Source organism: Haliaeetus leucocephalus, unplaced genomic scaffold, assembly GCF_000737465.1.
Source record: "Haliaeetus leucocephalus isolate CR32 unplaced genomic scaffold, Haliaeetus_leucocephalus-4.0 Scaffold1, whole genome shotgun sequence".
NCBI lineage: Eukaryota > Metazoa > Chordata > Aves > Accipitriformes > Accipitridae > Haliaeetus > Haliaeetus leucocephalus.
In genome coordinates, this window is record NW_010972437.1 from 14,108,623 (window position 1) to 14,325,532 (window position 216,910).

Here is a 216,910-nt window from a genome sequence, read left to right on the forward strand (position 1 = left end):
ATGGTTTTAGCCTCCCTTTAAATGTATTTCCTAATTGTCTGTCAATAAATTCCTGGTTCTACTTTTTTCCCTCATCTGTATATTTGGTATTGTGCAAATGTAGCATAGCCTTTGAGATTATGTTGATGTTTTAGAAGCTCTGAAACCTTTCTTTTTCTCCTGACTCTCAGAGATGATCTGAGTTTTTCACTTCCTAGGATCAGGGTATAATTAAAAAAAAAAGGAGTACATGCAAATTCATCCATTTCTCCCTCTGATCAGTTTTCCCTTTTCCCTCAGTCTGCTTCAGGAATGGAGCAGAGGGATCCATTGCATGTTTTTTTCTAGAAACCTTCTTTTATTGAAACAAAAATTTTTACACAGGTCACAGCATCTGAAAGTACATCAGCCAGATTCCTTACAGTTATCAGCCAGATTCCTTACAGTTTATAATCTTCTTGCAGTTAATTATACTTTCATTTTCATGCATTTATTTAATTTACTGGAAGAAAATCTACTCATGCTCATACATTCAAAACTTTTTTGTAATTGAGGTGTATTCAACGATATAACTATAACACAGCTTTCAATTTTTTTAATAAAACACTTTCAATTTTTGGTTAGTTAAATCAGACTTCTTTTGTTTCTTCAGTTGAAATTAATAAAATGAATCAGACATTATAGCTGTTCAATGTAAAAGATACCCATTCAAAACTAATTTAAAGGATATAGAGATCAAGACTGATCTATAAAAATTACTTTTAGAGTAATTGTTATTGCAGAAAACTTCCTAGCATGAATCACGTATTTATAATATCTTGTGATTAAACTAGTTTAAAAGTGAAATATTGGTAGAGAAAGCATGAAACTAGGAATTTTTCTGATTCCAGTGCTGCAACAGTCTTGGTTTGTTTCTTTGATTATGGTCTCCTCCGAAATTTCTTTGTGTCTAATGTGGAGTTAATGGTAGTTAACTGTAATGCAATGGTAATCTGGGAAGTAAATATCAAAATTTTTTTTTTAGTATTTTGTAAGTATTAACAGTATTCAGAAGTATAAGGAGAAAATAGCCATTTAAAAAAAAATTAGGCTTATGTTATATGTATAATGGAAAAGAATCTGATGTAACAGCACTAAAATACAAAGCTTTATATATTATGAATTCATTGAAACTGAAGAGTCTTTCTGATACCTGTTTTGCAGTATTTCTAAAGCTGAATTTAATTTATGCCCCCCTTTATTTTTATAGAGCACTACTACAGAAATAGAAATAAAAAAGAGGCGTGCAAGTTCATATCAAATACCAGTGGAGTTGCTGGAGGATCCCAGTTTAAGGGAAAGAGCCATGAGTATAGCTGGCATTATCACAAATACAATGGAAGGTGTGTTATAGCTACAGATGCGTGAACTTTCTTGACATAGTCTTAGACTTGCTTGAAGGTATTATATCATAGTGCAAATACAGAAGACAAAAAATATATAGCCATTGCAAATACATAAGCTGAATAATAGAACAAAAGTGCATGTACTTAGTGAAAAAAGAATTGAAGGAATCTGATAAGAAGGCTAAACAAAGAAACACATTCTGTTTAAAATAGATAATCTGTATGTGTTTTATACAAGTTATTCATGTTTAACAGTACAGTTATTGGAAGATATGCCTTGTGATAAATTTTCCACTAACTGTACTGTAAAAATGTTACAGAAGTTTAAAGGCCAGGCCTTAGTTAATACAGAGAAGGAAATTTGTAGTAGGATTCTTTGGAACTGTGAAATTATTACTAGTGAAATTCTTGAAAAAGCTTGAATAGTTTTCAAAAATGTGTTTATGGTGAAATTAATCTTATTTTTGCTGAAAATAAATAATTAAACATTTGAGAGGACTGTGAAATTGGAAGTTTTACTGAGAAAACTATCCCTAAATGTAAGCATAAATAGTTTGGGGTTTTTTTTAAACAAGATCATATGATATTAAAAATAGACAACTTTTTCAATTATTAGCTAAAAACTCCTGAGGTTTTTCTTCTAGTCTTCTAAAAATGTTTTCAGTCAGCAGCAGTAAGTTTTAAGTTCCTGGAAATCTGAGGAGGTTCCTCCAAACATCCTTAATGGTTCCAGGGATAAAGATTAAAACTTGAAAAAGCAGGTAACCAAAAATTATCTTTCAAAACTTGTTCACTATATATTTCTTTTTTTTTGCCAGAACTTGAAGAATCCAGACAAAAATGTCCACCTTGCTGGTATAAGTTTGCCCACACTTTCTTAATTTGGAATTGTTGGGAGCCCTGGTTGAAAGTAAAGAATGTAGTTGAATCTATTGTAATGGATCCACTTGTTGATCTAGCTATCACTGTTTGCATAATTTTAAACACACTGTTTATGGCCATGGAACATTATCCAATGACTGACGAATTCAGTAATGTACTTAAAATAGGAAATCAGGTAAGTCCATCCAACTATATCCTTTGATACAGTTGGAACCTGGTGTCTCTTTGAAATAGAATTACTTCTATTATTTTTATTATCATCCCATAAAATAAAGGTTTAATTGTACTAAAAATAGTCTAAAAATACCATTTGAGATATGTTGTATATAAGAGGTTGATTTCTATATTAAAAATTCTGCAAATAGAGTTTTCAACCACCAGAGTTTGAATGACATAAATCCAAAAGAAATCTGACTTGATTTTGTTTAGTATTGCAAAAAACATTGGAGCCACATTAGATCCCTTCCTACTGTATCATTGATAACACAAGAAGAATTGGATATTATTTTGGATTATGATTTTGCACTGTTATTTTTTTTGTTATTTTTGTATTTCCATGAAGAATGTTGCTTTGATTGGTCCATAACAATTTGGAAGCTGAAGAATGTGTGACTTAATCCAAGAGTGTCTGTTGATATAGACTGTTTGTTCCCTAGTGGACACGGTCTGTAAGTTGGGTTTGGGGTGGTTGGTTTGTTTGTTTTATAATGGCAATAATACAGATAATGTTATGTGCTGTACTTCTTAACCTATGTTTATTATAAGTGGTAGTTCTGGTGATTATGATGTAGCAGAATAATAAAACAATTTGGTTATTAGAATATATGAAATTCTAGTACATGTTGGGAACGTGTTCAGGTTTAAGTCCCGAGTTGTTAATGTGTCAACATTTAAATTGTATGCTGATGTTTTTAGCCATTACAGACATAGTTCAAAGTTTTCACCTTAACCTGGAGTCAGAGATCATTATCAGTGGAATATAATCATGTCACGTTGCTGTTTATAAATAGATTCAGGAAGTATTTGAGGAGAAAGACAGGGAGGACGAATGGGTGAGGATCAATAGCTGTTGCAGAGGGCTGTCTTGTGATCATGCCTGCGTGTTTTACCCAGGAAACGCAACCATTTTTTCCTTTCATATGTGATGAAGTAGCTTAATATTCATCTAATTTTGAGCTGTGTGAGTATAAGTGTTCCTTCATAATGATAAGAATTTGTGTTTACTCCCAGACAGCTAAAATGCCACTATTATACAGGTGTAGTCTCAGCAGTTGATTTCTTGTTTTTTGAACTGTGTAGCACTATCTTTTAAAGACTGTCAAATGATCCTGCCTTTTTAAAAGTCTGTTCATCTTTCTAGTAAAAGATAATAATTTATGCAGTTCTGTAGATACTGGTAGTCATACATCTACAGGAAACACAATAAATTTATTTCAGAGGTGGTTTTTGTCTTCTGCTTCAGAAGGCCTCAGAGGCATTCAGAGGCAGAAAGGAGTTTTACTTCAAACATGAGCCTTAGCGTAACTGGCCTTTTTTTGGCAGCTAGAGAGAGAAGATATACTTACTGTATCTGTGAGTTCTCATGAAGACTTCATTTAATAGCACATCACTCTCCAGGTTATGACTAATTCATATTTTTCCACACACCTTTGTTAAAGCAGCTTCCATTGTGGCAAGAGCAACTGTTACTATCTTGCTGAGGAAAGTTCCTTTAATTAGATGGATGGCAGATGTGAGGAGCAAACAGGAGGTCTGTTAAGAATAGTTTTATTCTTCACTAGTCACTAAATGTATCTTGGGTTTAAAAGTTAACAGTTATGCTACAGCTCATTTTGATGTTGCCACTTACCTTCTTGGTGAGGTTCAGCTTGTGATAATTTTCCTTTCTGACATCCTGCTGTAAGAGGGTTGTTACTTCTTAAGTTGTTCTTTATCTGCTGGTTCAACTTATTCATACTCATCTATAAAGTAACAATAAACATTCTTCCTTCAGGTTTTTACTGGAATTTTTGCAGCAGAAATGGTTCTCAAGATAATTGCCATGCATCCTTTTTATTATTTCCAAGTTGGCTGGAATATTTTCGATAGTTTTATAGTTATCCTTAGTTTGGTGGAGCTTTTTCTGTCAAATGTGGATGGATTATCCGTTCTCCGATCATTCAGATTGGTAAATAAATCAGTGATAATAATATATCTGCATTAATTAATGCATTATATTTGTATTTTAACTGTACTCATGTAAATAAGACACTTTTTAGTAATATGTATATTTTTTGCTAAGCATCACAGAGTATCTCTGCAAGCATGTTTTACAAGATTATTTATGTTATCACTGAACAGTGTGTGTCATTTTATGGTTCAGAAGCAACTAAGCATTTTTTCAAGGGAAAGAGCTGTAATTTTATTGTAATTGTTTTAACATGGGTGGGTAAAGCACAGTGAAGTGTACAGTTTATTTAGTGCATATTGAGAGATATAAATAAATAAAACATTTGTAGTCTTCTGTCTACTTCCATATCTGGAAATTGCAAAAAGACTAGAAGTGTTCTTTTAAAATGTAGAGTTACAAAATTCATATTTTTAAAAAAATAAATAAAAAATATTTTTCTTTCCCACCTTGGCAAAAAAGGAATACTTTATTTTATTAGAAAAATATTTTTATTTTAAAAATGAGAAATGAACTATGAGACATTCCTTCCCTGTGGTCTCTTTCCATTTTGCATTTCCATTTTGCTTTTATCTGAAAACAAAATATAGTTAATACCTTTTTTATTTTGGGTGGGTTACGGGTGAGAAAGAGTATGAATTATACTTTTTCCCCTTCGTAAGCTGAAATGTTTGACTTACAGCTTGTGTTTGGCTTTTATTTCCAGAATGTGTGTCTGTCTGATCCTTTTAAAATTTGTTGGAGGCAGTATTCTTTTGAAAGACCTCATTCTTCAAGGATTTCAGAATCCTTTATTTTCCTTCAGTAGAATCCTGTTGAGCTTTATTGGTTTTTTAAATTTGTTTCTGCACATAATGGTTGAGACGTATGCCATGTTTAGAATTCACTATCTGAACAAATTCAACCAGTGTGCTTTTTCTTTCATGTAGAAAAGAATACAGGTATGCTACACAGAAAAAGAGCAGTCTGACATTTATTATGCTTTAAAAGTGTGGATTTTATGAAACTCCTGTTTCTGTGTAAGTTATGGTTGTTGGAATCATGTTGAAGTTTCTTCTTTTTGTTATGGCTGAGAGGCACTAGTTCATAATCTGTTTATTTCTATAGTGTTTTTATAACTACTGCAAATAATGTCTTTGTATTTTTGTTTTTCAGTTGCGAGTTTTCAAATTGGCAAAATCTTGGCCAACTCTAAATATGCTGATAAAAATTATTGGTAACTCAGTGGGGGCTCTGGGGAATTTGACCCTGGTGCTGGCCATCATCGTGTTCATTTTCGCTGTGGTTGGAATGCAGCTGTTTGGGAAAAGCTACAAGGATTGTGTCTGCAAGATCTCTGAGAACTGTGAACTTCCACGCTGGCACATGCATGACTTTTTCCACTCTTTCTTGATTGTATTCCGAGTGCTGTGTGGAGAATGGATAGAAACGATGTGGGACTGCATGCAGGTTGCAGGCCAACCCATGTGCCTTACTGTCTTCATGATGGTCATGGTGATTGGAAACCTAGTGGTACGTAGCCAAAATAATTTGAGAATTCATTTAGAGAAAGAATGGTAATGGAACCAGTAATGAAGTTTTAGGCATTATTAGATGTGTTATTTAAATATGTATTTTATGATTTTGAATTTGTTACCAGTATGGGTTCTGAAATGGAGTTTTCTGTTTGTTAGATTTCTGATCCTATATAGAATCCTCAGCTTGGAGGATGGGCCCCCTCAGGGGTCTGGAGTGCAATTCAGAGGATATGGGTGAGAGAGAGAAGCATTGTGTGTTCAGGTTTTTGTGGACTACTCCTGGTTACCTAGAGAGAGAAGAGCAAGCAAAGGCTCCCCAGGTGTTGTGCTCCCAGGATGGGAATTTGCTGTTTGCAGAAGAGGACATAGCAGGCACTTTTCTCCCTAACTGATGAGGCATCACTTCCAATCACATGTAGCTAGGTTTTTTACTTTTTCTGCTCTCTCCTGTCTAAAAAACTGCTTTAACATTCTTAGACTCTGAAATCTAAGCCATTTTAAGCCCTGCTTGCTGCACAGCCAACTTTTTACATAAATGGGGTAAGGAAACTTGAATTGGAAGGCAGCAGTTCTGTGGAAAAAACAGGTTCAAATACTTCATATTTTCTTCTACCTCTTCAGCTTTTTGCTTCCTATTTCTTAAGTGTTTTTACAGACACTTTTAAAGCTGTCTGTATTATATCTTCTTCTTTTTCTCTTTGAAAGGAAAGCATCAGATCTGTACCAGTTTGTCCATTACTATGTATAAATTTATCTTTTTAAATATGTTTTGTATTTATTAACTCACCAGTATTTGAGGCCTTCATTGCTCCACCTTTTGCTGTGCTTTTCTCACTGCCTATTGAGTCTTCCTCTATTATTCTACATCTTTTCTTTAAGGCAACTGTCAGTAGCAAAAGAGATTTTAAATTAGCCATCCTGGAGTCATTCTTTAGGAATAAAATTTCTAACAACAGAAATAAGCTAATTACCTTTAAATCAGTCATGCATTACTACTAGTAGCACAGCCATTTGCTCCAGGATTTTCTACAATTCTGTTGTTTTATAATGAAGAGAACTGTGAAATTGGTTGACAAAACAAAATGTCCGCCTTAAATAGTTTTCTAAACCTGAAGATACAACTTTGTGGAATGAAGTAGCAATCTCTGAATTCTTCCAGAGTATTTACTGTATTCTGATTTTATACCATAGCTCTAGTAGAATTTCTTACAGTAGACAATCCTGGCTGTATGTTCAGGGCTCTGTTACCACTTGTCTTTCTGTGTTCCCAACACATAGTTTTACTCTGTTGTCTTTAAAGCTGCATAGAAGAGCTGATCTGAAGACTTTAGGGGCTGGTACTCTGCTGCTTTGGCTATCCTAGTACCATTTCAGCTCCTGGTAAATTCTGGGCTTGTATAACTGATATCTATTCTATGTTTTGTCTTGGCATAAGAGGATGGCTTGGGGGCTAGAAGATGGGGTGTGCTTCACATTTTTTTAAGTTGCATACAGCAGCTTTTGTGTGAGTTTGGACCAGTGTTTAAGCAAGCTGTTTTCTGCACAGATCAGCTATGTCTTCTGTTGCAGAGTGCTTCTCTGTGCTAGAGAAGTAAACATTTTGGATCTGTACAGTCAGTACCAAAGAATCATTCATTTCTGACCTTCCACAAACATGAGCAGAAAAAGAATTTATGAGTGTCTTCATAGTCATACAGCAATGCAAAACCACAAAAACCCCTGCATTGGGATATAGGGCAGGTGTTGTATTTAAATTGCATTTACATTTTATTTACTGTGTAATTTCCAGAATCGTATACAGCGAAGGAAGACATGAAGCCTAAGTTCATAATGGGTGATCGAAGAAGCATGTGAATGAAAAATTGAGTGAGAAAAATTCACCTGTATTGTCTTTTTTTTTTTTTTTTTTTTTTAAGGTATTGAACCTTTTTCTGGCCTTGCTGCTGAGTTCGTTTAGTTCAGACAGCCTTTCTCCTACAGAGGATGATAATGAAATGAACAACTTACAGATTGCTGTTGCAAGAATTCAGAACGGAATAGATTACGTGAAGAAAAAAGCAGGTGAATGTGTCCAAAAGTCTTGTTGTAGGAAACAAGCTGTTGTAAATCAAAGAACAGCAACAGATCAGTTGAACGATGAGAGAGACCATTGCATTTCCAACTGTACCATCGCTGACATAAGGATAGATACGAATTATCACAAAAATGAGAATGGAATGGCCACTGTTATAGGTGGCAGTGATTATACATCATTCATAAACAACCCAAGCCTTACTGTTACAGTACCAATAGCTGTTGGAGAATCTGATTTTGAACATCTAAATACAGAAGAGCTTAGCAGTGACTCAGATTTGGAGGAAAGCAAGGAGGTAAAATTTAAATATTTTATATTTTATATGAATGAATTATACCAGTTGTATTCTCTAATAATGTGGCTCTTCCTGCTTAGAAATTGAAAGCGATTCCAATTTGATATTGTTGGACTGTACTGAGAGTGAATAAACTGAAGTGGGGAAAGTGGAGCTAAAGAGAGTAGGAAATTCAGGCAGACCTGTATAAACATATATGAACCCATTTATAAAAGGGTTTTGAAAAACAAGCTTTTCCAAATTTTTAGTTGGATAGACAAACTAGTATATACGTACAGAATAAACAGAGACAAAAGACTTTTTTTTTTAATATATGTAATCATAATGTTTCCATGAAGTAAGGATGAAAGTAAACTGCTATTAAAAAAGATTAGAGGAGATATTAATAAAGAATATTAATGCCCTTTCCATCTGATTTTTAAAGCTCACTGAATTCTACAGAAATCAGCATTATTTGTACTGGGTAATCTAACAGAGGTGCTAACTCAGGCTAATGAAAGTAATAACAGGTGCCAAGTTCTGAAGTTAAAATGATGGGGGAAAGCCAAGGGAACAATGTCAGTATTATAAACTGAATATGTCAAGTAAAAATGATGAGGAAAAACTAGAATTACGGAATGAAAAAATATTAATTTCTTGCTTGTTTGTGGGAATTTTGAACCCATCACTTCAAATACAACTGCCTGACCTTAAAATGGGTGAGCTTTAGGAAAGCAGTCATTTGTCAGCAGCTGCAGACTGAGGGGGAAGGAAAATCATGGATTTCGGCAGGATCCTGAGAGACACTTTTGAGAATTCAGATTGCTGTGCTGTGGCTCCTGTGCAGACTGTGTCTGGTATCAGCTCCCCTGGCACCTGAAGACACAAGGACATTAATGGAGTGTCAACGCTTGTGCCGACAGGTGTACTCCAGCCTGGATTGCTTTGTCTGGATTGTTTTGTTTTCTTTTGGGGTTTGAGGGGTTTTTTATTTGATTGGTTGTGGGCTTTTTAGGTTTTTGCTTGTTTTGTTTTGAACTGGCAATGAATTTGCCCATTATTCTTTCCTAATTTTAGAAAATAAGTTTGGTCTAGCAAAATGTAGTTAAATTAAACTTAAATTTAAAAGGTGTAATAAGGTGACTCTTCTAGGTATTTATTTTATTGTAGAGTGCAGTGTTCAATAGTATTACACTTATTTTTTTATTTCAGCAGCTCATTTCCTGACACTTGATTTCTTCCATCTGCTTTTTGGAGGTTCTGTTATTGCATATATTATGTTGACCTCTCAGTTGAGAAGACCTTAGATTACGAAGAGGCCTCTTAAAAGCAAAGCAAACAATATTCATAATTTGTTTTAAAGTATTAACTGCACTTTGTATGGAAGCTATAATGTCTGCTGAACAGCTGCTACATATTTACGTATTATTAATCTGAATTAAGGATACTGGCCTTCTTAGTGTGTTTTAATAAAGTTAGTTTTGTGGAAGGAATATCTGATGAATCCAGGTAATTTGCTCTTACTCTTTCTCTGATAACTCTGTTAAATCTCTTACCTGGAAATTATCCAGCAATCAATGACACCCATTTTCACTATTTTATATTTAAGAGTGGGGTAACAAAATCTATGCCTTCTCACCTCTGATATTCAAGATTAAACATAAGCATTAGCTGTTTATAAGATACTATTATCTAGTATTAATTTTAACCCACTCAGATTTGGAAAAGTAGCTAAGGATTGCCATGGTTAAAAGACAACCATAGGAGATACGTAAATTAACAACAAAAAAACATTTCATGTACAGTAGTTCATAGTCAGTAAGGTAATTGCTCATTTTGTAGATTATTTCAGCCCTTTCTTTCAGACTTTCCCTTTAAATGGGAGCAGTTTATGTTGGAGTTGTTAGATAGCTACATTATTTGATGAGCCTTTGAGAAGTCATTGGTGAGAAGTGAGATTAGATCTATACCAGAAGACTAACAAAAGATAGATGTGAGGTACTTGAGGAAATGCAGGTTTATTGCTAGGCATGGGGTTTTGTTCTTACATTGCTGTATTTCCATTACAGTCCATAATGCACCTTAAACTATTTGAAACTTTTTTTTTTTTTTTAAGTCATGCAGTTAAAAAAAGCTAACAATGCTGGGAAAAATTGCTTGCCCAGAAGTTTTCGTGTTTGACCTGGTATGATGGGTTTGTTTCATTTTGTTTTGCCTGTGGCTTCTTTCTGAAAGTGTATCCTAGATACATATTTAGCATCTAGTGAAGACCAGGAATAACCTTGAGAATGAAATGCAAGGAAAAATATATTTCTGTTACTTTAAACGTCTAATTACTACCATTTAGGGGATGCGTAAGGCTGTAATATACATAGTGTGGGTGTATTTGTCTGTCATTTTGGTTCGGGTTTTTTGGGGGGATGGAGGTGGAGGGGTTTGGGGGTTTGTTTTGTTTGTTTGTTTGAGGGTTGGTGTTTTGTTTTTTTTTAAATTCAGGTCCAAGTCCAATATACATCTGTGAGCTTCAGATATTCTGCTAATTTTACCTCTTTCAGTATGTCTTTGGATATGCTTAAAGCTCTAATTAACAGCTATAAATGTTATGTTTTGCAAATGTGTGACACATCTAGAAAACACATTTTTGAATAAGTAGGAATCCATACTTCTGCTGTTTCCAGAACTCAAACACCTAAAGGGTACCGTGTTTTAACTTCATTGCGTACCATTCTTACTTCTCACAGGAGTAGAATCAAGCTGGATCAGTCAAGAATGCAGATCTGGTGCTTTTTAACCAGGCAGAGCAACGTGTCAGCATGTTTACACAGGTTACCTAAACAAATCATACGTATATGATCACTTTTGAGATTGATTGGCCTGCATGCTACTCCGCTACAATATATTTTTCCTCATCCATTGCAATGTAGTGGAAACATGCTCAGCTGCCCTGTAAGCTGAGTCCCATGACTCACGTCACAGCATGGTTGAGGGCAACCCCAACATATTCCTCTCTCCTTGTTACGTCTTTGGTATTTTCTGTACTACTTCTGTGGCATAACCTGCATGCTTTGTAGGTTTTTATATTGTTAACTGAATTATTAAGTATCAAGACTGTTCAAGCTTAAAAGAGGTTAACAGCCTATGATTTTATGAAAATGGAAAGGTAATCTTCACTTGACTTTTTCTGTTCATCTGTTGAACCATGTTTTTAGCTGTCATGTAATTACGAACATTCTCTGATCATGTTCATTTGACCAATGCCTTTGTAATACTACATATATACAATTACTTGTGTGCTAAAATGTTTATATCCTTTGATATAAATTGTTTCATGATTGTTCACAATGTTTTTATAATTTGCATTCCAGTTTTCTCATATAAGAGAAGCTAAAATATAGGATCAAAGACATGCTCCTCAGAACAATCAAAAATATTTTTTTTTATACATATGCATAGTCCTTTTGAATATGGATGTAATAATTTAGTTATATTCTACTCATGAAGTTTGTGTATGTCTAAGATTCAAAGTTAGGGAATCATTTATATCAGTTTTGCTCTTCATCATCTATAATTGTCTCTTTGTGAACTTAATCCAGTTGCTTCATTTTTAGAAAGACAGAATAAACAATTTCAAGCAAAAATTCTGTGTAGGATTCTACATAGGTGTCTAAACAAATCAGGGTGTTTTAAAATGATATAAATAAGGAAGTTCAAGCAAGAAAAAATATAAAAATTAGGAACATCGAGGATAAGGCTAAAATTAAGACAATTGTTAAACAGACAAAATAAGAACTAGTACCCTCCCAGACCTCTAAACTCAGGAACTCCAGAACTGTAAAACAAACCTTAATTGTACCAAGCTGTGTTTCTTATTCCTGATGATCTGTTTTGAATAGTTGGGCAGTTCTGCTCCTTGCCATTTACAGGTCATTGAGGTATTCCTTTTCCAAATATAAATTTTGTTCACTTAGTTTTGTTGTGGAATCCTCAATTATCTTTTGTATATTCTTTTGCAGTCTATTATATATTGGAAATATTTCAGGTCTCACTTTTGTGCCACGGGGACCTGTAAGTTATTCAGAAAGATGGAGTGGAAAAATGTCTTTCTAAGGATTTTTCCAAACGATTTCAGAAAAGGCACTTAAGTAGGGGAGAGTAGAATGTGGTAGCATCCCATCCTACTGGTGCTAAGTATGGGGGGATGATTCTGATTTGATGGATGTGGTTTATGTGCACTGCTACTGCTTCAAGCTTCTGCTGTCGTGAATCTGAACAGGTGTAGAACAGCATGCAAAATAGTAAAGCAGGGGTTTGTAATCATTTGACTGAAAAATACTTGAATCTTGTTCATTTGGATGTCATATTGTCTTACTGTAACCTTCCTTGCATAATAAGGTGATGCTTTTTTATTTTTAATAGATATGCATGCCTTTTTTTTTTTTTTTTCTAAATTACATAGACTAGGAGAGGTAGGTTTTGGTTTTAGTTTGGTGAAAAAACCCAAGTATTTTCTATGGACAATACTTTGGGTTCCTTTCAAAGGTAAATGATTTGCAAGCTTTATTTACAGACATACTTACTTTTATTTTTTCAGAAAAAGATAAATAAAAAGATCCTAATAAAAGTGACTTTACCAACTGTGCTTATGCTGAAGAGTACCATACTCAGTGATATGTCAAGCTGATGTAGTGAAGATGATGATTACAAAAAATGTGCTTTTTGTCCTTTTGTTGAGACTAAATGGAAAAATGAGATTATTTTTATTGAAGAAGTATTTCCTGCTGAAAATAGATCTGATTAAGCAGGAAAATATTCAGTTGCTGGAATATAAGCAGCATAACACAGGCGTGCTAAGGTTTTCTGTTGCATTTCTATGTAGTAATATTTTTGGATCCTCTTTTCTAAGAGGTTCCTGCACATACTCTCCAAAGTGCTGTTATCAACAATTGTCTTTTACATTTTATTGCAGTTCTTTATCTCCTTCTCCAGCAAAAAGAGACTCAGTCTACTTAAATTAAAAAGCAAAAAGAGAGATCCTTAGTAAGTGAAAAGATGAGAATATGTAGCACAGTCTTCCTGTGGGTTTGTTTTGTTTTATCAAAATTACACAAGACAATGTTTCCCTTTTATTCCTTGTATTAACAGCTGTATTGCTGGTACGTTTGTTCTTTGCTTTGGAGGTTGGGAAACATGTCAGATTTTCCTTTACTATTTGAATATCAAAATGTGAGTGACTTACAAGTTGAATGCACAGTAGGTTGCACCGTGTGAATAATCAGTAGCCTATTTATTATTAGCTCTTATTATGGAGTTTTCTTTGCAGTCATTATCTGCAATTTTTTGTACATTTTCAATTATTATTTTTAAGATGATGCTCACTAAAGATTGACTCTTTACTAGTTACCTCAAGCAATCCTAAGTGGCTTCAGTGGGACAATTTGTAGTAATAACATTAGTCTTGCAGGTATTTGTGCCATCATACCTTGACTCCTTCAGGAAAAAAGGAAGTCATGAGCTCCAATTTTTGACCTTGTAACAGTACAGTAGATATTTGTATTGAAAAAATTAATGTATTCAAAATCTCTGTAGCTTTTCACTGCCAACAGTGAAAAAGAAAAAAAGGTATTATGTTGAGGGAATTTTCTCTAACAATGTTTTAGCTGCTGATTTGCAAACATCAAGGCAGCTAATCAACTTCTGAGTACGTGAGTTGACCCATTCAATCCAGTGCTTAGTGTATATACAAGGAGGCCTTTTTATCTTAGTTTGGTAAACTTTGAACAGCAGCTAAGTGCCGTGGAAGGTGAAGGATGAACATTTCTGTCTTTCCTAAAAGTCCTGTTCCTGGTGTGATTCACAAAATCAGTTAGATCTCTGTGAACTTTATACATAGCAAAGGAACTAACTGAATTTTTATTTAGAACAGGAAACTCTTCTATGCATATTGCTTTTTACCATCTGGTTTTTTTGCTGTTTGATACCTTCATCTTAGTGAAAAATATGAGCACCTCACTTCAAAAAGAGAACCATTGTTTATTTAAATCTGTAACTCTTCAAGCACAGGATTATATCCTACACCGTCCTTAGAAGAAAGAGCGAACCAGGCTACCTGTCCTTTATATCAAAATAGTTCATTAAGCCTCTAATTTGATTTCTAGAGTGAAGAAAATTGCCTTTCTTGATTAAAAATAAAAAAAATTCTCTAATCTCCGATTCTTCTACCATGTATTAAATGAGATATATAGCGTCATGTTCTAAACGCATTGATTCTTTTAAGTTTCTTCTCCGCTTATGGTTGTTCATCTTTTAATGTTGTTAATTCATAAAAATCTGTATTCTTTCATTTAAATTCATGTCATCTCCTCAAACAGTGTACTAAGTAGCTTACACTTCAAATGACCCAGGGTACTTCATGTTTTTAATTTTTATTGGCAGTATGACACAAAACTTCCTTACTCTTAAAATATATATATTTAAAATTAGTAATTTGATTTATAATTCAATTCATTATTTCAGTTTACCCACCACTGCTGCAACATTTTGCAATATATATGTGATATGTCATGGAATGATGAAAGCAGCATATTAATAAAATGATGGTGGTATATAGTGCTATCCTCAGGTTCAGTAGAATTAGTGATAGGAGAAGATGTTTGCTGTGAATATTGGTATTTTAAAATTAATGCTATGAAAAATGAAAAAGAGGTGTTTGCATTAAATATGAGTAATTTGGGGGTCGTATTCCAGATAATCAGTTTTTAAAGTAACAGCAAATTAGGCAGTATTACTGAATCATTTTTAATAAAAAAAGTTAATGCAGAACACTGGGTTACTTTTTCTTACTAAATTGTCTCTGTCTTCTTTCAAAAACATAGCAAAAAAAATTAATTATTTAATACCTAAAATAATTTTGTCCTTTCATGTTTTGCAATTGAGGTGTAAACATAGCTTGATTGCGTAGTGCCTGTAACTTGTCTGCTTTTATATATTAAATGTCTCTTAATCATGCAAGTCTAGCTAAATTAATGAAAATGGTGTTAATTCTGCAAAACTGAGGCTGTTTTACAAAGTGTGCTTACATCATTCCCTACAGACATTTAGTTGTGTGAATTCATTACTGATATTACATACTTGGTAACATTGTAAAATGTCAGAGAATGCTGTGACCAAAACTACTTTGACTTACTTTGGTACTCATACTCAGATTAAGTATACAGGACACCGCATCTTCCTTTAAGATCTCCAGTCTCTGGATTTTTGCAATACACATGCAGATTACAGAAGAAAAAATAAATTAAGGCTTACTCTTTTATTAGTAATTTTTTTAGTACTAATGTCACTTATGTAATTTTGATTATTAAAACAAACAAAAAAATCCTTTCTTTCAGGTGTTAACTGCGTACCAGAGTAATGGGTAGTTTCGGAATGCACAATGTAATACATACGTGCATTGGCAAAAAAGAATGCAAATTAATGCCAGTTGAAATGTATTTATCATACTTTTTCCTTTTTGAAACTTAACAGTATTTATGAAAAAACATAAAGGGTGTTCATATGGTAGTGATAATTACGGGTTAAGATAGGGCAGGTTTAATTTGTTTTATGAATGTGTTGAGGGTAATGCTCAAATTCACATCTGAGACAAGGTTTCCTGTTAATCCTGATTTTACTTTAGCATTTTCCAATCTAGATCATTGATCTTAAAATGAAAAATAACTAAATTATCTGTGGTCAAAGGCAACCAAATTTTATTATAAATTGTCCTATATGCCAGAAGTGGTTAGCTTGCATCATACTGATGTTTAAGATGTCAGTGAAAAAGAACTGATAATTAATTTCTTTTATTTTTATATTATGAATAACAGGCACTGAATTAAAATCAATCCTTAAAAATCTGCTACATTTTCTCCCTTGGACAGTTTACCCTGACAGTTCACAATTTAAAGTTTTTTGCTGTCAGAATTTACTGTCTTCAAGTTGAAGAGACTGCTCTAACGAAAGTAGCTATCAATATGCATCGTCTTAAAGCATACAGTGTAACATGTTGGTTTAAAATGTAGCAAGAGAAATTATAGTAAGAAAATAAGAGTAGAAAACAAAATAAATAGAATATGTATCAGAAAATCTACTTGGTAGTAGTTAATTTTGATGAATGATAATGCTGTACTATATTTAGACCAGAAATTCTGAAATTCCTTGAAAGATTACATGATATGCCTTGCAATCTCTAGGTAGAAAGTGGATGATTTATGCACATTTCAACAGCATTGACTGCTATATGTGGATGTTTGTGTGTATTTCTGGTGACAAATATTGTTCTTATTACTTGCACACAGTGTTGCATGCTTAAAGTTATGTTACAGTTCTAAAACTGTAAATATTAGTAAAGTTACTGAATTTTATTTTCAGAAGCTAAATTTTTCCAGCTCATCTGAAGGAAGTACAGTTAATTTAGCTCTCTTTGGAGAAGAAAAAGCTGAAACTGAACCAGAAAAAGCATCAGAGCTACAGGCATGCTTTACAGAAGGTATGGAAATAAAATTTGGGGTTAGCAATTACATTTTGGTTGTTTGCAACAAGCATTGGCAGTTCAAGGAAGCTATTTGCTACAGCAGTCCTGGAGCCTAGTTTGCAAGTCTTATGATATGATTTATTTTGCCTGTTGTAGATAGCTGTACGGAAGTCGGTGGAATCATTTGTGTGATGCAAAGTTAAATATGTGTGTATGCAATCATTTATAATATTTTAAAATAAACACTAGATGCAATTCTGTAAACTGATTCTCAGCAGTCAGTAATGCTGTTGGTTTAAATGACATTCTCAGTGGTGAAATCTGCAAGACCAAACCCTACACCAGGTTCACTCCACTGGGATTTAAACCAGAATCATGCAATTACCCACAGTCCCTTCATAGTGCTAGAAAGCAATCCAGTGGATGATTCAGATCTTGGAAGGTTTGACTCAAACAGTAGAGTTATTATCTTGATATTACAGCATTAATGGAGGGAGAGGATGCATAAATATAATGTGGGATGCAACAGGTAAATGAGATCCTATGTTTTTATTCAAGTAAAGAAGTCTTAACAGCATATTTGCATGTCCTTAGAAGTTTTGATTTATTTTATTTCTGTATAGCTATATTCTTTAAAGGACTAGTGAAAATTACTGTATAGGAATGTATTTCCCATTTTTGTGGTATTACAGGTCTTACTTTCCTTTTAAGTCATGATTAAAGTAATTCAAAGCAAAATATGTTCCAGGATTAACTCTCCTATGTTATCCATGCTTTTTGATTTACTGTTATGAAGACACCTTTGACTTAGGCTAGGTCGCTTGTCCTTTGAAATGTTATTTCACCCATCTTTAAAAAAACAAAATTGTTTTGGAACGTGTGGCTATATTGATATAGCAAGCTCTTGATTAAAAAAAAAAAGTACACTTCACAAATAATTTCATGTTATGTTACAGTTCTTCCTTATCCTTTTATTATGTGATGTCTGTCAATCCTTGAGCATAAGATTAATTTTTCCATAATGTAGGCATTTTGAGTAGTTGAAGGTAAGATAAATCATGCTCTTCACAGTGGTAGCTGTTTTATCTGAGCTGATGACATATAGTGTAACCTACTTGTAACATATGGACTTAATGACACTCACAGGAAAACTGGAATGCTGCCTTTGGGACCCATTACAATCATTTAAACTTGGTTATGTTTCTACGTGATTAGTCATTTTTAAAGACATAAGGAGACTACTGTTGGCCAGGCAGATATTGAGGTTCACTGAAAACGGTGCCTTGAGGCCCTATGATAAGGTAGGGAGCTCTCCACGGTGAGGCACAATTCTGTGGATGGTTGCCACAAATCTGTGCTACATGGAAAAGCTCTCACAATCTCCAGTTAAATCAGTTGTTTGTGTCATGAAAGAGGTATCCTTAGTCAGCCCTTGAAGCAGAGGTCATTCCTCAGTATAATATAATAAAATAAAGGGTGTTTACATCTGCATGATTTATTTGAACCTTAGCTGAGAGACAAAAGTAATTTTAAAAGAAGCTGCTGTACTCTTGAATTAGGTCATGTGAAAGTTGCTATGTGTTTATGCTCTTTATTTCTACTCCCTGACACTTCTCATATGTTCTTTGATTATCTGTCTATAAATGAAAAATAGTTCTTTAAAATGTGTTTGTAAATGAAAATTAGCTCAATTAGATGACTTTTTTAAAAATTTTATTTATTCTAAGCTTGATGTAGTGTCAGGGTAGTAGAAAAATTGTGTACATGCAAGTTTTCCTACATCCAAAGTATCAAATCAAGAAGGTAAGGATGCGTTAAGTAGCATGCAGTAATTTGAAGCATAAATTGAAGTAATTTGAACCTTGTGAAACAGTAGCTAGTTAAGAGTGATTTTGCTTTTTCAGGATAATGAAAATTCTACTGTATAACAATTTGTCATTGTATTATTAGGCTGTACACAGAAGTTTAAATGCTGTAAAGGCAGTATGGAAAGTACAAAAGGAAGAATCTGGTGGAACCTTCGAAAAACCTGCTACAAGATAGTAGAACACAACTGGTTTGAAACATTCATTGTCTTCATGATTCTTCTCAGCAGTGGTGCTCTGGTAAGTAGAGCTTGCACCCATAGAAACAGTACCTATAAAAAACGTTTTATCAGAGATAGGATTAATAATATATCTGTGTTCATTAAGAATAAAATACAAAGTTGGTTTGAAAGAGAGCTTGGAACTAAATTCCCAGAATATTTTGAGTAGTGCATATAAAATAAGTCGTTAAAATTCTGCAGGTGAATTTTTGATGAATACAAGGTGATATGTGTGTGTGAGAGTGCTTATGAAAAGGATTACACTACAAATCTTGTTTAAGAAATTATAAAAATAATACAAAATTAATTGTACGCAATAACTGGAACAATTCTTCTACTTTAAGTTAAAATTGTCCCCAAAAGCAGTACAGATACTGAATTCATCATGTTCTCAGTTAATTTTTTGCTTTAGTTTTAGTATTTCGAGACTGTTACATAGGAATCCTTTAATTCCTTTATACTATATTTAGTGACATTTAGTCCTTCACACAGCTACTAAGTATTGGGTTGGTTTTAGTTGGTGATTGATGTAGGATTTGATATATACTGTTATCATCTGTGCTCTGGCACCTGAAGCACCATGTCCCTTCCTTCTTCTCTGACCTTGGTGTTTGCAGGGTAGTTTCTCTAACTTTTTTTCTTCGGTCCTCATACTGCCATGTGGTGTTTTGCCCTTTCTTAAATATCAGAGGCACCACCAGCTACACTGATGGGCTCAGCTGCTTCCTGTGGTGGGTCCGTTGTGGAGCCAGCACAGGACAGCCCCTGGCCTCTTATCACAGTGGCCACCCCTGTAGCCTTCTGCTACTAAAACCTTGCCAGCAACACTCGATATAGGAATTCAGCAAAGATCAGCAGCAATATAATGTTAGGTTACTGTAGCTCATTATTCTCTTTTGTTAGTTGAATTTATTATAATCGAGAGACTGCCTTCTGACTGAGCCTGACTGGCTTTTCAGGGTGACAAATTATAATTCCGTGTTGACTATTACTGAAATTTCTAAAACCCCTGTTTGGCAACTTCAGTTATTACATTGTAATACCATTATCAGGCAATGATAAAATCTAAAACTCAGAAGGAATGCAGTTGTAATCTCTGCTCATGCTGGCTTTTCAAGGTAAAACACCTGAAGTTGAAAGTGATTTTACTTTGCTGTTTTTAATTCAGCTCTTTTGGCTTAATTTGTAATTTGCAAAGAGCTATGAATATCTGACTTATATGTAACCCATTCTTCACAGGCTTTTGAAGATATATATATTGAACAGCGCAAGACTATAAAAATCATACTGGAATATGCTGATAAAATCTTCACTTACATCTTTATTCTGGAAATGGTGCTAAAATGGGTGGCCTACGGTTTTCAAACTTATTTTACTAATGCTTGGTGCTGGCTGGACTTCCTGATTGTTGGTGTAGGTACTATACTTTCTAAGTAACCTATTTCTGTTGTTTAGGCAGGTTCTTTTATGTAACTCTAATCTGATACATATATATACAGTGAAGAATATAAATTGGGTTTAAAAGAACAGAAAATGCCATACTGGTGAATAAGATTCCATTGTAATTATTCAGTGAGTAACTAAATCTGCCTTTATATTTATGCTATCATTGATTCCATGTGTTCTGTCTGTGTTTTACTGCACTGTGTCCCAATGAGTGAGTGAGGACTATCAGCTGATTGGGCTTCAATCATCTGGATTTGGTGACAGAGAACAAGGAGGAAGTAGACACAGAAGGGAAGGGAAATATAAGTGAGCACATGGGGTTGGGGTGGGACAGTTAATCCCGGGCTTAATGAATCACTGGCAAAGAGCTGCAGGTGTGAATGTTATCAGGAAATCAAGACAGCAAAAGAAGAGGGGTGGGGGCAAGGAGGCAGCAATTGGAGTAAAGAAGAAGGATTGAAGAAAATGAAAAGCGGTGGCCTATGGATCGATATAAAAAAAGTGGGAATCACTCATTCGCAATGCTCATCTTGATTGCTATGGGGCTCACTGTGTACTAGGCTGCAAGGCTAATTTTGCTGCAACTCTTGCACTTTTCATTGACACATGACTTTCTAAAGATACTTTTTGGAAGCTGAAATTATTTTGGTTTTGTTTGGCTCTGTCTCCGATCATGGAGAATGCCACTCGTTGCCTGTCTGAATTCTGAATTCTTATAACAGAAAAAAGCGCCATGTTTTAGGTGACAGAGTTAATGTTTTTCAACAATTATGATAAAATTACTGTTGAAATTGCACTCCAAAGAAATTAATGAAATTAGTGACATTGTATGATATGTTCTTATAAAGGAGTTCTTTCTCTTTGTGTAGACACTTGAGTGGAAATTCAGCAAACGGACAGGGGAAAACTCTATTAATCAGATGGAATCAGGAATCTAGGACAGAAATTTTGTCCCCTACCAATAGAATAGAAACTTAGCTAATGCTCTTTTTTAAATAGGTTGTTTTGGAGGGAAAGGCACAAGTGGTATTTGTTATCAGTCTTCCTCACTTAACTATGCTTCTCTTTTTAGCATCAGTTATAGGGTGGGGACACAGAATTCCCATTCTGAGCAAATGGGCTAACTCAATGACATGAAATAACATATGTTCTGTCTGGGAAATTCAATTTTCCGCTTTTTCCTTTCATATCTTCTCCATTTCTTCTGTTATGAAGACCCAATATATACTTATACAAAGCATAAAGTCAGCATATATTCCCAGAACAGATGTATTGATCTTTAAGAAACTTAGTAAGTATAAGAGTTCTCCCCTTTGAATTGTGTTTAAGATGAATTCTTCTTAGTAAAGTATACCATATCTCCATATGGATAGTATGGGCTATTCCTTTTACCAGTGATTTCAGTGCTTTCATGTAGCCATCTTCATCTCTTGCTTGGAATGCCTACATCTTATGACCCTATAGCAGCAGATCATAGACAAATTTAGTTGGAAGGCACCTTTGGAGGTGGTCTAGCTTTCTGGTCTAGCTCCTTGCCTTGAAAGCAGGCTCAGCTAAGAAATTAGTTCTAACCTCAAGGTCAGATTAGGCTGCTCAGGGTGACACCCAGTTTTGAATGGAGATTCTGCCACCCTACTTGGCAATCTGTTTCCAGTGTTTGACCACCTGTATTGTAAACCCACTCCTCCCACCACACCCATCCCCCTGAAAAAGTCAGTGGTGGTCTGCTTAGCTTTTTCAGACTTTATTGCCAGATTTACTTGTTATTGTTTTCAGCTAGTAGCAAGCAACTTTAATTCTTTCTCTTATTGCTGGCATTTTACGTGTTGGTTAGGTAGCAGGCAGTGTGCTGCCCTCAACTGTTCAAATCTCTTTGCTTTATCTTCCTGTCCTGTGCCTTTACCCAGCTAAACATTGAACAAATTTGCCATACCAGTACCAGTCTAATTAAATGTTTCACAGTGTGGCAACATTTTACAGGATCTTTTTAGGCAAACCATTCTGTACCTATTGGTCTAAACTCTTCAGCTGTCCCCTACTTGGGAAAGAGCTACAAACAGAAATTCGTACCCGTTGTGATGTTCACAGTGTTTCCAGAAAAGGATAATTAACCCCAAAACAAATACAAATGCTGGTTTTGCTCAGCTTTCCATGTGCAAGTTAAAAGGGTATAATAAAAAAGATCAGACATGGGATTGTGTAGTGTGTGACAGCTTGCTTGAACTACCCTTAGAGGAGAGAAATCTGCATAAGGCTTCCTCATGTGTAAAGGCAACAGGAGACAGCCATCTGGACTGGAAGATTCAGTGAGGACAAAAGTCATTGACTCTCACCAGAAAACAGCAGGACAATCGGCTTTTGAGCTGTTAATCCAGTTGTACTGAAGGTTTCAAAAATTCTTGTGGATTAGACCCTCTCTTCCACAAAAGTAACAGTCTTAAAAGAAGAAATAAATCTCAAGGCACATTAATTGTCCGAAACACAAGCAGTTTAACAAATCCAAAGAAAGGTGTTTCCACCTTACGTTAACAATGTGCTTTTCTGCAAATGCCCCATTTGGTAGTTATAAGAACAGAAAGTTCAAGTGAAGGTGAGGATGGATTCTGTCTCACATGTATCATTACAGTGTATTTTTTACATTTCCCTTTCTTTTTGTTACAATATACCTTTTGAATTTACTGTATTTGTGATAGTATACAATATTATTGTCTAATTTTACATCACAGAAGTGTTACAATTAGCACTTTTGTATGTGGAAGAAAGTTCAGAGCCTGGTATCAGGAGTTGTCCAAACCATGATCATAAATAAGGAAGAGGAGGAAATTATTTATTTAAAAAAAAAAAAAAAAAGAAGCTTATTTGCATATGCACACACATCCACAGATGGTACCAGAAAAATTAGGCTTTAATTGCCATCAGCACTGTGTGATGAGATGAACTATCCTCCCTTACCTTTCTCCCCTCCAAAAAAAGAAAGTAGAAGAAAGTAGTATATTAAATTATATTTTAGTTTACAAAGAAAGATAAAATTATGGCATCATTAAGTAGAGATGTGCCAGTCTTGCAGGAAGAGGATTTCTTGCAATGCAAATATGAAAATATAATAACTGCATTATGTAAGAAAATATGGTTATCTGACAGGAATACTTGAAACAGATTTTCTCTACATCTTCACTAGAATTATAAAAGTAAGGCCTAATGATCTTAAGGTCTTGATGGATTCATATGGATTAATGATTTCTGTGCTAAATGCTTGTCTAGCATTTGAATTTAAAGAAGGCACAGTCTTCTGAAATTTAGTATTATAGTTGAGTTTGTATAGGAATTCAGATTGGTGGCATAAACGGTCATTCCACTCAGTGAATGTGGTTTTTTTCTGAATCTTGTCCTAGTTCTCTTTTTTCCTTTTTTTTAATTAAATTTTCTTCTCTTGAACTGTGTGGCCTAATTATAATTACTTCAGCAGCTGAATTATCTAAAGTTTTCGATGGGTTATTTTATAAGTACAGGTATATAGTCACCATGATAAGGTATTGTAGTGATCACTGGCTTGTATTCCACATATTGCACAGATGTTGAGTTCCTTGAGTTAATTTGGTTTTAACTAGTTTGTGCGATTTACAAAAAACATTGCATCCTGATTTTTTAAAAGCACCCTTGATTTTATGAAAACATTGCATGCTATGTTTAAAAAACATAAAAAGTTAGACAGTTTCTCCTCATTGTCTATGTATTTTATAAAGTGCCATTGTTTAACCCATTTCAATACTCTAAGGCAGATAACTCTTAAAACATATCTACCAGCTTCTTGATCATTCTTGGACTTAGAATTTTTAACTTCAGTTTTGAACTTGAAACACTGGAAACAGTGTTTTTTGCCAAATGGAGGTAAACACAGATTTTCTTCTGGTACTTGATATTATGATTTTGAAATATCCAGATTGCAGTAGTCTGAAAAGACGACAAGCCATAGCTCACAATTAAATTATTACCTCTGTCATAACTCCACTTCCCAGGAAAGTGCTGTCTACTGTTCTATGCATTTGAGTGCATTGCTTTTAGGTAATTGTATTGACATTGGTATTTCTTTGTGTTTATCGTACAGTTAGGAGTCACACATGTCAGATTCCTGTCTGACTGAGTATATACCACTTCCAAGCCTGTCATCATCTGCAGGCAATATGAATTACTGGTTATTTATATATCTGCTGTTATGTGAATTACTCTAAGTGCAAATTAGCAGAAGCAAATGCTGCTGGCTCACATTTTATCATGACTATAATAATGCATCTGTAGTAGAGCACTGTTTAGTATTGTAACATGTCACGTAGAATGGGATTGGGTTTTCAGTACATTTCAGGCTTTGGCTGAGTTTATTGGGAAGATGAGCTTTTATTCAAGTTCTTTTTGTCCAAATTGCCCTTCATTTTGCACAGATATGATGTGTATTCTTCTAACTAGCACTCTGTGATGAAAATTGCAGAGATTAAGGTCTCTGTTTAAAACGTTCTGAAATTTACACGCAATGTTCTATTAATTTTTTAAATTTTTTGTTCTTTTTTATTTGTTCTTACTAGAAGTTTAGGGTCCTAATGAACTTTTTTCTGATATCCAGATCAAAGTTTTCTTCCTTGAGGCATTACATTTGTATTGTGAGGCTATTAAAAAAAAAAAAATTCTTTTGTTTTGCTTTGTTTCCTCTAGGTCTCCTTGGTTAGCTTAGTAGCTAATGCCCTTGGTTTCTCAGAACTCAGTGCAATTAAATCCCTCCGAACATTAAGAGCTTTGAGACCTTTAAGAGCTTTGTCACGCTTTGAAGGCATGAGGGTAAGAAAAAAAGAAATAGTGTGTAAAACAAATCCATAAAAATATGCCTAATTATAAAATCACAGAGGAGCACTGAACTGCATGTCTGTTTTCAAGGCCAACAGTAGCATGTTTGATTGTATTATGTGTTATTCCTTTTCTGTTAGGATTACTTCAAAGTATTTTAATGTTTTACATTAAATTTTTTGCTACATTTGAAATAAAAAGTGATCTTTTTACTTCTTTACATACTGTTTTTAAAAAGTATTTTTCTCTCTGTTTATTTACTAGGTGGTTGTGAATGCTCTTACTGGAGCAATCCCATCCATTATGAATGTACTTCTGGTTTGTCTTACATTCTGGCTAATTTTCAGCATCATGGGAGTAAATTTGTTTGCTGGCAAGTTCTATCACTGTGTTAACACCACAACTGGTGAGAATTTCCCACCAGAGAAAGTCAGTAATGCAACTGTGTGTAAAAATCTTATGATGACTTCTGTGGATGTTCGGTGGAAAAATGTGAAAGTAAACTTTGATAATGTTGGAGCTGGTTATCTTTCTCTGCTTCAAGTAGTAAGTGTATAAATTTTGATAAATTAATTTTCCAGCTTTAACTTTTGTAGCAGTAACCCTTAGTTCCATAATTTTCAGTGTTATTTTACAATATATGAACGGATGCAGGATTTGATTTTATAATTGTGTTCTATGAAGCTAATTAATATTGCTTATGGTAAAAATCTGATACATTCTGTGGCCATTTTGGAAGAGGAGGAATATCTAATATCTACCGGAGGGATATAAAGTTCCCTTGGCACCCAACTACTGGCACCTTTTCAAGTTCTACAGAAATACATTATCTAGTTAAAAGTAAAAAAAAAAAAGGCAGCTAGGATGAATTTTCTTTTATTTGCTTGATCTGTTAAGGCATGTTGACTTAAATTTTTACCATGGTAGTCAAATAGATATATTCTAGGGCTCATCTGATCTTCAAACAAGAAGAGAGCCAACTATTGATTTAGAAAAAGGTTTTAAATTCACTTTTTCCTTTCTCTTCTTTCCCTTTTTACTGTTCTTACTAGTCCTACTCTAGTCGTTGTCTATTATTATCAAGTGGGTTTTTTAGAGATAGTTTTTAGCTTGTTTTTAAACTGTGGATGAGCATTTGCAGAATTTGCTAGTGCTAGATTTCTAAGCACAAGCCTTCTTTAGAGGCAGCGTCTAAATTGGAGCCAATAGGACAGAAGCCTACATTCGTATTTGGGTTTGCTTGACAAACTGCTTCTGGGAAAATATTTGTGCTCATAAGTACTTGGTAATTATTCTGTCTTTAAAAATCTCCAACTGGTAGTATTTAGTAGTTAGTATTGTGCCAGCAGGCTACCATCTGATTGCTCCAGGGAATAACACTAGCTATTGCTAAATAGCACTAGGCAGTTGCATAAATTACCAGTGTAGAGGACAGCAGTGCTGTTAGCTCTTGTAACATATGTTGTATAGAATGGTTCAGCTATGTAATGTTTCCAGTAAACATACCATTCATACCTTGTTTTTACTTAATATCATAGCTCACAGGAGTAGGCTTGATGGAAGGCCCTCTAGATGGATAAAGAATTGGCTGGACGGCTGTGTCCGAAGACTTACAGTCAGCGGCTTAATGTCCAAGTGGAAACCAGTAACACGTGGTGTCTCTCAAGGGTCTACACTGGGACCACTACTATTTAATAGCTTCATCAGTGACATAGATAGTGGGATTGAGTGCACCCTCAGCAGTTTGCAAATGACACCAAGCTGAGCGGTGCAGTTGATATGCTTAGAGGGATGGGATGCCATTGTGAGGGACCTTGGCAGGCTTGAGGAGTGGGCCCCTGTGAACCTCATGAAGTTCAACAAGGCCATGTGCAAGGTCCTGCACCTGGGTCAGGGCAATCCCCAGTATCAGTACAGACTGGAGGGTGAATGGATTGAGAGCAGCCCTGCAGAGAAGGACTTTGGGATTCTGGTGGACAAAAAATTGGACATGAGCTGGCAGTGTGCACTTGCAGCCCAGAAAGCCAATCATATCCTGGGCTGTATAACAAGAAGTGTAGCCAACAGATCTAGGGAGGTTATCCTCCCCATCCACCCCACTCTCATGAGACCCCATCAGTACAAGAAAGACATGGACCTCTTCAAGTGAGTCCAGAGGAGGGCCAAGAAGAAGATCAGAGGGCTGGAAGAAAGGCTGAGAGAGTTGGGGTTGTTCAGCCTGGAGAAGAGAAGGCTCCAGGGGGACCTTATTGTGGCCTTTCAGTATATAAAGAGGGCTTATAAGAAACACGGAGAGAAAATTTTTCCCAAGTCTTGTAGTGACAGGACAAGGGGCAACAGTTTTAAACAGAAAGAGGGTAGATTTAGTTTGTATATGAGGAGAAATTTTTTTATTTTAATGATAAGGTGGTGAGAACAGCTTGCCCAGAGAAGTTGTGGATGCCCCATTATTGTAAGTGTGTCATGTAGTTGAAAGATGTCCCTGCCCATGGCAGAGAGTTTGGACTAGATAATCTCTAAAGGTCCCTTCTAAGCCAAACCATGCTATGATTCTGTTATGTTCTTAAGATTTGATGGGACTACTTGTCTTCTGGAGTTTCTTCTAGGACTATTTGCATATTCTGTCTGAAAAATGCCAACCCATGGTGGCTGATTTTTGGAGTCCTCCTCCAGTTTTTTGGTAATCAGAAAGTTAGAACCGAGTGCCTTCTTAAAATTTGCAGTCTTCCTGTTATTCTCAGATATTGATTGTAACTCATCCCACATAGAGTTTATATGAATTTACATGAAGATTAGATTTTATTCAGTGTTTATGTATTAGGGAAAAGTATTCCACAGTAAATTACTTCCTGTGAATAATTCACGCATGTCTTACCAGACATTTAATATTCTTCTTTATTTTTGTGGGTGCAAATACATTGCAGAAGACAGTGTTTTATTTAGAATGTTTACAAAATTGGAGCTTTGATAGAAAATATTAACAAACTTTGTTTTTAGGCAACATTTAAAGGATGGACGAACATCATGTATGCTGCGGTTGATTCTAGAGAAGTAAGTGCAATATAAAATTTACCGAGTGAAAACAAATATAAGATTAATGTAATGCTTCTTGGATGGCAGTTGAAATAAAGTAAAATATAAAGAATAAAAAGATAACACCTTAACACATTTTCTGTATAAAGCTATGCACTATAAAGTAGTTAAGTGCATATACTTTTAATAGGTAAAAAAAAATTATAGCAGTAGATCTATATAAAGTGTTACTAATTTAATAAGTAATCTGTAAATAAACTAATAAAATCTGGTTTCCTATTAATTTATGTCACTGTGATTGTACAGATTAGGAAACAAGTTTTTCCTTTGTCTCCAGAAATAACCCAAATAATCAAGTGACATCACCTGCAATAGCTAATCCAGAGCTGCAGACTCTGGCGATCTCAAAAAATAAAATGGCTGAATTTTGCCTGTTTTTCTGTTAATGCTGGTATTTGTTTGCATCTCTCCTCTATCCAGCTTCTGATTTGCATAAAGTCCATAGGAACTGAATTGCTTTTGAGATTTGCACACTTCTGTCAAATTTAGTAGAAATTACATGAAACATCAAATGTCATTAGAGAGGAACTGGCAGAGAGAAGGGGATTGTGATGCAATTATAGACACATTATTAAATAGATTTTCAAGTTCAAAGATAAGGGAAGTGTAGGGTGTGCTCCAAAACAGCTGTTTTTCCCACCTTGTCAAGGAGTTGCTGTCCAGCTGGATGCAACTTCTATTCCTGCTTGGTATACTGTAATTTGTCTTAACTGTTATTTGTGATGTATTCCTGGTTTTCTGTGTTACATAGACAGAGAAACAGCCCAAGTATGAGGACAACCTGTACATGTATATTTACTTTGTTGCCTTTATCATCTTTGGATCGTTTTTCACCCTAAACTTATTCATTGGTGTCATCATAGATAACTTCAACCAACAAAAAAAGAAGATAAGTATCACGTGTTTCATTTTCACTACACTTCATTGTTATTGAGCATTCAGCAAATGTATGCAAGGATAAATATGAGTGTCTGAAATTTCTCATAGTAATAGAAAGAAAAAAAAGAAATCACCTATTAAGATTTCCTTTTATTCTATTCAAAATAATGAAATAATAGTCTTTGCTTTTTAAGGCATTTGAAGTAATTTAAACTTACACCGAATGTCCAAGTGTTCTCCACATCCCTGTACAGCCCAATGATATGTCGTACATCAGAAAGTTATGTATTATTTTTCGCTGAATGTCCGAGTGTTCTCCACATCCCTGTACAGCCCAATGATATGTCATACATCAGAAAGTTATGTATTGTGTTTCACTCACCCTTACAGTGCTGTGACAAAGCTATGTGAAAATGGAGATGACTTAACTCAAGCAAATAGATGACAGGGAAGAAGAGAATATGCAAAACTACAAATATCAAAATTGATACACAGATAACGTATAGCAGTACTGTGAAGGCCTTCTCAATTATAAAGAGACTAATACAGACAGGATGAATGCTGGAACTACTCTCTACTGTAAGATTAGAGAGGGTTGGGAAACTGTCTCATGAGTTAGTGAATTCGCAAGAGAAAGAAAATTGTTGACATTTGAAAACGTGTAGTTTTTCTTTTCAACTGCAATTGTTTCTATTATTCAAATGAGCACAAGATTGTGCCAAGAACTCCAGTAGCATTTAAATCGATTAAAATTCAGACTATGATGGCAAATTAAATTCTACTTATTATTTAAACTATAAATGCTGTCTAAGGTCTACAATAGTCTTATTTTCCTGTACACATTTGGAGCAGAATCATACTGGAATATTGATTTTGGCAGTACATAATTTCTTAATTTGTGATTCTAGATGGTTTGTCAAGTTTATTCATTGTACTGAAAAAAAGATATTGCTAGACTTACTGCAGTGGAAACTTCCAGTAAATCTTTCCAGTTGAGATTGAAGTCTGCAGCTTTGTATGTTGCTTCTTCAGATCCTTTGAGTCTCTTATCTGCAGACCCACATAATAGAAAAGATGAGTTTGTGGTTCCAAACCTGATGACATCTTCATCCTTCAAGATGTTTGCACCTCCCTTGGAATAAACATCGGGGGCTTCCAGTACTTAAAAGGAAGGTGGTTCAGTTTCTTATCCTTGGAGAGGAAGACTAAGGTTATATACATGCTATTGGCATTTTGTCAGTCTGTATGTAACAAGGTGACCTTACTTGGTAATGAGGTGATTATAAATTCTATTAAGTTCACTTGGCAGACACCGTCTACTGTAGTCATTATAACTCAGAAGCCAGAGAAGGGTTCCTGCTGAAGGGCTTTTTCTGGCAGCGTGGTATACACCCCTTGTACATTTGTAGCTGTTGTAACTGTCACCAAGGAAGTCAAATACCACAGATATCACAAAGAACAACAATTAGGCTGGGGAAAACTCTATCTACGTGCTATTCTTCAGTTTCATGTAGCAAATTAGCAAATGTTAGTCGCCTGTCTTTTGAATTTATAGATGAACCTATGCTCATAGAAATGTGCAGATCATGCAGTGCACAGCCACCCAGCAGTATTTTTCTTGCCTTTGTTCTGCCTTCACATCACTGAGATCTCTCCATTTTGGGCAACATTGTTGGAATATGAATGGGAAAGACCTCATGTTGCAATATACTGTCCCTGTGTAGTCAAACTGTGTGCATTTCTTTGGTCCCTGTGTGCATCCTACTTTCATTACATTAGTTCCCATGGGGAAAAAAGTGTTCCACTAGCTGTCAAATTCTTAACCATTACAGTCCTCAAAGGGATATAATGTGTCTTGAGACCACTATTCTCCCTATGGATAGCACACTGAGACAATGATGACTTATTCACTCTTGATAGCCATTACATCAATAAGGCAGCAGAAGAAATCCTCAGTTCAATGCCAGTTCCTTTCTAGCTTGCTTTTTTTTTGTTTTGTTTTTATTTCCCACTGGGTTAAATCTCCTGACAGAGTCACATCAGATTTCCACCATAATCAGCAAATTAATTTCTTGTTTTTCTTCCAAAACCCTTACTCTCTAAGAACTGAATTTTACTTGAATATTTGGCTTATTATGAGAGCATGATAAATAGGATTTCTTTTGACTTCTAAATGTTCATGTCTATGTGTAGCCACTGCTGAAAGACTCAAGCACGTCTTCATCTGGATTCATCATTACTTTCTCAATAAGATTGACACTTCATTTGACAAGTCACAGAATCACCTGTGACTCTGAAAGCCGTTTCCAAGTGCCACTGCTTTGGCATCATGCATACCTGGAACGTACTTACAAACAAATGCATTAAAGAAAAAAAGGAAGTTACTTGTCAACAGAAATTGTCTTCCTGACAAGTGTTTCCATACATGTATTACACATCCCGGTCTAGATACTCTTTTACTCAGACTGCTGTCCTCTTATTCAGGCAAGAAACCCCAGAGTAAGCCCACGCTTCTGATGATCTCTGTACAATGTAGGGGGATCAACCCTCACATACACTGTGGAAATACTACTGTGGCAAAAAAACATCTGAACTGAGATATCCATACTGAAATGATAAAATGTGCATCCTGAAAAGTCACATCAGTAATTTCTTTTTCCTCATACAGTTTCCCTGAAGGCGTATCAGCTCTTGGTGAATCTTTCTACCTTTGAAGCTTTTCTATTTCTGGTCAATTGATTTACAGTGTGGAGTTTATGATGTTAGATTTATAAGTATCTATGGAATGTATATTTTTACAAGGGTTTTTTTGTACGTATTTAATTGAATTAATCAGGTATGTATTTTTTTTTAATAACAAATAGATAGAAGTCCTGGAGGTTTTTTCCGTTCCTTAATTTGTTTTATTTTTCCATCAAGACTTGCCAGATATTTTAACAATCCTTGATATAATTACTATATTTTGGTTTTGGTAACAATGTATAAGAATGAATACGTGGTCCATAAAAACCATGTTCTGCAGTGCTGTGAATTAATGGATTATAAGGCTTGGCTGTAATCTGTTCTGGTTTTATTATTTTACCTTGGAGGTCAAGACATTTTCATGACAGAAGAACAAAAGAAATATTACAATGCAATGAAGAAGCTGGGATCCAAGAAACCACAAAAACCTATACCTAGACCAGCGGTAAGAATATGTCCTATTCTTGTATCATATACATTTGGGAAGAAATCGCAGCAGTACATTAACTATCAAAAAATTTCTCTCAACTCTAAAATGGTTTAGGCCGAAGTCAAATTAGCCCTTCATTCTGAATTGAAACATGTACATATTTCTGTTCTGCAGGAGAAAATCTCTCACATTTTTTATGCCTGAGGAAGTAGCAAATCAAAGAATCTGAAGAAATAGAAGCCTGTTGGGTTTTGAGGGGAAAACTTAGAGCTGGAAAATAAAGAAGTTACTGAACAGTGCTTTTAGATTTTTCAGCCTTTTGCTTGGTTGTATATTTTGGGGGAGGAAGAAGGAAATGAAGGGAGGAAAAGGATGTTCATTATGTGCAAGATAATACCACCTTTTCTTTTTTCTCCCCTCAGAACAAATTGCAAGGTCTGGTATTTGATATTGTAACAAAGCAAGCATTTGACATCACCATTATGGTTCTCATCTGTCTTAACATGGTCACCATGATGATAGAAACAGATGGCCAGGGTGAACTGATGCAAAATATTTTATACTGGATTAACTTGGTCTTTGTTGTTCTTTTCACTGGAGAATGTGTCCTCAAACTGTTCTCACTCCGTTATTATTACTTCACCGTTGGCTGGAATATTTTTGATTTTGTGGTTGTTATTCTTTCAATAGTAGGTAAGAAATTCTTATATTCAAAATGAAATATAGTAAGACATGTATTAAATGCTTTATCTCTGTCAAGTTTTACAGATCAGTGGAAATACTGAAAGTCTCCTGATTATTTAGGAAATGAAAAGCATACTTTAGAATAGTAACTTTCTTAATAATTCTATATTAATTTTAATACTCTTTCTAAGAGTGCTGGAAAAAAGTTTAAATTACCCATAGCAGATAAATTTTATCTCCAATTATAATTTCCACTAATTCCACAGGTAGAGATGTTCTTTATTTATATTTTGTTGTAGAAAATCTAATCTGTGATAAAATGTTACCCTTTTAATTTTATTTTTACGTTTCACAGGTATGTTTCTAGCTAAGGTGATTGAAAAGTACTTTGTGTCCCCCACTTTATTCAGAGTTGTACGACTTGCCAGAATCGGTCGAATCCTGCGTCTCATTAAAGGCGCTAAGGGAATCCGCACTCTGCTTTTTGCTTTGATGATGTCTCTTCCTGCTCTGTTCAACATTGGTCTGCTGCTGTTCCTGGTCATGTTCATCTATGCGATATTTGGCATGTCCAACTTTGCCTATGTTAAGCAGGAAGCTGGTATAGATGACATGTTCAACTTTGAAACGTTTGGCAACAGCATGATCTGCCTATTTCAAATTACCACATCTGCTGGCTGGGATGGTTTGCTAGACCCAATTCTTAACAGTGGGGAGCCAGACTGTGACCCTAACAAAGCTCATCCGGGGAGCTCTGTTAAAGGCGACTGCGGCAACCCTTCCGTTGGGATTTTCTTCTTTGTCAGCTACATTATCATATCATTTCTGGTGGTGGTGAACATGTACATTGCTGTGATTTTGGAGAACTTCGGTGTTGCTACTGAAGAAAGTGCTGAACCCTTGAGCGAGGATGACTTTGAGATGTTCTATGAAGTCTGGGAAAAGTATGATCCAGATGCAACACAATTCATAGAATACAGCAAATTGTCTGATTTTGCAGCTTCTCTGGATCCTCCTCTTAATATACCAAAACCAAACACAATTCAACTTATTGCAATGGATCTACCCATGGTAAGCGGTGACAGAATTCACTGCCTTGACATCTTGTTTGCTTTCACAAAGCGTGTTTTGGGGGAAAGTGACGAGATGGATGCCCTCAGAATACAAATGGAAGATCGGTTTATGGCAGCCAATCCTTCAAAAGTCTCCTATGAACCAATTACAACTACATTAAAACGGAAACAGGAGGAAGTGTCTGCTACTATCATTCAGCGTGCTTATAGATGTTATCTTTTAAGACGGTCAGTAAAGAAACTTTCGTTTCGGAAAGATGGGGTTGATCTACTTATCAAAAAAGATATGATTATTGGTAAGCTAAGTGAAAACTCACCTCCAGAGAAAATGGATATGTCTGCATCCACCACATATCCACCTTCTTATGACAGTGTAACAAAACAAGAAAAAGAAAAATATGATGATGATAAATCAGAAAAACAAGGGGAAAGACAGAAAAGGAAATAAAAAGTAAAAGATAAAGAGGTTGTCCATGATGAATGTTCACAAGCCTGAGAAGATGATGTTTCTATCAATAGCGCTCTTATTGGAAGACTACGCCAAAATGACAAGTTTTTACATATTTACCCACTGCTACGGTCAGTGCCTATACCAAGATAATGACCCTTCACTAGCAAACTCTCAGTCTGTAACAGGGAAGCAACCTTGCAGAAGCATAGTTTTTATCATCAGCTGGCACTAATGGAGAGGAGACACAAGATTTCTACTTGGACTGTAGGAACCCTTAATGGAGTGCAAAATTACCGGTCGTAGTAAGTCTGTATTTTTGTGGAATAAGTGTATGCACTGTGTACATTTCATCTCCTGTGTATGTTCAATGTGTGTCATTTTTTTTCATGATCTCATTTGCTTTAATTCACATACTGCTACAAATGCCAAATTGTGCCTACAGGGAATTACTGAAATAAAAAAAAGTGGTAGTCTTTTTTCTTTTTTTTAACTGTAGACCCTGTAATTTCATGAGTAGCTTCCATACTTCATTACAAAGTCTGTTTCTAGACTTCTTATTTCATATGGATATATCCCACTTAGGACAATAATCAAAGCTACAGGTATAAATTGATAGCAAAATACCTTTGGGGACAAATACTACCTTAATGTATACCTCAGATTTAAGTTTCCATACTGTGGAAGGATGGGTCATGCCAGCGACACAAAATACATACATCAGAGGTGGTTTTGACCCCCCCATGGTACTTTAGTCAGGTTTCCACTGTATGTAATGCAATCTTCTGCAGAAAACTGAGATGACTAAAAGGATGTACTTAAATCACCTTTATCCTGCATTGTGATTTAGATTACTTTTTTTATCATCAATGCTGACACTATATATGTAAGTAAAATATCCTCTGGTATTTAATCAATTGTTTTACACAGTGATACCTGTTTGAACAAAGAGACAGTGACCTAAGTACTGTATTTATTGCATCACATATGTACCCTAGTAAGTGTAGCTTATAACATTTCAACACATAATATGATATATTCTGTAATACTGCAAATAATTGGGAAGCTTTAACTGATGCATGCTTGCTGCTATTATCCTACAGCTATTAAAATCTAAGATGGGAAGGCATGTGAGTGGTAAAAAGAAAAAAAACTATTCGATGAGACCATCATTCCTCATACCAGTAAGCAATAGTTTGCTGCCATTATAGATTTTATTTTGTTTGAGTTTTGTAATCAGCAGGTATGCAGTAAATAACCAGACTACACAGGACAAATATATTGGGGCTAGAAAAAAACCTTTTATAATATATGTCTATTGATCTATTCTTGTTATTTTGAAAATAGTTTTATTTTATAACATTTTATACTTATTACAAGAAACTACACATATCTTCATGTTGCTAGTAATTTTTACTGCTGTCTATCTGTGACACTTTACTGTTGGGAAGCCTAAGATACAATGTGAATTGGTAATTGCATACTTTAATAAGGAATAATTTTAAAAGAAATGGACAGTACAGTTCTCTTATGGATCAGTAGGTAGGTCTTTGTATGTGAAACAAGATAGAAGGGTTTCTTTTGAAATTATAATCCTGTCTGTCAATTTTCAGGGTGATCTTAGTCATAGGAACATTGCTTTTCCCCAGTGTTAGTCTCGCACTGTCTGCTTTTCTTGTTGATTCATACCGCAGTAGAAGCGCTTTAAATATAATTTGTTGTTCAACATCTTTCTTCATGAGAATGAATAGTGAACTTGTGCAATGGACAGTGGAATACCTTGCATTTCTTACACAAGAACTAGAATATAGATGGGCTCCTGCTTTTATAGAAACTATTGGCTCATAGCATACTGATGAACTGCATGCAGGAAGTTGTTTTACCAAAAATAACTACATTGCTAACAACCCAAAACAATAAAGATGACCTTTTTATGTACTTGTTTTAGTCTTTGTGTTTTTATTGTATGAAGTTTATACATGTTAACAAGTAATAGTTGGCAAAATTAAGGGGGAACCACTTTAGCAATGAGGCAATGTGTTTTAGACATCTAGATCACGTGTTGTTTTATGACTTAGATCAGTACCAACTTGTCACCGTCTAGATGAAATGCCTATGTTGTCCTGACCAGAGAAGTTTTTCTAGAATTCAGAAAAGAATCCCATTCCAGCAATGTGGCTTTTTGTCAGTTTTTTACAGCTCCAGTGGTGTCCTCTGGTGGCCAAGTCCAGTGGAGGATGTCTCCACATTCTTGCTGAGCAGCAGATCCAGCAGACACTGCTCACCCTGGGGTGGGTGGTCTGAGATCTGTCACCGAAATAGCCCCACAGGGGGATAACAGAGTCACTTCAATCCCATTCCCCCTCAAGAAATCCACGCTTGCCAAGAGAAGGGAAAAAGACCTGTTAGAGCTGTTGATGGCCGTCCCACTGTTGTCTTCAGGCAACTGATGCCTTTACAGAGCCTAACAGGCGCGGTCCCTGGCAAGAGGTTACTACATACAGGTGGCAGGATATGGGGCAGGGTGTGTGCAGGTGAACCTCTGCATGGGGTAATTAATGCATTTTTTTCCCATTCTCATTTCTGTTGTGAAGAGTAGCTGCTGTATAGCTAATACAGCTAATAGGAAAAAGCCCTCAACTATGCTCTGCTTTGAAGGACAATATGTATGTTTTTCGTAACTGTATCTGATTTGAATTAAAATTTCTTTTTTTTTTGATCCAGAGTAGTTATTGTTTTACTGTCTTAATTGCTAACAGTTATTACACAAAGTAATAATGTAAGTGCTTTAAAAAATCTTGGTCATACTCTTGAATTGCTGTTTAAAGAACAAAATTGTTTTAAGTCAGTGCTGGACAGGTACATAGTTAACTTAAAAATTCTATGTGGTATAAGCATGAAATGTGTATGTAGTAATTTTCTACAAATTTTGTAGTGTGCAGAGGTATGTGAGGTAATTTATAAAATAATTTTAGCCTATAAAATTTCTATCATTGTTAAAGTTATGTTTATTGAAACTTAATCCAACTGAAGTCACTCTCCATTTTTGTTGACTCAAATTCTAAACTTTTTGGTCCTTTGCAAAAAGAGTAGTACATTTGCAGATTACAAGTGTATGTATTTGAATAAACTTGTATCATTTTATACATCTTTGAAATTATTCCAGTACCCCCGGAAGTTATTTGCCTTGATGGAAGACGGTTGACTTGCAGTCTTCCTCCTTAACCTGCAGGTATAAAATATATTTATGTTTTATGTTGATATAAGACAGATGTTTCAGTGTAATGGGTCAGTCATATATCAGTGTGCAAAGCATTAAGCAAAATTCCTAGAACGGGAGGACACTGCACTCTCTTACTGTCCTAGTTCACAGAGAATGAAAAATTAATAAGAAAGGCTCCTTTAAAATATTCTCATAAATGAGCTTTCTTTACTCTCTCTTACCCACCCAGGAATGTAAGTGTATTTTATTTTAAGAAGGTGCCATCAACCCCCCACCCCTGTCCCCAAAAAACCAACCAACCAACACCTATATTAGGACATAAAAGGGAAGAAGTTCTGAGGTTTTTTAAATCTTGGCCTTGCTCGACTCCATAGCAAAACTCTGTTTAAATTCTATGGAGAAGATTTGTCCAGTATCCAGCGTAAAAAATTACTGGTATTGTAAAAATATAAAAGGGAAAGATGGCAGGGGGAAGAGGTAGGATATTGCTCATTTGCTTTTTGTTTGTAAAGAGACCTAAAATATGTTCTGGGCGTTGTCTGTATTATTTTTAAGCAGAAATGTATGTTGTTGAGTACCATAAATACATCAGATTCAGTAAAAGAGTATCTCTCCTCTGGCTGTCAGCAGCACAGGATTGATAATAGATCGCTAAGCCTGACTGCATCCAGAAGAGGGCACAACCACCTGCCAGGTGACCGTGGTGCTGCGCCTGGGTCTTCAGCAGCAGAAGGGATCAAGAAAATACAAATTGCAGTCACAGGCAGAGGGGACAGCCTGTAGTTTTGCAGAGAATTTATAGATTTTATACTTGTTTTGTTCTACAAATGAACTACTAATGAAGCTACAATATGGTAATTCGGCTTGTTGTATAAAGATAGTTTTGTTGGTAATGCTTCTGTGACTGGACCAGCAGGTTTTGGATTTAGGTTCTCTACCCTGTAGGGCATGTGGCCCTGTATCCAGACCTGACACCACATTGGTTAAAAACTGCCACATTTATCTGAGCTTACTAAAATATAGTTGAAGGGTGTTGATGCACTGGCGGATTCCACAGATAGCTTTAGCTTTACTTTTATTAATAGGCATTATTCATTTACTCCCATGGTGCACCGATGAAAGAGCCCCAGCCTTCTAAAAGAATCACATATGAAAGTATCTGTCTGATTTTCATGGCAAACAGTCATATATAACATGAAGTAATATTAAAAATGCAATGGTTTTTTTGGACATAGAAAATTCTTACGATACTTGTTCTTACAGTATGTATTCAGAAAGGCTTATCTGGCTTTATAATGCATTAGGAGAAATAATCTGAAATATCTGCAGTGTAGGAATATTTAATGGCTCACAAACCTCTGCATTAGCAGCATCATTTTCAGTGGGGGATGGTACCCATCTCTTCCTCTGAGCACAGCTAGGTTTTGTCTGTGATACAGCATGCAGTCTCTGTTACTTAGCATATTTTATTTTTCCTTGCTGATCAGTGGGAGCTGTTGCACAGTGAAACAGACATATCCTAGTGCTTGCCTTTAAAAAAAACAAACACAAAACCCCCCAAAAAACCCCACCCCAAAAAAACGATGATACTGCAGGGACTGCAGTGTAACCCAAGCAAAGTAAACTGCGGCACATTGTCATCCCTCCAGAAGGGGAAAATTGCATGCTGAAGCACACATGATCTCTGCTGCAAGAAAAGCTTTTGATGAAAATAAGGAATGACACTTCATAAACAATTTACAACAATCAAAACCAGCAGTGCCAGACATGCTCTGCACTTGGATTTTCTATTGTCTTAAAAGCATGTTATGTTAACAGCAATCTTGATAATAATCTTTGTAGAATCTGACAGCTGATTAAAAAAACCCACAATGTTTTTCAGAAAATGTGTATCTGAAACAGAATGTAATAAGCTGTTTTCATTTTCAAAGTAGTAAGTATCTGTAACATTCATGTTCAAAAATGGTCAGAGAATTACATGCTGTATTGCTTTATAAAAATGTCATGCTTGCAGATACCATAGCAACCTGTCATGCGGTACTTTTTGATTGCCAAACTATACGGTAGCTTTATGCCCATATTCTGCAGCAATACTTGCATAAATATCTGTATATAATGTTCAGTAAAAACTGCATCTGCATCCACTACATAAGGCAAACTGGACTATGCCAGTGATGTTCATGGTCTCAGGCAGGCAAAAAGGTAAAATGCTCTCTCTAATAATAGGCATTGTGAATCCCTGTAACCTTTCTCGTCCTAACTTCTTGATTGGCCGTTAAATGTAATGTATAAAGGTTCATGCAGCATTGCTGCAAATACTAGTATATTTATTTATATAGATGGAAAGCAGCTGCTCACACTTTAACTGTGTAAGTTTGGAAACTGGATGTGATTTATGTGGTGACAAATAGGTGGGCAGATAAATGCAGGCTCCTGGTAGCCTCTGTCTGGAGGTGCATGTACATCCAAGAAAAAAAAATATTTTGGGAGTGATGCTCAAGAGCACTGTGAACTCAACCAGCTTTACTGCTCTTGCTCTCTCATTTATTTGAAAAGCAATTACTTGAAATTTCATTTACCTGCCATGTTGCAACAATCTTTCAGAATTTCATTACTTTTGTATGAAAACTAAAAGAACATGGAAGTGAGAATGTTTGTGTTGAAAGGATGGTAACCAGTGGCAGATATGGAGAAAACATAATAAAATGTTAATGTGACTTTTCTACTTGTGTTTTAGGATTAAAACCTTTATTTCACAATTGAATTCTACCCCATATAAGGAGAGCTTCAAACACAGGAAATTTCAAAAGGTACATAGAAGAACTGATGACAGGAAAGGAAATTACAGTGCAGATATTACTGAAAGGTTATTAATATAAAATCTTTTGCAGAAGTTAATTGGAAGTTGATGCACTCTAAAACTAAAATATTGTACCAAAGAACATGAAAGTGAGAAAAATTTGCAGCAGGGTACGATTAGAAATGGTTGTCTTGGCACAAGTGAATCTGTTTTGCTTCTGTAATCAGGGAGAAAACTTCATACTAAAACCTAGGATCCAAAAATACTTTACACATCCGTTAATATCCAAAATGTATTTATGTGTATGTACCCTATTTATTCATGTCTATTATTATATAAACTTCTTTAATAATTTTAGAGTCTAAAAATCTCCTCTTTTTTCTTAAGAAAAAGAAAAGGGGAAAGGGTGTAATAGGAGGGCATGCAGGCTCAACTTTTCCATATTATGTGGTACCTACTTGCATGCCAGCTTTCTTTCCCTGTTCTACTATCAGTTCCTTTGCGTGACATGAAGATTTCACATGACAGTTCAGACTGAAGTGGTATGAATGAACTTCTTTCAAAAATTCATCATGAAGTAAAACAAAATAGTTTTTCCTCTCTGAAGGACAGGGAAAGGTTGAGTTTGCAGGCCTTCCTAGCCTTGTCAATAGTAATGTCCAAAAAACTCCTGTGCAATTTCTTAGCTTTTAAAAATTTCTGGGCTGTTAAGTCAAAGAAACTGAATCTGAAAGGTTTCCTCAGTATCCCCCCATATAGACAGTGAAAAAAAACCCCACATTCTTCAGAGCTGCAGTTAGTCTACAAGCTCTGACTCCATTTTTGCCATTGTTCTTATGGAAGTATATTTGTGGAAGCCTCAAGGAAGAACAGGTAAGTAGTACCCATAGTATGCCATGTTGGCGATAGCAATAGCCATATCTTTTCAATTACACCTAGAAAAGAAAACTAATTTCTCAGTATATCCACTTCTAACATTAGATCCAGATTGAAAACTACTGAAAACAATAGGCCTTGTACAACAGCCTTCCGTAGAATTTAAATCAAACCCATTCTGACTTAGCCGTTTTCCAGTTACAGACTTCCTAAAACAGAAATATTTCTACTTTCTCTCTTCTAGCTATGTAGTCTAAATAAAATGACTCTGTCTTTACCTTATGGTAAAAGGGTTGCTTCCTTATTGCCTTGTCTAAGGAAGAGTACAAGACATGCCTTCAAAAGTACAATATTGGGGAAGGACATTAATTTTTCTCAAGACGGCTGTGCCAAAGACTTGCAACATACGCCATTACTGGTCATCTTTGATGTAAAACATATAGAAGAGGTTACGGATTTAGCATTATTATTTCACTAAAGATAAGTAAGATTTATAAGCTCAAGGTAAATCTTGGAGGGAGAAGACTTTAAGAAATGAATTTAAGAGGATCTCGTTAGATGTGTATGCAAGAGCATACAGAAGTCTCTGAAATGTTATTTATATATAAAAATGTTGTATTGTGTAACCCCTGGGGTTCAAGGCCCTGGAAGGAAGCCATGCATGTAGAGGGATGGACAGGAAGGACTTCAGAGTCAAATAATGAATATAAATGTCTCTCTAATTACAAAAAGTTAATCTCAAACCCCTTTTTGTGGCATTCTTTTCTGCACCTCAGGTTCAACATAAGTCACTGTCGTGGTTTAAGCCCAGCCAGCAACTAGGCACCATGCAGGTGCTTGCTTACAGGGGGGCAGGAGAGAAACTGCCCCACTGCCACCAGGGCAGTTATGTTTAACCTTGGGTGCAGAAAAAAGATCTATATCTCACTATAGTGATAATATATATCACTATAATTCATTTGTTTAATATTATGTGTGATTATTAATGTCATAGATTATCAATATATTGCTTTTTCTGTTCATAGTTGGAATTGTTGGAAGACAGCAATTGGCATATTAGAAAAGCCAGCTATTGGAAATGGCATAATTGTAGTGCAATAGCGCAAGCATTAATAATATTTAATGGATCTTTCTGTATGAAAAGAATGTAAATAAGCCCTTCTAACTGCTATCAATTAGACTACACCTGGACTATCAAGGTTAGATTGCCATGTCATTGGCATGATAACCCAGATTAATTAACAATAATACTATGCCTATTCTGTGAGTAACTAATAGAAATTTAAAAACAAATTTCATTGAGAACTGCCAAATATTGGGAGAATGTATTGGTTTTAGCTTACCAACATTACTGTAAAGTAAAAAAATAACCCCACTTGAAAGCTTTCTGTTTGTGTATATGAAGTGTGGATTTCTGCAAGATTATAAATCATTAAAATCTATAGGTTTACTGCATAAAATACAGCATCTCTAATAGCTTGATTTCAGGGTACTTTCTTGATTTATTGTCAATTCTCTGACAATATAAGAGAAGAAATGAAAGCAATTACTTTAAGTACATGAGAACCAGCTTTCCAAGGCAGTATTTTAGAACTGCCTCTTACTAAAATAAATAGACAGGTAAAGTGTACAGAAGCTGTACTGTGCTTTTTCTAATATCTGCAGTTGTCACTGTTATTGTTTCAACAACTGACGATTGGGACTCTTTCAAAATTAAGATTTCTTAGATAATGAATTTCATTTTTTTAATCAATGGCTCTTTTCAAAATCTTTACCAGTAACTTTTCAGGGGATAGAATTATGTGCCACATACTGGGAAGAGGTGTTTATTGCTTTTAGATATCATTGTCATTTTGCTAATATTTGTTTTGATAATGTTTCTTTAATATTAAAGTATGTCAGCTTGCACCAGCAGTTGATTTTGACATGTGCTGTCCGTGATGGTCAAGACTAAGACAATTTGTGTGTTGTCATCCCATTAGTTAGACACTGGATTATGCATACAGCCTGGTTCTACTGTCTTGCCTAGTTTCCTGGCTTTTACGTTTTATCATTGACAGTGATTTCATAGGTACTGGAAATGTCTGAATGTTTCAAAAAGTTTCCCCTGAAGCCTGGGAAGACAGGTCTAAGGTTTGATTAGTTGGAGACCTCACATAGCAACTATATTGAGATATTTTTGAGGACCTGATCTCTATGCATTCATAATAAATCTAAAGAAAGAATATGTAAAAACTTGGGTTTTTCTAAAAAGGAAAAAAAGTAAAAACTGGAAAAAAGTTAAAATACAATCTGTTGACTTCTTATTTCTCTCCCTTATCTCAGAGTATAGATTTTTTCCGAGGACAACCACCTGATTAAAGCCCAGGAGAAATGGAGATGCTTGAACACAAGGGAATATTAAAACTTCTTACAAGGCTCAGGTCTACTCATATAACAAGGTTTAAAAGTTCAGAATTCATATTCGCTTTTATGGAAGTGCTTTATCTATAAAGGCAAGGGCAGCAGATGTGCATAGGTGGTGTAAGGTTCAAAAGGATAGTAAAAGAAATATTTTAAGGTATTTTAACACCCCAAAACAAAAAACAAAAGCAGTCATCAGGTCCTGTGTAAGAATTTGATCTGAAGTGTGTCATTCTCAGTATGAATTTTCTCACAGAATTCTCCTCTTAAGTTTCTATTTGTGTAGGTGAGATGCATTTGACATGCATATCCCTTTGGTTGAACAAGCAATTCAAACAGGGTATAGCACTATTGGTTCAAATGCCCAATAAGTAGTCTGGTTTTGGAGAAAGTGAGAGTTGGTATACCATAGCATGCTGCATCTCAAATCCTATTGCAGATGCCCAAATTCCTTCTTCATCCCCAAGTTTTGGTTTTAGGTTATCAAGTCCAGTGAAAAGATATATTAGAAGGCCGACTGTAATTGAACCAAACAATGGATTAAATTATGTAAGTTCTCTATATTCCTCAATTCTGATACTACTCCTCTCCACAGGTAAAGAACTACTGAACTTTTGAGTTGCATGTCTAACAGTTGAAAAAAATTTTAACAGCTTCAAAATTCATGTAGCACTCATTTGACATGAAGGGCTCAATACATTTACCTATAATGCCACATCTGAGAGCCTACACCCGTTTCTCTAGACATAGGTTCTTTTCCCTTCTGACTTTAAGACAGATCTAGTAGAGTATAATGCAGTCTCCATCTCTTTTCCTTCTCCTTCCTGCTCTATTCTCAGTCTGGAAGAGAGAAGAGTTGCCTTTCAAGCAGGAAGACCACAAATCAATCTATTGCAGCACATGGTTCAAACAGTGGAGCTGAAGAGTAATTGGATCAGCTGTAGCAGTTATTTCACATATGACAGCACCAGCAAATGGTGGTAGGTAACCTCATTAGCAAATAGACTTCAGCAGCAATTAGAATAAATGTTAAAGCATGAAGAAAAAAGACATTGTTTTTTAGAAAACTAAATTAGAGATAAGTTGAAGTCTTTTAGGTTTTATAGGTAATTGTATTCCACATAAAACTATAGATTTGTGTATGTATACTTCGAAAAGCAGATGCACAGTACTCAGCCGTCCCTCATGGGGACAGAAGACACTCTAGAAGTTATATTAAAAAACTTTGAAATATGGCACAAATGCTACCTTAAAATGTCCTGATTAACTGTAAGCAGAAGCAGATAATAGTTCATACTTAGAGACTGATAACCAACTTACTTTCTGCTTGTACTTATTTTTTTTCATATAGATAAGTTCATTCTATCCTTTTAAAACATGTCCCATCTGATGAAAGTGATAAGCACTTTTGGAAAATATCTGGTTTATTCATAAACTTGTGAAAGTTTCTTTAGGTTTGACTGCATTTTCTTAACAGTTTCAAGAGTATAGTTAAATGTCAGGGTAATTTCAGCTATGAGTTTCTCTAACACTTTAAAAGTTTTTTCATGGTGCCTAATGACTTTTCTAAAATCTTGCTAACCTATACAGCACTAAGTATATTAAAAAAATAATTTAAAAATAGAATCTGGCAGAGCCCAATCTACATTTCTAGTCTTTCTGAGCACAGCTGAGATACTGCTCTGGAAAACCTTCCTTGGAGATCACCAGCTGCTGGCCATTCGGGTGGTGAAAAACCTTGAGGCACCTTTAATGCCAAAAAGCTACTAAATGTGTTAGCAAGCTAATCTAAGGTTTAGCTGATTCCCTGGATGAGAGACTGACCAACCTATTGCTTTCTGATTCTTCCCAGCCTGTTCATTGCAAAGGCACTGGATAAGTCACTGTAGTTACTGAGCAGGTAGAAAATTCTGTCTTTCAGCACACCACAAACAAGAGCAGAGCATCTTAACCCTTCAATAGATTTGTTTGTGAAAGCACGACAGTTAACAAGTCATTCCTCCACCCTGCACACTGTGGTGAAAGCCTTGAGTGCAGAACTGGCAAACTCTGTTGTGGATGAGGCGGGGTTTCTCCATCACAGTTCTCTGCTCTTTACTGTTTATCAGGGTGTGAGGTGAGGGGAAAAAAGGCAGGAGATGGAAAGGAAGAAGAGAAGTAACTGTTCAGAAAGCTCACAGGGAGGTGGGCAGAGTAGGGATAAACACAAAGGAAAGGAACAAAATGAAGCTGGGCAGTAACTTCTGTTCCAGACTGTCAAAGACTGAATCAGCTGAACTGGTTTATGACTAGTAGTATAGGCAATCCACTCTTTAGTTTAGCATTAAGAAAAATGATGTAATAAAATCATGAGTCCACTGAAAACATGAAAATTTTTCAACTTGATTTCAGTGAGGGGATTCTTTAGGTTAAGGGGTATTGAGCAGTTGCACAGCTTTCTTCGTATTTATAAAACGTACATGCTCAAGAGTTTCTGGCTGCAGCTGCTCAGTTTATGTATTAAGGGATAAGTGCAAATTTGTCTAAAATAATCTAGATCTATTACCGTCAATTACACTGACACATCATGATTAATCATTACTATCACAGATAGTGCAGTGCACTTCAGTTAGCATCCCATATCACTGCCTTTTCCTAATCTTAGTTGTTCTTACCTAGGAGAGGAGTTGGGCCAACTCATTGGTTTTATCAGCGCTAAATACCCTAGTACTTTTAGAAACTCCAGAATTGTTCTGGCCTTTCAAAGCAGATTAAAAACATGGGGACATTTATATTCCAATATAATTGAAGAATATTGTAAGTGGCTGAGAAATCTGCTAGGATACACTGTCAGTTTATCAGTTCCTACACAACGTGGGTGTGAAAGGCATTCTGGGAAAGTCTTGTCAAAGTGTTCTTGGAAACAGTTTGTTATAGTGCTGTTAGGTACTTTTCATGTTCAGGGTTTATATAAGAGACTTATTAACACAGCTGCTAGACAGTGAATGGAACACAGAGAAGTTCGGGTCAAATCTTAGCAAATAAGTGAATTTTCCTGAAGTTGAGTGATTTAGGAAGAAAATATTCTTTGCATATTATCAGTGCAAAATTATTCTCTTCTTTTATAGACTTACATCAAATTATTTTCCAGTATTCCAGTTTCCTTCCTTGAAATGTAATGCATTAATCTTGAATCTCCTGATTCAGTGTGAATATAGTATGAGTAATACTGACAGTTATAACTTTTATAAAGCTGGTTATCATACAATCATCATTTCATTTAAATGGGTATATTTTATGTATCTGTGGCTTTCTCTTTCCCTCCTTAAAATTCTTGAGAACTCTTTGGTGAGTAAGATCTGGTGCTGGTGACTCACTGTGATTTTTGTTTCAGTAGCACTTCTGACAGCTGACAGCTCTGAAAGTGTCTCATCCTTACTAATTGTCAAGTAGAAGGTCTAAATTAGGCCATAGTTCCACAAACATATTTAACTGCCATAAGCTGGCAATGTAAGTGAAAGAGGCCGTGCCCTTCCCTTTCCCCTAGGTTAGCACAACTATTTGTGTTGCCCTACAACAGACTAGATTGGAGAACTAAAAACTCAGATAATTTTCCTATTCAATTCACTATACGGCCATAGAAATGCTTATGGTAGACAGAAGGGAGGTGAACAGCAGCAAGCAATGCCCTTTTGTACAAATTTGGTATCTGTGAAATTAAGGCTCTGGGTATCTCTTGGTGGTCCCTCAAGCCAAAGCCTTAATGTTTTCCTTCCATCGTAGAAGAGAAAGAAAATTACAAAGTAAACAAGAAAGCATCTATATTAAGAGAATTAAAAATCAGGATTCAGACTCCTTCTTTTGTCAAAATGGCAATGTAGGTCAAACCCAAACCTGTGTATGTTCATTTTACAATACTCCATACCCTTGACATAGTCTGTTCTTAAACCCAAGAAATTTGTTAATTAAAATTGGTAGCTTTTCACTTTTGTAATACAGATGAAAATTCCATTTTTATCTCCATTGAACTTCACTTTGTGTATTAAACTCATTTTGCTGAAATAGACATTTTTCATATCAACAAAGATAATACTCATCAAAATTCTCAAAATGCTAGTTGGTTTGAAATTGGTATATGATTAATTTATTCTGAGCTCTTTTACTTTAAATGGTGCCCAGTTGCCAGTTAAATCCACTAGGAGAAACTCAGTGGGCTCCAGAAGGTGCTGCCTCTGAAAGCAGTGAGGGGCTGCTGATCAACAGGATTTTGCCAAGATGTGAAGCAGCAGCTCCCACTGAGTCCACAGCTCAGCAGAGGCCAGAAGTTAGGTATCACTAGTTAACCTGTCTCACCTTCCTCTGATGATCCTGTGATTCCCAGGAGCATGACTGCTGTGTACTACTCAAAATCCAGCCCCATGCTACCTTTGCCTCTATGCAAATGCTTGCTGACTTGTAGATTAAACATCTACAAGTAGATTACGCATCAACTAATATGGTGTGTTGTTATATTTTTCTGAATTATTTATCTCCACCATAATTTCTAAGTTATAAATTGATGCTCATTAAAAAAAAAAAAAAAAAAAAAAAAAAAAAGAAAACAACCAAACAAAAACCCAAGAAGATATTTACAGAAACTTGGAAACTCAACACCATTGTTTCAGAACTTCCGTGCTTTATGACTAATGAACAGCTTGTCTGTGGACACCTAATATTTCAAGTTTCAGTTTATTATGTAACTTTCTGTTCTGTTAAGATTATTTAAAAACCACTGTTGTCTGGTACTGTATTGCTATAAGCTATGTCAGCAGTATAGATATGTCTCCTCACAGCAACTCTGATGTTCTTCTCTAAGTTTAATCACAATAATTAAAATAAACTCAGGAGCAGCTTTGCTTAGTGGCTTTATTTTCCATGCCTTCTGCTGCAGCTAGTTTTATAGCCTCAAATGCATGATGCAAAATTTCTTAATTGTGTCTTTCAAACATTTTGTATTCAGTACAGGAATTATTTTCTTCAAAGTTTTGTCTAGCCAGAAAACTGCTTTCTTGGTCTTTTAGCGTCTTAGTAACAGTAATCCCTATATTTGTCACCTCCAAAGCAGACTACTGCATGTGTAGCTACTGATTTATCAGCTAGTCATTTTGTCTACCTGTAAGAGAAATAAAAGATGTGTAGCCAATCAACTTCACTTACTTCTGAGTGATGATTTTTAAACCTGGATACTTTATAGCCCTTCTGGGGAGTTACCTCTCCTTACTAATCTTGCCACAATAATTAGACAAAAGTATGACTACAATGCAGTCCATAAATAATATACAGTGCCACCTGTTAAGATGTGCTCATTCTGGTTATTCCCGTTTCCAAAACCACAGGTTTTTTGACATTGAATGTTTAGATGGGCATAGGAAGGCGATGACTTTGCTCCAGTTCCAGGCAGAGGGATTTCATCTATTACTCAGTTGTAGCATATACAACTCTATTTTTGGCTGACATGACAAGGTACCTTGGCAGGGGGGCAGCGAGATGGCAGCAGGGTGGGTAGGTTAAGGCAGAGGCAGTGACCTGGTGCGGTAGGAGGAGAACCGATCATTGCGGCTCACCCACAAAATGTCTGGGAGCAACTACCATGAGACAACTGATGTGACAACTTTGGTACGTGGTTGTTGTATAAAATCCAAGGTCAGGGGTGAGATGTCATCCATTCAGTGACTTTACTTTCATTTTCAAGTTGACTTTCATCTTTTGGTTGCATCTCCCTGTATTATTTATTCCATGAAGATCTGTGAATTTTTAGACTCATGTAAAAAAAATGTGTTAGGTTAGGTTTCTTTCTGAATTTTGAGTGTGCATAAGAAATTATTAGTGAAGAATATGTAGAATCTGGGGATTAATATTATTTCCTCTTTAGGATTTGCATAACTTCGAAGTGCGTCACACATAACTATCTTTGCCATAGCCATGTTTTCCAGGATCAGAAGAGATTTTTTTAAGGAGTTTTTATTCAATTAAAGATAAGTCTTTGAATTCCAGAGATCTTTTTATGAAGCAAAATGTCTCCGTGACTTTTTTATTAAATAGGTTGTGTACATGTTTATTATCATGCAGTCTATTTTTTTAAACTTTTTTTTGGTTTTAAATTTCTATGCTAATTGTTCTTAAGGTATTTAGAGTCAAAATTAGGGATTTGTATTTTTTTAATCACTTCTTAATGTCTGACAGGACAGATAATAATATTAAGATGTAATGTCCCATGAGGCATTTTTCTTTTTAGCATCTTGCTACTCCACCTTTAATGGCTTTTTATCACTTTTGGCTGCCTCAACCTACCAACCTGAGTCATTCCATCAGGAAGCAGATTGTACCTAAGCTGAATGCAAGGATTCCCAGATGGTGATTTTTTAAGTCAACCTGATAGACTTACCTCACGTTTGTGAGCAACTATGAGAAATTCTCCCTCCCTCCAAATCTTTATCCATCATTAAATTTAAGAAATTCAGCTTTTACCAGCAATAAACCTTCTGATAAAGAACATGCGTAAATTTGCTTCTTTGAGTAAGCATTGTTTCCGATACGACTAAGCTGTACACCTGAAAATAACTGATTAGTCTAATTCATACATATATCTAGTAATTACATATGCCTCTTAAACTAATAAGAGAATAAAAATATATTTTCTTAGCTTTAAAGAATTTCATCAAAGTGGTACTCCCCTACCAATGAATAGAATCATCCTCTCTCATCTTTGGGCTCTCTGCCAAGATTCCTGAGTATGGCAAAAAAACTAGACTGAAGACTTTAAAATTAGATCTTACCTGTCTCTCCACAATGCTAATAAAATGGAAAAAAATAACTCACTTGGATGCCAGGCCCAGTAAATGTACCAAGATTTGGGGAGCTAAAATAGAGAGAGATTGGATTAATTCTGCAGCATGCTTGCTGAGTAGGGGGTTAAATTTCCGGAGCAGGCAGCCATGCTCTGCAGCAGTTTGCAGGTGTTGTCAGGCCAGCAGCCTTTTGCAGCTGGTGCTCACAGAAATCCACTGATTGTGCTGATGCCTTTTAAGAGAATATTGAGAAATTCAATAAACTCCTGGTTCCTTAGAGGCTCATGAGCATAAATTAACACTATGATGTCCAGAGGTATGAACTGGCTAAAATGATGTCTTCTTCACTCTACGGATTCAGAAAAGTGTCTATGTTATTGTAAGAAATAACAAAAAACCTGCTAGTGCTGTTGGCTACATTTGTAGGAACAGAGATTGGTAGTGACCCTTCAGCTTTTGCAGGTTTTGTTCCAAGTGTGGAATGTGAACTGATTGAATAATGAACTTCAATATTAAAAAAAAAAAAAAAATTTTAAAAAAAAATTCACTGTCACAATATTTTTGGGAGCAAAGGGGAGCACGACAAAAACAGAATAGTGCCTGTGAATTTATTATTTCGAGGTGAATGGAAGACATGTGCTTATTAGTTGCATTCTGATGACATTTTTCAGAGCAAAATTAGAGGACTGATTACACATACCATCAAATGAAATGTTAGTGCATAGTAACTTGAGGAATAGCCAAGAATGGCAGCAAAAAAACCTGCAGGCTGATGACTGGTGTAGTGGGTGAATTCATTCAGTACTGTGATTCCTACGTGATTATTGAGCAAAGTGTGAAGTTATCAGCATGTAAACAAAGCAGACAGACATTACTTTGAGCCTTATTTTATTGACAATTAAAAACCAACATAGCAAATCAACTGTAGAGGAGTTCATTGCTACCTGCCGTATGAGGAGGGAGGCATGCAGGGTTCAGAGAGCCTGAGTCAAAGACTTCTGTGTTATAAAAAAGGGCTTGTGCTCCAGAAGTCACAGCTGGGGAGGGGGGGTAGCAAGAAGACCAACATCTTTTCCTAAAAGCCAGTGTCTAGACAAGCTAAGTGCCTTCAACGTTTGGTGACACAGTTAGACCTAAATGCCTTTGTGCCATTCTGTGCCCGAACCCATTACACTCACAGTATACAGACACGTGGGAGTAGGTCTGCAGGAGTTCGGTTCAGTCAGATTGATGTTATTTACCGTGCCTCAACACCAGCCCTGTCCTAGGCTCAGTGCAAAAACAGATGGGTACCTTTGCAGAATGCTACCCTACTACTCCCATTTTTTCCATTATTTGATTAATGAGAAAAACAGTGTTTTGATTTTGGTGGCTGTAATAGAGATAAGCCTAATCTGCTGCTGCTTTAATAATTACAAAGCAGCTGATGTGAAGATGAACCTGTTGTTCTGTGGAATGATGTAGACACAGGGAAGTAATTTCAGATGAAATCTCTTTTTTTTTTTTTTTTTTTTTTTAATTCTGCAGAGCATGAAGAAGTTCCTTCTGTCTCCTGACTCTGCCATCCAAAGAATTACTGGTAAGTCTAATACTGAATGAAGTATTCTTCTACTTTGTTCAGGTTTTCTTTAAAAAGCTTTTCATACCGGTGTTTTAAAAGGGAAATTCAGAGAGGATGATTAGCTATTACCTAAGAATTTTACCTACTGCCAGTTATACTATGCCTGTGTTCTTCAGCATTGCAGAAAATGACAAGACATGCTAAATAAAATAAAATTATACAGCTAAAATGCAAACAAGTTACTTTTAACCCACTTCTTATGGCACATAAACAAATATCTGGCAAATAGTGGTTCCTCTAATCCTACTTGCAACATTTTTTGGTGTACCTAACAAAACTTTTTTTTACTGGAGTAGTGTTATTCCAATTAAAAATAAAGGATGCTGCTTCATTCTGATGATTGATAATGAGATACAACCCCTACTTCTGGCTTTAGAATATGAAGCCAGCAGTCTAAATCTCTCCAGGATTTTAGTGATTGTGAGCAGTTACCATTTGACAGTTTTTCAGCAGCCTATGTGAAATGCATTAGTGATTTGTGGGGCAGTGTAAACAAGCCTGCATTGCTGCTCTGCCTGTTCTCTATATAAATAGACAGGAGAATTCTCCAGAGATGTCAGTCTGGCACCTCTCACAAGTTTTGCATTTACTTACTATTCATTATTAATTGTTAAGTGCTTGCAGCACACTTGAGATTGTAAAAAGTACAGAGATACAGTCCCTGCCAGAGGAGCTTACTTTAGAAGATAAGCAGAACCAACTCATTCTTTTCCTATGCAACAAATACAGTTTTCTTTGTGTTTTGTTCAAATTCTCTGAAACTCAGATAATATGGGCTTCAAGGCAGGTTACGTAACATTTCTTTACCAACTCTCGCATTACCCAGTTCAGAGTGAAACAACTGTCAGAGCATACTGGGCTATATGCAGTGTGACAGATTTCACTGTTCTCAACAATTGGTCCCAGCTGCTCTTATTTCTTATCTGAGGTTTCAAACCATTTTTGAAAGCTATCAAATTTCATGTTAATCTCCTCAGGAGGAGAAAGGATGAATCTCTGGATGGGAAGGCAAGCCAGAGTTGATGCATACTGAATAGCAGGAGAGGCAAAATATTACTTGGAAAGGCCTCCGACTAGTCTGTGTTCCCTTCTCCATAAGGCAGAAAGTTTTATGGTTTTGCAGGGGGGAATTAATAGGTTAAGCAAAAGTGGCATTCTCTTGAAGAAAGAAAATATATACACTACCCTGCATATTATAAATAGAACATGTATGATTTTATTTGTATGTGTTTTCCTCTCAGGTAAGAATTAGTACATGACACATTTGAGTTTTTTCTGTCCACAGTTATACTTGCTCCATCCCATTCATTCTGGAATCCCAAGCATAGTCACTAGTTTTTTGAAGGCTTCATAACTAGTAACAAAGTGCTAAATGTTAAGATGCAGGTGGATGAGGGGGAATTTTGTAACTAAAAAGAAAGGATAAAATGGAAGAAAAAAAGAGGTGAGAGGAAGTGGATGATCTGAAGCATGCACAGAAAGAGAGAAATAAAAATATTCTGGAAAAAGTAGAGATAGAAGAAAAAAATGCGATCCAATCATGACAAACACAAAGCATCTCTACAATAGTTTCTGAATACTGTATGTTTTACTTGTAGTAGGCTGGTCTATGAATGAGTCGGTTGTCTTAATTAGACAGCAGATTATAATGAGAAAAAAAAAGGGGGGGATTGGAAGTGGTCAGTGTGGGGGCTCCTAACTGGATGGCAGCTGTGGTACCAGGTCAGAACAAATGAGTCTGAAGTCTCACGGACTGGCTGCCTACAGGCCCCACCAAAGTTAACCTGGTGAGCTGTTCCTGGAGCTTGTCAGGACTATGGGAGCACTGGCTGCAAAAAAGGGGGACTGTCTTCTAAGTTGAGTGGTAGGTTTTGGAACTGCTCAACTTCCTCCTGTTCATTATATAGGAACTTAGAGCATCTTGAGACAATATATTTTAGCCTAACAGGTACTCCACGTATACTGTTCTAAATCTTTTCCCTGTTGGTACCTTATTGCTTCTGTTAAATCAGAGCTGCCTAGTCACCATCCACTCATCAAATTCCCAAATGGAAGACCTACAGATGCCAGTCTTGGTAGGAATTGGGTAGGCACAGTTCAGAAAAATTAAGACACAGCCACTCAGCTCACTATGATTTCACTTTTCAGTTCAGGATACCAGATACTCCTCATTGACATCACAACCCTTTCTGTAGCATTCAGACCCTTTTACAGAGAGGTATTCGAGTCTATGTATCAATAATCTATTCTAAATAACCTAAAAGCCTCACAAATATGAACATATACTTTGCAATAAGTGTGATCAACCCTAGACCTTGTATTTGCTTCTGTGGCCTATTCAATGCACTTTCAGCGTTCAGTTGGGGTTTTTTTTTCTTCAGTTGATCACCTCCCATTAGTCACATTTTGAAAGAAGCCGTACTTGGATCAGTTTGGAATTCCTCCTGACCTATTCCTTAACACATGTCTGAAAGGGATCTTGACAAATTCATATTTGTGTTAAGGAATAGGTCAGGAGGAATTCCAAACTGATCCAAGTACGGCTTCTTTCAAAATGTGACTAATGGGAGGTGATCAACTGAAGAAAAAAAAACCCCAACTGAACGCTGAAAGTGCATTGAATAGGCCACAGAAGCAAATTGCAATAAGTGTGATCAACCCTAGACCTTGTATTTGCTTCTGTGGCCTATTCAATGCACTTTCAGCGTTCAGTTGGGGTTTTTTTTTCTTCAGTTGATCACCTCCCATTAGTCACATTTTGAAAGAAGCCGTACTTGGATCAGTTTGGAATTCCTCCTGACCTATTCCTTAACACAAATATGAATTTGTCAAGATCCCTTTCAGACACTTACCAGCAAATTTAAGCAAAACTAGCTTAGATACTGAGTACTAAAGACAACTTGAATGCAATGATGGAAACATAGATAACTGAAAGTATTCTCCATGTTTGAAGCTCTTGACTGCGTAGTCAATTTTAAAATTAAGCATTCTGGATAGCATCTGAGCACCATAAATGGAAAGTGAGGGGAATGAATCTTATTTAGTTGTAACCATTTAGACAGAGCACTGAAAGGCAATCAACATCTACAGAGTGCTGGAAAAAAAGAGTTTTGAATTCTTTAAAAGGTGGCAATTTGTAAAATAAGGCCTGGGCTTCATTCCAACACACAAATATGGTTTTTAAATTCCACTGATACTTATACATCAAAATGGTTAGAGAAAACAACTTTGGGCAAGCTGGTCCATCAACCCAGTTACTTTATATTTGGTGACTGAGATTTTGAATAACAATAGGCTAAGATCTTCTGAAGCTTCCTTTGCTTTGATTTTCAAATTACTGGAATATATAATGCTTCAATATTATTGAAAATAGAAATATAGATACCAGGCACATTTGAAGGATGAAGAGGTTATTATGGTAAATAACACCACATGCATACATGCTTTTCTCTAGAATCTCTCCTTTACAGAAGCACACACATAGGCCTTTATTGCAGCTGCACAAAATTTCTGTGTTTCTGATCAGTTCTTATTTCTCATGATCAAAAGAGTTCCCATTCCCAGAGTATCTCCTGTGTTATCGGGATATAGCTTAGACAGGTTTTATCTCCAAATCAGCTGGGTACAGGCAAGGAAACTCCAAGAGGTAAGGTCGTAGAAATGTTTCCTCAGTTCTTGTGTTCCTATACTGCAGCATCTGCAGGGAAATCAGGCTTTGTAATCCTGAACTGTAACGTGTGAGCATAGAGTGACAGAGAAATACCTATCTGGATATGAGTACCTATCACATGAAGAAGAAAAGAAAGAAAAAAAAATTGCAGAAGCTTGTTATTTGGTAATGCCTTGTAGAAAAAGAATAATTTGCTCAGTTTGGAATGTCTGCTCCCAAACATCGTAGGTGCCCAGCTGTACTGTTTAAAAGAATTGTTGATGTAAGCAAGTAAGCATATTTCATTCACTTTCATCAATGAAAATCATTGTGCTCTTTTCTGCCAAAAAAAAAAAAAATAAAAAATCATGCTTGTTATGGCTTCAGACTTCAGCCTGCAAATGCAACCCAGAAAGCTAAATGCAGCAGTAACAGTAGGCAGCTTCACCCAGGAGCACACTAGGAATACCTCGAGAAGCAGTTAACATGTCAATAGCAAAGCCTTCAAAACACATATGAAAAGTGAGCCACACGCATACAGAAAAAGTCATACATAGTTTTATGCAATGCTATTTTTTAATAATAAACTCAGGAATTTTAATTTACCAAACCCAATACAGCTCTAAGGTTTAAATGCTAAATTTTTCTACTATATTATAGATTGCATTTTATTCAGCTATTTATTCTGTTTTTCAAAAAACCTGTTTTATTTGGGGAATATAATTTTTCCCCATTGGTAAGTGTTTCAATAGGCCCAATAATGTTTTAGACTAAAGGTTTTATTATCTTTCTAAACATCTTTATTTTGTTTTCTTGCACAAATTTAATCATTTGTTCTGCAATTTTCTTGCAGGATTTTGGTTGAAAATTATCCAAACCATCTTTGGTAATTATTTTTCTAGTTATTTTTACAGGCTTAAGATCCTTTGGGAGATTGTCACATTATATGTCTATAATTATTCCAACTCCCTCCTGTTTCTGTTCAATACAAAATTAAGATCAATAGCTCTTGGCAAACAATAACTATGCAGAACTCCTTGTCTCTGTACACAAGAGATCCCAACCTATATAAATGATGAATTCTCAGCGCCACAAAAACATGCATTAAGAAGTTGTCTATTATTCACCATTCATCCAGAGACTGTGTGAATCCTCTTTCTCTAATAGTTATATATTTATATCAGATAGCCTGCAAAAATGTTTGGGAATAAGAGGAGGCTATTCTCAGGAGCATGCTGAAGGAATCTTGGAAATGTTCCATAAGCTTAATGTATTCTAGTGGCTATTCCTAGCCAAAGAAACTGGTGATTCTAAGACTTCAGGCTCCTGTTGAATACAAAGCATGCAAAGTACCCCCTGGTATGTGTGTTGGACTTGAGGAAATAAAAAACCCCAAACTTGGTGCTTTTCTGCAGCTCCTGAGATGCACCAAAAAACGCTTCAATTATAATTCAATTGCATTGACAAACTTTACCATCTGCTGCTTATGGTGGCAATGTCCAAAACATTTAGCTTTCAAGGGTTTGTAATGTGTCCAGAACAATACCTTTGCATATTTTTTCTCAAAGTTAGACAGATAAGAAAAGAACTTTTCTGTTCAAAAATTATTTGTAATGAAAATTTTTAAAATTCAAAATATTAACAAAATAGCAACACAAATACAGTGGGGAGAGTAGAGAATCATTTAACTCCAAATGATCAAGTCATGTCTTAGCCATGTTATGACTTGCATAGGCCTGCTGCTGCTCCTTATTTCCTGTTTCAAATCTCAGTTAAAAATTGCTAAAAGTACAGAAAACCCTTTCCTACTATTGTCATCTTAAGAAACATTTCACTTAAGGCAGTTATACGATTCCTAATGGAGTGGCATGCAGTGAGCATAGGCACTGATGTGACCCCCAAAAGTTTGTCTCTACAAAGATATATGCTCAAATTATATTAAAAAAAAAAAAAAAAAAAGGCTTGAGAGCCTCAAAGTATTTTGTGAGAATTTTCAGTATGGTCCAACATGTAATGGTATGGTATGGTATGGTAAACATGTGAATACACACTCGGTATTCACAGCACTAACAGTAGTCCTTGTGACTGTTAAGGGTAGATTGCATTTTAATGGAATAGCAGAAGAAAGAAAGATAAGCAACACATCATTAGCACAAGTGAGAAGAAAAGGAGAGAAAAAATACATAATTTTAACTTTGGTATTCTAAATGCTCTCTGTTGACCATTGACCTATAAGGCATGGACTCCATTTTAATACTGTATATCAAAAGTTGAAATAAATGAAATTAATCAGTGAAGGCTTGATGAACAATAGTAATATTCCTTATTCTTACCACAACTAGCAGCAAGCCTCAGAAAACGTGACATTCGGAACACTAGAGGACTGCCAATCTTACTCCAAATGTATAAACACTAGAAATGACATTTTGAAGAACTATTGATTAGTTACATGGATGTCAATTCCAAGTAAAATAGTGAAGATTTTTGGACTTGAGCAACAAAAAAATTAGAGGCTAAAGTGGTAGTCATGGTAATCAGCACAAAGATACATCTTGTCAAATTATTCCTTTTTTTGACAAGGTCACAGATGTATTTAAAAAGGCAAATGTAGAAGCATAGTTGTGGGGGGGTTTAAGGCACTAAATATCATGCATTCATTAAACACTTACTTTATTCGGAAGTAATAGAGAATATATTAGGTGGGCTACAGCCTGGTCTGATAGATTTTAAAATACTACTAATGGGGAGAAGTAGCTGAGTGGTATTATTTCTAGCAAGGACCCTCTATGAATAAGTTATTTATTTGGTGTAATAAGTATTTTTGTCAGTTATGCAAACAATACTGTAAGGTGTTTGGTAGTAAAGTTTGGAGATGACATAAAAAAAGAACAAGGTTAACAAGGTTGCTATTTCAAGGCAAGCTGGGTAGTCTGGTTTAAAAATTCGAGTTGAAAACACTATATTTGAATGTAGTCAAATGCAAGATACAACAGTTGGGACTTCAGAATATAGGATAAGAAAGTTCATTTTCAAATGAAACAAGAATGAAAGCTTTAAAAGCCAAAACCACCTCAAAGTGAGTGATCTGGGAAAGAAGGCTAATGTGATCCTGTGATGACGGGAATGGGGAGCAGAGAGCAGAAGCAGGGAGATGAGCATGGTGTGAGTTGGGATGTGTTGCACTGATGAGGTCTCTTTAGGATATTCTGCCTCTTGTTCAAGAAAGATTTTGAAGTTCTATTCACAGATTGTGGGAGAGCCACAAAAGTGTTTTGAAGGACTGGCAATGAGATTTAAACCAGGCTTAAAGAACTCATCTTATGGATTTGCTGAAGAGAAAATTAAGCAGCACACGTAACTGCTGGACAAGATATTACACTGGGACTCCCCAGCACATCTGACAATGGAATAATATTACCTAACAACCAGCAGTTGATAGTAGATGAGTTCACCTTGTAAAATGCAATTTATTGTACATAAGTGTTGGAACAGCTAATACAAAAGGCAGTAGACATAGAACTCATCTGGGCCTTTAATTCAGATTCAGAGCAAATCAAATTTAAACTGTTCACTTCCACCTTGGAATTTGTTAACTTAGCAATTCCTCTTTTCCCTTCATCTTAAAAGAGTATTTTCCTATGACTAATAGGAACAGTTCTGCTTTAAGATTATTATAATCAAATTATGTCCTTTAGAGGTCATGAAACAACTTCTCTCTGATGCATAAATTAGTCAGCTGTATTCTGTTTATTCTTTTTTCTCTGAATTGCTTTGAAGCAGTATGAATTAGCCACTGGAGATTAGATAGTTTTTGGAATATACCTGTAGTCTGAAGGACTAGTGGGAATGAGCAAGCTGTGTCTTCCCCATGAACTCAGCTTTAAAGTGGTTGTCGAGCTTGGGGTTACAGTTCAGATCAGCAGAGAAAGGTTTTTAGGGGCTTTTCCCTTGCTCTCTGCTGTGGCGCAGGACATCTCAATACACTTCACCTAGCACTCACTTGCCCGCGGAGGCATTTGCAGCATTTCTTTCTCTTCATTCTGTGCCCTTTGTCACCCAATTATTTAATCTCCTCCTGATTTCAGTCAAAAATAAATAAATTGTGGTTTCATTAGAGGAATAACTGAGCTAAATCTAGTGGAATGAAGCTCAGACTAAGCATTCTAGCCTGTGAGGCTCAAAGTTCTGTGAAACACTGTTGCTTATATTTTCCAACTTTTTTTGCTTAAAATCACTTCCCTATCTGAAAATGGCTGGAATGGAGTAAACTCATCAGGGACTAGCATTCATTTCTATATTGCTACTGCAAATGCTCAAGATTAGCTCTTCAGCAATGGCAGATTGTAATACACTGTTCCAATTCTAGACTGACATGACTACTCTAGCAGACTTAGAGTAATAAAAAGTGGGGTAGAGGGTGTAGAAGGAAAATATCAACATAGCCCTACAACCAATATCAGAGTAACCCTGCTTAGGCCTAAGGTTAGGGGAGCAGCAATTATATAATTAGTGTCCTCACAGAAGTCCTATGTTAAAAAGGGAAAAATAAGAAATTACTCCATCCTGCTCTCTTAGTCTTGAAGGAGTGGGCATGGAAAGCTCAGTGGAAAACCCTCTGTTTCCAGGAAGCCAGTGAATCAAAATAGAAATCCTGGAGGAAAGTTCAAGACCACAGAGCTGTTGGTTATAGGCAGAAAGTCCTATTCATGTTTCTATTTGAGTACCACAGGAATCTTCACATGCCTTGTGAGAGAGAGCTCAACCTCTTTCCCAAATGACTCTATTTAGACCTGGAGCTTTCAGGTGGCTTCAGCCAGTTGACATTAGGCAAGAGAACAGATAGATTTGCATTGCTTGATTTCCTTTGCAAGTCCACCTTTAGACACAAGGAGACCAAAATCTACATTTTGCAAGGCAATGATTCAAAGTTGACATAAATCGAGCTATTGGTTCTAGGAGGACCATGGTCTCTGACAGGACTGTAATAGGCATGCCAATACTGCACTGTAAGTGACTGAAGAATGAAGACTAGAGAGATTTCTTTCTCGAGGTCACATTGCCACAGCTTCCAATAAAAATGAAAAACTGTTGAAGAAGTAAATAGGATGAACTAAAGAATTTTGCTTTGTTGAAGTGTCATAAAGAATAGAATTTGCTGAATTCATCTGACATGACCTGGAAAAAAATAGGAAAAGTATTTTCTCTCATTGACTTCTAAAAACTTGGTGATTTGAGTATGGCTATAGCTGAATCTTGAAGAATGACCCAGTAGGAATGACTGAGGAAAGAGAAACTTCTGCAACAGATTTTTGTGAGATCTCATTGTTTTACACTGTGGGATCAGTCCAAAAGAAATTGACATAAAGAGGTGATATCTTTAAAAGACAAGGCATTTTCTGCACTGCTTTGATCAGTTTATGGTTCTCTCTTTTTCACTCTGCCTGACAGCAAGCCACAGTGGCTTACAAGGACATTCAGTTTACTTTCTCACATAAGGGAATGAAAAAGAGAAAGCTGCGTCAAAAAGATGAGCAAGATAAGCAAAAAATGTATCCTTTAAAAAATAACACAGAGTTTTATGTCACTTTGTCCTGTAAGCTTAAAAATACTATTGCTGACTATACAATTATTGTGTTAATTGGTTTTAGTCGAGAGTTTACTTAAATTAAAGGTCAATTAGTAGTGGCCAAATAAATACTTATTCTGACAGGTAAAACAAATGTGGGGTTTTTTTAAAAAAAGGCATTCTAGGAGTTACTGAATTTTTTTCAGATGAGATAGTGTTCAAATCTTTTTTAAGGCTTGTATGTAGTGCTTCTAAGCTCAACATTAGACATGGGAACATTTAAACTCAAAGTGAAATGTGTATGCAAACCTAAGTATATAAAGAGTGTTGGCATGGATACATCTTGCTATATAAATCAATAATATGCTGTGTATCAGTCAGCTAAGTACTGAACTGGAGAACCTCAGAACCTGGGAGCTGCAGAGTGTAACTGACAGCACCCTGAATCCTCCTGCTCTGCAAAGGACTGCCCTCAATTTACAAAGAAGATTTGGAAGATCTGGCATGTTGGACCACTGTGTGTCTCAGCACTGAATGCGGGTTCCATGTTTAGGTCAAAGGTTTTGACCTGAAAGACTTGTCTCATTCTTACTGGTCTTTATCTTTGGGTTGGTGGAGGAGAACTGAAGACAGAAGTGTGCTCTAACCTAGACACCTGTGCATCACCTGCATTTAACTCTCTGGATGGTGTGAAGGCTGTACAGTCTTTTGCCTTTGAGTGCTTGTAGTGTGCAAGTCCAAAGTTTGGATGTGGAATACATAGCCTGAGAAGCTTTAATTACTGCTCAGTAAGTCTTCTATGGAAAACAGCTACAGATGCTAGAGACCTGAAAACTTGCCAGAGATACAGGCTTCTTTTTTAGGCAATTGTAAGCTCTTATATTGTAAACTGTGCCCAAGTGACTAGGAACCTCTTGCGAGAAAAGCAAGAGACCAAAGAGAATCTGTGTTATTTCCTGGAAGCATCCAAACAATGGAAATAAGAGGAACAGAATCCAGGAGCTGGAACCTTGTCTTTTATGGGAACCAAATAGATCTTCTGAAAGCATTTAACAGGTCACCCGCACCTTTGGTACCCTGTAGTTATTAAACATATTTCTAAAATTTCTGGCACAACAAAATACAATAAGTATCACTTTTCTATGAAGAATCAAATCTGAATTCTTTTTTTTTTTTCCTAGAAGTATAGACATTTTAAAGAATTGAAGAGAGATTTAAACACAATGAAGGCTAAATATGGTTTGTTTGACAGGTCCAGGTCCCATGTCAACTGAACAAAGACAAAAAAAAAGCTACTTGGATTCAGAATGAAATTTAAGTGACAAATTTATGCCTTTTAGCTAGAAGTCGGTGCTGATTATATCTTCATGTGTTGCTAGAGGGGATGACAAATCTCATGAACTTGTTCATCGCAGTAGGTCTTTCAAGATTTTGTGTTAGGCAGTTCTGTGTCTGTGTTGAATCAATATAAAAAGTGATGCATGCTGTGGGCTATTTAGGAGGGTTTGGGGAAAAAGGAAAAAAAAAGAAAGAAAGAAAAAAAAGGTGCCTTACTGCTTTTAGTGCTAATGGTACATTTATTATTATGCTGAACCATAAATCTGTTTTGCCTGACATTGTTCTTAGGCATGAATAACTCATGGCTTGGAGTTCAAGGTACTACTACTACAATTTCTAGAAACGTTTTCATGGATGACTTACAGCCTAAACAACTTAGTCTCCAAAGCTAATTGTGTATTGGTTGTTGCTCTTCAGCTCATAAGAACTAGTTTAGGGAGATACTAAAAAAAAATTAAAATCTAAATTCAACATCCTGGAATAACTGACAGAACAAAATTCAGCAAAAAAGCCCGCCAGTACTGGTTATTTTCAGTTGATAAAGATCATTCACTTACTCAAAATAAATAGGCATATTTATCAAATGCTTAATTAATTGCTTTTTAATTTTAACTTCTTTCTTTCCTTCTATTTTTGTCATTCTCTTTTAGCATTAATATGCAAAACAGCAGATGGGTTTTTTTATGAGATAAGTACAAAAATAGCGGCTTGGGAAATCGATTTATAGGCACTCTCAGAGGTATAATAGACAGCCCTATAAATCTTACCAAAAATCTGAGAAAGGAATTAAAAAGGCTGTCGTAGCTACTTTTATTGAAGAGGAAAAGATGTCAAAAAGAAATCAAAGAACAGTCCATGAATATTAAGATTACTGTGACCTTGACCTAGTCAGTGTTCATAGTTTAATTGTAGAAAGTTTTTACACTTATTTGGGTTATAATTTTTCAATTATTTTCTAGGATAATGTATGATGTTAAATATCAGAAACTGCATGTGTGTACAAAACTACAAAATTAGTGATACCTATCATCTGAGGAGTTTGCACTGAATTTGAGAACTCAGTGTTCACTTATCATTGCTGGGGTACTTGATCATTTGCACGAAAACCAGGGACCTTCTTGTAAACATGCAGAATACTAAATATTGTAGAATACTAAGGAAAGGAGACTTGAAAGCGTTGACACATCTTACATCTAAAACATAAACTTTAAGATGTTTGGAGACATTACTAGGTTTTAAAATGCTCTTTAATGCAGTTGCAAAATTGGTAAGGTATCATCTCAGAGTAAAACAATATTTAGAGTTGTACTTCTGCCTGTTTGAATATTGGCATCAGTCAGACACTACAGGAAGTCCAGTCAACTAAAGGAGAAAAATCTTCCTCTTTCACTAGTCCTCCAATGATCTTCATTGTGAAACAACAGGGTCAAATAATAAAAAGTACATGTAAAGTACATAAATTTAGGTCTTGTGCTGTTAGATAATACTCAAAGAAACAAATCAAAAGCTTTTGCTACCTGTTTCAAAAAGGAGATATGAGGTATGCCTTTATTGTTTTTGCTAACAGAAGTAGCACATACATAGAAATGGCCAAAATATTCAGAGAGACTTGGGTAAAGGACTCATATGTGGACACCCCACCCCATTTATGAGTGTGTGAGATCTAAATACAGGGTGCTATTTGGTGTTGGGGTTTTTTGTGTTTTGGGTTTTTTTTAAAGACTTTGACCCATTGTTTACACATTTCAGCATGAATCACTTGTGAAAGTTGTTCAGGAACACAAGGGAGAAATTATTTTGAGAAGAGAAAGCAAGGTCAGAGAAGGATGGAAAAAACCAAAAACCTGCACCTCAAGATATTGTAGACATCTCTCCAGGCAGTGATACTGGAGCATTTTAGCGTTTCATCAGATCCCAAATGGAATCTATCTTAGTATGAGCAAACCTCAAGTAATGATTTATTTATGTGCAAAGCATCTTAAGTGCAAGGTGTCTAAAAAAAAATCGTCCTGTTTACTCAAGGTTGTTGGCAGGAGCAATGTCTATGAGATGCTGCTTCCTTCATTTCAGCATGGAATAGAAAGAAAATTGTGGGCATAAATTCAGCCAGTAAGGATAATTTAGTGATAAGCATTGTTAACTTCTACTACCAAATTTTCCATAAAAGAAAAATTCCAGATCTTGTTTCATAGGTTTACAGTCTTCTGTAAAACATCACTAGCATTATCTTCATAAGACAGGGATAGCAAAAGAGTCTAGATTGTTTTGTACTCCTCACATTAAACTCTCAAACATTCATCTTTTCATCTTCATCCTTATGTGAGGGGTAGTCTAGCCCATTCTTCTTTTCCAATCAGTAGCTTTGTTCTACAGTCATTTGCAAAAGAGTACGGTTTTTAAAAGATTTTTTTTAAAACTGCATTTACTTTATTTACTTTGACAGAAACCTTTCTAACTGCTGAGGCATCAGAATAATTAATGTGGTAGTTGAGAGTGATATAAACTTGACTTATTTTTCTTACCACTGTCAAGCATAGACTCTTCTACTCACATTATCAGTGCAGCTGGCTCAGAAAGTCTTTCATTAAGAGTCCTACGTCAGCAGTTTCTGTATCAATTTGTGTTAAGATAGTCTTGACTTGCCAGCAGATCAGACCAAGTTCATCTAGAGCAAAAATGCTTATAAGAACTATTGTAAACCAAAAAGTTTTGTGGCTTAATGGAAGAACAAGTTGGCTAATTCCTGAGAGAAGTAAACCGTTTTTACACTCCAGACAAGAACTATGCCTTGCAGGCATATTCTGAGTGACAATAACTTAATGTTTACAAATGATTACTTTGTATTTACTTATCCTCATGACAAAAGAGTATAACGAGGCAATCATTGTTCTGCAGTTGGACATACATTTTATAGGCAGTATCACAGAAAAGAAGGCTGGAAAAGCTTTGGAGGAATATCTAGTTCATCATTAGACATCAAATCAGCTGTATCGAACTTAGACAAGTTTTCCTGAACTGTAACATCAAGCAAACTACATATTGCCTTTGCAATGCTGACAGTCAAGTTTGCTATTCTGTTCATTTAAGTAGCATTTTCTACTCAATTTCTGTGTATTGGGCTGGTTTACCTATAAACTTTATTTATTTTTCTACCCAATGCAGTCAATTTTTGGTTATCTGTAGGCAGATTATCCTGGTGATGTACTAGCTGTGCCATGACTGTGGAGGCATCTGAGCTGGCTTTAGATGAGTAGTTTGACTGCTTTGCTGTTCTGAGTGCTGTGATCAACAGAATCGCCAACCTTTTGCACCTTAATTAAACTATCATTGTATGCTCTCATAGCTTAATACAGGTCATGGTATTTTCAGCTTGATTAACCAGGGTCCAGTATGTAAATAGTTTTCTTGTAAGCAAGTATTCTTATTTAACACTTGAAACACCAAAAGTATAAGTCGGTACATATAAATTATATAAAGTTTTAATAGGGACTCCTCATTAACAGTCAACACCAATATGTGAAAGAAAAAATGCACCAAGATTTTTTTAATATTATTTGCTGATGTGGTATAAATAAATTGCGCTGATTGGATGAAAAGTTACTGATTTCAAATACAGCAATAATTGTTTACAAAATAATTCTCAGATGATATTTCCCTCGCATTTTGGGGGGTTTCCACGTTATACTATAGACTTACGGCTAGTATATCCTGAGTTATTAGTGATCTACCTTTTCTACCAAATACTTCTGATCTTTTCTTTTTTCTTTTTTTCATTCTCAAGAAAACAAAAAGAAAATCATTCAACAAGGGACCAGGAAAACATATTTAAAAAACCAGTAACACTCAACCATTTTTTTTTAACCTGATCAGATTTGTTAGAAAAGTCATTGTATGCTTATTTATAAAAGAGAAATAATAATTTAAATAGATTTTGTAAACAAAAATTGGATTGTTTTTATCCCTTTTACCTTCATCTTGATTTTCCCATTTGAGATCAGAGCTCCAAATCATGTTTACTCTAAGGGCATAACTAAGTATAATAGTCCCTGTACCTAAGCTGTCTTCTGTAAAACCCAGCCAATGTTCCACATTGATACTAAAACTTTCAGTGAGTTTAGTGACCTGTCTTTGATGTTGCTGCAATGTTGTTGCTGAGTTCCCCTTTTCTCTCATATTTACTACAGCCCAGGATTTTAACTTGGCAAGTTTCAGAGCTGTGTTGAAAATTATGTCCATTATTTCACTCACTCACACAAACCCATTTAATTTAAACAAGAAGGACCATCAAATATAGCAGTACCTGCATAGAATAGAGCATTAAATATTATTAAATGATACTTTCTTTATCTCTCAGTTACTATATTCGTTATCAAGTGATTTTGATCTGTGACATTAGGAATTTGTGTCCAGCTGCAATTACTCTTGATCATGCCTAATCAAGCTGTCTCAAATGTAACTAGAAAACTTAAGATACCTCCTCTTAGTGAAACCTTTGCCTTCTTTTGTAAGGAGAAACTGTACCACTCAAAATATTCATTCAAGAATAATTGGTATATGCATTATCTATTTAAGGCTCTTTACTTACTATTGAAGTATTCAGATGAAATAAAATATGGAATACAAGTTATATGCAGGGATTTTAATTAATATAAAGCCGATTTTTGTAAACAACGAGGTTGTGTACGTTTCTAACTGCTGGCTAAGCCTGGATACTTGTTTCTCCTCTTGTGCCCTCCACAGAGGAAGTACTGACCCAAACAGTAATAAACTAAGAAATATCCCAAAGCTTCTCTCCAATAAATAGCAAAGAAATACCAGAAATAACTATAAACAACTTCACAACCAGGAATGTATCTTGCCCATCATTTTCTTGAAAATATCAAAATCTCTGTAACGCATGCAATTGAAGCTCTGTAACACCAAGTAAAACAGGTAACAAATGTTTGTTGTTTGTTTTCCCAGCAACTAACTTGCATGCAGTAAGATTTATTTAAGAGAATAGCACTTCCCTTTGGAAATTAATCCCAGTATTTTATCTTCTACCATTGCTTTGCTTCTACTCACCACCATGAGTAACATATAGACAAATGTATGCAGCAGCAGCCTGTGTCTCTCCTCCTTTAATTTGCCGTGCTGTTGCTCTCCCATTAGCTGTAGCTATGCATTCCTCTAGACACAGCGTGACAGGATCTCTGTTACCTTGATAGTAGGTACCGATGCAGCTTTAGCACTTGCTGTCTGCCTCACGGTCGTAACACCCTCGCTCCTTCCGGTCATTCCTTCCAGGGGAGGAATGACACCAGCATTTCTGAGCTGTTCTTGTGTTTTCTCCCAGAACACTCAGAGAAAGCAGACTTCGTGATCTCCATGCTAACTACCAGCCTGCCTGCTGCCAGTTCTCCCTACTTCTGCCAGTGATGACATTCAGCTTGCTCCTCCACGCAGGATACAGCACTGATTCCTCATTATGTAAGGCAGTCTAGGTCAAGTGTAGGAGAGAGACTGCTGGCCTGAGCAAGCTGGTGGATTGCTCCCTCAGCTTCGTGCTTCATGGGGTCTGGAAGCTGGATCCTGATCTTTGCTACATCTTCTCGGGTAAATGTTTTTGCATGATTTAAATGGGTACTGTGCTGTTTTTCTATGCAGATAGCTGTCAGCCATGCTGTGAATTGCAGAGAGAATTTGCTAGGTGAAACCAGCTCTGTCAGCACCATTGAATTAACATAGTAGTTCTTCTAGGCATCTCAGCTTTAAGACACTTTACAAATAAATAAATCATAAACTGGGTTTGTTTAACAAACATCCTTTCTAACCATATGGGGATTATTGTTAATTTGACTGACTAAGCAGTGAATGAAATCCATTTGCTTGAAGGTGATGTGGGAAAGCATTATTGAATATAGCTATTAGCTCTGAGAGGTTTACTGCAGTTCCTGGCTGTTGCATTGTTTTAGCCTTGCAAATTACAAATATGTGTCCTCTATTACAAAACAAAACCAAAAAAATTATTTGATTTTCTTGCACTCTTTGGTTATTTTTTTTTTGAAGTAGCAATTAAATCCAGGATGCTATTTGCTGTTTACTGCATGCATGCATGAATCTATATGCTTCTGAAATATGTAAGGTGAATACTGCAGATAGAATTACATTTAGTGACTGCTCTGCAGAATGCCAGAACAGTATGTTAGCTAGATTTATATTAGAGGGTAGCTTTTTTTCATGCACCATATAGAATTCAAAGACTTTTTTTGTATTTATACCCTGCTGAAAATCAGTCTGTAACAAAACATAGAACAGGTTTGTCCTTAAACAAATTATACATACTGAGTATTGTCAGGTGCTGGAACGTCTTGTTATACTGGAATGCAGCAGAAGAGGCCCTGGAAAGTAACAGCATAACACTGATACTGCAGTATCATGTAGGGAATTTCAACAAGGCTAGCTTGCTTGCTAAGGACAATTACTATATAATAAATTTGAAAATACTTTTAATGGATTTGAGAGATTAATTAGAAAACTCGTGTTTATGTACAGTACCTTGGACAGCAACTTTTTCTGTCATGGTACTGTAGAGTCTGCTTCAGGGGAGTTAGCAATTTGTAAAGATTAAATAATACTAATTTAAGATACATTAATGAATTCCAAAATATGGGGGAATTTATAGTAAAAATACCTGAGAGAAACTTTGGTCAGCATTGTATCAACGAGTTATATTTAACAGCTTACTTCCAGGATTTCATTTAAGATATTAATTTAAAAATAGTGAGGTTTGTATTGAATTATGTTAATGAGTGTCAAAAGAGAAAATTAAAAATTCAAAATTATTGTCTATTGACAATATGGCATTTACAGAATTTTCACATCTAATGGGTAACTGCTCACTCTAAGAATAAATACCAAGGTCCCTTTCTTTCTAAGTCAAAATAAGATTGAATATTAATATAAGATTATGTATTAATATCAGATTAAAACTAATTTTGATGGGAAGAGTGGGAGTCCTTTACATGTGTTTTTTCCCCCCACTAGAAACTGGTGGTTCTTCACACTGTTCTGGAAATAACTGTTGGAATTAAATTTCAACACTTGTTTGTAAGTGAGGTGAATTGTTTTATCATTTTCTTATCATCTTTAAAAGCTCTCTTTCTCTGGAAAAGAACTGCCAAGCAGTCAGTTGTTTCTTCATCATGGTCTTAGCTTACCAGTTATTTTTTTTCTTTTTTTCTTTTTTTTAAATGGCAGTCATGTAGATCTATTCTGTGATTTAGTAGAGATGCCAGGCTGGTGACTTCATTAATTACATTGTGAAAGAAGTTAGGTTCAAGAAAATGTAACTCATTTTTGGTAGCTTGAAAACGCCTCTGTTGCAATGCAGTATATTACATTGTATAATATTTTACAGATACCATTTTATACTTCAAAATGCAGAAGTATGTCTTGCAAACAAACTCTTAAAATAATAGCATAGTATAGGAACTTAGAACAAAACTGCTAGGTACTACGCATTATTATAATGATGTACTTTAGATTCTTTGTTTCTTGCTGCCTGAAGTGTTCTAAAATAGTTATGCTATTATATATGAGTACACTGTGTTCCATCTCATTTCAGTGTGGGTGCTTGAGGTATTTTCTTACAGGCTTAAGGAGTATTAATAACCTATCTATTCAATTAGAAAAAAAAAAAAAGACTTATTGTCTTTAAATCTATGGTGGTTTTCGGGAGGTGTTCATTTTTTGCATCATGGTTCATAGCAGGGCACACACAGTACTGCTCAGCATAGCAAGCTGCAAATGCTTCATGAGGATACCAAGTGTTAGAAAATAGTGTTTCCAATGTGTATTTATATATCCTATATTCTGGTATATCACTTTAGGTCTGGGAAACTGAATCCAAGCTGTAAGGTATGTTTTGAACCCACTACAATGCAGGATATTGACCATTAGCTGTCAGTGCCTCCTCCTGGTATTTTCCTGTGGTTTACTGGAATTGTCCAGTGCATGGCAACATCAGTAGCTTGTTTCCAATAGTCTGTATATTCCCGTACATCACAATATGCAGCTTGAGTTTCTGTCAAACTTTTCACTTTTCCTCATAGTACTAGAGTTTTCTGTCCTGCAAATGAGTTTCTGTACTCTCTTTGTAGCCATGGAGATGTCGCTAAAACTGAGGGGCGTGGAAACAATATGAAAGTCTGTGAATTCAATTATTTTAGAATAATGTGTTTGGCATAAATGATGGTGAGACCAGTTTTTGTAATCCATAACATAAGAAAGTATAGGAGTATACATTAGACTATTAGTTTCTATAGAGATATTTATATCTCAGATTTTATCTGCCCATTTTAATTGATTAGCTGAGATATATGTTGTGATGACAATCATATGCTGTTAGTCCTAAACTGAAAAAGACAGACTACAAACATCTGTGGTTTAGTTTATCTCATGTAACATCTAAATGTAAGACTGTAATAGTATAATTCACAAGGTTTCCAGGTAAGTTTGGGCTCACAAATACACATCTTTCACTGTCCAGAAATGCCAGGTTTTATTTGCATTTAGTACACAAAAACATTCCAAATGTGACAAAAATCTATTGCTGTAGAAATGGACTATATCTGTTCTGAAGATGCCTCTTTAGAGGCTGGCAGATGTGCTCTGTTCCTTGTGCAAAAAGTTACTCTCTTTATTCAGAGGTTTTCCTCATTTTTCATTGAAATTGGTTGGATGCAATCTTCTGTTCTGTGTTGCTACAGTCCATGTCATTTTTCCAGGTCCTGGTTCTCCATGATGATGTTTTTCCATCCTTAACTGCTTGTACAGCTCTTCCGTGACTGCAATACAATTGGTTCACAAGTTTAGAAAGAGAAAAAGCCCCCTGGATTATCATGTCCACCTGCTTGTCCATGGAGGACCTTGGATGGCTCATTCTTTACATATTGGATGAATTAGTCCATTACCTGTTTTCCACACCAACTGCAATTCACAGAATTCATTCCTAGAACACTAGAAAGACATACTGTAAAGAATCAAGGGAGATTTCTTAATGTTTTGATGAATAAAATGTACCTCATACACTGTTCTTAAAAAAAAATATATATATACACATTGCTCTTAACACTATTCATTGTGTATGTAGAACACGCTCTTCTGCATTGTTGCTTGCACGGTTTACTGCCGTGGCTGAACATCTAAGCTTCTAAGGTTAATTTTAAATGTTTCTCTAGATTGTACAGAACTATAATTTTTGCAGCACAAATGCTGAAACAGGATAGTGACAAGAAGAAATACATTCTCTTTTTGTTCAGCTGGAGTTCATTATAGGTTCCTTTCAGAAAGTGAACTGTGCTGCAGAGGATCACCTGAGAAGGACTTCCAGATGAATCCTTTCGTGTGCTGAAGAAAACCAGAATCTCCCAGTGCCTGGTGATCGCTAAGGGTGGGCAGGTTTTGGCACTAGAGCCAAAAACTTCCTGGGCTGTTCTTCCCCAGTGCTCTTAAATGTTTGCACAGTATTCCTGAGGCAGAGCCACGAGTAGGACTGGTCAAAATTTGTATGAGGGCAAGTGAACCACAAATCTCCATTAATGTGAAGTTACCAGGTCTGCAGAATCTGAAATCTGCAAGATTGCAAGCTCAAGGCTGCCAAGGAAGTTTGCCTGGCCACTGTGACCCTGCTGTGCAGGGCAGGGAGGTGCTCTCCTTGGGGCCTGTTGGATGGTTGCTTCAGCCCATACCCATTAAGATGATTGCTCCTCAGGCACTCAGGATGGCAGAAGTTGTCACCATACCTGCAGGAAGAAGTGGTCAAAAATTTCCCCAGTAAATGCAACGAGTATCCTAGACTGGCTTGGTTTTGAAAATTATTTTACTAGCTATTAGCAGTTTCCTATTTGTTTGGAGACAGTAAAAAAGGCAAGTTGTACTTTGGGGGCAGAGGGAAGGGAGACCATATTTTATTTACTAACTTTCCATTTATCTTAGAGTTGGAGCAGCCGTGATTTGAGAAATCTATACATTTTTGTTTTCTGCAATTGGGGTGCAATGTAGAAGTTTAAAACATTTAAAAAGTAAGAATTCAGGGGATTTAGCTCTTTAGCAGTTGGAAAGAAGTTGCTGTTGTGTTGATAAAGTCTTCTCTCTCAGACCCCATATCAGATGACAGTCTGGTTCAAGGAGCCATCAAAGGAGCTTGTTAAGATAACCACAAACCATATATAAATTTTCCTGACACTGTAAGCTGGTGGAGCTGAACTTGAGCACCTGGTTATACCAGCGTGGCCAGTGAAATCTGAGCCATGAGAAATACTGCTTTAAAAAAAAAGCTTTCAGTATTCTGTTACTGATACTTGGACATTTCTTAAAGTCAGTAGTCATATTAAGCATCCTATGATGAACCTTTACTAATGCTTAAAAAAGGACAGTTTAGGACTATTGAAAACTGTATGCTTTCACAGCACAATAAAATCATGTTTAAGTTGGGGGGAAATTTTGTGTGTTCAGTGTTACGTTCAGGACTAAAACTGTAGGCACCTGAGGTATCTCAAAGATTTTTAGTACCTGCTGTTTATTGTTTAAGTGATCCAGATTCTTGGTTTATTGTTTTCTTTTGTGGTGTTTATTTCATTTCAAAATGCAACATTTTAAAGGAGCTATGCCTGTAAAATGTCAAATGTGTCTAGACTAGCAAAGACTGGAGGAACTCATATTAAAACTTCAAGCTGAGGGGTAAATATTCTGCCTCTTAACCTGATAAATCTGTATTTATAAACACCAGGCAATTAATCATTTCCAGAAACATCCTCCAAGAATGGAAAGATATCTGGGAATGATCAATTGGCATCAGCAATAGTATCTGAACATCTGTTTAGTATTTAAAATTTTCAGGATGATTCTGAGTCAGGGGTGTTACTAGCACCACAAAGTAATTTGTTACCTGCAAATGCTCTTCATGACCCTGAAGAACTTTGCAAATGTATGAAAAAAAGATGACTCAGCTTTTACAATTATACCTAAATAAGAATCAAACAGTTGACGAGTATGTTACCAGCTGATACTAATAAGATAATAGTTTATAGATCTTGCTACCTCAAGGTCACAGAATTGAACTGCATTTGGGTGGTGGGGACCTGCCTGAGCTATTTAGCAGCCTACCAGTAGTGCCAGCAGAAAAGCTAAATTCAAAACTGGTGATCATGGCAGCAGCAAAATGTGAAAGCAAGTGAAGTCTTTCTAAATCAGTGCTCCGGCACATTCAAAGGAGGCAGGTTGCATGGCTGTATCCGGCTTGGTCTTGGCCTTTGTATGTCAGCATTTGAGTATTAGTATTTGGATATATTATGGTGTGTTTTAACTAAATAGTGTCATAAGGTTGCTTGCTGTGTTCTTTTAACCACTGCAGTATTTGCTGAGAAAATATTTAAAGATCTGTGAGATTAGATTCCATTGTTAGAACAACTGTTCATAACATTCTGTTACAAATTGATATGAAATGATTTTCAAGCATTGATAAATGCTTGAAAATTAGGTATTATACTGAGAGATTCCAAGTGCTTGTTGTGAAGGGCCAAGCATGTCAGGCCACTACTGGGAGGTGGAGAAATTCAGCTTCACGTAGCTTGGATTCAAGCAAAATTTAAGCAGTCAAAACCTCATGATGCAAAAATATTAAAAAAGAACATATCAGAACAATACTGGAACTGACTCCAGGGGATCAAATTCATTATAGCTGCCTGGGGTCACTGAATCACAGGTTAACATGTTAACTATCTGTTATATCATAGATGACAGCCTTATTGCATACAGGTATTGATTAGGTTTATTTTCTTCTATCTTTACATGCCAAAATTGTATTACACAATGAAAGATATGCAGTATTTTTGGCTCTTCTTCTGTGCAGTTCTCACCTTCCTAGTCACTGCCCCCTCCCTTTCCTACCGTACTGCACCCACCCCCCTCCAGCATGGCTGAAACGAGGGGTTTCAAAAGTGTTTGCTGATGGCCATCCCAGTTCTGTGGGCATTTTCCATTTTCTTTTTTTGTCAAGAAAGCAAAATGAGAAATATATAATACTGCCTGATTTAGCTCAAACTGAGGCTGATCCAATGCAGCTGGCATTTGTTGTATTGGCAGTTACTGTTACTTAGCAGTCGGAATTTTAAAAAGGAGCGTTTTTTGTCTAGGTGCCAGATTTGACTGCGCAGCTGTCATCTGAATGCACGGGAACATATAGATCTGACGTGTCCCAGGCTGCGTGATTGGCAATGCAGTCCGTAATAGATGGACATGTCATATGACTCTGGCACAGGAACCTTTTTTGTGTTTTGGGGGGGTTTTTTTGAGATTGAACCCATGACTGAAGACGTTGAATCCCCCCCACTGCTCAGCAGGGAGGTGTAAAACGAGACAGAGGACAGGTAGCATTTGGTCGTGCTGTGCCAGGGGCTGACCTGGAAAGGTTTGTGGTGCTTTCATAACAGACCACCCTTACCGAAACTATTTCCTTCTCGCGTTTTAGACACAAATAATTAACAGAAAAGACATCAAAATTAATGAAAACTTTTATTTGTTTAACACTGAATAAAGAAATCTACTTCTCAGCGCAGCCCCTGTCCTTTGTTCCCTGCTGAAAGAAAACGGGGACGTAGATTTCCAGACTCGTTTAATTCAGAAAATCTTTTAAAAAAGCAATCTTTTACAGCCGGTTCATTTCTTTTGCCGGTAGATGGGGCTCTCCTTTAAGGTGATGGCTTGGTATCTTTTTTTTTTCCCTTTTTTCTTTCTTCACCCTCCTCTCTGTCTCTCTTCGTTGCTCCCCCCCCCCCCCCCCTTTTTTTTTTTGCCTGCTATTTGCTGATTTGTATTAGGTACCATAGAGTGAGCCTCAGAACAGGAAGCCAAGAATGAAGCGGAGAGGGTACTGCAGAGGTCTTTTTATTTTTTTTCCTTCTCAATGAGAATGCAGCAATTTATAAATGCTTGGTGATCTTTTGGAACTGGGAATCTGAACAAATTTATTAGAGAGCATTTCAAGCATTTCATCATCACTATCTCTTTGGGGTTTTATTTTTGTTTTCCTCATGATGCACTTGAAATTTGTGTTTTATCAGGTAAGCCGGTAGGAAGTTAAATCCTAGACCTTAGTTCATTTATGTGAGCCGTTGACATGGGGTTCCCCCTCCTCCTTTTTTTTTTTTTTTTTCAATCATTTCTGAATGCTTGCTTTCTAGTTGTTGTTAAGCATATAATTAAGGAGAAAATCCAATTTTGCTGTTTTTAAAAATGTTTCAAAAGCTTCAGTCAGGTCTTTTTGGCAGCACAGCATTTTGTTACAAGATGGATTTCACTGGCCTTATATTTTTGGGTGTTTGCCAGCTGAGGCAGTGGGGGTGGGGCGTGTTTAAATGATTATTTAAGATTTTTCCCCTGAACTGTTTAGAAGTTAACAGAGGTCGTGTTGTTCCTTCACATGGAAAACATATTAAGGGCTAAAGCAAGCAATGGTGTAGTCAAAATCCTTGCACTGCAGGAGTGTATGGTTTTCCTTCCCATAGAGGCACTCTGCTTTAAGGCTAAATGCTTCACACAAACGTTTGAGGTTTACTGAAGGAAGAAAGAGCTCCCTCCACTTTTCTTCTCTCTCTCTCTCTCCCTCTGCCCTTAGTCTTTCTGATCAGGTATACTGCTAGAAGCTCTTACTTTCATTTACATACCGATCAGGACTGGTTGCAATGCTGTAGATATAACTCGGTTCATAGTCTGAACCGTCTTGCTTTTTCAAACAGCACAAGAAATTTGCCAGGTGGACATCAAGCTCTTTCAGCATCTTTTCTAAAATGGATTTCTTCTCTGCTGCTTGTCTGAGGTATGTGCTTAAAAGACTCCCACTAAACTAATTTACCTGGGACTGGGCTTTTTGTTCAACCCACCCACCCTTCATCCCCACTTTGAAAAAGCTGTTGCTTGTTCCGCAGTATGTGAAAATGGATTGGGGCTTTCTAGCACTGTTGAGAACCTGTTCAGTTGTACTTATTGCAGAAATGCTTATTTCGTGGTTATGGTGTCAAACTCCTGAGCTATATTGGCTGATATTAGTGTTGCATTCCTGAAGTGCATCTACTTTTCTATTGTGTTTTTCAGGCTTGACAGATGTGTTAATATAAAGTACAAAGGAAAAAAAACTGTGCTAAAAATGACTCAGAGAATCTAATGTGAAACAATAATGGGATGATGACAGTCAAGACTGTCACCTTGTTAGTTTATTCTGTTGAGCCTGGTTTGTGTGATCTTGAATGTTTGCTGAAGAATTTAGACACAGGAATGCAAGTTAGAGCCAGGCAGCCTTAAATTGATTGTCCTCAGTCACAGGTAGTGATTGCCAGATAGTCACAGAAAGTTTTCATTATTTTAAAGAAAGTATCAATGATGGGAGGTGGGGAAAGTAAGAGCTTTAGCCTGCCTCAAAGGATGTCAAGTTTTTGTTGCATAAGGCATAGTATAATCAGTACAATTCTAAGGAAATTCTAGGAAAACAACAGCAATTTGCATAGTATCTTGTACCATAAATAAATAATTTTAAAAGTCTGACTATAATATCTCACAGGACAGTTTATTATTGATCACTGAAATCTACAATTGTCATATTATCACCTAAACTTGCTTTGAGGTTTGAGAAGTTGTAAATGTCAACAACTGTGATAGCTGAGAAGCTAAAATAAATGACAGATTATTTCATTCTTAAAATGAAGGTGGCCCTGAACTAGAAAACCTTCAGAATGTCTACAAATATGACTCTTCTCTTCAATGTACTATCCCAATGCCGAGCACTTTAAAGGACAGCTGGCTGTTGACTTTTAAGGATGGCATCACTGCTGCTAGCCATGTTACACTACATCCTTCTGACATGTAAATTCTACTGTAAGAGATTTGTGCATTAATGACAGAGGCAGATAAATTCAGGGGACAAACCCACAAAGCTTAGCATTGGATTTTGTCCCTCAAATGGTATTTTACTGATCCTTCTCTATCATTTTTGGCTACCTTAAAGTGAAGAACTGAGTTTAAAGAGGTGTGAAGGTTTTCCTGCTCTTGGTTGTGAGAAGTATTCTGGCAGTAATCAAGAGAAGTGGGTACTTCTTTGCAAATCTCTTTTGAAAAGGGGCAGAAAGCTTGCTCTGATTTGTGTGTGTGTGTATTTAGAACTGTGATGCTCTTCTGGATTAATGTCTTTTCTTTCATTTATTAATTTTCTGAACTCCAATACCAACTCACTTGTGGGGAAACATATTTGGTCTTTTGGGCTAAACATCATGAAGAGATTTGTTGATTCTCTTCCAATAACAGGAACATATTCTATCTTCTTTTTCTCCATTGAAGGTAGCTGATATATATAGGAGGCAGTGGGATTTCACAAGAGACCTGTATTTGACCTGTAGACTTTCTGTTGTTGCCAAAATGAATACAGCAGAAGACAAACTAAATTAAAAATTGAACAATATATATTCACACTTGTAAACTGAGAAAAAAATGTTATGCCATCAGTAAGACAAGCTAGATAAGGAATACCATTAGGCTTTTTTAGCATAATGTTTTAGAGCACTTAAGAGATCAAATTGCTCAAAAAGGAAAAAAATCATAAAGCTGAAATACTCTAAAATGGAAAAAAAAAGAAGGAGCCTTTGAGTAAATTTTAAGCATTAAAAGCTACAACTGATGTTTCTGACTGAACCTAATGTGTAAGGAGATGGGGAGTATCATGCAAGTGCTCCAAATGTTTTTCCCGAAGCTCAGTAGTTCTGGCACATGTTACTTCCATTTTTCTAGTTGTAGGTTTATTCTTTATAGATTCCTACCCATGAAAACATATAAAAGTTGGATGGAAACAACTGAAAGTTTGGTATGGGTGAAGTAATTAGTTAAATGACAAATGTAGACTTGGAAATCATTGCCCTTTCTATAGTGGGGTTAGTCCAATTTCTGTAAAATGTACTGATCTCTTTTTATTCAATATTAGTAATATTTATTTAAAGAATCACTGTGATGTCTTACTGAATATATGGGTGTTCTGTGTTTTCAGGCTTCCTGTCTTTTACTGATTATTATGTCAACATTTCTGTCTCTTTTATTTCCACCAGTGTGTGTGGTTCCAGGCCCCTTTTCACGCTCTTCTAACATGCTATTTAGCTCTGACAAAAATAATCGATTTTATTCTGCACTTATTACCAAAATTCTGGGTAGCACCCTTCCCTGCCATATTAAAATTCACTTGAAAAAACACATTTCTGATTCAGCCACCATGCTATTTATTGTTTGCTTTTATCAGCCCCAGAAACTCTCTCTCTCCTTGCTCTTTGTGCTTGGAAATTCTCATTACGCTGCTTTTTCTGAACACCAGTTTCCATCACTTTCTGTCTCAGCAGTATCCAGCGCATCTCTGACCATCTTTCCAGTGCTCTGTTTTAAAGTGTTTCCATTCTTCTTTTTATTAATTTCCTCTTTTTCTCACAAGTTTCTGAGAAAAAAAGGATGTAACCCCGCTATTTTTGGTCTCAGAAACATCGAGCTCAGTTTGTGCTTTCAAGCTTTAATCCATCTCATGCACTCTATCTTGGTAATTTATTTCAGTACCTTGTAAACATGCAGATCAATCTTCTTCATCTTTCTCCTACTCCTTAAGCAGATTCTCTAATTTGCTTCCAGCATTGGCTTTTAAAAATTATTTCATAATACAATTTAAAACACTGAAGATCATCCTCCTGGTAAAAAAAACAAAAGCAAACAAAACCCCAAATCCTGTCAAGGTCAGAAAGAAAAATTTAGGAATAAATTTAGAGGCTTATGTGACTCAAATAGGCTTTATTTAATAGTGGTGTTGATCAAAGATGACAAAACTAAACAGCAACTACAGTGCTTCTTAACTGAAGTAATGTATCTGAAGGAAGCTTTCAAATGCTTGGTTATTTAAGTGCATTTTACGCCAACAACTTGACTGTGTTCCAGATGTATTGCCTGCAATGCTTCCATCCTCTCATACCTCCCTGGACTCCATTTTCTACTTACTCTTTAATGGTGTTTCCTTCAGAGTGAGATCTTTCATTTTCTTTAGTGATTTAAAGCGTCTAACAGTTTTGTTTCAAATTATGGTTGAATTTATTTGCCAAAAGGAAATTGTGACAGATATTTCTGAGGCAGGTGATAGGTGCTCCTCCTAGGAACGTCTCAGCAGGGCTCTTTCAGTAGCTTTGCAGGATTCCTGGAGTAGGTCTACAGATGAAAACAGAAGGAAAGAAGCTGCTGGATCATTAAAAGCTGAGTACTGAAGATGAATTCTGTTCTTTATGTTGATAGAGGGTGGGACAGGAAGTGAAGAGTGAAGAAATGGGCTCATCCAGATGAGATACAGGGAGGAACTTTCTAATGGAGAAGATAGTGAAGATCTGCAATAGTGTCAGAGGGATCTGTGAAATTTGTCATGAAGGTCTGTAGGAAGAGGTTAGATGAAATATCTGTTGGGAAATAGGTATAGCAATCTTGCCTTGGGCAGGGAGATGAACTAGGTGGCCTCTGATCATTGTTTCCAACCCAATTTTTCTGTGAGGCTACAAAAAGAAGTAGATATCTGAGGTACAACAGACTTAAAGATAAGTATATAATAAATTATATAGGGTCCAAAACAGACCTCCTAAAAGCTATCTTCAGAAGGATTTTCTTGAAGTATGTAAACATCCCCTCAAAACATTTATTCTATGGTATATACACTCTGCAACACTTATATATCTATATATCTAGAAAGAACAGAAAATATTTCCTAAAAAGTTATTTAATTTCTTAGTGTTTCTTTTAGATCAAATAGGCTTTACTGGTTAACCATAGTGAGTATGTGAATAAAAGGGGTAGAAAAGGATATTTGGCCAATCTGATTGATTTTTGCTTATTGTCAGGAGATTAGTATACATTTAATTAAAAAGATTTTTAAATTGGTAGTTTATCTTTAGTAGAGAGAACAAGGACACTTCAAAAGCTGATTAAATAAAGTGAGTATACCAGAGCCATTTCAATGTTTTATATTTTATGTTAAAGTTCAGTATTTTTCACAGATGAGCAACCCAATCTGATACATTTATTTTCTGAAATGATAGCCTAAATAATGCCAACTATATCACTTGAAATGTGCAGTGATGGATAGAGACAGAGAATTTTTCAGCGCTCCATACTGGCTACATTAACAATGTTTAATTGAAAAAGAAATTATCCAACAAGTTTTTAAATTTTTTTTCTTAAACATTAACTATGTGATCCAAATGTTATCTAGAAACCTCACATCATTTTTGCCTTCAGCTCAACTTATTTTCTCTTTGCACACACACTGGAAGAGATAGACCAGAAAGGACGACCCTGTATTATGTTTTCAGGACTTCATATTGTCTCGAAATAAAATTGATTACAAATCTACTACTCTGAATTAATAAAATATCTGAAACAAAATATGCACTTCAAGGAAAATGATCTATGTATTACAATAAATTTTTTCTTAGTCATTTTGGCTCCATCTATGCCAACACTAACTGGTGTTGAGATACCCTGTGTCTGCAGAGGGTCTTGCCCTTAAAAACCTGGTGGCTGTATGCACCCTGTCAACAGGGTATGCCTTCTGATGTGAGCTAACTTTTGAGTCATGTCCCCAGACTCCTTGGGAAACTACTAACTAAACCAAGTGAAAATTATACCAGGGTCAGCTCTTTTTAACAAGAGAGGTGATTGTGTCCCTGGATCCAGGAGTATTTCTTACCATTGATTAATGCATTGGCTTCTAAAGCTACAGAGCAAACAAAATAAATATTGTTCATACAAATATATATAATGAAACTGTGTATATTTACCTAGAAAGAGGTAATAACATTTTATTGTGCAGATTTTTTTTAGAGTATGGCTTTAAATTAAGCTAAATAAAGTCACAAACTGGAATAACATTAATTGAGTAAATATGAAATATTTTAACTTCTGAATTAACAATTGCAAAGGCAACAGCACAATACTGTCTTGAGTGTCCTTTAGGAAAAGTTTATAGTTGGAAAAAAAAATTTGAAATGTATAGCTTCTTTTTCTTCCATAAAGGTCAATGTTATGGAGGGACACATCTTCAGATAGATTGTTTAACTTTAATACTGATTTAAAAATTTAAATTGTAGTGTAGGAGATTATTAATCATTACTTACAAGAAACCAAAACCAATTTAGAAAGTATCTTTCTAAATCAGATGCCAAACTGGACTTAATTCAACCCAAAACTTGTTTTATTTCTTTTTAATAATTCTGAATACTTACATGAAAACCAGTGTACATGAATCATTAAAAATATATTCCTATTTAATGGCAGACTAAATTGATTTTGTTTAGCAAATGATGGATAAGATATATATATATAGGGTCTGAGAAAATGAAGATATATCAAATATACTTAAAGTCTGCTGCAATTTACCATACTTTACTCCATAGCACTGTTTTCTGGGACCAGGGAGCTTTGTAAAACTGTATTTACTGACACACCTAGGTGAGGAAGGCTTGTCAGATGTTATTTCAGGATGTTTCTGTCTGTTTTGCTGTCTGCTTTTTGATGGGCAAATATAAAACTGCATGTAACATTTTATAGAAGCAGAATTTACACCCACCTGGGCTAGAAATGCGTGGGAAAAATTTGCAGAATATCTTTATTCTAATACAAAAGCCAATCTCTAGAGGTGCCTTTCCACCTCAGCCAGTCTGTGAGTCTGTGATTCTGTAATACAAAACCACATCCTAGGAGTGCAGGGTGGAGGATGTCACTAGCCTATTCATCTATAATAAGGAGCAACTATGCACCAAAATTCAATAAATGAGAATATAAATAGAAATATGTATATAAATTATAATACATATTACATATATAAAATTATAAAATATTTCTATTAATAAAACTATAAATAGAAAATTTGGAAATGCTAACGTAGACACAGTCTTGGATCACCAGGTGTGAGGACTGTACCTGCTCTGAAGTGAAAACATTGTCAAATTTTATGAGTGGAACATAAAGTAGACAGAAGTTTACAGCTTTATTTATATAAATGTGCAATGAGATTTAAAAAAAGTCTTAATTACTTTGAGTACCTTTTTAAGTAGAATTCCAGCTGAAGATTGCTATTATTCAAATAATACTTTTAGGTTTTTATTTTGGACTTATTTTTTTAAAATTTTTTTTGCAACACTAGTAGCAGTGGTGCCTACCATTTTGTTTTGCGTGCAAACTTCACTCCAACCTAGAAAGAGTCATTGTCTCCTTTGGTTTGCTAACAGCCACATTAGCTTAGGTTATCACTACCGCAGCTTAGAAGGGCATACACATTTCATTGGTTTTTTTTAAATCAATAGTTGTTATATATACTGCCAATGCCAAGGGTCCTTACAGTTTGTGGGAGTTCTAGGGCTGCAGCCTGGTAAAAGAAATTCTCGTATCTTTTAGACAGTACATCTGGTAGTTTTGGCTCTAGGTTACATGCTGCCTAGCTGCTGCACAGGCTGGACGTGAGTCTGTCACTTGTGGGCATTGACCTCAGATTTGCCCTCTACTTTCCCCTCAAGACAGGTTTCTATACATCTGTGAAGTCTAAGTTCAGACTAATCCTGAACCAGCACTAAATAATATTCAATGTCTCTGCTGGGAGAAACAAAAATGCATACTGCTTAAGAGTAGAGAATGATAAATTACGAGACATGCTAACAACAGAAAGCAAAGTAGCTGATACAGTATCCCCTCTCTTACATCTGCGTGCCTAATTCCTAGATGATAGTTAGCATTGAGTTTCTTGGGGAAAAAGAAGAAAGGAAAAAAAAAAAGCTGGGGAAATATGAATCAATTTTTTAAAATGCAGGGGAGTAGTAAACATACAATTTTATTTTTAAAAGCTATTTCTCTAAAAGACATCTTTCTTCAGTACATTAAGTACTATTTAACTGTCTAATAGTAATAACAGTGTTTTATTCAAAAATTTCTCTCCCTTTTTCTTTGACCTCTTTGTGCATAATATTTCTATGCGTGTCTCAGCAGTGACATTTATTTCTCAGGGTTATATGCTTTGTAGGATTCTAAAATACAGGAAACTGGTCAGTTTTGGCAATAGTTGTGGTTTGGTTTTTTTTTTTCCTGTGATTAAAGTAAGATTGACTATGATATAAGGCTGAAATTTTATAAGATAGTTCATAAGCTTATGTATTTGAGTCTATATTTTAGGTGCTTAGGCAAAAAATACAATGTCTCAAAACAGAGAGACAAGAATTTCATATTGACTTTTGTGTGAATTCTTGATTGCTTAGCACTTTGGAAAAGGATGGCTTATGCCTTTAGCTGTCTGCTCAGATAAATTCCAGCTATGAAATATGAGCCATTTGCACTCTTTCCTGTGAGAAAAGATTGTGAAGATGGCTAAATAATGGCTGTGGGTAGTGAAACTGTGATTAGCATTATTCTAAGTCCACACAGTAAGCAATTTTCCCTTCTCTTTAGAGGTCTGCAGGTCTGTTTTTCTCTGTGTAATGCTTCTAATTCAGGTGGCTTTCCTGAAGCAGCAATTATTAACTGCTTTGGGGGATTAAAACAAGAAAGTTTTGGGTTTGGTTGTGGGGTTTTTTTGAGACATTGTGTGTTATCTCAGTTAAAATACTGTATTGCAGTGTTGTAGGGCATATTTTTACTTCCGGAAGTTTCAGGAACTTTGTTCTTGAAAACCTCCTGCTTTCTGGCTCTGTCAGGCTCTATTTCTGAATGCATTCCTTCATGGTACTCTTCTAAAGTACACAATCTTGAACTTTAAAACCTCTTAATTTCCAGATTCTTACCTGCAGATTGTTCTATTTAGGGTTGTGTCCAACATTACTTGTTGCCTTGCATACATACAGATATTTTTGTATGCCATAAGAGGCTAGCATTCATATATGGAATTTAGGACTCCAATCTGTATGTGTTATTCAAACACAGAGAGCAAGGGAATCACTGCTCTAAGCAGCATACAATCTAAGTATAAGGAAAAATGCTCAGATGGTGCAAAGAGAAAGAAAACCTTTAAGGTGAAGGAGTAGTTTTCATAGCTGAGCAGCCTAATCAGTGAAGAGTTTTGGAAGGTATCTTTAAAAAGAAGAGGTTAAAAGGAGGATAATGACGGAGCTCTACAGATATTTGTGTCTCCTAAATGTGACCGGGAATCTTCTTCAAAAGCACAATGTTGATGTAAATTGAAAATTTTAACAACAGAGTTAACACCTAAAAAATGGAATTTGAGATAATGAAGAAAGGTTGCAAAGACCCTCTGAGAGGAAACCAGTCATCTATTTTCTGAGAATTTATATAGCGGGATAACGTAGCCTAAGCACCTAGTTAGAAAATCACCCTAGATATGGGCAGGTTTTGTTTGATAAGGCCAAAGAAACTTTTTTGTTTCTTTGTAAACATGGTGGAGAACAGATTGACAGTAAGAACCTCGTGGATGGCTAAGAAAGACTGTATCTTAGATGGGGGGGGAATACAGTAAGATTTCGCCATAGTCTGGCTCCAAAACTTAGATGAGGACACTTGACACATGTAAGAGTCAGATTTATCGTGACTGCTAGTAGCACAGACACCACTAACCTCAGCAGCCCTCAGGCTTGGTTGCTCACCTTTCATGTGCCAAGCTGCTGTGTTAAGCACTCACAGACTGGGATGAAGCACTCCACCTAGAAACTGAAAACACTTGCACCAGCAATGGCAGTGGAAGGAAGTCTGACATAATTAAAACTTGGGTCAATTGGACTGCATATAGGATAAATGGGATGTTTCTGAAGGGAGCTTGGAGACCAAAATAGCTACAGCCATCCGTTCTGCCTGCTTTCAGCAGGGCCCATGTGGTTTGGACAGCTCTGATGCTATTCTGAAAAGGTAATCTTCAAAGGTGTGTAAACCCATTTACCTGCAGTGCGAACACATCCTGACTATCTGCTGTTCAGGGCACAAGAACGAAAGTAACTCAAGAGATACACCTTCCTAGAAAAGCTCAGATATCTGCTGCTGCTGCAACCTTGGAGATGTGCGAGCAACCTGCCTGCCTCCCAAATCCAGCAGGACTTCCTACAAAAGGCAATGTGGACAGGTTCGTATTGCCTCAGGAGCAGTTTGTGACAGAATGCAGTTTTGGCTGCACACTGTCAAATATAGTACAGATGTAGCCTGAGAAAAGTAGGTAGTAAAATTAAACAGAATCTTAAAATTTCATGTTGCTGCTGATAAATCTATATGCTCATATTTCAAACCAGGCATCTTAAGATTTGATACTGTAATATAGCGCACATTTTCACTGAGGTCCTTTCTCCTTAGGGGACATAGTCACTAAGGGGGCAGGTTGTGTAAGGTACCTATTCACAGTCTTATGCTTTGGCCATCTGTTATGTATCAGATCATCGTGTTCTCACTGAAAAAATGCCCTTGCTCTACACTCTCATCTGTCTTTAACTGTCTTTTACAGTGGTAACAGTTTTGATCTTGACCTTTTTTTGGTTTTGGAGTATTTTGGACACATTCACCTCTCCCCGCTTGCTGGCTTGCTCTAGGCTTCTGCGATCAACCTGTAGTTCACCCGAGAACTCCCTCATCACGGAGCCCAGCAGAAAGCCTAACTTCGCAACCACATACCTGAAAGCCCAGCCCCGATCCTACTGAGCTCGGAACACTCCCCCCACGGCACTCAGCTCCCAGCAAGCCCAGCTGCCTGGGAAGGCTGGAGCGGTCATGGAGGGAGGGAGCACGCTTGCACCTCACTCCGTAGGACCCATTTACTTAAGGACAATGTTATGTTCAAGTCCCCCATGGGCTTGCCAGAAAGGTGAAAAGATGACATGGAGGGGAAAAAAGTCTGAGCAAGAAATGTAAGAGAGGAAGGGAGAGCAAAAATTTTGATGAAATGTTCATACCTTTTTTTAATTACTTTCCCCAAGCTAAATTCCTGTCCCCAGCCTCGACTTTTCCCACTTTGAGAATTGTTGTTTTATAGCAATTATTTCCAAAGACATTATAAGTTGTATGACATGTAATGTCATAATGTAAGAAGCATTTTACTGTCCTACAACTTAGTATGAGAAATAATTTGCACTTTAAGTGACAAAAGACCACCTCCGTCATAATGAATTTATAAACAATCTACAAAATTTTTAATAAGTAATTATTGAATGATGGATGATATATGTATATTTACATGATTTGCAATAGTACTTTTATTAATTTATCAATACAAATATCTCTCATATTTCTTTTTTATGCATTAGTCCTACAGCACTGAAATATGAAAATATGTTCAGAAAAAGAAACTGCACCTTTTTAGCATATATGAAAGTCAGCTGGTAAAATTTCAGTATGTAAAAGAAAACTGAAGGGAAGTATTCCTCCAGGTTAATGTGCCCCTACTTTATGGTAAGACAAGAGAGTTTGAGTTGAAATTACACTTTTACCTGGCACAAATCAGAATTCTTCTTCAAGATATAAATTAAATACATCAATTCGGTAATAAAACTTACCTGCATGAATGAAGCCAATAACATGTTTTGAGAACAGCTTCAATAGGATCAAGAGTTCATCTGTTACGTTACAAATGTACATCCTGATGCAATTTTAAATTGTTGAGAAAACCTAGATTTTAAGAGTAATAAATATGGAAAACTGGATAAACGGTCACAACAAACCAACTCCTACTCAAAATTGCTAAGCCCTGAAAATTCTTCTGTATCTATACTTTACATAGGCTTTTTCCTAAAAAACAAATTGACATGTTTGATGTCATGTCCACTTATGAATATTAAGTCCCCAATTTGTCCTTGCCTCATAATCAACGTAACACAATCATTTCTAAGCTTAATTGTGCATGTTTCCCTCAGACTTAAATGTCCTTTGATTCCTTAGAGCCACGACCTACACATTGCATTGATCTCTTTGCTGACAATGTTCATCGTTCACATAGTAAAGACTTGTTTTTCATAACCGGATATTCTTAGCTTTACGTAGTGCACGTATTTCCATTGTTGTGCCCTCTCAAGCACATTGACAAACGGTTTTTAAAAATTAAGTTTCCTACTTAGGCTTCTCACTGTAAGCTTGTTTATATAAATGCATCTAGGTTGTATATATGACGCCTGCAGAAACATCATTCAGCTCTCAGAGTCTGGTAGGAAATGGTGCCCTGTCTTCACATGCATTGATCAGAGAAGAGTGACATGCTGAAGGATGCCTCTCTGCATTGTTTCTCAGCTGGGTGTATTGTAAATCCATACCTGACTCTGGGAGTTTGAGTGGCTGAAGCTTTCTCTCATCTAGCAGAGCTAGGACTAGCTTTCACACTGGGTCTGCTATTTTGCAGAGTAAAGAATTATGGGACAACAATGATGAATCTTATAATTTATCTTCAAACTGTTTAAGATATTGCCCTGGACACTCAATGCCAAAATACCAGAAGACATTATAACTCACTACTATAAACTAAAAATTACTATTTAGAAAAAACATTCCAAAACATTTTAACCTGTATTACAACATTAAAAATTACAATTTAGAACAGCAATAAGCAGTTCCAATCACAAATGCAAGAGTACTTTTAGTCATTAAGAAGACAAATGTGTGGTTTTGAATGAGAAGATTAGCTGAAAGTATTTTAATCACCAATCATAAATCCTTTAAAATGGCTAAACTGTTATTTCCCCACCAGAAAAGAGGTTGAAAGAGGTGTGGTTTGCTGTCAGTCAGACCTGCCATTATTTGTTGTGGTCTTCACTATACCACGTTGCTTCTCCTATTTGAGTTCTCATCTTACAGGTGGATCCGCATAGACAGATTCACATGATACAGACATTGTAATCTATCAGTTCAATTCAGGATAGAATGCAAGATAGAAATCTTTAAAATTATTAAATATTGTATTACTTCATTAGCTCCATTAACATAGTTTAACTGCATATTTGATGTGCACTGAATGATATTTATAGGAAATGCAGATCTCAAGCCTCCTTCCTTTTTATATTTCTGTCCCTATACTTGAGAATGGTTTCTTTGCAAAATAATCACTAAATGTGCATGACAATTAGATTTTTGACCACATAGCTCTGTACTATATTTGATAAAGTAAATGTCACTTGGTTTTTAGTAGATGATCTGGTCTTCAGAAAAGTACCAGAAGTGGCTCAGAATTTGAATGACTGTGTTGCTGCAAAATTTGTTATCATTTATGCTATTTTAAAGTGTATAGCTATCTTTCAGAAATTTCTAATTAATGGTTTTCCATTTTTAAATATCACATGGTATCCAGTGATATTCCCTTAGTTCTGCTATTTCTTAACTTTGTTGTCATCTGCAATATACATTTTGTCTGTTTTCTCAGTACACTTAATAGCATTAAGGTCATTAATTTTTAAATCTTCTGGGCTGATAAACATTTAAAGTCTCTGCAAATAATATATTCTTATTTATTTTAAAGAAGCACATTTCTCTAATTTTATTTCTTGACCAACCATAGGATTAAAAACCCCAGAAAATCCCAAATCCCCATCCCACTAGATTTCCTAGTATATCATTTTATCACTTCTAGCTTCTGACTGGATTATTTATTATATCTTTACATTCCCATATTTTCAAAAATCAAATTAACATCCTGAACATTTATTGTAGGGTTCGAATATAAAATATTAAATGACTGGAAACTCACCAGCACCTCAAAAGAAAAAAAAGGTGAAATCTTTGCTTTTAAATAAAAGTCAGTGTGGCTAACAGTCTTCATTCAGTGGCTTTCAAACTACTGCTTCTGCAGAATACTAATTCCCAGGCTCCGCCTTTCTTTGCAAATCTGAAGCTTTTTAGAAGAAGGCATTGCTCAAAGGGTGCGGCAGAGGCAGCAGATGCTGTTGCTGCTGCTTGTAGTTAACCATTTAGTAGCAAAACCTATTTCATTACTTCTAGGAATTTTCAAGATTTTTTTTCCCCTTTTATGCAACTGAAAATACCATGAGTATCGTGTAGGACCTCTTTAGGTCTCAAAATAAGCTAAACCTTGGAGGAAATAAATGAGACTAAAAAACCACTGAAATAAATCTTGAGAAATGAGTGGGGAATCTTCAGTACACAAAGCCCCGTTCAGCTGGGTCTCTTAAATCCAACTGTGATCATTTGGAATTATGCATTACAGTTTATTATTCTGAGATACTTCCTTCTTTTTATGCCTAAACCCTTATAATTACCATTATTGTGTTTTAATTCATGCTTTCTCTGGGCTAAGATGTTCCATGTCTACACAAAATGGTCTTACAAGTTTTGAAGTATCTATGGGAAACTCTCAGTGGACACTAGTGCTCACCAAGATTATCGATCTGAATTCAGGCTTCTTGCAAATCTCTACACATCTTCTAGCAGTGAATGTAGGACCTTACCTCTGCCCAGCATCAGCTGCATGGAATATCGCAAGGGCAGATAGGGATGGATGGGGCTGGTAAATATGTCTGTGACCCATCCACACGGGAAGTCAACACACCTTTTAATGACATCTAGATTTAACTCATTATTAGCAATTCTTTGTGCGGACTTGTCAGCTGGGTCACCCCACAGCCAGCTTCCAGGTAGGTGGGACGATAACTAAGCAGCAAATTAGTGGATGGATTTTGATGAGCTGGTGTGGATGACCAGGTGGTCTCCTGATGCAGGAGCTGCAGGTAGTAAAAGGAAGAGGTTCTGTTTGACCATTTTGAGAAAAGCCTTGTGAGAGACAGCTTAAATGACTCAGACCAAATCCCCCAAATTAAGCAAAGAGTTACTAGGAAAGTCAGAGAAGTCGTAATGGGGAAGTGTTTTAGTATTGTTACTTTTGGTTTTATCTCTTTTACTCTGTTCAGAATAAAGCATAACTGTTCCAAGGACTTCTGCGAAGTCTCTGTGTCACATGCTTCAGCTGCTGCTTTTCTAAGTGCTGAGCTGCACGCCAGTGTCAGAAGTATGAAGCTTTGGGATGAATCTGTTAAGACACAGGGAGTGTGGGAATATGCACTGGTGCTGGGATTTTAGGTGCCATTTGTAGGAAAGGTAGTGTTTGCCTCGATGTGCCAGAGGGAGTTACCACAGCAATGTATAACTACAGCGAGTACGTCACCTCAATTGCAAAAGAAGGCAGAGCTACGGAAACAAGCTCTAATGGGGTTGCCTGCTTAAGTACTAGCAGCATTAATTCATGGATGTTAGTGCAAATTACTTTATCTAGTATTCAACAGACTAAATTAATTGTGCAACTATACTACCTCTAGGGCACAAGGTGCCAGGGCTTGAGCACTGTCAGGTGTCAAGACTACTGACAAGTATAGCCATGCCTGGCCACAAGATTGAGACACGGTGGCCTCAGGAATGTCCACTTAATGAGAACTTTCCAAAATGATATTGGACTAACATTGGTAATTCGAATCTTGTTGAAAATCAGTTCAAAACTAATCAGGAAATAGGTGAGAGTTGTTTACTTGTTTATTTTTGACCAGGTCTGTGTTTTGGAAGAATTTTCTTAACAGCAGTGATGTGACTTTTTATTCAGTGTAAGAAATTTCGAGAGCTATCTGTATATATAAAATAGTTTTTTAAGTTAAATAAAGTTGCATCTGCAAGAACAGATACTAATTATGCTACTGTAAAGAGAATTGTGAATCTCCTAGTAATAAGCCATTTCTCACATATTATTAGCAAATTATTAACAAGTTGGAAGCAGCCTACTAAGAAATAGCAGATTCCTCTTACTCTTGGTAAAAACGGTTGCTCATTTGTGAGTTCAGAATCACAGAACTGCAGAGGGACATGAGGGGACAACTGTAGATATGTTGCCTTAGCAGGATCAGAATTGGCCAGTAAAAAAGGATACATTGCCTTGCCCACATAAACAGCAATAAAAATGCCATGTGTTTACAGGCATATGTTACATGTGTGACATTACATGACATTAGCATATAGCATACAAATTGTTTTGACAAACACTTGATTCACATGTAGCCCATGTATTTGTTGCACCTCCTAAAACCTAAGACAGGCTGAAGGCTGAGGAAGGGGATGATGAACATAGGAGCTATACAGAAGTCATGCAGTGGCTTCCTAGGCTGCAGAGTTGGCTTGTGGTTTGAGCATCTCTCGTTCCTTGAGCACTCTGTGGATTTCAAAGGCAATTTGTGAGATGGATCCCTCACTTTGGGTGCTGCACTGCACTGACTTAACAAGTAATACCCTGCTTCTAAAACAGAGCAGTGGGGCTGTTACTGCCTTCTTTCCGCACCATGGACAAGTGTGTGCTGAAACGTGCCTTGAGTGCAGAGTGGAAGCAAGGGAATAAAGTATCAAAACTTGTTTCGAATATTTAATTGGAGAAAGCTGGAACTCAACTTTTCTGCCTTTCGTATGGTGTCTGGATTTCCTGTGCGGTACAAAAAATATTTACAAGTTTCTACAGTTCTGTGATTTTTTATCACTTCATAGCAGTCCCATCATTTTGCTTGCAAACCAGTCATTCTTTAGGTTTCCTTAATTACAGTCAATTTTTTCCCCATTATCTTGTGTGTTAAATAAGTTCCTGTTGTGCCCACATCCACTTCCTTGACTCAGGGGAACATTACGAGTAAATCAGTCCTTGCTGTTCTATCTGTATGCAAGAAGAAATACACAAATAACTAAAACTGTTGGAAAGTTTTGAAAATGTAAATACTTCTGTCATTACGTCTTTAAGGCTTCTGGCCCTTCCACTGACCACATGAGATAGCAAGTACCAGAACACTGTTAATGGGGTTAGGCAGCCCACAAAGGTCATAATTTAGTAACTTTTTGAGTATGGAGATGTCTTTGGGTTTGTTAGCTCTGCAAATTTGACATCATTCCAGGGTATGGAGCAATCTGTTTTCCATCAGCTTTTATTTCTTGTTTCCCAAGTGTGCCAAAACCAGAACTTAAATCTTGTCTTAAATGCAATATTACCTTAATGTAAAATGAACCAGTAGCATTATATAATTTACACTGCATAGCCTACATTGCTTCATTTCTTTAACTGAAGAAAGGTGCTATTATGTTTGCTAAGGTAAATGGAAACAGATGCTTCAGACATTGCTTAAGAAAATTAATCTTGAATTAGTGAAGTAGATTGCCAGTAGAAGAGGTCCCTGGTCTGATCAAATGAAAGAAAGCAGAAAGATTGCTACTCTGTACTGCAGTCGTTTGCTGCACAAGATACACTGCAGGAGCACAGTAAGCATGGAATTCTTTCAGCTTGGTAGCAGTCCAGTAGTTCTAACCTATTAAATGTATTTGCTTAGGTGGAGTAGTAATGCAGATGCATTGTGACTTGTCCCATTAAAATAGTTTTTTCTTTCTATGGAACTGCGTAACTAATTTTGGTTTTTTTCAGCTTTCTAAAATAGACATTACTTGGTTGCAGTTAATGGAATTAAACTAACAAAGTAGTAAGCAAAGCAAGCTATTTTTTTTTTATCTAAAGCAAAGTCTAGTAGCTATATTTTGGTTTAAAGATACATTAGTTAAATTTAAAAATGTAATGAGAATAGCAATCTCAACAATGTATACATATATCTAACTAATAGTGACGAATAATATGCTATGTCCGCATCATGTGGTTTTCTGATTTCCTTTAATCAAGAAACAAGGATAGGACTGAGAATCTAGGTATTAGGGGGAAAAAAGGCTGCAGCTACACAAAAGTCTGCTTTGACTGCAGCGGACAACAGTTCCTAGTAAAGACAGCTCACAGGGAGCATTCTTGTTTTCCCAGCATGGGGCCTCTGCTTGGTTAGTTAATTTGGTTTGGAGAAGGCTGGCTTGTTATATTGTGTTTTATTTTCAAAACTGAGGCTTGCATTTTCTTCCTGAATTGAAGAAATTAACTGGGAGTGGACACTAGAACTAAACCCTCTTTTCCCATAGGTATTCCTAAATTTTTTCTTCTCAGCTGTGAATACACCTCCAGCACTTTTCAACTGACTCAAGTGAATTTATTAGCTATAATAGAGAAATAGCTCTAGGAGCAGGGATCAGAAGCCATGATTGCCTTCCCAAATGAAAGCTTACCATTAAGACACCAAGTCTGTGTTTTCTTATAGGCTTTCTTTCTATCCCGTTAATCTTGATTTCATTCCTGCATAGTGATGGCAGAGCACTGCAAAGAGAGATCAGATGGTCTGTCGCCCATGGTAGTGTAAGAGTTTTGCTGATTGATGGAAAATGTGGCTTTGAATTCCCTCGAGCTGCTGAGGGAGTTTAGCACACATACTCATGTAATGAGATGTACACTAAGCAATTATACAACAGCATGAATATCATAGTATTTCCTATCTCTCCCTGTTCTGCTTTCTGGCTGTTGGGCAACCTAGGCTGGGGCACTAAACTGCCTTGCTAAATCACACAGCTACCCAAGGCTGTTTGCAACTCTGTGGCAAACTGACTAGTCATCCTTTCCCACCATCACTCCCCTTCTGTGACTCTTTCCCTTTGCCAATAACCTTGCTGTGTATCCGGTTAGGTAATGGAAATATCTAGCTGCTAAGCATAGACTTTCACTTTAGCTAGTATATACTATTTGATTGCTTTCAATATTTCAGAAAATTCATTTATAGCTCAGTGCATATGCATGTACCCTGTTCTGATGCCTGCAGTATTAATGTACCTACTCTTTATTTAAAATTAATATGCATTAAACAAATATAGTTAGCCAAGTTCAAGTAATTTAATGCAAGCACGTCTTTGTGCCCAGATCTGCATTACCCATGCCAAGAAGGAACATCAAGAAAAGATATGGGAGAATCCTATTATCAGTCTGGTAATATCCATGTTTCCCTTATAAAGCTGTCCATGAGAATTGAATGTAATTTTATATATGAGCTACAGGGAGTCATAAACAGTTGCACAGTCCCAATATTCTAATCTGATTTCTGTCCTTCTGCCAAGTGTGTTGCTTTTGATATCCTACCTACCTTTGCTACCTGCAGTAGCCCTAAAATAGAGATAAACAGGCTGGATACAGGCTTGCTTCTGTGAAGAAAGGAACAGGGGTTTCTCCTTAACTAAGGCCTCACATACAAACTGCAGTAGCTGGCCATACCTTCCTTCCTCTCCTCCCACAAATCCACACTTTGAGGAAGGCAATTTATATTTAGTCTGTATTCTGAAGGCAAGAATCATAATGAGTAGTTGATAAATCAAAAATAAAGAGAAACTGTGCCAATAAACAATGAGAAGTAATAGAACACAGAGATTTGGGCTCTGTGGGTTTACATGTAGATTCATTGATTTATCTTTATTTGGTAGTAGCTGTGGTCTGTTAGTTGTGCCTTGAATCAGCCAGGTGATGTTCCCAGGGCATATCACTGATAACCTTGCTAATACCTGCTTAGTCTCTTTATAAAAATGAAGTTACCAATGTTACATCATTGCATCTAGAGCACTTCAAAATATCAATGCTACTGTTTACTACTCTGATGCTTTTTCAAAACAGTAAGATGCATGATTTTTTAATAGAACTGATTTGGTAGTTTATGTCAAAAGCAAAACCATAACGTGTGTCACAGGGCAAGGGCGAAGTGAAGGGCAAAGATTAAATTCTACTTACTCTAGGAGAATTCTCTTTCCTGAGTTTTCCCTTAGCAATCAGTTTCACAGTGCTGGAAAGTACAAGGAAACAGCAGTCTGTACAGACTTTTAAGGGTGCCTTCCTGAAATTCAAGGGAGATTAACCAGGCAGTGAGACCAGTCCAGTTTCATTTGCTAATTTCTTAATATTTGATTTGATGTAGTGTCTTTTTTATTTTCTGTTAGTGGTGAGAGATGACTTATTTCTTACATGACCAAGTGTAACAAGAGTCCTGTGAGTCATTAATTCTGCAAGTAGCAGCACAAAAGAACATACAATGTATTTGTTGAAAGATTCATGTGCATTTCCTTTTGCACTCATCTTTCCACTTCATCTTGGACACACATTGTCCTGGTTTCAGCTGGGATAGAGTTAACTGTCTTCCTAGTAGCTGGTACAGTGCTATGTTTTGAGTTCAGTATGTGAAGAATGTTGATAACACTGATGTTTTCAGTTGTTGCTCAGTAGTGTTTAGACTAGAGTCAAGGATTTTTCAGCTTCTCATGCCCAGCCAGGGCACCTGACCCAAACTGGCCAACAGGGTATTCCATACCATGTGACGTCCCATCTAGTTTAGGAACTGGGAAGTGGGGGCGGGGCATTGCCGCTGGGGGACTAGCTGGGTGTTGGTCGGCGGGTGGTGAGCAATTGCCCTGCGCATCATTTGTGCATTCCAATCCTTTTATTACTACTGTTGTCATTTTATTAGTGTTATCATTATCATTATTAGTTTCTTCTTTTCTGTTCTATTAAACCGTTCTTATCTCAACCCAGGAGTTTTACTTCTTTTCCTGATTTTCTCCCCCATCCCACTGGATGGGGGGGGAGTGAGTGAGCGGCTGCATGGTGCTTAGTTGCTGGCTGGGGGTAAACCACGACACACATTCACATCCAGCAAACCATAGCTGTGCTATCCCAGATTGCATCAGGTAGCAGTATACAAATCTAGTCTCAATGGTGGTTCACCAAATTGAGAAATTGGAGAATAGAGAAAAAAAGAGTGGGGCAGGTGAGGCATTAAGTATTAGTTCACCACTACATCCAATGTATGCAAAGTTTTACCTTCAAAAGTAAACAACAGAAATTATTCTCTAGTTATCCTCTAGAGCATATTCTCTAGTTCATCTCTGTCACATGTTTATCTGTGTGTGACATGACTAGGCCAAGAGAAGAGCAAAAATACCATTCTGGTCTATTCACTGTGTCTGTACATTAGAAACATTCACATCACTCAGAACCTGCAGTGTTAACCATAGAAGAAACTGAATGTCTATTTAGTATGTTCTAGAAAACATGGCACATTGCTATATGGTAAATCTGAGAAGCTATAGTTTTTTAAAGTTAATCATATTGCTATGTTAATTGATTAAAATTAAATGCTGGCTAATGTTAAAAGTTATATTGCTGAGAATCTTAGCACCTGAAGGATGGAGGGAGAAGCAGGAAAAAGATTGGTTTTTAGAGATCAGGTTTGATTTCAGCATTTGGATGTAAAGATGATCATGGAAGGCTTTGTATAGGTGTTTATGTAGGTGAAAGTATAAAGCTGAACCAGCTTGCTGCACCACAAGCTTTGTTGGAACTTTTTGTTATGATCAAATTCCTATATTTCTAGCACATAGGGTCCAATGGACCCTCAACATCTCAACATTCAGTATATTCTGTGGCAAATGGAAACTAAATTTTAATTCATGGGTGTTGTCACAGAAGATCGAACATCAAAGCATGTTACAGTTTTAGTTTGAACCATATGGATAATATTAAAAAATTAGCTTGGTAAAATTTAGGTATTTGCAGTACTGCAGTTCCACATGGATGCTAAGGCCCTAACCAAACTTTCCAGAAACTCTGGTCACTATTTATTATGAAGGCATGAAGAACATGAAAGCTAACAGTAAACCAGATGCTTATCAGGTTAGGAAATAATTGTCTTGTTCAAAGCAGTCTCTTTTTCAGAGAGTTAGTATTGTCTAATTGACTTCTTCAAAGGCTAGTGTGAAACTAGTTTGGAATCATTGTTAGACATCTCTCCATCTATTTGCCAACATGTCCCTTTATTTTGTCTAGAAAATTAATTTAGGTGAAATTTGCAGAAACTCTGTGGATATTTGACAGCTTGAGTTATTCTCTAAGTATGTGTAGACCTACAACTACACAAGGTGTACAGTAGATGACATCCATTAGCGAAGTTCTGAACCAATTGCATGTATATTGCCCAGATTGTGTGCCTAGCAAATCCAGTGTAGTTCTGGATGGTTTGGACTTAATATGCATGGGCAGATCAACAGTGTATTGCGCAATTATACAGATGAAGCCAAATAACTTCAGAGTTATTTTGCATGTGGTTTACAGATGGTCCATGCACACAGAGTACATTGAGTGGGCTCTGGAATTATCTCTCTTACAACAATGTATATTAGAAAGTATATATGACTATATTTTGCCTGCAAAATTTCAGAAGAAACACAATTATTCTATTCTCAAATGTTCTGAGCACCTTATTTTCCAAAATTTGAAATGTTTTGCCTACTGATACACTGCTCATAAGAAAGCACAATTGGAGATGAAGAAGGAAAAAAAATCCCATTCACTCCAGAAGGAGAGTAGGAAAGAATTTAGTAAGAAATCTGTATTTTGTGTATTCTTATATTCATTCCTCTGTTGAATTACCAGTGCTATGCTAAAGAAAAGAAAAAAGTCCATTTGGATGGTGTAAGCAATCTGTAGTTATTCAATTAATATTTAATAAATCACTTGATAGATATCAGAAGGATATCAGTTGATTAATTGGCCTGGCATCAATTGTTATCCATCCCCTACACAGATAAGTGAGAATAAATTCATCGACTATAATAAAGGAAATACAAACTTTCAGTTAACCCCTGTGATATGACAGATGAAAGTGATTTAGGATTAAGACTGTAGTGAATTCTGTACGTAGTTAATATTGACTTTAAAATTATAGATGACTTCTATTTGCAATTCTGAAGACTTACAATCATGGAAATGCATGAAGAAAAGGAAAATTTATCTGGAATATCATCCTCTAATCTGCTAAGTAGAGGATAAAAAGTATTTAATCTTCATAAAGTCTTCTGAAACATTTTGTTAAGTACAGCCTACTCAGATTTAGATACATCTAAAGGTGTGTATCTGGCTAGCTCCATGCACATTGGACAGACTTGAGAACATTCTAGGATTAATTATAGAAAAAATAACATAAAGTTTCTTTCTACAGAAAAAAATACAAGTATTATTAGAAAAGTCCACGGCATTGGCTGTTTTTAAACTCAGTATGTAACACAGTGGCTGTATCCAATGTTTTTGCAACGTAACTAATGGCTATGAGAAGTAGCTTGCTTCCGTGCACCTGCAGGCTTACCATCTTGTTCTGCGTGCCAGCTGGGGACACTCAGCTGAACTGAAAGGCGATCCCGAGAGAGCACCGTAGGGTTTCAGAGCTCATCTTTGCTGACTGCTTGCTGGCCGTCCATTTCCTTCCTCTTCAAAACACGAGATTGCCCTTGCTACTGTCCGGCGCCTCCCTCCCACTGCGCCAGGACTCGTTTGGCTTGCTGTGCCCCCCTGGCCACTATGGCAGGGAACACCGAGCGCCCTGCGCTGTGGGCTTTTTGGACAATGAAGGGAATTTTCAAAGGAAAAATGGCAAAGGGGAAAACCAACCTCCCGGGTCTCCCAAGGAGGAGGAGAGGAAAAGGCGGGCATGGCTGTGTAGCCTCATTTGCTGGTCCCCGTGGAATTATACTTAGGCTGAGAAAGGAGAGAAGAGGAAGAGAAGAGAAGAGGAAGAGAGAAAAGGAGGAGGCCTTCATCCCTTCCAAGAGCCTGACTGTCTCTCAAGTCTTTGTATTTCCCTGAAGCCCACAGAGCAAGTAGTATCCACCTACAGCTGTGGCTCCCATAATATTTGAATAGTCTCTTAGTATGAGATCTGTTTCCCAAATTACAGTGCCATTTGTGGGGATCAGTTTGGGGATCAGCAAGGTCAGTGGTGTGGCTAGCAGTTTTTTCTCTTTTCCCAATATCCACAACATGTGACTGAACATTAACAAATAATGTCAGAGTGTACAAACTGTGAGTTTGTAACTTTTCAGTAGTTCAAGAGACTGAAGAGTCAATTCCCAGAAGTAAACAGAACCACAAAATGGGGAGCTGGGGGATGTCTAGAAGATGCTCTCTATGTGGAGGAAGAGATAATTGGTCTCTGGTTGAGAGAGTTGGTTGGTTGAGGTACAATTTCTTAAATCCTTTTTCCCCCTAATGAAGAGAGAACAGCACAATTCCATTTCCTTTCAGGATTAGAAAGAAAGGAAAACTTTAGAGAACTGTTTTCGCGTGAGTCTACGCTCTGCATGGGTGAATACTTTGTGTTTTGGTAGGAGATTAGCTCCCTTTAATTTTTTTACAGTGAGAAATCTGCCACCTTGATTCTTTAGAAGTTATTCTTCCGATTGTGGGTGATGATTCTATACAGCCAAGTGAAATATGTTTTAATTTTTCTGAGAAATCAAGAAAATTGGGGTTATAAAGCCCATAAGCACTTTGATGCCTTTTTCTTATTGTATGCACTATATTCCACTCTCAATATATATGTGTGATCAAGATGTTTGTGCTTACCCTGGCATTAATGACCTAGAGGATTTGGGCTTTATTACTTAAGATATTTTAGCGAGCTTCTTTTTCATTTTCCAGCTATGTTTTTCTTTCTTCTCCCTTTATTTCTCATCTGATTTCTTATTCTCCTTGTTGACTTTTCCTTAGTAGAAAGTTTAACCCTATCTATGATTGCTTCCCTTCCTGCTCCTTTCCCAGTGTTCTGTTCTTCCACCTAAGTTTTTATTTTTCTTTGGTTTCATCTCTGCATTTTTATACTGTTAATCTTCCAGTCTTCCTATTTTTTCCTTTTCATATTCTTCACTTTCTCCCCTATTTTTTTCTACATTCATTTACGGTCGACTCTTGTTTCCATTTTTTGCTTTATTTTCCTTATCTTTTTCAGCTTCTTCCCATAATTCCTGGTTTTGGTTGTCACCTTTTCATTTGTTTTAATATGTTTTCCGCCAACCATCTCTTGTATTTTTAATTCTCTGTCATTCCATATCTCTAGCTTATTCAGAAGCATGAAAGATGCCAGATCCATAGTTTTAACAGAACTTCTCCCCCCCCTTCCCATCTGGTTTTTCTCGGTTGCAATATATAAATAAACACGTATATTAGAATACTTTCAGAATTATCCAGTTGCAGATATTGAATAAAGAACCAGATATATAGTAACAGTTAAATTGAAATAAAAATAGGCAGTTGTTCTTATTATTATCTAGAATAACTACCCATACAAAAACTTACTTGGAACTACTGCTTTACTACCTCATAATACGCAGAGTTGATTTTTATTTGTTTAACAGAAATTCTGATTCTACAGTGCTTGTTTTCAGATACTCTTGCTAAACTCAGTTGAAATTTCTGCATTAGCTCTGATGATCTGTGCTATTTGTAGTTACCAATATAATCCTGATTCATTCCAGAGGAGTGTGAGGTGATTTTAAGATAATTAGAGTTATGAGGAAAGAATGTATCTGATTGTTCTTAAGTATCATCCTTTTGCTTATTTGGAGTAAAAGACCGTTATAGTCCTAGAGTTGAAAAATCATTGCAGTTTATATAACTAGGATATAAGAACCACACAAGTGCCTCTTACAAAGGTCAAATCACCATCTAAACTGCTTATTTTATCTTTCTTTATGTAATTGTCAATATTGTGTATTTGAACGTTCCAACATAGCATAAACAAAAGCATTTAAAAATAAATGTTATATCTTTCTTACTTGGTGATTTTAACATGCTTGTTTTAATTTTATTTTCTGCTTTCTTTCAGTATTTTCCTATGCAGAAGAATAAATGGTAATTAAAATGTGCAGGATGAAAAGATGGAGCAATCAGTGCTTGTACCACCAGGACCAGACAGCTTCCAATACTTCACTAGAGAGTCTCTTGCAGCTATTGAACAACGCATTGCTGCAGAAAAAGCTAAGAATTCTAAACAAGATCGTAAAGATAATGATGATGAAAATGGGCCAAAGCCAAACAGTGATTTGGAGGCAGGAAAAACACTTCCATTTATATACGGCGACATACCTCCAGGAATGGTGTCTGAGCCCTTGGAAGACATGGACCCATATTACATCAATAAAAAAGTGAGTCTAATATCAGTCCTGTTCATACACCAATGTTTGGAGTGCTTTATCATGTTCATTTCATTTTCGTGGAGTGGGTCATATAGCTTGTTACTTCAGTCTGTTAATTTGCAACCATGTAGAATATGTCACTCTAATAACGTGGAAACAGTTGAGCACTGCTAAAAACACTAGGTGTACAACAAGAGCAGAAAATGTTTGATGCCAGCGATACATACAAATTCCACCTTCCAGAAAGTTAGTAAATAAACAATTAATATCTTCTGGGTATAAAAAGTTGATTTAGCTAATGTATGTTTTTAGAACGCATTTGCCCTCGTGTGCCCTTGGCACACTAGTTCTCCTGCTTTATATAAGGAGGAATTTTTCAGTAATATTATTATTAGAATTAAATTAATAAAATTGGCAATAAATGCAACATCATGACTGATTGTATAATATGGTTGTTAAATGGATGTAGCAAGGTATAAATAAATAGTGTGAAAATCTAGACTTCTATTCACTGCTCTCTCAATCATTAGCAAAGTGCCCACTGTCTTCTATGGTACAGGACAGAAACCATAATCCTTAATGGTTACTAATCTTTCATCATTTTCTTTTAGTTTACATCAAAACTTATTCCTTTGATATAATTGAATTTATATTAAGGGAACATTTATATCAAAGCTGAAACATAGTATGTTGTCTTTGATTATAAGCAATATATAATGCCTATACAAATGTGTATATGTAATAGATTACATACTTTGCAAACTTTAAAAAAGTGAATATATATTGAAACTGAGTACACCAACATGCCATGCTTTCTCTAAGGTCATTCAGATTTAAAACTGACAGCAGGAACCAATGCATAACACATTTTGTTCCCAGAAACCTGCTTTGAGAGCAAATGATTAGGAAAGTTATGGAATCAATAGAGAAACACAAAGATAAGCAGGAAATACCATAAAGAGAGTGTAAAAGTGATTTAAAACTTCCTGGTGGAACTGGCCTTGAACAGCCCTGGAATCCTTTCAGGATGATTCTGTTGCACAGCCCATATGCAGCAGAAAAGGTTCATGGTTTATATTGATAGCTAGCTTGGGTGATACTTTAATTATTAGATACTGTTATTATGAAAACTTTATAAATATGAAGACAGGAGTTATTCTGATTTTCACAAAGTGCTGTGTTCTAAGTGTCTTAGCTTGCTAAATTTCATGTGATTTATGAGTCCTATTTTGACAAGAGAGAAAATACTACGTGGAAGAACAATATTTTTATCTTTATTATTTGATGCCTCTGAAAGAGCCTTTATCTGCCATTCACAGTGTATGAAGATTTATCTTTAAATCACAGTTCTACTTTTACAAAGATAAAAGATGTGTTTCTATAAAAGCAGGCCTTCTAGAGTTCTGTACTAATTGTGTCTGGTTATGATACACAATCCCGTATAATTATATCCCTACCTGCCCACAGCTCATCCTGGACCTTTATAGTCAAATCAGTCTGTCTTGTGTGTCTTACAGTGAAACCAGATACATAATAGGTATGACCTACACATATGCTTCTACGGCCCTTAGAAGTGGAAGACCCTTTCAGTCCCTTCACAGCTGGAACTGAAACCTTACTACTTCAGCCAGGTCTGATGACAGAGTCACAAGAAATTGAGTGAAACCAGCTGAACATATTCAGCCAAGTTTCTATACTATTTGAAATGAACAATCTTTTTATTTGCACACTAAACTTGCATGGGCAAGTCACATACCCACTGGGATTTTCTTCTTTGGGCTGAAGTCCACACGTCCTCTCTATGCATGTGCTTTAATCTTCTACAGGACAGAAATAGAAACAGCCCTGTCAGTCAAAGACAAGACAAAAATTTCTCACATACTAAAATTCTCTCAATTTTTTCTTCCTTCAGTAGGAGGAAAATAGACTTTCCTGACAGGAATCCAACATCTATTTCAGTTTTACATCAGTAATTTGACTTTAAAATATCTAATTCCTAGAATTTCTTATCTAGCTGTATGTGAATTCTGGAAATACTTTTTTCTCGTTTCATTTGTCTTTTGAGAGTATTGGTAGCAGCTGATGCTCCTCAGAGGGGGAAATGGTTGCAATGGTCTTTTTTTTTTTTTATCCAAAACTGAGTAAAAATGAACTTGGACTTTATCCATTTTTTGCGTTCCACTTCTGTGTAAGCACAAGTCAGTGTGCTGCCAGTATAATAGTGACTGCCTGTTCGTGCTCAAGCTGCCAGCACAAAGGATCAAGGAGGTTCACATCACTGTCTATAGAGAAAGGACCAGCTGGAACCCCCTAAGATCCTGACCTGCAGGCATGCATCAAAATCTGGTCCACTTGGTTTCATCTTGAAGGGCTGGCTATTTTCTCTTGAACCTAGGCTGCTACATAAAAGAGGAGGGAAAGAATAGGTGGAACTAAGTGGGTCTTACTTCACTTTCCTCCTGCTATAATATAGATCTAGCATTGTTGATTGCCACTCTATATGCCCTGCCTCTTGCCAGAAGGATGTTGAACAATGTCTGTCGGAAAAGGTGCCTCCTTTTTTCCTGGTGCTTGGTAATATCAGTCCCTAATCTGATCAAACCACTAGCTCCTGGGATTCCCAAACTTGCCTTGGGTTCCAGAAACAAAAAGATTCTGTAAAATTGCTTTACTTAACTTCATTACATTGGAAAAGGTGAATGCACTAGTGATTTTAGCTATTTTTATAGTTGTAAGTGAAAGAATTTTTAAGGGAAAAGTTCTAGCAAAGCAAAAACTTATCTTTCTTGCTAGAAAACATGGTTTCAAAAGGTAACCACAAAACCAAGAAATGCCAACTTCCAATATTCCGTGAGTCTCTTGTTCTAGCTGCCCCTGGAGCTTTTCCCAAGAAGCTAAGGACCCAGCTCACCAATATGTCACCTCTTGCCTTTCAGAAGGTCCTATGAGGTTTTACGTGGTGTTTATTTAACTGTAGGAAGTGGAAACGCAATGAAGTAGCAATCAGCCCGCTAAATGTAGCCTTCCAGAAACTACATTTAAAGCTGACTGGGAGGAAGGAGAGGGGAAATAAGGTTTGAGGAACTTTTTGTCCTGAAGGGTTCTCGAAGACCATATCTTTGTTCAGTGTGGACTCTTCTTCCCTCTTAGCTGCATCTTTTCAAAATACTCCTCCTCCTTCTTTGCCCTGCTAAGAATGCCATTTCTGGGTTTATATCAAATATGGCAGAAGTTACAGAACTGGGATCCAGGTTACAGATGCAAAAGCAGGAAATCAGGGACTTCTTTTTAGGGATTTCTTTGAATTTATATTCATACTTGAATGCTTCGAGTGTGAGCAGGTTTCCTGACTTTATAAAACGATTAAAGCACTTTATAAAACCTAAGCCCCGAAAAGTATACATAATCCTTCATATACGAACATTAATCTTACAATTTGTTTAGAATTTATTTAGACTTTCTCAGTGTATGTCTACGTTGTCCTGACAGCTTTGGGTACAATACTTCGTGTTCATCCACACTGCCTACACATTGGCTTGCATCTGGGTTGAGACTGGAGTGAGATAGAGCAGGCTTATCAGGGAGAGAAGCTTATACAGGGATTGGCTATCAGCTGTTATCTGTATTTTTATGAAAATTCTTCTTCAGAGATAAGATAAAATTTTAGTTCACATTTAAGGCTAGAAGTCAGAGGACCAACAAAGTCATTCTGAAGGCTCCAGTCACAAAGATGCTTTGAGTGAAAAATTAAAACTGAGGTAGGGAATTCATGTCTTGTTGGTTGTGCTTATGCAGGGCAGCAGAAAGTAGAACAGCTAAAATAGCAGCAGCTTCCAACTGAAACTGGAGCTGTGCCAGCATGCTGTTATTTTCCATAAGGCACGTTAGAAAAGAGATGTATGTTTAATATGCTTGTGTTCAAAGTTTTTTTTTTAAATGTAGGTTGACTAAACGTAGGTGGTGTAGTCTTAGATACAAAGTTAGTAAGGAGTGTGATTTTTAATGTATTTTGTCAGTTACCTCATAGCTACAAAAACTGTGAGCGTGAGCTGGAGGCTTCTGAGCTGTGAGTCCTGGGGGCTGGGGACAGACCTGGGAGGGGAAACTCACCTTACCCCTTGGGGTGTCAGGCTTTAAAACATTGTGCTAAAAAATCATTAATCTGCTTGGTTGCTTCAGTTTTTAAAATGAAAACTTCATTTAAGATCAGGTCATCTGCAGTTACACTTTGAAGGTTATTATTATCTGTAATCCATAACTGGAAGTGTAATTTGGAAACATTAACTCAGGCTTTATCCCACTGTCCTCAGCTTCATCCACAGTTTCTCCATTTCTGTGCAGAAGGAGCGAAATCAAATACATAACTTAAACCATTTCTACACATCTTGGGTTTGTACTCAAGACAATATAAAGTCCCTTACATGCATGTTCCTTTCTCTTAAAGGGTTTGGTCTGTATAGGGAGGTGTGCTGTGTAGAGCTATGAGAGACGACAGCTCAGGAAAGAAGCCAGCAAGTGAGTTGGGACTGGGACAGCTTTTCCTCAGGGCTTAATCCCTGCTTCTCCTCTGCCTTCGGTACTTGGTATCTGTCACAGATTGGTGGAAACCCTCATCTCCACATCTCTCTCCACCTCCTGGGTGCTCCTAGATATTTGTATCTGGACTTCATGGTCCACACATACTAAGCTTCCCAAATCTAAGCAGACTGAAGAATTGTCCTTCTTGAACCTCCTTGGCATATTTTCTCTGTCTGCCAGCCTTCCCAGAAAAAGCCTTGTAGTCCACTTGCTTACAGTCTTGAAGCAATGCTCGATGTCACAGGCACCAGAAAAGACCAACATACCTTTTCCCACACTTCCACTGGCATTCTAGTTTACAGCTCACTTTGTCAGCAACATTACAAAAAACAAAGAGGCTTTACCATAGCTTATTTACAAAATATACAACTCTGACAAAACAGCAACAGCAATTTTGGACATTTCTCTTGGGCGGATTCTTCAATACCTTTAATTCAGTTTGAATTTAGGCTATAATCCTTGCACCATCCCTTCCACTACATGCAGCTTTTTTATGAGTTCCTGAGCCTTCCTTCTGCAGTGTTTTTCATTCTTGTCTGATTGATCTTGCAGTCGAAGAGCACCCTAGTGCCACAAAGAAGCCTGACAGTCCACGTTTCCCGTGCTGTAGCGTCAATGCTGTTGCAGCTGTGATGGCCTACAGTGGAAGCAAAGCAATGTTTGTAGGGTTTGCTCTCGTACCATTTATATTTGGCTCACAGATTTATTTGAGAAAAATAGACAAGCTTTCAGCCTACAGTCTTCTACAATTCTCTGAAGTAAGGCTTGCATGCCTTTAAGTTTCTTTAAATTTGATAGGCTCTTTAGCTGTTAAAATTGAAATTTAACAAGTATGTATGTTCTGGGAAGTTACACACCTGCAAACCACAATTCTGCAGGGAGGTCATCTGGGCTGTATCTCTTGCTCTCCTCCAGTAAGGCTTATTCAGATGCCCACTGTCCTCAGAGATCTACCTAATCATGGCTATATGTGTTACTGCTATTTCCCTCTCTCCTTAGCACAAAGACCAAGAAACAGAGTAGAATAAAAAATATCATCAAATGGGTAGTCTGTTAAATCAGTTTCTATAAGGATTTATCTTACTAACACATCATTAACATCCACAGGTAAGGTCTCCCTGCTTATGGTATTTCAAACAGGAAGAGAGAGTTTTCTATGGGAAAACATAAATAAAATTACAATTTTACTTAATCATTTCTGCACCTTTTTTTACATGTAAATGTAACATTACTGAGGTTATTTAATGAAGAAGTAATGTAAAAACATTAATGAATTTAATTTAAAATCATATTTTCATAATTCAGGTACATCAGGTAAGTACTGGAAATAAGTTTTATTTAAAAAATGGGTAGTGTTTTTTGTGTATTAGCTATTCAAAAAGTTAAAATTTTGCTGATTGGTCACTAGGAACTGTTTTAAAATGAGCATCTACAGTGAAAACACACTTATAAAATGTCTTTTCTTTCTCTTTTTCAGACCTTTATAGTATTGAATAAAGGGAAGGCAATCTTCCGATTCAGTGCCACCTCTGCCCTGTACATTTTAACTCCCTTCAATCCTCTTAGAAAAATAGCTATTAAAATTTTGGTACATTCATATCCTTTTTCAATGGTTGTTCAAAATGTTACACACCAAAACTAAGAAAACTCATAACTCTTTCTATTTCATTGTAAATAAAGGTTTTCATAGGCTGTTAATTTTATTTTTATTTCACAGTGAAAGACTTATGGTAAGGTTTTATAAATACTAGAAAATATGTATATTTCATATAGATTTATTTTAGCTATTCTGTTGAATTTCAATACTTCTGCTGTACAAATCTGCAGATGGATTTAAGAATCCATCTTCATCAATTTTTCAGAAAAGTTTCTTCAGATTTATTTTAACAATGACATTTTTTGCATCCCAGATTCTTTTTTGCACTATGAAGCCTATTCATAAAATAATTACATCTTTAAAAAAAAAAAAACCAAACTAAAAACAGAAACAAAACCAAACCCAAACCAGTTTGTGCTCACAAATTCCAGAAGACCTCTGAGTTTTGCAAGCAATTAGGTAAATATGCAGTTCCTGCTTAGGAACTGCTAGCTCAGGGGTATGTTTATATTGCCTTTTAGGGGTCCTTCTGGGGCCATCCTCAAGACCAGCTTTATAGTCTGTTGCAGCAGTGTGCCTGGAAGCCTGGTTCATGCATGCTGAATCTCACACTCCCAAACCTGCCCAGTTGCACCATAAGCCTCTGCCAAATTTAATACATTGCCGGAAAGCATAGGCAGCAGTCCTGCAAGCAGTTTGGAAAACATCTGTATGTGCAGATGGTGGACAGATTGGGGGACCATAATTGATGGGATGGTGCACAAGGTAAAGTTTTAGACTGGTATGTGGGATTGGTGCCTGATGCTCATAACAGATTGATGGGAATTTCTAGCGGGTGAGGTTTTGGTGTGCTTTTCTTGCAAAACCGAAGGACAGGGAAAAGTAGTCACCAAATGAAAACTTCAGTGTGACAGTAACAGATAGTCAAAGGCAGAAGTCTTATTATTAGAGACTGCTGGCAGAATCTTCTAGGTCTTTGGAAAAAGGAAGAAACCAGGCTGATTGCTGCTGACTCAGAAGATGTTTTCCTCTGAGCTCCCTGGAAGTTAAAGCAGTGAGAGAAGGGGGGGCAGGTGTCTGGAGAGGAGTCAGGGAGCAACTGGGGACAGTAGCTAGGGGACCTGACAGAGACCTGCAGGCACGGTGGTGGTGATGGTGAGAAGATGCAGCCAAATACTGTCAGACTGAAGCCTCTAAAGAATGCTTATCCATTCAAGTTATAAACTCTGATTTACAATCCCTTCCAACCCTGCATCTGTGCTAGTTGTGGGTAATGTTTTTACTGGCATGCTGATTACTGCATTTGGTTTTGGTTTTAAGTTCCTCCTAATTGTGTTCAAAGAGTATCCAGCTGGTCTTGATGGCAGTTAGAACAAAAGCAATTCTAATCACCAATATGCAATTCCAATATTTTTCCTTTTATTAACTGATTGTGTGATCATGTAATTTAGGTCTATTATAGCAAGAAGTTTCCTTTCACTATATGGACTGATTTCTTTTCCAACCAGCCAACTATGGGATGAGCTATTTTTATCTTAGATACAGATGTAGGGTTTGGGGGGGGGACACTTATCTTTTTATCTGTGGTCTGTGAGGACAAGCATTGTAAGGCATTCTAATCATTTATTCTAAGCCACTGAACAACTATTTTTACTGTACAGAGCTTGTGTGACAACTTGATCTTCAAAATAAGTTAAGGCACTTAATGAAAGATATCACAATATTCACTGCTGGTCAGGCATTTAGACAAAGGTCACCCACCTATCTATAGGAATCAGGCGGCTAAATCTTTCCCTGTGATTTGAATCTTTACTTGAAAAGATATGCCTCAGTTTGAATTGTTCAGCAGCGATGATCTTAATGTTTTCACCAATTTTCTGCAAAGTTTAGGCCAAGATGTTACTTCTCTTATTCCTCCCTCACCTAGAGTGAAGGGTTGTTTTTTGGGGGCGTGTTTTGTCCATGGTATAAAAATATACCCCAAACAACAAAATGCTATCTACGTGATTAAAAAAAAAGAAAAAAAAAAAAGAAATAAATTAAAAATCCTGGGCTCTTATATACAAGTTTATCTATAAATGGCTTTCTTCAGTTTAAGCTACCTTCTTTGCCAGTTATGTGGGTGCAACTATTTTTAAGGAACACATCATTTAGAGAGATTAGAGGGAAAAATAGTTAACCATTCGGCATAAAGGTGTAGCAGTTCTTACTTTTTTGCTGCCATCATGTGGCCATTTTGAGTCAGGTTTTGGTCTAGTTTGGTTACTTCAGTATTTCCAAATATTTGAATAATCGAGTTTACTTTATTGCTACGAAAAGGGAAAGACCCCACTGTTCACAGAGCCAGTGATCTTGTAAACCAAGAACATCGCACTGGGTGTGATGAAGCCCCAGTGGACTGTCCCACCTCCCTACCACAAGCCCCTGTGAGCTGTTGGTCTGGGTTCCATAGTCCCAGAATACCTAACTGTTCCTTGCTGGAACTCTAAACAAAAAATCATTTTCATTCTAATCTTCACCAGTTTTCCATGCTTTTCAAGCAATTGACCACAAGATACTATTGAACCATTTTCAAATTATAGCATTGGTAGAACGGGATGCATCTTTTGCTGCTAACGTGTTTTTGAGACAGCCCAAATAGAGTATGGGAAAATGATTCACCTTAATCTGTGATCTCTCTATGGATTCTATTTCACTGACTGAAGCATGTGCTGCTAAGCTAGTGACAAGGAAATACAGAATACAGTCACTTCAGCAATTAAAAACAGTATTCAGTCTTCTGTGGTTTTGACAGACTGGCTGTGCTGGGGTGGTATGTGCTTTCTCTACAGCTCTGACTCATGGTAAATAGGATAAAGTTTTTTTACCTTGCATATGCCAGCTGTTGAGTTTAGTACCAAAACTGTAGAAGTGAAAGACTAACACTTATTCAGTCATGTCAGGTACTTAAGTAAAACCATATTCTTCTGCAAGTTATTTCTGTTTTGGCTGTTACTCATCTCACGTTCCCGCCCAGGCGTGTGAGAGCCATCTCCTTCGCCTTTCAGTACCAGCTGAAAGCAAAACATGAGGACATCAACAAATCAACATCAGACCATCAACAAATTAAGATTTACATTAAAGTTCAATGTGCTAAAGTGAAAACTACCAGGTTAAGCAAAATATACGTGCAATGTTTACTAAAGTCTAAAAGATTTGTGTAAGTGGCAATATTTTACTGTACTTAAGATATATGGCTGATGTGATATGGTATGAATTACTGTTGTGTTTTCCTTAACTACATCTACATTATTCAGCATGCTTATCATGTGCACTATTTTGACCAACTGTGTATTTATGACCATGAGTAACCCTCCGGACTGGACAAAGAATGTAGAGTAAGTTGCTTATGTTATTTAAAGATATCTTTGTTCCTCTAGGAGTCAGCATGCCAGTAACTGCAGTCGTGTGTGCTGGCAGGACCTAACATGAGATGCTACTACTATTTCCTCTCTAAACTATGTAGAAATGTTGAATAATTATTTCTATCTCCTTCTAGTAGCATGATTAAGTAGAGAAAATGAAATTTTTTTACAGATAGCATTCTACTGAGATTCCATTAGTTTTCCCTCATCTTCACGGTTTAGCATCTACCCAATGTTTTTACCCCTTGTTTATGCTACTGCATTAATAGCAGAACCATGGCCATCTATTTGTACATGTCAGTTAAAGACAGCATATATGCAAAAGTATTCCTAAAGTGAGAATTCAGTGCATGCTTGCCTTCTTCCCTTTTTAGAGTTAATGCTAGATGTTTTAGATGTTAGTGATTCAGACAGTATCCAGTAACTTATGGTCACAACTTTCTTGGTTAACAGTAATGGATGTAGTGTTGCATACTTTTAAACTGAGTGTCACCAGTAAATTTTTAATATATGTTATTTATTTGATGGATTTATTTGTTTTGATTTATGTACAAGATCAGGACTGCTGTACTTCAACAGCACGTCACAACAAATGCATGTAAATACACAAGTATATATGATGAATATAATGCATTTTAGAAGAAATTACTTATTTACTGTATTTCTTTCCTAGTTTTGAAGTGAAAAACTCTTTCATTTGATCATCAGGTTTCTATCAGAATACCAATGGAAAATGTTGCTACTTATTTTGATTAAATTTTCCTATATTTTCCAGGTATACGTTCACTGGAATTTACACATTTGAGTCACTCATAAAAATCATTGCAAGGGGCTTTTGCTTAGAAGATTTTACTTTTCTTCGAGATCCATGGAACTGGCTTGATTTCACTGTCATTACCTTTGCGTAAGTTTTTGTTTTTTGCTTTTTCTTTGAAAGTGAAGGGCAAAAAGGGCATGAAATTAGTATCGATACATATCAACTTCATTAAATGGAAATTCTTGTATGGATTTACTTTTGTCTAAAACACATTCTAAGATGCGTATTTTGATGTAAACATAAATACTGCAGAAGCCATTAGTACAGCTAGTATTAGAGAGGCTAATTTCATGTCCTGCATTTTTTTCTCTGAGCAGAAAAGGAGCATCCCTTTGACTTCATTCTCCAAACTTACCAATCTAGTCTAGATAAATTTTAGGCTTTCAAAGTTAAATCACTGTGATTCACTTCAGAGACATTTAATTTAACTGAAGGCTCTGAAAGCATATTAATACAAGGCAAACTGCAGTGAAAGGTAAACCTCTGACTGTTGCTATTTAATTTTTTGCTAAAAACGCCAAAGCGGTCTTGATGAAAGACCCAAGTAAGTAGCATAAACTTTGCCTAAATTCTGAATAACTGTGATTTAATCCTACAGGTATGTAACAGAATTTGTAAACCTAGGCAATGTTTCAGCTCTTCGAACTTTCAGAGTATTGAGAGCTTTGAAAACTATTTCTGTAATCCCAGGTAAGAAGTAACTGGTGTAAGGTGTTAGGCCCCTTGTACCTCCCAACTGTTCCTTTTTATCCTGTCATTGTGTTTGTGTGTGAACTCCCCTATTACAGATATGTGACAGAGTTTGTGGACCTGGGCAATGTCTCAGCGTTGAGAACATTCAGAGTTCTCCGAGCTTTGAAAACAATATCAGTCATTCCAGGTGAGAGCTAGGTTAAACACTGAGGCTGACTTTAATTCACTGAGATGGAATTCATATTTTTTAAACATAAGTCTTATTTCTTTCACAAAAAAAGCAGGAATCGGAAGATACTAGAATTCACTGAGATCTCTGATTCATTGCTTTTTAACATAAGCTCTTTCCTCTTGAAATCAGCCTTTGAGTTTAACAGATTCTTGCATGGGACATTGCAGTACACAGTGTGTGTGGTTTGCATCGTATGATGTCAAGCTTTCTTCTCCACATTCAACGAATATCAGTAACCCTGAAGTTTTCTTACCCATGTGTATCTTACCTACATGATGTTATGTGGTATTTGTTGTGAATATTTGTGTCTAAAAAATAGAACTGTTCAAAATGTTGACTTAGTAAGAAGAAGGAATAAGATAATAAAGAACAGCATGGGCATCGCATGGGGGTTTTATTATCTTAAAATGCTACGATTTTCCAAACCATCTCCAGTTTTATAGCATTAAATTTTAATCCTATTTATTGTTGAACAGGCTTTTTACCACTGTCTTCTAAATCTAGTATGTTATAAAACTGATAGTAGCAAAGGTTTGGGGCAAGAGGTATTGACGAATAAAAAGAAAGAAGACTTTTATGTGAGATTCATGTACAGCATGAATAAAAAAGTCACTTGTTTTAGCATTAAAACAAGTGTTTTGAAATATATGCAACTCATTCCATTCACAGTTTCAAATGAACATAAATTTCAACTATTTATTCATTTTCACAAGTGAAAAAGCTCTTCACAAAAATGTTATTTCACAGACATTACAATCATTTATTTGGGCTTCTGCATGAAATCTATAACTTTACTGGGAGACACTGTCATTTTTATGCTTTAAAAAAGTTTTGAACATCAGAATAAGAATTCCTTTGCATTTGCAGGCTTGAAGACTATCGTGGGAGCCCTAATTCAGTCGGTGAAGAAGCTCTCGGATGTTATGATCCTGACTGTGTTTTGTCTGAGTGTATTTGCACTAATAGGGCTGCAGCTGTTCATGGGCAACTTGAGGAATAAATGCCTGCAGTGGCCTCCAGAAAATTTTACTTTGGAAACAAATATTACTGCCCAGCTAAACAGCACCATAGGTGAAAATGGTACATTGGTTAATTCAACAGTGACTCCATTTGACTGGAAGGGGTACATTGAAGATGAAAGTAAGTATTGTCAGCATAATTCTTACCAAAGTGATTTGTGGCTGACCCAATTCTTAGAAATAAGGAGGGGAAGGGATGATACATTTAGTTAAGACAGAGCAGGAGAAGTGTTTTCTCTCTTTCTCATATCTCTGCTCCAAAGGCCGGCATGGAAGAGGGAACAAGGAACATGGTATCTCTACTTGATACAGCTCTTTTTCTCAGCTTTCTCTGCGAAATCCACATCTTCTCTGAGACAGGAAGAGGTCCAAAGAAGTTCTTAAAGTTACTTAATAGTCTTAAACACTTTCCATTCCGACACTCTAAAGCAAGATCAGCAACAGATTGCTATGCGATTTCTGGCTATGTGATTTCTGACAGATATCAGAGACTTCTGACATTCAGTGAGGACTCCAGTGATGGAGCCCTCAGTATTTTCACCATCTATCCATTCTTGTGCTTCACTAATTATTAGAAAGGGGTTTTTTAAGGTCTAACAAATTTTCCTGCTGCAATTTAAGCTCAATGTTCTCATCAACTTCACCACAGGCATCAAAACCAAATTATTCCCTATCATTAATCACTGTCTCTGAGGTATTTAACCACTGTTCTTCTGTTGCCATGCCCTGTTCTGTCCTCTTTCAGTCTTCTTTTTATATGCTAATCAACCCCGATCATCCACCTTTTTCTCCTACAACTTATTTTCTAGATCTTGATCTCTCATCTGGATCCTTTCTTGTTCATAAACATGCTGCTTAAAGTGCAGTACCCTCATCTAGGCATTCCTCCTCCACATGAGGCATACTAAGTAGAGAAGAAGGATTATGCGGTAGTGTAGTAACTTATACTTCTGGTTTATATATCCTAGGCTAGGGCTTGCTGTTGTTTACAATTGTAACTTCATTTAATCCTGTTCAGCTTGTGGTCTACCTGCTCCAGAATCTTTTACAGCCTTTTACCTCATTGAGTTTCCACTTGTATTTGCACAGTTAATTGTTCCGGCCTGAACAGCACCCTATTTTTTCAGACCATCTCTCCAACTGCCCTGGATCTTTTAAATTGTAATCGTTTCCTCAAACTCACCGCCATTCTTATCAGATTAGTATCATTTGCAAATTTGGTAAGCATTCTTCCATCATCTAGTTTAGTTAAAACCTTGAAAAGCTGCAATCTCGGACAAACCTCTTCAGAAGTTGTTTTGATGCATCTTTCCATTTGATAATTTCCCAAAGTATGATTTTCCAACCAGTTTTGCTGATACAGAGCAGTCTGGCAAACTGAGGATAGATAACGAAATGCATTTCAGTACAGTTAAATGTGAGGTTACAAATCTAAGCTCCCTATCCTAAAAATCAGTGCTGCACAATTCATGTCGGGACAGGTTCACACGCATAAAGACTGTAGCTAGTGGCATACATCAGCTCTAACAGTGAAAGACACTTCTGGAGAAAAATAAGAACTAAAGGGGAGAGAGAGAAAGAAGAGGGAAGGGGAAAGGGAAAACTGACTACGGCACCCAGATGCGAAGAGAAGTGGTGGGGTCCCCAGGTGAGTCTCCTCCCCTGGGTACCCTTTCCAGTGCAGCAGCGATCACTCCGTCATACTTTTCCCATAGCAACTGTGTGTTTTTCATTAGCATCTCCTCAAACTCCCTACAGGTTGTTCCTGCTTACAGTGCTATTAGCACTAATTGGAAAGCACTTTGATCAGGGCGGGTGCTGCATGGCTGGTTGGGTTTTAAGCTCATACATGCATGTTATTAGATCACCTAATATAAACCAAAAGCTACAAGCAAGGAGTAGGAAAAAGGGAGAGAAAGAGGGGTGAATCTCACACCAGAGACAATTGCTTCCCATGAGTACCTGCTGCAACAGTAATGTGTTTGCAGGTGTAACGTCATGAGAATAAAAGCAGCATGAAAAACAGCATGAGAACAAAGGAAAAATAGTGCCACAGAGGCTCTGGAAAACACTGCCACAGCAGCTTACGTAAATGGTTGCAGAGCTGCAGCTGAGAAACAGGATATAGAAATGCAATTGGAAAACCCTTAGCAATAGAGAGGCTAAGGCACCTATGGCACTGTGGAACAGCCAAGACTCTGAAATATTAATGCTAGAACTCTGCAGCCAAAAAGCTAAATAGTATCCTGTTCACATAAATAAATTATTGGCCAGGAAGGCAGTATTACCCCTGTATGTAACACTACTGCAGTTGCTACTGGAATACTATATAAAGTTCAATTTAGGTAGAATGTTGAAAAACTGGAGGATGTTCAGAAAAGAGCAGAATGATTAAAGGGTTGGAAAACATGCTTTATACCAAGATAGACCAGGAGCTCAACCTACTTAGCATATCAAAGAGAAGGTTTAAGGGGTGATTTGATCACAGTTGAGAAAAACCTCATGGGGAACAGAAATTTCATCAGAGACATATCTTTGATCTAGCAGGCAAAGATGTAACAGGTTCAATAACTGCAAGTCAGAGCCAGACAAATTTCAAATTGAAGTAAGACAGCTTCTAACTGTGATCACACAGCTGATCAATGACTATGATGGATTTCCATCTGAGTTTCTTAAATCAAGATGCAATCTTTTTTGTGAAACTCACTTTACTTGAATATGTGAATTCACGGAGATCCCATGCAACAGGGTATAACAAAGTGTAGGCAAAGTTTAATGAAGACCTGACTTCAAGGTCAAACTTCATTTCCTGGCTTTTTAACCAAGAATCTGTAAACTCAAGTTCTGATTTCATTTGATTTAAAGAAGACCTGAAGCCCTCTAAAAAACAAAGCTGAATTGAATTAGTTACAGAAGGTACTTCATTGAATGGCTACTTGAATCTTTTGTATATTTACATGGGATTTCATATGTATTATGAAATTTATAATGAAATTATGAGTCTTAATGAAGTTAGTAAGCTTGTCCTTGCTTACCAGCAGTTTCAAACAGAAAAATTATCTTCTCACAGCTTCCTGCTCTCTTTTTGTAGATGGGCAGATAGGATACAGAAATGGTTCTTAAACCAGCTGTCTCACAGGGCAATAAGAAGGGACTTACCTGGAACTCAGACCGGTGCAATGGCACTGCCTTTTGTAGGAATTATACAAGTTTTTATGCCAGTACTTGTGTGTACTATGCAAAAAAGGCATGTAAGCCCTAATTTTGCCACTGAGCTCATTTTTGGAAATACCATTTAGCGAGACTTTATGTAAGCACACCCGGCATGAGTGAGTCAAGCACTCTTTTTTTCCTTTTTCTTTTTCCAAGATAGCAGATCCGGTAAACTTAATGCTAGATAAGTTTAAGTTTATCTTGGCAAGTTTGCCATAAGCAATTTTTTCTGGGAAACAACATCTCACAATCTGTTTTGTGGAATAACAATTATTCTTAGTCATTACCCTAGGTTTACCCAAACAACCGTAAATTCCCTTGAAGTAAAGTGCTCACCTACCAGGGTTTTTTTCCCTTTTCCCAATCAAATAAACAGGAGCCGAACATATACCTTTGATGTGGTGAGGGGCTTTTCACGTTACTTGGGTAAAATACAATTTAGAGTTTTGCATCTAGTTAGGGACGCATGCGTATACTGCTGAGCTTCCGTTGCTATAAAAACTTCCTATCATGATAATATTTTGAGCATTTGTCACAGCTGTATCAGTGCACTCAGAGAAAGCCTGGGCAGCTATTATTTCTTGCAGAGCTGGCAAGTACAGCATGCTTACAGGGCACATCTTGTCCGAACCACAGAATTTGAATACAGACCCTGTTTTAGCTGTTCAGCTCAACTGATGCAGTACTGATCATGACTGACTGCTCCATGTAAACTATATCAAGTCAGGTTTGTGTTCTTCCCAACCAGCTGTTATGTTCCAGCATGTTTTAATCGTGATTAGCTGACATAATGCAGAATAAGGTTTGCTTCATCAGGGTCAGCTGTGGTCAGCATCATGGCAGCTAACTTTACTATTTCCAGCTGTGTTTCAGCGCGGTGCAGTTCTGCAATGCACACCAGCCCGGAATGACAGCGGCCGCACATAGGGTCGTGCACTTTGTACAGTACAGAAGATTATACCCTGTAAGTCGCAAGTGTTTCACTAGACACTGAAACGGAGTCCTTCACAGAGGGTCAGAACAAGGTCTATATACAGCTTAAAACCTAACTTTTCCAAATGGTGACTCTTGCTTGGAGCAATGCAGCTGGCTGGGTGCTGGGTCCCTCCTGCAGCAAATCAAGGTGCTGAGCCAGTAGTTTGTGACACCTCCCCAGACTCAGAATTCATGAGCTTCGGTAGTAACCCTTGTTACTTGCGCAGCACAGCCACCACAGCCACACTCAAGTTTAAACTCAGCTGCTCTGGTAGTGTTTGAAACGAGATCATTTTAAGGGAATCTAACAGGCCAGTCCAATGGAAAAGAAATCCAACGCATGGTTTAAGTCTTCTCAGGAAGCAAAAAAGAAGTACCACCTTAACTCCGAAGCTGCTGTGCTTCAGAAGTATTGGAAGCTGGGGAGGTGCTCAGAGGAGTATCGCCGTGTCCCTGCCTTGTCCTTACACACATCCTGAGGCAACGCTTTTGGTCTCCATCAGAAATGGGATACTGGGCTGCGTGGTCTGACCCTGTATAAGTTGCATCCTTAAGCCTGTGACCAAATGGGAGATCGTTACTACAGGAGGGAGATCCTCCTGTCATAATTTTTCCAAAATTAAGAGCTTGGCAACTGTAGGCATCTGCTTTGAGGGGAAAAAGCAAAGCACTTCTCAAGGATACGGTCAAAGTGAATCGTAATAAGCACAATGTTTTGCGCATCATCTCTTTATTCTTCTAAGGATAGACAGGTCAATGCCTTTGTTGTTTAAACCACCTAAAATGTCCTTTAAATACAGGATTACTGTAAAGATTATGGGATGGTTGGCTACAGGGTGATTTGGTGGAACTTACCCAATTTTTCTTTCCTAAGGTGATCAATAATTTCATCATATACTCCTAAAATCCTACCTACGCAAGTCGGTGACTGTTGCAGTAATTCCGTCCGAGTTAAATTTAGATGTATACCAGGGCCTTCATACCAATCAGCTGGCTAATTGCAGTGTGTACGTACCTGTAACAGTTAGAGCCGTTGGCAGCTGGCTGTTTTTTTGCAGAGCTCACATGTTAAATAACTGTCACAAGTCTTTGTAAGTGACAAACTGGAACCCTTGGCAATACTGATCAGAAAGTTTGAAATAAATTATCGGTATATTTTTTTCAGATACAATTGAATTATTGTAATAAATAACTGTACAATATAATTTCACAAAGTGTGATTTAGTTCAGGGAACAGACTGAAGGGAGTATTGCACATTTCATCCACATCCAGCAGCATTTGGCAGGATTTTTAGTACATTTCGGCATTTTAACAGTAAGTGTTGTGAGTGATAGCACTTACTGCAATTCATATTGTCATTTACTCTAAAGTTATTGTCCTGCTGAAAAAAATAATACTGCTTGTTTAAAATTGCATCTGAAATCACCTTAACACTTTTAGAGCGGGACTATTTATTTCATAGAGCTGTAAGAAAACTTTCATATTCAGTATTTTATAACTTTTTAAAAATTCTTTTCTAAACAGGTCATTTTTATTTTCTGGAAGGGCAAAATGATGCTCTGCTTTGCGGAAATAGTTCTGATGCTGGGTAAGACCAACTTTCATCATATTATTGCACTGTGTACAAATTAGATAATTAGATCCATGTTCTTTAGATGTGCAGTTGGAGGGGGGCTATATTTTGAGTGACTACTTTCTTTCACATAAGAAATGCTAGGATTTACACTGTGATGAGGATTTGTGTTCCTGGTCAGAGCTCAGTGGATTGGTTAGATGAGCTTAGTCTGCATGAATGAATCAGTAATTTGATATTAGAGTAGCTCCTGCCTGGATGAGAAGTAACAGACACAGCAGCTGGAAAATGCATGTTATTTCGCAGTTCCAGCTACACATATGAGTGCTAACAGGCTCAGACAGTGGGGAAAATGCTGACATTGACATTAACGTTACAACATTAAGAATTAAAGAAATTATTTGGAATATTATGTTTTAGAAGCTTAGATTAACCTTTTGACACTAATTCTTATGTGCCTTTCCTGCTCAATTTTTCTAGTGTCCTTTAAAATCATTTTCTATTAAAAATCACAACTGCTATTATTTCTAGTCTGATTATCTAGAGAAAAATCCTCTTTTTAATCCCAATCTTCTCCTGGACATTCCAGGTGGTAATATTAAAATAACTATATAAGGTAACACCCAGTTTGTCTTTGCAGGCAGTGCCCAGAAGGATATACATGCGTGAAAGCTGGTAGAAACCCCAATTATGGCTACACAAGTTTTGACACCTTCAGCTGGGCTTTCTTGTCACTATTTCGCTTGATGACTCAAGACTTCTGGGAAAACCTTTATCAATTGGTGAGAATTTTTTAATGCAAAATAGACTAAATATGTTTGTACCAATAATGCAAGAGGCCTAGAATCAATTTTCTTATAATATCTTAATATTTACTATATGAAAAACAGAGATTTTTGTATACCTATTCTTGCTTATAAATGTATTCTTATTTCCAGACACTGCGGGCTGCTGGGAAAACATACATGATATTTTTTGTTCTGGTGATTTTTCTGGGCTCTTTCTATCTGATCAACTTGATCCTGGCTGTGGTCGCCATGGCCTATGAAGAACAGAATCAAGCAACCATGGAAGAAGCAGAGCAGAAAGAAGCAGAATTTCAACAGATGCTGGAACAACTGAAGAAGCAACAAGAAGCAGCTCAGGTATAATTTATGGTGTAGTAATGCAGAAGTGTATGGAAATAATTTTACCCTGTTGGGCTTTCAACAACAGAACTAGCTTAGAGATACTCTATTCTGCACTAAAGATATTGTACTGTGAATGAGCCAGCCATAATCAAGAAAGAATATTCAAAACTAGGTATACATGATTCATTATGTTTTTCTTAGTCTAGTGTCAAAAATACAGTCTGTTAGGCTTCTGCATTTAAAAACTACTCATGAAAGATGGAAGAAGGCTATGACCAACATATATCTTGAGTCCATTGAGTGATAAATATTAGAAAAAATTAGGGAAAGGATATCCTATGAAAAGTGTTAAGATCCAGTTCGGACTAGAAAATCTGTATAAGTAAATTTAGAAAAAACATGATGCCATGGTTTGCTCAGTGACACAAATTCATTCTGTAACATGGCAGGCAGCAGCGGTGGCAGCAGCAGCAGTAACAGCATCCGCAGAGTCCAGGGAGCCCAGCGCTGGGGGAGAAGCAGGAGGGCTCTCAGAAAGTTCCTCAGAGGCATCAAAATTGAGCTCAAAGAGTGCAAAAGAGAGGAGAAACAGAAGGAAAAAACGAAAACAGAAAGAACAGTCTGGAGGAGAGGAAAAAGATGAAGATGAATTTCACAAGTCTGAATCAGAAGACAGCATCAGAAGGAAAGGTTTCCGATTATCTATTGAAGGCAATAGGCTGACATATGAAAAGAAGTATTCTTCTCCACATCAGGTATTGCATATAGTTATTTTTAGTAGAAGCATACATTTAAAGCATCATTGGCTGTTACAACCTATGTACTGTAATATGACCCTACTGCCTAAAGAAAGGAAACACTGAGATTTTCATTACACTTTATTATTGTTGCTAGTGCTTGAGAGAAAGTGCTGTAGCTGCTAGATTGTCTTGTAAAATAACACGGAGAATTAAATGTAACCTCATATCTCTAGTCTTGTAATAGGGTTGTTTAAAAATCATATTAAAATATTCTCTGATGGATTTTGGGGGGAGGGTAGAGTGATTATATATTACCTAGACTTATTAAAGTGCTACGGTATTTTTCCATTATGATAGCCTCATATTTTCCTCCTGCTTCAATGATGTTTGGAGGCTGGTTCAATATGTGCAGGATGCTGCATACATGAAAGAATGTGCATGTATAGACTCCCTTTTTTTTCTTGATGGGTATTGTGCAACTATTCTACTCAGCAGCTCTAGCTGACATTGGGAGAAAGGAGTGCTCAAAATTGGTTTTGTTTAAGAATCCATGAACAGTGGTATTTCTATCTGCAAAATACACATATAATGAAATACACGCAAAAATTTCACAGCAGCATTTAGCTTCTGGGAAAAATGGTTACTCTCATTTAAGAAAAAAACTGCCTACGCTATCCTAATAACAACGCTAACTTTGAAGGTTTCAGCTAATAATCACAAATTTTGTTTGCCTGCAGTCTTTGCTGAGCATTCGCGGCTCCCTGTTTTCCCCAAGGCGCAACAGCAGAACAAGCCTTTTCAGCTTCAGAGGTCGAGCAAAGGATATAGGATCAGAAAATGACTTTGCCGATGATGAGCACAGCACTTTTGAAGACAACGACAGCAGAAGAGATTCTCTCTTTGTGCCGCGCAGACATGGTGAACGGCGCAACAGTAACATTAGTCAGGCCAGTAGGTCATCCAGGATGCTGGCCGTGTTTCCAGTGAATGGGAAGATGCACAGCACTGTGGATTGCAATGGGGTGGTTTCCCTGGTCGGTGGACCATCAGTTCCTACATCGCCTGTTGGACAGCTTCTGCCAGAGGTGATAATAGATAAACCACCTACTGATGACAATGTAAGAAAGTTTTAAATAGCTTAGGCATGGTGGCCTTTTCTTACTGCACCAGCCAGTGTTTTCTACAGAATGGAACCCTTGGCAATGCTTCCTGGTTGGTCAAGCTGTGAATGCTCCTGCATCTTGTAAAATCTTTAAAAAATAAAACAGCTAAGATGATAGGTTTGCAACCTAAGCATTTACTTACAAATACTCTCATAACTAACAAATGCAATTCGCAGTTTCCAAGTAATAAAATATTAACTTACTTACACATTCATAAAAGCACTATGCTTTTCTATATTACTGTGCTATACTTTATGTTTGCTGATCTAAAGGTCTATCTGGCTATGGTCTGCAAAATCATAGTTACTATGCAATTGAAAATAGTATAAAAAATGTTATAATATAACTGCAGTCAATATGATGCTGCTATTATCACTTTATCAAAATTAGCATTATTCGTTAATTTTGATAACATTCTTCCTTATCAGCCCTGTTGAAAATGTAAGGAAGTTGTCAATTCTTTATTCTCTTTCACTTCTCATTCCTATATATTCTTCCATCCGTTGCTGGTGCAGTTCTGTAGTGTAGATAACAAACGGTTCATTGGAAGATCACATTTCAATACATACTTCCAAAAATACAAATGTCTGTATGAACATACGTGCAGCACATATTGCTGCCATTCTCTTACCCTATACAAGGTAAGAGAAGACATCTCAAAAAAATTTCTTGCTTAGTTCAAAGTTGTCTACTCACATTACTAAAAAAATATTAGCATGAGGAAGCATGAGGAAGTCAGACTTTTCTTACTTTAGCTAGAGTTTGCCTAGGGGAAAGGACTATTATGTTACAAAACCCAGAATATTCTGTCAGCAGGAGCAAGGAAAAAAATTACTGTTTGCAAAAATTTAATACAATATTTTGAACTCAATCCTTTTCCATTTATTTAAATCATTTTTCATAGCTTGAAGGAAAGAACTGTGAAAGTTAGGTAAATGAACTCTCTCAGTCTTGAACAGTAGGTAACTATTGCCTCATTCCTTTTAAAAATTATTTGAAAGATACTAAAAAGTAAGAAAAGTCTGACATGGTAATAATTGAAGTGCACGAAGCACGTATCCAAGCGAAGACATTAATAACAGGGTTCTATATAGTATTTGCTTATCTCATTTCTCCAAAATGGTCTCACCTTTTATTGTTCTCTGTATAGGGCACCACTACAGAAACAGAAATGAGAAAGAGAATATCAAGCTCTTTTCACGTTTCTATGGACTTCCTGGAAGATCCAGCTTTAAGGGAAAGAGCGATGAGTATTGCTAGTATCCTCACAAACACTGTGGAAGGTATGTGCTATGCATAGCTTAATATTTAATACCTGTTTTTTCCAATGGACTTTGGAAAAATTGAGTTGAAATTTAAAAACTGATCTAAACTAGCCTAACTGACAGATGCAATCCCACAGACAGACACATATTTATCAGGAAACCTAAAGTTCTTTATTCATTAAGGTTATTACATAAGTAAGCATTAAAGTTATTACATATGTAAGCATTTCTTTCTCATTGTTTTGCCACCACCTACCTCCTGTAGTCATCAGAACTACAGAATTATGTTTGATGGTCATAACTGAGTGGATGCTTATGCACAGTAATTAAAAATATATTATTGCACACAAGAAGGCCACTGAACATTTTTCAAATATTGTTTAAAATATGTACGTACTTTTAGCACTTATATTTATTCAGTTACTCTTTAAAGAAGTGCTATTCAAGGTGATAAAAATGTTTTTTTCTTGAACTAGGAATGAAAATTGTATTGAAAATTTTTACCTAAACACCACAAATTTCAAAATAAAAATATTTACATAATTGAACAGTAAGTGGGAGGAACAGGTTGAAGTGTAATCAAGGAACAATTAAATACATAAAACAAATTGATGCCTAAATTGATACTGATCGGCATAGTGATTGGAATACAAAGAAGTTGTGCTTGATAGATAAGCTTTGAAGAAAATAAATACATTTGATAGCACTTTTCAAAGACTTTCTTGAAAAGCCCTGTAAAAAAGGGCTTATAGGAGGTTAATCGGTACCAGTACAGGTTGACAACTTGACTGGTACAATTCATATAGGATTGAGGAATGTTAGAGGAATTACATAGTTACCTGTATGAACTTTCTTTTCCTACAGAACTTGAAGAATCAAGACAGAAATGCCCACCATGTTGGTATAAATTTGCAAATATTTTCTTGATCTGGGACTGCAGTCCGCATTGGTTAAAAATAAAACATATCGTCAACTTAGTCGTAATGGACCCATTTGTTGACCTGGCTATTACAATTTGCATTGTTTTAAATACACTCTTCATGGCTATGGAACATTATCCGATGACCGATGAATTCAATAACGTACTTTCAGTTGGAAATCTGGTAAGTAGGTTGTGGTTTTCTGTTCATGATTTGGAAGGAATTATGTCTGAAATAACTGAAGGAAAGAGTTTCATTAGCTTTTTTTCTTTTTACTCTTTAGAAAGTAGATTTATTGGACATTTATTGGCCTCCAGATATGACTATGAGAACATTTTTGGAAATTTCACTATCATCCCTGGCTCATGTAACTTAGGATACTGTAAAATCAATACATTGCAGTGTTCTGCAAAGCCAAATTAAAAATTTTAAAAAATGACACCAATGCTGCATTAAGTAAAGTCCATCTTAAACAGAAGTTGATTTGCCTAACTACTAAACCAGGGAATGCATTACTTCCATGAAAAAGATACTATGCAAATAAACGTAGTGTTACTTTTTCGATCAATACAATACAAATCTTTAAATTATGAATGTCTTTTTAATTGCTGTTTCCTCAGGATAGGTTTACAATAGCTAAAAAAAAACCCCAAAAAACAAAACCAACCCCCCCCCAACATTAAAAAGCAATTCTAGAATTTTCTTCTGTAAAAGACTTTTTACGTGGATATGTGGATTGTTTTCTTTATATGATTTATGTAAAACTATGAAAAGTATCCTGCAGTACTTTTTCCTCTTACAGTTTTTTATATTTTTTTATCATCAGATAATTAGTAAGATATCTTTTCCTCATGTTGTCAACTATATTTTCTCCCTTCTACTTCAAAAAGATAAATTATTAAAGAATTCAGGAGTTAATTTGTTGTAGCTCTGATGCTTTTGAACTGACAGGTTTGATCACATAGAAGTATCTGCAGCTGCAGTCCTATTTTGTCTCTTATTTTAAGAATTGATTCCTTATAATGGGAATTTTAATAATCCTTGTTTTGTAATGAGGAAAAAAATGCCTCAGATCATGTAACTAACTACAGCATTTAGAAGGAAGAATTAATAGATAAACACATAGCTGGTTTTCATATACTTAAAATAAGGGAAACTGAATCTGAGTTTCCTAGTAAAATGTAAAATCCTGTATTGTAGCGTTTTATAGCTTTGTTTTTCAACCAAGAAAACGCCATATAAGTCTTGGTGTCCATTTGGCTACAAAGGGAGTGCAAGACAACCTGTCTATAAGCACCATGGTCTTCCAGTCTTAGGCTCCCTGACATAAACCCCTTCTGCAATACAGAGGCTCTCAGGGTTCACCTGCTCCAGGAGTTCCACTTTAAAGCTCCTTGAGAACCTTACTGTCCTGATCGCTAGGAACCTAAGTCAGCATTTCAGCCTGTATTTATTCATTCCTACTGCTTCCTCAGTGGTTCCAATCCTGTAGCTTAAAAAATAGTAACCTTTCCCTCTCCAATGTTTGTATCTGGAATGTATTTAAAGACTGTAATAAAATCTATCATCTTGAGCATTGGTGTTCCTAGGCAGAGCAAGTCAGATTATTCTCTTTAGCTGTCCCATTTTCTGTTCAGCTTGCTTGAAAATGGGTTATCAAAACCAAAAAAAGAAAGCATTTCAGACCAGGGCTCAGGCAGCCTTTAATGGTGGCTTTAGTACATCTCTATCCTACAGGAAATTCTTCTAAGACTTCTCTCAAACCTACTCAGGGTCACTACCTTGGTGGCTCCTAAATATGATTCCTACTCCGTTCAGCATAGCATCCCATGATAAGAAACCATTACCAGCAATATCATGTTTAAAATGCATTCTTAAATGCTCTTTCATTCCTGTCATCAAAGTGATTGAGCCAATCAACTTCACTGAACTTACTGGCAACACCCAGGGAGAAGTTCCTCAGCTTTAGCACATTGTTGTATCTCAGTTGCTTCCCATACAGTATAAATAATTGCATCTCTGTTGAACTGAATGGGATTACAGCAGGTTATACCAGCAAACAAGCTGCCCCTCTGGAGTCTTAGATTTGGCCTCATTCATGCTGCTGCATACTGTAATTAGTATACCAAGAAAGATGTTATACCATGTAATTTCTTGGAAAGCATTCTGGTTTATGTTGTGAAAATCAAATCTGGGATATTGTCTGCACAGTACATGAGAAAGTCCATATCCTCATAGAGTTGAAATTGGATGATAAATGTTATAAAACAGAAATTTATGTAACTTGATTAGTATAAAATTTAATTAATTGAAAAAATTACTTGGTTTGTATGGTACTTGTTAAGGGAAGGTGGGCATAATAAATCACTACAGTACACTGAACTATTTTTAAGTATCAGTTTTGGATAAGATATTGCAGGTACGTAGCTTGGATTAAAAACCTAGAAAACAGCTAAATCTGTAATATTGCATTTCACAATGAAATAACAAACTGCATTTTGAATTCAGGTCTTCACTGGAATCTTCACAGCAGAAATGTTTCTCAAGATAATTGCAATGGATCCTTACTATTATTTCCAGGAAGGGTGGAATATTTTTGATGGTTTTATTGTAACCCTTAGCTTGGTTGAGCTTGGTCTTGCAGATGTGGAAGGACTCTCAGTTCTTCGATCATTCAGATTGGTAAATATACAGTAAATATACATCAATTGCACTGATTTTGCAATAGGACTTCATTAAAATAATGTAATTTTTTGCCTTAAAAGTTTGCTTGATGTTTGCCATGATACTGATCCTGATGTCTCTTTCATTAGTACAAACCCTTATTACTTGTGGTATGTTACTGTCTTCAACGGGAATTGACAGAGATCGAGATAAATAGATAGCAGTGGGTGCCTTGGGCCTATTTCCAATGTATTTATTGTATATACACACTTTAAATATCCTGCTATGCAGAAACAAATCAACTCACCAGATGTATTGTGCTCTGATTGGCATCCTGGGAATAGATCTGCTCTGCAAATACTAGTAGAAAAGTGGCCCAGATGATTTTAACAGATGAATCCTAGATTTTAAATTCCCTCTAATATGACTGGTAGCTTCTTTGGCCTTCAGTAAAAACTATGCTTTTAGGACATCAAGCTCTAACTTCACAAAATTTTGTTGACTGAACCTTCCATTTTCATGCTTTTAGACAAGAGGATACCTTCTGAACAGTCATACTCAGGGCATATTTTGCAGTAATACCCTTCCACAAATTAACTTTAAAATATCTTTATGTCTTTCTTGCTGGTTGTCCTAACAACATTTTTCTTTTCTTCCAGTTACGTGTTTTCAAATTGGCAAAATCTTGGCCAACACTAAATATGCTGATAAAAATTATTGGCAACTCTGTGGGAGCTCTGGGAAATCTGACCCTGGTGCTGGCCATCATTGTGTTCATTTTCGCTGTGGTTGGGATGCAGTTGTTTGGGAAGAACTACAAGGAATGTGTCTGCAAAATCGCAAGTGACTGTGAACTTCCACGCTGGCACATGCAAGATTTTTTCCACTCTTTTTTGATTGTATTTCGGGTGTTGTGTGGAGAATGGATAGAAACGATGTGGGACTGCATGGAGGTTGCTGGCCAAGCCATGTGCCTTACTGTCTTCATGATGGTCATGGTGATTGGAAACCTAGTGGTATGTAATCAAAGCGTTAGCAAAAAATTATTTGGCAATAGAGTGGGCTCAATCCTGAAGTGAACTAAGTGCTCTGGCTCTGCTTCAACAAAGCACTTACGCAGGTGGTTTCAAGCGATGCTTCAAGTTAAGCTTAAGAGCTTTTTTGGATTGAGAACAAAGTATCCTGCAATATCAAAATCCTAAGAATGTTAGAGTGAGCACTTAGTCACATTCTTAATTTGTCTTTTGGCTCTTTGTAAATATTTTATGCTTCAAATAATTTTAGTTTATGGGCTCTTTATAAACCATTTGCTGTGGATTTTTTTATTATTTATCCTGTATGATTAGTCACCTAAATAATCTAATTTCTGCTGTGTGATGGGATAAATTAAACTTTTTAATGATGCTGAACAGCAAATCTGTTATCTCCATTTTTAGATTATAAGATTTCGCACCAAAATATTTATATACTGTGGGGATTTAAAGACACATTTACAGATGTTAGTCAGGTGTAGGAATATTTTGGAATAGTGAACAGGACCTAAACAAAATTTTAAAAGGTCAGGTTTTTTATGGAGAGGAGAAAAAGTTTTGAGGGTGCTTTTCTTTGGTTATGGTGAATTATCAGGATTTCAGTCTTCAATGTCACTAATATGACAATTTTTAATAAAAGAAATGTTCTTTGTCGGGATAAAGAAAGTCTAGAACATCCTTTTTTTATCTTTCTGCAGGTACTGAACCTATTTTTGGCCTTGCTCTTGAGCTCATTTAGTGCAGACAACCTTGCTGTGACAGATGATGACAATGAAATGAATAATCTCCAAATTGCTGTAGCAAGAATGCAGAAGGGCATAGATTATGTGAAGAGAAAAGCACGCGAATTCATCCAAAAAGCTTTTGTTAAAAAACAAAAAGCTTTAGATGAAATCAAACCACTTGAAGATCTGAACAACAAAAATAGCTGTATTTCTAACCATACAACTGTGGAACTAAGCAAGGACCATGACTATATTAAAGATGCAAATGGAACAACTAGTGGCATAGGCACAGGCAGCAGTGTGGAAAAATACATAATTGATGAAAGTGATTACATGTCATTCATAAACAACCCAAGCCTCACTGTGACAGTGCCCATTGCTGTGGGTGAATCCGACTTTGAAAATCTAAACACAGAGGAATTTAGTAGTGAATCAGACCTGGAAGAAAGCAAAGAGGTATTTAGATATTTTGTGCATTTCTCTCTGATTTTTTGAGTATTTTTTGGTTTTTTTCAGCATAAGCCAGAGTATTCAGTTCTTGATCATTTGTTATTTTGACATTTCTTTGTACATGGGCATAAATGAGTGTATAAAGGAGGGTTTAATTCTTGATGAACAAAAGTGTGAGAAAGGGTTAAAAATTACAGTCTCCAAGAGGAGATAAGAGGTCAGGCAATGGGAGACCAAACTAACCCATAAGAACTGTTTACGGTCCGTATGGTAGTTGCAACAACTGGTAAAGTAGGGCAGTGCCCTAGCCACAGCCTTATTTCACCAGAAACTTTTGTTTGCCTCCTGTAACAAGGGTCCCATGAGGAGTGCCATACCTCATCTCTCTGCCACTCAAAAACTCTCCCTCTGTGGGATTTTTTTTGTGAGTGGGTATAAACCAGAAAACACAGAGATAGTTTATGTATTTCCTTTAGACACTGCAATTCTTTTAGATTTTAAAACTGTCAGCTCTTCTAGACCCAGAGTCCCATAAAAAGAAGTTTTAACCATAGACGCTTCTATATACTTCAAATTCATTTAGTTGTTAAAACTGAAAAGTAGTATCAACAGACAAAAATATCTCATGTTGTTAGGGAATGCCAAAGCAGGCTATAGATATAGGGCCTTGTTGAGAACGGTATTTTTAAAAAACACATTAAGGCTATAACTGTTCCTTTACATGACTTTTTGTCTGTGGCTATTCTAACAAGATAATTTACATCGATTTGATAACATAATTTGCAAAACAACTACACCCTCAGTGACTTAGCTTGTTGACATTTTAGTCAAATCAGAAAATTATCTTTCCAGACACTCAAAAAAATTAATTTTCTGGCTTGAGGAACCTCAACCTTAAACTAGCTAGTTTGCATTCTGGTAGCAATCCAGTTTCTTTGTGGGATAGCTCATCTTCCCCCCCACTGCTGTATTGCTAACAATACTTCAGACACCTGATTTTAGGCTAGCAGAATTCTGTACTGCTGCCACTTCAGTGTGCATAAGCCTTCTTGTGTTCTTAACAAAAACCCAGTGTTAAGCTAAGCGCAATCTTTGGATCCTCCCCCGGGAAAGGAGACCTGTACAAAGCAGCCTCTCCCCATGGCAACGTATTTCAGAGACACTATTGTTCCCATTTCCCAATTGATACCTGGAGCATTAACATTTCTTTTCCTGCTAAATACTAGCCAAAAATTTGGCTTTGACTCAAGCTTCTGAACCACTGCCACAGTAGAGGTTATAAGAATGTATTTGAGCACATTATGAACTTGCCCCAGCTGGAAGAATTTCTAAATAAAACAACATTTAAACAAAGATCCATTGGAGAATAACAACCACTGGTCATCTACTCTCCCCACAACTACCTTAATGCTGGCCAGTGCAGTCCAGTCTTCTAACCCATCATAGAGCAGGCAGTCAAATGGAGTGACACAAGCCGGTTTACGACAGACCAATGGGGAATAGATTCAGTTTAGGAAAGCTTTCTGTAACTGTGCTGCTACCTGTAGGACCAGGGTTACCTTTTATCCCATTGAGAAAGTAGTATGACACTTGGGCCTTCCTCCAGCAGCTCTGTCACATAGTTTTCAGTGGGAAATCCATCCAGCAGTGCTGTTTTGGATCTGAGTCTACCACCTTATTTTATATTGACTGCTAGTATAATGGGACTGTAGAAAAGAAATGATAAACACTAGAAAAGCAGAACCTTTGAATTAGCTGAGTTTTTTGACGCGAGCCCACTTAGAAAAGACTGTATGGATCCCCTACTTCTCAGGCCAGAAGGCACTAACAGGTGAGTTCCAGCTGGCTTCAGACCATGTTGAGTTTTTCAGCACCATTCCTGGAGTTTTACAGTGCTGTCCAGGATCCTTTTTTGCTGGTTGGGTCAGCTCTAAAAGCAGTGGGTTTCTGTGGGGGTTTTGTTTGGTTGGTTGGTTTGGTTTGGTTTGGTTTTCAGCTGGGTACTCTTTTCTCCTTTAGCAAATTAACAAATTAATAATCTTAAAATTATAAATTAATTTCAAATAGATTAATTTTAGTGTGCAAAAAGTAGCTGACTAATATTACAGAAAACCTGCTTCTTAGAGGAAAATAGAAATAAAATGAAAATTTTTTTCTCAAAAACAAAAAAGCTTTGGAAATGTTTTGAAAAGTATTTGCAGAATTGTTTTGAAAAGTGGTAAACCATACTGCAAAGGATGATTTGTGAAAATTGGATTACTAGAAGTATACGGTATTTTTGTAAAAATATCAGACAGGCAACTCTGTCATGTAATTTGGAAAAAAACCTCTATAAATTGGTTCTTGTGACAATGACAGAGCCCGAAACTGGATACATCAACCCGTTTTCCTAATAAAGTTGCAACATTGTTCTTCCAATCTCTGTAGTCACCACAAGATGAAATTAACTAAAACCTGGCTACTTTAAATATTACAATTTTATTAAGCACCATGCAACTCAATATCAGTGAGTCTTGGAATTGTTACTGAAAAATGGACTGGCTGCTTCTTTAGTAAGAGCTCTGTTGTTAGGGTTTGGGCACTTTTTTGTCCTCAATATCAAAAAGCCTGCTGCAACCTAGCATTGATGAAGCTGTATTGCATTTATTCCGTTATTTTGTTTACCTCTACATCCTTAAATATGTTTCCTTCACAATTTTTACCCAATCTTAGCCATGATACCGACCAGCTAGATTGCAACTGGTGTCCAGCTGCACGTTACAACACTTTTAGAATTTTTAGGATGAGGATTAGTTTAAGTGCATTCAGTTTTTAAAAATTTGGTTTCTCTCTCTGTACGCTCATTGTGTTATTGAAAATGTAATTAGGTTATAAAACACAACCTGATGTTTTATGGGCCACCCTTAAGCTACTTCAGCCTTGTTGTATGCAGCTTCTCCCTCACTCTGAGCTAGACTTCCAGCAGTTTTAATCTGGACTTGCAGACCTCTAAAGTGTATCCTCTGCTGATCTTTTTGCTTTATGCTTTTTTTCCCCTCATTCCTCTGAGCTCCCACCTCATTTATATAGTTATATTTAGGCTCTTACCTGCTTTTCAGTAGACGCTACAGATTCCTGGATACATATTTAAGCTTCATTATTTCTATGTAGGACAAGAGATCTTTGCACTTATGGGTAGTTGTGGTCATAAATCTTTGCAGGCTTAGCATCATCACTCATATTTTTCAGTTTAAAGCATAATTTTGTTTAAAGCCTTATCTATCACTGATACACCTTCTATTTAATGGATCCATACAATGCAGAAGGAAAACCAACGGTTGTACAAATTCCATATACGTTTATCAGCAATTTACTTATGTGGAATACTAGAACATTCAAAAACATAGCAGAATTCTTTACTTATTCTGAACACAACTAATATTTGCCTTAAAAATATTTACTGTGCATTTGTGATGCTTTTTTTTTCCCTTTACAGAAGTTAAATTCGTCTAGTTCATCCGAAGGTAGCACCGTTGATATTGGACTTCCTGCAGAAGAACAACCAGAAGCTGAACCTGAAGAAGCCCAGGAGCCAGAAGCCTGCTTCACAGAAGGTGTTTGGAACAAAAATTATAATACTTACTAATAATACTTATTCATTAAATATGGAATAGTTATCTATTTAAACTAAGTATTAATATTTGTGTATTGAATTACTCTTTCGTTAATGTTTAAATATGATTATTAGCAGTAGTACTTTTAGACCATAATTTACCATATGGATACTGATACTGCAATTATACTATATACCAGGTAAACGATTAAGAAAACATTTTATCAGAAATTTATCATTACTTTTAAAATAAGAAAAATATACTACCGGAAATTTTATTTTATTATGAACTACTATACTTTCTGAGTTTAGTTACAGTCTCTTAGATAATAAAAGAACACACTAGTTTTATAGCACTCTTCATAGATATCTATCAAAGTGCTTTATAAAGTATACATTACTGAAACAGCTGTTGAACAGTAAATAAAAACTGCACCTGGATGGTCTTGTGCAAAACACTAAAAGAACCTTCTACAAATTGGCAAAAAGAGAAGGAAGAGCCTCTGTGTGCCACCTGGGGCAAGAACAGTCTCACCTGGTGAACTCATTCATCTTTCATGCTTCCTTCTATTGGCCCTTTTACACAACTCAATAAAACAAGAATCTGGTCATAAACTTTATTTGCAAAGGCATTTTCTTGTGAGACACTTTAGGGATGTGTGCATGTGAAGGAAGTGGGGAAAGGAATAGGTTTAAAACAGTAAAGTAAGGATACAACTGCCATTTTTGGTACCCGTAAGCAAAAGTTAGATTTAGAGTTTGGAAAATGCTACTGTCAGTGCTGGGGTTGGGTTATTTCTGGACATGATAACAGACATTTGTTTAGAAATTTACACTGAACTAGTAAGAAATAGTACTGTGACAGGCAGATTTGGCAAAGAAAATACCATTATTAATTACTAGTATTTTTCTACCCAAATGGAAGAAGAAACAAAATCAAGTCAGCAGCTAAATCATAAAAGCTTAAATAAATTAAGGGCACAAGTTAGAGAAGTTAGCTGGGACTGAAAAGCTCAGAACTCAATAGGAGGCCTAGAATTTTTCATACAATAAATGCAACATTGTCTGAATTTAGCATCCCAAACAAAAGAAAGTACAATTTAATAAGACTTGCCTATATCTTACTACCTAAACCTACTATAGATTTGGATGAGTTTGTATGTTTTTACTCATACTTTGTATTTTGTAATTTGGCTTCATGTTCCATGGATGTTCCATGGACTTTTATCTTATGGGGTGCACTGTATTGAGCACTTAGTTCTTGATAAATGAGAAATACTTTCTTCTTAGTTGTTCATTTAATTCTAAATTCCAGATGTTTCAGTGCTAAATTTTTTTGCTTTGAAGAAAAAGAGGGTCATCTAGGTGTAAATCTATTGGGTTTTTACTAAATAGCACACCTTCTGGAAAGGTAGGATTGTATCATTAACAGAATGCATAATCAAAATTAATGCAATCCAACAAAATCTCTCCCCCATTACATACACTGTTTTAAAGGCTGTGTACGAAGGTTCAAGTGCTGTCAAGTAAGTATAGAAGAAGGGAGAGGAAAGCAGTGGTGGAACCTTAGAAAAACCTGCTTCAAGATTGTCGAACACAACTGGTTTGAGACTTTCATTGTCTTTATGATTCTCCTCAGTAGTGGAGCTCTGGTAAGTAAAAGATGAACAGAGTGTCACAATGTTGTCAGATAACTTCCTAAAAGTTGGCTCTTCAGACATTGTTTTAACTTAGTTTTCTCTGCCGGAAAGAACACACAATTCTATGTTTTCAAATGACAGGGCTAAATTTTAGTCAGGCCTTTGAAAGAATGGTAGAAAAAGTCTCTTCTCAAAAATGTGTCGAAAAAAGAGCAGACATAATTGGTTAGAGAGCTTAACTCCTTTGCTGAAAGTGATAGTGATACGCCTGAAGCAGGGAGAGAGACAACATAGGAAGAAAAGAACATACTTTGTTATTTGAGTTTGCTCTCTAGTTTTACTGGTGTTTACTCATGTAACTCAGGGAAAAGAACTGTCACTGATGAAAAAAAGAAGAGTTTGGAAGTAACGGTAATGGCATAAACAGCTCACAATACCTTGCAAGAGCCAGAGTCTTACACACTCTTATAAATGTTATGTGCTAGAACAGCAAGAAAGATTAACACTCTGTGTTTATAATTATTCCATTCTAAGAATAAGAATTCATTATTTATGCTTCTAATTCAGCTTCTACAGCCTCATACTGATGTAGACTAAAGGGATATCCGTAAAAACATGAACTTGCTTTAAGTTTAACAAGTATGTGAGGGCAGAATAAAAAGAAGCCAACCCTAATATAAATCTATAACAATAAAGGAAACAAAACATACCAATGATATGTTATTTCACAAATACAAATAATGACAAAGAATAAAGAAATTGGAGATGAACTGTTAAATAAAGGTAAGCCTGGATACATACTGAGCTGAAGTTTCTTAGGCAAACTACATACCCTGAAATAACGTAGAATATATCTTGCATCTACCCTGGTAGATGCAATTACCCTTTGGTAAATTACTTAAGTTCCTACATCACAAAAAAAAAATTGTGTTGCAAAATTGTATTATAAACTCTTCAGACCATTTCCAACACCTTGAAATGCCGCTAATGGTTAGCAGTTTATGATTATGCTTACCATTTGTTTTGGTTAAATAAGAATCATTCTGCTTTTGCTTGTTCTAATGTCAACACGACCATCACATAAGCAACTTTACTCAGCACCATGTGACATGTTCCCTGTGATTTAAAACCCTCAAAATAACAAAGACTCATGTCTACACTATTGAATTTTGCCTCTTGCTACCAAGAGGAGAAAACCTTTAGTGACAAGAATTTAAGTGAGGGAGAAGTACTAGCAAGAGACCTGATCAAGGTGAATTTCCATCATTGTATTTAGAGCAAGTTTGAGATGAGATCCCACAGCGTTAGCATCTTGCGCTTGTGCGCCTGAGGTGTGTGTCATCCACAGCACATGTATGTTGCGAAAGTGCTTCAGAGACAAGGGACTAGCCCAAGCCTCTGGCGAAGCGAGACCCTGCTCTGCCTTCGGCTCCCTTTGTGGTGGTGGAAAGGTCTCCGTGGACCCGCCAGTACTGTATCCCACCGCTCAGCCCAAGACCACCCTCCAGACCAGTCTCACTGTCACCGCAGGCAGGACACGCGGCAGGCGGAGGCAGGCTGCGGGCTGCCCGCAACCCCCCCCCGCAGGGCGCTCAGCCAGGGGGCAGACACGCTTCTAGGTGCCGAGAGCGCTGCTAGCGTAGCCGCTGGCATGCTCCCACCTATAAGAAGGAAACGATACGGGCTGGCTCTTCCCGGTTGTGTGAGATAAAGTCATCAGTGACGACATACGAGTGGCAGGTACCGCAGTGCTTGATCTAAGTATCCAAAATTACTGATACACAGATGTTAATTTGGTGACTGACAGACAAACGCTAATCATTTGAACTGACAGATGTAAAGTGATTCAAAAGCAGGCTGGGTAAAAATGAATGTTAGCATCAATAAATATCCAGATCTTTGCAAGCTAGCAGATCATTCCAGTCCTTTCGATCCAATAAAATCAATTGCTCTCCATAAGAAATAGCAGCATAATTCAAATTTAAAAGCAATTAGAGGGAAAATATCTTGGAGGACAGGAAGAATTTCTGAAAAGCAGAAGCTGCATGTCTTTTCAAGTGTCTAAAAATGAAAACACACGAAAGGTGTAAATAACATTGCAAGCATCTCAGAAATCTTATGTATCTCATAAAATGTGAATAATACAGTAAAGCAGGTATTTGATTTAGATAAATATTTTTTTACAAAAGGAAGAACTTGTTTTCAAAAAGCAACAGGACTTAAAAAGAAAAGGTCAATTGTATTGTCATTGTACTGAAAATCTTACAGCTACGGCCTTGGATTTTTAAAATGGATCTACCTACATACAAACCAAATGATCTCAGTAGAATTCAGTTGAGGTACACCACTGTGCAGAATCAACGCTATTTGTGAGTACTGAAAATTATCTGAGAAGAATAATTCACCATCTGCAATAAACAAACAAACAAACAAACAAATAAATAAATAAATATGACCAGTGGAGTGGTTGCTGTCTAATATCTGCTTCTCCCTCCTGTGAGCTGGAAAATATAGTTCCATAGGGGAAAAACAGGTATATAGTGAGTTAGCAGAAAAGGAAAAGTTAGATAAAAGTGACAATCCCATGCCTTTTATTGAAGAGGGATTCTTTCCTTTTTTCATTGCCTTTTTTTTTTTTTTTTTTTTTTTTTTTTGTTACAACCTGAAATATGTGCCGTAACAAAAGGGAACAACAAATATCTTTGAATGTTTTTACTCACAGGCTTTTGAAGACATATATATTGAACAGCGTAAAACTATCAAGACCATGCTGGAATATGCTGACAAGGTCTTCACTTATATCTTCATTCTGGAAATGCTGCTGAAGTGGGTGGCCTATGGCTATCAAACATACTTTACTAATGCCTGGTGCTGGCTGGACTTCCTAATTGTTGATGTATGTAGTATATTTCCTAGGTGTTACTTTTATATTTATTTTACCTGTTTTTTTTAAATTACTTGCTCTACAACCACAATACCTATGTATACCAACTAGTTTACTTTTCAATTTAAAACGTAAGGTAGGTGGAAAAAAAAAAATCCGTGTTTCTGTCTTTCACTTTATACTTACAACACTGCCTTCCTATACCACAGAGTTAAGACTGGAAGTTCTCCTCCTAACAGAAGAACCTCACATGGTAGCCCCACAAGCAGTTAAAGGGTTTATCCCAACACTGCTGTTGAAAGACGTCATGCTGTCCTCCTTTCTGCCCCTGGCTGCTCATTCCCACCTTCAGACCCACCTTCCCTCCTGCTGTGGTCTGTCACATCCAGCATTTAGATGGGTGTCTGGTCCACCAGACATCAGACACACACCTGAACTAAAAGTCCTCTGGCAAGAAAACTAACACCATGTCCACAAATGTCAGCATATGGCTGAATTAGGGTTTTACAAGAAATGCAAGATGTATCTGTAGCGTTGGTGGTATGGCTTACTTAGTACTAAAGTCCAATAAATATTACTAAACTTGCAGTCTTCACAGCTGTGTTTGAAATCAGGCTTAATAATCTTTCCTGCAAGGGTTATCTCATAGTTATAACTCTGCTGTGCTGTGAAATGAGGGAGACCATTTCTTGATGCATTGATACAATTATGGAGAATTTAAGAATTAATGTCCTAAGTATACCCCCTTGAGAAAACCTCCAAAGTGCAGAAATGCATACTGTTTCTGCAGTCTATGAGGTTGTGTGTATGAAACTAAAATACTATGGTTTACACAGTTATGAAACCACAACCAGTAGCTACATTTTTAAGATAGACTTTTCTGGTAAAACTTATAGGAAAAACAAATATTAAACAAGCTCGTTTTAAAATTAAGATACATTTTGTCCTGGTTTCAATGACTTAGAAACAGACACTGAATAGGTAAAAGGTAAACTTCATAAGCAGTTATTGACCCAAAGAATTGCTAAAAATTCAACAGTTTCTGAATGTGTTCCCAGCATACAAGGGCTAATCAAAGCAGTTCATTTTCTCCAGTTTTGTTTTGTGATGGGTGCCTGCAACCTTTTAGATTGCTCTATATTATGGACTAAATATATCTAGGATTCAGCTTCATATATGCAACTACAGATAACCATGTTCAAACATAGTACTCGTACAAAGAAAGCACCCTCTTTTTGGAAAACACATTAGTCCTTTAGTATCTAAATTCTTCTCAAAATGGGTACCTAAGTGGCACCTATAACAAAAAAGCTTGAAGAAGCATGCAAGCAGAAGCACCTGTTCCTTTTCTAAACTCATTTTCACTAATATTTGACCTCATTTAAATCATAATATCCCAAACAGCCATCTTGTGAATGTGAAAATTTGAATACGTCTTTGTGTGAAGGTATCACACATTCAAGTGTCTGAATAAGCTCATGATTGAATCCTGGATTTCTACACCTGGATATTTTCTTTAATTTCACTTTAGATTATGGCAGCTTGAAAGCTTGAAAGTTTTCAGTAGTATGATGAATGTGCTGGAGGAAGAAATTCAGACTTCAGAAGAACCTAGTTTTGTGTGTTGCTAGAGCTCAGGATTGACAAGTACAGAAAAGCTGTTAATTTTCAAAAGCTAAAGATTTCACTTATAATGCTTGTTTTTAAATATGGTTCATGAAGAGCACTGCCCTAGAGTTCTCTTTACGTGATGCATTGTTCTTTATAAAGAAAGAGTACATGAGACCATTATGCTAGTTTTGGCCCAATAAATAGTTAAAGGAATTAGAACAGCATAATGAAGGAGCATTTAGGGGAAACAGGAGAAAAACAGAAGGTATTTTGGACAGGAGCCATAGCAAATATAGAGAATATGTTATTTCTCACTGAGGTAGTGTGAGAACATAGAATATATAAAGGCCTGTGGAGTTCTACCACCTGTGGAACTGTTTTTATAAGGTCGTTAAGAAACAGCATGATCCAGGTTAATGTCAGGCTGTAAAGCACATAAATTCAGCAGTCAGGCAAATGGATTAGTCAGTGTAACTGAATATAGAAAAATGAATTTCTTTCTACCAATTTCCGGAGGAGCAATGTTGCTTTGTGACCTATCTGTTAATTCAAAACAGGCTTCAATCATTTCCCTTTCAGTTGTGGGCAATCAAATGTGCATTATCAACTATAATTACTGATCCCAACAGCACTGTAAAACAAAGAAAAAGTGAGAGCAATACCTAAATAGCTAAAAAGGAAAGATTAATTTAATTTGCTTTTGTGGTTTTAAATGCCCTCAAATCACTAGCAAAATATGAAATTCAGAAGTATTAATATTTCCAGATATTGTTACCTTATGATATTTTTGTTTGTTTATTTACCTATCCTACTCTTCTTTCATATTACTTCTTTCTTTTTTTTTTTTAATTTCTTTTTATTTAAAAGACTTCCCATTCCTGAAGAAAGTGGTCCAAAGTTAGATTCTTCTAAAGAAGCTTGTATCTCACATCTATGGTATGTAAAGTAGTATGTACAATATAATAATTTTTACTTTCCTGTTTTCATATAGGTCTCTTTGGTTAGCTTAACAGCAAATGCATTGGGTTACTCTGAACTTGGTGCCATTAAGTCCCTTAGGACACTAAGAGCTTTGAGACCTCTAAGAGCCTTGTCACGATTTGAAGGCATGAGGGTAAGACAACATGACAGAATCTGAACCTATGCATGCATAGAAAGAATCCATGCATGCAGAATAAGGAATGACAAGTCCATGCAGAAAGGCTGCACTATCTTTTTATCTATTGCATATCTTTTACTAACAGATAAGCAAAAAGCTTCATCAATTCACCTAAATCCATACGCAGTATCACATAGAAGTTACATTCATTAAGGTTACTTTACTTTCTAGCCAATCTCAGGAGTTTTCTATATAAGGCTTTGAAATTACCAACTATGAACTCTCTTAACAGACTCCTAATAATGAATAAAATGTAGCAAGATTTTATTAATGTTTTACTGATAAACATATCACAATATTTATACAGGAATCTAATTCAGTATTAGTTAATAAAGATATTTTCTGTTACTAGTTGAAATCCTTCATTTTTCATTATATTTGATAAACCACCTTTGGTCTAACCCCATTGAATTTTACTAGATGGTACTAGAGATATGTTCATACCCACTAGTGGTTTAAATCTATTTCTGAGTTTGGCTGACTAAAACCAAATCAAGTTATTTGATTTCTCTATGAAATCATTCTTTTTGTAAGGTAAATACCTTTCTTATTTCAACAAATCTCTATTCAATATTCAATACAATGTATAGAAAGTTCTTTTTTACTTATTCTGAGTAACTTAGAGGCCCTGCTTACTATTCATCTCACTCAAGAAAGCATTTCAACTTATTTTTTCATTTGTTTATACCTTCTGTTCCTTAAAGCCACTGAATACAAACTAACTCTATATGCATGTCATTGCTACTTCACGGAAACATAAGAGGAAACAACGCGCTAATGAATTTCAAGTCAATCATAAACCAGTGTAATAGCCTGCACAACCTTTAGATACAAACCTAAGTTTAATCAAGTCAAATTGAGGCTTAGAATTCTGTTCCTTAAATTGTATTCATCAGGCTACATATCTCTACTTCAGAATGCTTCAGAAAAAAATATTGCTAATGAATGATTACTAGATTAATAAATTTCAGTTTCATGTAGCAAATTGACTTTTAACAGTTTTCTCAGCATTTGAAATTAATGAATTGATATTCAGCAGGGTAAGAGCTGGTCAAGTACTACAGAATGTACAAATTTTCATTTAAGTATGGAATGACTATTTGATTTAGCCATTTTCTCTTTGTCTTTCTTTGTACTTACTGTTCATGAACATTCAGATAACTGTGGTTTTGTGTGGAGAAATGTTGAGAAATTGTTGTCAGCTTTACTTTTTTAATAATGTTCTGGTCAGCTGCAGGAGGACTTGGAGACCAGTATAGAAGTTACACAGGGACAAGAAATGCAGCTTTTTAGGTGACGTTGGAAAAAACAGATTGTTTCTAGAAAGATAATGTCAAAATTGATTGCCAAAGGTTTTATTCAATTTTTCTGTATCCTTACATGATAGCCTTACTAAATTTTCCACTTAAAAGATTTAGGATATTCATGCTCAAAGAAAAGTACCTGTTATTTCAAATCTATTTACTGCTTTCCCTTATTTCTCACTGAATAACTATGAAACTATGCCAGAAGCCCAATCATATGATAGAATTTCAGATACACAACATGAATAATTCACAAGCAACTTACTGTGTAGGAATCACAGAAGGGCCTGGAAAAGCAAAAAAGGTTTCAGCTCTGTCCTCCAATATTAATGATAATCAATGAAGTACCTGATTCCAGTCACTTAGCTAATTTGACTGGCCAACTGTGTAGGCCTTATCTTTACTATTAGTTACATGCACTTCTGAAAATGGTTTTTCCAAAGCACTTGGCAAGTATTCACAACAGCTCATTGACAGATAGTAGCGTTACTTTATGAATGACTCACGAACAGTAAAAAGGTTCAAATAATAAATAATTGACCAGCTCATAATAAGACTATAGTCAAATTAGTCTTCTCAGAAACTGAGTTCATTTCATAAAAATCCATAAAACCAGATTCTTTTATCTGCCAACAGAAAGTAAAATCAACCCTCTTTGCTTTCTTATATTGCCTATACCTATGCTGAGCTGTGACAAAACAAGCTGAGTTTTTATTCAACATGTATTTATAATTTCAATGTTTAACCCCATGTTCAAAATTGTGCAAATTTTGCCTTGAAAATGTAAGAGATCGCATGTATTCCACAAAAGTCCCTGGATGTATAAAGCTCTGCATCATTCTGTAAAACAATCTGCTAAGTTCTCAGCTACTTTAAAACAATCATTTTCTTAAATAAGTTTACCATTCCAGTGAATTGGAAGAATACAGCATTTTACATAGTCAGTAAATACTAATAACTATTCTGTTATCCCTAAATATGAAACATACTTCACTTTTTAAGTTATATTCTTATAAGTCTACAGTTATAGTCTGTAGTTACAACTTAATTTTGTCATTATGCCGTTTCATAAATGGGATAAATTCTCTTTCCAAAGTGAATATAAGATATATGAACCAGTTGCACCAAAACAGGGGACAAGTGGTCCAGAACCTGTGCTTGCCTTGAGCACAAAAGTGAATTTTGCCATATTAAAGGCATTTAAAATATCTGCTAGTATACTGAATTCTGAGAAATTTTAATATTTTCTATAGTGAATCTCAAAACCGACTCCACCCAGATGCTGGAAGGCAAAGTAAAGAATTGCTTTAATTTAATTTAAATTTCTGTCTTAGGGTTTATATTCTCATCTCAGTGTATGTACTGAGCAGAAGTATCTGCAAACTGAGATTTGAATATACCCATTGCTTTTTGTTTAGCTTTTTAGTACTTGCAATATAACGCTTTTGCGCTAGTTCTGAATTGGTATGCTACTTGTAAATGTAGAATACTGAGTATATGTTGCTTTGCTGAGTTAGAGAATTAAGTGACAATAAAGCATGCATTTGTGTCTAATTTCACAAAATAAAGCATGTCATGCCGTGCTTGATTTATTTATTAGAGAAATAGTAGAAGGCAGCAAACAATCTGAAATCCACTTGCACTTTCAGTTTTGCATGCCTTATGCATATTTCTGGCTGATGGCTTTAAACATTTACTGTATTTCAAATTTCCAGTCCAATTTCATAACTTGTAAAACTAAATTAGAGTATTTGATGTCTTAAATATCCTCTAAAATTCAGTGGCTCTTCCTTAGATTCCCTTACCAGGAAAACGATAATGAGGCATTTTCAAGAGTATTCTAAACTTGATTAGTAGGAAAGAAACTTTTCTCATATGATTGAGTTATAAAACATAACATCAAGTGTCTGTCATTACAGATTCACAACTAATAACAGGCTATATATTTCTATTTCATATAGGATAACCTTTCTTCAGCTTGGATGGGGTGGACCACTGGTTCCTCCCCTTATCTGTATTATGGGTACAGTATTTCCCCCTTTTCTACCCTTAATGACTGCAGTGTAACTAATCACTACATTGTGTATTTAGGGTTAGAAGGAGAGACAATCTCATCTGAGAATCCCAGTAGTAGTAGTAGCACCCTACACCCCCTTCTTAATTGCTTTAAATCTTTGGAAATAATCCTTTGAAATTTCTGATGTTACAGAATTAACATGAAATCTTTTAAGAAAATCAGTATCGTTATTTAGAGTGATCTGAGTTCTTTTTGCAGGACAAAGGTACCTCAGCTATTTTTAGATTTTTAGATGCTTTTTTAACTGAGATAAAAAAATGGCTTTCTTTAAAAATTTGAATCTGGCTTTTACATTGTTTTGGAAAGATCTGTGCTTTACTCTGTTACTCAATTTATAGCTACATACATTCAAAAATATCCCATAGAAAGGTTTGAACTTTTAATACATTAAGCACACACCAAAACACTACGATGTGAATAGTCACAACTACAGATATTTATATAATTGCAGTTTAAATTCTTGCATAATTTTTAAACCCCAATATATATTACATTAAGTAAACCACTCAAAGTGTATATAGATAACACAAGACATTGTATAACATAAATAATCCTTTCTTGGAATCTGAATTCAGACTTCTTTGCCCTGCGTTGGAAACTAGTTTTTGTAATTTTTATAAAATGCCAATAACAGTATTGTTTTTATAGCATTTTTCTTAGAGTTTAGAAATGTCCTGCAGGAGACGTGTCAGTGATATACAAAATTTGCATTCATTATGAGATCCTTAGAAAAATCCAGCTTTTAGACTACAACCCTTGCAAGTACCAACTGTAGGAGGGTATCATTAGTGCAGGGGGGTTTATAGCTTCAGTGTAAATGATGTATCAACATAAACACCATTCACTGTAAATTTAGCATCTCATCTCACAGTTAAGAATTATGTATTCACTCTCAGGAAAGTGTGTTCACTATCTTCTGCAAGTTTCTCTTAAATACAGAGGAATACATTGTGTTGATCAAAAGATTATGCACTTTGAAGGATTTTTTGAGGACTGTGATCTTATTCATTACGTTCGAGTTTTAAGGAAAATGTATTAGAAGTGTTATGTCTCTGAAAGACAATTAAAAAAATTACAAACTTCGATGTAAGAAGACTCTTTATATAAATGTTCATAAATCATACAGGACATATCTTAGTATTTTGAGATTTTTCTTAGACTGTAATTCTACAATTAGAAGAGCACTTTTGAAGGAGTTTCTTATATAATTGAAACTGATAAAATTTTTGTCTGGACATGTGTTTGTTGTATCTTGAAGAAAAACCTTACTCTTAGAATCAAAATTTAATGAAATTTGAATGAGATACACAATATAGTTTGCATTTTAATTAAAAATGTTAAAGAACACATAAAGGTCAATAATGTTTCATTTATGCAACAGGAAGAGCAAGAAGTTATTTTTTTTCACTGCATCTGGTGAACTTCGAAGATATTGTTCCCACATCAAATAATTACTCTGTTTTCATGCTCGTGTGTATTTAACAATATTTACCAGGTCTTCTCAAAGAAATGCAGCCATGTGATTTATTGCTTGGCAAATTATTGTATTTTGTCATACAGTATGTTAAATTATGTCTTTTCTTCTATACTGTCTTCAGAAGTATTTTGTGATATACTTGATTTCTGGTGAAAAACAGAATCAAAGCTGCTCCGGGAACTCCATTATTTTGTTAAATTCAACAGTGTAGCTTGCTTTTAATAGACTGTTAAATGAATAAGAAAGGTTTCTGTTACTACTTTAACCAAGTTATATTTTCTTATTAAAGCCAGGGCAGAACTGCAGAATCATTGAGGTAGGAAGGGACCTCCTAAGATCAGCTGGTTGAACCTCCCTGCTAACAGTTCTAGCATGCCAAGATATAAACTCACCACCCAATAGCATGAAATTTTTCCAGCACAAAGTGTTATAGAAATAGTTTGTGTGTTAAGTGTTTAAGGAAGTATTTTACTTTCTTTGAAGATAAAATTCACTAGCAGAAGCATTCTTCAGTCAGCTGCACTTGTACAGTAACAATTAAGGAAAAGTAGAAAAGACTGCAATTGGCTTGTTAAGGGAGTGATTTTCTTTTCCTCTGAGATCTTTTATCTCTTGCTTCAACTTCATTTGTTCATTACTGTTAAGATTAAGATTTAGTTGTACCTCCTTGTCAGGTCTCTCTGATTCTTTCCATCTGCCTGTCTTTTCTTTGCATACTCTTAGGTAAATCCAAATTTTTCTTTACAGTTCCTGCTTTAAATGGTAGTTTTCTAATAATCTTCACCCTGTATTCCAATACCGTCTGCATTTTACTCAAGAATTGAAAACCTTGTCATAAATATTCAAATGTTTTCAGTTGTTTCACGTGAGGTGCTTCTCATGCCAGTTCTAAAAATGCATTGATTTCTTTCATGATGCAACATTTTTTGCTTTTTTTCTTGATTTAAATAATATTCTAGTCTCACTACCATAATTTACTTTTACAAACTTTCTGTTTGCTACTTTGTAGTGACCCCAAATTAAGGATAAGCATTAGTTTGCTAGAATAAGATTTCAGTTTTATTTTTTCCTTTACTTCTAACTTTCCTAAACATTTTTCTAAATGTTACGTGATTCTGGGCTTACATAATCACAGGTCATGTAGTTAAGAATAAATTATCTATATATACATGGCATTAAGGCAAACTGTGTAGCAAAGGTAGCAATATTCCAGTTCTTCTATGCACATCTCAAAGGCAAAATCACTAAGCTACTTCTAATTTTGGTTGGAGGATAGATAAAAGACAAAGCCAGACTCTTCTCAAATGTGCACAGTGATAACAAGAGGCAACAGACACAAGCTGGGTTAGGGGAAATTCTTATTTGATATAAGGGATTTGGGGGAGGTTTGTGTTATTTCTTTTTGAGTGGTTGGGGGGGTATTTGATTTTTGGTTCAGTTTTGTTTTTTACAGTGAGGTAAATACTGGAACAGTGGAACTTAATTAGTGGATTATAGATCACACATTCATACAAACATGGTGAACCTCCCTGATTTCTGTTTTGGGACAAAGTTATAACACTTTCTCACAAGAAGTCCATTAAGATAAAATAGAGAGGAGTAATTAGTTGAGAATGAGAAGGTTTTAATAACTTGGATGAATTTACATTTTTAGATTCACCTTAGTTCCTCCCTAGAATCATTATTTGGATCACGTCAAGTAAGTTGCACTTTCACAGAAATATTTAATTCTCATCCTTTGTTGTCTCCAAAGTCAGTTCATAGCTGATCATCAAGCGTATGCAGCATGCTTCTCAGTGTACCCATTCCAAGCTACTCAATGAGAAAGATATGTAGTTTTGAGGTGTCTTGTTAAAGTATGTATTGGCAAGCAAAAGAATTATCGCAATCTCTCTCTCTCCCCCTCTTCTCCCTTTCTCCCTCCCCTATTCTGTCCTCACCTGCTAGGTTGCACTGCCAGATATGTTTTACTACCTGATATAAACGTTGGAAAAATGTGATAAATTTTCTTTATTATCGTTGAATAAAAGTTCCTGTCTACATTACTGCTGTAGGAATGTACATATACTTTATCCCTTCAACATTAAGAACTTTTAATCCTTATATATCTATACATGACATCCCTCTTCCATTGAACTCCATGGGTACACTCAGACAAGACAGGGTATCTTGTGTGGGAAAATTTTTCCTGTACTGCATCATCAGTTATCTTCCTTCATGGGCACCTCCAAACCTCACACTAAGTAACTGCGGCAAAGAGCCCAAAGCCTCCACTGAAGATCAGTCTTAACCCTCTGCACTGGGCAGTGTTTGTATTCTGTCTGCTGGCCCACAGGCCAGGCACCTCCGCTGCCTTTGTGAGAGGAACAATTCCAACGGACATAGCTTCTCCTAATTTACATCCCATACCCATTTCCTCCGATCCCACTGACTTTCTGCTGTGTTATGACTTGTAGAAGCGACTCTAACTTCAGAGAAAGGCAGTTTTCATCATCTGTTTTGTAGTACCAGGGAGAGCAGGAAGCCATTGTTACAGCATTTTTGTTATTATTTGGTCAGAAGAAAGGGACTGCCCCAGCCACCTTTGTCTTGCTGAGCCCCCTACCGCCTTACAAACACTCGCAGGTCGCATGTGGGAAGGGACAACAGGAGCGAAGGTGCTGCTTTCACGTGATATTGCAGAAACAAAATGGTCCCTGCCTTCCAGTAGGGACTGTAAACACACAACCAGCATGTGTACTACACTACTGGTGCAAGATGTTTACATTACATGTATACTGTACTTTGGAAAAAACCAGGGATTATTGATAAATTCTAAAGTGATTTCTTTTTCTTTTTTTTTTTTTTTTTGAAAAGAAGTTGCTCCCAAGTGTCATGTTTACTGAGTGAGAAAATAGTACTTTGAATGTTCAGGCTTTGGGGAATTTTAAGACAGTAGAAATTCAGATGAAATCCCTGTTTTGCCATTCAGGTGCCAGTCCTTTCAACTTTATAACTTGCTCTGAATTGTTTAGGATGAAAAAGGATTACACAAGGTTTGATGTTTAGATGGTAGATGTTAGGTTTAAAAAGGAAAAAAAAAATTTTCTTGTGCATGCATGTGTATACTTCTGTACAAATCCTCATATTTGGAGTAAAATATCAGCAGAAATCTTGACTTGATTTTTAACAGCTATAATTCACTGTTTCACAGGTTCAAACCCATCTCCTACCCGGTTAAAAACTTCTGCCTATGAAAAAGAATTAGGCCTATTTTGTTAGAGATTGTTTACACTTTACATAGGGCTATCACATTGCTGATCATGATCTCAGTGCTGTCTATCACAAGATGCTCTCACAATGAAAATGAACTCAAATAGTTATCATTAACTGGGCATCTTCCAACTGAATTATTTTAAGGATTTCACAATTTTAATTTGAATTATTTAAATGTTTAAGCTCACCTTCACTCTTGTTAATCTTTGCACAAACCTGGACAGTAGCAAATTTCATCACTGCACTGGTAGATGATCTCATAATTGATGAAAATTGTATTTGCTGAGATTTTTTTCTGTTTTGTTTGTTGATTAAGATTTTATCACCACTGATTGCCCTGCAGGTCCACGCATTTCCTCTTTTTACCTGACAAACCAAATGAGAAAATTGAAGGAATTGCACGTTTCTTAAGGTACTTCTCTTCTAGAAATCTAGTGCCGTGTTTTACGTCACACTGCATATCTACAAGGTTCCAGATTATCTTTGTGTATACAATTTTAGTAGTGAAATGCCAGGGACTGCCATCTCATAAACTCAAAGCCATCTGTGATCACCAAAGTGTCAAAAGCTTACTAAGAGATACTCTGCACAAATTTTCCCATTCTTCATAGGTACAGTTATGAGATTAATTTCATCCCTGGGGACTGAGGAGTTGTTCAAGTATTTTGGGGGGAAGGTACTCTAAAGAATTCTTGGGAACTTTTTGCTCTATACTACCTACCTTTGCATTTCTAATTACCTTTCAAAAGGGTTTGTCAATAGGGCAATTGATATTGTGGATTTGGTTTTGCTGTGCAATTAGTAAAATCCATGGGTTTGGGGTGTAGGGTTTGGTTTCTTTTTTTTCCTTTGAACTTCTTTGATTTAGGGGTCTTCCTTTCTATGAAAAGAGCAGAATGGGTGCATACCTCCCTTAAATTTGATCTGCATAACAAAATTTTGGATTGCATGTCACCTTATGAGCATCTGTCTGTTTTTGTAAGCACCAGTCTTTGGAAAACACCATTATTTCCATATAGAGAAGTTCCTATTATATATTTCTGACTCATCTGACAGGAACATGTGCCCGTGTTTCGTGATGGGTAAACTAGAAAATGCATAGAATACTTACGATAGAGGATCCAGTGGTAGTGGAAAAGCTATCAGTTAAAAGTACATGAAGGAGAGCCATACACTGAATTCAAGCTGCTGGACAGCTGATCTCACTGTGTTGGTGCTTGGCCTGTGAAAGTCCAGTGGTATGTTTATGCTGCCGTAATACAAATAAATCAGCTGATTCACTGGTTCTCTTATAGCTGTTGATTCATGAATGCAAAGAGCAAGGGATGATAATTCTCAAGACAGAGGTTTGTTCCAAAGATTCCTTGCCTTGGACTATCAGACAGTGCTCATCTTTTTGATTCAGGTATCGGCTTTCTTCATGGTCTACCTGAGATGCTCTTTCAATCCCCTGACTGGGAAAGTTACTGTATTCCTTATGTCCTTTCCTCCCTTGCCTCAACTCCTCCACAGTTTAAGAGAGAATACACCTGTCTGTTACCTGATACCCAGCACCTGGTCAAGTCAGTGTGGTTTCAGCATCTTCTAGCCTTCCTTGTGTGATGTCATCGAAGTCCTTCACTATGAGAACACACTAAACTCAGACCATGTATGTCACCTGAGCCTCCATTGCTGTCCCCTCACAGCATACCTACCTGCTCATTCCAGCAGTCTTACCTCTGCGGTGACCAAGAATCTAAACCAATGGCTACTTGCTCACTTCATCTTTCAGTGCAAATGCTCTCTCTGGCAGCTTTGTGGACAGCTGGGCTTTGGCCAGTTGAGCAGGGGAGATTCATGATCTTATGGCAGATGTTCTTACCTCATCTGTGTTCAAGACAAGGCAATACTCATAGCTTACTCTCAAATCCTGCCCCAGGCAGTGTCAGTGTTTCATCTGAGTCAGGAATGAATTTTCATATTTTGCTCTAATGCGGCTTTTGCTACGTATGCTATTGCCAAACTCCCTCTGCATGCTGCTGTCTTTGAACAACTGGCTCTTCAATCCCTGTACTGCTAAGAGAGAGATGAATGGCTTTTGGTAACAAGCACCACCTGAAGTCTACAACTGTGTGAATAGACAGATAGTTAGTTACTTAAAGGGAAAGAAACTATTCTCTTTTTTTGACATATGTATTCAAGCTCACAACTTGTTCCTCTTCCTTGGAGTTCCCTAATGCTTCTCAGGCTTTCCCAGCTATCAAGGAACTGAGTACAAGAGGAACATGTCTTATGCTTGTTAGGGCCATATAGCATGCATAGAATATAAGGTTTTATTTCGTCCGTACAGGTCCTGGTTAAGTAAAAGTTATTTGGCTTTCTGTGCTTCTGTATGCAAATCTCACGTGAGAATGTACACGCAGAAAAAAAAAAAAATACGAGGTAGCAGTTAAATAACCTCTATAGTCTTTGATGGACTCCTTCAAAGGACTCTGATATGAGATCTGGCACATCAAATCTTTGGGAAACTTTTCCTGTTTAAGCATAAAATTATGAAGTTGACAACTTCCAAAGTGGAGGCAAATAAAGTACTTTGTCATTTTAAGTAGGAAGAATGTTCCAGACATAATCCTATAATCTTCCTTTCCGTCCCGAAGATAGTAACTTCCTCCTCATTTGCACCAGGGACAGAGTTTGGAATTTCTTCATGGAAGCTGCAAAAGTTATGGAAAAAATGGATAAGTACCGATGAAGATTGTTCCTGGTTTGTATACAGATATCGGGAGGCCCTGACATATCTATTAATCAGGTCCAATATGGGAACTCCTGGAAAGCCTGTGGTTGCTGAGGTGCCAGGATCTATTGAAGCTATTTTGCTGTGGGAACTATAATACTTTTATATCTCACTATGTGTTTCAGATATGTCCCCCACAGCAAGGCTGAATCTAGTAAAGCTTTCTTATCTTCTACGCATACAGCAGGGATAAGCTGGTATTTTGCACAGTCCTCATTCTATACATATGCACAGCTCTGGTAGCAAAACTGATTTTTTTTTTTTCCCCCAGTTCCATTTTGCTGTCTTCTTTGGACAGTTGTCCAAAAAAAGATATAAACAGCAACAACAAAACCGAACTGGACTACTAATTTGTATTGACGTAATGTCATATCAGCTAGAAGATAAGACAGACAATTAGCATTGCAGTAATTCTTTTATCTTACATATATATCTGATGTTGGAAGATAAATGTTATGAAAATGTAAACATGAAAAAATTGTGTGTGTGTGTGTGTGTGTGTGTATATATATATGAGATACTGCTTTCCTCTAGAGGAGACATGGTTTGCCACAACAATTTTTTTTCCTGGATGAATATCAACTGAGGTGTAAAATAGGCAGAGCCCATTTGTCTTTGTAGGTGTCAGGTGTTGCTTCTCCCTTGCACTTATTGCTACTCCACCTACCTGAAGCTATAGGAAGGTGAACAAGCAGAATCAGCTTGGGCTTTTGCAGCTTGCTTACTGGAGTCAGCATGACCACCAACAGCCCAGCGTTGAGGAAATATATAGGTAATTTAAAACAAACAAACAACTCTGCAAACATCTTTTCCCAATGTATTGGTATTATATTCTGTATCAAGGAATAGCAGAAAATAGGCCCAAAAGAACAGCCCCCTTTAAAATAAAAAATACATTTAGAATCATATACATCTGATCTAGATTTGAAGAAAGAGCAAAAATAAGAGCTGCGGTTGCCAACATTCTTTTAACCCACTACAGAGTCTTTTCAACAAGACAAGATTGACAATTTTTATTTGCTAAATTTTTAACTCATTAAGAAATGCTAATTGGTCTTTTGCATTCAGTTCACTTTTGAATTGGTTCTCACTTTTTTCTGTCCATTTGCTGTAACTGATGTGTGTAGGTGTCATGTGTGTATGTATGGGTGCTATCCTGGATGTATATTATGTAAGCTAATGTCCTGCTTATCCTGATATACCTCAGCTATTTCCAAAGCAAATACCAAAAAAGTAAACAGAAAACACTGATAAAGCAATTGCTTCCAACTGATGTGTTGAAGAAATTAAAGACTTCTTCCTGAGGTGGACTTTACAGTCAGCCAAGCATCTGACCAGCATCTAAAAATGCAGTTTTACATTATAAATATGATAGGGCAAAGGCTTAACACTGGTGGGGAAAAAAAAATCAAAAATCAAACAAAAACAAAAAGCAAACGGAAAACGACTTCTAAAAGTTTTAATTTTCTTTTCTTCTTTTCTTAAAAAACCTTCCAGGGGGACTGGATAGCTCAAGGGGTTGGTAATAGGATACAGAGCCTTTCATCTCTAGGTCACCAGTTCGCATCCAGGCCAGGTCAGTAGTGACCAAAAATTGTTACCATTTGATGGGTTTTCAGTGACCTATATGAAATAAGTTGTTGGAACCATTGTTGGAACAGTTGCTGGAAGCTCTTCACTTCTTATTCGAGGTGGCTGATCTTTTCGCAGTCTCAGTAGCGAGACTGCATTACCTGTTCATCTAAAGATGTGAGACACACTGATGGCATTTTGTAGAAATCTTTCTTTCTACAACTATTACCAGTTCATAATTGTTACAACAATTATGGTAGCTGTTAGTATTCTGCTGCCTGTTCTGGATCTGTGCTGTGGTCCAATGGATCTCAGGGTTGTTAAAAAGATAACTGCTACAGGCACCTAATTCACACAAGACCATTTTTGTGTGAGCACAGGTAACCTTAATTTATTTCAGTTGCAGGACTATATCCCCATCTTTCTTTCTTGACATCTTTATTTTCAGGTTTTTCACCATGATTAAACAGAGGAATTCAATCAATATAACACATCCAGAACATTTTTAAGGGTGAAGAAAAAAAAAGGGGGGGAAGAAATAAAAAGCTAAGACAAGCACTAGCTGGCCTAGAATTTCAAAGCGGCAATAGCATAATACAGTGTCATAGATCAGGTCAGACTTGGAATAAATTCCAGAATCATTGCATTCCTAATTTTTATTTTGTTCTCAGTTCCATCAAGCTAAGTAGCAACAGATTTCTTCTCCCTACAGGATAGGAAAAAACCATTTCTCTCACTTTTTTGAAAATGGTTTCTTATGTTCAAAATATTACTGGGACCTTGTTAGCCTTTTTAAATGGCTAGTTTATGCATATATCACCTAGATACTTCACATTTTCTATAACAGAAATCTCAAGAAGCAAGCATGCTTCCTTTAAAGTTATCACCAAAAATAGAAGCTGCCAAGAAAAGCTAAATTTTAAAAAATTCATGGTTTTATAAAAGATAAGGCTAATTCTCAGTTACAGAAAGGTCCCATTTCTACTCTCTGGCAGTGGAGGAGGCCCTTAAAATGAGAAGAAAATATGCCCTGAAAATAACATTTCTACCTAAGATCTCTAAACAGGTCCTAATTCCTGGCCATAACATTTGGGAGGAGGAGGGTGCTGAGTGACGAGTAACACAACTACAATACTCCGCTTCCAAAGGCCTTCAAGAGGCTGTGAAATACAGGTAGTAAGATTGAGCAGCTCTGAGTTTGCTCAGAATTATGTTGGTAGTGGGGAAGATCCCTCTATGTTGCAGAAAGCAGGGAACAAAGATGGACTAAGATACCTTAATACGCCCCAAGTATCCATGCCAATCCTTTCCTGTCTTACTGCAGGAATTGGATTACTGAGAATCAGAGCCCTACTATGTATTTTACTTTACCTTCCTACAAGGTCCTAAAACTTCTACAGAGAAAAAAAGTAAAATTTAAAATAAAATATAACTTGGAAATGAGATCTGGTATTGGATACTTCAGGGGAGATGATTGCTCAGCTATTAGCCAAACAAATATCACAAAAATTTTGATAGCTCTGACAGACACATGTGATTAATTACTGTATACATCAGAAAAATACACTTTTTATCTACATAAGTAATTATTGACATCTTGCTTGCAAGGGGCTGAGAAGGCAACTGGCCAAAAATAATTTAAAATGCAAAATCAAAACCCCTAAATATGTCCTTGATATATGTCCTTCTTTAGATAAATGAAGGGTATTACTGACTTAAACTCAATACATGAAACAATAAGACTGGAGCTTGAAATAAATTATGTTGATTCAAGTAGACACATATTGCAAAACTGTCTTGCTTTTCTATACAAAGAAATTAATCTTTGTTATATTCTTGCATGGAACAATAAGGCAATAAAGATATGTATTTAATTCCTGCATAATCCTTTTAATGTAGAGCTTAGTTTCTAGATTCATGGCATTTGTGTTTTCAGCTTAAATTTCAAAGCTATGTTGATCAAATCTACAGGTTGCCATTTTTCTTTAAGCATTTTTAAGCTATAATTTGATACATTTTTAGAATTTTATGTCTGTATTTATATTTAACATGTTTGTCTTTTTTATATAGAACACATCAGTGTCAGGCTTCATCTTACTACCACAAAGTCTTCTCTTTTGTTTTTCTTTTAATTATTTTAATTTTCTCACTTATTTTCTTTTCATTACATATACTAATGTTAAGTATTTAAAAGAACAGTGCAACACTACAGTTATTAATGTACTGCTTTAACATTTATAGTATTAGTTTCTGAACAAGCATTTATTAAGTATTGGTAAAACAGTATACAAAATGTTATTGTTGTAAATATTCTTACACTCTTTTCTTTTTCCCCCTGTATTTGTGTACTAGGTGGTTGTGAATGCCCTTTTAGGAGCAATTCCATCCATCATGAACGTGCTTCTCGTTTGTCTTATATTCTGGCTAATTTTCAGCATCATGGGAGTAAATCTGTTTGCTGGGAAGTTCTACTACTGTGTTAACACCACAACTGATGAAAGGTTTGAAGTCGACCAAATCAACAATTTTAGTCAGTGCGAGGAACTCATAAAAAACAATCAAAGTGCCCGATGGAAAAACGTGAAAGTAAACTTTGATAATGTAGGATTTGGGTATCTTTCTTTACTTCAAGTAGTAAGTGATCACTCTTTATATATACCTCTTACTGTTTATATGTAATAGTGAAAAGCAATTCTAGCAACAAAGACAGAAAACATATTTAACTGATGATTTTTATCTGTGACTTAGTAATACTGCTGCACTGATACTTGATTACTCTTTTCATAGTAAGCAGCAAGTAGAGCCTACTAAGATGAATAAAGAATTTTTAGGCCATCTGACAGAACAAGTGCTATTCTTCCTATTTATAGATCTCTTAGTCCTCCAGCCCCTTCTACCTTTAAAAGTTTCTACAAGTATCTAGGAATGGTATTCAGCTATCTGAATACTTTAACTTTTACTGTTGCTAAAAAAACAAAAATCTGCATTAGTGTGATTAAGTCACACAGAAGAACTCCAGGTAGGAAATCCCCTCTCAGTCATGTGGCTGCCACCATGCAGACTTATGTGAACTAAGAAACAATTTCTCATTCAGAAGAGAAAGAAGAAAAGAAAAATAACATTAGATACTATAATCTATGAAATATTTTCCCTGCTATTTCTGTGCATAAGCACCTAGTGGAGTTTACTTAGCAAAAATGGAGGGAAGAAGAGAAGGAAGACAACATATGCAGAAAGATACTATAAAGTTATGCCTTCAGTATTAAAAATTGTGTCCTCACAATGCTATCTTCGTCTTTTGGAGTAGCTGATAATCTGACCCAACTTAATCAAGAAAATGCTGGACTCTAACCCATATTGTGTGCATTCAGCAACCTCTATGTTTTTTTGAGGTTACTATCTAGTTCTGCAGAATCTTAGTTTTCATTTTTATAGTTTTAAAATAAGTTTCTAGCTTTTATGTTGGCATAAGAAATCTCAATAATACAAATTATTAACATGATACAGTGGTATTGACATGGCCCTGCACAGGGTCTAAAACAATAGTTCTGGGAATTGTGAACTGCCTCTCCCAGCTAATGTAGCATCTCACCTGTGTGGCTGATAACTATGACAATTTAAATTTTACTATGATTAGAATCATAGAATCACAGAATGGTTTGGGTTGGAAAGGACCTTAAAGACCATCTAATTCCACCCCCCCTGCCATGGGCAGGGACACCTTCCACTAGATCAGGTTGCTCAAAGCCCCATCCAACCTGGCCTTGAACACTTCCAGGGATGAGGCATCCACAACCTCCCTGGGCAACCTGTTTCGGTACCTCACCACCATCATAGCGAAGAACTTCTTCCTTACATCTAATCTAAATCTACCCTCTTTCAGTTTAAAGCCATTACTCCTTGTCCTATCACTACATGCCCTTGTAAAAAGTCCCTCTCTGGCATTCCTGTAGGCCCCCTTTAGGTGCTGGAAGGCTGCTATAAGGTCTCCCCAGAGCCTTCTCTTCTCCAGGCTGAACAACCCCAACTCTCTCAGCCTGTCTTAATAAAGATTACTTCCTTTACTGTCACATCAGGAAAGAGCACAGAGGGACCAGCAGTATTAAAGAAATAAACTACTGAATAGAATTTGATTTTGATAACAAAATTGAATCGTAACAGAAAGACTTTAAATATTTCTTTTCTCTGTCTTATTTTTGAAATCCACCGGCCTGGAATACCCCTTGGCGTCGGGGGCACAATGCTTTATTACACATGTTCAGGAGAAACAAGACATCAACAAAACTCTTTCCAAGTGGTCTGCAACTCTTCTTCCAGTAGTAGCCTAGTCTGTTCTGGGACAGGGATAACACCAGGTACATTTTTTCCTGGCTTTGTGGCCACAGTCACCACCCCTCAGCTACTTGCAGTCATATATCTTTAAGTGTCCCAGCTATGCATCTTATCCCATCTTCTCTTCATTGAAAAGCAACAAATATTTCTAACATGAAGACTTAGATTCTTAAATTATTGGATTGTTCTGGCAGGCAAATTGGGAGAAATTTGCCAATAGACATACCAGAAAAAAGCAGGGCACTTCCGACATTGCACAAAACAGACATTGGCCCTGCATCTTTCAGGGTTTGGTAAGTAAGCCACTAGTAGTGATTTTGCAGTTATGGAATGGTAAAAGCCCTAGAGTGGAGAAAACAAAATATTAGTTTGATTTCAGTTAATGCTTTCAAATGTGCAGATTCTGTGGTTTTTTCACCTTGAAGAACACAAGAAAGGCCACAATTCATAAATATTTTAGATTCTTACATTACTTTTTCAATCAAAGAAGATATTTATAAGGTGATTTTCTATCTGATATATAAAGTACTTTGGATGAGAATCTAGAACAGGATTCTAAAGCCATTGTGTTCAGAAGAAACATGAGAAGTGAATAGGTATGTCATAACCCTAGATTTCCCTACTCTTCCTATTCAGCTTGTAGTAACAGTAAAGATGAGTAAATACTAAGGCATTACTCAATTAGAGGTATCCATTACTAAGTCAGAAACAAAGATAAAGCTATTGAAATGTGAGTATTTGGCCCAAAATAAGGTATTAAGCCTGAAAAGTCTGATTAAAAATCATGCTTGCAAGTGGATATGCTTTCTGTGCACCCAATGTGAACATTAATGGCCTTTTTTTAACATCTTAATGATTAGTTGAAAAGTCTACTGAAGTCATTTGGTTCTCCACCTTAACAACCTCAGGCACAGACTTTTGTTTAGGTTGTGATGGACCTGAGAAAATAAACCCATAGTGGTCAATGTCATTTTTCTAATGACAAACTCAGTGAGAAGTATCAATGCATGAGGTACTGATACAAGGTCCCTTTTTCAGGAAGCTAGAAACTAACTACAGAAAGCTGCTCTTACAATCCAGTATTATTTCCATTCTCCATTTTACCCTCTGACTCATGCCCTTTGAGCCAGTCAAAGAAGAATATTGTCTATCCCTTCAGCTGGGTTATAGGTAATACCACATTTATCTTCTGTATCACTGAGGTTTTCTATCTGGAGTGAATACTACTGGAAGTAGTACCATTTTCATAACAAAAAAAATCCAAATGAAAACCAGCCAAAAGAAGTCCAAACCCTGGCACTGAGGACCTTATTATTCTGGGAACGACATAAATTAGTCCCATGAACAATTTTTGGTTTTAATCACAAAAAGCCGTTTCTGGTAGTATATGGGTCTGTTCATCGCAGAAATAAACCACTCTTTTAAAGAGCAATATAGAAAAGAAACATAGGTATTTTACATAGAAATACTCAAAAGAAGTGGGATAATTTCAGAAAGAAATATTCTAGGCTCAAAAAAATAGATTGGAAATGTGTGGCTTTTTAAGCAAAAAGAACTCTCTGACAAGCTCTTTCTTGAGTTTCCTTGGCAGTGATGGCAAATGAATTTCTGGAATGAGGGACCTAAGAAAAGAACATAAACTAATTTTTGGGTTGCATGTTGTATTTTTTTTTCTTTTGGGGGAGGGGTGTGTGTGGAAAATCTTTAGTATTGATAGCAATGTTATAATTCTTTCTGCCCCAAAATACAGGCTAACAATACATGCCATTGATATAACCAAGTTTTACAGACTTTGTTGATCAGAGACTATTTTCCAAAATTCTTACATAATTTCGAGTGTAAATATTCATGCCATCAGTCATATAAGTACTCATTCTCTCTATAAGAATTTTTTTCTTCTATGATGCAGAGTAGCTCATGTTGGTCTATGTGGATCTCCAAACTTCTTTTTTTCATTTCTTGGTCTGAACTTGTTTGAGTATTTCTCTGTCCCTAAAGAAAAGCAACAAAGCAGAGACAGATCTGCTGGAGAAATTCCTTTCACAATTTTCATGCATGAATGAGTGAAGCGGAAGAGGTTGGTGTACACAAAGAGATGTGGCATCTGCCGTGATAATTTTATGGCCTTATGCCTTTTTAACTTGAACCTAGTGTTTGGATCCTTTGGTAAGTAAATCTCGCAGAGGCCTGCTTTTATCCTGCTGGTAAGCGTATATCCTGCTTACCAGGATAAAATGTGGAAAACCAGTGGGTCTGAAAGCACAATGTTATGTTATTTTGCTGTTAATAACATAAATAAGAAAACACACCTTGTGAAGTGTAGGGTAAAAAAATCAGAAGCTGAAATTTAGGTCTATAAGATTAGGATGGCTTCAAAGTTCCAGCAACTTAATATTTTAAAAGCAAGATGCTATCTTCAAAAGGGAATGTGAATCTTCCTGGTAGTTATTTCTGGTAAAGAAATGGAGTGGTGAAACTCCAGCATTACTTATAACTTCATTAGAAATTATTAATTAGAGAAAAAAGTCTTCATACTTTTAACCATAGTAAAGTAGATTGGGAGATTTTTGTTTTGTTGGTTTTTCTAACTACATTTGAATCTGCAGTTGTATGCATGTTTTTCAAATTTCCTTGGGGGAAAAAAATGTTTGGAACAGATGCTGATTTCAATTACACTGCTGTAATCTTTGAAATCAATGAATTACTCCTGATTCAGTGTCACTAACAATATACAATATATTTTTATAGTTGAATATACAAAAAGGAAACTAAGAATTTGATGTCTTAGTCATTTCTGGGTTATTTTCTATTCAGTATGCACAAATGCCTCAATAATACTTTATTCCAGTTAAAGAAAATGTTTTGCAGATAAATTTACACCTAACCTAAGCGGGCCTAAGCTTCTACTGAATGCAGTAGAAATAATACTCTTTCATTAAATGTGATGTCTTGACACTGAACCTCCAGTTCCATTACTTGCTATTGTTCAGGCAACAGATTTAAAAATTACAAGTTCTCCTGCTGAACTGACGCTTCTGCTTTGGGAATTATCTCTTTTCTCACAGCTAAGTTCTCAACTAGTGTAAATGGTTTTGCATTATGATTACATTCACTGATTCCTACTGATTTTCAGTAAAAAACCAAATAAAATTAATAATATCATGAGGGAGTATATTTTATTATTAAAATTACTTAATTTTAATTAGGTTTTGGGAATGGTTTTTGTCTTCATTTCTTCAATAATGGTAATATGGGTTTGTGAAACTCATTGTGGAAAATACACATTGTGCTTTACATATTTTGAACTGCAAGATAGAAATATGTTATATTTACATTTTTTCACCCGCACACTCGTTTCAAGTTGCCTTTTTAATAATAGTAATAATAATGATAATAATGATAATAATAATAATACAACAGCTCAGTTTTTCAGCTCTTTTTCCTAGCACTAGCTGAAAGGTACTGTCTGTTTATAATGGAGTATTTTACTGATGATGGTGAAGCTTAATATTTTAAAATTAGTCTATTTTTAGCCTGTTCACTCTAGTTAGTCTAGGCTACACCAATAATTTTACAAAAAACAATAATTCCACTTTCCCTGGAGTGATATGCAAGGATCACCATGTATCTGAATCTGAGGCAACAGCACACACTTTGCAGAAGAGCCACTCCATCATTTGCATCATCTTTCTGATGTAAAAGTATGCCCATTATTTGCATTTAGTGTTTCAGGTTGAAGTGCTGATTTCCACCTAACATGACATTCCAAAAAATGCAAATAATGTACCAAGACAGAAACAAAAGTTGCGCCTTTAAGACGTGAAGTAATCATCATGCCCTATTTAGACCTTGTAAGACCTCAGCTGAAATACTGAGTCCAGTTTTGGTTACCATTTCAAGAGATGAACTAGTGGAAGAGAGCTCAGAGGAAAATAATGAGAATAACCAGAGTTCTGGAAAACAAAATCTACATGGAAAGATTGAAGGAACAGTGATCACAACCTAAAGAAGAAAGGCAGCAACAATCAGTTTGCAAATAAGTAAAAGGTGCTGCACAAAGGATGATTAGTACTCTGTTCTCCAGATATGTAATGATTATGACAAGTGACAGTCTAAAATGACAACAGAAGGATTTAGATATCAGAAAACAATAAAGACAAGTGTTAGAATAAATATTTTTTATGAGATTCTGGAGTGTCCATCATTAGAAGTCTTTGAGAACATGTATTAGAAATTACATAAATAAAGCTGATCCTACCTCTCCTAATCCCTTGCAGTCCAACTATTCCACAAGGACTTTAAATTATTCAGCTGAGACTTCTACTTGTTTCAGATTCATTGATTTATTGGTTCTCTGATTTCACCATCGTACTGTAAGTTGCCTGAACTCCCTATTTTCTGTGTTGGCCCCAAGATGTGAAAGTTGTTGCATACTGGATTTGCATCTCAGGATAATCACGCTCTTTTTGGTATTCCACCATTTCAAAACTGTAAGGGACCTCTTCTTCCTTTAAGAAAATAATTCCTTCTCATTTTAAGTTCACTTCAGGATGATGCCAGCTGCTTTGTATGCTGCATAAGCAAAGCCTTTTTGAAATCTCCACTAGAAATGAAACCTCAAGATGATGGAGATACAGCAATAACCATGGATGAAGAGTGTTCCACTCCTGACTTGTTTCTGCGACTGGTCTCTATGGCAAGGAATATGAAGGAACCAATGATCTGCAGCCTTGTTCAGCAAAATTATAATAGGGATTAAGTGACAGAGAACTATCTCACTTTGTTTTATTCTGGGCACAACTGCATTAAAAGCTGAGTGATTTCTACTTGGAGATGTTGCCTAGTCAAAAGAGAACTAATTGCTACAAAGAGAACATTACTTTCTGTTTTGAACACTCAGATGATGCAATCTACACCTCACCATCAAATATAAAAATTTTCAGATTTTGGGCAGAAGAAATAGCTATAAAAATTCACTGAATGTTACCACCTATGAGGCATATTAAGTCTTTGATCACATAAAGCACATCTTCTTCTTACCAGTTTATCTCAGAACATATCTGAGGGATCTAGCCTCTGTAAAACACAATACAATATATTTAAAGTGAAAATAGAATTACTAAATTAGTCTTTCAAAGTAGAGAAAACTAAACATTCTGATTGATAGGAAAATACTTTATCTGAGCTGATCAAATTTTTGGTTGCCACCTTTTTGACTGATTTGAGAGGGAGGGACTACACATCAGTCTTCATTGGTGGCAACTCAGTTACATAAGGCTATTTCTCAGCTGTATATAGCCTTTGCAGCTGACATGATTTGATGAAAATTTAGTCCACTAAAATGACACTGCATTCTATCATTTGTGTTAATTAATTAGAAATAAGTTAATTACACTTACTGCTTAAAATGTTCATATAACAACAAAATAGGGGGATACATAGCAGTGTATCCAATGAGCAGCTGTGAAAAAGGCCGAGACAAAATTATCTAGAAATCTCATGTTATGCTAATTATTCCTGGTGCTGTACTCAGTTGCTGGAAATAATTATATGAATTGTCTTCAAGCTCTATGCTTAAACAGGTGTGTACTGTTTACAGGCTACATTTAAAGGCTGGATGGATATTATGTATGCAGCTATTGACTCAAGAGATGTAAGTACTGCAAATATTTATCTTTTTTTCCTTGATGTCTCTCTATCAACAAGTGTGTCTTTATATATCTTCCAAAAGCAATTCATATCCATACAATAGAATGAAACAAAATTAAATTAACTAATATGAGATTCTGCTGTAACAAATTCTGGAAAACTAAATGCAAACTGCCAGACGCTGTCAGTAACAGATGGAATGGACAAAATACATTGATATAAATGACAGGGATGTTGTCCAAACACAAAATATTAAGGACATTTTTTCCAAGGTTGCTGCTTGTTCAGTTCAAATTTTCACATGATATCTTAGGAATGATATTTCACATTTTTTTTTCTTAGGTATTACAGCAACCCAAGTACGAAGACAACCTGTACATGTATTTGTATTTTGTCATCTTTATCATTTTTGGTTCTTTTTTCACCCTGAACCTGTTCATTGGTGTCATTATTGACAACTTCAATCAGCAAAAAAAGAAGATAAGTATTGTTTCATTTCTCTTCTAAGGATGTTCTAAAATACTGCATTTTTACATGTGCATGATATATGGAATGTACACCCAAGGTTTGTTCAAAATTGAAAAAGCTGAAGTATATTAGGATAAAAAATCTTACCAAGATGTAGTATGCATTAATGTCATAAGATTTTACATTGTAGTGAATGGGACAGACCCTCCTGTTTTCAATGTCCATTTTAGTCTTTCTCAAGTCATCTGCTTTTCTATGCCTGAACTTCATGAAATCTCCTTACATGATCAAACTTCTGATTTAGGCCTCTACATTAGAGCACTCGTAATTTCTTGATGATTTTCTTCTTGATTTGTAGTGATTCTATCAGCACACAAAAAATAGCTATGTGGTTATGAAAAATAAAGCATTATTTCATCACACTACTACAGATGCTGGTTTAATGATCCCAGGTATTCAAGTTCTATTTTGTGGCAACTGAACAGTCTGAAACTATACAGAACAGGAGTGGTTTGTAACTATCTCAGGGCCATTTTTTATTGTTTCATAGTGCAGATGTAGCTAATCTCACTGGTACGTGCAGGTGGTCTGGGCATCAGATGCTCATCTTTAAAATTATTTTCTGTAAATAGATAAGGTAATGAAAGCTAAAGGACATAAGCAGCTATGAATTACTAGTTTAATTTTACCTTACTGGACTTCATCACTTTCTTTGGGTTTATGTTAGTAAGAGAGATGCTAAGATTTTTGGAAGCTCTACATGTTAGAGGCCTAGATGTACATGGTTAGGGAGCCTGTCCAGTGTACTGTGCATGCACTCTCATGTCTTCAAGCTTCCCAAACACTCCTCCACAAAAGGGCTGCATCCAGTCCTATGTGTTCATAGACATTCCTGGAATGAGATGTCTGCACATATCTTTTATCCAGGAAAAATTTACTTCAAGACGTATGTGGAGTCTGATGGGGTTTCATTCAAGCTGTCTCTCCAAGAAAGTTACTATGGGCAGTGGATTTTGGTTAGGTTGCCATGAAAGACCCATAATTCTCTCTTTATCTTCACTGCCAGACTCCAAAGGCCAGTTCTCGCTTTTGCTAATCAGAACTTAATTGAACATGGAAGCTAATCAAGATAAAAAACTTGAAAGAGAGTATTTTGCTGTTAACAGTATCAAGAACACTTCAATCTTCAGCTCAGTTTCTCCAAAGTCTGATAATCTATCTTCTCAAAAACCTTGAAGACTTTGAGTCTCAGTGTTAATGTTGTGATTGGTAAACTAGAGATAGCTAAAGCATTAATGCATCCATGTACTGAAAACCTGACTTTGTCTGCTTCCACTGTTTCATTAAAATCACAGTTTAGAAGTGACAGTACTGAGCAGCCCAGACTATTTGAGTTTATCTCAGATGCTGTTTACTGCATCTCTTCCTACAAAAGAGGTATTGAAAAGGATTTCTTGGAGTTCAAGGAAAATATAGAAAAATGCTGCATTATTTTTAGTGAGATGCAATACTGGATGTTCAGACAACTTCTGGACTAAATGCATAGGTTGCATTTGATAGCAAAGAGATTTTTCCCAATTCGGTCTTCTTGATTTTCATGAAATAAATAAATAAATCACGTTTCTCTTTAAGAGTTTTTTCAACACTGCATATAAATGTGATTATAACCAGTTTTGATTTCATGTTTTTACTTTGGAGGTCAAGACATATTTATGACAGAAGAGCAGAAGAAATACTACAATGCAATGAAAAAGCTGGGATCCAAAAAACCACAAAAACCTATACCAAGACCAGGGGTAAAATTATTTATATACATCAGACCAATATCTGTTTATGAACAGCTGAGTTTTTATTGATATAGAGAGAGCAGAAATATGCCCATGTGAAAACTATCATTAACTAGTGTATCAGTCAGCAAAAATGGAAAATGAAAACACAGTAAAAAAAATTATTTCTCCTTGCAACCACTTTAGGTATGAATATACAGACAAAGAAGGTTGAACTAAGCTGTTGCATTCACTTTAATTTGACTACTCTGTTTAAGATCACTAGTTACATTTTTATTGAAGTCTCATAGGCCTTACTGCAAATACTTTTCTACTTTCTTCTAACAAGAAAAGAAAAACAATTACAGTTTGTATTGGATGTTTCTTTTTTTCTTTTCTCCTCAGAACAAATTCCAAGGCATGGTCTTTGATTTTGTGACACAGCAAGTATTTGACATCAGCATCATGATTCTTATTTGTCTTAATATGGTTACCATGATGGTAGAGACTGATGATCAGAGTGAAGAAATGGAAAATATTTTATACTGGATAAACCTGGTGTTCATTGTCCTTTTCACTGGAGAATGTGTCCTGAAATTAATTTCACTTCGCCATTACTATTTCACTATAGGCTGGAACATTTTTGATTTTGTAGTTGTCATCCTCTCAATAGTAGGTAAGTCTGGTTTATTAAACTAAAAAGTGAGTAAAATGAATATAAGATAAAACTCCTACTCAAATAGAGCTATATGGTTGGCTTTTCCCATTGCAAGGTTTACAACCAAGTCATGCAACTTTTCATTTTATCTAATAATTTACCTAATCTAACCATCAAAACTGTTACAACCATTCAACATATATTGCACCTGCAAATATTAAGTATAACAGAAATTATGCAAGTGGAATCTACAGAATATCTTTAAATGCTACATAGAACCACCAATTTTAAAACTATTTTTCTAAATTTCTACTACGATATGGAGATTAAGTGGTAACGTATCTTGGTTTTATTTTTTTTCTGTTTTAGGCATGTTTTTAGCCGAGATGATTGAAAAGTATTTTGTGTCCCCCACACTATTCAGAGTCATTCGACTTGCCAGAATCGGTCGAATCCTGCGTCTCATTAAAGGTGCTAAGGGAATCCGCACTCTGCTTTTTGCTTTGATGATGTCTCTTCCTGCTCTGTTCAACATTGGTCTGCTGCTGTTCCTGGTCATGTTTATCTATGCGATATTTGGCATGTCCAACTTTGCCTATGTTAAGAGGGAAGCTGGTATAGATGACATGTTCAACTTTGAAACGTTTGGCAACAGCATGATCTGCCTATTTCAAATTACCACATCTGCTGGCTGGGATGGTTTGCTAGCCCCAATTCTTAACAGTGGGGAGCCAGACTGTGACCCTAACAAAGCTCATCCGGGGAGCTCTGTTAAAGGCGACTGCGGCAACCCTTCTGTTGGGATTTTCTTCTTTGTCAGCTACATTATCATATCATTTCTGGTAGTGGTGAACATGTACATTGCTGTGATTTTGGAGAACTTTGGTGTTGCTACTGAAGAAAGCGCTGAACCCTTGAGCGAGGATGACTTTGAGATGTTCTATGAAGTCTGGGAGAAGTTTGATCCTGATGCAACACAATTCATGGAATTTGAGAAATTGTCTGATTTTGCAGCAGCACTTGAGCCTCCTCTTCACCTACCCAAACCAAACAAAGTCCAGCTTATTGCAATGGATCTACCCATGGTAAGCGGTGACAGAATTCACTGCCTTGACATCTTGTTTGCTTTCACAAAGCGTGTTTTGGGGGAAAGTGGGGAGATGGATGCCCTCAGAATACAAATGGAAGATCGGTTTATGGCATCCAATCCTTCAAAAGCTTCCTATGAACCAATTACAACCACATTAAAAAGAAAACAGGAGGAGGTATCCGCTGTCATTATTCAACGGGCTTATAGACGTCACCTTTTAAAACGAACAGTTAAACAAGCTTCCTTTATCTATAACAAAAACAAAACTGAAGGAGGGGCTGGTCAGGGTATGAAAGATGAAATCCTTATTGACAAGTTAAATGAAAACTCATTTACAGAAAAAACCGATATAACTGCATCAACAGCAGTTTGTCCACCTTCTTATGATCGTGTAACAAGGCCAGTCAAAGAAAAGCATGAAAAGGAAGATAAAGATGTTCAGAAATAAAAGCAAATACCAAGCAAAATCATCTATGTGCAAAATTGTTCATACCCTGTAAGGATCATGTGTTTGTGTCAACAGGACTCCTGCTGGAGGTCTATGCCAAACTGACAATTTTTACAAATATACTGTACATTAAAGGTCAGTGCCTATTAAAAGACAGTGACCCCTCGTCAGTGACTGTGACTGTGATATGGGGAAACAACCTTGACAGGAGGTTACTGTTCTCACTACCAGCTGACACTGCTGAAGAGGAGAGAAAAAATGGCTACTCAGACTGTAGGGACCAGTAAAAGGGGTGCAAACCAAGTATTTGTGTGTTTAGCATAAAACAATACAGTAACTGTATCCACTGTTTGCATTTCAACTGCCACACACATCATATTTTTACAAAATCTGTGTTGGTGGATTCATCTTATTTTTATTCATATGTTGTTTATTATATGTGACTATTTTTGTAAATGGGGCTTCTGTTGGGGAAGGGCATTAAGTACACCTTTACAGGTACAAGGGCCAGGTGTTCTATTATACGACTAATATACACACTGAAATTATTTGCATGAAGGCATGCTGCACTTATAGATCATGCATGAAAATAACATTAAGTCACAAAGAACAACAGATTTTTTTAGCGCAGTGTTTCTGGAAAGGAATAACAGATTTTGAGGTGCTTAATTAATGTATTCATATTGTACCACATCCAAACAAGTCTGGGTATGCCTGTAAAGTCCCCTATAACTCACAAGAACAGTAGAGAGAGATTATTTTTTGCACAGACCATTAATTTTCAGAAAGTGCAAACTTCTTTCTAGGCCTGGAGTCACAGATTTTGTCTTTGTCAAATGTCTTTCTGCCTATGAGTACTAAATGAATCTGCCTCAGCCCTCCAAATTGATCAAAAAGAGCCCTTTATAAAGTTGTTCTGCTTTATCCTGCAGTATTGTTTAGCCATCTTCAGCTCTCAGTAAGGTTGATATTGTACCTGTTAATGAAAAGCCCTCTGCTATGTAAATAGTAATTTTTAACCTGTGGTGCATGTTTGAGCAAACAGATAATGACCTTAGCACATTTATTGCATCAAATATGTACCACAATAAATGTAGTGTGCAAGCATTCAACAGGTAAAATTATGTATTATCTACCATTATAGATAGTTTGGATGCTATCAGTGCATGTTTATATTGCCTATGCTGCTGTTCCTTTGACTGTCCAGGATTCTTAAATATGGGAAGCCATACATCAGAGCTAAATGAAATAAACTACTCAACAAGACCTCATTCCTCCATACCATTAAGCAATATTTTGCAGCTATTTAGGAGCTTATTTGTTTTACATTTTTGAATTTTCAGTGAAAAGCATATAGTGTATATCCAAACTGTACATACATGTTGAAAACTACTAAAACTGTTGAAAATAATGTTAGAATTTTATAAGCAAATATAAATACTGTAAAAATCATTTTATTTTATTTTTCAGCATTATGTACATAAAACAAGAACTGAATTTTATCTTCAGGTTGATAACACACCATTTTTGTTACTTTCTGTCCATAGCACTTTTTCACAGAAGAACTCCAGAGAACAAGATATAACTAAGAGAATGGATAGCTGTATGTTCTTATTTTTTACAATATCTGCACACATGTCAATACTTTCTGCGAAACAAGTTTATAATTTGCTTCTAAAAATCTAAGGTTTTTTTGCAGTTGGGAAATGGTGTAAAGTTAAAATTGAATGTCTAAGCAGTGCCTGCATCATAAGTTTTCAGATACAACCTTTCTTTCACAGAACCCTTAATCTTTTCTCATATTTACTCACATATTTTTTTTCTGATTCATGATGCACTAGAACAGTTCTAAATGTTATCTTGGGTCCACAATATTTTTTCACAAAGAGAAAGTAGCAAAATTGTATAATCCAACACATCAGGACATTTTATGTTTCTTACACAGGAAAATTAAATATAGATTACTTTTATTAAAATTATTGACTAATACCGTATTAGTGAACTGCATGCAGGAAAATGCTACTATTACCCTAACTGATGCTAAAGAACATTATTAATGCGCCGATATAATAAAGATTCCATTTTTTATTGTATGTTCCTTTTGTCTTTATTATCTGACATCAATATAAAAAAGGTATGCTTCTAAAACCACAGAATGAGAGGATACTGAAAACCTTTACAGCCAGCTATACTGTTTTTCCACGTAAGCAAATTCTTGGGACTTGCTTGTTAGTCACCAATGAGGAGTTTCTAATTCAATGCACGTTAGACACTGAGCATGATGATTCTGCATGTATCAATAGTAGTGCCCTGAGTAACTTCATGAGTTCATGCAGCAGCTCCATGCAGTGGGGTACTCAACCATCAAATACCAGAGCTGTCCTGAGTGTGTCCCAGAAGGCTCAGAGCATTTAGAGGAATGAGAACTGAGCATTCATGAGTTTAGAAAGAGAAAAAGAGGACTGAAAATAGTACTAGATACATGACATTCCCCGATTTGGATGATGGAACCAGTTTATTCTTGCTACTTACTATCCACAGATAGGCTATAGTACATCTTCTATTCAAGTGGATTTCTGAAAAAGGTGAATTGGCATCAGAGTGAATAACCATTGGTCTTTTCCTGAGGAATTTTTAAGAATCTTTCTGGAAGCACCACATTACTAGAAGCTATCATTTGTGGATACTGATATGGAAAAATGCAAATGCAGCTGGAAAGTGGGCTTGTTGGTTATTCTTTATCAATTGCTTCAGTGAATTTCTGAAAATGTTCATTTTATATGCTTACATATTTTTATGTTGCATTCTCCTACAGCTTTCAGAACATGGTTTAGTGGACATAGTTGATGGTTGGACTTGATGATCTTGCAGGTCTTTTCCAACCTAAATAATTCCGTGATTCCATGATTCTATGAACTTACAATGAAAACACTGAGAGGTGAATACTGAACCTAGTATAAAACCAGTTTATGAGCAATTGTATTCCATATGCTTGCTCAGTTGCTAATGCAGAAATAAAATTTGATAGCACCTTCCCTGAAACTTTTCCTTCAAATTGTTCTGAAAAGCATTATTAAAAAAAAAGTAAAAAACTTTGATAGAAAAGTGTAAGTATCAAAATTAAAAGATAAATATTTTCAGATTAACATGTAGATAAAATATGTCTTAAAAGGTTAGCTTAAAAGTGTGTAAATTATCCACAAACTGACAGGAATAATAGACTGCTTTAAGGTAGTAAATTGAATAATATTTTTTAATATTCTATACACAGCTTTTTAAACTTTGCTTTTCTCAAGGAAGTAGCTTTAAGATAAATGAGAACTATGCTACTGTCACTGCAGATCATAGGTCATGGCCAGCAAAAATACTTGTTTCTCATACCTGCTTTAGGTTTTCAGTGTTACAGAAGCTGAAATGTTACTTCAGAACAAGTAGAGCACCACTTAAACATAACAAGAAATTTTGAGGATCATCTTGGCCAATAAGGGAAAACCAAATATTCTTACATGTTACTTCTTTGGCACCTTCCTGACACTGGGGATGAGAAGTGTGTAATGGAGTAGTGCCATGTGTGATGCATTTGTTAGGAAAGCTGACTCTGAGCGCTCCCCGCTAGAAGAATCAGCTTCACCTACCAATTCAGTGCGAGGTGGGTTTGCCTCCTTGTACTAAATGGCATTATTGACGGTTTTCATGTTGCACGGACAACACAACCGTTCTAAAGTACCGTTATTTAGCAATGGTTGGTTGTTTCTGGTGTCTAGAAACAATGACTGAGGATGCTTTCACCTCCAGGGGAAAACCTGAATTTTACTAGTCTTTGCAACTCTGTAATTCCCTAGGAGGAAAGAAAGAGGGGAAAAAAAAAGGGGGGGGGGGAGAACTTCTGTATTTGATTTTACCCCATTGCTATTTCATCTCTACAGAGAATCTTCACATAACTTGAAGTGCTCAGCATTGAGACACTTTATTAAACATATGGAGTGTGAGCCACTTCGTCGTATGTCCAGCCAAAAAAAGCAAGAAAACGAATTCTCAAAGCTTTCCGTCCAGCATTCAGGCAGTGACTGCCTGACGGCTGTAAGCCCTCCTGAGGGAGAGCCGGCGAGACCACTCGTCCCCGCCGACAGGGGGCGCCGCACCCCCAGCCGGCACCGCCCGTCAAGGTGCGTTCAAACCCCTCCCCCTCCGCCTCCCACCCAATGGTACGGGACCTCCCGTCCAGGTGGTCCCGCCCCCATCTCCCGAGAGCCCAATAGGCCGCCAAACACGTTCCGGCGTTTTCCCCAAGTTTTTCTTCCCGTGTCTCTCCCGCCTCCTTTCCCTCCAAACCAATGGCAGCGGGCGCTCCTGCTAGCCAGCCAATGGCAGCGTGCGGCCAGGCTCTCCCTCGCCCTTCCGGAGGGCCCCCTCAGCGGCGCTGGGTAGCAACGATGGACGCCGAGGTGCAACAGGTGGGCGCCGCCGCCGGGCGCCGTCCCGTCCCGTCCCGGGCCTCTCCGCGGGCGTGGGGCTGCGCAGGGGCTGGGGCCGGCGGGGGGGAGGGCGGCGAGCCGCAGGAGAGGGCGGTGGAGCCTCGGGCAGGAGGGCGAGCGGCCGGAGGAGGCCGGTCCGGGACGGTCGGCGCGGTCTCCTGCCGTCCCGGGGTGAAGCGTTTGCACGAGTGAACCGAGGCCGCCTCTCCCGCAGGCCCTGCTCAATTATTACTGCCAAGAAGGCTACTTCCACCACGTCCGGGCTGCGGCGGATGAGGCGCTGGGGCGTGTGGGCAGCGATCCGGTGTTCCTTTTCTACCGGGCCTACGGCGCCCTGAGGACAGGTAACGTGGGGCTGGGGAGCTGGTTGTTGAGCACTGTCCCTCCGCCACCCTCCCAAAACGCTGGTCTTCCTTGCGTCACCAAATGCAGTCTTTAGTCTACTACACGGAAAGAAAGCAGTGTTATGGAGACTGAATGTTTTTCATGTTGAAAAGGTTACTACTGTTTCATGATCTATCACTGCCCCCCACCCCCCAGTTTGAATGAAATTGATCTAGAGGACATGGTGCTGAAGTTAGAAATAATGAGTATCTCTCCTTTTTTTTTTTTTAAATGGTTACATGAATGTCAGTCAGGTAAACAGGTTCCTCGGAGGGAGTTTGAGCCCTGCCCAAATGCCAGTTGCATTGTATCACAAAGATAAATTTGCTTGTTCCGGCTAATATCTCTTCCCTTCAGTACAGCTGCATCTAACTTCGTTGTATTCATCTGCCTCACAGGAGCTGACAGCTAATACCTATTGGGAAGATCTTTGTGTACATTAAACTGTTTTGAGGAGTTTATTTAGCTAAATCCATATTTCAAGTCTGTCACAGAATACTAACAAGTAACCCAAAGTGGAGGAGGGCTGTGGCAGGGGGCTAGGAAGGATTCAAAAGATTTTGAGGTGGTCGGTCTGTTTCCAAACTCCCTGACTTTGTTTGTTTGTTTTACAATCATACATTCCTGTTTTTCAAGTTATTGTCTCTTCTATTGATGTTCAAAAGATTCGCACAAACAAGGGAAAAATCCTGGCTATATAAAGAAACAGGAACAAAAAGAGCTGCTCAATGCCCTGTATAAAACAAATAATAAAGATGATTTTCATCTTTATGGCAGTTGGCAGAACTAGCACATAACTCCTTTCAAGTTCTCTGCATTGAGGTGCTTTTTTCTTTCTTGTGTCTTTTTGAAAGACTTGCACAAACAAGTGAAAATGCATGTGTGAATAATGAAGGAAGTTATGAAGAAAGTGTTTTCAAAAACAAAGAAGAAAAAATAGAGGGAAAAATTTAAGTCAGATTGAGGTTTGATGCTGTTATTCTCTGTCTTGAAAAATGTTATAGCCTATTCTGCACTTGTTTTCACTAGGTGACATCCAAGAGGGTATTCGTCAATTGGAGTCTATTAAAAACAAACAGGAGGTGTCACTTTGTACAATGATGGCTCTCATTTATGCCCATAAAAAGAGCCCTAATCCAGGTATGCTCATTAAGACAATACTGCTTCATGTTTTAGAGAGCTGTGTGTGAAGATTTGAGAGTTGTAGACTAATTCTGCCTAATTTAAAAAGGTATACTCCAGCTTTGCATTTGACATAGTATCTAGTCGTGAACTGAGTGACACTTACCAAGATTGTAAACAAAAATACCAAAACACAGAACTGTGAAGAGTAAGACTGAACAGTAAAATAAAACACCAAAAAAAACCCAAACTAACTTATCTACCATGATGGAAAATCTTTTATGGAAAAAAAATAATTAATTAAGCTTCTCGTGATTGTGATTCATTCTTGTCTGATATTGGTACTTTTGAGCAGAACTGCAACTTAAGAAGTCATTAAAGCTGTGCTGTTTCTATCTTTCAAGTTACCCTGACCTTACAAAGGGGGAAGAGAATCTTGTGAATGTTGGTATTCCTTTCTCCAATCTAAAAACTGGGTTATTTTGCTTAGAATTATATTCTCATAAACACAGTTGGTTTATCAGGTAATCTGAGTTGTCATTAAACTATTGCCCTGGTATCTTCCTGACTGTGCAGATTTATAACTGTTACTGACAATTTTGTTAAGCAGTATGATGTGAAACAGCTCTGACTAATGACATCACTCTTATTTGGGTCCCTAAAGATTAATATTGTAGGGCAGCAAAATTATCATGCATTTCAAGACTCTGAGAAAGTCATGGCAGTAAGAGTCAGACATTTGATTTTAATGGCTCCTAAAAAAGGACCAGAAATGAATGTGGGTAAAAAAATATTTGGCAGTAAGTCCCACGCAACAAATGAAATTATTATTTGGGATTAACCTGATGAGAGCAACTGACAATAACAATGAGGATGTAAGAAAATGAACTTTAGAGTTAAGAAACACATCACGCATTTTCCAGGGATTCTGGAGCTAAACTGTCTTGTGTTCAGCATTTTAGGCTGCTCTACAGTTAACTGTTTACTTATTTGGCAGACAGTGAAATAAAAGTGAACCTTATTGTCAAGTTTCCATTTATCTGGCAGAAGTCTTAGCTACAAATCTAAGGTTTAATAAATAGCAGGGTTCTTGCACAAATGACTGTGTTGATGGGAGCCATCTTCTGTCTTTTACATCTGTACCTGGTTAATATTTTCAACTGGGAGGCATTGCCTGTGTGTTTATCAACATATAATACAGAAAACAAGGTTTGCTTTGGAACCCCTGGGTTATGTGCTGCTCTTTTGTGATACTTTGAGATGTTATCAACAAAAGCTCTGATCAAAACCTTTTCAGATCGAGATGCTATTCTAGAGTTGGATGCAAAAATGAAGGAGCAACGTAAAACGGCAGGACAGCAGGCTCTGTATTTTGCTGGGCTATTTTTGTGGCATCTTGGTCGTGAGGACAAAGCCCGTGAATATGTTGATAGAATGATCAAAATTTCTGGTGGTGGTAAAGAGGTAACTTTTTTTCCTATGTAAAATAGTAATAGGACCATGTATGCTGTGAAGCTAGACTTACTGCACCAATGCTATTTGGAGGTTTCCTTTAAGTGTTTTGTGTTCTAATTCTTTCTTAATGTCATAAATTCATTTGACAGGGCCAAGTAGAATTCAGCATAATGATTTTTTTTGTCCGCTAAGTATTCATTTTCACTTAATACATGAGAGGTCTGCATTGACCAATGGAAATAACATGTAGTTATGCCAATTTTTCTACTTGATACTGAGTATCATAATTCCCCGCAAAAAACTAAGCGTGGTAGTCTCACTAGAGGGAGACATCTGTTTTGAATCTGAAGACTCAAAAATAGCCAGAGGATCAGGGATTTAAGTTTTCAGCAGTTGTTATAGAGTTTTACTGAATGTAATTTATTTTAAAATCTGTGTAAGTGTTGTATGTAGCAATGTCTTCTGCATTTATATACAGACATCAAATTTCACTAGAATCTTTAATCTCTAAAGAGGTTTGTGAAAACTTGCTGGTTTTTGTTTTTTTAAAGAAGGTATCAGCTTCAATTCAAGGAGAGAAAGAACAAAAAAAAGTTGGGGTTTTTTTTTGTAGTTAGACACCTTCAAGGCAGAGCTGTTAAAATTGAAGGCATAATTGTTCTCTTATGACACTAGTATTAAACACAAATGTTTCTGAATTGTTCCTCTGTGTGGTTCAGTACATTGCTGAATTTGTAATCTACAGTTTTATGGTTTATATTTACATGAGTTAGAAATCTGCAACTATTCTAAACACTAATTTCTGAAATTACATTATGAATTTAAGTAATGCCTTAGCTTTTGAACTATCACTGATTATTTATTAAAATTTCTAGTTATTTTTAATTACTGGCTAATTTTTACTAATGAAATAATTAAAGGACATCACAAAGCATTAATATGTTAATTTCTAAAAAGAATAGGGATATGCCATTTTGGTAAAATAACAGTATTTATGCCTTTGCTTATTGAAACCGTAGTAGTTGGGTTTTGTTTGCTTGTTTTTGTTTTTAAGAGACAGTATTTGGGAATGTTGCTTAGTGGGAAATATTTCCAGCTGAAATATTTAATGGACTTGCAATAAATTTTTTTTTTTTCCAGAGGGACATACACATACATAAAAATGTACATTAGCATTTAAATATATAGAAAACAAATAGTTTTCCTTTTTTGTAAGTTCACTTATGCTTATCCCTTTTCCTAGTTTGACAATACAAAGTTATGTGTACTTCATTTTTTTCAGAGGTTGGTTAGGGGTGCTTAAACTTAGTGAAATATGATTTGCTTAGTATATGCAGTTCCTTTTGATAAGATACTTTATGTACTCCTTATATAGAAGTAAAACATCTCCCTTCTTTTAAAATGCATGAGTGTATGGATTTCAGCCAATTTCTGTTGCATAACAAAACCATGACCTGGATTGTTAGCAATTACAAAATACGGCTCTTCTACTAACCTTTGAGTTTTAAATACATTACTCACTTCTTTAATTCTATGTTACAAAAGAGCTAGTGATGTTTTATAATCTAAATTTTTGTTCTGATGGCAATTATAATTTGTTTAAATAATCTAGCACTTCAAAATAGTTTTGATTTACTTAAGCTATAATTAAATGTCTGGAGCACATAACAGAAATAAAATTAATTAATTACAAGTAGTAATTCCTTCAATGAAAAGACACATTTCACTTTTTAAAAGTTCTAAGTACTATATTTTTTTCTTTTTTTTTATAATACTGTTGGAGATTTGGGAAATGTCAGATCTTTGCCTTTTGTACGTAGTTTTTTCTTTTAATGGGAAAGCAGAATAAAAACCCAATTTTCTTTCATTTTTCAGCACCCCGTATGTTTCTTAGTGTCTCATATAAAATCTTAAGAACATATTCTGCAGAAATGTTTGCAGAAGATATTCTTAATGTCTTATGCGATCACTTCTGCGAGGTTTTGTTCTGTCTGCTGAGCATGTTAGACTAGTTAAGTACTATTGTTGTTCGGGGTTTTTTTTAATCCTGTAAGTAAATATACTATTTGATCAATTTAATGCTGAAATTAATTACTAATGTTTTAGCTTATGCTGTAGACTGGTTATAATTTCAAATATACATTTTAAATAGTTAAAAACAGATACTTTAAGTCTTATTTTATTTTTAGGTTATTTTTACTTACTACTCTATCTAGTATACTTTTACTACCTAGTTAGTGAAGAATTCCAATTTATATTTTGTTTACAGGGGTTGATTTTGAAAGCATGGCTTGATCTCACCTGTGGGAAGGAAACTCACATCAAAAAAGCTGTGAAATACTTTGATGAAGCACTGCAGGAAGGCCATGATGTTTTTGCTCTGCTTGGTAAAGTAAGTTTACTTCATGATTTTAACATTTCCTAAATGTCATATTAGTCTCGTAGAGTAATTAGAGAGATGCTGAGAAGAGTTATCTGTAAGTGAGCTTGTCCAAGGAGTAGAAATATAGCTTAGTCATACTTTTTTTGTTCAGTGGAAAAGACTAGGTTTTAGCAGAAATGAAGTTTGAATTGATGTATTAAATTGTTTAAGGAATATAGAATAGTTATCATACAAATTGATTACTAGCACAATAAAAATATACTGACACTTCTGTTTCCTGTGGTAGACAGCCCATTTGAAATTGTAGTTAATTTTAATGAGTAGCCAAGGTTCATAAGACTTCTCACTTTCTTTGTAGGTTAAGACAAAGGGGCATGCCTGGGTTGCAGTAATGGTACACTGTGTCTGTTACTATATACATAATTATGAATTTCTGGGGCATTCTTCTTGTATTATTACATTTCTCTTATTAGTATAAAACATTGCTGCAGTGGAATACTGCTTCACTAAATAAAATTTCCACTTTGTTTTGTTTTGGGTTTTTTTTAATGAACTGGAACTGGTAACTGTGTCATTCTGCACATCTGTGTTTTTTTTAAGTATATTAAAATGATGCACTTTTTTCTTTTTGGAATAAAATTAACTACCAGATGAAACTTTAGGGTCTGTTAGACACAATGTAAAAAAGAAAGGTATAGATTAAATACAGTCAATCTAAATGTATATCGAGCTTATGATTTTACTATAGACACAAGAAAAACTGTTTTTATTCATGTATTTATATGTAAGAAATGAGGCTTCAAATTACCTGAAAATGTAAAAGTATGTGTAATCTCTTCCTTTTCTCACGGGACACCTGTCCACATTACAGAATTGCTGTGTGCCATGGCAAAAAAAGTAGTAGTTTAACACTGTAGTGTGATCATCTATGAACATTAGCACTCTCTTTTTAAATTGTCATTAGTCCGTTTCAAGTGTTCGTTTTGATTGTATTTCATTAAGGGAGTGGCATGAATTATTTTCTTTACACATTTTTCTGTTTCAGAGTATACTACTTGTTTATATCACAGACATTGTTAATCATTCTATTAATGTTTGTTTAATATTCTAAAGCTAAATGCAGAAAAAAATTGTTCAATGAAAATAAGAAGACTAAAGTTCAGGAGAGTGTGCATAATGGTATTTGGTTGGCTGTATGAGGATTGTTGTGTTCAGTTACCAGTCTATCTCAAATTTAGTTACTGAATTAGATTTTACAGACAGCTATCTTGCTATGGCTTAAGGAATTAACTCTCAAACTCTTGTGCACCATTTCTGTCTGAAAAATATGAAATGACTGTATCCACACAGTCACCTGGAATATGGTAAGTAAATTTTAAGTGTCAAAGCAAAATAGAAGATTTAAGCCCTAAATTGATTTCTACTCAAATTCATTTAAAACTATGATACTTGATACTTCTGAAGTAGTTTTGTATTTGAAGTACCCTGTAAATTGCTTTACAATTAAAAAATTGATAATTCTGGCAACAACAACAATGACCTACCGAGTGTGGGTTTTTAGATGGTACGTACTGCAGGGCTTGAAAAAATGTTTAATCTGTGGGTTGTGCTCAATATCCTAAAATTGTGAGATGCTTTATACAAAGTTATGTGAAACCTAATAAGACAATTTTTACTCTTCAGCTACATCTGTCTGTTTCTTGCTTGTAACTGACTAGTAACTAGTAAATGCTGCAATTACCTTTGTTACAGAGTGCTTACCACACACTGGGTTTTACACGTTATCTTTTGCTATTTAATTGTTGCAGTATCTCTAGTTGTGATTGATACTGAAGTAAAGCTATTACTTAATGAAAGATTTACTTTTCTCACTAGCTCTTTTTCCTGGTTTCTGTATGAAAGAACTGAATCTTCTCACCTATGTGAGTGTACAGCCTTTTGATGCAACTTTTCTTCCTTCCATTAGGCACAGTATTTTGAGGTCCGACAGAATTATTCAGGAGCTCTGGAAACTGTGAACCAGATAATTGCAAACTTTCCAAACTTTGTTCCTGCTTTCATAAAGAAAATGAAGCTACAACTAGCCTTGCAGGACTGGGAGCAGGCAGTTGAAACGGCACAGAGGTTGAGTATGAAGTAGCACACCTCTAATTTTGTTCTTGCCATGTTTACCCTGTAAGAACACTTTGAAACAAAAGTAGATAGGTTTCCATTCATTTTTAATGAATTTGAATTAGTTAAATCAGTTTTTTTAAAATAAATTTGAACTAAATTAAGTTTTATTAGAACCCAGCCTTGCAATTCTGTGAGGATACTACATCAATACATGAATCCATTTTGGAATGAAGAGGACCTTTTTTCGAGATAGGCATGAAGTAACAAAGCTGTGCTTACAATTGAGAGCTGTTACTTAAAGTGACTGTGCAATACAAGTTATTTTATTCCCCTTTTAGGATGAAACAGATGATTGAGCAAAGGTTTTGTTTTGATTTCTTTACATTCACCTTGTGTTGGCTTTAGACTATTGCAGAAAGATGCCCTCAATTTAGAAGCCATAAGAATGGAGGCCCTGCATTATTTGTGCAGGGAGGGAAATATATCTGAGGTGAGTCTTTTTATTAGCAGACTGTTGAGCATAACACAGCCGTTGTAGAGACTAGATGCCACATGCACTATCTTCTTTATTTCTTCTCCTTGTGTACTTTGTCTGGTCCTGTGCTATGTTACTTATCTGCAGGAAGAGGTATATTCACCTATTCTGACTCAAATGGCTGCTGTAGCTTGTTGTTGGGGTGTTTTCTGGATGCCAAGGGAAACACAAGTTTTTAACTCCATCTTTCCAGAGAACAGGAATCAAGCCAAACAGAAGTCTCCTCGGGACAGTTAATTGAATGATGTTAATTTGAATCATCAAAGCAATCTTTTATTGTTTAAATGCTCGTTTGATAAATTCATAAGTTATTGTAAGCCTTCCATTAATTTTAAGTATTTTATTAATTGAAATAAGGGAAATAATGAGGTCTTGTACTGATAAATTTTTGGAAGGGGGTCATAGTCACTTAACAACAGTCTGCGATGTTAGTTAGTATAACCTATGCTTTGTTCACCCTTTTTTGACAATTACTGGGTGTTTTTTTAGCTCTAAGAATTCTCTTTAACTTTTCCTTCTACTCCCAAGATCCTTTACTGCACAGGGCTATGTGCATGTGTTTTGTACATATAGTGCTTGTGCCATTTTTCAGGAAATTTTAAAATATTATCTAAATTGTCACGAAAAACTGTTAAAATATTTTAAAATATCTTTTTCTCATTATGCAAGGATGCTGGTATAATATAACTGGAAATATAGCAAAAATAAAGTGTTTTCAGTGTTTTGTAGCTTTTTTTTTTTAAGTTCTAGAGGAAAAGATATTTTAGGTTGTTTAACACATTTTTAGTTATTGCATTTTAGTCATTAGTGTATTCATAATCAAATTTAAGTCTTACTTATGCACAATCATAGGAAATATGGAGAAACAGTAACAATTGCAGACTCCAATTCAATAAAGCCATCCAGGAATGAAAGTTGCTGTACATGGTAGGGTGTAAACAAAAGATTCTGGGGTAAAATGTTACATGTGACTAAGACCCATGTGTAGGAAAAAATTAAAAAGCCTGATGAATTTTAAACACAATTCAGGTGTTTACATCTAAAATCATATTTAGAAAACCCATGTACCTTATTGTAACCCCAGAAATGTCTAAAATACCTTTGGTGGGTTGAGAAACTGTGATTTTTTTTTTAAGAGTCTGAGCATCTGGAAGTGCTTTGGTTTTGAGCATGTGTGTCTGTATCACACTGAAGACTGAACAAGATTCACAGATCGGATTCCTCAGACTATCTTGCTTTATGGGACTCTTCTGTTATATCAGATTCGGCTCAAATCTTTCACTTTTTTTTAGAGCATGTATAGAGGACATATGATCTACTTTATTGCCACTTTACTATTCCAAAGAATTTTTCTAGGAATTCCAAAATAAATCTGACTCCTAGCCCTCAAAACTTCTGAGTTTAGGTTTCAAGATATTACTGCATAATAAGATATGTGACTAGTCTTTAGTGAAAACTGTTCAATTGTCCTAATCTGTTCATTCTATCTATTACTTATTATGTTACTCCTTTTTCTCCAAGGCTTCAGCAAGACTGGGAGACCTAATTAAAGCACTGGACAGGTTAGAACCACGTAATTCGCAGCTCTTCTGTAAAATGGCTTTAGCTTTCAGTAGAACAGTAAGTATGCTTTTTTCTTAAGCAGCGTACAACTATGTATCTATCCTGGGTTTTGTTTTATTTTCTGGTAGACAGATGCTAAATGTCTACTAAAAAGTAGAAGATCGCAGACAATTGAAATAGATTACATTGTGTAGCCTTTGGTAACTACATTTTTAACATTTTGCATTCAGTATGAATTACAATACTTAAGCCATCTCATTCCAAAAATGTTTTTACTGCTTGCTTTTAAATGAGAAACTTCTTAATGTAGGAAAGTGACAAGGTTAATCACATAGCCTTGAAACTGAAGGTTTATTTAATCTTTGTATTTATCAGTTGTTTTGAATGCTTCCTTAAAACAATTCTATCGAGTATTCCTTATTGTATGGTATTGTGTATTTATGTTTGAATCCAGCACACTTTAATGCCTCAATTTTTATAGAACTATTACAGATTATATTAGTTGTATATGAGAGGTTGTCTCAACTGCTACAGCAATATTCAGTGTGTTTTTTAAATGAATCTGAAAAATAAGAAAAACTCAAGGTTTAAAGATTATTCTAACCATTAGTGTGGCCGGAACCAGCTCATCCTTCAACATACACAAACCTTAGTTGAAAAAGCATCTGATTTGGCATCGGACAATGCAGAATTTGCTACTGAACTTGGCTACCAAATGATTTTACAAGGTAAAGAGAAAGAAGCTTTAAAATGGTACAAGACTGCGATGGCACTTGATGAAACGAGTGTTTCTGCACTAACTGGTAAGGTCTTACACTTTCGTTTGGTTTTTATGGTCTTAAGACAGATGATGCTTTTTGATCAAGTTTTCCTACTACTGCTCCTAGGAAAATCTAGAACTATTAGAACAGGAACATTGGGCAGTATTTACTGCTTCCTGTTATGATATCTTTCTTGTAGCAACAGTTTCTTCTCACTGGATATGTCTTTGGGTCTTCCTTTTGAAAAGTGAAACTTTTTAAAATTAGAACTCTCAAAGTAATGGTGAGGACAGAGATGTGATTGTATTTTTTTAATTATTTATTTCTGTAGTGCCTAGGAACTAGAGAACTCTTAGGCACTACAAAAATGAAAAAATTCAAGGAAAGTTGATAGAACAAGCTGTCAATGGCTACATACGTGTCTAAATTAGATTGAAAAACATAATGAAGTCAAAACATCTGACGCTTTTGATGTACATGTTATGTTCTTTGAAAAAAAGGTAACTTTTGATAAAGTCCAGTTGCTGTCAAGAAAATGGAGAGTAAATATGGCGTACTTGCTTCACAGATTTTCCCCTGCATTTTCTCTTCTTGACTATGCCATTGCCTTCTAATCTGGAACTTCAAACAGTACGAAAAATTTAGAGGGTAGGAGTGGTTTGTGTGTGTGGTTGGGGGTGTGGGGGGGTTGTTTTAATTTCATCTTGCTTCTTGTACTTCTTCTGAATTTAGAAGCCAAACTTTATGGTGCTTCTACTTAGTCTGGAACCAGTTGAAGATTTACAGTTTTAAACTTTCTGATATAAGGGATGAGATCTTTCCATGAAACTGCTTTATATCATTGCATATATTAACGTATCAATCGTGTATCATCTATCCTAGGTATTTCTAAGTACATAAAATCGGCATTACCATAAGTCTTGATCTATTCTTTCTTCTTGTATCACCACTTTATGAAGGGGTTGAGAAGATAAAAAGTTAATTCTGGAAAACAAAGCATGTGCTTGATTAGGAAGACGAATCTGCAATAAAGTGTTTTAATATGTTGCAGGAATTATCCGTTGTCAGCTAATGCAAGGGCAATTAGAAGATGCAGAGCAGCAGTTGGAGTTTCTTAATGAAATTCAGCAGTCCATTGGGAAATCTGGGGTAGGAAGCATCTTCCTTCACTAAAATACTTTGATTACAATCTGAATTGTGGTCTACTAGCTACTTCATGTTTTGTATTTCAGTCACTTGAGCAGAGCATTCTTAATGGAGTACCATTAAATCTAAATTTCAGTTTTTCTTCCTAACATTCTAAGCTAATGTGTTGCCTAGCTTTGCAACACAAGGCTGTTTGCTTGCAGAGCAAAAACATCATTGCCTTCCTGTGGTGCATTATCTCTGAACATAAGTTTGAAGTGTCAGGAAGGGAGGGATATTAATTATTTTCAGGATTTTGTGCTCAGAAAAATTTAGAGCTTGTGCAAATTAAAGGAATACATTGATACAATCATCATCAGTGTCATTTACAGTGAACATACTAAATGTCTTATAGTATCCTTAAATATAAAGAAGAAATGGCTAACGTTAATAATTATTTAGTATTGTATGAGTAACAGATTAATGTATCTGGAATACGGAGGGTGTTTTATTTGTTTTTTTTTCCTGTAGGAATTATCTTTCTTGCGTGCAGTCCTAGCTATGAAAAAACATAAGAGACAAGAAGAAGTTATTGCCTTATTGAATGATGTTCTGGATACTCACTTTTCGTCTTTGCATGGCTTTCCTCTTGGTGTAGAATACTTTGAAAAACTAAACCCTGATTTCTTGCTAGAAATCATTAGGGAATATCTTAATTTTTGCCCAGCACAGGTAAGCAGCTGTAGATCACATCTGTCTGAAAATGGAAATTATTCTTTGATTTCATTTTGAGATCAGTTAATCATGAAGCAAAAATTTAGAATATTTTCCCTCTTAAGATGTGAATTTATTTGAAGTGTAAGTGTGTTTTAAGATATTATACCACTAATTAATCAAAATAACTATGAAAAAACAACTATTGTAAAGTGAGCAAGTTGCAATAATGACATCTGAGGAAACTTGGGATATTTGTTTAATGTACCGTGTGTGTGTATATATATATATACTTTTTTAATATCTCTTTTGATCAGGAAACTGTTGTAACAATGCAGTGAATAGAGCTATCTCAATAGGAAACTAGGACTTTCACACTTACGATCCTATTCTTGAAATATTTTGGCAGCTCAGGATATCTGTTCAATATACATACTTTTTTTTTCTTTGTATCAGTTTCTTTTGTGTGTTGGTGAAAATCAGTGGAATACTACTTTTTTATATTATTATTACTAATTACAAAGAAAAAATCTCACTTATTTAGATGGCTAATCTGTAACTGAATTTGCTTGTGCTAGTTTTGGTAACAAAGGCATGTAGACTGTAATAAATTGAATGAGGACCTGACATCTCTAAAGCAGAAGAAACACATTTAAAGTTTCTTTAAATAGTGTCTTCCTTAAATAGATTATTCTTCTGAAATAGCAGGGAGCTGAATTCCGTTATCCTGTCATTAGCAGATTTCTAGTCTAGTTATAGAACCTTCCCATAAATATTTGTTTATGTACAGTTTTAAAATCTAATAGGCAAACAAGTAGTTTTCCATTGTTATGATCTGTCCCACCATCTATAATGAAATGGTAATGTTTGAAGGTCTAAAACATCAGTAGCAATGATAATTTCATGTCACAGATGGAGATAAATAAGAAGTGTCATTCTATGAGGTAGTGTCTTTTCTAACGATTTCCCTGGGGTATATTCCAGAAGTACTTAATGGCAATGATGGTTTTTTATTTGGAATGAAAACTGGTTTTCCTGAACTATTGTCCGTAGACAGATTTGTAAAAGAAAAGATAGGCTTTTCCTGAAGTTTCATTATCTCTTTATTGCAAAAAGGAGTTTGTGATACTAGAAAGTGAGGAGTTTAACCAGGTGGTGGAGGCTTCCAGTTTGGTAGTAGATGATTGCTGCTTCCCCAGGGCATGGGTCTTGTGGAAATGTTAGCTGTGAACAGAAGGATCTTTAGGTTGCCTTTTCCTTTTTTTATATGTAACAGTTAGCAACTAGCTAAAGTAATAGAGGGAAATGGAACAACATTTCTGATAATGAGCAACTAAAATTTGGTACACTTGTACTAGCAGTTTACGTGACAGGAGCTATTTCTCAGCTGCTATTTTCACTTTGTTACTAGCAGTATTGATATGTTCTGTGGTGTGGAATGAGGGTAGGAGGGATAGGATCAGAACCTTTTCTTCTCATCCTTCTGGTCACTCATTCCAACTTCAGCACTCTTGAAATTTAGTTTGTGTTACCATTGTGTTGGATGAGTTGGCACAGTAATTCAGAGTATGTCGCCAAATATTATGGACTAACTCTTCAGCTTATGTCAGGTCTGAAGTGTTTTATCATCCTTGAAGTCCATTAGGCTGTCTGGTGTTCCTGCTGATAGCAAGAAGTTGCGCCCTTACATTTAAAACATATTTTTATATTTCTTCACAATGACAGCTTTCAGCTTTTTGGGCTGAAGAAAATAACAATGCTTTGCCGTTGCTCATTAGAGTTTAAAGTGAGCAATGAAAATGAAATCTGAGTCCAAAACCTGTCAACTGAAGTGTTTGAGGTTTTTTTGTTGTTGTGTTTTTGTTTGTTTGTTTGTTTGTTTTAACTCCTAGCCTGCAAGTCCTGGGCAGTCTGCTTCACCACTTCTCAAGCACTGTGCTTCTGTTCTCGAAACTGTGGTAAAAACTGTGCCTGGTCTTCAACAAGCTGTCTTTTTAATTGCAAAAGTGAAATACTTGTCAGGTAATAGTTATATGAATGGTTAGCTATCCACCTCTTTAGTTTCTTTAATAAAAAAAAAATAATAATTTCACACTTTTAAATCATAATGAATATTTTTCTTTCACCGCAGAACACTGCATTACAGCTAAGTTAAGGACATTTGCACTGCCTTTTTTTATGATTTGTATGAGCCTATCTTAATTGTATGGGCACATAAATATGGTGGGTTTTATCTATTGCTTCCAAAAAAGATCACTTATTTTATGTTTTACAGATGGAACAATGGGAAAATATCTTGTCTTTGACTTGGTTTTGATTTCATTTCATAGCCACATAGTACTTGGTATATGAATTTATTCACTAAATGCTCACATTAATTTAAAAAAAATATAAAATTGGTGGACAATTAATAAATGCTCTATATTTAACCTCTGTATTTCACATCAACTACTTTTTCACTTTCTCTTTTTTAACTTCCTAGGGGATATTGAAGCAGCCCATAGTAATCTACATTACTGTCTTGAAAGGAATCCTTCTTATGCAGATGCACACTTACTGATGGCCCAGGTGTATTTGGCTCAAAACAATACTAAACTATGTTCTCAATCCTTGGAACTTTGTCTGAGCTACAATTTTGAGGTGAGTTGGACAAAAGAATGAGACTATTTTATTCGGTCAATCATCTGAAGTTGTATGTTTTTGTATATAATAATTTTTAAAGTGAACTTTTTATGACTCTTCTGCTACAAGTTTAATATCTAAATGTTTCTATGAACATGGTCTCTGAATACATATCAAAGAAATGACCATAAAGGCAAGACTAACACCTTATTGCAACATATTGAAACTGTTCTGAAATATAAAAGAAAGAAATGGTAGCTTTTTCTCAAATTCTTACATAAATATTAAAAACTTGTTATTTAAACAGAATTTGTAATTCTAGGCTAACCTTGCAACAGTCTTTAAAAGCCAACGTAGAAGGACTTGAAGTGTGATCCAATGTTGTTTCTCGACTTTTTGCTCAGATGTTCAATTGCTGATGAAGATACGCACAGATGCGCGAGGGGATCAGAAGGGGTCTGTAGTTACCTCTTGGCAATTCATGCTGCTTTAAGCACTTGAAGTGTTAAGAGAGTAACCATATGCTGTGCTCTCTTCCATTGATGTCACATCTTTGTCCATCTTTTCTGTCCCTTCAGGAGCAAATTTGGTAAACGAAGCACTGTATGAAAAAACTTTCACTGTTTTGCAATAGTCCTCACCAGTTTCATTTCTTGGGGCTAATACATTGCAGTATGGGATTTTTGATTTGTTGACGTCAGTGAAACTTCATGTAGGATTAATGCTGAGTTGGGAGCACTTTACACAGCACTTATTAGGTCTGAGTTGTGCTAAGTCTCTTGACAGAGCTTAGCTGAAAAGTGGCAAACTACCATTTCCTTGCAAGCATGCTCCCATCTTGGTTCCTTCCTCCAAGTGATGCAAGAAAGCTGAAGGTTAACTACCTAGTTAGGAGACACTGACGTGCTTGCAACTTTGTACACAGTTACATTTCCCTTATCGACATTTCCTTTTCATGTGAAGTATGTTTTAAGAAGGTGGAGAAATGGCAAGCAGGACTTGTGTACAATCGTTATTTGGCACTTCTTTTAATTAATAGCCTGATGAAGTGTGCATACAGCAGTGTGGGGGATGTTCAAAATCCCTTAAAAGTCAGTCTAGCTTCAAATAATGCTGTAATAAATGTTTTTCTATCCCAAAGTCTCATCTCACGTAACAGTTTTTCTTTTTTTAATTGAAAACTTAATTATTAGTTTGCATAATCTTTGAAAATTCTAGTATTTTCACAAGGAAATTACTGAAGTTGAAATCAGATATATTTGGAGGAAATAAGGAACTGAGGTCAATATTTAAAAATAGAAATTAAAAATCTTCTTTCAAGGGGTTTCAATATTATGCATAAAGTAAAATTTGGAAACTCCTTACCTCATTACATATTTTTTTTTTTTTTAGGTGAGAGAACATCCTGTTTATCACTTAATTAAGGCCCAAACCCAGAAGAAGATGGGAGAATTATCAGAAGCTATTAAGACCTTACAGATGGCAAAGAATTTGCCTGGAATGAGAAAACCTACAGCTTCCTCAAAAACTAAAGGAAAAAGAATTGAAATTGATGCAAGTGATCGTGTGTCAGTCTTCCTAGAGTTAGTAGAAGCTCATCGTTTGAATGGAGAACCAGTAAGATGGCAGACTTGTTAAGATGTAATACATACCTGAAAACAATTTCCTCTTCCCATTAACAGAAGTGTCTATTCTCATTTGTTCGGAATAGAAAACCATCACCTCTTTTACCAAGAGGATTTGCTTGGTAAAATTTCCAAGGTGTTAATGTCTGACTTGACAGCTTGTACCTTAAATTGTGCAGAGAAAAGAAAGCTACTTGCAGGTGCTCAATTTTGAGTCTATAAAACCCCTTTTAATTTTGAGGAGGAGATACTGTTGATGTTCATTTGCTGGCACATAGATTCCTGTTTTGCTGTCAAATGCTATTAGAAATGTTTTGGGATCATGTCCTTATCTTTGTGTAGCAGCATCCTTACTGTCAGCTGTATTTTAATAAACAGTAGGACGCTACATAAGAATGTAAGAGAAGCCATACAATCATGTAGTTGAAAGCGATGTCTGGAGGTCATCCTGCTCAAAGCAGGACCTGTTAGAGGAAGGTGCTAAAGGCATTGTCCAGTTGAATTTTGAGCATCTCCTTGTATATATGCAATACAAATGTTATTTTCTCTACTAAAACTCTTTTTGGTAGTTCATATCACATAACTTTTATTTACAAAATCAAGAGCTAAAAAATTTTAAATGTTTTAGCGAAAAAAATGGATAGTATGGTTTGGGGGGTTTTTTTGTGGGTTTTTTTGGTTGGTTTTGTGTAATGCCCCTAGATGTTCATTTGCTTATGTTGTCTTTATTTTTGGCTGTTCAGCAACAGGAAATACATTAATTCTATTGGGTTTATTATTTGTAGCATGAAGCTGCTATAATACTGCAAGATGCCATTAATGAATTTTCTGGAACTCCTGAGGAACTAAGAGTTGTGATTGCAAATGCAGATCTGGCAATTGCACAAGGAGATGTTGAACAAGCCTTGACCATGCTCCGAAATATTACACCTGAACAGCCTTACTTTGTACAAGCTAAAGAAAAAATGGCAGATGTTTATCTTCAGTACAGGAAAGATAAGAAGTTATATGCTGGCTGCTATAGGTAAAAGTTTGTGGTGTGTGTGTATATATTTTCCTAGGTGTTTAATGGTAGCACAGTGAGCTCATTTTTTACCTTTCTACTACAATTAAGTCAGAAATATTTAGTGACATAATTTCATTTGAGTAAGTGTTGTAACATTTAAAACCATAATTGGAAGTCCTATTTTGGAAAGATATATCAGATTTTTTTTGTTTCATTTTTCAGAAATAAAAACTAAAACCTGCAGAGGATAAAATTGTTGTGCCCTATTTGTTGTTGTTTAGATACCAATATTGACATGTTAAATATTGAGCAAGATTCTGTCTTTTGTTTCCAGAGAGCTAGTAGAAAAACTGCCAAGTGCTCATACTTTTCTTCTTCTTGGTGATGCATACATGAATATTCAAGAGGTAAGTGCTTGCTGGAGATGAATAGAATGATTGAGTCATTTGTTGACTTTGGCAAGTTGAGACAATGTAACATGCTGACTCTTATTGATTGGTAGTTGGCAAACAGAAACTGCTTTAGGGTGTAAAAAAAACATAATTACTGGCTACAAATGTAACTGTTCTAAGTTCAAAGAAAAAGCTGTTGAAAATGTATTTCTTCTGATAACTGACTGGGTGAAAGTCAAGGAGAGAATTTTAATCTGGAAGAACACTGACGCACAAGACTAACAAAAATCTAAAGTGAGAGCTAAATTAAATTCAGAAAGAAGTCAGAGGTGTTTAGAATAGAGTTCTGAAGCTTGGAATAATTCTAGGTACCTTAGTTCTCATATTGAAAATTTTATTTAAAAATTTTAAATTATTGCATTCTTATATATTTTTTACAACCTTTCGTTCTTGATGAACTGGAAGTGTATTCAGTATTTGTAGAAGACAATGTAGTCAAGCAGACATAGGAATTTGAATGGTAGACATTTAAATTCATATTTTGAAAGAATAGGTTGGGTTAGGACATGCAACTAATAGTTTAGATTCCTAGTTTGGGGATCTGTAGGTGATTAATGGTTGTTTACTTGTTAAAGCTTGTGTGTAGTTTTCTCCTTAATGAAGAATTATAAAGCAAAAGGGAATTTGTTTAGATCTGCTATAACATGGCTAGAGGACAGATATGGATGATTATCCAACACAGTAGTAAGTTTGCATAAGTTCGTTAACTAGTCAAAATAGTAGTAGAGAGATTTCAGTGGAAAAAGAATCAGGTTAATTCAAACTCATTTGTTTGCCATTGTTCTCTCCACATTCTGTTTTAGCGGCTTTACACTTCCAGCAATTTCATAGTGACCATTTTTCTCTGAGAAGCATTGTAGCTTATGAACCAGTAGTACTTGGCAGTCATACCTGGAGGCGTTACCAGATTTTGTTTTCTTCATACCCTTTTTATCTCTAATCCTCGACTTCTGTGTTTATATCTTTTACTGTTGAAGCCTGATGAAGCCATAGAAGTCTACGAGCAGGCCTTGAAGAAAAATCCAAAAGATCCAGCTTTAGCGAGTAAAATTGGAAAAGCCCTAATCAAAACACATAACTATTCAAAGGTATTCTATAAGTACTGCATTAGGCTAATTAAGTATTGTGTTCATTATTGTCAACATGTGGGCTTTGCCTGATTTTGTTTTCAGGTTGGGTAGAAGAAGGATTTCACTTTAAAACGCTGAACAGACTTTTTATCCTGAAAGTAAGTTTGTAGATCCCCTTCAAAATACCTGGCCAAAGGTACAGTTAAACATTGGTGGATACAAATCTGGTGAATTGTAGTTCTGGTGACTTGCAGTTTATGTGTTTTTGGGCCTGCACTCAAAACCATGTTTAATTACTTCTCCATTGACCCAGTCTTGTTATATCTCCTAGCCTTAACATTGTCTAGGAGAGTAGTAATAGAGGCTTTAACTTCTTGTTGTAGGAAAAACAGAAGAAAATGTTTGGGGAAAATTTGCACGAGCAAATGGTTTTATTTGGGCAACCTCAAACTACTGGAGGGTGTGTTCAAACTGTTTTGCGTTTGCAGTGGTAGAATTTTCACTTGCTTCTGTTTAGGTCACTATTACAAGCAGCTCAGTATATGATTCCTATCTTGCTCCATGACACTTTAAACTTTTTTTGTGTATGTGTAATAATCTAATGTACTGTGAGGGTTCCTAGAGTAACTATAGAAGAAAATTGTAATCTGTGTGGTGATGGGTGTTTTATGTGCTTAAATTTTTTTATTTTGAGGCTTCAGCTATATTATCCTTAGGATGCTTAAGCCTAAATAGGTCACCTGCCTGATATTGCACTATTATGCATGTTTAAACATGTTCTATTTTAAAACAATAAAAGTTAATAAAATATTTCAAATTCATTTTGGAAATGTAACTTTTCAACATAATTCCAGTTCTCATTTTTCCCTTTGCTTAAAGAAGTAACATCCTATTTCAAGAGTATTTAAGTTGTTATTTTGAAGTCTTTTGGGTTGTTTGGTTTTTTTTAAATTATGGAATAGTAGTTTATTGATCTGGAGCATAGCTTTTTTTTCTTAAGTAAATATTTGACTTTTTTAATTGATATGATTGTCAGTTTTTATGTTTAAAAATACAGAGAGAGAAGACTCCTTTCTATTAGATAATGTTTAGTTGGTATTTTTAAACTTTTCATTACTTCTTTTATCTTCATGTTTTGCAGGTAGACATTGGGAAAATATTTGTCCTTTGTATACAGTAAAACAGAACTTGTATAATTCCAGTCCGACTGGAGTTATAAACTTCAGCAGCTAATGAAAATGTAGTTTAATTGGCAGTGTTCCTGTCAAAGACAGAATGTGATAATGTGGTTAGGCTATGTAAATGCATATTTATCAAAAAGTGTGTTGTAGTTATTCTATTTATCTTTAATTTGGCATTATATTTTTGGAAGCCTGAACTTACAACCAAATAACACCTTTTTAATATAGTATTTATTAGAAATGACTTGGTTACAGGAGAAGTGAAGAAAGCAGAGAAAACTCTAAGCAGCATGTCATTCAATACCTAGGCAAGGTTGTTGTCTTTAAGATTTATCTTTAAATAATACTCAGATTTTTGTTTCTTCCTTTCAGGCAATCAGTTACTATGAGGCCGCATTGAGAAGCGGTCAACAGAATTTCCTTTGCTATGATTTGGCTGAGCTTTTAATGAAACTGAAGCAATATGAAAAGGCAGAAAAAGTACTTCAGCAAGCTTTAGATCATGAGCCTGGTAGGAATGTTATTAATTTACAGCAAAACATACAATTTCTACTGTTGTTTGTGTTTTCTGTGTGATTCTAAGGAATAAAGAAGTTCCATATAAAACTTTTTTGAACTGTAAACCACAGGAAACTATTAAGTGATAAATGTGAAATGCACTCTAAAATAAACTTCACTTATATTTAAAGGTGCTTTTGCCAGGACTTTTAAACTTGGAACATCTGTGATAAGTGAAGTCAGTAAATACAATAGCAGAGCTCCATACATGCAAGGTTCTTTCTCTTCTGTGCTAACAAATGTTCTGATTCTGAATTGATCAAGTATAGATGAGTTGTTCCTGCTGTTAGGGAATGGTTGTTTAGGTGGTAAATGCTACCTAGTATCCTTCAGAGCAAAGAGATTGAACTGATTGAAGATGTCTCTTAAGACCCTCTTTTACATGTTAGGAATATGCACTTAAAAAGCTAAAACTTTTGGATTTTTTTCCTTGGTTTTGTTAAGAGGCAATTAAGAAGTTTTAAGGTGTTTAGTGTGAGTTATTGAGCTATACCCTTAATTAAGGAAATCTTTTTGCAGTGGTTTAATTATATTTGTTAACTTTTGTGGCTATCTGAATACAGAAACAGTTAGTATTAGCAAGTCTTATTACTAGTCCCTTCTGTAAGTTTTTTCTTATGTCACTATTTTACTGGTCTTTCTTACTGTGCAGGGGAATGTTAGTTTTCTGTCTTGTTTACTTCTTACTGAAAAAATCCTCTCGTTTAACATTATATTCCTGTCTTAGTTAAGCCTTTGAGGATCTGTCTAATTTAATAATCATGCTCAAGACAGCTTGATATCCTAGTGTGGAAAGATAAATTAGCAGTAAATAAAGCTTGTCCCATGTACTTTAAAATCTTCTCTTGCATCTTACAATAAAGCAAAAAGCACATAAGCCAATGTCCTTTTTGTACATCTTTGATATACATGTATTCTCTACATGAAAAAATGTAGATCTCATTGGCTGACTGGGAAAATTATTGAACAGTTTAATATCTTTTTTTAGAAATGCTGAAATGTCCGTCATTTGTGAAAGAAAAATGAAATATAGGAAACGTAGTGGAGGGAATGATTTTACATGGTTGGCTACATGGCCTAATCTCTGATATAGAACAGCATGTCACAATTATAACACTTTGAAGACAGTTTGCTAATAGAGTATAGCTCAATATACTTTTTTTTTTTCAAATTTTAGTAAAGATATAACATGGATTTTGGTGACTTTTTTGTTTTAATGTGGAACTGTGCTAAAGATACCTCTTTGTCAATAGATTAAAATGAATACAAGCCAGGGAGAACTTGTATTCTTCAAATATTATTTTATGCATGTATATTTTAACCATTATTCAAAAGTAGCTTGCTGCTTTTTGAGTAGATTCTGAAATACTTGGTTGAAATAACTCTATTCATGTCTGTTCCAGACTCTCACAAAAGAAAGGTAGTTTGAGGTCTGACTAGAAATTTCATCAAACAGTCTTATGCTTTTCGAATGTACAGTAGCACTCATTGAATCAATTTGGACATTTTTCATTGACTTTGAGGAGGATTTAGACCAGAAGTGTCAGGAGTGACTTTATTTCCTGTCCACTTAAATCAATAGCTTTTCTCTCATGTTTCTGAGAATGCAAATAGACTAGACAGTCAATTTTTTTATCTTCCTTTTGCATCCTTCAATGTCTCTGGCCTTAATTCTCACTCTGTGGGTTGTAATGTTTACTCTGCCCACTAACAACACACAGAGTCAAATCACAATCCTAAATATGTAAGATCAAGCTGTGAACTTTTCACTTAAGCTCTTGCCTGGAGTATGTGGAGAGCTTTGTCTTTCTTTGACTTTAGCAGCATCAGTTCTTACAAGAATAATGTTTGTTTAATGTCATTATTACAGTTAATGAATTATCTTCTCTGATGGAAGATGGACGTTACCAGGTGCTTCTGGCAAAAATTTACAGCAAAATGGAGAAGACTGATGAAGCTATTGTTTCATTACAACAGGTAAATGGGAAAACAAAACCCTATGAAAGCTTGCAATGTTCTCAGTTTTATCCCTGGTTTCACTTTTATCCAAGATTCTAACCATATTATTTTTGTGAATGAGGAAAACACATACATGGTAGGGATAAAGCGTCACTGACTGGTGTGAAATGTAAAGAACATATGTGGTTAGAAAGTCTAAGCTTTTTGTGCGCAGTGTTGTCTGAATTTTAGAGCAGAATGCAGGCTTTTACTGGAAGCCTGCATTCGTATTATGCCTTCATTTGTGTGTGGAGCATAGTTTTAGCAGAGCAGGTAAAACAAAATGGGCTATGGGGACAGCTTGGTTACATATCCTCAGCTCAGCATTGAACACCACTCACAGAACAATTCGGAACAGCTTTCAATGGCTACCTGTAATTTTGTTGTACTGCTGTTTATTTTAAATAGCAATGGTAAGATCTGTTCATACTGGAGTTGAATACTGTCACTCAGACTAAGGCTTGAAAGAACAAAGTTGGAAGCTAGAGATAATTTAATCCATTTAGAAGACACTTTCTCAACATAAAGACTGAGCAAGAGGTTAGGTCAGTACATTCTCTTCCATTATACCTCCACTGTGTTACAGAAACAGTAAGCCTTGGTACCATCTTCTGACTAGCAAGAAAAGTAAACTAGGTAGATTGGTTAGAAAGAGAATTGTACATAGGAGTTAAAATCCTACTGATGTTTCTGTTTAATCTGTTGTTAAATTCTTACTTCTTTTTTCCTCATAATGTACTTTTTTCTTAATCAAAGTTGACTTTTTTCCCCATTCTCCTTTAGTAAACTTCCCCCAAAGCAGTCTACTTCTCTTACTCTTTTCTTTACTTTTATAGTTCTTTCAGGTTTCTCACTATATCACACTTCAAAAACCTTGTGTTTGTCTCTCTCCCCTTTTTTCTTTTGTTGTTGTTTTTGTTACTGCCCTCAAAACTGTCCTTCCTTGTACCTGTTCTCTTTGAAATCTTTTCCTGCTCCTTTTCCTTTTGCTGCCACATTGATTTACACAAAACCAACTATTTTGATTATTTCAGCAGGACTAACTGCTCAGTTATGTTATTGCCTCTTCTTGAACAGGTTTCTTCCCTTGTTTTTCAGAGTGATGTTAGAAGTTCCCCCCAGATTTTACTTTGTTTTAATTCTCCTTCCCTGCTAGGCAAAATGGTAGGGAGGTGAGAAGAAGCAGGATAATATTAGTGTTTCCTTCTCTTCAACTTGTGAACTTTTAAATGAGCGAAGCAGCTCTTCTGAGATTTTATTTCAATGTTAAGATAGTTACAAAACTGCTTGAGCAGAAAGAGGAAATCTCATGTGTGTTAATCGGCTAGAATTCCAGTTGAAATCAAAGAAAACTGATCAGCCATAATCAGATTTAGGCATAGCTGTTTCTTTATCTGCCCTCTTTTGGGGCATCTGCTATTAACAAAGAGCTCGACCTCTGTGCTTCTGCTAGACTTTTCTTAATCACTCCCTAAATGAAGGACCTCAGAAAATAAAGTTTGAAGCTTTTTTACTTCCCTGCCGCTGAGTTTTCTGTGCTTAAGAAAGGAGTTAAGTACATACACCTTCTGGGTTTTGGCCTTTGAGGTCTTGTTTATATACCTTATCAAAAGCTTAATTTTAAGAAAAAAAAAGAAAGGGGAGTGAAAAGGCATGTAACACTTCTATTGAATATTTTTAATGTAGGAAGGTAGCTTGGAGACTAAGGAAGTTCTTAACGGGAACCCACAGAGATGATGATAAAATTGTTCGAAGCAAATCTTTAAGGCTTGTGTGCAAAAGCATTGCTTTTCTCTTTAATAATGAGGATTTATTCAATTGTGTCCTACACTAGCATTTTTTGTGATTACAACTCTGCTAGTAGTTATAAATTGGAACATAACCATTTGAATTGGGGAGGAGATTAGTTATAAATAATGCAAGGCACAGAAATATGGGGGAAATTTAGACCAATAAAAATGTGTCATGTTTGTTCAAATGAATGTATTTGACCTAATTATTCCTTAGATGGAGTATTAAATAAGCTTTTTCATACCACCATTTTCTTCAAGTACACAAGGGGTAAACTGGATCCCTCCCTGGCTTTTTGCTTTAATGTCCTGTTCCTTACGTTTCACAAAACACTGTATGTATGATTATCTTAAAATTATGGTCTGTAAAGTGTAGATTATACATTATTGGATTGACATGAAGTTGTTATAAGGAGTATTTTTAGAACAAGTGTATTGGGATTCCATCTTGAAAGTGTTGAACACTAGGTTGCTTTTCAGCATGTTTTTAATGTGAATTTTGAGGAAGCAAGGCAGTTTGAGACAGGTTGTTGAGGGAGAGATACTGGGGGAGGGTTGTTTTGGTTTGCTTGTTTTCATTGATGTTTTTTATAGTGGAGACATTTTTACCTGCTTTTTTACTATTTGGGGGTTTTCCTCTATCAAATACATAGCATGCTCTAGAACCTTTTAAAAATGTAATTACATTATTTTAAAGTAGATAATACAAAATTCATTCCTTTGAAAAATGTTGACTGTTCACTCCTTTCCCCACACTAGGCTCGGGAATTACAAGCCAGAGTGCTTAAACGGGCTCAAATAGAACAGCTGGATGCAATTCCTGCACAGAAACAGTTAGCGGCTGAAATTTGTGCTGAGATTGCAAAACATTCTACAGCCCAGCGAAACTATGAAAAAGCAATTAAATTTTACAAAGAAGCTCTTGTTCACTGTGAAACCGATAACAAGGTCAGTTCTTCTTCTGACTATTTTGCATTGTTTTTCCATTCAGTTTTGATATCTAGCAATACATTTTTCCAATTATCCACAGTGTAGAAGTATATTTGGAATTATTTCTGCTTTGGTACACATAGAGCCTTGAACTTTGTCCCCTTCATTGCTTATCATGATAAAATAGTTGTACGTACTGCTAAGTTCTGTCTCTTACACAAACTCCTGATTCAAGTGGTGGTCTGCATGCACTCAGAGTTGCCCATTAGATCATGTATTGAGCCTGTCTTCATGTAGCAATTGAGGACATGTAAGGTACAGCACAGTAATAATGGATATTTGTTTCAATCTTGCTTGTTAGCGGCCCTGTGGAATGAAGTCCCAGTGATTTCAGTCAGTTCAGACAATTTCTCTCTCTTCTGTATCTGTTTTAGCAGTTTTAGACTTTTATCTGGACTTGGTAGGATTCTGATTTTAGTCACAAAGTGTTGCTGTTGTTGAGCAGTGATTATTGCACTGCTTCTCTCTTCCCTGTACTGTCTCTTTCCCACAAGCCTGCCTGTTGATAAATGTTGGTAAATTTGAGCTTATTTTTTATCCCCTTCCTTCTCCTTTCACAGCCCTGAGATTTAGAGATAAAAGAGGGAGCACCAAAATTAAGTGTCAACTTTAGTAGTGTTTTTAGATTAAAAATAAATAAATACAATTTTTGTCAAATTTCCACGATATTCTAGCATGTGTTGTATATTTAGGTGTATGTGAAGACTTCTTATTTTGCTGCTTCTTACTGCACAGCTGTCAGATTCACCAGCTGCTAAATTACAAATGTATCACCCAGTTTTAATACTTGAACTTGTGTGTTATGGTTTCAAGAATCTAGGTCCTTCCTAAAACTACAGCTTCAGCATTTTTGAGACAGGATTTCCTCAAGGCATCTTGTAAGAATGATGAAGGGGAAAAAAAAATAATTCAGGAGAAGAATAAAAACATCTTTAAAATCTTCAAAGGAGGTGACTTCCCCATTCTATCTTTATGAGCGAGGAGACTGCCTGTCATAGTACAGGTACAGCTATGGCTTTTGTGGTATGCCATCCCAGTAATTCAGTATCAAAGCCTTAACCTTTTTTTTTTTTCCTTTCACACCAGTACTGAAATACCAGCATGGCATTTCCCTTCAATTCTTGCTAAAATCATACTAGTGAGAGATTCCCATTGTCACAAGATATGCTGTGCACTGACATTTGTACTGAATATCTCTGTTAGATGCACTTACTGGAGATGTTTGCTTTAATCCTACTTCACTAGCAACACAGAATACAATGACATCTTAGAAAACCTAAGACTGAATTTCTGATTAAGAACTTATTCCCTCCTTAGAGTACTGAAAGCAAAATACTTTTGGTTACCCACAACTAGTATAAATGAGTCATCTTACTCTATTTCTATAGTTTTAGTAGATTTGAATGTGTTTTCTTCCCTTGATTTTTAAAAGCATTGCTAGTACAAGGTTGGAATTGAATTCTTTTAAATCCTAAAATATTAATTTGAGCTGTTAAAACACCTGCCTTTTTCTTGATGTCTTCACAGAGTTTACTTTCCTTAAAATTATATATGAAAGTATTGGAAATTCCTTTGAAGCTATCTGTACCTTGTTTCATCAGAACAAAATCTCCTGTATTCTAGCCAAAGTAAACCAAGCCAGATTTGAAATGTTGCATTAAACATATTATTCACCTAAATGTGAAAAGATTGCCACCCATGTCATAAGGGTTTTGGGTTGTGTTGTTTCATTTTACATAGTTAAATCTGGTAGGCAATACCCTGCCTCATTTCTCTGACCAGATAAGAGGCAAGGCAGTTTCCAGATGCAGACTTGAAGTGGATCACAGACTGCATCAAGGACATCATTTCACAGTATCATTGTTTTTGGGTTGGGGGTGAAAATTTAGAAACCACTTCGAGTCACTAGAATCTAGTAGAAGTCCAGTTTAACTGGCATCGTTCTCTGACTTGCCCAAGGCAGGAAGCGTTCCTTGACTAGCAGACTGCTTTTTGGTCTTCCACTGTGTTACAGTTGAATATGTAAATAACAGGAAGTAGGAAGAAAACAGTTGTTAAATATTATGGAAGTTGCCTTCATATCCTGAACAGGATGTTCAAAACACTATTTTGATTCAGAAGTGCCTTTCGCAAGCGTAACCAGAGAGAGAATTGTGATGCAATTCTAAATGCCTCCTTTTGGGGGGAAAAAAAAAAAAATCAAAACACCATATGGAATTAAGCAGGAGTGACATTGCTTACTGTTTGTCTACTGCTAATTTTACTTTGTGATTTGTTTAACTCCTGTTTGCTTCAATGGGAACTTGATTAAATCTGTGGTAACTCTTGTGTTTATAAACTTTTCTGTGGCATTTTATTGAGAATAGTCTATGATGCATCTTAAGGATGCATGCTTATATACATTTCAGTTTGTTAATATTTATTCTGCAGTTGCTTTTCAGAAATGGATCCATACACAGTCTTAATGTGGTAGGTTTGGAAATGCAAATAAGAAAACTGTTTCTGCTGGAATTTGCTTATACTCCAGAACTAATTGGTGAATGTTAATGAGGTATTTGCTTGTGTCAGTGAATTTAAAACTACTTGCACTTACATTTTTTTCCAAGAAAATTATTCTTACCAAAATACTGTAGTCTTCAGAGCAATACTCTCTAAGCAGCTGTGTTTTCAACCTACCTCCAGAATATCCTTCTGAAGAAGAAAAGTTTATCTGTTTAAAGGTGAGGGAATGGAAACTAATTAAATTACTTGACCAAGAGCCCACAGGAAACAACAGAGAAAGCTCTCTCTTTAGAAGAGAAACAAATTTTCCCTGAGGCTCTGAAATCCCAGGTTAATACTTGTAGAATTGAACCAGCTTCTTCATCTTTTGAATTACATATAGTTAAATATTTTAATATACAGGCAATGTTGGAACTTGCACGTTTGTATCTTGCACAAGATGATACCGATGCCTGTCAACATCAGTGTTCCTTACTACTGAAGAATGACCAAGATAATGAAGCAGCAACAATGGTATGTGCTATTATACTAATCCTGTATCAGAAGTTTTTTTGAAGTTTGTGTGTCTGCAATGTGATGAGTCCATAAAATATTACTTTTAAGAAAGCCTACAGCTTCTGATTTCAAACATGTGAAAAATCCATTGGAACAAAATGTTTTTCTGTTTATGCTAGATAATGATTCAATATGAAGTTTCTAGCAATCATAGCCTTCATTCTATCTCAATGCAAAAATGTGTCTTTAAAAGTACTAGTAGAGGAAAAAGTAGTAGTTGTAATATTGGCTAAAGCATGGCTTAATGCATGTTCTATTAACAATTGACTAATGGTCAGGGAAGAAGTTATTTTTCCAGCACAGTAATATTAAAGCAAGTATCTAAAAAAAAAACTTCCAGAAGAAAAGAACTGTGTTCTTAAGGTGGTTTTACATCCTTATATAATCATAGTAATCATATTCCTACTTAACCATTTCTAATCACAGCTGCAGATTCTCTGTACAGGATTTGTATACTTCTTGGCTTAAAAGACAACTCAGTAGACCGAGCAACTTTTGATTTAACAAGTTAGGAGCAAAATTATTTTAAGTTGAGAATCATATATTTTCTCACAGCAGTCTAACATCTGGAATTTATCCTAGTATGGTGCAAGAACAGGAATAATAGCACTCTTAATGTATGTTATTAAATCTACTCTTTATTTGTTTTACTTCCACTGCTGAAGTGGGCTATCATCTTTCTTTTTCCCTAACTTTAAACTAACTTTGCTTTGTATATACTTAATCTGCATTTATAGAAAATAAAATTAGAAGTAAAACTGTACAAGTAAAAAAAAAACCCCAACATATTTGAAAGGTACATCAAAGTGTTTAATTTTCTTTTAATTTTTACCTTAAGTGAAAAGTTGAGATATGAGCCTGTACCTGCTCATTAACCTGTGTGTCTGTATATAGTGTTTATTTTCCAGAGAGTAATGAAAAACCCAACTCAGTTCACTACTTGTGCAATTCCTGCAGCACTTAAAAGCTATAGTTTCAGCTCCCCACTTCACAGAACTAGAGTTCATTATAAACCACAATTTACAATGTTTTGTTTTGTTTTCTCTATATTGGTCAATGCTGTAGATGATGGCCGATCTCATGTTCAGGAAGCAAGATTATGAACAAGCTGTCTTTCATTTCCAGCAGCTCCTAGAACGCAAGCCAGGTGAATATTTAGCAGTGATATTTTTAATTCTTTCTGATACATAGTTCCAATGAGGTAGAGGAATAAATATCTAAAAAAATACTTTGTATGATTAAAAAGAATGTGCGATTTATAATGTAATGGATACTAAAACCGAAGACCATTACTGTATATAAAAACATAAAGCTATTGTAGGGGAAGACGAGAAAATTATTTCTTATAGATATAGTAATTTACTTTGCTGCAATGTAATGTACATTGTTTACCTCCAGCCAAATATAGCTAGGGTGTTATGTACTTGTAACTGTGAAGCACTTTCTCTTGTGTGTAGATACCAAGTGCGTGAACACAAAGCTAGCATTTTATTTCAAGATTAATAAAGGAAACTTGTCTTGGACAGGAATAAGTTTCTTCTAGCAATTTGCAAATTATGACCAGAGAGAAATCTATTAAAATAGTACTATAATGAATGTAAAGCTTTCTAGTGGACTTTGTGAAAAAAGTTTTGACAGTACAGCAAATGTTTTCATTTGAGTGCTTTTGAAAGTGAAGTACAATTATACTTATCTTTGTACACGTTTTTATAAAAGTATTGCAAGTATCACTTGGTATCTTCATTCTTGCTAACATGTGGTTACTGAGTAATATGCCTTATGTATTACACCATATATAATTTTTGTATGTGAAAAAAACAACGCAGGCTCTTTATTTCTTAAGCTATTTATACAGCAAATAACTAGAATTACAATGTCCTAATTTTTTGTATATTTAGATAACTATGCAACCCTTTCACAATTAATTGATCTGTTAAGAAGAGCTGGGAAACTAGAAGAAGTCCCAAGATTTCTTTTAATGGCTGAAAAACATTCTTCCAGAACAAAGCTTGAACCAGGATTTCACTACTGCAAAGGACTGTATCTTTGGTACTTCCAATTATAAATAAGATAAGGTTTATTTGATGATGTATTAACTTTCTCATCATCCATTATCATTCAAAGGTGGTACATATAGTGTGATAAGTAATATAGCACTGCTTTCCTAATTACTTAAGGTGGTAGGATTTTAGGAAAGGTCTCCTTTTCTGTTCTGAAATACTTTCCAATGAGCTCCTCTTTAAAATGAAGCTGTTATCTGTCTCGCATACATCTTTCATATTTCCTGCTTGTTAAAAGGGATATTCTTGCTGATTCAAAAATACAATATTATTTATTTTCAAATTTTAGAATTTATCAGATTGGTTTTGGTCTGCAAAAAACAAGTTCCGTGCAATAGTATGTGTGCTGTTCAAACCCTGCATTATCAGTGTGTGCAAGTGTGTCATCTGTTTTTAAATACTTGGGTTTCTTCTGGGATTGTTGGGTGGGATTTGTTGCAGCTAATTTCACTTGCCCAGCTTTAAATATTTTAATTATCTGTCTAGGTATACAGGTGAACCAAATGATGCACTCCGGCATTTTAATAAAGCTCGAAAGGACAGTGACTGGGGACAGAATGCAGTCTACAACATGATTGAAATTTGTTTGAACCCAGATAATGAAACTGTGGGTGGTGAAGTCTTCGAAAATCTGGATGCTGACATAGGGTAAGTGAATGAAATAAATATTGCTTGGGTTCTTCTGTCATCCCCTTCCTCTGCAGCCCCTTAATAAAGTGCCTTAATTTAAATTGCTAGAACTTTAAGCGTATCTAATGCTTTGAATAGTCTACTTACTATATTGTGAGAGACCATCCTACACTATAATAAGTCAGTCTCAAGCAGAAAATATAGAAGATTTTATCTGGAATCCTGGTCACTTGCAGTGTTAAAAAGAGCTTGTTAGGTTGGAACTGCTGTTGTTACAGAAGAGAATCAATGTAGAATTCCTATATAACAGAGCTGTCTTGTACAAAATGGTGTGCCTGTAGCATGGAATTGGTACTAGCTTGTAATTAATTTGGCGTATATTAAAAAAATAAGCTTTTACAAGCACTTTCTTTCTGATAACAGTAATTCAACAGAGAAGCAGGAGTCCGTGCAGTTGGCTGTAAGAACAGCAGAAAATCTTCTGAAGGAACTCAAGCCTCAGACCATTCAGGGTCACATTCAGCTGCGAATCATGGAAAATTATTGTCTCATGGCAACCAAACAAAAATCAAGTGTTGAACGAGCACTGAACACTTTCACTGAAATAGTAGTGGCTGAGGTTAGTAACCTGTCTCATTTCCTCAGTCTTCTCTTTCACACTTACTACATTTTTTTTTAACTAGTCTCACAGTTAACTTTCAGGAATAGTGGCATGTGTTAGTGCTATTTGTTCTAAGGATTTTTTTGCCTATTCAAGAATATTTTATATAAAATTTGAAAAAAAACCATGCTGAAATAACATGGTTTAGAGGTTTTCAAGTGGATTGCAAATTTATAACTCAACTAAATGGTAACATTGCCAGTTACTGAAATGTGGATAGGCTATTTGGTTCAAGTTGCTGGGTCTGCTTTTTAATTCCCAGTCTTGCCAGCAGCGTGTCTGATGATAGAAGTCTATACAATACCTTCATTCTGTAAGCAAAAGGAAATAAATATAAGCTGCCTTCATGTACTTCATGGCAATTTGACAGAATTTAGATTCCAGGGCAAGATTATCCATCTGCTTAAAATTCATCCTTATGATGGAAATCTTCATTATTTTATAGCTACTTGTAGTCATTAGCTTTAGGATTAACAACAGATACTTTTGCTACCAGCACCTTTCAACAGATTTTATTTAAGCACATGTGGACACATCTAATCCACCAGAATGCCAAGAAATACTTAACTACCCATTAACTGTGTGCTAAACTGCTTCTTGGCTAAGCTGAGTATACTGGTGCTTACCTTGTGTGTAAGGCAGTTATGAGAATCACAAACAAGGTCCCTCTACCTTCAGTACTGGCTTCCCAGTCTTGCTCAGAGTTGATCTGAGGTCCTGTGAATATTGAATGTTTTTTGACACGGTGACACAGTTCCAGCAGGAAGAAAATGCTCCAGTCTATTTAGTCTTCTCTTCAGGGTTGCATAAAGTATACAGTTTTAATCTCTTCAGACTTTAGAGGTTATTGATCCATGCTAGGTGTGACTATTGAGGGAGAGGGGGGACGAGCTGATCCTTATGCAGAAGAGGGGGTTTTGGTGGGGTCTTTTTTCTTTAACCCACTATGGCAAGCCTATTTACAGCACAACCCTACAAAGAAGTGTAAAGGCAGAATGCCAATAGTGAGGCAGGAACACTGAGAGGGAGAAAGAGGCTTTTAAGTTAGCTGCTAATAGAACTACTCTCTGCATTTAGGAAGCAGTTTCAGGATGTGAGCCCCATTCTCATCTATACCCTGTGCTAATAAAGGCAGGATTTTAAAAATCACACTTGCTCCTGCACTTCTTACTGCTTGCTTGAGGCTCTTGCATAGAATGGTGGCTTTTAAGAATCCTGTTTGCTATACATAGCTTCTGGATATGGGCAGTGTAGACTTACATTTTTAGGAGCTGTACACCTAATAATAGGAATTGGTGTCCCTGTTATTGTTATTTGACAGGAACTGCTAAAAGTAGAAAATACCACTTGTAACTTCAAGTGAGTTCAGTTTCTATCTGAAGTATTTATTTGTGTATCAAAAGGATAGATCTTGATGGTATCAGAATGTTTCTTGCTGAGACGAAATACCTGTGGATGCTTTCAACGTTTCCTGAGCCTGAAGAAGATTGTTTTGAGCCCAAACTTCTGTTCAGCCTCTTAATTAATGTGGTGTTTATCATGATTAGTCTTACAGAAATAATCATAGCACTAGATGTTACATGTTACAAACATGTTTTCCATCTATCTTTATTTCCTGAGATTTAGCTTTTAGTTTAGATACCTGGTGAAAGTCTTATTTAAAAAAAAAAGAAAAAAGTTAAAAGCAAAATAAAAAAGCACTAAGCAGTCACTATGGTTTTTACTGCAGAAGGATCATATACCAGCACTTTTGGGAATGGCCACAGCCTACATGATCTTGAAACAGACTCCACGAGCCAGAAATCAGTTAAAACGGATTTCAAAAATGAGCTGGAATCCCATTGATGCAGAGGAGTTTGAAAAGAGTTGGCTTCTGCTTGCAGATATATATATTCAATCTGCTAAATATGATATGGCAGGTGAATTATTAAAACGGTGCCTTCGTCATAACAGGGTAAGTGAATGTACATTAAAAGTAACCTTAGTAACCTTTTATTTTAATTCTTCTAATGTTTAGTTTTCCTCTGAAAAAGGATTTTGAATTGCATTTCTTTTTCCAATTGCCTGGTATTTCACTTATTAAGGAGAAGTAGACCGAAACAAGCCAGGAAACCAGCAACTTTACACTGAAGGGTAGTAAACAAATCTGTGAATGCTGCTTAGTCATTTTTATTCATATTCTGTAATAACTTATGCCAGTTTTAGCTGTGGTGACACTAGAAGCTTAAGGTGTTTATAGAGCATCAGAGGTGCATGTTACTGAGTCTTGCAAACCTGATGAAGAAAAATGTAGCCATATAAATTTTGGAAACTTGCTCCATTTATTAAGAGATGTTATCTTCGTATCTTAAAATATGTTTTTAAACATTTATGTTCATAAGCCTGCTACTATACAAGAGTTTTTTGTTTGGGGTTTTTTTTTTAATGCTAGTATTAATTCTCTGCTGTGAAGATACTGTCTGGTAGATTGTCTGGGGACAAGCTCTGATGTTCTTGCCTCAGGGTTTCTGAGCTGGCAAACTGCCTAATACTCTGCTTTGACTATAGGAACAAGGACAGATCTTAGCTTGTGTGCTTTTTTTTCATTTTGTCCCTTTTTGCTTACCACATTTTTCCATCTATACACTTCACTTTCCTTCACATGAGGCACATCCAATAGGCTAGTTTTCCATAGATACTATGCTGCAGGTTCAGGATACTGTTTATAGTGCACAGATTTGGTTTAGAAAAGGACCTGATGCTGTATATTTCTTTTTCTGAATTCATCAGTATAGAAGATAAGGTTCATTATTCAGTCACATTTCTACAACCTCCTTGAGAGGTAGACTTTTTTGAACTTGTACTCTTTTTATTTCTAAATACAAAATCAAGAGGCAGCTGCAACAGTTCTTGGTATAATGGTATCATGTACCTCTGCAGAGATGCCTCTTAAAATAGGATGTACTCAATTTCATTTTTACAGAAAATGAGTTTGAATTTAGTTAAGAAAAAATTCTACCTTAAGGTCAGTTACACACTTGTCCAGATGGCCAAGGGAAGTTGCAAAATCCATACCACTGGAGGATAAATATGAGTCATCTCCCAAAACAAGATATACCTTGAAATAGATGGTCAGTTGAGCAGGTATGTACCACAAATGACACTTTGTTGCAGAAATTCCAAGCGGCTCCAAAAACATAGCCTACCAAGTAATTTGTTTTCTTCTAAAAAGTTTGGGACCCATGAGGGGCTTAGATAAACAAGTTCTGCTTGATAGGAAGGAGGATGGCAAATTAGAAGTCTGGTTCCTTAAAACAGCACAGTAAAGATACTGATGTTTCTCCAACTTGTATGCAAAGCAGCTAAGCAGGACTTGTACTATACAAATAGGTGTTGAATATTTTAGATCTTAACAAATCTTGTTAATTCACAAGACAGTATTTTGTGTGGTATTCTCCAATTTGGAAGATTTTATTAGATTGAGAAAACACGTTATTGTGATGAATTAGTTTTTAGGATTGTTTTTATCATCCAGAATCGAATGATATGGATATATGTGCGTGTATATATATAATTTAAGTAAGTGTGTTGGGTGAAAACTTCATAAGTCTGGTATCTTGTAATACAGGTTTGTTTTGATTTTAAAATATTTAGGTTTGGTTAGTAAGATCCCAATGAGCAGACTGTTTCTTTGAAATTGGGGCTTCTTACTGATTACTCTTCTTGAATTTGACCTTTTTGTTTTATCACAAATGAGAGGGGGAGTATATTTTTGTCCTCATTTTCTAGGCATTCCCATACTGCTTATCCCAGTATGCTGTGATTTGAAAGCTTTTCATCAGTAGATTTTGGAAGCCTAACTGGAAATAGTGAAGTTAAAGGTGGAATGTAATTTATATAGCAGCAATTCTTTGTTCTGCCGATGTAAAAAAAAAAAGGTGCATATTTTCATAAAATCTTCATTTTTTCTCTCAAGTATTTGACCTATTGGCAGCATGATACTATAAGCTGTTCACAGTAAGGGCATATGGTAGTTAGGGTTTTGCTTATTTTTGTGGGTTTTTTTCCTGCTTTATCTACTAAATTTAAGATTTCTGTATGAATTACTGTGTCTTTCATACTAACTTTTACTATGGATTTAAATTGATTTATGTGTATGCGTAACATAAGCAAGGCTAGTATTTTCATCTAGCGCTTAGTAGTTTTTGAAACCTGTTTTCCAGATGCTTGTAACTTGCCACTTGGAGTTATACAAAATGAAATATTTAATGGTTGGTGTTCTCTTTAGGATATTTGTGTATGTCTTTAGCTTTAAGTGGAAAATTATAATGTAAAACAGTTTCCAAAAATAAGGCTATGAAAATACATTTTTAAGAAAAAGTGAAACAAACAATATTTGTGGAAGATCTAACACTTTCCCGCTGGACTTGAAATGTGGCTGCCATACGGTTATTATTAACCGAGAGTGGTATCTACAGGGTTTCAGGAGGCTCTAAACATTTTTGAAGGTGTAGTTGCAGTGTCCTCTGTGATGAACTCTGTACTTGACTTGGAGTAACTTAGGAAGTCGCTGTGCAGAATTCCATATAACTGATTTGTATTACAGATGTTTTAAATCAAGACCAGCTTGTCATCAAAGTTAGTACAAGTATCACTTAGCTTTCCAGTTGTACAGATTTGAAGCATTTAAATAATTAAGCTGTCGGTATTATTATATGTAAGCTTACCTAAATAAAAGTTTGAATTAATATTTATATTTTGCAGTCATGCTGCAAGGCTTATGAATACATGGGATACATAATGGAAAAGGAACAAGCATATAAGGATGCAGCATTAAATTATGAGATGGCCTGGAAATATGGAAACCAAATGAATCCAACAATAGGCATGTATATATAACCTATAAGCATGATTTCAGGCACTACAGTAGGAATGAAACAGCTACCCTTTACTGGAAAGACTGCTTTTAATGTTCTGTAGGGGTAGAGTACCACTGGCTTTCCTCACATAAAAACCACAGATGTTTAAAGGTGTATGTAACAGTCACTTGGAAAGCCCCTGGTGCAAGAGGTAGCAGCTTTGTGATACTTCAGAAGTTTCTGCTTACTGTGTTAGTGCTGGGTTTGGTCTGAAACAGTTTTAGTTTGCTCTTTGTGAACAACTTTCTCTAAGTATGGCATTAATTTTTAATAATGTATTTATAGTAATGCAGTATGTACTATCTATAGTAGAGAACCTTTTATAATACCCAGTATATATCTGATGGTGGCAGATCATTAATTTAATTATTTCCTTTTGATAATCAGACAAATTATCTATTTATATGGATAAGGTTTTATATACATGAGTAAGGATTTTAAAAATAAATTATTTAAAGATATTTAAATATATCTGGTTTAAAAAAGATGGTTAACTGAAAACTTGGGATACTATTCAAGTTCTAATTTGGATCATTAATTGAAGTCTACACTAAACTGTCACATTTCTAGGCTATTTGAATGTAGGAAACCCTTTATGAAGTTGATACATAGGATAAATGCCCTTTCTTACTCAACACCTAGAGTCTGTCTCTAGGTCCCAAGGCTGGTGGTTTACACAAATTCTGTTCCAGGTTTTGGGCTATGCTTATGGCACCTCAAAAATACTTACTTCTTGCGGTCTTTAATTTGTGGTCTTTTTTTGTGCCCTAGGTTTTTTAGTGTTAGGGTGAGAGAGCCTTTGGCATCAATGGGAAGACAAGTGGTTTTTTTAACAAGATAGTAACTGTTATGCATATGAACTGCCATACATCTTGCTTCTTTAATTGTAACTTCTGGATGCTGCAGTGGTTTGGTTCATGATTTTATCTAATATGATCTGTAGATTAAAGTAGTGTTTTATTAATGGAACTAAATGTTTTGTGATTTAGCTCCTGCTTTTATAACACAGTTAAAGATATAAAAATGCACATGCATGGATGGATTGCCAAAACTAGATGTTACCCTATGTACTGTGAGTCAAAAAATAAGGAGGGTCAAAGCAGAAGGAAGATTCAGATGTCAAAACAGAAATAAAAATGACTGATAGAAATCTGATTTAGGTTATGTGGGAAAATCTCTAGATACCTGCATTTGGATGCAGTAATTTTACTAGTTGTTCCTGCTCCTGTAGACTGACCTGTGAATGTCTTGGCTAAGATATTACAGTTGTTGATCAAATAAAACATATTAGAAGACATTTTAACAGTAACAAGGTATGATTTCTTGAGTTTGTAGATAACATAGATCAAGACTTTTGCTACTTTGAAACCCTCTAGAGGGTAGGAATTGAACAAATTACAAAATCATTTGGTGTCTAGACAGGAGAATGCCTTAGTGAAGTTAAACTGTGGAATGATCTTGCATACGAACAGTGAGAGTATGATAGTAAAGGTACTCTGTGCACATTGTTTCCTAGTTTTGCATACAGCATTGTGAGAATTGTCATGCATTAAAACTAAAATGGTTAAAGGAGCACAAACTGCTTCTGGCAAGTAAAACTGTAAAAAATGGTATGAGATTCCTCATACTCACTTGCTAGCGAGGATAAGTTCATAAATCAAAGATTTAAAATTTCAAATTTTGGAAATTCCATGCTTATAACCTTTTTTCCCTTAGTCCTGATATCTGTCCAAGCTGGTATACTTGAGCTGTACTTTTTATATTGAAAGTATCAGCCTGGCATGTTGCTATGCGACTTAGCTATTCCATGTGACTTTTTTATCAGTGGTCTGCTGACAGTAGAACAGAATAGTGTTTTAATTCCCTAGTTTTGTTATTGCTATCCTGATTTTTTTTTTCTTCTTTTGTCCCTCTGTAAAGGCAATTCTGTTATTAAAGGACAGTGTGTTATAGGTCACAGTGAGAAACTCTGTGGGGTACCATAGTAATTGAAAGAGGACAACCATTATGTATTCTCCGTAGTAACACATGCTCTCCAGAATAATGTCTCCTTTTGATTCAAACATAGCTTTCAGCATGTAAAGGACTTTTATTTACTACTTGAAGTGACTTTCAGTAGAAATTTTGATCTCTACAGGCTTAGATGAGAGAATACTAGAAAACAAACATACTAACTTTAGAAACATATGGTGACCAAAATGCATTTGAATGCGATATTTTCATTATTCAATACAGAAACTGAAATTGTTGCCTTTTTTGCCCCTTTTATTTACAGGATACAAGCTGGCTTTCAATTACCTGAAAGGAAAGAGATATGTTGATGCAATCGATGTTTGTCATAAGGTAGAATTTGTTTACATACTTAATACTCTGTCTGTGGTAGCGATATGTTTTTGCATAATGATCCTTTTTTTGTTGAGTTTAAATTTCTAAAATATATGGCTTGATGTCAGAAAGACACCCTATTTAATAAGTTTGATTAAATATCCTCGACATAATCTGCTTTATCTTGAGCTCCCTGGCCACCAGGTAAATAAGAGATAAAGTGGTTGGCTATCATATATGAAAGCATATTCAAATGGCAGCACCTTCTTTTGGCCCTGTGGTTGCAAGTTGGTAAATCCAGACAGAAGTATAGCTGAAGAAGTTAATCAAATGTTAATATCAGAAGACATTGTTAAAAAGTAACTTCCAGTATTATCTTTGTATGGTCGAAACATAAATAGAGCAGATCCAGAATAAGAGGAAGGGCTACTATTACAGAAGCAGAGTGAATATTATGAATTAATAATGATTAGTATTAATAATGAAATAAATTGTATTTGCTCTTTTGGGGGGAAATAAAGATAACTAGAAAGGACAAACTGAATGGAAGGATAAAGGAAAGGAGGGATTTGAAGGGCAAGAAGATGAAGTGGGTAGAGTACAGTAAGAAAGAGCCTGAGGGAGTGAAAACATAAGAGCAGTTTATCATTGCAGAGAAAGTATACTTAAAACCTTGGAAATGTCTCCAGAGGTCACTGTTCTGTATGTACACATTTCAAGCCACCCAGAGGCTTTAGCCATTGACCCCTGTGTCTTTTGCACCAGGGTGACAGGGCAGCATGAAAGGGAAACAAGGTGTCTTTGATAAAGCTGTTCTTGACTTCCATACATAGAAGTCTCCAGCCACAGTTAAATTTTTATGCATTCTTAAAACAAACTAGTCACGTTTTTTTAGTTTTAGAATGTGTAAGCTCAGTGATGAGGGGGATAAACAAACACAGTATTCTTTCCTTTTAGACACAGAGCTTTTGGGTTGTTTTGTCTTTTGACAGGTTCTTGAAGCACATCCAAACTATCCAAAGATCAGAAAGGAAATACTTGACAAGGCCCGTGCATCACTAAGAACATGAATATTTTTTGTATGGCTTATGGATTGTTTGTTTAATCTGACTTCGTAAACTATGAATGAAGTACTGCAGTGACAGAGACCATATCAGCACAAAAGTACTGTGAATATTATTAACTTAATGATACTAGAGATCTGGATTATTTTTAAGAAAAATCTGCAGCCCTGAAAGGAATTGCATTTATTCTTATTCAGGAGAGAATACTGCTTACATGTGTGCTATGTAAAGTGTCATCCAGCATCATAAAAAAGTGTCATTGGCATTATAAAAATGTTTTAGAGCATACAACTTTGTATTTTGGCTTGTCCGTTTGAAATAGCACTGAAAACAACAGCCTATCCTATCTAGTGCAGGTGCATTGTCAAAATGCTGGATTTCAGTTTGTGTAAACCATTTATTCATAATTATAGTGTAATCTTTAATACTACAGGTGTATTTCTAAAGTATGTTTTTTTTATTCTTACATATGTTATAAGCATCCTTTATTTTTTTAATCTTGAAAAACCAGCTACATACATCGTTCTCAGTGGAACTTACATTTTTAATGAAAATCTAATATTTAAAAGTAAGACCTTATGTAAATATTCAGTAAATGCTTTTATACATCATGCAAGTCTTACACAGAATTTATTTTCTATTCATGCTGTCTGTTATCTACCTGTCAGATTTCCATGAAGAGAAATGTTTGACATTTTTAATTTGGAGTGTTTAGTCTTTCAGCATTGTATGTGTAGACAGTACAGTCATATGTGTAGAAGTCAGCACTTATTTTGTTTAATACATATAAAACACCTTTCTGGAGAAATTGTTTTGATTACAGGGGGTTATGATCTTGTCTTACATACGGAATGTACCTGTGGATCTTTAGGGAGGAACAGTGTGTCATCAATGAATGAGAGAAAGGAGAAGAATCAGGAGGTTTTTTCAGTGATGTAGAATTTTTGAAAAAATAGGTGCCTAACAAAAAACACTGTTACATTGCTGTATTTGGTTTTCAAACAGCACTTGATGTTGTATGTATTTGACTAGAAAAGTAATGTTTTGGCATGAAAAGAGAATTCTTAATACTAGTGATTATGTTTCTTAAAATAACCAATTTCAGTTTCCTCCTTTTTTAGCTTTTCATGTTGACATTGTGTAAAGTCACTTTCATTTGATTTTTGGGTTTCTTTTTTACGTCAGCTTAATATTAAGGCTCCAAAAGGGAGCCTGTTTACAATTGTATCTTATCTTGCTTATCAATAACTGGGTGCTGTATCTCAGGTAACTTTATAGCCTTGTTTCCTAAATAGATTGATATGCATCACTTACACAATGATGCTACCTACTGGTGGTTTCCAGGCTCTGCATTCCAGTAACTTTTGAGCTGTTGGTCAGCCTAACTAAAATTAGTAGAGGTGTCTCAGGACTATAACACTTCTACAAGATTTGTGTGAATATTAGAATTGAGAAAAGACCCAAATAAGCGGCCTCTCCTTCCCCAGGGAACCTTGAAACTTATGCTGTAGCCTTATCCCTTCTGTTTGAGCAGGGGCAATCAGTGTGTACATAACCGTACCAGGCACAGTACAGGCTCCCTAGTTTTTGCCTGCCAGTTGTGCAGCATGATAGAGATCTGAGGAAGAAGATTGAGGAGACTGGGGAAAAACTGTGGGATGGTATGGGAGTGGAAGGAGGAACGTGGAAGGATCTGGAAAATGTGGAGGCTGGGAGGAACTGTAAGGGAGCTGGGCTGTGGGGCTCAGGAGACTATGAATTCTTCAACTATGCTGTTTTGGGTTTGGTTTTTTCCCCACTGCTAAAAGAATAAGTACACAGGCCTTATCAAAGCAGTTTCTAGTAAAGCAACATTTCTTTGTACACAGACCTATTCATATAGCATCAATGTGGTTTTGCTTCCTCAATAGCACTGGAATAACGTTTAGCTGAAGTTTAGAATAAAAATAGATGGGTTTATATCAATAAATGCAAGATGCTTTCAAAAAAGGCAAGAGTAATCTGCATCTACATCTACTTTGTTTTTATCATGAGCATAAGATGAGTAACAGTTTAGGTCATGACAATGATAAGTTACAGAAATTAGTTGATAGAAATTTAACTGAAACTTTGAGCTTTTCATGGCTAACTTTTGGTGAAGAGCTTTTATTCATATACTATGCATGTATATCTAGCCATTAATGTCTTTTTATACATGAGGTCTTTAAAAGAAGAGTGCAAATGAGGCACATCTTCAGATTTCAATTTTTAACAAAAAGTGGCTATAAGTAGTCCTTTAGAGAAAATCTTGCTTTAATATAGTATTCCCAGAAGAAATAAATGGCCTTTCCATTTCCCTTTCAGTTTATATAAGCCAATTTAAGTTTTCCTGTCCTTACTAAATCTTTTTTTACTTTCTCTGCAGAATGAATGGCTTTGTTTCATTTCTCTTTACTCCAACTAATTGAAAGTGTTAATTTCAGCTTTCCTTCTGCTTTTACAGTTTCTTATTTTAAAAACACATGTGCTGGTAGCTTTTCTTTTTTTTTTTAGCCCCTTTCTTAATAAATGGTTTTGAATGGAAGAGACTCCTGGGATGGAGGGGAGTCAGTAATGCTAATTTCAAAGAGCTGCAGTCTTTAGTGTGGTGTTGCTTAGCAACCCATCTTCCAGTTTTGCCTGGGGTGAATAAAAGAGGAGAGTGAAGCTGTGGTTTCTATTGATTCATTCACTGAAACTGGAAATCTAAGCATCTTGTAGCTATAGCAACATAAACCATAGGTGTCTATTCCTCTATTCTCTTGTCCCCCTTTCCCCTGCAGGTACAGAATGCCTAGAATATCTTCTAGAGGATATGTAAACATTTTTGGTAACAGTGTACTAAATAATACTTCTGTTTTAAGTCCGTACTGCTTTTTTCAGATCTGTACCAATACTAGAAAGATGGTCTAGAAAGTATCATTAGGGATAATAATTAGTATAATTAGCTAAAATAACTAAACTAGTAAGACTCTTACAGAAAAATAGAGCAGAAGTAATTTGCAGTTTCTTCCCATTTTTGACTAGGTTTGACTATAGCAAGTCATTTCTCAAATGTGGCTACAGCAGTTTTTCGAAAGGCTCATAAATCAGGCAACTCAGGTTTAGTAACCTAAACCTTAATCTTGTTACCCATTAGATGAGTGAGTAGCTTTGTAAACATAATAATTTAAACAGAGTTTATAGTGTTAGAGGATTTGTTGAAAATTTTCTGAACGAATTATCTTTAAAAGTGGTCCAGGAGACATTTCAGGGAAGTCTCGGTAGTGGGGGTGGATTCCGGCTCTTCAGAAGTTGGTCATAAAGAAGTCATTAGTGTGTTCCCTATGCAATGCTGAACAGGAGAAAATAGGAAAAGAAATTAAGGAAAAATTTCACTAGCAAGTACTTTTCCATCAGCTTGTAACTATGCCACTTTTAAAAATAAGATCACTATTTTGTCAGTTTGGGCTCCTTACAACTGTGATTTTGATTTCTGGCTTCATTCACTCTGGTTTTATCTCTTGCTTCATCTTGCAATGAAATCAGAAATTTTGTATTTTTTTTTAAACATTGCCTGGCCTTGAAATGTTTAGAGTTGGACCGTTACTGCAAAAATCACATGCTTTTATCTTTGCTAAAACTTGGTTTGGCAATTATGTGACATGGTGCTTGCTAAAAGAGCTAAGTGAATGGTCTAAATCTTGTTCTGAAGTACTTTTTTTTTTTTTTAAGGAGTCAGTATGTCTGTTAATGCAGGTTTTATTCTGGAAAACAGCAGCTTTTTTAAGTGTTCACACTAGAATTTGGCTTACTTGACTTTTGTGCTACAAAAAGTTGAATGTTGGCTATGCACATTTCATTGGATGTAGTACTTGTTCAGGCCTCAACTTTCAAAGGCATAAGGAAGGATTTTAAAATGCTAGAAATACCAGAACATGCTACTTGTGATTAATTCTGGTCTAAATCTTCATTAAGTGTTCCTGGGGAAGATGAATTCAATTATGAAATACTAACATTTTTGTCACTGCTGTACAATCAGTGTAACTACTGCCAACTCACCATGTATTTGCTGAGCACGTTTAGCTACCTGCAGTTCAGCAAGCTGAAAGAAATTGGCTTTGAAATGCTGAGACTGTAATTGTGCTACTCTTACTTGAAAGTAGGAAGAAAGGGAGTGTACGCTATGTTAAGGGAAGTTAGGAGTAAACTGTGTGTGTGATGCTTACTCTTTTTTTTTTGTTTTCCTCCCCAAAATTAAGCCATGTTTTTCCATAAAAGTGATTTTATATCTATCCCTCTGGGAAACTTTGCATTGTGAAGGAAGGGAGCTCAGTGTGATATCCTTTCTCTCAAACTCTGATCTCACCTCTAAGGGATTTTGTGTTCTGTTTCCCAGCAACGTGAGCGGGGAGCGCTCGGTCAACCCCATCTTGCAGGACAGAACACTTACGTGATTGAAGACAAAAACCCGCAGCACCCTGCCGTGATGCTTAAAACGCACTCCGTAATTTGGATGTTAAAGCACGCATCGATCGTCGTGCCCTGCTGCGGCGCGCATTATGTAATTGTCTAAAAATTACGCTTTCCTTTGGGTACAGAAGTCGAAGAGGGACGAGTAAAGTGTTCCCGCTCCACAAGCCCGCGTGCTCTTGAGCTCCTTCGGCAGCAGCCTGCAGGCGC

The 216,910-nt window shown here is 36.0% G+C and overlaps 3 protein-coding genes across 13 annotated transcripts in view; all 3 read left to right on the top strand.

Annotated features, from left to right (window-relative positions):
• Positions 1-34,501, top strand: part of LOC104831609 (sodium channel protein type 2 subunit alpha-like) — a 49,727-nt gene extending 15,226 nt beyond the window's left edge. For 3 of the 4 annotated variants that reach the window (XM_010567293.1, XM_010567317.1, XM_010567308.1), the window contains exons 12-26: positions 1,229-1,361; positions 2,183-2,421; positions 4,240-4,413; positions 5,569-5,925; positions 7,847-8,299; positions 16,685-16,802; positions 18,738-18,892; positions 20,113-20,286; positions 25,024-25,146; positions 25,417-25,698; positions 28,150-28,207; positions 29,001-29,134; positions 32,207-32,311; positions 32,719-32,989; positions 33,336-34,501. In XM_010567293.1, the coding sequence (XP_010565595.1) occupies positions 1,229-1,361; positions 2,183-2,421; positions 4,240-4,413; positions 5,569-5,925; positions 7,847-8,299; positions 16,685-16,802; positions 18,738-18,892; positions 20,113-20,286; positions 25,024-25,146; positions 25,417-25,698; positions 28,150-28,207; positions 29,001-29,134; positions 32,207-32,311; positions 32,719-32,989; positions 33,336-34,501 (3,942 nt within the window). Of the gene's footprint in view, positions 1-1,228; positions 1,362-2,182; positions 2,422-4,239; positions 4,414-5,568; positions 5,926-7,846; positions 8,300-16,684; positions 16,803-18,737; positions 18,893-20,112; positions 20,287-25,023; positions 25,147-25,416; positions 25,699-28,149; positions 28,208-28,996; positions 29,135-32,206; positions 32,312-32,718; positions 32,990-33,335 lie in introns of all 4 variants that reach the window. The other variant, XM_010567300.1, reaches the window with a different exon arrangement.
• Positions 34,502-101,408: 66,907 nt separating this feature from the next.
• On the top strand, positions 101,409-168,360 carry SCN1A (sodium channel, voltage-gated, type I, alpha subunit). 8 transcript variants are annotated; one of them, XM_010567336.1, is made up of 26 exons: positions 101,409-101,675; positions 107,722-107,840; positions 111,129-111,218; positions 112,021-112,149; positions 112,661-112,752; positions 113,855-114,127; positions 119,720-119,783; positions 120,409-120,550; positions 120,707-120,913; positions 121,348-121,653; positions 122,376-122,756; positions 123,952-124,084; positions 124,931-125,169; positions 127,495-127,668; positions 128,310-128,666; positions 129,380-129,862; positions 133,332-133,449; positions 134,946-135,100; positions 137,811-137,984; positions 140,575-140,697; positions 155,553-155,834; positions 163,132-163,185; positions 163,524-163,661; positions 165,341-165,445; positions 165,821-166,091; positions 166,443-168,360. In XM_010567336.1, the coding sequence occupies exons 1-26, from the start codon at positions 101,409-101,411 to the stop codon at positions 167,609-167,611; spliced, it is 6,045 nt and encodes a 2,014-aa protein (XP_010565638.1). In that variant the 3' UTR covers positions 167,612-168,360. The 8 variants fall into 8 exon arrangements, with proteins under 8 accessions (XP_010565638.1, XP_010565656.1, XP_010565691.1 ...); XM_010567354.1 differs by having other exon boundaries at positions 122,376-122,723; XM_010567389.1 differs by having other exon boundaries at positions 122,376-122,585.
• A 3,603-nt stretch (positions 168,361-171,963) lies between these two features.
• TTC21B (tetratricopeptide repeat domain 21B) lies at positions 171,964-212,518 on the top strand. Its single transcript, XM_010567404.1, has 29 exons — positions 171,964-172,065; positions 172,301-172,430; positions 173,500-173,610; positions 174,890-175,056; positions 177,317-177,439; positions 179,397-179,554; positions 179,951-180,035; positions 181,602-181,700; positions 182,254-182,446; positions 183,456-183,553; positions 184,061-184,261; positions 186,136-186,265; positions 186,726-186,883; positions 188,258-188,482; positions 189,276-189,514; positions 189,831-189,903; positions 190,926-191,036; positions 192,572-192,710; positions 194,628-194,734; positions 197,305-197,493; positions 200,440-200,550; positions 201,658-201,739; positions 202,491-202,641; positions 203,139-203,300; positions 203,706-203,901; positions 205,673-205,897; positions 208,687-208,807; positions 211,117-211,184; positions 212,159-212,518. Exons 1-29 carry the CDS (start codon positions 171,976-171,978, stop codon positions 212,234-212,236), a joined length of 4,020 nt encoding a protein of 1,339 aa, XP_010565706.1. The 5' UTR covers positions 171,964-171,975; the 3' UTR covers positions 212,237-212,518.
• The last annotated feature ends 4,392 nt before the right edge of the window (positions 212,519-216,910 follow it).

Excerpts from the sequence above, each read along its gene's own strand:
- SCN1A (XM_010567336.1), top strand. The coding sequence starts at position 101,409 with ATGGAGCAATCAGTGCTTGTACCACCAGGACCAGACAGCTTCCAATAC. Across the intron at positions 133,450-134,945 it reads AGAAGCCTGCTTCACAGAAG|GCTGTGTACGAAGGTTCAAG; the intron begins GTGTTTGGAACA and ends ACTGTTTTAAAG. Across the intron at positions 140,698-155,552 it reads CACGATTTGAAGGCATGAGG|GTGGTTGTGAATGCCCTTTT; the intron begins GTAAGACAACAT and ends TTTGTGTACTAG.
- TTC21B (XM_010567404.1), top strand. The coding sequence starts at position 171,976 with ATGGCAGCGTGCGGCCAGGCTCTCCCTCGCCCTTCCGGAGGGCCCCCT. Across the intron at positions 182,447-183,455 it reads GAGTGTTTCTGCACTAACTG|GAATTATCCGTTGTCAGCTA; the intron begins GTAAGGTCTTAC and ends AATATGTTGCAG. Across the intron at positions 203,902-205,672 it reads CTGAAATAGTAGTGGCTGAG|AAGGATCATATACCAGCACT; the intron begins GTTAGTAACCTG and ends TTTTTACTGCAG.